This window comes from Xyrauchen texanus, chromosome 36 (assembly GCF_025860055.1).
Source record: "Xyrauchen texanus isolate HMW12.3.18 chromosome 36, RBS_HiC_50CHRs, whole genome shotgun sequence".
Lineage (NCBI taxonomy): Eukaryota > Metazoa > Chordata > Actinopteri > Cypriniformes > Catostomidae > Xyrauchen > Xyrauchen texanus.
Window position 1 is genome coordinate 19757020 of NC_068311.1, and position 237198 is coordinate 19994217.

The 237198-nt window shown below is 39.5% G+C and overlaps 8 protein-coding genes across 18 annotated transcripts; 6 read left to right on the plus strand and 2 right to left on the minus strand.

Annotated features, from left to right (window-relative positions):
- Positions 1 to 14618: 14618 nt before the first annotated feature.
- Positions 14619 to 20849, minus strand: LOC127629992 (upstream stimulatory factor 1-like). Of its 5 annotated transcripts, none has more exons than XM_052107354.1 (11): positions 20787 to 20849; positions 20286 to 20353; positions 18898 to 18947; positions 18665 to 18810; positions 18350 to 18463; positions 18086 to 18236; positions 17898 to 17952; positions 17518 to 17576; positions 17323 to 17417; positions 17105 to 17233; positions 14619 to 15110 (listed from the first exon to the last, which is right to left on the minus strand). In XM_052107354.1, the coding sequence occupies exons 2-11, from the start codon at positions 20291 to 20293 to the stop codon at positions 15021 to 15023; spliced, it is 897 nt and encodes a 298-aa protein (XP_051963314.1). In that variant the 5' UTR covers positions 20294 to 20353; positions 20787 to 20849; the 3' UTR covers positions 14619 to 15020. The 5 variants fall into 5 exon arrangements, with proteins under 5 accessions (XP_051963314.1, XP_051963312.1, XP_051963315.1 ...); XM_052107352.1 differs by lacking the exon at positions 20787 to 20849 and adding an exon at positions 20479 to 20751 and having other exon boundaries at positions 17865 to 17952; XM_052107355.1 differs by having other exon boundaries at positions 14620 to 15110; positions 18695 to 18810.
- Positions 20850 to 25957: 5108 nt separating this feature from the next.
- Positions 25958 to 53599, plus strand: LOC127629570 (alpha-2-macroglobulin-like). The gene is made up of 34 exons (XM_052106670.1): positions 25958 to 26043; positions 26319 to 26499; positions 26583 to 26739; positions 35573 to 35625; positions 35750 to 35770; positions 35930 to 36095; positions 36182 to 36266; positions 36486 to 36600; positions 36707 to 36821; positions 37087 to 37196; positions 37295 to 37465; positions 37555 to 37788; positions 37910 to 38122; positions 38225 to 38374; positions 39885 to 40010; positions 41855 to 41948; positions 42273 to 42411; positions 42670 to 42895; positions 42972 to 43098; positions 43199 to 43320; positions 43415 to 43466; positions 43594 to 43677; positions 43801 to 43977; positions 44123 to 44190; positions 44352 to 44516; positions 44790 to 44864; positions 44946 to 45108; positions 45751 to 45944; positions 46079 to 46291; positions 46566 to 46687; positions 51742 to 51823; positions 51952 to 52038; positions 52131 to 52236; positions 53370 to 53599. Exons 1-34 carry the CDS (start codon positions 25961 to 25963, stop codon positions 53408 to 53410), a joined length of 4317 nt encoding a protein of 1438 aa, XP_051962630.1. The 5' UTR covers positions 25958 to 25960; the 3' UTR covers positions 53411 to 53599.
- Positions 53600 to 58149: 4550 nt separating this feature from the next.
- LOC127629569 (uncharacterized) lies at positions 58150 to 62207 on the plus strand. The gene is made up of 2 exons (XM_052106669.1): positions 58150 to 60122; positions 61158 to 62207. Exons 1-2 carry the CDS (start codon positions 59621 to 59623, stop codon positions 61289 to 61291), a joined length of 636 nt encoding a protein of 211 aa, XP_051962629.1. The 5' UTR covers positions 58150 to 59620; the 3' UTR covers positions 61292 to 62207.
- Positions 62208 to 62796: 589 nt separating this feature from the next.
- LOC127629568 (alpha-2-macroglobulin-like) lies at positions 62797 to 80978 on the plus strand. Its single transcript, XM_052106668.1, has 34 exons — positions 62797 to 62928; positions 63182 to 63362; positions 63483 to 63639; positions 65659 to 65711; positions 66009 to 66029; positions 66195 to 66360; positions 66468 to 66552; positions 66650 to 66764; positions 66872 to 66992; positions 67236 to 67345; positions 67429 to 67599; positions 67691 to 67924; positions 68042 to 68254; positions 68442 to 68591; positions 69092 to 69217; positions 69382 to 69475; positions 69862 to 69994; positions 71279 to 71504; positions 71581 to 71707; positions 71807 to 71928; positions 72023 to 72074; positions 72203 to 72286; positions 72410 to 72586; positions 72732 to 72807; positions 72970 to 73126; positions 73495 to 73569; positions 73641 to 73803; positions 73949 to 74142; positions 74277 to 74489; positions 74764 to 74885; positions 75128 to 75209; positions 75391 to 75477; positions 75571 to 75676; positions 80873 to 80978. Exons 1-34 carry the CDS (start codon positions 62843 to 62845, stop codon positions 80932 to 80934), a joined length of 4341 nt encoding a protein of 1446 aa, XP_051962628.1. The 5' UTR covers positions 62797 to 62842; the 3' UTR covers positions 80935 to 80978.
- A 6937-nt stretch (positions 80979 to 87915) lies between these two features.
- On the plus strand, positions 87916 to 102660 carry LOC127629565 (tubulin-specific chaperone cofactor E-like protein). The gene is made up of 8 exons (XM_052106662.1): positions 87916 to 88062; positions 92382 to 92553; positions 92689 to 92828; positions 96766 to 96947; positions 97433 to 97689; positions 98204 to 98330; positions 98431 to 98547; positions 100206 to 102660. The coding sequence occupies exons 1-8, from the start codon at positions 88045 to 88047 to the stop codon at positions 100546 to 100548; spliced, it is 1356 nt and encodes a 451-aa protein (XP_051962622.1). The 5' UTR covers positions 87916 to 88044; the 3' UTR covers positions 100549 to 102660.
- A 2817-nt stretch (positions 102661 to 105477) lies between these two features.
- Positions 105478 to 145888, plus strand: usp2a (ubiquitin specific peptidase 2a). 5 transcript variants are annotated; one of them, XM_052106657.1, is made up of 14 exons: positions 105478 to 105675; positions 108384 to 108473; positions 120490 to 121204; positions 130348 to 130398; positions 135051 to 135174; positions 135296 to 135407; positions 135588 to 135698; positions 135863 to 135927; positions 136022 to 136125; positions 136231 to 136311; positions 136419 to 136497; positions 137729 to 137836; positions 137946 to 138066; positions 144721 to 145885. In XM_052106657.1, the coding sequence occupies exons 3-14, from the start codon at positions 120536 to 120538 to the stop codon at positions 144794 to 144796; spliced, it is 1701 nt and encodes a 566-aa protein (XP_051962617.1). In that variant the 5' UTR covers positions 105478 to 105675; positions 108384 to 108473; positions 120490 to 120535; the 3' UTR covers positions 144797 to 145885. The 5 variants fall into 5 exon arrangements, with proteins under 5 accessions (XP_051962617.1, XP_051962619.1, XP_051962616.1 ...); XM_052106659.1 differs by lacking the exon at positions 105478 to 105675 and adding an exon at positions 107744 to 107830 and having other exon boundaries at positions 136234 to 136311; positions 144721 to 145886; XM_052106656.1 differs by lacking the exon at positions 105478 to 105675 and adding an exon at positions 107744 to 107830.
- A 5792-nt stretch (positions 145889 to 151680) lies between these two features.
- ulk2 (unc-51 like autophagy activating kinase 2) lies at positions 151681 to 197081 on the minus strand. 3 transcript variants are annotated; one of them, XM_052106654.1, is made up of 27 exons: positions 195854 to 197081; positions 189938 to 190030; positions 189748 to 189789; positions 176827 to 176859; positions 174351 to 174387; positions 172539 to 172712; positions 170854 to 170927; positions 170662 to 170763; positions 170262 to 170320; positions 169198 to 169280; positions 169041 to 169091; positions 168862 to 168950; positions 168520 to 168691; positions 166849 to 166909; positions 162342 to 162491; positions 161108 to 161253; positions 160938 to 161021; positions 158691 to 158953; positions 158394 to 158590; positions 158097 to 158206; positions 157705 to 157839; positions 156803 to 157011; positions 155643 to 155821; positions 155418 to 155536; positions 154147 to 154304; positions 153910 to 154045; positions 151681 to 153826 (listed from the first exon to the last, which is right to left on the minus strand). In XM_052106654.1, exons 1-27 carry the CDS (start codon positions 195941 to 195943, stop codon positions 153762 to 153764), a joined length of 3111 nt encoding a protein of 1036 aa, XP_051962614.1. In that variant the 5' UTR covers positions 195944 to 197081; the 3' UTR covers positions 151681 to 153761. The 3 variants fall into 3 exon arrangements, with proteins under 3 accessions (XP_051962614.1, XP_051962613.1, XP_051962615.1); XM_052106653.1 differs by having other exon boundaries at positions 156803 to 157014; XM_052106655.1 differs by lacking the exon at positions 157705 to 157839 and having other exon boundaries at positions 156803 to 157014.
- Positions 197082 to 202561: 5480 nt separating this feature from the next.
- aldh3a2a (aldehyde dehydrogenase 3 family, member A2a) lies at positions 202562 to 213002 on the plus strand. Its single transcript, XM_052107385.1, has 11 exons — positions 202562 to 202744; positions 203675 to 203874; positions 203960 to 204191; positions 204304 to 204386; positions 204498 to 204706; positions 205707 to 205824; positions 205923 to 206064; positions 206159 to 206325; positions 206434 to 206533; positions 206621 to 206859; positions 212561 to 213002. The coding sequence occupies exons 2-11, from the start codon at positions 203713 to 203715 to the stop codon at positions 212588 to 212590; spliced, it is 1482 nt and encodes a 493-aa protein (XP_051963345.1). The 5' UTR covers positions 202562 to 202744; positions 203675 to 203712; the 3' UTR covers positions 212591 to 213002.
- Positions 213003 to 237198: the final 24196 nt, after the last annotated feature.

A 237198-nucleotide genomic window follows, 5' to 3' on the forward strand; every position in this document is an offset into this window, starting at 1 on the left:
TCTAGTGGCCCCCTATTGGCCCACAAGGAGTTGGTTCATGGATCTCACGCTCCTCGCGACAGCCCCTCCCTGGCAAATTACCCTGAGGAAGGACTTTCTTTCTCAGGGTCAGGGCACCCTCTGGCATCTGCGCCTAGACCTCTGGAACCTCCACATCTGGCCCCTGGACAGGATGCAGAAGATCTAAGTGGCCTACCACCTGCTGTCATAGACACAATCAACCAAGCCAGAGCTCCCTCTACCAGGCAACTTTATGCCCTGAAGTGGCGCTTGTTCATGAATTGGTGTTCTTTCCGATCTGAAGACACACAGAGATGTGCAGTCGGGTCAGTGCTCTCATTTCTGCAGGAGAGGTTAGAGGGGAGGCTGTCCCCCTCCACCTTGAAGGTTTATGTAGCCACCATATCGGCTCACTGCGACGCAGTGGACGGTAAGTCCCTAGGGAAGCATGATCTGATTATCAGGTTACTTAGAGTCGCCCGGAGGCTGAACCCTCCCAGGCCATGCCTGTTCCCCTCATGAGATCTCTCCTTGGTCCTTTCAGGCCTTCTGAAACCCCCCTTCGAGCTGCTAGAATCAGTCGAGCTCAAAGCCCTCTCCTAGAAGATGGCCATCCTGATTACGCTCACTTCCATCAAGAGGGTTGGGGACCTGCAAGTGTTCTCTGTCAGCGACACTTGTCTTGAGTTCGGTCCGGCAGACACCCATGTCATCCCAAGACCGCGACCGGGCTACGAGCCCAAGGTTTCTACCACTCCCTTCAGGGATCAGGTAGTGAACCTGCAAACACTGCCTCGGGAGGAGGCAGACCCAGCCTTTTTGTTGCTCTGTCCGGTGCATGCTTTGCATTCCTATGTGGACCGCACGCAGAGCTTTAGGTGTTCTGAGCAGCTCTTTGTCTGATTTGGTGGACAAAGGGAACACTGGGTCCCACTGGGTCGTTGACGCCATCACTTTGGCCTATCACACCCAGGCCGTGCCTGCCCCCTTGCGGGTTCGAGCACATTCGACGAGAAGTGTGGCATCCTCATGGGTACTGGCCAACAGCACCTCCCTAGCAGACATTTGCAGAGCAGCGGGCTGGGCAACAGCCAATACCTTTACAAGATTTTACAATATCAGGGTTGAGTCGGTCTCGTCCCGTGTTCTCTCAGGTCCGAGCATGTAGAACACAGGCATGCGAAACGTCTGACCGGGTGTTCCGCTTGCACATGGCGCCTTTCCCCTCCACTGATGTGAACATGTGCTCTCTTTTTCGCTCAGGAGAGTCCACTAAACTCGTGCTCCCTAGATGTTCTTCCTCCCTAGCCTTCTGGTCCATGAATTTAGTGGAGGAATTCCCCGACCAGACCCACTACGGGTACTAAAATTACTCTGTACTGGAATAGTTGCTCCACAGGATGGGCCTTTGTGGATTAATCCCCCTGTGTGTATTTTACGAGGTACGGTCCCCGTACTGATGGACCTGAATCTCCCTTGGGCAGTCCCCGCTGCCCCCCGGTCTCTGTGTTGTAGCAACTCCTCCCTCGCAGCAGGTAGGATAATTTCCACATGTGGCCTGAAAACCCATGTGAAGTATTTCGCCACACTTTACCTCCTCCACTCTGGGCAGGTGGTGGTCTCCCCCTGAAAGAATAGGAGTTGGAAAAGAATGCCTTCCCCGATGCATGTGATAGCGTTAAAATGGCCCCAGCTGCATAGAGAGAGAAAAGGCGCGGCTGGTCCGGCGTGCTCCCATGCTTGGCACGTGGCTTTGTCCCTTCCCTCCAGGATGCAGGGAACCTGAAAAGTTTATGATGATTTTTATGGGGCATTGGGGAAGAGTATGTGCAGTTTGACGCAGCCTATTGCTTTGGCACGCAACTGCCTGCCCGCACCTGCGTCAGGTACAGCTGTACACTGTTCAGCGCATGGCGTGATTGAATAGGGACCCTAGTGTCGCTTGATTCGATGCAACGTTTAGTGAGCAACTGATGGGGAACATCTAGGTTACAATTGTAACCTCCGTTCCCTGATGGAGGGAACGAGACATCGTGTCCCCTCGGCCACGATGCTGAACCGAGCCACTGTAACGGCCGAACCTTATTCTCGGCTCCTCAGTGCAAAACCTGAATGAACAGATGCACGATTCCCTCCTTTTATACCCGTTTGTCCAGGGGAGCGACAGGCAAATTCTGTCTGCAAAATTCTCATTGGCCTTTTCTCAAGTTCAGAGGTAACCGAGGCCTTCAAGAAAGTCACCTAGTGTCGCTTCATTCGACATGACGTCTCGTTCCCTAAAATATATTTTTTTATATTTTACCATAAATTACATATATTGTCTTAATATATTATAATTTTTACCATATATGTAAAGCTAACCAGCCATTAACCATTTTTTACATTATATTACCATTGAAATTACAGATTTTTTTTACAGAGCAGCAATAAAACTAACAATTGTGTAATAAGCAGCTCTACAAAATAACATAAGCACACATTCATTAGTGTTAATAAGTACTTACATATGGAATTACAACGTTATATGAACACTATGACCTGAATTATTTATTTGCTTCATCACATATTGACAAAATAAATGAGAAAATTAAAAACATATTGATAAATTGGGAGATGAACATAGTGTGTTATAAATTAACTGTCAATTTGTAAGGACAATTGCAATTTGGTGGTGTTGATTATAATACTTTTATTTAATAAGAAAAACACCTACAATTGAATATAGAAATTATGTCTACTAGAACAAACACGTTTGCCTCCAAATTTTGCTAATAATACAGGATGGGTATGAAAGACTTCCATTAGAAAAGTCAATTGTTTCTCATTTTTATTTGAAACCATAGACTGTAAAAAAAGATGGACGACGCCCCAGGGCGAGGCTAGCCCCTTTTTAGGGGTGCTTCAGAACCCCTAAAAAGGAGCTCAGCACCCCTAAAACTTGGAGTAAGAAATGTTGTTATTCTAAAATTTCTGTTCGTCTTTGACAAGGTTAAATAATGTCCAAAACATACTCCGTAGTTTGTGGTTTAAAATGTATGTGTTAAGGATGAAAATGAAAACATCCCCGCTTAGCAAATGGTGTCATCCTCTTCTCTTCTTCTACTTCTCCTCTGTACCTGCACGGCTCAGCACGACCGTCATCCAGCGCGAAACACACGCAGAGGGAGAACCCGTTATGTAGTGTTGTGAATCAACTAAGTTGCTCCAAACCTGTGTCTCACACTTCTTTCCTTTTACATAGAGTTGATCCGATTCCGAAACCATATCGGTGAGTACTGGAGTCAGTATCCTGAATCACCATGGTACACCTATAATAAGTGTTTATTTTCTGACTATTTTAGTCCAGCGGGTCGCCGCCGCTGTGGAGTAGCACAGGACCTGGGTGACTCGTCCATAGTCAAAAACGGAGAGAAGCAGCGCCGGTTACAATGTTCTTCCGCAAGACGCGTGCAGTTCTGTTTATTAACTGCTAGAGCGTGAAACAAAAACAGCAGTGCGACAAATAAACTGCGTACCTGTGTAGTGCGTACGTGTGTCTCAGTTTATCGTTAATTTGATACTCATTTTAACAACCGGGAGTCATGTAAACATGACATCACGTGCGTCTTTTCTGGTCAGTCGTCATGGAAACATGAAGCCCTGGCGTTTGGACCAGAGTAAAACAAACATATCACTGTATACCACCAGTATGTGTGAAAACACTCACTGTGGGTTTTTAAATGAATTGTTATTCATTCCTAGATTTATATCTGTTATTTTTCAGTTGTGGCTGACTATCAAACTAGACAATAAAAGAAAGTTTAATGTTTTTCTTTTGCTGTATTTATTCATTCCTCACACACAGAGGATTTAACCTGAACCAGGCTTAACTCCTGAACTCCTAGCATTACTCTCTCTCTCTCTCTCTCTCTCTCTCTCTCTCTCTCTCTCTCTCTCTCTGTATGCGTGCGTGCGTGCGTGCGTGTGTGTGTGTGGCCTGCCAGTGAGCAATGGACATAGGACAGTTCTTTAAAAGAAAAAAGACAGATTCAGGTGAGAGACTAGGGACAGTCCATAATGACCTCTGTCTTGTTTTTTGTTTTTTTTGTTCTTCTGAAAAGTGTTACGCTAAAGTAACAGATAATGCAAACCAGCTATCTGTTGTTGTATCAAATTACTCATCTAGACAATCCCCTGCTTTTATTTATTTCAAACCCACAATGGAGAATACAGCTTCTCTTGTGAAAGGAATTTGTGATTTAAAAAAGTTTCTAAGCCCAATAATAATAATAATAAAGACATTTAAAATGGCACGCCTCTGTGTGCCTTTTGATCATATCCTTAGAATCTGTAAATGGTCTCCATAACATTTTTGTGACATGACAAACTGACCTCAATTCTCCTGCCTACAATATACAGTATTTGTGTATGATTATCAGTGCCAAGGGAAAAAGAGGGAGATGGAGAAGGAGAAAGGGAAAGGGAGAGCATGCAGGAAGAACCAGGTGAGGAAACAACAACAATAAATTGACATATAGTGAATAGTGGCACGCAAAACAGTAACTACTCATACTCCTATACTAACTTATTGGCATTAAGTAGCCTATTACATTTACTTTTTGTAACATTATTTTACACCAAATTTTTTCATAATAAAGGAGGAGGAAAACAACAGGGAGAGTCCATAAGGGATGAGAGGGAATTGACTAGTGAAAGAAATGAAGAGACAGAGGGAGTGCAACATAGAGACCACCAAGCCAAAGCAGCAGAGACAGAAGAGAGTTGTTCAGACTTAGGGGATAAGGACACTGGTCCTAAACAGTTAAAGCTGTCTCAATACCCTCATACTCAGTTTGGCACACAAAAAAGAGCCTTTCAAGAACCATTTTTTGTAAATAGTTTACAGAAGATGAATTACATTTTGTTGTCCAAGTACCTGTTACTTTGTTCAGTGACAATAAAGTTGAATCTAATCTAACCAATCTGATGACTGTTGATACAAAAGGAGGCACATGGAGTTAACGGTCAGGAAAACCAGCTGAGTGAAGAAGGTTTTGTGTTTGTTACAGGGGGCTGTCTGTGTGAACTCTCACAATTAAGCTGGTGCTCTGAAAAGGTCTAAAAAAAAAAAAGAAGAAAAAAATCTGGATTTTGGAGTTAGTTGAACCAATGTTAAAATGATAAATTTATTTTTCAATAGACATATTTTTTGTTTTTGTGTGAAAAGAGGGTGGGTGGCTCATTGGGTGCTCAGCACCCCTAAAGCTCTGACCCTAGAATCGCCCCTTGACGACGCCCCTTTGCTCTTTTCCATTGGTGAGAACTGAAGCCGCCAGTGTCCCGATATGGCGCTGACATCTTGGGACTTGAGTCTGCGCAGTTGCAATTTCGGGACCAGACCTGCGCAGTAGTGAGCAGGAAGTAAAACCGCGAAATCAAGGCCCCGCCCTCACTCTCACTGAATGAATCGCAAGCACATGCCCCTGCACTTTTGACGGTGTGAAATAATGTGATTAATATGATTAATTATAGAAATTTTGATATTAAATTTAAAGCTCCAATCTCCTCAGTCCTCCGAAGATCCCGAAAAAAAGTCAGTTGGTGCTTCAGTGACTACTTCGCTCACAGCAGTTAATCATGATGTCACAGCACAGTTTTTATAGCATCAAATAACTAACTAAAAACAAACTTATTTTGAAAACAAACACTTGAAATTACATCAACGTGATAGAAACTACAGTAAATGACAGAAACTATCTTTGGAAAAAAGATATGTGAAGTGTAATTTAATTGTAGTTGGTCTCATGTCCGTTGAATAACATGGGGAGGCGGGGTTTATGACCTATCACCGGGGGGGGGGGGCGATCGAGACGTTTTGGCTTCACTTTTGAGGGCTTGTGCGGCACACTTGTTTGAAACATACAACAATTGGCGCCCCTCCCACTTACATCTACCTAAACTGACCTGTGCTGTGACTGTGAAATGAGTCTGAAATAGGACAACAAAGGACAATAATGACACATTCATTTAAAAATAAGCCAAAAAATGAATAAATCTGTCCCTCTTTCAGAGCCATCTCAGCTTCTTAACAAATCAAGAAACCACTTGTTTGTTCACTTGCACTGAAGGATCAAGGTAAGACAAAGTACACACCCATCTCCACCTAGTGGAAGAATGAGCACAACATGACATTTTTACATATGCGAAAAGAAAAAAGACTGTTGTTAAAAGACTGTTGCAGAATTCAGTAGTTACTTGTTAATTTCATAATACTATTGCTAAAACATTTTTAGTTTTAAGTTGAATTGAGTCTATTGCATAGATAACAACTTTCTTTTGGATTTACAGTAAATAAACATTTTAAACTAGTAAAACCATTCAGGTCTTAGCCGAAATAGACATTTTGAATTGGAAAATCTGGATTTTAGGAAAGCCCTGACATTTCCAACTTAATCATTATAGGGCTTAACGATGAGGAATTTGTTCTGTTGACCAGATCCAAAAATGTAGGTTCCAGTGAGGCACTTACAATGGAAGTGAATGGAGGCCAATTTTTTTACTTTAAAAAATTAACTTTTTCAATAGTATAAACACAAGACGTAAATTTTATGTGTGTAAACATGATTTTAGAGTGATAAAATCGCATACAAACCTTTTCTGTGTAAAGCTATAGCCAATTTTACAATTCGTTACCATGACGATGTAATGTCAACAAAACATAAAACGAATGTAAAAATTACAATTTAAACAACTTTACAGCTCAAATAATACTCAGATTTTAACAGAAGAATGAATGCAAGTGCTTTTATAAAATTATTCCGTTTAAACCCTCCAAAAATTGGCTCCATTCACTTTTATTGTCCCCGCTTACTTCCATTGTAATTGCCTTACTGTGACCTTGATTTTTGCTTTTTTTAAGAGGAGGAGGAACGAGTCGAAACTAATTTTTGAGATAATCAACATTATGCCACAAATACTGTCAATATAGCTTAACTTGTATTGAACCCGGAACATTACTTTAAGTAAACAATTTATTTCAAAATAAAAAAGGGGTTATGTTTTGAGGTGAATGAAGAACATACATTGTCAGTGATGTTGTAAAACTTAATCAGGCAATTCAAACACAATTGCATTTCACATAAAAAACATGATTGGCGTGGCGCCCCGGCCTGAATCTGATGGGTGATCACGGCCGGCAGTGAATCAGCTGATTAGCGGGAGAGTGAGATAAAGGGGAACCGGAGGCGCCAGTTCGGGAGAGAGATGCACGCGGCAATGCTGCATGTTTGTTTTATGTTGAGTTTTATCATTAAACCATACATTTACTGTTCCGCTGGTTCCCGCCTCCTCCTTGCCCACTTTTAGCTGTTACAATACCCTTCCTTGTGACTGACCATTCAGAGTATAAGGTAGAAGGACCTTAATAAAACCAGTAAGATGAGTGAATAACTATGCTTATCTCATGTCCTTGACAACTGAACTCAATCTTTTCTTATTTACCAGTCTGGCTTTCCATGAGCGTGACCTCAGCTCAGAAGTTGGTGATGGTCATAGCAATGGTTGTCCCATTGAAACAATCAGAGAGGCAACAAAATGTGTAGTGATGATAAAAAGCTATTTTTTGTGTGTGAAAAGGAGATATTTATTTAATATGTGGATAGCTAACATGTTCTGCCTTTACCTACCTATACAGTACCTCCAACCATCCATTTGTTCACTTCTTTGGGTTTGCCATAAGTTCTGCTCGTCTCAGCAATCTCAGGACGGCCCTTAGATGTTGCATGTGCCGCTAACAATCATTGCAGTAAATGATGATGTCATCTAGATAGGAAGCGGTGCACGCATGTGTGGTCCGAGGATTCTGTCCATGAGCCACAGAAATGTAGCCGGGGCCCCGGACAAACCGGGGTGTGGAGAAAGACATTCTTTCAATGGACATTGGTGTTAAAGAGATTTGCCAATGTCCCTTCGTTAAGTCCAGTGTTGAGTAAAATCGAGCTGTGCCCAACCGATCTACCAAATCATCAATATGAGGCACTTGGTATGCGTAAAATGTAGACACTGCATTGACTTTTCTATAATCCACCCAGAACCGTACTGTCCCGTCGCTCTTAAGGAGTAGAACCACCTGGCTGGACCAATCTCTGTGGTATTCTTCTATTACTCCCATTTCGAGCATTGCATCTAATTCTTCCCAAACCACTTTTTTCTTGTGCTCGGGAAGTCAGTAGTGACGACTGCATATATGCGACTGGAATAACATTTCACGACGGCTCTTCGGTACTAAAAACTGGGTTGTATCTCCCTCTGTCTGAGCGCCCTGCATCACTCGATACAACCACTCTTTTATAATAGCAAAATACAGATATGAAAATGCAATGTTTGGTTGGAGCTTTTGAACTTTCAATTGGGTCTCGTCTCTCAAATGCTCCAGAGGAAATCCTCCAAGGATGGGAGGGGCCAAAGCCTCCCCTCCCTTATGCCATCCTGACATGGAGCTGACATAGACTGCCCTGGCACTGCCTCCCCCACCATGGCATCACACATCTAATAATATTCTTGCAGGACCCTTAAATTCTGTCCAATTAGTTCCCAAATTTAGTGGATGGGTGAGATGGGAACTAACCACAGCCTCAACTCTATACATTTGCCCTCGAAATTTAATGATGAGTGGCACTACACGATAATTGTGAATATCACCATGCACACACCTCACCTTCACACTTTTGCTTGTGCCTTGTCTTGAAGCAAATATTGGTGTTTAGTGGTCTGATTGCAGCCAGTATCCACTTGATGTGTAGACTTGATGTGTATTTCCCTTAACACTCACCGGTATTCTGTACACTCCTACTTGATCGAGGGCAGCCTGTGGAGTGTCGGGGACTCAGACAAATGTTCCCAGCTCACTCACAGAACATTGGTCCTGGAAATACCCAGGTTCCCCGTAACTCCAGCAAGCCGGCCCAGACATTACGTCTGCACCTGCAACAACGGGTTCAACCACCGGAGGGGAAAGAGTAAAGAGAAATAGAGGGCACCAGTGGCTGTAAAAATCCCCACAAACAGAGAGCCAGCTTCGGAAGGACATTCCTGCATTTCCGGGGAATAGGGGTAGTATAGAGAAAAGGGGCAGAGGGATAGGGCAGAGTGTGGGAGAGCTCTTCTGCCCTCTGGTACGCCAACATATAGTCCTCAGCTAGTTGGACGTCCTCCTCCAGCAACGGCGGGCAATGGCACTGGACCCACTCCGCCATTCCTTTCGGCAGACGACAGATGCTGCTCCAGTGCTCCAGGGGCTGTGACCGACGTAGTCCCAAGACTTAAGTCTCGGACAGATGTTGTTCCACGAGTTGAGCTTCCCTGGATAAATTGGAAGGAGTCTGGCTGCCCACTGGCCACTTCCAGATCTCGGTAGTTCTCTCAAACAAGTCCAGGATTGCCTCCGGATCATGGTGGCTGCTGTGTAAGCTTTGGATCGCCTGCCGGTCCTCTGCTTGAGCCAGGAGAACCTACTGTTTTATAATAATAGATTGTATATATTTTCTGTATAACCAAGTTACGTTACAGTTATAGTTACAGTTTAGTTACTGTGCTGTCAAGATCAAGTTAGCTAAAATTACACAGATAAATTCTTATGGCACTATATTTCACGTGCTTTGCAGTTATGTAAGCTTACCTGTCCAATAAGAAGAATGCCAATTCAGGGTCAAAACCGAAGGAAGGTCCCTCCAGGAATCAAATGCCCTGCCGATGTTCACTCTAGTTTTCACTCGACCACGATCACGTTAGCCAGATGGGATTCAGTAGATAACGTTTTTTTTTTTTTTGGCTTACTCAGAGTTTGTGTTGTGCTGGGAGCCGGATGTTTGCTGGATTCCATCTCTAAGATAACGTTACCTAGTGTTGCAGTTGGTTGTCGCTGTTGAATTGTGGAAAAGAAGCTATTACTGTCTGAGGCAAGGCTCTCAGAAGTGTGCATAGACGTCACATCCTTCGGATTTTCCCGGAAAAAGCCATCCGCTTCCTTTGCATGAAAATCAGTCTACAGGCTTTAATAGGCAATCTAGGGAGTCTGGGAAGGGCTCATTTTTGAAGTTGCATTACAAGCCGTTCACACATTGGCAGAACATTTTTTTATATTACATGAACATTTTTACATATTGCACCTTTAATGTACTGAAATGAAACAAAAAATTATCGAAATGTATATGCTTGAACCATTGAGTGATAAAAGAACTGAAGATAACGTGTTTAGGATGAATACTCGAGGGGGAGACAGGAGCGGTGACAGTAAGAGTGTATTCTATGAATGTCCTGCATGTGTGCTGTGTGTGTATACATCACCATTTAATGTGAAGCCGCATCTCCAGCATCACAGTTTTTAAATAATTAAATGAGTTAGCGCCATGCTATCTTTCTGACCTTTTGCATTTACACAAGCTGCTTACATCTCTTAGGTCATCTGATCAGAGTTTTTTTACTGTCCCTAGGTCCAGACACAAACTAATGGGAGACCACGAGTTGGCAATAGTGGCCCTGAAGCTGTGGAACTGTTTACCCAAACAACATTGTTTTCATTTAAATCTCAGTTAAAAAGTCATCTTATCACCCAGGCTTGTGTGGTCGCATTTGTCAGCCGCATTTGTCATCGTGGCTGTCTCGTTTCATTTTTTTGGGGGGGGGTGTAAGCAAAAAAGGTTAACAATTATATAACTGTAAGTATGAAATATGAAAGGAGACAGCCTCAATGACTTATGTGGCCGTCAAACGTGACCTCAGGAGGACGCATCCTTCCAAACCAGACACAGTCACAGTGCAGTTGCAGTGGGCCTGCGTCAAACGCATTCAGATTCGTTCATGGTAAGAAAAGAACTAAAACTCTTATATTAAGATTTCCTTAGTAAAACTTGCTATTAGAAGTTTTGTTAATAGGTTTTAAGCAAAAACTCTTAGCAGCTCTTTGGAGAACTCCTAGTGGCAAGATACAAATTTTTGTGAATATGGGCCTTGGTAATTGCATTCATTGTGTTCGTTTAATTTAGAGGACTGTCTGCTTTATTAGGGCCCAAGCCTTGAAAACGCGAAGGCCCTATTGTTTTCGTTAGAATATAATTTTTCTTACGACTATTCGGGCACTTTTGGGGCTCTTAACGTGCTCTAAAACTCTTGAAACTTTGCACAAGGGTCAGAACCCGCGGCCATTAGGGCCGGGCTGAAGCTGGTACCGGGGCGTGGCAGGGGGGCTTGACGGCGCCCCCTGGAAAGGGGTCCGAAAACTTGGTCCATAAATCAAACACGCTTGCATGTAATAATATGAAACTTGGTACACATATAGATCTCATCGTTTCATATATCCTTCATACTTTTACTTTTTACCCCAGCCCAACAGCAAATCGTCTATTTAGGGTTGATTGGAAAACGCATGCAATGGAATTTGAAATACTCCTCCTATTCCACCAATCGCCACGAAACTCGGTCAGCATGAAGTCAAGACATTGAGGATGAAAAATTGCCGGCGGATTTTTGATCTCTCGAACGGTTTGGCCGTGGCGAGGAAACGAAATGATGGCGCGAAAAGAGAAACAGGAAGTGTGTTATAACTTCTGCATACATTAATTAATCTCAATGAAACTTCAGCAGTGTTTGCTGTAACAGGCCGATCGCATGGATGTGACTATTGTGAGTCAAAGTTATAGCGCCACCAACTGGCAGAAGGAAGTGTGTCACTTTCAAAATGCTTTGAAATCACCCTCTTATTTTTACCCGATTTACTTAAAACTTTTGGTGTGTAATGTAAACGCACGGCAGATGTAGACATGTGAAAGGATTATTGATATCTTGGATACTGTTGCCGCGGCAATGCTTCAAACTCGAATATTAGTTTTTGATGCTTTTGAGACTCTTAGCATTCTTGAAATTGCATGAAACTCGACAGACTCATCACATTTATTAGCCAGTAGACATGTGCAAAGTTTCAGAAACGGGCGTGGTGCAGGGGCTCAGTAGCGCCACCTTTTGACAAAAGTGAGGGGGTTGGTTTTACACTTTGACCCACAGTCACAAAACTCAGTAATTATATTGTTCTCATCGAGCCGGACAACTTTCTAATTTACAGTCATTAGCTCAGACCAACAAGAAGTCAGATATTTTGGTTTGAATGTGGATGTTTTGGAGAATTTTCTCTGCCTCTCCCACTGACCCTATGTCTCTCTCTGTGTCTGGGGGGAGGGGGATGATTTGGCTGTTGAGTGAGAATGCTTTTATTTTTGTTTTTCAAGGTTTTGGGGCCTTTAACGTGCTCGAAAACTCTTGAAACTTTGCACACGGGTCGGAACCCGCGGCCATCAGGGCCGGGCCGAAGATGGTACCCGGGCGTGGCAGGGGGGCTCGACAGCGCCCCCTGGAATGGGATTCGAACACTTGTCCATATATCAAACATGCTTGCATGTAATAATATGAAACTCGGTACACTTGTAGATCTCGTCGGGCCGAACAACTTTCCTGCTCTAAGTTTTACGCCAGCCCAACAGGAAGTCGGCTATTATGGGTTGTTTGGAAACACATGCTCTGGAATTATACATATTCCTCCTAGAGAATGAATCCAATCGCCACCAAACTCGTTCGGCATGAAGTCAAGACATTGCGGATGCTACATTCCGGACGGATTATTGATATCTCGAACGGTTTGGCCGTGGCGAGGAAATTGATTTAGGACTAAAAAAGGACACATAAAGTGTGTTATAACTTAGTTAGTTCTATCTACAGTTACAAAACTCGGCGTGTATATTGTTCTCGTCGAGCCGAACAACTTTCTAATTTACAGTCATTAGCTCCGACCAACAGAAAGTCAGATATTGTGGTTTGAATGTGGATTTCTTGGAATTTTTCTCTCTCTGACAGACAGAGTGCCCCCTCCCGTTCTGTGTTTTTTTCTCTCTGTCTCTCTCTGACAGACATAGTGGCCCTGCCATTCTGTCTGTGTGTGTGTGTGTGGGGGGGGGAGGGAAGGGGGAGGGAATTTCTCTGTTGGAACTTTGAAGCTCCAAATCGCCCTGAACATAGACATCCCAAGTCATTGAAAAGTACAAATGGTATTATTTAAAGTTTTTTTTATTTCTCTCTTACGTAGTAAAATGCCACGTTTTTGAATGGCATGTAAAATGTAAAAATAATCACTCAATCTCCATTTTTTTTCTCTGATCTGTTGCTATTTTAATGATTTAAAAATCAAAGCACTGACCATTTAAAGTGTGAGTTTGTACATTTTGAAATAGTTATAAACAGTCACAGCAATGCAGTGTTATTATGCGCCTAGATAGTCTTTCAAATAAAATGAGTTTACCCCAAAAAGATATTTCTCGCATCATTTACTCACCCTCAGGCACGTGCACACATAGACATCAAAGGGGGCTTGAGCACCTGCCCTTTTTCTTCCTCGAGAGAAAGTGCCCTTTTTTCTGGGGTGTTTTTTATTTATTTTTATAAATAAATTAATATATATATTCCTGTTTGTGCACAGCTTCCCTGTCAAACAAATATATTTATTAAATAAAAAATCAAAACATCAGGTCGGTAGATGAGATTTTGTCGATGCCCGCCCTCCCTCCCTCCCTCCGCATCGTGTACAGTGCCTCGACTATACAGCTAATTAGCAAATATAGTTAACTTGTGTCTTGCTAACATTCATGACTCATGAGCTACTAGCTAATGTAATAGGTTAGCTAAAGTCTAGCTAAGGCAATATATCATGGCCATACAGGCCAATATATATATATATACTGTACTTATTGGAGACATTACAGGTGAATACAGTCAAATTTGTGTGATGTACTTAACATAATGATAAATAATCTTAAGATATTATATCGTATGCTATGTATTGTGAATACACCCATGTTAAACATAAAAATGTACTTCCATTGCATATCATAGGAACACATAAGCGTAAATTATAATTACATTGATAAACCTGTACAAAGACCTCCAGATAAATACTGGCCTTCTGGATTAACACATTTAAGTGCTGCAAAAGATATTGACCTATGACATCCTATGACATAAAAAATTATTCTTCATTTGAATTATCTCGTAGATGTGACTATTGTGGTTCACGGTCATAGGCCCTGTCCCAAATGGCACACTTCATATGAATTTTCAGTCTTGTGTACTTATTTCATGTGTCCATTAACTCCATGAGACCGTAGGGTGTCTCATTTTTCATTTTAGGTATCGGAAGGGTGCTCACGCATACTTTGTGGTTGATATGTGCCCTCCATGCGCACTTTTGCAGAGATGCGAGCTGATGCGAGCTCTACAGCACATATCTTCTCGACAGTCAAAGCGAGGTTACGTTATTGCCCATCGTGCACAGCAACCCTAAAGGCACAGGGGGTGGCGGTGCCACCGGCTTGGGCCCGCCATCGCTGCTCGCAGCTATATTTTTAATTGATTTGTTTGATTTACATTTTTTATTATTTTGAATAAATGTATTAATACATTTAAGCCACAGACACATTGTCTTCATGGACACTATATTCCTTTTTTAAAGATATATTTTTTTGTCTGGTGATAATTCCTAGCACACTAAAAATATCTCTAATATTGCTGTAACTGGTGGCTTGTAAAGAGCTATCAAAAATGTGTTTTGACAGGCGCAAATGTGTCAGATTTTTTTATTTAACTGAAAATGTATTTAAATTTAAAGGCTGCCAACGTTACAACCAAGATTAGAATTAACATGAATTACTTCCAAAAAGATTAGAAGTTAAAGTACAAAATTAACAGATTCATTCACGCTCTTTGGGTACATAAAAACAAATACTAAGTTACATTAAAGTTTTGAAAAAATAAGAAAGAAAAATGATATATGTACAAGATCCTGGTGGAGAATCATCACCATATTTTGTTGGATACACAGTCCTTAATTATGCATTGTTTAAGTTCATTTCAATGGCTTATAAAAACAACTGCAGAAAATGTAAATCCAACAGTCTGCTTATATTCTAAATTTGGTTTTGTAGCACCAACATCATTAGAATTCTTCACTGGGAATCGGCACTTCCTGCTGCAACTATGCCATGCTGCCGTAGCTGGTTCCGCAAAACCTGATTTTTTGATTTCCAATCTTCCACCTTTAAAAAATAACATGAAAAAAAAAACTATGAATAAACATTTAAAAAAATATTCTCATATATGTACCAGTGCTGTCAGTCAATTCAAATTAACCGTGATTAATCGCATAATTTTTAATAGTTAATCGGGATTAATCACAGATTTTAAAAAGGGATGAAATTTTACACATTTCCTGTCAAAATGCACTTATTTCCTTCTTAGAAAAGAAAACATAAGAAAACAATATATAACAATGTAACTTTATTAACATTTCCCAAACAAAGTTTTCAACAGTATAAAGATAGAAATGCACTAAAATAGCACCAATTCAAGTATGACTAAACGTCTAAGAGGGAGGTTGTGTAATTGATAGAACTTTGCAACCATAGGTTGAGTATTCCTTACAATGCGCATTACATCACTGAAACTCACATCCTCCACAGACGATGGCTATCCACTTTGCCCCAGTAACTGTGAAGCTGCATTCACGATTCATGTCAGGGCGTCAACGCCAGTGTTAAATACCGCTTTGAACTCCACATGACAGGGCTCCAGACTGTGACAAAATGGTTGCAAATGCGACCAAAAATTATTGATTGCGATTATAATTTAAAATCTAGCGACAGTTGGGTTGTGTGTGTTCATATGCAGTTTCATCAGATATCTTGAGAGTTATTAAATGCATATTTAGAGTGCGCACCAGTGTGTCTTGTGCCACTTTTCAACCATTATGTTTTGATGAGCTCATTCACTGCACCGTACGCAACAACAAGCCCAGTGCAAGAGAGTTGTGAACAAATTATTCTTTTGAACCGGGTCTTTTTCATAAATCACCTGAAAATAAATGACGGTTTGAACTCAGGATCTCAGGTTAGCAGTTTGAATTAACTTTCTCAGCGAATCAGCCATCAGTGTGTTCAAAACTGGGAGCGCAGACATTTCAAATTTGGAATCCCATGTGTATTTCAGGCTTCTTTATAATTAAAAGTCCTGTATTGTGTACCAATTTATTTCTTCAGGTAATTATTGATATGGATTGGAGAAGCACAATATATGCATCTGGTATTTTATTCAATTTGGAGTCTTGTAGTCTCTGTGTCTGGGCCATCCAGTAACAGTAAAGAAAAACAAAGGCAATATTTTAAAACAATTTAAATTATAAATATATAGAGTATATATAAAATCAAGCTTTTGACACTTGAGGGACTTTAATTGACATTAATTGATGCTCAAGAAGACAACACACTACTATATGCTTATTATACTTTCTGATAAGCGGAACTCAATAAAAAAATATTTTATCTCTTATATTTATATACATTATGAAAGGGGTATGAACATTTATGAGACAAAAGGGGAATTCAAACTGATCTTCTCAACAATATATACTGTTTATTAAACCTTCTATTAATGGGTTATCAGCTGTCTTCGGATTACTCTCTTGTTCCTCAACAGCAATCTGAATCAAACAAATCTGTGATTTGGTGACTAAAAACAGCCATTTGGCTACTTAATGTTTCAGTTTAGGAGACAATGGCTCCTAAGTAATTTTTTTAGTCTGGAGCCCTGCATAAAAAGCATGGCAAACAATGTCTCATTCTGCATTTTTGTGATAGTTAAGACTTGACGTGTTTCTGTGGCGACTAAATTACGCCTTACAGAGGCTGCAAAGTACCCATCTGGTCTTGTTTTGTACAAACAAACAGCATTAAGAGGTTCTTTCACCATCATTTCATCACTGACACTGCTCTTGTGTATGTGTGTCAGTGTAATGACTCTGGGCTGACATAGCAAAGGTTCCGCCCTTTTCCAAGCAGTGTGCTGGTTTATGCCTCAGTAATGGTAAATGTGTTAATCGCAATTAAGGAAAATTAAGACGTTAAATTTTTCAATTATTCATTTGCGTTAAAGCGTTAAATTTGACAGCTCTAATTTGTACACATGAGAGAAAAAGACAGATCTAGATATATGGAAATTAATTTTAGCTTCTGTCTTAAATCTATATATAATATACCTCTTGCCGTAACAGCTGGTTATCCATCTTTAATCTCTCAAGGTTGTTCAGATCATCTCCTAACTGGCTGTTACTTTGTCGCAGCTCCTGAATGTAATCGCAGGCTTTTGAAAGGATCCCACCCTTACTCTGTAGCACATACAACACCAAAAATCATTCACACTCAAATGCTTCCAGCTGCAAATGGACAGTTATACATTTAAAAAACCAACACGTACCTGTCCCGTTTTAGTGGAATCAATGGTGCAGTCTGGAATTGTTTTTGAAAGCTGAACAATCCAGTTGTTAATTTTGTCTCTGCGTCTTCGTTCAACTATAAGGTGTGGAAATAATCACTTTCTCATAACTTACACAACTAATTAATTGTATGTAATTATTAATTACCTCACAATGTATCAGTATGAAATTCCTACCCTCATTGTGCTGAGCTCGTCTTTTCTCATCTCTTGAAGTTCTTGGACCATCTGTTTTACTGCAAAAATGTGCAATTATGTTTTAACAACTATTTTTATCCCTTGCAATCATAAAACAATGTGTAAATTAATTTGTTCAATCAACAGCTAACTTGAATGCATTATATTTTTATGAATAAAATAGTTGCATAGCATACTTGTGCTGAAACTGAATGCTATTTAGTGTCAACTAAGAACTAGTTAAAAATAAATAAAATGCAAATAAACTACGTAAAATAGAAAAAAAATAGAAAAAAAAATTATTAAATGATTGAGTGCTTTTGAGAGGCTGGAAAAGGCAACATTACACATTGTAAGGTTGTGTGCGAGGTGCAATAGACCTCTGGTTGGCTCCAGTAAGAACTTCCTGTGGGGACATCATAACATACAACTGACCTAAAGTAGGAGCCAGAAAAACAAATCAATATTTCAAAATGCCTGTTTCATTCATCACCACTTCATCAGAGTTTCACATAATAACAACTGAAAGCAAGACATCATTCATGCCAAGGAAGGTTTGATGATATACCTGCAGGAGCACTCTGACTAAGCAGAGTATCCGAGGCCTGAACACCAGTCACCATAGTGCTTGTTGTGACATCTGACATAGTAGCAGGGTAATAAGTGTAATGGGTTTCTGTGCCATCTCCTTCTAAGCCCTCTGAATGAGAGAACAGAGTCTGAAAAGCAGTACACAACAGAACCTTTAAAAATACAACAACAGTGAAATTTGTAGGAAACAAATGCATTTGTGTTAATCTAGGTCAGGGCAAATACTAAGTGAGGTTTCCACCTGTGTAACAGGTTGTGTTGCAGCAGGAAATCCAGTCACTACACTAATAGCTGTTGCACCATCCGTTTGAGCTTCCAGCTGTCCATCTGCAACCTGGATTACTCGATATGTGACCTTCAGAACATAAATGAGGATGAATAACAATATGCAATATAATCTTCATTCAAATTGCTATCTAAAGTGAAAATAGAGATCACTGTCTTTTTTAATAAGAAAGAACACTCTACAGGGGCTTCAAATGAGGTGGGATCATGGATGGGCTACTAAAATCTCAGTTTAAGTATCTTAATCTACCCCTTCCTCCCTCTCTTCTACCTGCCCTGTGGGAGGGTACAGCTCTCCTACCTGCCCCCCAGCTCCCTCTGTCTTGAAGAAGTATTTAATCGGCTGCTCTGATGAGAATGTAGAGGCAGACTGAATAGTTGTGATTGCCGATTGATCCTCCGCAGTGGCAACTGACCCTGAGAAAAATAGACATAAATTCTCAGAATTAAAAAATTAAGTAATCAAAACTCTGACATTACTGTATCATGTTAATCTGATAATACCTTCTTCAATGACTGAAGCATTGAAATCAGGTTCAGAACTTTTCCGTTGCCTGAAATCACAACAGTACATATAAGTACAAAATGTGCAAATTAAGAAAAGTTTGTAAGTGGATAGTTGACATGAAATACTTTCGGAAAGATGAGATGTCAAGCAGTGTGACATGATGGTTCATATCATATTTGATACATGATTGTCTACAGGCTATATACATCAACATAATCAACTCTTTGCTGAAAAACTTGCTGTTTGCAATATACTGTACTAGATGTCTACTGCCTCCTGGTGGAAGTTCCCATGCTCTTCTTGAAGTAGAAGATCTTGTAATATAACTTCCAAAATGGCCCCCTTCGTATTGCAACACACATCTTTTAGCTGTGAAATCTTTGCTGATTTGGATAAAGTAAAAATAACAATATGTTTTGTATTGTTACTGATATTTTAAAACGAGAACAAGCTGAATTGAAGTAACCTGTAAAAATGTAAACATTACTTTGTAGAAAAATCATATCGAAGACAGGCTTTTGAGGTATATCCCCCAATTAACATTACATTCCTTCATGCCCACAACACATGAAAAAAACAGAGCTTTGAAAATACTGACATATAATTTGTATTAAATGTATTTAAAGTGTGAACTGATATGCATAGGTATTTGTATATATGCTGCCAGCTCAGTCATTAAATAGATCTCAATATTTTACATTACATGCTATTTTTGTGTTTGTAAATGTCATACATTCCTATAGACCAAGGAGAGGAAGGTGTCATGGCCAAACTCTTAAAGGTGCATTCAGTAAGTTTTTGTCCATGTCATCTTGGACTTAGGGGCATGGATGCTACATCATTTAAATGCAGAAAATTAGTATTCACAGTAAGCCTTGAATGATTTAATTCATGAGTAAAAGTGTCCAATAACAGGGCAGTTACTGAGATTAAGTGAGTAGTATTCAGCTGTACATGTACTCATAACATGGCCGCCCCCATGATGGGACCCTCTCCATGTAGAATAAAATAGCTTTTATAAGGTAACTGGTATGACTAGAGACTTCATTTAAATGGAGTCATCATGATTATATACATTTGTTTCAAAATTTCTATTACTTTCTTTAGGAGTAAGCCCTTTTCAAATGAAGAAAGAATTACTGAGTGCACCAGCTACAGCACATATAATACACAATTTTGATTACACATCCACATAAATTTTAACACTACAATCATCAACAATTTAAAATTAACTTGAAAGCCAAAAAATACCAATCGTGAAAATACTTGACATGTTATGCATCAACTTCAAGTGCAGTTAAAACACATACATTATAAATTGTAATGTATAGTGTGATTATTCAGATACTATATGATCAGTTGCAGGAATAGGTTTTCTACCAACCCTTTCATGTCCACAGTGAATGTGTAACAGGCAAAATCCTCACTCCCTGTTGCTGGATTAAACCTTCCCTGGATCAAATAGAAGGAACAAAACGAAAATATGAACGCTAGGACCAAAAACAAAAAAAAAATGCCAATCCAAAATATTCATATTTATCAAGGAGTAATAATTCACTGTTATTAACAGAACTGACCTACATGAGTCAATCATTAAGTTAATACTCTGGTTGTATGCATTGCATTGTACATATTTATAAATTATAAAAAGAGGCAATCAGACAACTATAAGCTGCATATACACGGATTATTTGTCAATTTAATGGAGAATATATTTTACCCAATCATTGGGATAGCTAGCTAGCTAGTCGTGCTATCTGGCAATCATAGATAAACTAACTAGGCACATTTGAACTAAACCACCCACGCGGTCTGCATCTACCTATATTCATAAAATTAGCTCCAAAAGAATCAAAAGAAACACGAGATGGCATTCATGTATCACCGTTTACTGTTCGTGGGTCGTCTTGTTTACAACAGGAGGAAACCCGGTGCCAGAGTTGTGCGCATGCGCCCAGAATCAACCGGGTTACATGACATTATTGTTGAACTGATTGTAGACCATAGAAATAAAGCGAACAACTATCATATTACCTTACTCCCTATTTTTAATTTTGTATTTCAAATAAGTGAAAGAAGTGTACTTTAAAGTACTACACACTATGTATCCCTGTAATGCAGCTTTATCTAAATATATGGGCAATGATAACAAATGTATGTTTTGTGGCGTAAATAAGGATGACTTAGTTCATATATTTTATAACTGTGATGTGTCCTCAAAATGTTGGTTCAACTTTAGCACCTACTTATTTGCTCCATGGAAAGTAAACTGCAATTTATTACTCAAGGGTTTCATATACTGTATATGCACCTATACAAATAAGAAAAAGATGATGGAGTATGTGGTAAACTTTTATATTCTGCATGGTAAATTTTACACAAACACACACACACACACACACACACACACACACACACACACACACACACACACACACACACACACACACACATTGGTGTAGCTATCATTATGAGAACTCTCCATAAACATAATGATTTTTATACTGTACAAACTATAGATTATATCCCCTAATCCAACCCCAAAACCTAACCCTAACATTTTCCAAAAAACATAATTTTGTATGTTTTTTAAGTGATTTGAATTATGTGGACACAATAAATGTCCTCATAAACCACATTTATAGCATAATACCCTTGTAATTACCAGTTTGTGACCTAAAAAAAGACCTAATAAACAACCTACCTTTTTACAGTACAATATTGTACAAATGCTACAGAAATAAAATGTTAATTAATAAATGAATATTAACTGTAACATAAACAGTACATTTTATATATATATATTTTAAAAGACAATACAGTAGGTTGTAGGTTCGTGATAGGTTCTCCCGATGGACATTCCGCCCCTGATCAGCCCAAAAGTGCGTTGGCCCACCGGGAAAATGCCTGGTATGCCAGATTACCAGTCCAGCTCTGAGGATAAGTCATAATTTAGTTAAGTTTTTGGTGACCCTAAAGTGACCTGAGGTAAGAGAAGGGGCCGATGTGAGTGAGATTTGCATTTTATGGTCCTTAATCAGTAGGGTGTGTTGTCTCAGGTGGAGATGCTCTTCTAAGTGACAGTTTTTATGACGTTTTGGGTGTAGACCCTATGGGCTGCCATTCAAATTCAAATATAAATGGTTCAAATTCAGTTTCTGGTGGCACATATTTCAGCCCATACTTCAGCCTTAAAGGAATATTCTGGGTTCAGTACAAGTTAGGCTCATCCAACAGGATTTATGGCATAATACTGACAAAAAAAAAAAAATAATAATTTTGACTTGCCTGACCTTTTCTTAAAGATTTAAAAAATCTGGGTTACAGTAAGGTACTTACAATGGAAGTCAATGGGGCCAAACCGTATTCAAAAGTATAGCCACAATATGTAAACAATATGTGTGTTAACAACATTTTAGTGTGATAAAGTCGCTTACTAATCTTTTCTGTGTAAAGTTATAGCTAATTTTATAACTTTGTTACCATGATGATGTAATGTCAACAAAACCTAAAATGACTGTAAAAATGTAAAACTTAAATAAATAAAAAGCTTCATATTTCTGCCTTTAACCCTCCAAATTCACTTCCATTATCACTGTAATCAACAAAATTTTTAACCTTGAGGGATGAGGTATACCAATGACTATTAAAAGCGATGAAAACAAGTTATGGTAAACTCATTGTGTTTTTCTTATTGTTTGAAGTAGTAGCTTACATGATTTGGCAACATTTCAGCCAAAATCAGACAAAATGTTTTAATTTGAGACAAATATGGCATTTTAATACTTTCTAATAGCTGTAAGTAGACACTATGGCCATTAAATGTCCTGGTCATATTTAACCCAAAATCAATAAAACATTTTTTTTATTATTTCCATATTAAAGTTTTGGTGTTGGTAAGATGCTGTTGTACAATTATTTAAAAAAAAAATTAACAAAATGAAAGGCATTACCTGGGGAGTACTTTTATGATGTATAAATCCTTTTCAATTTAAATAATATGTAATTTTTCATGTTGTGGTAATGATCATTTTGGGGTAAATTGTGTATAAATGTCATGAAAATAATGTCACAAATGTAAAATATTTTATTGCCCTAAAATAGGCTTTATTCTCTAAATGCTAAATATAATTTCTTATTTGTTTCTTTTGATTTTGAAGTAAAATAGGACCAGGACATTTTCTTCACTGATTTTGTGAGAATCACCGACTCACACTTTGGTATATTAGGTACAAACCTGACAACAGCAAAAAATTCACCCTCAGGGTAACTGATGAAATTGCATTCTGTTCATTGAGCTGAATTCCTCCAGACAATCCATTCACCTCTTGTGCAAGCTGTATTACAGTATTACAGCCGCATTACAACAGTTTCTCCCCCTCGTGCACCGGTGGAGTACAGAGAACACCCCTGGGCGCATTAGCAGCAAAAAGAGTATATTCTTCCTAATAAAAGAGTATATTTCCTACTTAAAGAGTGGCACTGACTGTACACAGAATATACACGTCTGTGTGTATTTCCTGGTTGCTGTCCTTACCTCTCCGCTTCCGACGGCCACGATCGCTGTCTCGCGCACCTGGGCGCTGCCAACGCGAAGACAGCGTTCGTGGACGGGTCATTTCCTCACTGCGAGAACAGGACAATGGCAACGTCACAATCGTGGCTTTCCTTCCTCAGAGGGAAAGCCACCCCAGCAGCTGCCAGCGCCGGTCCTTCTACCTACGGGTTTGAGGCCGCATTGGTTAGCACTGGGGACGATTTGGGGACTCCAATGGGAGCCGCTTCGCGAAGACAGCGACACTGCCGACAGAACTCTGTAAGACCATGTGATGTATTTCCACACAACCCCTCCCCATTGGGCAGGGTGTGGTCTCCGCATTGTCTTCCCCTTGGGAAGATACACCTCCCTGACCTGGACACTTTTTTTGAGGGGAGAAAAAAGAGAAGTGGCCACGGCTGGGGCAGCCAGCCACCACTTTTTGGGCAGTCGTCTTGTCCCCGAGGTACAAGGGACCGTACGACGCTCGTAGGAGCATTGTGGGAGGTTACATGATGGCCAGGTGCGCTGGCTGCGAGGCGTTCAGTGGTTTTCCCACCTCGCACCACCAGTCCATGTAACACAGTTTAGCTAGTTGTGGCGTTTTGTATAGGAACCCCTAGTGTCACTACATCGGCACAGCTTCGAGTGAGTGACAGATAGGGAATGTCCTGGTTATTTTCATAACCTCCGTTCTCTGATGGAGGGAACGACATGTGTCCCTCTTGCCACAACACTGAACTACCCGCTGAAATGGCCAGGACCCTGTTGGCTCCTCAGCACAAAACCTGAATGAGTGGTTCAGCTCCTTTTATACTAGTATGTCTGGGGAGTGGCATGCAAATTCCGCTCGCCAATTCTCATTGGCCTTTTCTCAAATATCAGAGGTGTTTGGGGCTCACAAGGCGACCCCTAGTGTCACTACATCGACACAACGTCTCGTTCCCTCCATCAGGGAATGGAGGTTACAAAAGTAACCGGGATGTTCATGAGCCAACCAATCACAGATTGCTTATGCCAGGAATGTTCAAGAATATTTCGAGTTTTACAGCACTTCTTTTTTTTGTCTCTTGTCCAGTCCCATTGCATGTGAATCACGAACAAAATTGTTTTAATTAAAACTGTTTCATTAATTAATCTGTCTGGACAAAAGCAACTAAAAAAACAGGGAAAGCATCAGAGACTCAAGGTGATTTGAAATCAATGTATTTTTTATTGGTAAAATAGGTGTCAAACATCCAAATAAGGATCAGATGATCAATCCAAAATGGTAAATAAATACAAAACAAACTGAATTTCACAGTTGAAATAGACAGAGCGAGGTTCAAGATAAAACCAATATTGGAATGACAGAAAGTACACTGCAAGACCTTGCAATAAGTTAAATCATTGTGGAGGTCAGACTAGTTTTCAGGGAGATACGGTAGCTCTGTATGTAGTGACGTAACAAAAAGTGCTATACTAATTAGATTTTTCAACATTATTTCTCTTTTCAATATCAATACACCATAATACAGACTAGATTAGTTATGTGTCTTTTAATTGCACAACTAATGTTACATTACAAATTTTGAGGTGGACTTTTAGGAGTCATGTTCAGTGGTATTGCATGGGACAAAGAGGTTTACAAATACAAACACCAGCTTACAGTAACTCTCCCACTCAGTTTAAGGGGGTGAATGTGCTTGATGACATTAATTATCAGTAGTAGTAGTATTTGTTTAAAGGGGGTTAAAGGTTAGTGTTCCTTTTCTATGTAGATGGGGATTAGGAGTTTGTTTAGGAGCACTTTAGCATTTTATTTGTATTTTAAGATCTCAGTTGAGTCCTTGCTTTTGCATGTGCCTACTGATATGAATTGATTTTTGAAATCAACATCAAGACTTTAATTTAAAATCGATATGAATGTATAAAGAAAACGTATACTTAAATTACATTTATTTCTATACCATAAGTCCCCGTTTCTTTCAAGATTTTTCCATTTTTATTCACCGTCTCATCTGCACTAGTAATTTTAAATGTTCTGTGGGTCATCTTAATATTTAAAATAATTTTTCAAAGTACATGAGGTTATGAAAGCTGCATACATAACTATAATAGTTAATAATAATTAGCAAAATGTTGCTTGAAAATAGTTTTATTATAGTATAGCATGTTACACCACTGGAAATGTAAATTTAACCCAAAATGTAATGTCAACTACCCTTAGACCTTTCATAATGCAAACATACATGTTACAGTAACCTTTTAATTGTTCAATTCTGCATGCTGTGGTTAGGAACCTTAATAAAAACATCCACTTGTTTTTCACACACAGAAATAACGAAATTATACATGTTTTCGGTCAAACTAACAGATTTCTTTATGGTATTGGTGCAAGTTTTAAACAGTTTTGCTTGTATGTTGATGAATCATTAATCAGAAGATCAATACAACTGATTTGAAGGACCTCCTTTGCTTAAGAGTCCCTTTAAAACAGAGGGTCCAAATTCATTGCATCTTCTGGATGATTGGTGATCATCATGGCTCTTAATGATAATTGTATTTGGAAAGGTATACTTGTAGTCTTCTTCCTCATCTCCGTCAAAGGACAAAAGTCAGGCCCGTAAGTAATTTTGAATGGTTTGTACTGAAGAACACATTTATTATCTGTTGTGCATGTTTTTAAAAATAAGTATTTTTTGTCACTATTTTCCAGTGGTTATGAAATATATATATATATATATATATATATATATATATATATATATATATATATATATATATATTGCATAAAATTAATGTTTTTTACTCTTTCATTTTATCTAACCAATAATCAGAATCAGAACAAATAACCTATACTGTAAAACTGTATAATACTGTATTATTTACTCTACACAGCTATTTCATGGTGACATTTCCTGCAGTGATCCAGTCAGGATCTGAAGCTAAACTGTGTGCAAGTCTTCTTAAGCCTAATGAGAGTCTTGTAATGAACATTTATCTGGTGAAAGGCAACCAGAGCACATTACTGTTTAAGGAGAAAACTAATGAAGAGTTTCACCGCTGTTTTAACTTTCAGGTCTGGCACAAAACGAATGTAATCAGTCATGTTTATTTCAATATGCCATTTTGTTGTCAATACAGAATATTATTTCTCATCAGGCTCCTCTGACAGAAACAGATTCCGTGCAGAAAATGAAGGTAGAAATTCAGGGGGAGTCTTTTGAGATGATTGAAGAACGAAAAGTCATGTTTAGATATTACCATCCTTTGACCTTTATCCAGACTGATAAACCCATCTATACACCAGGACAAACAGGTGAGGTTTGAATGTTTAAAGGCCAAACTTCAGCAAATAATGTTTGTGTCATTGACTTAGCAGCTAAATGGGTGCTTGTATTGAGAGAGCAGTGAAGTGATGGGTCATGGTTAAACCTGCATTTTGCCTTTTGTAGGGGGTCTAGTGAACATGGTGTTCTAAAATGTTTATTTAATTTCTTATTTTTTGTTTTGCCAATTGCTAAATGTTTAATGAAATTTACATTTACATTTATTCATTTGGCAGATGCTTTTATCCAAAGCGACTTACAAAAGAGGAAAACATAAGCGAATCATCTTAAGGAGACATTTGTACGAAAAGTGCAATACTGATGAGAATGATAATGATCTTCTACCTATTTAGGCTGTCTCTAACTGTTTAGGCCATGAAACATCTTTTTGCACAGTACTATATATATATATATATATATATATATATATATATATATATATATATATGTTTAAAATGATGTACACTCATACTAGTCATTTTAGTCTAGTGAAAAAAGTGCAATATTAAACATGGTGCTGGGCACACATTTATGAGCACTGCTATGTTCAGTTCATATGACCAGTCAAATATTACTCACATTATCTTCATAATCCTCTTTAAATGGATGTTTTTTTTTTATAACCATTTATTCAAGATCTGTAACTTTATTCATATTACTGTCGTTTTATAAAAGCTATATGTTTTTCAGCTTTATGTCACTCTTTTAATCGTGTCGCTAGCCTTGAATGGACTTATGGCTCAATTTTACTAGTTTGAACTTAAGCTTCCTGCGTTCAGAATCCGTATATGCCTTTTGCATTAATGGGTCAATTTTGACCCATTTATTATCTGTTGTGCATGTTTTTAAAAATAAATCTTTTTTGTCACTATTTTCCAGTAGTTATGAAATACATACACTCACCTAAAGGATTATTAGGAACACCATACTAATACTGTGTTTGACCCCCTTTCGCCTTCAGAACTACCTTAATTCCACGTGGCATTGATTCAACAAAGTGCTGAAAGCATTCTTTAGAAATGTTGGCCCATATTGATAGGATAGCATCATGCAGTTGATGGAGATTTGTGGGATGCACATCCAGGGCACGAAGCTCCCGTTCCACCACATCCCAAAGATGCTCTATTGGGTTGAGATCTGGTGACTGGGGGGGGCATTTTAGTACAGTGAACTCATTGTCATGTTCAAGAAACCAATTTGAAATGATTCGAGCTCAGGTAGGCCGTGGCATTTAAACGATGCCCAATTGGCACTAAGGGGCCTAAAGTGTGCCAAGAAAACATCCCCCACACCATTACACCACCACTACCAGCCTGCACAGTGGTAACAAGGCATGATGGATCCATGTTCTCATTCTGTTTACGCCAAATTCTGACTCTACCATCTGAATGTCTCAACAGAAATCGAGACTCATCAGACCAGGCAACATTTTTCCAGTCTTCAGCTGTCCAATTTTGGTGAGCTCTTGCAAATTGTAGCCTCTTTTTCCTATTTGTAGTGGAGATGTGTGGTACCCGGTGGGGTCTTCTGCTGTTGTAGCCCATCCGCCTCAAGGTTGTGCATGTTGTGGCTTCACAAATGCTTTGCTGCATACCTCGGTTGTAACGAGTGGTTATTTCAGGCAAAGTTGCTCTTCTATCAGCTTGAATCAGTCGGCCCATTCTCCTCTGACTTCTAGCATCAAGGCATTTTCGCCCACAGGACTGCCGCATACTGGATGTTTTTCCCTTTTCACACCATTCTTTGTAAACCCTAGAAATGGTTGTGCGTGAAAACCCCAGTAACTGAGCAGATTGTGAAATACTCAGACCGGCCCGTCTGGCACCAACAACCATGCCACACTCAAAATTGCTTAAATCACCTTTCTTTCCCATTCTGACATTCAGTTTGGAGTTCAGGAGATTGTCTTGACCAGGACCACACCCCTAAATGCATTGAAGCAACTGCCATGTGATTGGTTGATTAGATAATTGCATTAATGAGAAATTGAACAGGTGTTCCTAATAATCCTTTAGGGGTGTGTGTGTGTGTGTGTGTGTGTGTGTGTGTGTGTGTGTGTGTGTGTGTGTATATATATATTAGCATAAAATTAATGTTTTTTTACTCTAATTTTATCTAACCAATAATCAGAATCAGAATAAATAACCTATTCTCTAAAACTGTATAATACTGTATTATTTACTCTACACAGCTATTTCATGCATTTCCTGCAGTGATCCAGTCAGGAACTGAAGCTAAACTGTGCAAGTCTTCTTAAGCCTAAGGAGAGTCTTGTAAAGAACATTTATCTGGTGAAAGGCAACCAGAGCACATTACGGTGGAATTCTTGCTTATAAATCATTCATAACGTCTAGGTTATGTATGTAACCTCCATTCCCTGATAGAGGGAACGAGACGTTGTGTCAGAGAAGCGACACTAGGGGTCTCTTGAGCGCCGATATTCACCTCTGAACTATGAAAAAAGGCCAATGAGAGTTGGCAACCAGTATTTGCATGTCCCGCCCCCGGACAAACGGGTATTTAAGTGGCGCAAATACGGGAGTTCATTCAGGATTTTTCTGAGGAGCCGGAAATGGTCCGGCCACAACAGTGGCTCGGCTCAGCGACGTGGCAGGGGAGACACAACATCTCGTTCCCTCCATCAGGGAACGGAGGTTACATACGTAACCTAGACGTTCCCCTTCTGTCGCTCTCTCCACGTTGTGTTAGAGAAGCGACACTAGGGGTCCACTTAAAAAGTGCCATGCGCTGAGCCGTGTACGTGAACTGCTGATACAGGAGCGAGCAGGTATTCTTACGTGCAGAACGACCAACTGTATCAGGCTGCACGTACCCTTCCCCAATGCCCCATTGAAGCCATCAGACTCCTTATCGTTACCCTGGAGGGGGGAACAAGGTGCTGGCCGCCAACATGGGAACAGGCCAGCCTGGCTGGGCCTCTTTTCTCTCTGTTTCTCGCATAGAGCAACTACGGCCGGGGCCCTTACACGCATTGAGGGAAGGGGGTCTTAGCCCTCATTCAGGGCGGAGAAGACCCTGCGGAGGCCACACCTACCTGGGAGGGGAGGCACATTTTAGTGGCAAATACATCAGCTGGCCTAACTTGGGACCTATTTGGAAACGTTGGTGCGGTGGTAGATCCAGCCTCGTAGAGTGGGGAAGCATGCAGCTGTGACTGCCTAAGGGAGAAACGGGGGTCCACTCGTGAGGGGACAGTACCGTGGCATTACACACAGGGGGAGTCCGAACAGGAGGCCTTACCTGTGGAGCACCTATACCAGTACAGGGTAGCTTGCGGGACCCGCAGTTCACTACCTGATCCCTGAAGGGTGTTGGTAGGAACCTTGGGCACATAGTCCGGTCGCAGTCTTAGGATCACATAAGTGCCAGACCGAACTCCAGGCAAGTGTCGCTAACAGAGAACGCTTGCAGGTCCCCGACCCTCTGATGGAGGCGAGCACAATCAGCAGGGCGGTCTTGAGAGAGAGAGAGCCCTGAGTCCAGCTGAATCTAGCGGCTCGAAGGGGGGTCTCTGGAGGCCCGTGAGGACGACCGAGAGATCCCAGGAGGGGAACAGGTTAGGCCGGGAGGGAGCCTCCAGGCACCTTTTAGGAACCTGACAATTAAGTCGTGCTTACCAAGAGACTTGCCGTCTACCGTGTCGTGGTGAGCCGCGATGGCGGCGACATACACCTTGAGGGTGGAGGGGGACAGCCTCCTCTCCTGTAGAAACACAAGCACTGACCTAACCGCGCACTTCTGTGGGTCTTCGACTCAGGAAGAACACCAGTCTGCGAACAGACGCCACTTTAGGGGGTAAAAGTGCCTGGTCAAAGGGGCTCTGGCTTGGTTGATAGTATCTATGACGGCCGGTGGTAGGCTGGCTAGATCTTCCGCGTCCCATCCAGGGGCCAGACGTGGAGGGTCCAGAGGTCTGGGTGCGGGTGCCAGAGCGTGCCCCGTCCCTGAGAAAGAAGATCCTTCCTCAGGGGAATTCGCCAGGGAGGGGCTGTCGTGAGGAGCGTGAGATCCGAGAGCCAAGTCCGGGTGGGCCAGTAGGGGGCCACCAGAGTGACTTGCTCCACGTCCTCCCTAACCTTGCATAGCACCTGTGCAAGAAGGCTCACTGGGGAAAAGCGTACTTGCGCAGCCCCGTGGGCCAGCTGTGCGCCAGAGCATCTGCCCCGAGGGGAGTCTCTCTCAGGGCATACCAGAGCGGTTAGTGGAAGGTTTCCTGGGAGGCAAACAGTTCTACCTGGGCCTTGCCGAACCTGACCCAAATCAGCTGAACCGACTGGGGGTGGAGCCTCCACTCTCTGCCGGGAAAGCTCTGCCTTGACATCGCATCCGCTACTGCATTGAGGTTGCCGGGGATGTGAGTGGCGCGCAGTGACTTAAGTCGCTGCTGGCTCCGAAGGTGGAGATGACGGGCGAGCTGTGACATGTGGAGGGAGCGTACTCCGCCTTGGCGGTTTATGTAGGCTACCACCGTGGTGCTGTCTGTCCTGACTAGGACGTGCTTGCCCCGAATTAACGGGAGAAACCTCTTTAGGGCAAGAAAAACAGCCAGCAGCTCGTCGAGGTAATTGAGTATGCGTATGCCGGCTCCTCGGAGCGGGGCAAGAGCTGCCTCTGCCACTTCCGTGAAGATGCGAGGGGACAGAGACAGGTCGAAGGGGAGGACTTTGTACTGATACGCCTGGCGGTCGAACACGAACCGCAGGAAGGGTCGATGTCGAGGGCGAATCGAGACGTGGAAGTACGCGTCCTTCAGGTCTACCGCTGTGAACCAATCTAGATGTCGGTTGCCAGATAGAATTTGTTTCTGGGTGAACATTTTGAACGGGAGTTTGGACAAGGTCCGATTAAAAACTCGCAGGTCCAAGATCGGTCGTAAGCCGCCGCCTTTCGTGGGTACAACAAAGTAAGGGCTGTAGACACCCTTCTTCGTTACGGTTGGAGGGACAGGCTCTATCGCGTCCTTGGTTAAAAGAGAGGCGATTTCTTTGCGCAGGGACTGGGCATGTTTGTCATGCACTGTGGAAAAATGAACGCCCACGAAGGGGGGCGGAGGCCTGGCAAACTGATTTGCGTAACAGAGTCGAATGGTCCGGTGCAGCCTAGCGTGATGGGCTGGGCAGTGAAAGCCATGCCTCTAAGCTCCGTGCTAGGGGCACCGAGGGGACGAGTATTTTGGACGTACCCGGCGGGGCTTCGCAGCAGTGCGGAACAGGACGGAACTGGGAGACGGGGGCGTTTGAGAAAGCGTGCTTTGTCTGCCTCCTGTACTGCCTGTCCATCGTTGCGTTTCTGGACCACGGAGTGGCCATCGCCTGCTTGAGTGCAGTTCCTGCAGCACATCAAGAACAGGACTACCCAAGTGCAGATTTTAGAGTGCCCTGGCCTGGTGGACTTGCAGGATGGGGCCATGGCATGCAGGGGGGAGCGGTCTGGGACCGTTCTACCAACGAGGGTAGCGAGAGCGGAGGAGCGAGGAAGCTGGGCTATATATGTGTATAAAAGTAGCTGGCATGCAACCACTCATTCAGATTTTTTCTTCGGAGCTGAGCGGTTGTGTTTCAGTGAGCTGAATCCTCCGCCAATCCATTCACCTCTACAAAAGCTGCTGGATTTATGGAGCATTATTGCGGCTTCTTCCCCTCTTGCACCGGCTGAGTGCATTGAACTCACCTGGGCACTTCAGCAGTATAAAAGTGTATATTCTTCCTCTAAAAGAATATATTTCCTTTCTAAAGCTGCCTCACATGCTGGGTGCCGCCCACGGGTCATTTTCTCATTGCAAGAGCCTGATTATGGCAACGATGCGGTCGCGGCTTTTCCCGAAAAGCCACCCCAGCGGCTCCCCTCCACGGCCCTTCTACCTATGGGTCTGAGGTCGCGTCGGTTAGCACTGGGAGCGATTTGGGGATTTCAATGGGAGCCATTCCATTGGGAAACCCCCCATAGACCTCCCAATCCCCAGCATCAATCCCATCTCAGGGTGAGTTCACGATCTCACTTGCAGCCCGTGAAGCAGATGAGCTTTCGATTACAGCATTGGAGAGCGGGCTGGTTCAGTCTGATGCCATGCGCAGCTGACGGCTATGCTTGCTCGGGCAGCTGCGGGCATCAGGCTGGATTAGATGGTGGGGCTGCCAGGGGGTACTCGCCGATTCTCCAGGTAGATAAGGCAGTTGCAGTGCACCTGTGCCTGTAGAGCATCGCCACCTGGCAGAACCTTACGAGACTCCCATCCAATGCCTGTAGGTTTACATGGCGACTGCCACTGGACAGCCACCTCCGCACTGCACGCCTCGGCTCTCCTCCAAGTGCACTGAGGTGCTTAGAGAACTGCACAAGGGTAGTTCTGACCCGAGATCGATGCAGGAGCTGGTCTTGGTGGACGATCTCGCCCTCCGGGCAGGTATGTCCACCCTGGTGGTCCAGGAGTGTGCAAGGACCTTCTTTCTCAGGGACAAGGCACCATCTGGCACCCACGACCAGACCTCTGGAATCTCCGCATCTGGCCCTTGTAACATATGCTGCCATCCAGCACCGTCCTTTCCAGGGGCATCCTTGTATTTTCCAGCAGGACAAATTCAAACCACATACTGCCTGGATTTTAAGTGAATGACTGTGGAAGCAGAGAGTGTGGGTGCAAGACTGGCCTGCCTGCAGTCCTGACCTGTCTACAGCTGAGAAAGCGTGGCACATTATGAAGCGCATTAGATGGCAATGAATACCTCGTACAATTGTGCAGCTAAAGATCTACATAATGGATGAATGGGGGAAAATTCCACTTTCTAAACTTAACAAACTTGTTTCTTCAGTGCCCAAATGCTTAAGTATTATTAGAAAAAATGGTAATGTTTCACAGTGGTAAACATTCGACTGTCCCAACTTTTTTGGAGCGTGTTGCAATGATCTGATTTGAAATTATTATAAATTAAAAAATAATAATAATGAAATTCACAAGGTAAAACATCATATAATGTTTAGTTGTAGAGCTTTCAATATAGCAAAGGGTGAATATAATTTACAAATCACACATTTTTGTTTTTATTATCATCTTTCATAGGGTCCCAACTTTTTTGGAATAAAGGTTGTAATTGGGTGAGATTAAACCTAAATAACACAAATTGTACTGGGGACTTAAATGACACCATGTTGTAGGAACAGAACACAGACCATCTCCCAGGATGATCTTGGTTTGATTAGTTTTAAAGGAGTCTGAGATTGTTTGGAGTGTTTACATATGGGTCAAAAATCCTGCGACGCGCACTCAGAACCCTAAAACAAGCCAAGTATGAAAATGCCCTAAAACTGATTTAAGTCAACTTAACTCCACTGGGGTGATCTGAACCTGGCCCTTAAAAATGTAGTAAATGTATTAATAAGCTATAAAACATTCATTCAAAGAACTGCGAGAAAGCTGTGAAATGGTAGAACAGTCCAAAATGTTATTTATAAGTACACTCATACTCATAATTACCCCCGCCTGCCCCACACACACACACACACACACACACACAAACATACATAAATACATACTGTTCATACATATATAATTTACTGTATATACAATTTGTAAATTTTACATTTGTAAATGAATGAAAGGTTAGTTATTGATGATACAACCTGTTGGGGAGAAAATGTGCAAATTGTAACTGTTGAACTGTGATTTAAAGAGCCGGGGAAATTTTTCCCAGTGAGATCAACAGAGGTACTTGATCGTTAAGACCATTCAGGGGTTTAAATCCTTCTAGCTATTTTCAACAGACAAAACTTTAAACTATAACTCCGCCCCCCCATCAACAACATTTGTCTCACCAACCCCCAAACATCAGTTGGTTGATTTCTCCACCCAGTCCAGCCCTGACCAACACTGGTCCCTACCACTTAAGCCCATCCCTACACCTACCCTTAAACATAAGGATAAATTCAGTCAAAATTTGGCACGACACTGATTACATTCACACATAGTTTGGTTCTTAATGAGACAATTATTAACAATCACATTTGCATACTGTAACCGAACAGACACACTGGGTTGCTGATTTTAGCTGGTCACCCAGCCTAGTCAGGCTGGTCAGATGGCTTGTTTAAGAGGAGGTTTAAACACATTTTAGCTGGTCAGGCTAGAAGAACTGCTTGCCTCTCAGCTAAACAATCTGAGCACCAGCTTAGCCAGCCTGATCAGCTAAAAAAAAGTGTTCAGAACCCCACTAAAACCAGCCTGAATGGCTTTGACCAGGCTGGGCGACCAGCTAGGACCAGACAACCAGCTTAGTTCAGCAACAGAGCAGCAAAATTTGTATTATTATTATTGTTATTATAAATGTTTTCATATTGGAAATTTATTTGGCTGCTAAATATATTTATGCCAAAAAATAAATAAAAAAATTCCCATTGGCCAATTGGCTGTGGTCAATTTTTTACCCTTATCACAGCTGATGTCATGTGCTCCGGTCAAAAATATATTAACAAACAAAAACATGATGCTAAAGTAGTATGATGCAAACAGTTCAATGGGTCTACAGACCTGTAAATAGAAGAAAGGAGCTTTAAGGGATAAGTTGAAATGTAGATAAGAATAAGTGTCTGTTGTTGGACAATTGCCAACAGCTTTTAAAACACAAGAATAGCCGCCTAGTGTCCATTTGCCAGCAGTACTCTCATATTAAAAAATATATGAATGGAAGAAATAAATGAGTATACAGAATATCTTTATATGAAATCAAATGATAGTGCTTTAGCAATCAGCCTTTTTACATTGAAACGAAAAGTTCATAAGTCTGTTAATACAAAGTTCTGTCTTCACAGTGAATTTCAGAGTTGTTACCATGGACACCAACTTTGTTCCTCTCAATCAACAGGTCTGACAGTCCTCTTGAATTTTAATAAAATTTGAATACATACAATTTTTGTGCAATAGTTTTTATGAATTATCATTTTAATATTACAAATTGCTCAATTGCTATTTGTTGCTTCATTTTACAGTATAGTACAGTGGTGCTTGAGGTAAGATCACAAAACCTTCTGTGCACAACTTTCAAATTGTAACATTTTTGAATGTCTGAAATATTATAATTTTTGCTACTCAGTAAGTACAGATTCTTTCAAGAAGACTTCTGGTGTATGTAGCTGACAATGTCTGCATGGTGTCTTCTTTTTAAATAGGACAGTCAACATAACAGGATTGGTCAATGGACAAATATTTCTTCAACAAGGTGGATATTACAGCGTTCTTATGAACTAAATCCAGAGGCCCGTCAAGGCATTTACAGCCTGAAGGCTTCTATTGGTGAAAGGATGATCACACATACTTTTGAAGTCAAAAAGTATGGTAAGTCTGAACAACAAACAAAATGCAAATTTCATGAATATCTTTCATCATTTGACTATAAATAATTGCTGCCCACTGACTTCTAGTTTTGCCTAAGTTTGATGTCACTGTAAAAAGTCCAAGTAAAGTGAGTTTTGCTGATGAGGAACTGACAATTGAGGTTTGCGGAAAGTAAGTGATTTATTTTATTTTCTGAATTTAGAAAGCCATAATATGGAAAAAGAAGACAATGTTTTCTTTCATTCATAGCACAAATGGATACTTTGATTTTATTGCTTTCTTTTTCTTAATTGTAATCCTGGAGTCATTTACATTGCCCTCTATCTTTATAGATTAGTTGCTTAACTCAAACCTGGACTGTAGATCAATTGGTTGTACCTTTTTTCACAGATACACTTATGGTCAGTCCGTACCAGGTAAATCATGGGTGAAAGTGTGCCGTGATGGTTATCATCACTCTCCTGCCCAATACAACATTCCGCTGTGTTTGAATGAAACCACTGAGGTTTGTGTGTTGTAATGTAGTACAAGCAATGGTGTTACAATTTTCCTCCATTTATCCAAATAATTCTCTATTTAATTAATGGTTTGTACTCAATTATTGCCATTAGATGACTGGCTGTGCCACCCACACCTTCAATGCATTGGTCTTTTTTAACTCTACATTAAACGATCATCTGGAAAATGTTCTAAAAGTTGAGGTGAAAGTAACAGAAGAAGGAACAGGTGAACTGTTATTGAGCACATTTTAGCAGAATGCATAAAAATTAAAAACAGAGCAACATTTTTGTGTTTTCTTAAAATATCTTAAACAGTGGGTTTAAAATGTAATTTAAAAATCAATAAAAAAAATTATGTTGCCCACATTTCATGATTGATTTTGTTTATATTGTTTTATTTTTATTATTTATTTCTATATCCATTTATTTTTATTTTCTTATTAAATATTTTAACAAGGGACATGAGGTAACCATACTGTCTTATTTCACAGATATCACCATGACAAAACCAGAAACTATTCAAATCACTTATGAAATTGGCAAAGTCACATTGACCGACTTACCCAAAACATTTGAACATGGGTCAGTTATAGAAGGAAAGGTAAGTCAAAAATCAGTATCTCAGTTCAACACCATGACAATGTACAGAGTTATTCATTGTTCCTCTTTTTTTCTTATTTTTTTTTTTTTTTTCAACAGATCAAACTTACAAATTTCAAAGGAGCACCAATTAATGACAGAGCAGTATATCTTTTGGAGGGTGAAAATTGGTCCTCCAATCTGCTCCAAAATCTTACTACGGACATTAATGGACTGGCCAGTTTTTCACTTAACACATCTAGTCTTCATAACAATGATATTAATCTGATGGTATGATGGTGTTCACTCAATGTTCTTTGATGGCATGTTTTAAAATCTTCATAAAGCATGAAGCTAACTTGTTATTCATTGTTATCCAGGCAAGTATGTATCCAGACTTTCATTATCGGCGCTCCAGAAAGCCTTACTTCTCTACGGATAAAAAAACGGTTCGGCTTTTCCAGCCTGCAACTCCATATACCCGAAGATTAAGTGAACTGACTATAGAAAAAATTGAGCAACCTTTAAAATGTGATGCGGAGGTTCCAGTGACCATTAAGTATTATTTTGTTGGAGAGACTGTTGATGATTTTAATACTGATATTGTCTACATGGTGAGTACACACACTTGTTCATTAGCTATGTATTTGCAGTATTACATTAGTAGTACTGTATATGGCTTCCTTTTGGTTTATTTAAAACTAAGACTTGTTAGCAATGTGTTGTCTTTCTTAGGTCTTGTCCAAAGGAGTGATAATTCATCATGGATATGAGAAGGTTGAAGTGAAGTCTTCAAATGGAATATCAAGTGGCTCGGTGACATTCAGACTGTCTGTTGATTATGATCTAGCTCCAGTAGTGCAGATTCTGGCATACTGCGTTCTGCCCAGTGAGAATGTAATTGCTGGTAGCACAAATTTTGACATTGAAAAGTGTTTCCGAAACAAGGTAGGTATAAAAATCACATTTGGATCTTTTGTGGTTATCTTATTTGAAACAATTTTGAGGGCATTTCATAAAAGTGAAACATCCGACTTCTTGTTGTTCCAGGTGTCCCTGCAGTTTTCTCCAGCTAAAGCAGTTCCAGGTGAAGAAAACTCTCTGCTGCTCTCAGCTGACCCTGGTTCACTGTGTGGCCTCAGTGCTATAGATCAGAGTGTACTGATCCTGGAGTCAGGAAAACGGCTGAACACAGAAAAGGTGAAGATGATTTAAAGTCAGTGTGGTACATTAATCTTGTGAGAAAAGATTGTTACCTTTGATATTTCTAAGTTACGTCATTGTTGAAGTTGACCTGATGATTCTGGCTTAACATTAACTAACTTCTCTCAAAATTATCATGAAAGCTTATGTTGGATAATACATGTTAAAATCACAATATAACAAAACGTTTGTTCCTGGTAGTAAGTGTTATTTCCTAATTGCTTATGCCTCAAAAGTTTAGAAAATGTCTATTCCCCACAAAATTAGCTTTTGTCACCAGAACAGTGATATTTAGAAATGTACCTATTTCCAATGACAAAACGGCTGAATTTGTCTTTTCATTCACATAGTCAGAAAAAACAACATATGAATCCAAATTAACATGTATTTATACTAAAGTAATACAAAAATGACTACAATAGATTTAGAAGTGAGTAGTTTTTTGAGATTTACAATTCTACTGTAAATCAATTTCATGAATCAGCCCCCAAATGCTGTCTCCCATCATATTCTCATTATACTGTCCTTGGTAGCGGCATTCAAAGTCCAGTATATCCTGGTGGATGTTCTCCTTGAATTGATCAAGATGAGCATCAAGGATATGGACTCTGAGGTACATCCTACAGCCCATTGTGCTGTAGTTCTTCACCAGATTCTCAACCAGCTCCACATAGTTTTCAGCCTTGTGATTGCCCAGAAAGTCCCGAACCACTGTGACATAGCTGTTCCAAGCTTCGTTCTCCTTACTAGTGAGCTTCTTGGGGAATTCATTGCACTCCAGGATCTTCTTTATCTTTGGTGCGACAAAGATACAGGCTTTGACCTTTGCCTCAGACTGCTTAGGTAAGAAGTCTAGAAGGTACTTGAATGTTGCTCACTCCTTATCTAGAGCTCTGACAAATTGTTACATCAGGCCCAATTTGATGTGCAGTAGTGGCATCAGCACCTTTCGGGGGTCCAACAGTGGCTCCCACTTGTCGTTGTACCTCCCCACAAAGAACTCGGTTCGCTGTGGCCAGTCCTGCCCGTGGTAGTGCGCCTTGGTGTCCCTGCTGTCCGAAAGGCAAAGGTAGCAGGGGAAATTGGTAAAACTGCCATGGAGACCCATCAGGAGTGCTACCATTTTGAAGGCTCCTATGTCCTCCCAGCCGTTCTCATAATACTTTCAAGGCATCAAGCAAGGTCTTGATATGTATCCACTTAGGCAGCTGGAACTAAACTAATGTGGTGGGCTTAAGGCCCCTGTATTTATACTAATATTTATATTACTGGAAAGTTCTAGAAAATTTTAGAAGTTACTCCAAGTTTACTCAGCAGTGAATCTATCTGGAATTTTCTTGAAAAAAGGGAAATTTAAAAATATCACTGTCCTGGTTACAAAAGCAAAGTTTGTGGGGAATAATAGCAATAACTTTTGAGGCTTTAACAATTAGGAAATAACACACTACCCAGGAACAAAAAAAAAATGTGTTACAAGATGTAATATGTGATCATGGTCCCATCACAGATCTTCAGAATGCTTCCAGTGCAATCAGTATCAGATTATCCTCATGGTGTTGAAGATGAGCAGCAGTGTTTGCATGTTAGACCCCGTCGAGCTGTGCCAACAGACCACGCCTATGAAACCTTAAAGGTAACAAGTGGCTCATATTAGTGACAGTGAAGATAATGGTTATATAAAAGCGTAAATGTTGTCTAAAATTTTTTGATTATTATATTTATATATTTTTTTACATTTTGTTATATTGCAGACTTATGCTAAAATGCTATATTGTTTTTCTTGATTGATTTTACACATTTCTCAAACTCTGGTTACTGCTCTATATACAATTATCACAGCCATTTGAACACTTTGTAATTGTCCTAAACAGTCTTTCTGGAAACACTATACACACAATTTTTCTGTTCCAAAATACATGCTTTCAAAACATTAAACATATTAAAGTCATACTCTCAAACGCAAATCTCAGGTTGTCAAATCCCTTAATATTAATAGTGGCTGTGTTAGTAATGCACACAGCAAAGAAAAGATCAAGACGAAAAGAGGTGCAAACTGAGAAGAGGTAGGAAGAGGAAGAGGAATTCTGAGGAAGTAGTGATGAGAAAAGGGGAACGTTTTCTCAACTCTTTTAGGGGTGAGCATAGACAGATTTGAGGAAAGACCAAATGGAGATGGTGTAATGATGTTGAGCAGACAGAAAGAGGACAGCAGGATGGAAGAGTAAATAAGACACAAAAGAGGCTCAATGATCTAAAGTCCATCTCTAATTGATCATGTTATGAATCGTGGTCTCTCTAAGACACAGGTCTTCAGCCTAATGTTAGCAGATCAAAAGTGACTTCAATCTCAACTACGGAGTGGTGGTGGTCTAGTGGTCTATGCACATAACTGGAAATCTGGTAATCAGAAGGACACTGGTTCAATCCCCACAGCCACCACCATTGTGTCCTTGAGCAAGGCACTTAACTCCAGGTTGCTCCAGGGGGATTGTTCCTGTAATAAGGGCTCTGTAAGTCGCTTTGGATAAAAGCGTCTGCCAAATGCATAAATGGTCTGCATGCCAATCACACAATATTTGTGTGTATATAGCTGAAAATGTTATCTATAGTCCTATATCTATAGTTTTGACGTTCGCATTTAGTTTTAATGAATGCATTATCAGGAAAGAATATGTTGCTTTGTTATGCAGTGAAATTGAATTCTTCTGCAAATTTGAGTATCTGTTTCGTCGACTATGTGAACTGTTTTGAGAACATTGATTATAGTTTGGAGAAGTGCATAAAATCGATTGAAAATCTGTAAATAATAATTTTTTTCACATCAATCTACACTCCATATGTTACAAAATGAAGGCAGCGAAGGCAGCGAAGGCAGACGGGGAGAGCGGATCCAAATGCAGGCTTACTTTATTGATAAGAAAAACAAACACAAAGCAAAAAACCCTCAATAGGGAAACAAATCTAAAACTAGAAAAGCACGGGCAGGGGAAACACACCAGGCTAACAACATTTCAAAGATTGACAAAGACAGAACAAAGAACCAGGGTATAAATACACAAGGACAGGATGATTACAAATGATAAACAGGTGTGAACAATGACACAAAATGGCAGTGATGACGGCAGGTGGATTGTGGGAAATGTAGTTCTAAACAATAGACTGGTGAGACACAGAACACAGGGCAGACAACAGGGGAACGTGACACCATACCCCATAATGACAAAGCAAAAAACTGATTTTTGAACTTTACAAATGTATTAAAAAGTTAAAAGTGAAAGTTCTAAAAAAATGTTTTTGCTTTGTCATTATGGGGTATGGAGTGTAGATTGATGTGGATTTTAACCCTTTTAAAAAACATTTTTGCACAAGGCTGCAACATAAAAATAAAAAATGACAAAAGAAAGGGGTCTGAATACTTTCTGAATGCACTGTATATTGCCATTACATTTAGTTTGGTTTATCATTGCTGTTTGACAGAAAGTAGGATTGAAGATGGCAACAAATTTGGCTGTGCGAGAACCTCAGTGTCTGACATACAGGGGCTTGACTTATCACAGATACAACAATATAGGTACAAATTATATTATATTATTACTCAATTTGCTGTTTTGTTATGTAGTTTTTATGTTGTTTGTTTGTTTAATTTCTACAAATGAAATAACTTTTATTTTTGGATACAGTAAAAGTGTTAATATTCAAACAATCAAAAGTTTGACTGATAAAAATGTAATTTACTGTAATAATAAGTTAGTGCCAAAGATGGTAATATCAAAGAGCTTAAGTTATTATTCTTAGTATTTTGTTTTTATCATTTTTCTTGGGCCTTTTAGACACAAGTGTATGATTCTATGATAATCTTTTTCACTTACAAACCATCTATTCTTCTTCTTCTTAGTAATGTATCGTCATCATCATCATCCGGTAATGTCTGTACTAGCAGGAAGCGGATTTAGAATGAATGAAAGAGAAAATCCTTTAGTGACAGTTCGGACAATCTTTCCAGAAACGTGGATCTGGCAACTTTCTGAAGTAGGGTAAGTGAAGCAGCCTCAGTCCTGTCAGCTTAACCAATACTTTGGATATCATATTAGAACACATCTTTCATTTATAATTTCCATCATGCTAAGTATCGATATGATAATGAAACTGCAGAGGACTGAAAATACCTTGTTTCCTTTTCAGATTCCTTTTCCTAATTCAGTGTTTTATTATCCCTGCTATTATATATGCTGGATGTTATAATTGATAATAGGACAAAGTCATAATAAAATTTTGTTGTCATTCCACCACAGGGACTCTGGCTCGACACAGGTTCCTGTCAAGGTTCCTGACACCATCACCACTTGGGAGACGGAGGCCTTTTGTCTGTCCTCCAAAGGTCTGGGTCTGGCTCCTCCTGCTCAGCTGACAGTTTTCCAGCCCTTCTTCCTGGAGCTCTCTCTGCCTTACTCCATCATCCGTGGGGAGATCTTTGAGCTAAAGGCCACTGTCTTCAACTATCTGTCCAAGTGTATCATGGTGAGATTTCCAAAACAGTCTTATAAAATGTCTAACATATCAAATATGAAACGAATCATCTGTCTTTCCATGACAGGTTAAAGTAACTCCAGCTCCTTCTTCAGACTACACTCTCAAAGCCTCCTCTGATGATCACTATTCATCCTGTTTATGTGCTAATGAAAGAAAAACCTTTAAATGGATTCTCACTCCTTCTTCTCTGGGTGGGTAATGTCTCGTTTCTGTACTCTAAAAAAAAGCCCATGTCGCAGTTACTGTAAGATCTCTACATATGTTGATACATATGCTTGACTTGTATTGTAGGAGTCTTGAATATTACGGTCAGTGCAGAGGCAGAGCAGTCACAGACTATGTGTGACAATGAGATTGTGAGCGTTCCGGAGAGAGGACGCATTGACATAGTTACACGAAGTCTGCTTGTACAGGCCAGTGCACTTCAACAGCCACTGGATATAATTTACTTCCTATTCTAAGATTTATTTTAGTATGTAATGATGGTGTTTCTCTTTCATAATTTAGGCTGAAGGAACTGAAAAGACAGAGACCCACAGCTGGTTACTGTGTCCAAAGGGTTTGTTTGGTTACATGTATTTAATATATTCCTCATTCTGGGATTTGCACAGGCAGTTTTTAAAAAGAACGAGTGTCATAGGTGCACTGTGTTGATCAATTATTTGTTTTATCTCTCTGGTTGATAGACAACAGTCTCTCAGAGGAGGTGAGTCTAACTCTTCCCAAAGATGTAATAGAGGGATCAGTCAGATCATCTGTTTCTGTTCTTGGTAAGATTTGGAATGTGCAAGAAGAAATGCAGAATTCATTTGGTGTCACTTAAACTTGGATTTCTGAAATGTAGCAAGTTCACTTCCAGACACAAAGTATATGGTTTGACATTCCACTTGTAGGAGACATATTGGGCCGTGCACTGCAGAACCTTCACGGATTATTAAGGATGCCATATGGCTGCGGAGAGCAGAACATTGCTGTTCTTTCTCCCAATATTTACATTCTACAGTACCTGCAGAACACTGAGCAGCTGACATCAGCCATCCGAGAGAGAGCCACCGGCTTCCTTAAGAGTGGTAAAAAACTTAAATGATGTTCTGTACTTAAAGACAACCTCTAAAAATCATACTGTTTGATCCTACTTTATTCGGTTTTGAATGTCCATCTGGGAATGATGGTCTTATCAAACAAATAAGTGCTAATTAATATCAAACTAAACAGGATACCAGCGACAACTGAACTACAAACATTACAATGGTGCATACAGCACATTCGGCCATGGTGAGGGAATACATGGTAAATATATACTTTTCACTCTCAGTTTTGACTTAGATCAGAATTTATAACAAGGTAATTTAGAAAAATAATCCAAGGTGGATGGTGCAAAGAATTGGATTCAAGAGAAGTGGTTTGTGAAATTAATTGACATTTTCTGGATCAAAACTTTCACACCACCAGGTTGACTGCCTTTGTCCTGAGGTCTTTTGGCAAAGCACAGAAATACATATTTATTGATCCACGTAATATTCAGAGTGCAAAGGAATGGTTAATAAGAAGGCAGAGTCAAGATGGCTGTTTTATGCAACAAGGAAGACTGTTCAACAACAGAATGAAGGTTGGCCCACAAGTATTCTGCAACAGCATTCACAAAGTTTGCTAATTAAATGTTTTGACTAATTTTGACTTTCATCTACCAGTATGAATGTAGTACTTTCAGCTCAGTTTGGAACATTTAACCATTACTTATACACAATTCTACAGGTTCTTTCAGGGCCTCATTTTACACAGTGACAAAAAGTCTGAGATTACCTCTCTATCTACTGTAACACAAAATATTTTGTTGATAAATTGAGTATTTTACTTTATGTTCCTTTCTCGTGCATTACAGGGTGGAGTAAATGATAATGTGACCATGACCGCCTACATTACTGCATCATTGCTTGAACTGGAAACTCCAGTAACAGTAAGTTTATTCACAGGGAAGGATCGCAAAATAAAACATTACCTTTACATAAAACTAACATTCCAAATGATTTTGTTGCAGGATCCTGTAGTCTCCAAAGGTTTGTCATGTTTGAGGTCCATCATTGGGAATCTCAAAAACACTTACACCACTGCTCTGCTTGCCTACACTTTCAGTCTGGCTGGAGAGACGGACACTCGACAGACACTTTTAAAAGAGCTGGACAGTGTTGCCATTTCAGATGGTAAGGAAAATGTTAGTGTTGTTTCCAGAACAATTTTATAGATATACACTCACTTAACACGTTTTTAGGAACACCCGCACACCTATATATTTATGTGATTATCTATTCAGCCAATCGTGTGGCAGCAGAGCAATGCATACGTTCAAGCAGATGCAGGTCAGGAGCTTCAGTTAATGTTCACAACAACTATCAAAATGGGGAATAAAATGTGATCTCCGTGATTTCGACCGTGGCATGATTGTTGGTGCCAGATGTGCTGGTTGAAGTATTTCTGAGTGGTGCCAAAAACAAAAAACATCCAGTGAGCAGCAGTTCTGTGTACAGAAATGCCTTGTTGATTAGAGGTCAGCTGAGAATGGCCAGACTGGGTTGAACTGACAGAAAGGCTACTATAACACTCTGTACAATTGTAGTGAGCAGAATAGCATCTCAGAATCCACAACACTTCAAACTTTGATGTGCTACAACAGCAGAAGTTCAAGTCGGGCACTTTATTATGACCATAGTGTTCCTAATAAAGTGCTCATTGAGTGTATCTTTCTATATTATAGACCACATTAGTGATTTTTTTATTTTTTTATCTTTTGGATAATTCTTACAGTTGTTTCTTTCTCATGTACCATTTATCCATGTGTACTAAAGGAGGTCATCTTCACTGGTCTCAGGATGCATCTAAGGATGCGTCTGATTCTCTGGCTGTGGAAATCAGCTCATATGTGCTGCTAGCTGTTCTCACTGCAGAGTCGGTCACTACAGCTGATCTGGGTTATGCAAACAGGATTGTCAGCTGGCTTGTGAAGCAGCAGAATGCCTATGGAGGATTCTCCTCCACCCAGGTTACTCAAAACTACTTTAATTTAACATAATATTGCTTAATGTGCTGGTGAGAATGGGTCAAACTAACATTAGTGAACATGACTGTTTATTTATCCACTTTCATGTTGTAATGATGATGCTGTGATATTATTAGGACACAGTTGTGGCTCTTCAGGCTCTGTCTTTGTACGCCTCTAAAGTCTTCAGCTCAGATGGCTCCAGCACAGTTACTGTACTTTCAGCAGGAGACAATCACCACTTTGATGTGAATCAGGACAACAAGTTACTGTACCAGGAGAGGCCACTGCACAACGTTCCAGGCAAATACAGTATTGAAGTGAAGGGCTCCACCTGTGTATCTGTGCAGGTCTGTATGTCTAGATTCTTTCTACCACATATGTTTTTCCTGATATAATCATGTCTTTTTGTTTGTTGGGAAAACACTTAGGAATTCCAAAAAGTAGACTATGTGGCCATTAAATTCATTCAAGATAAAATTTGATTGTGTCACTTTTATAATTAAGCATCAGTTCTACTTAGCACTGTAGACACTTGGCATTTTGTTGCGCATGGTACACCTGCTATGGGATGGTTTGTGAATTTTTCTCTTTTTGTGTTGTCTGTTTATTCCACTCTCACAGATGGCTCTGTTCTACAACATTCCCACTCCTGGCGAGAATAAAACATTGAGTATTGAAGCTACGACTGAGGGAGATTGTGAACAATCATCTAGCCAAAATTTTATGTTGAAATTCACTGTCAAGTATGAACAGATTTGAATTGATGACAAAATAATTTTCTTCCAATTATGGCTTAATATTGACCTACAAATACCTTTTTGTAGTTAACTTAACATCATTCAGACAAATTATAATATAAACTAATATGACACTTTGTGTCGAAGAAGCGACACTAGGGGTCTCTCTTGAGCGCCGAATATGCCTCTGATCTATGAAAAAAGGCCAATGAGAAGTAGGCAGACAGTATTTGCATACCCTGCCCCCGGACATACGGGTATAAAAGTGGGGAAATACGTCGAGTTCTTTCAGAAATTTTCTTCGGAGCCGATGGTCGTGCATGCAGTCAGCTGCGAGTCACACACCTGTTCCTGTTCAACTGACGCTGCTGTTGGAACTACTGCGCAATCAGTGGCTTTTCTCCTTCTCTGCACGGCTTCAATAGCGCAAAACATTTTTTTTTTTTTTAAAGAGTTTATTTAAAAGAGTGATTTTCTCTGTAAAAGAGTATTTTCCTCTAAAAGAGCTTTACACAGTGGCATTGAATGTCCTTTTCAGGACACGTCTTTTTAAAGATCCCTTTCCGCCCCTGTGCAGTTCCTGGATGCGGTTGTTGACAACGTTGCGGTCGCGGCTCGCTTTCAACAGAAAGCATGCCACTCCAGCCACCCCCCGCATTGCTCCTCCTTCCCAAGGGATTGAGGACGATGCGGCTGGCGATGGTGGAGATCTGGGGATGGCAGCACGTTGACTCCCATCCGTGCTCGAGGCAACAGCGGTTTCGCCTCACAGCCAGCCTACCTATCCTCTGGAGCTTGCTGGTGGAGGTGGATGAGCTCGCTGCTGCATCGGAGAGTGCGGCATCTGACGCGGATGACTCCCCTGGGCTGCCGCCTTCGGGCCAGCACGCTCAGGCTGAGGCTGATGCGCAGATGTCCGGTATGCTTGCCCGGGCCGCCACCTTCAGGCCAGCACGCCGAGGCTGACGCGCAGATGTCCGGTATGCTTGCCCGGGCCGCATACCGGACATCTGCGCATCAGCGAGCCCACGGTACACGGCGATTCCCCAGGTGGGCAGGGCTGTTGTGTGCCACCTGTGCCCCGAGAACCCTACCTCCTGGCGGGGTCGCCCTGTGCTCCCCTCCAAGCCTTGCAGGACAATGTCTTCACTGACTGCCAAAGCCTACAGCTCCACCTGACATGCCGCTTCCGCCCTGCATGCCATGGCCCTCCTGCAAGTCCACCAGGCCAAGGCACTTAAAGATCTGCATGGAGGTAGCCCTGATGCTGCAGGAACTGCGCTCAGCAACCGACCTCGCACTTAGAGCCACGAAGGTCACAGCGCAGTCACTCGGGCAGACGATGGCCACACTCGTGGTCCAGGAACATCATCTGTGGCTGAACTTGGTCGAGATGCGTGAGTCCGACAAAGTGCGCTTCCTCAACGCCCTTGTCTCCCAGTTCGGCCTCTTTGGTGACACCGTCAAGGACTTTTCCCAACAGTTCTCCTCGGTGAAGGGCCGGGAGGAGAATCATTTGCTGAATTTATTTCATTCAACAAATTCCCTAGACGGGGCTGCAGTACCCACATTCTCAGTAAAATAGCTATTTCCTTTGTCTCTGGGTCACTTGGCCGTTCTCACGGCACTCTGCCGCCACACCACAACAGTCCCGGCATGCTGAATGCGGACCCTCCGCCCTCAGCCCCATGACTGTTCCCCGGTTCTAACGAGTCCAGAGGATGCCTCTACCGGACCTCCTCCTCAGTCACTAACCCGCCCCTGCCAGGAGTGCGGCGCAAGGTAAGTGCCTTGAGTCCTTTCTCAGCAACAGAGCCTCGGGACGCGTCCTCGCCTCCCGACGCAGTACTACCTGCTCCGCTGCGGCATCTAGATTGGTTCGCAGCGGTAGACCTGAAAGACGCGTACTTCCACGTCTCAATTCTGACTCGACACCGACCCATCCTATGGTTCGGGTTCGATGGCCAGGCATATCAGTACAAAGTCCTCCCCTTCGGCATGTCTCTGTCCCCTCGCATCTTCACGAAAGTCGCAGAGGCAGCCCTTGCCCAGCTCCGAGAAGCCGGCATCCGCATACTCAATTACCTCGACGACTGGCTCATTCTGGCCCACTCTCGAGAGTTATTATGCGCTCACAGAGACTAGGTGCTCGGGCACCTCAGCCGTTTGGGGCTTCAGGTCAACTGGGAAAAGAGCAAGCTCGCCCCGGTTCAGAGCATGTCTTTTCTCGGCATGGAGTTGGACTTAGTCTGAATGTCAGCACGACTCACCAATGTGCAGTCGGTGCTGGAATGCCTCGCCACCTTCAGGCCGGGCACAGCGGTCCCTTTAAAAATTTTCCAGAGGCTGCTGGGTTATATGGCATCCTCCGTGGCGGTCAGGCCGCTGGGGTTGATGCATATGAGACCGCTTCAGCACTGGCTTCAGACTCGTGTTCCAAGACGAGCATGGTGCCGCGGTATGCGCCGTGTGATGGTCACCCCTGCCTGCCACCAAACATTCAAACCCTGGACAGACCTCTGCTTTCTGCGGGCAGTAGTACCCTTGCAGCAGGTGTCCCGATGTGTTCCAGTCACGACCGACGCCTCCAGATTGGATTGGGGCGCTGAGTGCAATGGGCATGCAGCCTCGGGCCGTTGAAAACTCAAGTCGCTGCGCACCACTCACATCCCCGGCAACCTCAATGTGGTAGCGGATGCACTGTCACGACAACGCTTGCCCGGTGGAGAGTGGAGGCTTCACCCCCAGTAGGTCCAGCTGATTTGGGAACGATTCAGCAAGGTCCAGGTAGACCTGTTTGCCTCCCAAGAGACCTCCCACTGCCCGCTCTGGTATGCCCAAACAGAGGCTCCCCTCTGGTGCTGTGCAAGGTCAGGGAGGACGAGGATCAAGTCACCCTAGTGGCTCCCTACTGGCCCACCCGGGCCTGGTTCTCAGACCTCGTTCTCCTCACGACAGCCCCTCCATGGCGAATTCCCCGGAGGAAAGACCTTCTTTCTCAGGGACGGGGCACGCACTGGCATCCACACCCAGACCTCTGGAACCTCCACGTCTGGCCCCTGGACGGGACGCGGAAGATCTAGCTGGTATACCACCTACAATCGTAGACACGATCAACCAAGCCTGAGCCCCCTCTACAAGTCAACTTTACTTCCTGAAGTGATGCTTGTTCACGAATTGGTGCTCTTCCCGGGCTGAAGACTCACAGAGTTAGGTCAGTGCTCTTATTCCTGCACGAGAGGCTGGAGGGGAGGCTGTCCCTGTCCACCTTGAAGGTGTATGTTGCTGCTATCATGGCCCACCATGACGCAGTAGACGGCAAGTCTTTGGGTAAGCACGACTTAATCATCAGCTGAGGTTAAATCCTTCCCGGCCAAGCCTGTTCTCCTCCTGGGATCTCTCACTGGTCCTCTTGGGCCTTCAGAGACTCCCCTTCAAGCCGCTAGAATCAGTTGGACTCGGGGCCCTCTCTCTAAAGACTGCCCTGCTGATCACGCTCGCCTCCATCAAGGGGGTCGGGACCTGCAAGCGTTCTCTGTCAGCGACACTTGCCTGGAGTTCGGTCCGGCAGACACTCATGTGATCCTAAGACCGCGACCGAGCTACATGCCCAAGGTTCCTACCACGCCCTTCAGTGACCAGGTAGTGAACCTGCAAGCGCTGCCCTGGGAGGAGGCAGACCCAGCCCCTTCGTTGCTGTGTCCGGTACATGCTTTGCGTACTTACTTGGATAGCACGCAGAGCTTTAGACGTTCTGAGCAGCACTTTGTCTGCTTTGGTGGACAGCGGAAAGGGAACGCTGTCTCCAAACAGAGGCATTCCCACTGGGTAGTGGACGCCATTTCATTGGCCTATCACACCCAGGCCATGCCCCCCCCCTTGCGGGTCCGAGCACACTCAACAATGAGTGTTGCATCCTCATGGGCACTGGCCAGACGCACCTCACTGGCAGACATATGCAGAGCAGCGGATTGGGCAACACCTAATACCTTTGCAAGGTTTTACAATTTCAGGGTTGAGTCAGTATCGTCCTGTGTTTGCTCAGGTCCGAGCCGGTAGAACTCGGTACACACTGACGGACTGACCGGGTGGATCGCTTGCACCTAGCGCCCTTTCCCTCGGCCGAGGTAAAACTGTGCGCTTTCTCTCCCAGGTGATCCTGTTCATTCAGATCCCTGGATGACTCCTCCCTAGCCCTGTGGGTCCGCAATTCAGTGGAGGAATTCACCGACCCAATCCACTGCAAGAACTCAAATCTACCCTGTACTGGAATAGGTGCTCCACAGGACAGGACTCTTGCGTGGACTCCTCCTGTCTGTATTTTCCACGGTACGGTCCCCTTGCGAGTGGAACCGCGTCTCCCTTAGGCAGTTGCAGCTGCCCTCCGGTCGCCGTGTTGTAGCAACTCCCCCCTCCTTGAGGCTGGATCTACCACCGCGCCATTTTCCCACATGCGACTTGAGTGGCCCATGTGATGTATTTCGCCACTTTTACCTCCCCCTTCCTGGGCAGGTGTGGTCTCCGCAGGGTCTTTTCCCCCTGAAAAAATAGGAAACTGGGTAGGACCCCCTTCCCACGATGCGTGTGAGGGCCTCAGCTGTTTTGGCTCTATGCGAGAAACATAGAGAGAAAAGAGACCATTTCCGGCTCCTCAGAAAAATCCTGAATGAACTTGACATATTTCCATATTTATGCCATATTTTGACATATTTATACCCGTATGTTCGGGGGCGGGGTATGCAAATACTGTCTGCTTCTCATTGGCCTTTTTTCATAGATCAGAGGCATATTCGGCGCTCAAGAGAGACCCCTAGTGTCGCTTCTTCGACACAACGTCTCATTCCCTCCATCAGGGAAAGGAGGTTACATACGTAACCTTGACGTTACACCTACAGTAAATCAACTAAATTAACCACAAGATAACACTTGGATGATGAAACACATTATATAAACTTTGCTTCTGCTATGTACATTATACTTAAACTTTTTTTCTCCACTTATTTGTTTTTTTGTTTTTGTTATATTTAAGAAACCAACTCTTTCATCTTGATCTTTTACAGATATGATGGTTCACTGGCAAAAACTAACATGGTCATTGTGGACATTAAACTGTTATCTGGATTCACAGCAGATACATCTTTGGTGCGTATGCGCTGTGAAAAAACTTTATTTACAATAGTAAAGAAACTTTTTTTCATATCATTTCTGTCTTTGTAATATCATAAGAGACGTCTTAACAAAGCAAAAAACCAAACACATTTTCCCCACAGCTTGGAAATCCTCCTACAGGTATATTTGTACCACTTGTGGAGCGAGTTGATACTAAAGATGATCATGTCATTGTGTATTTGAAGGAGGTGAGAGAACTGCACATTCATATGATGAGCATGTAAATCATTTTGGTAGATTCATAAGATTTCATCCAAAATGTCCGTTTATCTTCCTGCAGCTCGAAAAATATATTCCAATGAACTACCAGATACAATTGAAACAGGTTGTTCCAGTGCAGAATCTCAAGCCAGCTGTAATCAAAGTCTATGATTACTACCAAACAAGTAAGATTTAATATCCACATTTTATATAAAGTTTGCCATGTTTTATGAGGATCATTTCAAGCTGAAATTTGCTCTTCAAGAAACTTCTCATAAAAAAATATTCCAGTATTACCTGCAGTGAAGAAAACATTTGCATGTGTGAAGTTCATTTTAAATATTGTCATTATTGAAAAATGCAATTCAAATCTACTTGTCTGTGATTTAGCTCTTTTAAATGTTACACAACTCATGAGTATGATGGATGATGATGATCAAAACAATAATGTGCTGTTGAACTGTGAAAAAAAGACATGATGTCTGTCTGCTGTTTTGCACTCCTTTTCGTGTCACTAGAGCATAGCAGTTGCCTGTTTTCTTGTGTTAAAAAACATTAGATGTTTAAGATGTTTCTTGTAAAAAAAAAAGTGAGTTATGTGCTGATTATGCAAATTTAGGGTCAGATTTTCTTGTTAGAGGAATATTCTGAGTTCAATACAGGTTATGCTCAATTGACAGTATTTTTCACATAATGTTGAGTACCACAAAAAATTATTTAGACATGTTCACCTTTTTCTTAATAAAATAAAAAATAAAAATCTGGGTTCCAGTGAGACACTTACACTGGAAGTCAAAGGGGCCAATCCGTACACGTTAAAATACCCACTTTCAAAAACCACAATATGTAAACAGAATGCATGTTAACATGATTTTAGTGTGATAAAATTGCTTACTAACCTTTTCTGTGTAAAGTTAAAGCCAATTTTACAACATCATTGCCATAACTATGTAACTATGTAAACCGTAAATTCCAAAAATGACCATAACAACGACAATTTAAACAACTTTAATGCTCAAATAATAAACCAGTTTTAACAGACATCAATGTAAGTGCTTTTATAAAATTATTAGCTTCACATTTCTGCCTTCATACCCTCCAGAAATTGGCCCCATTCACTTCCATTTTAAGTGCCTGGATTTTTGCTTCTTTTTTAAGAAAAGGACGGATGTGTAAAATTATTTTTGTGTTAATCAGCATTATGTCATAATGCCACGCTGTGGATTGAACCCAGGATATTCCTTTAAACAAGGCTTTACTATACAACAAACAACTGTATCAAATACCATTAAACACAAACATTTTCCTTTTTCTTCAGGTGATCAGTCAGAGATCGAGTACTCCATCCACTGTAAATGACATGTCATGCTTCCGTTCTGCAGCTTTATAGTACACCTTGAATAAAGATGTTTGAGCACTCAAATGTTTCATTTTATATTGTTTGTTCTTTATCGTGTGCAAAACTTCATTACTTCATGAAACACACTTTTAAAATGTTCTTTTTTGGACTTCTTTGTCTTGCACAACCCATAAGACAAAGTTGAATAAACTTTGATAACTCACTGAATAAATGTTTAGCAATGTCTCAATCTATTTTAAGGAATAGTTCACCAAAAGTGACAATTCTGTCATAATTTACTCACCCTCACCCCTAATTTGTCAATCAATAAATGTAATGAAAATAATTAATTTAATATTTTGTTGTGGAGTGGAGAAGGGTTGATTAGGGGCTGGGTGTGCGGGATCACGACCTGGCCACGCCCTCCTCCCTGCCACAGTTGTATTATTGTAAAATATGGACCATGATAACCAGACAAACTATAACTTTGTTGATGTGGACTCTTGGTTGATAATCATACAGGCTAGAGGAGCTAGTTCACCTCAAAGTCTGTCCCATGGCATGGTTTGCAGTTAATATGTTTTCTGCAGAAACAATAATTTCATCAGAATACACCTTGGCTTACATTTTGAATGGCTGTGAATGGAGAAATAATGTTTTAGATTTGTTATATAAAAAGAGGGGCTAACTGGACCATGCTCACCAGACCAAATTTAAAAAATGGTGTCCTGTGGTGTGGGTAGAAAAAACAAATAAAAAAGGAGTAAAAGAGATTATCAACTCTCATCTCTGCACCTATCTCACATTTAATAAATGTCTTGCCTTTGCCACTGTGCCACTTAAAACTGCTGCAATTGAAAAAAAAAAAAAAACTTAGATCCAGCCGATTCTCTCAAACTATCTCTAACCTACCTTTCATTTCTAAACTCCTGGTAAGAGTTGTTGCCTCCCAGTTACAATCTTTCCTCACTCATAATAATCACTTTGATCTATTTCAATCTGGCTTTTGCTCAAATCATAGTACTGAAACTGCCCTCATTAATGACCTAATGTGAAGCATCCTTGAGCTCTGGAAAGGCACTATACAAATTAAACATATTAATATTATTATTATCATAAAGGCACAAACAAAATTAGGTGGTTGCTCAGAAGTCATTAGGAGTGTCAAAGAATTTTCAAATATAAAAACTAAAACATTCCAAATGTATATCTCAATATGATGGCGAAAAATGAAGAATAAAAATGTAGCTTCTCACATGTAACTTTATGTTTGGTAAATATACATTTTATATATATCAAATTGATGTAGTTCAGCAGTATCTTAATAGTGAGATATGTGAAATGACAAGAGATTACATTGCAACAAAGTAACAATTGTCCAAAATTACAATAATGAACACGTCTTGAATGCATTGAATGGTGAAAACAACATTTACGGGGGAAGAAATCTCATCAATTTACAGTAATTCGGCCAAATTGAGTGGGTGTAGGTGGTTCTTGACCTTTCATTGCAGTGGTATTGTGTGCTTACACATGATAGAGAGGTCAGTAGCCTTAAGTTTATTTCTGTGTAAATGAGCATAGTTGCCTTTCTGTCGCTCTCTCCATGTTGTGTCAGAGAAGCGACACTAGGGGTCTCTCTTGAGCGCCGATATCCACCTCTGATCTATGAAAAATTGCCAATGAGAGTTGGCAGCCGGTATTTGCATGTCCCGCCCCGGACATACAGGTATTTAAGCGGCGCAAATACGGGAGTTCATTCAGAAAATTTCTTCGGAGCCGATGGTCGTGTCTGCAGTTGCTGCATACTACACACCGAGTTCCTGACATTCCTCTGCTGCATGCTGTTGGATTCTACGGTGCACAACAGCGGCTTTCTCCTGTTTGCACGGCTGTGCATTCCTGCCCCTGGGTGCATCGACAGTGCAGATTAAAAAAGCTCTCACAAGTTTTTTTCACAAAAGAGTGATTTTTATTAAAAGAGTAAATTTCACTAAAAGAGCAAAACACAGCGGCGTTGAAGGTCCTTTTAAGGACGAGTCTTTATAAAGATGCCTTTCCGCCCCTGTGTTGTTCCTGGTGCGGTAGAGTGCTCTCCGCTTCAGACGGCCACAGGCGTTGTCTCGTGTGTGTGGGTAGCGATCACACCGAGGCTGCATTTGTGGATGGTTCATGTTCTCACTGCGAGAACATGACCATGACAACTTTGCTGTCGTGGCTTGCTTACAACCGTAAGCAAGCCACTCCAGCCGTCCCCCGCATCGCTCCTTCTTCCCCGGCCGACAAGTTTTCAATCGGACCCTGTCCAAACTCCCGTTCAAAATGCTCACCCAGAAACAAATTCTATCTGGCATCCAGCATCTAGATTGGTTCGCAGCGGTAGACCTGAAGGACGCGTACTTTCACGTCTCGATTCGCCCTCGACACGACCCTTCCTACGGTTCGCGTTCGACGGCCAGGCGTATCAGTACAAAGTCCTCCCCTTCGGCCTGTCTCTGACCCGAGACGAGCATGGCGCCGCGGCACGCACAGTGTGAAAGTTACCGCCGCCTGCCGCCTGCCGCCAAACCCTCAAACCCTGGACAGACCTCTGCTTTCTACGGGCAGGGGTACCCTTGCAGCAGGTGTCCCGACGCGTTCTGGTCACAACCGACGCCTCCAAATTGGGTTGGGGCGCCGTGTGCAACGGGCACGCAGCTGCAGGCCGTTGGAACCGGGCCCCGCTGCGTTGGCACATCAACTGCCTAGAGCTGCTGGCTGTTTTCTTTGCCCTGAGGACGTTTCTCCCGTTAATTCGAGACAAACACGTCCTAGTCAGGACAGACAGCACCACAGTGGTAGCCTACATAAATCGCCAAGGCGAGTACGCGCCCTCCACATGTCACAGCTCGCCTGTCGGCTCCTCCTTTGGAGTCAGCAGCAGTCACTGCGCGCCACTCACATCCCCGGCAACCTCAATGTGATAGCGGACGCGCTGTCAAGACAAAGCTTGCCCAGCGGAGAGTGGAGGCTCCACCCCCAGTCGGTCCAGCTGATCTGGGACCGGTTTGGCAAGGCCCAGGTAGACCTGTTTGCCTCCCAAGAAACCTCCCACTGCCCGCTCTGGTATGCCCGGACAGAGGCTCCCCTCGGGGCAGACGCATTGGCACACAGCTGGCCCGCGGGGCTGTGCAAGTACGCATTTCCCCCAGTGAGCCTTCTTGCACAGGTGCTATGAAAGGTCGGGGAGGACGAGGAGCAAGTCATTCTGGTGGCCCCCTACTGGCCCACCCGGACTTGGTTCTCGGACCTCACGCTCCTCGCGACAGCCCCTCCCTGGCGAATTCCCCTGAGGCAGGACCTTCTTTCTCAGGGACGGGGCACGCTCTGGCACCCGCACCCAGACCTCTGGAACCTCCATGTCTGGCCCCTGGACGGGATGCGGAAGATCTAGCCGGCCTACCACCGACCGTCATAGATACTATCAACCAAGCCAGAGCCCCCTCGACCAGGCATCTTTACGCCCTAAAGTGGCGTCTGTTCGCGAACTGGTGTTCTTCCCGGGCTGAAGAACTTAGCCAGACATCTGCAGAGCAGAAGGGTGGGCAACACCTAACACTTTCTCTAGGTTTTACAACCTCCGTGTTGAGTCAGTATCGTTCCGTGTTTTCTCAGGTCCGAGCGCGTAGAACTCGGTAACACGCTGACGTTCTGACCGGGTGAATCGCTTGCGCCTAGCGCCCTTTCCCTCAGCCGAGGTAAAATAGTGCGCCTCCGTTCCCAGGAGACCCCATCTTCGGGTCGCTGGTTGACTCCTCCCTAGCCCTGTTGGGTCCGCAGTTCAGCAGAGGAACTCGCCGACCCAAGCCACTACGGGTCCCCGAAGGCTACCCTGTACTGGAATAGGTGCTCCACAGGTAAGGCCTCCTGCTTGGACTCCCCCTGTGTGTAATTCCATGGTACTGTCCCCTTACGAGCGGACCCCCGTGTCTCCCTTAGGCAGTTACAGCTGCCTCGATCGCCGTGCTGTATGCTTCCCACCTCTATGAGGCTGGATCTACCACCGCACCGACTTTTCCACATGGGTCCTAACAGGCCATGTGATGCATTTGCCACTCTTTGCCTCCCCTGCCGGGTAGGTGTGGCCTCCGCAGGGTCTTCTCCCCCTGAAAGAACGGCTAAGACCCCCTTCCTTCAATGCGTGTAAGGGCCCCTGCCGTAGTTACTCTATGCGAGAAACATAGAGAGAAAAGAGGCCCAGCCAGGCTGGCCCATTCCCAAGTTGGCGACCATCACCTTGGTCCCCCTTTCAGGGAAACAAAAAGGATTCCGATGGCTTGAATGGGGCATTGGGGAAGGGTACGTGCAGCCTGATACAGTTGGACGTCCTGCACGTAAGAATACCTGCTCGCTCCTGTATCAGCAGTTCACGTACACGGCTCAGCGCATGGCACTTTTATAAGTGGACCCCTAGTGTCGCTTCTCTGACACAACGTGGAGAGAGCGACAGAAGGGGAACGTCTAGGTTACGTATGTAACCTCCGTTCCACGATGGAGGGAATGAGACGTTGTGTCTTCCCCGCCACATCCCTGAGCCGAGCCACTGTTGTGGCCGGACCATTTCCGGCTCCTCAGAAAATCCTGAATGAACTCCCGTATTTGCGCCGCTTAAATACCCGTATGTCCGGGGGCGGGACATGCAAATACCGGCTGCCAACTCTCATTGGCCTTTTTTCATAGATCAGAGGTGGATATCGGCGCTCAAGAGAGACCCCTAGTGTCGCTTCTCTGACACAACGTCTCGTTCCCTCCATCGGGGAACGGAGGTTACATACGTAACCTAGACGTTTGTTTGTACATATTAGTATTCCCTTTAAAGATATTCTTTTTTTTTACCATATGAATTCCTCTTGATAAAAGGAGTCAACACAGAAGAACTATTTTGACGGTGAAGAAGGTCTATTTCCAACATGTCTTTAAAAAAAGTTTGGTCACTAAGAGTAGACTTACATTCAAACATATACAGCTCAAATAATAAAAAATAACAATTGAAGAACTAGTTGATGCCAAATTATACTGGTTGCATCTATCTCCATCTTGGGCTTGATCCTTGGGTTAAAATTACATTGTATATAAGACATTGTATAAATCATAAAATAATTCCATGAACAAATGTTCAAATTGTACAGTCAGTTTCACCTCCCAGGATTAAAAAGATGTCACAAATTACGATCAGAACAGAGAACATTTTATATTGTGGAATGAATGGTAAAGAAAAGACAAGTGTGAACAATGAAGGGCAAGTAACTTCATGGTTACTTTTGTAACCTGCGTTCCCTGATGGAGGGAACGCGACGTTGTGTTGAATGTAGTGACACAACGTCTCGTTCCCTGATGGAGGGAACGAGATGTTGTGTCGAATGTAGTGACACAAGGGGTCTTTCTTGAGAGCCTTGTGTACCTCTGAACATGAGAAAAGGCCAATGAGAAATTGGCAGACAGAATTTTCATGTCCTGCCCCCAGACATACGGTTATTAAGGAAAGCAGACGTGCGTCTGTCAGTCAGATTCCGCTTCTGTCACTCACTCAACGTTGTGTCGAATGAAGTGACACAAGGCATCTTCCTTGGGAGCCTCGTGTACTTCTGAACTTGAGAAAAGGCCAATGTGAAATTGTCAGGCAGAATTTGCATGTCCCGCCCCTGGACATACGGTTATAAAGGGAAGCGGACGTGCGTCTATCAGCCCAGCTGGCGATGAAGGCGATTTGGGGATGACGACGGGCTCGGTTTCGCCAGGTAAATCCCCTCGAACCACCCTCCCCCTGGCATGCCCGCTTGCTTCTGTCCGAGCTCGGGATGAGTGCGGCTCGCCTCGCGGTCAGCTGGCATTCTCCCTTGAGCCCCCGGAATTGGATGACGACATCGCCGCTGCATCAGGGAGCGTCACAGTGGCATCTGATGCCGATGACTCATCTGGGCTGCCACCTTCGGGTTTGCTCTGAGACTGACGCACGGATGTCCGCTATAATTTCCCAAGCCACTGAGAGTGCGAGGCTAGAGTGGAAATTTCCAGCCCCCCCTCACGGCTACTCTATCTGTTCCTCGGGTCAGGGTGCCACTCATAGCCACGACAGTTCTGAAGCTACACAATCCGTAAGTGCTAAGATACTGGTTATAAAATTAAAGCATGGGTTATAATTAGAGTTTATCATTCATTCCTGTTTTACAGTGCATTTGAGAGTTGTCACCATGGATAAAAATCTTTTTAGTCTTCTGGCCTCATTTGACTTGGAAAGACTACACACCACAGCAACTCACAGGTCGGGCAACCAGCTGGACCTCATTTTTACACGTAACTGTACCACCTCTAATATTCTTGTTACACCTTTACATGTTTCTGATCACTACTTTGTTCAATTCAACATGATTCTCCCATCCATTGTAAAACCGACCCCACCTTTGGTTTCCTTTCGCCGTAACCTCCGTTCCCTCTCACCCTCTCGCCTTTCCACTGATGTCTCTTCCTCTCTTCCCACAATAAATGTATTTTCCATGCTTGATGTGAACACTGCCACAGACACACTTAGCTCTACTTTAACAACCTGTCTAGACAACATCTGTCCTCTCTCCTCTAGACCAGCACGGACTACACCACCCAGCCCCTGGCTGTCTGACGTCCTTCGTGAACATCGGACTGATCTCAGGGCAGCTGAGAGGAGATGGCGGAAATCTAAAGATCCAGCTGATCTAGGTAAATATCAGCTTCTGCTCGCAACTTTTTCAAATAACGTTAAAACTGCAAAAACTTCATATTACCAGACCAAGATCAACAGCACCACAGACACTCGTAGCTTGTTTAGAACATTTAACACACTTCTCTGCCCTCCCCTCCACCACCTGACACATCACTGATAGCAGATATATTCGCCACATTTTTTACTGATAAGGTTACAGCCATCAGCAATACATTCACAGCACCACACCCTGTCAAACACCTGGCTCCTGTATGCAACCCTTCTTTCCCTATGTTCTCTCCTTTAACTGACACTGAGGTCTCTAAACTCCTCCTCTCCAACCACACCACAACCTGTTCCCTTGACCCCATTCCATCACACCTTCTCCAGGCCATCTCTCCGTCCATCCTACCGGCACTTACACACATAATTAACACATCCCTTCTTGCAGGCACTTTTCCCACTACATTTAAGCAGGCTCGAGTAACCCCACTGCTGAAAAAACCTGCACTTAACCCCACACAGATAGAACACTACAGACCAGTCTCTCTCATCCCATTCATGGCAAAAACACTTGAAAGGGCAGTTTTCAATCAGATCTCAGCCTATCTCTCACAGAACAAGCTGCTGGATGACAATCAGTCGGGCTTCAAAAGTGGACACTCCACTGAGACTGCCCTGCTGTCTGTCATCGAAGTCGCTGAGACAGGCGAGAGCTGAATCGAGATCATCCGTTCTGATTTTGCTGGACCTTTCTGCTGCCTTTGACACAGTCAACCATCAGATCCTACTCTCCACCCTCTCTAAACTGGGTATCACCGAACTGTGCTTGACTGGTTCAACTCTTATCTCTCAGAAAGGTCCTTTGAGGTAGCATGGAGAGGGGAAGTATCCAAGCCACACCAGTTACTTACTGGGGTACCTCAGGGATCAGTGCTTGGGCAACTTCTCTTCTCCATATACACAACATCACTGGGACCCATCATCCAGTCACATGGTTTCTCTTACCACTGCTACGCTTGATGACACGCTAACTATACTTGTCTTTCCAGCCCAACGACACCACAGTGACCGTTCGAATCGCTGCCTGTCTGGCAGACATCTCGGCCTGGATGAAGGAACACCACCTTCAACTCAACCCTGCCAAGACCGAACTCCTTGTCTTTCCAGCCAACCCGGCTGTTGAACACAACATCACTGTGCAGCTGGGTCCAACTACAGTTTCGCCTTCCAAAACGGTCAGAAATCTAGGGGTAACCATTGATGATGAGCTAAATTTCACAGACCACATTTCAAAAACTGCAAGATCTTGTAGATTTACACTCTACAATATCAGGAAGATAAGACCCTTCCTCTCTGTACATGCCACACAACTGTTCGTTCAGTCCCTTGTCATAACTAGACTGGACTACTGTAACGCTCTCATTGCAGGCCTTCCTGCATGTGCTATTAGACCTCTCCAAATGATCCAGAATGCAGCAGCACGTCTGGTCTTTAATGAACCTAAGAGAGCACATGTTACACCACTCTTTGTCTCTCTCCACTGGCTGCCGGTTCATGCCCGTTTTAAATTCAAGGCCCTGATGCTGGCATATAAAACAGTCACTGGGTCTGCTCCAGCATACCTTAAAACATTTATGCAGAGCTACGTTCCCACCAGAAGCCTCGCGGTCGGCTAAGGAACGTCGCCTTGTCGTACCAAAACAAAGAGGCACCAAAACACTTTCCCAGACTTTCAGTTTCATCATACCACGGTGGTGGAATGACCTTCCCAACTCAATCCGGGAAGCTAACTCACTCTCTATCTTCAAAAAACGGCTAAAAACACATCTTTTCCAAAAGCACTTAACCGGTCAATAAAAAAAAAAAAAAATAAAAAATAAAAAATATATATATATATATATTTACATTTCTTGTTGCACTTAAATCTGTTTTGTATACTATTATGATGATAGTGAAACTTTGTAATATGGCACTTTTTTTGTACCACTGTCTCCCTAAGATGATTCGCTGATGTTCTTCCTCTTTTGTAAGTCGCTTTGGATAAAAGCGTCTGCCAAATGAATAAATGTAAATGTAAATGTAAAAATGTTGTGCCACTTCATGAGCAGGTCAGTTGTGTTTTCTTTTTAACATGTAAAACATACATATTATGTGCAAAACATTTTAGACGCTTGTAAAAAAATTTGCATAGTGAGGATGTCTTCGAATATAATGCCATAAATTGTTTTCATTTATCAATTAACATCATACAGTAGTTTCCAGTAAACATAAAAAAGCTAAATATATGTTTGGTGTGACCACCTTTGCCTTCAAAACTGCACCAATTCTCCTAGTCCTAGGTACACCGGGACACAATTTTTCTTGGTTATTGGCAGATAATGCAAACATGTTGTTGTTGTACTGTGAATGGTGTAGGAAGGAAACTTATTCACTCTTTTTGTTAAAAGAAAAAAGCTAATTATTATTATAATTTGTATTATTGTTTTATTTAGTTAAATAATGTCATTTATTTGACAACGTAATATTTAGAATTTTTGGTTAAACGAATAAAGTAATGTTTAGCTGTTTGGGCATTAACAGTGCAAGTTTGCAAAATGAACTACCTGCATAGTTGAATCATTAATCAGAAGATCAATACAAATGTTTTTGAAGGACCTCCTTTAGCATGAGAGTTCATTTTAAAGAGACCAGATTGAAAAGTCCATATTCATTGTCTGGATGATTCGTCATCATCATGGCTCTTAATTTTAGTTCTTTTCGGAAAGGGCTCCTTCTAGTCTCTTTCCTCCTCATCTCTGTTAAAGGACAAACGTCAGGCCCGTAAGTAATTCTCAGTGGTTTCTACTAAGGAACATGATTGATCACCTTAGTAGTATCTGTTTTAATTCCAAAGTTATTCTTGTCAGTCACTCTTTTACAGTACACAAGAAAAATAAATATGTGAGACAATCTAAATTAACTGATGGTTTGCACTGAAATACATTTCAGCATTTCTTGTAAATTGTCAAAATTGTTTTGTCTACCTAACTCTATCTGGGAAATTATAGAGTACTGTATTATTTACTCTACACAGCTATTTCATGGTGACATTTGCTGCAGTGATCCAGTCAGGATCTGATGCTAAACTGTGTGCAAGTCTTCTTAAGCCTAATGAGAGTCTTGTAATGAACATTTATCTGGTGAAAGGCAACCAGAGCACATTACTGTTACAGGAGAAAACTAATGAAGAGTTTCACCGCTGTTTTAACTTTCAGGTCTGGCATAATATCATTAACTAACATGTTAATCTTTATAATTGAAAAGGCATTTTATCATCATAATGCTATTTAAATTTTGTAATTGGAGGTTGTGAACAGAATATTATTTCTCACCAGGCTCCACTGACAGAAACAGATTCCGTGCAGAAAATGAAGGTAGAAATTCAGGGGGAGTCTTTTGAGATGATTGAAGAACGAAAAGTCATGTTTAGACATTACCATCCTTTGACCTTTATCCAGACTGATAAACCCATCTATACACCAGGACAAACAGGTGAGGTTTGAATGTTTTAGAGGTTAAAAGTTCAGTAAATAATTTCAGTCAATGAGTAAAGGGACTATTGTTGACTTAATAGTCCTGCCCACTCTGAACTTTCATTGGTCCAAAATTCAGCTCCTCATGTCTGTGCGGTAGACATCAAGATTGGCTGTAATTGTGCCATGTTACAGCAGGCTTTGCATACAGCATGGATATAAGCTTTCTGCACAAGCTCCTTAATTATACTGTACTGTATATTGCACTCACTGCCATCAACTATATGTGGAATAGTGAATGATTGAACGAGTGAGAGATTGCAGACACATCTAAAAAAATAGCTTGTTGCTGGAATCTGGTATTGCATTCTGTATGGTTAGAACACGGAGTCACACAACATATAGTAGAATTAGCTGATGCAGAACATGCTTCAACACAACAGAACAACTATTGCAAAAACCTGTAAGTATAGGATAGAAGTGTGGGGGCAGGAATGGATAAGAGATTGTATAGGAAAACAAGATAAGTATGCATGTACGTTGGGCAATAGACCTTATTCACTTTAGCGCCATCTTTGATTTTTGATGGGAATAAAAGCATGGCTGTGAGGGGTAGATTTACCATCTCTTCAATGACATTCACTGTATAAAGCTCCAAAATCACATACATTTTCAACAACTCTTCATGTCTGGAGTTTTATTTTGTCTAGAAATTTCTTGGAAAGTTTTCAATGTTCTGTCAATCAAAAAAAAACTATCAAAAAACACTTCAAACAACTGTACAAACCATTGAAGGGAATGCATACATCTATCCCTCACAGCTTGTTGTCATTCCTATTAAAAATCAAAATATGTAACCAGGACGCACACACATAAGATGAGACAGTCACAAACTGCTTTTATTGTAAACAATAAAAGCAGGCAAAAGTACAAACGGGCAAATCCAGTGAAGAGTTGTCGAGGGAAGCGTAGGGTCAAAAGCCGGGGAATCAAAGAGAGTAAAGGGGGCAAATCCGGGAGAGTAGTCGAGGGGAGCGAGGGTCAAAGCCGGAGTAAACAGGATGTATACAAGAAGGGACTAGAGGGAGCAAAAGACAGGGGAACAAGAGGAATAGGGGGGCTGGCAAGCTAAGAGGGAATCTAAAAGGAGTCAAAACTAGGCGAGACTAGCGAGGGGCAAAACACGGGAATCTAAATACAATAACCAACCCCCAACAAACGAAAGGATAGTGAGTTATATAGGGGCGAGTGCAGGTGTGAACAATGACAGGTGATGAGACGAGTGCAGGTGAAACTAATGTGTGGAGATAGGAAGCGCGTGAGTGCAAGTGGTCATAATGTTCAGGCTGATTGAGGCGAGTGCGCCAGAGGGAGGAGATAGTTTACGTGTAAGAGAGCTAGGGGAAGCATAGTGGGCATGAGGGCTCGAGCGAGCAATGCGAGCGTCAGAACTCGAAGGGGGCGGAACGAGTGAGTAAGCACGAGGGAGTGCGCGTGTGTGAGAAGGGAGATAGTGTGCGTGTGTGAGGAAGCTCGAAGGGGCGGAGCGAGGGAGCGCGGTTCGTGACAAAATAAATACATAAATAAGAAAACAGTGCTTCTGTGAAGAAGGTCTCTTTCCAAGATCTCTGAAAATAAGTTTAGTCACTAAGAGTAGACTCACATTCAATTATATACAGCTCAAATAATTAAAAAAAAACAATTGAAGAACAAAGTGATGCCACATTAGACTGGTTGCATCTATCTCAATATTGGGCTTGATCCTTGGGTTAAAATTACATTGTATATAAGACATTGTATAAATCATAAAATAATTCCATGAACAAATGTTCAAATTGTACAGTCAGTTTCACCTCCCAGGATTAAAAAGATAAGTAACAAGTAACGTATACAGTATTTGTAACTGAGAAGGGCCAGAATTACATGTTGCGTATTTTGTAATTATTCTGCGGCTACACAATCCATAAGAGCTAAAATACTGTTTATAAAATTAAAGTGTGGTTATAATTAGAGTTTATCACTCATTCCTGTTTTACAGTGCATTTCAGAGTTGTCACCATGGATACAAATTTTGTACCACTTGATCAGCAGGTCAGTTGTGTTGTCTTTTTAACATTTAAAATATATGTAATATGTGCAAAAGATTTTATACATTCTTGCATAGTGAGGATGTCTTAAAAAATAATGCCATAAATAGTTTTAATTTATCAATTAACATCATACAGTAGTTTCCAGTAAACATAAAAAAGCTAAATCTGTTTGGTGTGACCACCTTTGCCTTCAAAACGGCACCAATTCTCCTAGTCCTAGGTACACCGGGACACAATTTTTCTTGGTTATTGGCAGATAATGCAAACATGTTTAATCACTATTTTCTTTCATTTACAGTACAGTACAGTGGTGCTTGAGGTGAGAATGCAAAACCTCCATCTGTAAGGTCATTCAAGCACAAATTTGAAGCCATATTAACACTTTGAATGTATATTAAAATAGGTATTTTTTGTACTTGGATTACTTTAATAATTGTCAATGTTTATGTAGCTGACCGTGTCTGGCTTCTTTGGTATTAAATAGGACAGTCAACATAACAGGATTGGTCAATGGACAAATATTTCCTCAACAAGGTGGATATTGGAGCGTTCTTATGAATTAAACCCAGAAGCCCGTCAAGGCATTTACAGTCTGAAGGCTTTTATTGGTATAAGAGTTATCACACAAAATTTTAAAGTGGAAAAGTATGGTAAGTAACAACAACAAACAAATTTACAGTGTTCGCATTGGACAAATTTCATGAATAGTCTTCGTAAATTGAGTGTCATTAACTAATTGCTGCCCTCTGACTCCAAGTTTTGCCTAAGTTTGATATTACAATATCAACACCAAAGACAGTGAGTGTTGCTGATGAGGAAATGAGCATTGAAGTTTGTGGAAAGTGAGTGGTGTCTTTTATTTCCAGCATTAAGTGATCCATAAGAGAAATAAAAAGAAGTGTTTTCTTTAATCCTTCAGTTGCTTGTACCTTTTCACAGATACACATACGGTCAGCCTTTACCTGGTAAATCATGGATGAATGTGTGTCGCAATCCTTTATCTTACCATTCTGGCCATCACATCATTCCACTGTGTTTCAATGAAACCTTTGAGGTTTGTGTGCTAATGAAGTACAAGGAATGGCATGTGAAATGTATTTCCTCCATATAGCTAATTAAATCACTCTTTAACTATTGTTTGTGTTCATCCATTATCATTAGATGAAAGAGACAGGCTGTGCATCTCACACCTTCAATGTATCTGCCTTTTTTAACTCTACATTAAATGATCGACTGCACAATTTTCTACAAGTGGAAGTGAAAGTTACAGAAGAAGGAACAGGTAAGCTATCATTGGACACATAACAGGACATTTCTTCAATTAGAGGCCCTTTTGAAAAGTTGAAATCTTGAAACTTAAAAATGTGTTTCATCTGCAATATTTAAAATAATTTCTGATATGTAATGGACTAAAGATCAACCTTCGAGTGGATTTTATGGTGTAAATGTTTGATATTCTGTGTCATATCTTTTTAAATAAAAGAATGTTACACACACAAAAACAACATCTATTTGTATTTTCCAGAGACCACCATGACACAATCTGAAATTGTTTCTCTCACTTATAAAACTGGCAAAGTCATATTTACTGACCTACCCAAAACATTTGTACATGGATCAGTAATTGAAGGAAAAGTAAGTCTAAATTCAATTAACCTCAAATTAACAATATTAATACATACACAGTTATTCATTCCTTCTATATATTTTTTCATTAGGTCAAACTTACAAATTTCAAAGGAAAACCAATTCATAACAAAGCAGTATATGTTCTTGAGGCTAGAAGTTGGCCCTCAAACATTCTGCTAAATCTTACTACAGATAACAACGGACTGGCCAACTTTTCGCTTAATACATCTAGTCTTCATAACAATGATATTAATCTGATGGTATGATAATCATTGTTCAACTATTTTTTATTTATGTTCTTTTGAAGTCTTCATTTTGCATGAAATTCATTTCTAATTCATTGTTATCTAGGCAAGTGTATATCCAGTGACTCGTTATCCTGCCTACAACATGCCTTACTTCTCTACTAATCGAAAAACAGTTCAGGTTTTCCGGCCTGCCACACCACATACACCAACATTAAGTGAATTGACTATAAAGAATCTTAATCAACTATTAAAATGTGATGCTGAATTTCCAGTGACTATTAAGTATTATTTTGTTGGAGAGACTGTTGATGACTTCAACACTGACATTGTCTACATGGTGAGTAAAAACATTGATTATGTTCATTACCATAGTGAGGTCTTTCTCTGTGATTTCTTAAACTGTATTCATTTGTTGCATCTGTCAGTTTGTTAGCAGTGTTTCATCTGTCTTTAGGTCTTGTCCAGAGGCACGATAGTTCATCATGGATATGAGAAGGTCAAAGTGAAGGCTTCTAATGGAATATCACGTGGCTCAGTGACATTCAGACTGTCTGTTGATGGTCATCTGACTCCAGTAGTGCAGATTGTGGCATACTGCGTTCTTCCCAGTGAGAGTGTTGTTGCTGAGAGTATACATTTCAACATTGAACAATGTTTTCAAAACAAGGTAGGAAAAAAATCAGAATTGGAATGTACTGCTGAACAAAAATGTTTTTGTTTCAAACTCTTTTTGGAACAGTATGTCTTTAGACGTTCCCGTCGCTATTCTTGCTGCTTTGAATGTATTCAGTTTTCAATATAAAAAATAAAATGGCACATCATACAATGTGAGTGTGACCATACCGCTGTTCCAGGTGTCCCTGCAGTTTTCTCCAGCTAAAGCAGTTCCAGGTGAAGACAACTCTCTGCAGCTCTCAGCTGACCCTGGTTCACTGTGTGGCCTCAGTGCTATAGATCAGAGTGTACTGATCCTGGAGTCAGGAAAACGGCTGAACACAGAAAAGGTGGAGCTATGTTCCAGTATTGATTTGCCTCTCTGGAAAATCCATCTTAAGCAGGTAGCTGTGTTTTGGAACATGGTAGCTGGTCCAAGCTGGTCATGAGCAGCCATGATGTTACAACAATCAGCTTGACTACCATGTCTACCTAAGCTTAAGCTTGTTGCTGGTCCAAGATGGTTTACTGCTTTGGCCAGCGAATTACCAACCTGAATAAACTAATGTCCAGCTTAGACCAGGCTAGAAACCACCTACCATGTTTCGAAACACATCTACAGTACTGTACCAGCTAAAGATAGATTTAAAAAAAAAAATACTAGTGAGAACATACAATTTCTCAGCAAAGATTTCTGTGATCTATCATTGTTTAAGGCAACATGATGATTTTGGTCTTTCTCAACGTAATTTAAAGAAGGTGTTATTTTGAAAGATTACCAGACATGAAGTATTCTTTGTTGAAATGTTAGAAATCAGACTGATAATGTGTGATCGTGGTCCCATCACAGATCTTCAGAATGCTTCCAGTGCAATCAGTATCAGATTATCCTTATGGTGTTGAAGATGAGCAGCAGTGTTTGCATGTTAGAGCCCGTCGAGCTGTGCCAACAGACCACGCCTATGAAACCTTAAAGGTAACAAGCGGCTCATTTGATTGACGATTAATATGATCAGCTGTCGTACTTAATATTCAATAATCATTCACATAAATTAATACCTCAAATTAAATTGTTTATATGTACCCTGGTCATTATTCTAACATAATTCACAAGACTTGCATTTGACCTGGTTGTGACAGAAAGTAGGATTGAAGATGGCAACAAATTTGGCTGTGCGAGAACCTCAGTGTCTGACATACAGGGGCTTGACTTATCACAGATACAACGATATAGGTACATCTGTTATCATTGTAAATACTTTATGTACCTGAGAACTTTTAAATTTTAATTTATAGAAATTATTAATATTTTTATCATGAGGACTGTCTGTATTTCTTGTGATCTATTAAGTAGATCTATTTAAAATAAGTTGAATATGGAAAATAGATATAAAATAAAAGTAACATTTAATTGATAGCAAAATTGGCTAATATTTGAGAATGGATGTCAGTGGATTAGCATTTATTTCTATAATTTACTACTTAATTCAACATTTTGTCAAATGATTTGAAAAGTAAGGGTACAAATTAAAGCATGGGTATTAATTAGCTCTAGATATTAATGGGTATTAATTGCTACATGGAGTACTACAAATATTGCAGCATCTGTACTTTTTTCAGTGATGTATGATTATCTTTCCAATGTGGTTGGATCGGATGACAGTGGACAATTAGATGGAGGTGGTTCGTTATTTGATGTAACAGTTCGGACCATCTTTCCAGAAACATGGATTTGGCAACTTGCTGAAGTTGGGTTAGTTAAGCAGCTTTACAATGTAAATTACAGTGCATCCAGAAAGTATTCACAGTGCTTCACTTTTTCCACATTTTGTTATGTTACAGCCTTATTCCAAAATGGATTCAATTTATTATTTTCCTCACAATTCTACAAAGAATACCCAATAATGACAACATGAAAGAAGTTTGTTTGAAATGTTTGCAAATAGTTTTTAGATTTGTTTCTAGGGCTGGGTAGCTCAGCAAGCAAAGATGCAGACTACCACCCCTGAAGTCGCAAGTTCGAATCCAGGGTGTGCTGAGTGACTCCAGCCAGGCTTCCTAACCAACCAAGTGGCCCTGTTGCTAGGGTGGATCCAGTCACATGAATTAATTTCCTCATGGTGGCCATATGGTGGTTCTCGCTTTCAGTGGGGTGTGTGGTGAGATGTGCATGGATGCCGTGGTAATTAGAGGATTGACAGAGCTTTGGAAAATTGTCATGCAAAATTGGGGAGAAAAGGGGATTAAAAAAAGATATGTTTCTAGATTCAGCTCTGAGGAGTGGTGGTGGCATGGTAGCAAGGTACTTAACTCCAGGTTGCTCTGGGGGCATTGTCCCTGTAATGGGTGCACTGTAAGTCACTTTGGATAAAAGCGTCAGCAAAATGCATAAATGTAAATGTAAATGTAAATGTAAGCTCTAGATTTCCTTTACAGTACTTTCTAAATTTGGTTCTTGATTAGTTCTAAAGTAGTTTATATTTTTTTTCTAGATTCAGATCTAGATTTGATCTACAATTCTTTCTAAATTTGGTTCTATATTTGTACTAGAGTAGTTTCTAAATTTCTAGATTTGATCTACAGTACTTTATAAATGTAGTTCTAGATTTGTTTCTAAATGTGGTTTTAGATTGTGGCTGTATATTCTATATTCAATTCTAGAGTAGGTTCTAGTTTCTAAAATCACTTCTAGATGGGATTCTCGAAAATGTTCCAGTTGTGGATCTAGACTTGTTTGAGAGTAGTTTTAGATTTGTTCTAGAGAAGTTTATAGATGTTGTTATAGAATCTGCTCTTGATTTGTTTCAGAGTACATTCTAGATTCAGTTCTAGATAAGGTTTTAGATTCTAGGATTGGTTCTAGAGGAGATACTGGCATTATTTTAGCTAATGTTGAATACCTTTAATGTTTTATAGGATAGCCAAATGTAAAATGTACGTAATTCAAATATAATTCAATTATGAAATATCCTTGCCAGAATCTCTAATTTGCCTTTTTTAGCCAATAAAAACATAATAATTGGATTTTTCTTTACAGGGACTCTGGATCGACACAGGTTCCTGTCAAGGTTCCTGACACCATCACCACTTGGGAGACGGAGGCCTTTTGTCTGTCCTCCAAAGGTCTGGGTCTGGCTCCTCCTGCTCAGCTGACAGTTTTCCAGCCCTTCTTCCTGGAGCTCTCTCTGCCTTACTCCATCATCCGTGGGGAGATCTTTGAGCTGAAGGCCACTGTCTTCAACTATCTGTCCAAGTGTATCATGGTGAGATTTCCAAAACAGTCTTATAAAATGTCTAACATATCAAATATGAAACGAATCATCTGTCTTTCCATGACAGGTTAAAGTAACTCCAGCTCCTTCTTCAGACTACACTCTCAAAGCCTCCTCTGATGATCACTATTCATCCTGTTTATGTGCTAATGAAAGAAAAACCTTGAAATGGATTCTCACTCCTTCTTCTCTGGGTGGGTAATGTCTCGTTCCTGTACTCTAAAAAAAGCCCATGTCGCAGTTACTGTACGATCTCTACATATGTTGATACATATGCTTGACTTGTATTGTAGGAGTCTTGAATATTACGGTCAGTGCAGAGGCAGAGCAGTCACAGACTATGTGTGACAATGAGATTGTGAGCTGCTCGGAGAGAGGACGCATTGACATAGTTACACGAAGTCTGCTTGTACAGGCCAGTGCACTTCAACAGCCACTGGATATAATTTACTTCCTATTCTAAGATTTATTTTAGTATGTAATGATGGTGTTTCTCTTTCATAATTTAGGCTGAAGGAACTGAAAAGACAGAGACCCACAGCTGGTTACTGTGTCCAAAGGGTTTGTTTGGTTACATGTATTTAATATATTCCTCATTCTGGGATTTGCACAGGCAGTTTTTAAAAAAGAACGAGTGTCATAGGTGCACTGTGTTGATCAATTATTTGTTTTATCTCTCTGGTTGATAGACAACAGTCTCTCAGAGGAGGTGAGTCTAACTCTTCCCAAAGATGTAATAGAGGGATCAGTCAGATCATCTGTTTCTGTTCTTGGTAAGATTTGGAATGTGCAAGAAGAAATGCAGAATTCATTTGGTGTCACTTAAACTTTGATTTCTGAAATGTAGCAAGTTCACTTCCAGACACAGAGTATATGGTTTGACATTCCTCTTGTAGGAGACATATTGGGCCGTGCACTGCAGAACCTTCACGGATTATTAAGGATGCCATATGGCTGCGGAGAGCAGAACATTGCTGTTCTTTCTCCCAATATTTACATTCTACAGTACCTGCAGAACACTGAGCAGCTGACATCAGCCATCCGAGAGAGAGCCACCGGCTTCCTTAAGAGTGGTAAAAAACTTAAATGATGTTCTGTACTTAAAGACAACCTCTAAAAATCATACTGTTTGATCCTACTTTATTCGGTTTTGAATGTCCATCAGGGAATGATGGTCTTATCAAACAAATAAGTGCTAATTAATATCAAACTAAACAGGATACCAGCGACAACTGAACTACAAACATTACAATGGTGCATACAGCACATTCGGCCATGGTGAGGGGAATACATGGTAAATATATACTTTGCACTCTCAGTTTTGACTTAGATCAGAATTTATAACAAGGTAATTTAGAAAAATAATCCAAGGTGGATGGTGCAAAGAATTGGATTCAAGAGAAGTGGTTTGTGAAATTAATTGACATTTTCTGGATCAAAACTTTCACACCAACAGGTTGACTGCCTTTGTCCTGAGGTCTTTTGGCAAAGCACAGAAATACATATTTATTGATCCACATAATATTCAGAGTGCAAAGGAATGGTTAATAAGAAGGCAGGGTCAAGATGGCTGTTTTATGCAACAAGGAAGACTGTTCAACAACAGAATGAAGGTAGGTAATTGGTAATGTGAGCCCACAAGAAATCTGCACCCACAGAAATTGTCACAGATTTCTGCAGAATTAAAACACACAGCATTCAGAAAGTTTGTGTATTACATATTCTGAGTAATTTAACTGTTAAATGTTTTCAGCTCCCAGTAATTATGAAGTAGTTTCAGATCAGTTTCTCACATTTTATCAAGTTTCAATCTATTCTGCAAACTTCTGCAGATTTTCCAGAAAACACAAAACAATTCTGCAGGTTCTATCGAGGCTTCATTATCTCTAAACATTAAAAGTCTGAGATTACCTCTTTATCTAAGTCACATTATTTGTGCAAAGTAGTTGCTTTATTTGCCTTTTCTTCTCTTCCTTTACAGGGTGGAGTAAATGATAATGTGACCATGACCACCTACATTACAGCATCATTGCTTGAACTGGAAACTCCAGTAACAGTAAGTTCACCTACAACTAATTTTGTATCAGCTATTGGATACAAATGGTGTTTATTCTGTTTTTGTTGCAGGATCCTGTAGTCTCCAAAGGTTTGTCATGTTTGAGGTCCATCATTGGGAATCTCAAAAACACTTACACCACTGCTCTGCTTGCCTACACTTTCAGTCTGGCTGGAGAGACGGACACTCGACAGACACTTTTAAAAGAGCTGGACAATGTTGCTATTTCAGATGGTAAGCAAAACGATGTGGTCATCACAGGTGTCAGATATAACCTTGGGGTGTTACTAACATGGCTATACTAGTGATTTTGCATCTGTTAAGTATTATTGTATGTATGTCAGTTTACTTACGTCTCTTTTGTCCATGTGTACTAAAGGAGGTCATCTTCACTGGTCTCAGGTTGTATCTGATGATGCGTCTGATTCTCTGGCTGTGGAAATCAGCTCATATGTGCTGCTAGCTGTTCTCACTGCAGAGTCGGTCACTACAGCTGATCTGGGTTATGCAAACAGGATTGTCAGCTGGCTTGTGAAGCAGCAGAATGCCTATGGAGGATTCTCCTCCACCCAGGTTACTCAAAACTACTTTAATTTAACATAATATTGCTTAATGTGCTGGTGAGAATGGGTCAAACTAACATTAGTGAACATAACTGTTTATTTATCCACTTTCATGTTGTAATGATGATGCTGTGATGTTATTAGGACACAGTTGTGGCTCTTCAGGCTCTGTCTTTGTTCGCCACTAAAGTCTTCAGCTCAGATGGCTCCAGCACAGTTACTGTACTTTCAGCAGGAGACAATCACCACTTTGATGTGAATCAGGACAACAAGTTACTGTACCAGGAGAGGACACTGCAGAACGTTCCAGGCAAATACAGTATTGAAGTGAAGGGCTCCACCTGTGTGTCTGTGCAGGTCTGTATGTCTAGATTCTTCCTACCACATATGTTTTTCCTGATATAATCATGTCTTATTGTTTGTTGGGAAAACACTTAGGAATTCCAAAAAGTAGTCTATGTGGGCATTAAATTCATTCAAGATAAAATTTGATCTTGTCACTTTTATAGTTAAGCATCAGTTCTACTTAGCACTGTAGACACTTGGCATTTTGTTGCGCATGGTACACCTGCTATGGGATGGTTTGTGAATTTTTCTCTTTTTGTGTTGACTGTTTATTCCACTCTCACAGATGGCTCTGTTCTACAACATTCCCACTCCTGGCGAGAATAAAACATTGAGTATTGAAGCTACGACTGAGGGAGATTGTGAACAATCATCTAGCCAAAATTTCATGTTGAAATTCACTGTCAAGTATGAACAGATTTGAATTTATGACAAAGTACTTTTCTTCCAATTATGGCTTAATATTGACCTACAAATACCTTTTTGTAGGTAACTTGACATCATTAAGACAAATTAAAATATAAACTTATATGACATGTTAGTGGTTACACCTACAGTAAATGAACAAAATAACTGTAAATTAAATTAAATTGTATTTTTGGTTTTTGATATATCTAAGATACCAACTCTTTCATCTTGATCTTTTACAGATATGATGGTTCACTGGCAAAAACTAACATGGTCATTGTGGACATTAAACTGTTATCTGGATTCACGGCAGATACATCTTTGGTGTGTATGCGCTGTGAAAAAACTTTTGAAATTTCTTGTGGTTTGATGTCTCTAGACACAGTATCTACATTATTTATAATATTAAAGAAACTTTTTATCATATCTTTTCTGTCTTTGTAATATCGTAAGAGACGTAACAAAGGCATAACAAAGCAAAAAACCAAATGCTTTTTCCCCACAGCTTGGAAGTCCTCCTATAGGTATATTTGTACCACTTGTGGAGCGAGTTGATACTAAAGATGATCATGTCATTGTGTATTTGAAGGAGGTGAGAGAACTGCACATTCATATGATGAGCATGTAAATCATTTTGGTAGATTCGTAAAGATTTCATCCACAATGTCCGTTTATCTTCCTGCAGCTCGAAAAAAATATTCCAATGAACTACCAGATACAATTGAAACAGGTTGTTCCAGTGCAGAATCTCAAGCCAGCTGTAATCAAAGTCTATGATTACTACCAAACAAGTAAGATTTAATATCCACATTTTATCGTCATGGTTACTGTCATAACCTCCATTCCCTTATGTAGTGACACTAAGGGTCGCTCTTGAGAGCCACCAACACCTCCCACTCTTTGAGAAAAGGATATGAGAATTCATCTCCCCCAGGACATACGGGTATAAAAGGAGTTGGAATGCCACTCCGTTTAGGTTTTGTGCTGAGGAGCTGAGACAACGTCCGGCCATTTCAGAGGCTACTACAGTGTTGTGGCAAGAGGGACACAATGTCTCGTTCCCTCCATCAGGGAACAGAGGTTGCGACAGTAACCATGACATTCCCTTTCTGTCACTCACTCAATGTTGTGTCGATGTAGTGATACTGGGGGAGCCCTACAGATAAACGCCACAACAGCTGAACCGTGTTAAGTGAACAGCTGATGCAGCTGCAAGCAAGCTGCTGCATGCATAATAACAGGAGCATCAGTCTGCAAGTAGCCTCCCCCAATGCCTCAAAAGATGTAATGTAGTTCGCCACACCCCTGAGGGGGGAAAGCAACGTAACTAGCATGGGAGCAGGCCACGCCAGCCGCAGACTTTTCTCTCTATGTTTTCTCTACACAGAGTATTAGATTTGGCTGGGACCATCTAACGCTATCATAATCATCAGGGAAGGCGTTCTTCTCCTTTCCTATTCTTTCAGGGGGAAAAGTCCCCACAGAGACCACATCCTGCCCAAAAGGGGAGGTCAACGTGTGGCAATATCACACATGGGCTCAGCAGCCGCACATGGAAGAGGCGCGGGGGTAGCTCCCGGCACAAAAATGTGGGGAACTCTACGCACACATCGACCGGGGGCAGAGAGAGCTCTGCCCAAGTGAGATGCTGGTCCGCCAGCAGGGAGACTGTACCGCAGAATATACATCACAGGGGTTACCGGAGTAATCGGCACCTGTGGAGCACCTATCCCAGTACAGGGCATATTAGACCCCGTAGTGGGGCTGGCTGCGATCTCCTCTGCCGAGTTCGCAAACCATAGGGCTAGGGAGGAAGAACATCCAGGGTCCACAACTTTGTGAACTCGACTGGGGGTAAAAGTGCACATTTTCACCTCAGGGGAGGGGAAAAGGCACTTTACGCAAGTGATAAACCCAGCCAGCTGTTCCGTGTTACCAAACTCTACCTGTTCGTACCTGAAAGAACACCGGATGAAACCGGGTCAACCAAGAGATTTTAAAATCTCGTGAAGGTATTGGGTGTTGCCCACTGCACTGCAGATGTCTGCTAGAGAGGTGTCATTGGCCAGTGCCCACGAGGACGCCACTCAGTGTGCTCGAACCCGCCTGGTAGGCCAATGCAATGGCATCCACGATCCAGTGGGCATGTCTCTGTTTAGAGACAGCATTCCCTTTCCGCTGTCCACCAAAGCAGTTAAAGAGCTGCTCAGAGCGTCTAAAGCTCAGCGTGGTAAAGGGAGCTCTGGCTTGAGTGATCATGTATATGACTGCTGGTGGTAGGCCACTTAGATCTTCCAAGTCCCGTCCAAGGGCCAGACATGGAGGTTCCAGATGTCTGGGCGTGGGTGCCAGATTGTGCCCCATCCCTGAGAAAGAAGGTCCTTCCTCAGAGGAATCTGTCGTGAGGAGAGTGAGGTCAAGTCTGGGAGGGCCAGTATGGGGCCACAAGTGTGACTTGTTCCTCATCCTCCCTGACTTTGCTCAGGGTCTGTGCAAAAAGGCTCACTGGGGGGAATGCGTATTTGCGCAGCCCCCGAAGCCAGCTGTGTGCCAGTGCATCTGTCCCGAGGGGGGCTCCAGTCAGGGAATAACAGAGCGGGCAGTGGGAGGATTCCCGGGAAGGTCTACCTGAGCTTTGCCGAATCGACTCCAAATCAGCTGGACATGCTTGCCCTGGATCAATGGCAATAACCTCCGCAGGGCGAGCAGTACAGCCACCAACTCTAGGCAATTGATGTGCCAACCCAGTCGCGGTCCTGACCAGGAGGCGGCTGCATGCCAATTGCCCACGGCACCCCAGCCCAGTTTGGAGGCATCTGTGGTGACCACAACAAGGTCTGGACACTTGCTGTAGGGGAACTCCTGCCCGTAGAAATGCAATAGCTATGCAGTGTGTGCCACATGCCATGCCCATCTCAGGACTCGAAACCAGTGCTGATGCAGTCTCATGTGCATCAAACCTAGTGCTGTGACTGCCGCTGAGGAAGCCACATGCCCCGGGAGCCTCTGAAAGTGTTTCAGTGGAACCTCTGTCCTCTGCCTGAATGACTTCAGGCAGCTCATCACCGACTGCGCATTCTCGCTTGTGAGATACGCTATCATTGAGACCGAGTCTAACTCCATACCGAGAAAAGAGATGCTCTAAACTGGGGAGAGCTTGCGCTTTTCCCAGTTGATCTGAAGCCCTAGACGGCTGAGGTGCCTGAGCACCAAATCCCTGTGTGCTCACCACAACTCTCAAGAGTGTGCTATAGTCAGCCAGTCATCGAGGTAGTTGAGGATGCCCATTTCCCTTAACGGGGCAAGAGCTGCCTCTGTGACTTTCGTGGAGATGCGAGGAGACTGGGACAGGCCGAAGGGGAGGAAATTGTACTGATATTCCTAGCCATCTAAAGCAAACCTTAGGAAGGGTCTGAGTCGAGGTAGAACTGAGACGTGAAAGTACGCGTCCTTCTGGTCTACCGTCGCAAACCAATCTTGATGCTGGACGCAAAATGTTTTTCTGAATCAGCATCTTGAAAGGGAGTCTGTGTAATGCCCCATTCAGAACTCACAGGTCCAAGATTGGCCGCAACCCAGCGCCTTTCGTTGGTACAATGAAGTAAGGGCTGTAGAACCCTTTCCCCATCTCGGCTGGAGGGACAGGCTCTATCGCTCTATCTAAAACATGGATAAATAAACAAATTTATAAATGGACAAATAAATAGATGCATTTAAATGTGTTTATTTAATTCACCTTTTAAAATGTAATTATATTTAACAGTTAAAATTGTGCATTAATAAATCGTGTATTTAATTAATGTTTGAAATGCAATTAAATGTAACAATAAAATGGCACATTAATATGTCATTTTTAAATGCACCTTTAATTTGCATTTTAAAAAAGAATTTGTCAATTGATTAATTGATAATGGCTTTTCTTTTTTGTTTTAAATTGTCTGTTCTTTTTCCATCTGACAATCGATTTTAACATGTCATTGTACGGCAACCAATGAACTTTCGACTCAGTTTTAAGACACACCCCATCTCCCACGTCCTACTTGGAGATGTAAGACAGTCTGTCATTTGGTATTGATAGAGGTTTACGTGCACTATGAAGTCAGCGCAAAAGAATTGGATGGAAGGCCTATCAGAAGTTAATGATCACTTGTCGCTTCTGCAGTTACTGTAAATGCAGAGCTCAGCCCTCCCTGAACATACACAGTGGAGGAAGGGAGCCTGTAACAGCAATGCCGTCAACATAACCGGTCCGGGTAACTGACTGAAAGCACACGCCGCCATGCTCACGCTCCACTAGCATGAGGTACCCAGCAGCTGGAGAAATATGCCGGACCTCTGGGCTGCAGAGTCCACTAGATCCTACCTGAAAAAAATGCTTCTCTGTGCTGCCTGACTTTCCAGTTCCCCTTCTGTCACTCACTCGACATTGTGTCGATTACCTCTGAACTTGAGGAAAGGCCAATGTGAAATTGGCAGGCAGAATTTGATTGTCCCGCCCGGACATATGGGTATAAAAGAAGCGGATGTGTGTCTGTTAGTCAGATTTTTTCTTTGGAGCCGACCGGTTGTGCGATCAGCGAGCTGTGTTCACGACTGCTTCACCCACCTCTGCAAGACAGCTTCTGTTGGATCTGACGGCGCATTCCAGCAGCTTTCTCCACTCTGCATGCTGTGTAGCCTCTGCCCCTGGGCCCTTCGACAGCACATCTCTCAGAAAAGAGAGTGATTTCTCTGAAAGATTATATTTTCTTTAAAAGAGTTTATTCTGATAAAAGAGCAAAATACACAAGCGAGCGTTGAACATCCTTTTCAGGACGCGTCTTTTTAAAGGTGCCCTACCGCTGCTGTGTATTTCCTGGATCTGGTAGATATCTCTCCAGATCCGATAGTCACAGATGCTGCCTTGTGTGTCTGGGTCAAGATCAAACTGAGGCGGTGTTTGTGGATGGTTCATGCTCTTATTGCGAGAACATGACCATGACAACATTGTGGTCGCGGCTTTAGTTCTTAAAGACGAACGCCACTCCAGCCGCCCCCCGCGTCGCTCCTTCTTCCCACGGGATTGAGGACGATCCGGCTGGCGATGGAGGCGATTTGGGGATGGCAGCAAGCTCGGTTTCGCCGGGCACAGCCCCACGAACCACCCGCCCTGTCTGAGCCTGACGCGCAGGTGACCGACATGCTTTCCCGGACCGCTGTGAGCGTTGGGCTGGACTGGAACCTTCCATCTTCCCCCCAATCCTCGCGGCTTGACGATTGGTACGGCAAGTCCCTTGGTAAGCATGACCTGATTATCAGGTTCCTTAGAGGCCCCGGAGATTGAACCCTTCACGGCCAAGCCTGTTCCCCTCCTGGGATCTCTCAGTGGTCCTCTCAGGCCTTTAGAGACCCCCCTTCGAGCCGCTTGATTCGGTCGAGCTCAAAGTCCTCTCCTGGAAGACGGCCCTCCTGAGCGCGCTCGCTTCCTTCAAGAGGTTTGGGGACCTGCAAGCGTTCTCTGCCAGTGACACTTGTCTGGACTTCAGTCAGGCAGATGCTCACGTCATCTTAAGACCATGACCGGGCTACGTGCCCAAGATTCCTATGACCCATGGGAGCATGGGAGCATAAAAATATTTATTAAAAAAAAAGCTATCCATGTCTTTGTGGAAAACTTTTTAATTAGCAAAAAATACTTGTTACAAAAATCATGAGTTTGATGGATGATGATCAAACCTATAACACGATGTTCCTACTGAAATGCAAAAAAAAGCTGTCTGCTGTCTTGCATACATTTTCATGTCACTGGAGCATAGCACTTTTTTGTTGCGTTGTGTTAAAACATCAACAGTTTTATTAAGAGGTTTATTGTAAAAAGAAAAGTGAGTTTTATGATGATTATGCAAATTTAAGTTACACATCAGATTTTCTTATTAAACAAGGCTTTCCTATACAGCAAACAACTGTATCAAATGCCATTAAACTCAAACATTTTCCTTTTTCTTCAGGTGATCAGTCAGAGATCGAGTACTCCATCCACATGTCATGCTTCCATTCTGCAGCTTTATAGTACACCTTGAATAAAGATGTTTGAGCACTCAAATGTTTCATTTTATATTGTTTGTTCTTTATCCTGTGCAAAACTTAATTACTTCACGAAACACACTTTTAAAATGTTCTATGTCTTACACAACACATAAGCCTTTGTAAATTTAAACACATAAGTAAAACACATAACTCACAAAATTTTATTAACTCACTGACATTTTTTTTAAGGAATAGTTCACCAAAAGTTACATAATTTACTCACCCTCGCCCCTAGAGGGTCAATCAATGAATGTAATGAAAATAATAAATTTGATATGGTGTATTATTGTAAAATATGGACCATGCCAACCAGACAAACTATTACTTTGTTGATGTGGACTCTTGGTTGATAATCATACAGGCTAGAGGAGCTAATTCACCTCTAAATGTCTGTTCCATGGCATGGTTTGCAGTTAATATGTTTTCTGCAGAAACATCTACACTGTAAATCTCAACTCATCCATGACACACAATTTTAGTGTAGAATGTTATGTTCACTTGACACAAAAACACATATCATGTTAGTTTGAAATATTTTTTTAATGTTAAGTCCACAAGTTTTCATTTTTGAGTTAAGATTTATAAAGCACATATAGCCTAATGTGCTCAAGTTAAATTAACAACAAATACATTGTGCACTTAGCATATAATTTAACAGTCTTTTGAACACAAAAAAATTATTGTTTTTATCTAGTAATTTTGTAACTCAATAAAATATTGTTATATTGTGGTGTTATGCAAGTTTTATATGCAAGCCGTTTCCACCAAAAATGTAAGTAGAGTGAGCAAGTTGGGATTTACAGTGTGTTTCATTCTGGCTTTTGCTCATATGTACTGAACCTGCCCTCATTAATGACCTAATGACCTATTGTGAAGCATCCTTGAGCTCTGGAAAGGCACTATACAAATGAAACATATTATTATTATTATTATCAGGCACAAAACATTTTTTAAAGTGGTCACTCCGAAGTCATTAGGAGTGTCAAAGAATTTTCAAATTTAAAAAACAAAACATTCTAGTTTTTTTAGAGATATGTATATCTCAATATGATGGCTAAAAATTAAGAATATAAATGTAGCTTCTCACATGTAACTTTATGTTTGGTAAATATAAATTTGATTTATATCAATTTGATGTAGTTCAGCAGTATCTTAATTGTGAGATATGTGAAATGACAAGAGATTACATTGCAACAAAGTAACAATTGTCCTGAATGTCTTGAACACTTTGACAACATTTACGGGGGAAGAAAATCTCATCAATTTACAGTAATTCGCCCAAATTGAGTGGGTGTAGGTGGTTCTTGACCTTTCATTGCAGTGGTATTGTTTGTTTACACATGATAGAGAGGTCAGTAGCCTTAAGTTTATTTCTGTGTAAATGAGCATAGTTTGTACAGATGAGATGATCTGAACATTTTAGTATGTCCTTTAAAGATCTTCTTTTTATTGACCATGTGAATGCCTCTTGATAACTGGAGTCAACACAGAAGACCTATTTTGACAGCAAAATTGCTTATTTGCAATTTGGGTGGGGGGGGGGGGGGTGTAAATGTCATATATTTTAAGTAATATTTAAGTTACATTAAGTAATATTTAGAATTTTTGTTTAAATGGACAGAAAGTTTTTTTGCAGTTTGGGCTACTAAATGATGTGTACAATTATATTGAAGGACATTAGCATGAGATTCCATTGTGCCACATCACACCGCATTCAGCGGTTTCTGAAATCATCCGCTATCCACTATATAGTGCACTATTTCAGGTGCCGGCTATTTTTTAGTGGTATCCGAATTCTGAGTGAACTTGTGTTGTCTTAAGTTTGATTTTGGGGCAATTTTATCAAATTGTTTTAAATAATTTTTTAATATGTTGCAAATTTATGTAGCTAATGAAAATCCCTGAAATTAACATTTATTTTGAGACCAAATACTTATTTAACATTTTCAATTTTGTTTAAGGTGATCTGATCAAATGTTTTTCAAAAACTGTCGTGAAAGGATAGTATTTTGTGTCCCTGTTGCAGGGGATAAAGTCCCCTATAAACACATAGCGGGGGGAATGAGTTTTTTCTGAAAATTTTTCAAAATGGGCTCAAATTGACTGGTCAAATCACAATGGAGATTGATTAATAATAGAATATTTGAGATATTATAAAATGCCAAATGTTTTTGAAATTAACAGGATTACTGTATCAACACTAATGACAGTGAGTGTGGATGATGAGGAAATGACAACTGAGGTTTGTGGAAAGTGAGTAGTGCATTTTATTTCCAGCTTTAAAGTATTAGTTCACCCAGAAATTATAATGCTCTCATGATTTACTCACTTTTAAGCCAAGATTTTTATAAGCACATTTCAGCTCTGTTTATCCATACAATGAAAGCAAATGGGTGCTGTGACACTGCTGGGTGATATCTTTGTATGCAACAGAGGAACGAACGTCACAAGAGAGGCCAGTTCAAACATCAATACAGTGTTGGACGGAAGCAAAGATTTAAAGTTAAAAACGTTTTAATTATTGAATTGTTTCTTTCACAAAACTAGCGGTTTGCTTCAGAAGACATTCATTGACCACTGGAGTCATGTGGATTACTTTTATGCTGCCTAAACATGCTTTTTGTACCGTCAAATAGCCAGCAGCCTCACAGCACCCATTTGCTTTCATTGTATGGAAAAACAGGGCTGAAATGTTTAAATCACAATAATATTATTAATAATTAATAATTAATAATAATTCCTTACATTTATATAGTGCTTTTCTTGGCACACAAAGCACTTTACATAATATAGGAGGAATCTCCTCAACCCCCACCAGTGTGCAGCATCCACCTGGATGATGAGAGAATGATCCTTTTTTTGGGTGAACATCCTTAAAGTGATCCACAAAAGAAATAAAAAAGAAGTGTTCCCTTTCTGTCACTCACTCAACGTTGTGTCGATGTAGTGACATTAGTGGTGACTCTTGAGAGTCCCGAAACACCTCAATCTTTGAGAAAAGGCTAATGAGAATTGGCGAGTGGAATTTGCTTGCCACTCCCTGGACATATAGGTATAAAAGATTCAAGTGTGTAGTCCATCAATAGACCAAGGTGATGCAGGGAGAGATCAGTGAGGTGCATCGCAGTTCAACCTGGCCGGTAATTTTGGTGAGGTTCGGTGTGGTCCATCTTAAGTCCAAGGTTCAGACAATGGCATAAGAATTATCCCATGTCTTATGATTGGAGTTGGCATCAGTTCATCCTCTGAAGTCCATCATAATAAACGGAAGTGATGTTTGGATGGCACCAGCTGCATTTAGTCATCATCATACAGCAACATGTAGCAGTGGAGTACAACATGAAGCAGGAATGGTGCTGGATCCAGCCGGTTCTGGTGACCTCAGGATAGGAGTCCTGAGGTTGAGACAGGATACAAATAGAATAATAATAGCATAGATGCCATTCAATTTATTGCAGAGTTATAGACCATGATCAATCATGATCAGTGTTTCTGGTTTCTGGTTCCGGCAGACCTAACTAAAGCAGCCTAATTGTGGGTTGAAAGATACATTAGGTGTATGTCTGGCTAAATAGATGAGTCTTTAGTCTAGACTTAAACTGAGGGAGTGTGTCTGCATCTCAAACAGTGTTAGGGAGACTTTTCCATAGTTTAGAAGCCAAATATGAAAAGGATCTACCTCCTTTTGTGGATTTTGATATTCTAGGACCAATTGCGATCGCAATGAACGTGATGGAATATAGCGTGGTAGAAGGTCACTTAAGTACTGCAGATTCCATTCAAAGCTTTGTATGTAGTTAACAGAATTTAAAAATGAATATGAAATTTAACAGGTAGCCAATGTAACGATGATAAAAAGGGCACCATTTGCTGCCCGAAACTGACATCCAGGTTCATCCGCTCTCACTACTCTTGACGGCGGGGTGGCCCACGGGTATGCAAAGGTCCCTCCGGTGGATGAGGCGGGCACGTTGCACCTATGCCCGCAAAACTCTGCCACCTGGCGGGATCGTACGGCACTCAGCTCCAGACCACGTAGGACTAAGTTGTCTCTGGCGACCAAAGCCTACAGTGCTGCTGGACAGGCTGCCTTCGCCCTGCATGCCATGGCCCTCCTGCAAGTACACTAGACCAAGGCACTGAAAGAGCTACACGTGGGTAGTCCTGATCCCGATGTGCTGCAGGAGCTGCGCTCGGCGACCAACCTCACCCTCCAGGCGACAAAGGTCACGGCGTGAGCACTAGGGCAGGAGAGGTCCACCTTGGTGGTCCAGGAGCGCCACCTGTGGCTGAATCTGTTCGAGATGAGGGACGCTGACAAAGTTCTCTTTCTCAATGCGGCCATCTCCCAGATTGGCCTATTCGGCGACACCATTCAGGACTTTGCCCAGCAGTTCTCGGTGGTGAAGAAGCAGACAGTCTATACAGCACATCTTGACCAGGTGCGGCTCAAGATCCTGTTACCTGTCTGCTCGTCGAGGGTGTCTCAGATTGCGGTACCCATATTGTCAGAAAAAGAGTGGTTTCCTCACTCCTTGGGTCACATAATATGTGGTCACGGGTGCCGTTGTCACAGCTTCCAGACACGAGAACTCGCAGCCAGGGCCCCGCGTATGCTGAAAGAGAGAGACTGTTCCTGCATCTGTTACAGTTACGACTTGTTTGTGTGTTTACGTGGCCACTAAGAGCCCTTTTGTTTACGTTTTTGTGAGTGATGCTGAAGAGTAATAAAATACTCTTGTTGACAGTTCACTGCCTCCTGACTCCTCCATTGCTCAGTTTACGAACTTGTTACACAGTGAAATTATTCTCACAGACAAATGAGACTGAATGAGAATGAATGAAAATGTTTTGATAAATCTTATTTGTTAAAGGAATAGTTCAACCTTCTGTTGAACAAAAATGAAGATTTTTAGAAAAATATATAAACTCTGTAGGTCCATACAATGCAATTGATTGGTGATCACTTTATCTGCTTTGTGGAGCTTTAAAGGCCTGATCACCATTCATGTAAGAAACTTACAGAGCTAAAATATTCTTCTAAAAATCTTCATTTTTGTTCTGCTGAAGAAAGAAAGTCATGCACATCAGGGATGGCATGAGTGTGAATAAATGATCAGAGAGTTTTAATTTTTGGGTGAACTATTTATTTTATTACAAATATTGTTCCAGGTTCAAAACAACATGACTGTCAACTACACACTATGTATTTAACAGATCCTTTCAATTAAGAATCTCAAGCCAGCTGTAATAAAAGTATATGACTACTACCAGACCAGTAAGTCTAAAGCCATTTACTGCCTAATTGCCTTGTCATTAACATTTAGGGGGCAGTGGTGGCTCAGCGGTTGAGGCTTGAGGTTGGGGGTTCAAGCCCCAGCACCAACAAGATGCCACTTTTGGGCCCTTGAGCAAAGCCCTTAACCCTATCTGCTCCAGGGGTGCTGTATCATGGCTGACCCTGCACTCTGACCCCAGCTTAGCTGGGATATGTGAATAATATATGCAAAAAAACTGTTTGTATAATGTGTGACCAAAATAAAGGATTGTATTCTATTTATACCCTTTTAAAAAGTCTTGGCACATATTCAGCATTTTTAAAAATCTTGTTTCCAGATGATTGGTCTGAAACAGAATACTTAAATCACTGTGCCTGTGGAGTGGCACTGCTTATGTTCATCACACAAGCTCAACAGGGCCTATAACTGTGCTCTGTTATATTGGATTAGAATGTAGCTGTAAACTTTCATTTGTAATATTACAATGGTCTTATTGGTCTATATTTTGCCACTTATTTTTACAAGGCCTATTACTCAAATAGGGATATACTTTAGAAACATTTGCTAAATGTGACAATGTTCCTAATAATGTAAAGTATTAATATACTGCAAAAAGGAAAAGTGTGTTTTTGTATCTCTTCTTGCCCATTTTTATCAGGTTAAGTTCTACATCTTGCTCTCAATCTCAATTTTATCAATGAAAGGAATCAATACAACATACAAATCATGGTGTGTGTGTGTGTGTGTGTGTGTGTGTGTGTGTGTGTGTGTGTGTGTGTGTGTGTGTGTGTGTGTGTGTGTGTGTTTGTGTGTGTGTGTGTGTGTGTGTGTGTGTGTGTGTGTGTGTGTGTGTGTGTGTGTGTGTGTGTGTCAATGCTGGACTTCACATGAATGATGTACACTGAAAAGTTGCTAGAGGGCAGCATTGAACAGCCTGATGTAAACGACCTCTGAATAACCTCCGTATGAGACGCATTTTTCTTACAATATTGCCAAAACAGGCCAGTAATGCACACAACAAAAGCAGTGACAAGATAATAATAATAATAATAATAATAATAATAATAATAATAATAATAATAATAATAATAATAATAATAATAATAATGTGCCAGTAATTACCAATGATAATTATTAGAACGAAAGTTGTAATGTGTTATATGTTGTTTAAACTACTTTAAATTATCTGTTAATATGTTCTATTAAAAAAAATTATAATAATCATTCTCAGCTTTGGCAATAAATAAATAAATAATAATAATAACAATTTGTTTGCCTAATTTTAATATTTACGCATTTCAATTGAATAACAATTTCATCAGATACATTTAGTTTTAACAAAAAATTAAAAGAATAAAAACTTTTATTTTGTTAAAGATTACTGGAATTTTTTTATGAAATTGAAATGCATACATATTATTGAGAGTATAGTCATGCCAATATCAGATCACACATCAGATCACATAGTGACCTCAGCACAAAGCCACCTCATTTGACCAACTCTACATATGTTCATATATTTTAACACTAACAAATCTGTAAATTAACATATATGTTTAAAAATGTGAAAAGAAGTTTGTGTGCAGTCAACGTGCAATTCTTTTCATTGCATGTTGTTCTCCACACCGCCAGCGAGGGCGCTCAGGAGACGTAAAACGGTACGTGACGTCACTTCCCTGATCTTTATCAACAATAACAAGAGCGACGCAACACTGCCCGACTATCAAAGTGCGCAACGCAGTGTGAAATGACGTGGATTAACTGATCATCAAGAGGGTTCCGTGAATTAATGCGTCTTCTCTCGAGTCTGATTGATGATCTGCTCATTCAATGTAAGATACTTTGTGCTGAGGGATGTTTTCGGCTCAAGCTAGCTAAGTATTAGCTGAAGTATTTTAATGCCCTGGTATATTGATCGATCACAGGTGTTGACATGCAAAAGTTACATTCTCATTCTGATACTGGATCATGTAACTGCTCCTGTCAGTGTCAGATGTGCGTGCTTTTGCAGTAATCTCAAGGACGTTTTTTCTTGAGATTACTGCATGCATAAAACGTTGATTTAGCGACCGTATTGCAAATGACCTGCGACCTCTTTATGTGATTTTTATAGTAGTACCGCACCTTTTTAGTGACGTTATTGTCTTGTGATGGTTTGTTAATGAACTACTTGCAGATTTTTATTCCTACACAAATTTTCATTAATTTAATTTCATCTGGGCATCATGTTAGGCATTTCCTAGTCTGCTTCAAAATCATTACCGATGGAATCAATTACATATGATGGTGGAGTGGTGGTGTAGTGGTCTAAAGCACATAACTGGTAATCAGAAGGTCGCTGGTTCGATCCCACAGCCACCACCATTGTGTCCTTGAGCAAGGCACTTAACTCCAGGTTGCTCCGGGGGGATTGTCCCTGTAATAAGGGCTCTGTAAGTTGCTGTGGATAGAAGCGTCTGCCAAATGCATAAATATCAAATATATATAAATGAAGGGGCTACCAAATACAATTGCTGAAAACACACACGAATTTAGCGTATGAATGGGAAGGCTTAGTTACAATCTGTATAATTTAAGAAAGTTTGATGATGACACTCAAAACACATAGATTTTATAAAACCTGCTTCTGGATGTTAATTATTTTGGTGTTTTTGGTTTAACAAGTCAGTTAGTACTTAGTACTTTTACATGCACAGCTGCCTAAATTAAAGTATGTGCATACATACATACATACATATATATATATATATATACTGGCAGCCAAAAGTTTGGAATAATGTACAGATTTTGCTCTTTCGGAAGGAAATTGGTACTTTAATTCACCAAAGTGGCATTCAACTGATCACAAAGTATAGTCCGGACATTACTGATGTAAAAAACAGCACCATCACTATTTGGAAAAAGTAATTTCTGATCAAATCTATCCATTTCCAGCATTTGGTACAAGAACATTACTTGTCATTATAGCAAACACAGTTAAAAGCTTTTTGGTTTGTTAAATTAAGCTTAACATTGTTTTTGTGTTTGTTTTTTATTTGCCACAGTATGCAATAGACTGGCATGTATAAAGGTCAATATTAGGTCAAAAATGGCAAACAGCTTTCTCTAGAAACTTGTCAGTCAGTCATTCTTTTGAGGAATGAAGGCTATTCCTAATGCTTGACATTGTAAATTTCAATTACCTGTAAAGGTAAATTAGCTGATTTCCTTCTTGCTGACCTTGTGTTTCCTTCCAGCAACTGTGCACGGAGTTGAACACCTTCTTCTTTTGAGGCTAAATTACAGCCACTGCTTTTACCATTCTAATCCTGAAGCACAATCATCAAAGAATTTGTGTAGTCAAAACACACCTTGTTTTACTACACAGCTATTGCATTTAGTATCAATAATACTTATACAATCTAACTTTAAATTGAATCAACATTCAGATTTAAGTCTATGATTTCAGCAACACGCAACAACTGGAGAAGTTCAGATGGTATAGCATCAAAGACAATTGCATATTCCTTGGCAGATTCTGGAAGTTTACATTTATCTAAAAATTCTGCGTAATATAACAATTATAGAGGAATAATTGCCACCAATAAAATATTGTTGTTAAACCAATATTCAAAGTGTTTTATTCTTATACTTAATATCGTTATTATTACAGATCAAACATCTATGGGGAGAAAAATTATGTTTATACATCATCAACCAGGATAATAGTGCTTGTCTATGGAAGTTGGATAACTTAATGGGGATTTTCTTGAGAGTTTGAATTGCTGGTCACGTGCATGGCAATAACGCACTCTGTAAAAGGCCATGCTTTCTCATTAATAATATCGAACCTGTGAAATTCAATGGAAATCTAAACACTGTACGTCACTTCTTGTGACGTTGATTCGATGTTAATTTCAAACCCAGTAGATGAAAATAGCCTTAAATTAACCATTTTCCTCATAAAATTAAAAATAACAAATGTTGACATTCCCCTGTGTGCAAGACATACAACTTAGCCAAATACATTTAGACTCAGTTTTTCACAATTGCTGACATTTAATCGTAGAAAACTTTCCCTGTCTTAGGTCACTTTGGATCACTTCTTTATTTTAAGAATGTGAATTGTCAGAATAATAGCAGAGACAATGATTTATTTCAGCTTTTATCTCTTTCATCACATTCCCAGTGGGTCAGAAGTTTACAAACACTTTGTTAGTATTTGGTAGCATTGCCTTTAAATTGTTTAACTTGGGTCAAACATTTTGGGTAGACTTTTACAAGTGTCTCACAATAACTTGCTGGAATTTTGGCCCATTCCTCCAGACAGAACTGGTGTAACTGTGTCAGGTTTGTAGGCCTCCTTGCTTGCACACTTTTTCAGTTCTCAGATTGAGAAATCAGATTGAGGTCAGTGCTTTGTGATGGCCACTCCAGTACCTTGACTTTGTTGTTCTGAAGCCATTTTGCCACAAATTTGGAGGTATGCTTGGGGTCACTGTCCATTTGGCAGACCCATTTGTGACCGAGCTTTAACTTCCTGGCTGATGTCTTGAGATGTTGTTTAAATATATCCATATAATTTTCCTTCCTCATGATGCCATCTCTTTTGTGAAGTGCAGCAGTCCCTCCTGCAGCAAAGCACCCCCACAACATGGTGCTGCCACCCCCATGCTTCACGGTTGGGATGGTGTTCTTCAGCTTGCAAGCCTCACCCTTTGTCTTCCAAACATGGCGATCGCCATTATAGCCAAACAGTTGCATTTTCATTTCATCAGACCAGAGGACATTTCTCCAAAAAGTAAGATCTTTGTCCCCATGTGCACTTTCAAACTGTACTCTGGCTTTGTATGGTGGTTTTGGAGCAGTGGCTTCTTCCTTGATGAGCAGCCTTTCAGGTTATGTCGATATAGGACTTGTTTTACTGTGGATATATATACTTGTCTACCTGTTTCCACCAGCATCGTTATAAGGTCCTTTGCTGTTGTTCTGGGATTTATTTGCACTTTTCGACCAAACTACATGAATCGCTATGAGACAGAATGCATCACCTTCCTGAGTGGTATGATGGCTGTGTGGTCCCATGGTGTTTATACTTGCATACCATTGTTTACAGATTAACATGGTACCTTCAGGTATTTGGAAATTGCTGTCAAGGATGAACCAGAGTTGTGGAGGTCCACAATTGTTTTTCTGAGGTCTTGACTGATTTCTTTAGGTTTTCCCATGATGTCAAGCAAAGAGGCACAGAGTTTGAAGGTAGGTCTTAAAATACATCCCCAGGTACATCTCCAATTCAGTGCACCTCCTATCAGAAGCTAGCTGCTTAATTGTGTAAAGGCTTGACATCATTTTCTGGAATTTTCCAAGCTGCTTAAAGGCACAGTTAACTTGGTGTACGTAAACTTCTGACCCAATAGAATTGTGATATAGTCAATTAAAAGTGAATCAATCTGTCTGCAAACAACTGTTGGAAAAATAACTTTTAAATAAATAATGTCCTAAATGACTTGCCAAAACTATAGTTTGCTAATATGAAATTTGTGGAGTGGTTAAAAAAATAGTTTTAATGACTTCAACTTAAGTGTATGTAAATGTCTGACTTCAAATGTATATACCTGTTAACATCTCACGTAATGTGTTTTAGTGTTTCTTGACATTTTAAGCAACACAGTAACCATCACTGCTTCATATATTTACAGAGCGAGACATAAAGCTCTACCAGAGTAGACCGATTTCCAGTCAAATTACTCTTAAGAGCTGGTTATTTTGAATTCTTTTTATTGAATAAACAACTATAGCACTACCAGTGTTGTCCAATTTCCAAATGAACGACTCTAAGTTGGATATTTTTAGTGAATCAAAGAATCAGTTGGAGCTGACTGAATTAAATAACTCCAAATAAACCAAGATATGGTTATGTGTACTTAAGGCTCAGGAGACTCATGAGAGTTACTAGCTGGTTGTTCATATGACCGCATGTAGTTTAAAATACAAATTTAGTTTTGTTGTAATAAGGAAATAAAAACATTGTCCGGTAAGTAATCTCACTGGCTTGTAATTTGTTTTATCTTCCAGCCACCTTGGCTGGTGGGCTGAAAAGAACACTTTTGTGTACCCTGTGTGCTGTCACTCCACAAATTTTTGTTATTTGATAACTGTGTATCCACAGCTGTATAGGTGTGTGGCGTGGGACAGTGCAATGGAATCCTCTGAGACAGAAGGCCGGACCTTTATTCAGGCAATTAGTGAAAAGTATAGCCCAGAGAACTTTCCTTGTCGTCGAGGACCAGGCTTGGGGATCGTGATTGTGCCAACTGGACCACAGGGGTCACCTATGAAAGGTAAGGCAAGGATTCAGAGACTTAGGCTAATTAAATCCTATTATGTAAGATAGGATATTTCAATATTTACTTTGGCAATTGTATCCTGTTACAGTGTTTCAAAGTTCTATGGTTGTGTGGTTATTCTCTCTTTAGACCGTCTGAACTTGCCTAGTATGCTTGTCTTAAATGGTTGTGGAATCAGTCATGCAGGAGATGAGGGAGAAATCGCTGCCTTCTGTGCCCATGTAGTTGAACTTGATCTGTCCCACAATAAGCTCCAAGACTGGCATGAGGTGAGTTAGTTCATTTGAGAACCTCACTAGGGCTTTTTGCAGTCAAGTCAAGCATTTCACAATACACATTGTTTCAAAGCAGCTTTACAGAAAATCATACTGTAGTACTCCCCATTGAGCAGTTTTATTGAATACTTCATTAAAAATTATGGCTTAATGTTTTTGTTTTTGTGCCCCTAGTGAGCAAGACAAAGGCGACTGAGGCAAGGAATGAAAAATCCATAAGATGTTAGTTAGTAGAGAGAAGAAAAAAAACATTGTGAGAAACCAGGCTTAGCTGGGCAGCCAGGTCCCCCCTGGCTATACAGCATGTATATAATGCCAGTATTAGTTAGATATGTGCAATACAAGTCATCTGTTAATGGAGTAAACAAACTGTCAATTTTTTTGGTAGGCAATGTTTAAAACTAAATTATATTGATTGAACTGTAAGGATAATGATTGAGCGTCTTTGAAGTCCATCCAGAATTGACTGCTGAGGTGCAGGTAGATGATGTGTCCTTTGCTGTTTGGCTGGAAAAGGCTTAAGTTGGCAGTAATATATGGTCTATGAATTCCATTTTAAGAGAATGAAGTGATGCAAGTAGTGGTCAAATTATGTGTTACTCTCTGTTCAGACTGGCAAATGTGTTTTGTTAGCACTTCTATGTCCACCGAGATGATGCAGGCAACTGTAAGTGAGGTGTGCCTTGCAGCTGGTAGTTAGCAGCGGTTCTTTCAAAGTGGCCAATGAAGTATCCCTTGCTGTCCGGCTGGAAGTCGGCAGCAGTTAATCCACTGTGAAGTCCATCGTAGTAGACTGAAGTAATGCAGACCATAATCCTCACTGTCTAGTTGGCACAGGCTGCAGGTAGGATGTCATCAATCAGCAACACACAGCAGTAGAGTGGAACATCCGGCTAGACCGTAGCTGGATCTGACAGGCTCTGGTAACCTCTGGATATGAATCCTGAGGTTGAGACAAGGAAACAAATAGTGTAATATTAGCATAGATGCTGTTCACTTAATTTTAAAACAGGGTTATAGAATATTAGAAGTGTTTTGGTTTCTGGAAGACCGGACTAATGCATTATGGATTAATGGATTCATTAAGTGTACACGTGGCTAAAGAGATGAGTATTTGGTCTAGACTTAAACTAAGAGAGTGTGTCTGAATGCTGAAGATTTCTTGAAAGACAATTTCAGAGTTTAGGAGCCAGATAGGAAAAGGATATATCTCTTTTTGTGGATTTTGATATTTTATGTACTATCAAAAACATACTATCAATATTTTTTTTTCCTTAAGTGAGAGCAATATTTTACTGACTTAATAAAATGACTCTGTCATACTTTTATGTCAAATTCTTCAATTGAATCAATTGATTTTGTCTGAATAATGAGTTATTGTAGGCTGTTATCAATCAAATTAAATCAGCATCAACTAATATTTTTGAGGCTGGGTACTGGCACTGATTTCCCAATTTAATTTGATTGCAGTTTCGATTCAATTCGATATTGATTAATTTGGGAATATTTAAATGACAATGTCAACAGGTATTTTCTTTATTTAAATTAATTTCATAATTGCCTGATCTCTACACAGCATAACATGAATTGTGACAAGCACATTCTGGGTTCACCTTTTTCCTTGTTCAAGTATTTTCTACATGAGATGTAGAAGAATTCTGTTATCAAATCCATGCCAACTAGATAGAAAAAGGCAAAAATTAACATTTCACACAGTTTAGTCAGAGAATTGATTTACACACTAGAAGTGGTTAATTTTCTGTATAAGTATTATTGTATTATTAAAACAATAATGTAAGTATTCTTTTACATTAACATTATTTAACATATATACACATTTTTCTGTCAATTTCTGTGGCACTTTTGCACCGAGCCCCAGTTAATTTCTGACCCTGGACCGTAGTTAACTTGATGGATTATAGCATAGTAAAATGTTGCTTAATTACTTAAGAGCTAGACCATTCAAAGCTTTGTAATTAATTAGCAGAATTTTTAAATTGATACAAACCTAACAGCCAGTGTAGTGACAATAAAATTGTGCAGCTATGATGATATTTCTTGATTCTAGTAAGCACTCTAGCTGCTGCATTTGGAATCAACTGAAGCTTATTTATTGACCCTGCAAGACATTCAACTAGTATTGCATTACAACAATCTACTGGTAGTCTTGAGGTCATGAATGCATGATTTAGCATTCTGGCACCAGAAATAGAGAGCATGTGTCTTATCTTGGCTATATTTCTAAGGTGGAAGAATTTTGTTCTGCAAACATTAGAAATGTGATTTACAAAGGACAGATTGCTATCAAATATAACACGCATGTTCATAGCTGTACAAGGCCACATAACAGTACATCCATCAAGAAACAGATTATATTGTAATGTCTTATTTGTAGAGGATATGGTCCAATAATTAATACTATTTTTTTGTCAGAATTGATTAGAAGGGAATTTATAACCACCCAGTATTTTAATATCATTAATACAATCTCCTAACTTGAAAAATTAGGATGTTTTGTCAGGTCTTGAGGAAAGATAAAGAGGAGTATCACCTGCATAACAATGAAAACTAATTCCATGGTTTTCTGATAATGTCTCCTAAGAGAAGCATATTCAAGGAAAAAAGCAGAAGACCTAAAACTGAGCCCTGTGGCTCTCCATAAGTACAGTAACTTGTGTTTGATTTGACGTTTCTTCGTTTACATAAAAAAGTGGTTGCAGTCAGATAATTAGGACTATACCATGCTAATGCCTGTCCACAAATGCTAACATAATTCTCAAGCCTGTCTAAGAGAATGTCATGGTCTATGGCAGGGCTAATCAACTTCATCAACAAAATTAAGTTGACCAAATGGAAAAGTTCTTGAGGGCATGCGGGCTGAGCCAAAATTATTTTGTCATCAAATATAGTCTATATACAGATGTAGTCCTACGATGTAGTATAATATTTTTTTCACTCAATAAATAAAGATTCTGAGTTAGCTTTCATCTTATTTAGTTATGAGATACATTTACACCTAACAGGAAATTCTGAAAGTTTACAGTTATCTTGAGACAAAAACATAAAAAATGTACGGAAATGTGCTCCATAACAGAGAGTAAATAAGACTGATGACATGTAGACACAAGAGCATTGCATCGATATGTAGTGACTCTTCACATAATTCTTTTACTATGTTAACAATGTTACTGAAAAAAAAAACACACACACACACATTGTCAAACTTTACAATAAGGTTGTATTTGTTAACATTAGTAAATGCGATTAACATTAGATGTTTCATCAATATTATGTAGTGAGTGGTAAATGATCACACTCCTGTCGCTGCCATCTCACGTCACACCGAAAAGGCATTTGATATGGTAGGATGGGATTATCTTTTTAAGATTATGCAAATGTACAGACAGGTCCAGATATTTAACATTCTAGATATCTCGCTGACATCGGCACTTCTCTCAAATCGCGTCTTTGATAATTCATACATTGCGTTCCTCGTTCACGGGAGCGAGCTCTGAATTGCTTACGATTTCGGGCTTTTGTCAGCGATCTCCACAAAACTGTCGGCGAGCGAAAATTGGGCTTAAAATCGTGTAGTGTAAATTGCATAGGCCGATTGACAAAGGTGGGCCAGGCCTACCCAAGATTTTGTTTTATTATTTTGCATTCGGTCTCAGACATTGGTCTCTTCCACCTGAGAGAGCCCGCCCTGGTTTTGTATTGAACAGGAAGTTCTTGCATCTATTTCGCTTCAGTTAAGTTACACCCCGTTGTCTCGCATTTGCACACGGTATGGACAAAAGTGCCCAGTAGGGCTGAAACGTTTAGTGGAAATGACCCAGGAAATGACCCTGGGTTAACAATTTCATGTGTCAAAAGCCCAACTGTCTCTTGGTCAGTTTCAAATGGCATACTCTGATCTAATCTATTCTAGATCAGCAAGATTGTTTTCAACATCCCAAACCTGAAGTTCTTGAACCTCAGCTCTAATCAACTGAGTGATGCAGTCTTGGATCCAGACTGTGCTAAGACCTTCTCCAGCATCCGCCGTCTTGTTCTTAATAATACTCAAGTGTCCTGGGACACAGTGCACACTTTTACACGAGAGATGCCTGAGTAAGTTACAATTTTAACTCCTGACATTTCTGTCCTTTTGGAATATGGAATGATATTATGTATTAATATGCCCAATTGAATTAGTTTATCTATATTTTCTGTATTTTGTATTTCACTGCTTTAAGCTGTAAACATGGCTTCCATTAAATATTCCTACTACTGGACAGATGTCACTGAAATAGGTGTCCTGAGAAATCATATTGTCTCTGTGACCGCCCTGTAAATAAATGTTTTGCCTGGTGGAATTTGGGAATATGTCTGAAAATGTTTACATTCTTGATGTCTCTGCACTTGAGGTTCTTCATGTTCTTAAACCAATTTGGTATAAGCAATTCTGTGCTTCATAGTTTTCACACCTGACCTAATGTAATGTCATTACTCTGTCATCCTTTAACATATAAATAGTGCTTTAGAAAAGAAAGTCTTCTTATCCCAAATCTCATAGGAGCAGAAGGACCTCAGTAACATGTATCTGTTTTGTCCAGATTAGAGGAGCTGTTCCTGTGCCTTAATAAGTACACCACTGTGACACTTTCGTCCATGCCCTGCTCCACACTGCGTCTGCTCCACATCACAGACAACAGTCTACATGAGTGGAACGAGGTGCGAAAATTCGGCTCCATGTTCCCTACGCTGGACACTCTGATCATGGCCAACAACAACCTGAGCTCCATTCGGGACTCAGGAGAAATCCTTCGCCGGCTGTTCCCTAATCTACGAAGCATCAATCTGCACAACTCAGGTATCACTGTGATTGTGTTGAGAAATATTTGAGATTTACGTGCGAAAGCAGCGCATATTTATTTAGGTGCAGGATTCACACTGCCTTCGCAATCAGCGCATTGCTACAAAGAAGCAGTGTAGCTGCAAATAGAGTTTTCGGTACTGAGTCTATTTGTGCTGCGCACAGTGTGCTGTACTCAGCAGAAAATACAGAGAAAAGGCCTTGTAATCTATGATCTACAATTTAAAAAACCTTTTAAACATTTCAAAATTTTTGCTGTTAATTAAAGGAAGTAGTCAATGTAGTAAATCTGTATAAATCACATCATTTTCTGTAAAGAGCCGCAGTTCTAGTTTATAGTCCGTGTGAAAGCACAACGCGAGCCTGCTGTTGGAGTTACACTGCTGCTTTGCTTACACTTTGCTTATGCATCATTTAGCCTCTTTTGCATCACCATCAGTACTATTTTTGTTCAGTAGTTACATAAAACCCATGAAACCTGTTTAGCTGATGATTTTGGATGTTAAATCAGGACTTAATCGATGGGAGGACATTGAGAAGCTAAACTGTCTGCCCAAGCTAGAAGAGGTGAGATTGCAAGGTATTCCTCTGCTGCAGTCCTACACAAGCACAGAGCGCCGCAGTCTGATGATAGCCCAGTAAGTGCAAAAGAGATGACTCTCACCTTAACCTAATCAGAAACTGAATGTAATGATGTAAAAATGTTGAAGAGCTGATCATCCAGTCCACCACCCGCAGGCTGCCCTATGTAACCTGCCTAAATGGGAGTGTTGTGACTGACTTAGAGAGAGAGGATGCAGAGAGGTTCTTCATCCGTTATCACTTAGACCATTCTGAGGAAGAGCTGCCTCACAGGTACGGCACCATCCAGACATGAACACTGTAGTGTAGACTTGCATTAGGAGATGGTCTTTAATTACGACTTAATCCCTTTTTTTTGTTGTAGGTTGTCTTAACTGCACATACATTTGATCACTAATAATCACTAATAATATAGATCACTATAGATTAGGGCTGTCAACACGTACAATTATTTTATTAAATTAATTACATTATGTGCCGATTAATCACAATGAATTTCATACCAATATTTACAGTGGAAGGCCCCCAAATAAAGGTCATTTAGAATATAATAATTAAAATACTTATAAATGTAATATATAATATTATAATTCAGATCATTCAAATACATTACATTAATTGTGGCAACAGACAAGTGAAGGATTTAGACACTAAAATATGGCTATATTTCCATATCATTGAACAATAAAATTTTTCCCTCTGTTGTATTTTTAATTGTTGGTCTATGTACTCGTATGTATGACGGATGCTTTTGGATCGCCTCATTTTGGTTGCATCATCGCATTTCACTAGTATTCAGCACCTCTAGTGAAGAGCGCTCTGTTTTTAGAACGATATGTCAAGTTAAACGCAGTTTGAAACTTTGAAAAATGTGTCTCGAGATCCCTTTATTTTGTTGCACTTGGTCCAGCTGTCTTTGAGTGCAAATTAAGTCTTTGGAAGGCTGTGCTGCCTACTCGTTGGTTTGACTAGGCGTGTTGACCTGTACAGCTGGAGCTGACTGCCCCCTTCTGCATCAAGGTGGTACATCAAGCTTTAATTGCTGCAATGGTAGGAACATTCCTTATTACAAAATGTACGTTTAGATCGGGGGCGTGATTGATTGCGTGAATTTTTTTTTTACACGTTATTACATGTAAAATCAACAGCCCAATTACAGATATGAGGACTTTGTAGGAAGTTTTTTATGCCAGAAACATTTGATACAAATGGGCAAACATGAATGCTTAGCTAACGTACAATGCATTCCTCTGTGACGATAACAAACCTCAGCACTTGCCCCGATAAGTTAGCTTAAAATGTCTGTGTTAATAAACCGAATACATTAGTATTCTTGAAGTTGCTATATACATGTCGACAGTTTAACTAACTTTAAAGCTGAAGTGTGTTATTTCTGCACATAAACGTTGTTTTCTAAAAGCTTTCTGAATTCACCCCCATCTGCTTCTGATCGAACAAACAGATAGTCCTTCCCCAACTCACGCCATTGGTGAAGTCAATGTTGTTTTCAGCTGGACGGGCCTTGCAAACAAAAAATGTTTATAATGCCACAGAGCCACAGCATTTACCATTTTTCAAATCAACCCACAATTGGAGAACATAAAATTGTCTCTGGATATTAAGCTAGGATGGGAAAAAGTATTTTAGCAGTGAAAAAGTTACACACTTCAGCAAGATTCTCTTTAAATATATGCTCTGGCATGACAGTAGTTGACCTATAAAAGAGACAACTGACCATATAGAAGAAGACTGTTTATGCTAATGGCAACTAATGCAAAGCTATGAATTGTGACACATTTCAGAACATAACATGTATATCAAGCTTGTGTAGCTAGAAGTGTTCTCATACTTGTATATTTTAGCCCCACCTTGTAGACTTGTTCTGTAGAAAAGTGAATGTAGATGTTTAAATCTTTGCATTTGTTTTGGAGATATCACTGTTTGGTGACCAAGTATGGGAAGCTGGCTCCTCTGGCTGAGATCGACCTACGGCCACGCTACCACGTCAAGGTGGAGGTGCGCTATGAAGACAAAGTGGAGCAGGTGAGCATCCGGCTGGACCAGACCGTTGCAGAGCTGAAAAAGCAGCTGAAGACAGTAGTACAGCTACCCACCAACAACATGCGTCTTTACTACATTGACAAGGGTATCGCCTTCGGGCCTGATGAGCTGAAATACAGCACACGGGCTTTGCACTCATACAGAATTCAAGATGGGGATGAGATCCTAGTGGTTCCCAAAAAAAAAATAACTGGCATGCCTAAGGGTCACTGAAATATATATATTTAATTAACCAAACCCACTTTGAATTAGAACTATCAGAGTGAATGGGACTTATTTTCAGGGAAAATAAAAACCGCCTAGGCTCATCAGACTTGCAGGGGCTTCAAAGATGTTTTAATTGTTCTCAAGCAGCACTTCGTGTGTAACATCACTACACAGTCACCAGTAACCCCACTTTTGTGCACCTTTGGTTTTGTTGCTGTTTGTTAATAGTTTCCCTTTTAACTTAAGACTTTAAAAGCAAACCCACATTTTCAAAGGCCCATTTCTTCAAGAATATAGCACAGAGGAGGGTTCTGGCACCCCAGAATGTGCATTTTACAGATCTTAAGACAATCACAGCTCAAATACTGACTGAGAACATGTTGCATTGCACTGATGTCTTAAAGGAGAAATCATGGACATGTTCATTGCCTGGCAAACCCCATTTCTGTGATTTAATCTGTGTGAGCCATTAACTACAAACAAAAGACTCTCAGCCCTTATATATCTTATATATGGGCAATGCTATCTTCACATGAGTAAATATTTGGAAATAATTTAATTCACTTCTATCTTTCCTTTTTCATGTGTAGTTTATTTGATTCTTTTTTAATGTTGTGATTGATGTCAGAAAACTTGCAGAACCGCATGCAGGTACTGTTTAAATGTATCCATTAGGAATTTCCCTATTGAATGTAGTGCTATGGATGGCTCAACTCCACCAAAAACAAGGCATACATTGTGGGAAATTTTCATTCTAATTTCAAATTGGTTCATATTAAGGGTTGTGTTGGTTTCTACTTTTTATCCTCACCATAATAAGCCCCGTTGAGTGACAAAAAGACAACACCGTCCACCAAAGATTGTTTTATTATGATGTGTAGTATTTAATGTATAATTATTCATCAACTGATTGGTGTCAATTGTTTTATTAAATGACAATACATAAATTAGTTGCACATCAATCATGGTCCATTACTTGATCCAGCCAGTATACAATAAGAAAGGGGTTTAAAACCTTAGATTTATTTAAAAACTTATTTTCTCAATGATTTTGGGCTGTTAGTTCACATGTCTGACGTGTGTTGAAATGTGCAATGCCAGGCTGTTTCTTTAAGATGTAGAATATGCCAGTGTCAGGGACAGAAAGTAATGTTTATTTTTTATGTTTTTGTTTTTTTCCCCATCAGATTATTTCATAATTTGCTTACCATGCCTGGTTCTACAAAATCACCTAGGTTAACTAAAATGTTCATTGGTTTTAATCACTCTTAAGTGTTGCTAGTAATTAAAGGAAAAGTTCACCCCAAAATTAAAATGTTCTCATTATTTACTCTCCCTCATACCATCCCAGATGTGCATGACTTTCTTTCTTCAGCAGAACACAGAGTTTTGAAGAATATCTCAGCTCTCTAGGTCCTTACAATGCAAGTGAATGGTTACCAAAATTTGGAATCTCCTAAAAGCACACGAAGGCAGCATAAAAGACTGCTATTGCAGTCTCTAGGCCCGATCATGATTTCAAGCTTGATTACACTTCCTAGTGCTTTACGCATGCTCAGAGCGCTACATGGCGCTATGTAGTGTAAACAAGTTTTAAATCATGATCACCAAAGAGACTGCTGATATCAAGATTAATTGTGAAAATGGAAAAAGGTTATTTTTTGGTCTCTTCTCAGCCATAACCGATTGGATCACTTCCTTTGTGCTTTTTGGAGCTTCATAATTTTGGTCACCATTTGAATTGTATGGTCCTACAGAGTTGAGATGATCTTCTAAAAATCTTTGTTTGTATTCTGATGAAGATAGAAAGTCATAAACGTGAGATGGCATGAATAAATAGTGAGATTCTTTAACTGGAATATCAACATGATTTCTTGACTTATAACATGGTAACATGATTTGAAGGATGTATTGATTGGAAAAAAACACTTTTTGTAATTGTCAATGTATTTGCATTATTATGTTTTGCTGACACACTTCGCAAATGTTTGGGTTAACAAGAGATTAGATTTTCTACAATGTACTGATATATAATAGTTATTGAAGAGAAGAATTTTAGCGTGTTTTAAGTGATAAATATATATATATATATATATATATATATATATATATATATATGCTAATAGTATATATTATATGAATGTGTATTATACTATCCTCTTTGCCTTTAACATTCCTTATGCTGTTACCTGCTACCCCTAGGCAAACTTTAAAGCATTATGAAGCACTGTTTTTTCTTCTGGAGAATTTCCTTTTAAAGTATCAATATTTTATGTTTAGTGCCCACACAGGACATGCTACTGATATTAATGTTTCTCTTTTGCATAATTATTTTATGATTTTTGTGAAATATATGCATTATTAATGTTCCATATGAATTGTACCATCTTAAAGGAAATGTCACTAACTGTGACTGATGTGTACGAAGTGTGAAGACAGAAACTGTAAGATATACACTGAAGATGTTTAGTTTGAACTGAAATTGATTGCCATTTACAAGGCACATTTTGACTTGTGTGATTCAAGAGTAAACTACTTTTCATCTTACCTAGAAATACTTGTGAGTTGACATTGTCACACCATTAACATATTGCCGTTTTAAAATCAGATTTGACACTTTTTTTTGCCATTGATTTGCCAGCATATATGCACACCATTGTATACAATATAAGAGTTAAATTAGTTCCTGAAAATCTAAGTGAAAATAAACTTTGACTGACTGTTGTAGCTATTGTTCTTTTCTTTTATCCTGTTATATTTTCACTCTAGGTTTAGACATTATCTTTAGCTTTTTCTTATTTAGGATAGGTCAGTGATCTACATCAGTGCATTAAGCCATCTGTGTAAATGGTCTGGGATTGGTTTAAAGGAATAGTTCTCCCAAAAATGAACATTTTCTCATCATTAATCACCCTCATGCTAACCCAGATGTGTATGACTTTCTTCTGCTGAACACAAACGAAGATTTTTAGAAGTATATCTCAGCTCTGTATGTCCATACAAAGCAAGTGAATGCTGATCAGGCCTTTGAAGCTCCAAAAAGGAGATAAAGTCAGCATAAACATAATCCATTAGACCCCAGTGGTTTAATCAATGACCTCTGAAGCGATCCATTTGGTTTTGGGTGAGAAAAGACCAAAATTTAACCAATTTTTATTACTGGACATCTTGCCATTGCAGTTTGTAGGCACGATCATGATTTCAAGCTCAATTACTCTTCCTTGTGTTTGATGCATGCACAGTGCTATTGAAAGTATAATCAAGCTTGAAATCATGATTGCTAAGGAGATTGTTGTCAAGATGTCCAGTGAAATGGGATTTACATTTTGGCTTGTTTTCACCCAAAACAAACTGGATCGCTTTAGAAGACATGGATTAAACCATTGGAGTCGTATGGACAGGATTTGGAGGGTTACTTTTGAAATGTATTTCTCTACAGATTACAGAATAAATGCTGTAAAATGTAATTTGTAATGTATTCCGTTAGATTACTTAAGGTCAGTAATGTATTCCAAATACTTTGGATTACTTCTTCAGCACTGGTATATATATTTTTTCACTTGTTTTGACTATAAAAAGTCTGTCAGTACAGTAAGACACAATACACATGTTAAAAATACATTCTCTAAAAAAACAAAATATCTTATGCAGAGTTGTTTCTAAATCAAGATTAATCTAACTGATCTTTTTTTTTTTTATAAGGATTTTTAGATATTTTTACAGTAAACCAATACAAAAATTATTATCAAAATTACAATTGTTGCCCTAATATCTAAGATCTTACTAGAAAAAAATAATTATTATCCAACATGAATTTTCTTGTTAAAAAAATATGATCGTGTCTGGTAACGTGGATGTTAAATGGCTAGAAATAGTATTTTGGCTTAGTGTAAAGCTGACAGTTTACACAAGGTTTATTTCTATTTCTTCTGCTCCAAACTTACTTCAAACTTCTCTGTCTGCTCGTATGAATGTAACACATCATAAGAAAGTGTTTCACAGCTGCTCAAATGCACCTTGCATCACATCATTTATATGTATAAATGTTTTCCATCTGAATGGAATAAATATTAAAATTAAAGAAATGACGATAAAATGCAAAGTAATCTCTTCAGTAATCAAAATAATTTTTGAATGTAACATTGTTCTAATTACAATTATTTAAATTGTAACTGTAGTGGAATACAGTTACTCATATTTTGTATTTTAAATACGTAATCCCGTTACATGTATTCTGTTACTCCCCAAACCTGTGTATGGATTACTTTTATGCTGACTTTATCTGCTTTTTGGATCTTGAAAATTCGTGTCACCATTCACGTGCATTGTAAGGACCTACAACGCTGTGATATTCTTCTAAAAATCTCTTGTGTTCAGCAGAAGAAATAAAGTCATACACATCTGGGATGGCATGAGGGTGAGTGAATGATGAGAGATTTTTCATTTTTTGGGGTGAACTTTCCCATTAACCCTCAGAAACCCAAGCACTGACACTGATTATGTATTTTCATTTTGTGTTTTTAAGACGTTTCTAATGATTTTTAAGCACATTTTGATTTTAGGGTTCATTTTGTGTGACTTTAGCAAGCTGTGGCATTCAGTATGCAGTTTTTGCTCCACCAAAACATAAAAATCGGTATTTTTTAATTGATTTAAACAAACGTTCGATTCTGCTATGTTTTGGTATCTGGGGGTTAACAAATTAATTATGCAAAATTGTCAGCAACAAAAAAATTATTTTAAGTGCACGCTTTGCAGAGTTAATAAAATAAACCTTTACAATAAATCAAGCGTTTCTAGTTATCCTAAAAGGAGTGTTTATTTCCGTCACCAAGGTGACATTGTGGGCGTTAGCATTGCTGTGACGCGCGAGAGCAGGAACAACCAATCAACGGAGAGAAGAGATAGCAGACGTCACAGTTAAAGTGAGCGGCCGTTCATTGAGGTGAAGTCCAGCTTATAATATGTAAAGGGCCAAACTGTTCCGGCCGTTATTTGTACCGTCTTGAAGAGCACCGGTGAACTACCGTGTATCGGCTACAAGAGTTTAAAGTGGCTTGCGTTGAGGGTTCCATTACGGTAGGCTCTTTGAAGGAGCAGGCAGGGGAGAGGAGGATGGTCTCGTTCACTGTGGTGAGTAACGCTATGCATGATCTGCACATTCATGCCTTGCTGTTCCCACCAATTTACTCACCCGAATACTGGCTCCTAGAAGCTTCTAGACATTTCACTAATTACATAACATCGGCCCGTGAGTATTCTTGTTCACAAATGTATAGAATCACATAGTTCTGTAGTGATAGGTTGCGTGTCTTAATATATATATATATATATAATATATACAACAAGGTATTTTTTATGTTAATTCATTGTTAATCAAAGAGTTGTGAAAACCAGGTACATTTAGTCTTTTCTTTCCTGAGCAAATATGAATATACAATTACATTTCATCTAAAGTGCCCATTAAGGCTCGTTCTTGCTGAAGTTTGGACATGTTGAATCACGTGACACGCACAGCTCTACTGCAAGTGCTAAACTGTCAAATCTGTCAAAACCACAATCTCGAGACTAAACTGTACAATGTGAATGATAATCCCTTTATTTCACGTAAACTATCACACCCCAAGTGAGTTTTCTTAATAGTATTACATAAATTTAGGCGTGGGTGGTTACTGTTACTATCTTCCATAATAACTGAATTATTAAACTCTCCCATCACTGTTACCATCCCATCTTTATGCTGACTGTATTTTCTTGCCAGAATAGTAATTTGAATACATATCGTTTCCTCTGTTATTGGGGTAGTAGACTCAGCTAAACAAGCCAGACATCCCAGGTTGAAACAGTTAATTTGTATTCTTATTTGCACTAGGCAACTTGTTTCCCAGAGCTGCTCCTAACCGAAGGCTCTCAGACCATGATTACAGCTTACCAGATGTAGCTTTTTGATTAACTAAATATGAATGTACGAGACAATGAAGTGATGGTCAAAAATACATTTAAAATGCAAATCACATGATGCCTATTCTATGTTGAACGTGTTTTGAATTTCTGATTTAAAAGTTATTTTGATATTTTTACTGAGGCTTAAAGTAAAAAATGTCCTGTGTTGTAACAGAGAGAGAGAGTAAAACGAATCAGTCTTGTTCAAAGCTGCAATTTAAAAAAAAGAAATGTTGGTTTGAGTAGTGCAGAATAATATATATTGTTATTTCTTTAAAAAAAAAAAAAAGCAATGAAAAAATTTTGTCTTAAAATATAAATATTTGAAAAAACTTTTGTCAACCAAATCAAAGTCATGTGGTGTAACCAACATGTAGGTTGCCATTTAAAAAAATTATACAAATAAAATTACACAATATAAAATAAAATAAAAAAAAATAAAAAAACAGAGAGGACCCATTTAGACCATCAAGACTGTGTTCGAAGATTATATCAGATATTTTGACATTTTTATGAAAAGGTACATTTTGTTCAGGTCAAATGGTGTAACCCTGAAAAAACTTCTTGACATTTTATCTATTTTTTTACCTTGAAAAATATGTTTAAATACTTTTCTGAAAGTAATGATTAAGTTGTATACATTCTCCTGTATTCAAGGTGCAAGACATTATTTTAATATCTTATACTTTATGGTTACACCACATGACATTTATAAAGTCATTAACCCTTATATTGTGTTTCTGGCCAAAACTGACTGAAAACTCACGTTTATTTCATCAAGTTAAGAGATATGAGAGATTTATTAAGATTCTAAGTGGGCCAGTCATTTTTGACCAGTAACACAAAAGGTGTTAGCACAAACAAACACAACATAAGGGTTAAATAAATTAGTTTTAAAAAAAAAAAGTGTAAAAAGGTTTTTTTTTTTTTTTGTTTTGTTTTAAAATTCTCAAACTAACATGGACACAAAGATTTTGACACAAGTTTCAAACTAGATTTAAAAAAAATATATAATTTGTATCACCTCAGACAAACTTATTTGTCAATAACCGATACATAAATATTTATGTAAATATTTGTGATATGAAAAGTTTATTATAACTATATAATTATATATTTTATAAGCAGTTTTATACATAAAAATTATTAATGCTATTACTTTGAGAACAGTCTAGAAGTGTTGAAGTGTTGAATGGCCCATGGAGGTCATAGGCAACTGCTATATTTACCAGCTCAGTAATATGATCTCTGGCATTCCGGATCACTGTGCTCATACTATCCCTGGTCCTCTCACTCTGGAGCTAAAGCCTCCAAAGCAACACGCTGTCCACGGAAAATGTTACTGGTGAGCCTCCTCTCCAATTTACTCACTTTTTTCTCTAACTTTTAGCTGTTTTGACTGGTATCCAGTGTTTTGAGGTCTGTGGGGGAGAGGGCATGACGTTCTCAAGTCATCAGTTGTGCAATGTAACCAGGATATGGAATGTAATGGAAGCTTGGCATTTTAACTGGTGCCTTGGAATGCAGAATATTAGTATGGAAGATGAGTTTTAAAAAATGCTCTCATATATATATTTTTTGCTTCAGGATTGAGCTGTAAAAAATATGGTATTATTTTCCATGTTTCTCATCAGCTTTATATATTTCTGTTTGAATAATTATTGTTAATTTTCAGTGGGCTCCTTATGGTGTGTATTCTGTTCAGGGTCATCGTTAAGTTTTTTTTTTATTATTATTATTTGCCAAGGTCAAACATAAACATATTTTTAATAAAGATACTGTTTACTAATTGCTTTTTTGCCAGCTGTTCTTGCTAAATGACTCTTCTTCAGCCAAAAATAAAAAACATTCCTAACATTCTAACCCTTTCTGTGTGTTTTCTTTATTCTTTCTTCTAGGTTTGAGCAGTGAATGGTGGATGCTAGGTATAATGAACTGCCACCTCAGTTTTTCCGTCCGCTTGAACTGACAGAACGGCTTTACTTACAGTAGGTACCCCAGAACCTAACACCCACCTGTTAGCAGAGAGCACTTTGCACACATGATACTGAGAGAGCTTGTTGCACTTACAAAAAAACATACAGGGTTGCAATTTGTCTCTAGAGATTTTTAGGGTATGTTTCTCTTCACTAATTCAGATTATTGGTTTCATATATTGAAAACATGGGAGGCAAACAGTTTTGTGTGTTTCTGTATATACAGTACATGATTTGCATTATAGTTTTTCATAGTAACAATCTGTTACAAACCTGCATTCTACATTCTTTAGGTTTAGGTTGTCTGCATTCACTTTAAATGATTTAAAGACCTACAAGACCTACTTCTAGATGACCAAGTATGTCTAAAAGTTTGGTTCCACATTGTAGCTTAATTTGAAACATGTCTTTGCTAACAAATAGGCTTTGTAATGGATTGCCAATGACTTACAACTTGCCGTTCATCTTAAAGTTCCTGTTACAAGATTGAGTAGCTGCAGATATAAAAGGTAGATTTTGAGTTTGGTTTGGCACACTAAGTTTTGTTTAAGAGGCAAGCATTGCCAGATTGCCTTTGATCAGAAGGGTGGGCTGAGGCATCACATTGGCCACTGAGCTCTTATCTGCTCACATTTCAGGATAAATATAGCTGTATCCAAGACTTAGCCTCAAGTCTTCAGCATGAAGATTGCAAATATTATTTGTGCTATGGATAAAAAAAAAAAAAAAGTTTTAACAAGTATTTACACTTTTATATTTATTACTGTCCATATGAAATACTCAACACAAGGTGTTGCCCATTGACCAGTTCCAGGTCTTATATCTCATGTTAAGCTATGCATATTACAACATGATTTTTATTCACATTTTAATGTTGTCTTTGCCATTTATTTGCAAGTGTAGTCTGGTTTCCAAACAATCGAGAGATAAGAGAATGTAATATTAGATACAGAGTTAAAGAAATGTCTGTGAATGTTAAAGGCAGCAGTGATGTGCACATAATGACAGCGTGTCTTTCAGTGTGGGTGAAAGCCTGTCTGACTTTCAGATAACACAGGCATCTACGTCTGCTATGACATGTCCCCACCTGTTATGTGCTCACAATCAGAGACACTCCCCCAGCATAGACATAGATAACAGAAAAAATCCTTCAAATGGAAAAATATTCAAACTGGGCTTGCCTTCCTTAATGCTGAATTACCAGTCTGTTTGAAATGTAATGTAATACAGAAAACAATATACACCCAGTCCTCTGACAAACCTCAGTTGTAGTCTGTATTTAATTTTCTGATTCAAAATTGAGTTTCTTCATTAGTAAATTTTTTTTTTATTTCTTAGCAATTTCTTCTTGAAGATGAAACCTAAGAGTGTCTGCTTCTTTAAATTAATTTGAGCTTATCTGAGCAAATATGTTTTCTTGAGTCACATATAATAATTAAAAGGGTATTCAACTTTTATTTTTATCTTAATAAAATCTTGATTGTTGTTGAACAAAATACCATGGATATTCTGGATTTGATCAATTACCAAAAATGTATGATACCTGGTTTTAACCATCAATTTTATAAAAAACATTTGGAGATCGGCTGAGGGAGACAGGCCCCGATCAATTCTGGCCAAATTTCTGAAAACATCCGATAAAGATCTTGTGTTATGCGAGGCAAGGAGTAAAAGAAAGCTTCCTTGAAAGACCCACAGCATTCTTGTTCCCAGATTTTGCGAGTTCGACAAGAGAGAAAAGTGATTGATTCAGGGAATGCAAGAGTCTCTCACATCAACGGAAGATCGTGTTTGCTCTGATGTTTCTGGCCAAACTGAGAATAGATGCTAAGGATGGCTGTAAAAAATTGACATGCCCACAGCAAGCAATGTCTTTCATAAAAACATTGGACCGAGTAAGCCATTTGATGTTTTTCATGTTGCTGTTTAGTGGGCTCATTGAACATACACTCAACTGCCTGAGGAAACTGGGCACCTTCTTTGTTTCTTTTTGTGCTGGTTCTGCCTAGTGGCTGGAGTTTGTTTTGTGTAAGGTAATTTCTTCGGGACAGCTTGTGGAGAAATCTGCACGTTTTTGGTGCTTATGCCTCCTGTGGCATGGATCTCTTGCAGGACATTGGAGTGACTGGGTCTTTTGTTGCACTCATTTATCGGCCAAATAGCCGGCATACTGAACATTCCTTTGACTGCCCGAAGAACTGAACTTTTGTATTTTATATATATATATATCATTTTCTTTTTTTTTTTTTTGTAGGAGCCATTTATTATAATTTTTTGTATTGACTTGGATTTCCTTAGTTGTGTGCCCTCTGCAGGTGAGGTGATGCCTTAAAAGCCCAGGTGTTGCTTGTTGAGAGGTGGCCTGCTGGGAGTACACGGTTTTTAGACCTTCACCTTTGTTTGTGTGCTGGATGTTTGTTTAATTTGTTGTTTGGCAAATATTGCATTTTTCTTTCAATTAAATTTGTTGCTTCAAGAAATAAATAAACAGCATGGAATTCAACATAAACCTTGTGGACAATTGATTATAAACAAAGGAAGAGTCTAAATCACTCAGCAGACCCAAGGAGTGACCAAATGGACAATTTGTTTAAGGATCGTCACTACAATATATATATATATTTTATAAAAAATTAAATTCTGCCGGTTCCGGCTGGAGCTTGTTCTGTGGAGGAGCACACCTTCGGGACAGTTATGTGGATGAATGTACATGTTTTTTAAGTTTATTCCGCTTATTGGCTGGAGTTTGTTTTATAAACCATTTTTGGCTGTGTAATTCTGTTTTACAAAATCTGTATAGAAACACCGGATTTGAGCAATCTGATTGTAAAGTTGTCACGGGGCCTCTTGTAGGCATACATGGACTGTTGTACATGGACACCAGTTGGCGCTGTCGTGTGCGAGGTTAATGCGGACATTTTTCTTTTTTCTGTATTTTTGGTTTGGGGGTGTTGTTTGGGGTTTGATTGTTACACTAATGTTGGAATGTGGTCTTTATAATTTTGTTTTTGACACACATCTATTTTTTTCTAATATGTCAATGCTAATATGAGTGGATTATTTCTCTCCATGTGGAATGTGAAAGGTTTGGGGCACCCCATAAAATGAAGGAAGGTTATTTATTTTTTTAAACATAAGAAATATGATATAGTGTTTCTTCATGAAACACATCTTTCCCCACAGGCAGCTGGAAAATTTGGGAAGATATGGGGTGGACATGTTTTCTTTAGTACTGGCTCAAGTAAGAACAGGGGAGTCATTACATTGTTAAGTAAACATCTTCAATTCAAATGTCTCAAACAGAAGAAAGATAAATTAGGAAGAGTCTTTATTGTTTCAACAGAAATTCAGGGGAAAAGGATAATTTTGGCTGATATTTGCACACCTAACACTGATGACCAGAGCTGTTTTAAAGATCTTGAAGGGATGTTGCAAGCTGCTGGCACCCCTCATGATATAATATTGGGAGGAGACTTTAATCTTTTCATGGATTCAGTCCTTGATAGTGATGCACCGATCCGATACCTGGATCGGTATCAGCTCTGATACTGAAGCTATTAGACGGATCGGGTATCGTTCCGACGAGTCAGATCCAAATCCGATACTGTGTGTTAGTCATGTTCGTTACTGTCAAGTAGGGTTGGGCGATGTCCCCTAAATTGGCAGTTGACGATGTTGACAGTAAAACATCGCGATGCATGATGATATCGTCGGTGGGGCGGGCGGGGATTATATAATTTCATATAATTTTCCAAAATTATATGAAAAATTATAATTTTGTTATTTTACTAACCCAACTAATGACTCGTCGGCGCTTTATCAGTAGGTTGCACGACACGTGAAGCATTTATTTTTTTAGCTTTCACTTAAGAAGAGTTGTGCACTTTTTATTTTAATATATCTCTTTACATAAATACTATTTTCCACTTAAAAACTATAATTTCGTTGTTTTACTCACTGATGAGCAAAAGGTCGAGGCAGAAATGACCATTGATGGGGAAGAGGACCCGCTGACTTGGTGGAAAACGAACGACAAAAGGTTTCCGTTCATGGCAAGATTAGCACGGAAATATCTGTGCATATGTGCTACCAGTACTCCATCAGAGCGGGTCTTCAGCACAGCGGGTAGTGTAGTTACTCCAATCCGCAGCTTATTAAAACCAGATAAATTGAATATGTTGGTATTTCTGGCCAGAAACATCGAAATTTAAACATGGTCTATGGTGAAAGATATTAGACATCTTTACGCATTTTTCGCCATCCGTTGCGGAGCTATTCGATTTTGCATATTATTTTTTAAACGTTCATTTGTGTAGTTCATATGACCACTTTACAATATTTCAATAACATAATTTATTTTGTAGCCTGTGCTGAAGTTAATTATGCTGCTAATTATAAGTGAAATGTTAATGCCGAGTTTCGGTCTGATGTTGTTCCCGTTTTCTTGTTTTATTTGTTGTTCTTCTATGTTTTAATAAATGTGTGTTATTCATATTCACCTTGTTTCTTTCATTTGATTTGACATTATGGATTTATGGCCAAGGAAATTTTTCTTTAAAAGTATTAACCAGATAAAAGTTATTTGACGTTCGCTGGTCTGGGTTTATCTTAAACTGCCGCTTCAGTGTATACAAGAGCTATGTGACAATGAGCAAGATTTTCTGAGACACTACAACTACTAATAATTAATTAATAAAGGCTATTTTCTTGTAGCCTAGAACATAAAATATTTTAATCTAAATGTACAGTGTAAGACATGTAAAAAAAATACAAGAAGCTAACAATGTCAAGATCAATATTTGTGTAGCCTGCCTGACACGGTATTTTCACAGACTAACACGTCACGTCTCTGGCATATACTACAGTATTTAAAATAGCATATATGCATTAGTTATATTCTCAATTTAATTTACAGAGCAATCCCTGCAAAGTTTTTAGGTTAACTATAGAAGAGACTAGGATTAGTGAGTCACACTAGCAAGACTCGCAAAAGGGGGCGTGGCATCACGATGGTGGCTCTACATCGTGATGTTGGTCAGCCATCACGATGGACGATGATATCGTCCATCGGCACAACCCTACTGTCAAGCTTCAAAAATGACATAAAAGAACCATAAAAACACTATTATAGCAGTTCAGATGACTCGTGCATTTTATTCAAAGCTCTTGAAGACGTGCAATAGCTCTGTGAATCACAAAAGGCTGTGTTTAATAAGTAAATATATAGTATGCGCAGCACCAGCGTGTTAGTGAATGGTGCTGCTCTGTTGACGCAAACTCACGCACAGGCTGGTGATGAACTCGTGGCTATTTTTAGCCTTCACATAGGTGTGCAATATTTGAGCACTACCAAGAACAGCATCTCAGATGTAGATGCTCAATCGTTCAATTCACTTATAATATGCATTTAGAATGGCACCGAAGGTGCATTTTACAAGAATTTGAATAAGAAGTGAATTAAATGTCTGTGAACTTGCCTACAAACAGACACATACAGGACTTCCTGGAGAGGTTAGAATGTCAAAATAAAAGCATGAGGGTTTTAAAAGTGCATGATTTAAATATATTACTGTTGTATTTAATAGTCAATAATAATATTATTAATAACAATTTATTATTATTATTTTCATCATTAGTAATTGTTTACAATTTATAACGTCTCGGGTTACATGTGTAACCCTTGTTCCCTGAAAAAAGCGGAACGAGATGCTGTGCTTTGCTAAGTGCTTTTGGGAACAATCCTGCATTGTGACCAGCTGTGAATATGTGTGTAACACGTCAATGAACATTGACCGGAATTTATAGACTCGGCTGGTGAGATCATTAGATGCACCTGTGGCCAGGCTAGAAATAGAGGCGTCACCAGCGTGTCGTCAGATATCTTTTTCTGAAGAGCAGTCCTGGGACTTCCCAGTTTGCTTTTTTCAGGGAACAAGGGTTACACATGTAACCCGAGACATTCCCTTTACAAAAAGCTTCACTATGATGCTGCGCTTTGCTAAGCGCTTTTGGGAATGCAATAGCCACGCTGCCGCACTGGGGCTATCCGGACCCATACGGTTGTGAAGTGTGCTCACAAGAATGCGAGAGGTCTCAGACATGAGCTTGAGATGTCGACTCAAGGACGTAAGAGCCCGGAGTAGCATAAACATCTAACCCATAAAATTTGACGAATGTGTGCGGAGAGGACCAGCCTGCCGCATCACAAACTTGTTCAGACGTGAGCTTGAGATGTCGACTCAAGGACGTAAGAGTCCGGAGTAGCAAAAACATCTAACCCATAAAGTTCGATGAACGTGTGCGGTGAGGACCAGCCTGCCGCATCACGAACTTGTTAAGGCATGAGCCTGCCATAAAAACTGATGAATGTGCACGGAGAGGACCACCTTGCCACGTCACAAACTTGTTCAGGCATGAGCTTGAGATGTCGACTCAAAGACGTAAGAGCCCGGAGTAGCATGAACATCCAAACTATAAAATCTGATGAATGTGTGGAGAGGACCAGCCTGCCGCATCACAAACCTGCTGCAGATGGACCCCTCTAGCCAAGGCTTTAGAGGAGGCGACCCCTCTGGTGGAGTGTGCCCTGACACCTACTGGCGAAGCTTGACCGCACGCCTCATAGGCCAGGGCAATAGCATCCCTCACCCAATGTGACATAATCTGCATGGTAGCGGCCGCCCCCCTGTTGCAGCCCCCATAGCAGACAAATAATTGCTCTGACTTACGCCACTGGCTAATGCGGTGGACATAAGTCTGAAGGGCACGGACTTGGCAGAGTCCGTGAAGTCTTTCCTGCTCCGTGTTAAAAACGGCGGGGAGCAGAAGGCTTCCAGAATGACAAGACGTAGTGTCGAAAAAGGCACGTTAGGAAGGTAGTCAGGATGAGGATGCAGAATAGCTTTGGCCATACCTGGGGCAAATTCTAAACAGGCCGGCAAAACAGACAGAGCCTGTAGATCCCCAATCCTCTTAAGAGAGGTAATCGCCATAAGAAAGACCATCTTGAGAGTCAGAAGTCTGTCAGACGCTGACTCTAGTGGTTCAAAAGGGGGTCTCAACCAGACACTCCAGGACTATTGCTAAGTCCCATGAAGGAGATTGGGTCCTAACAGGAGGCCTCAGTCGCATGGCTCCATGAATGAAGCGAGCGAGTAGAGAATCCCCGTCCATCGAGGCGTGGCAAGCCGAAATGGCGGCCACTGCCCTGAGAGTAGCGGGACATATGCCTGCTGACAGTTTTTCCTGCACCCCATTTATTGGTGTAGATTCTTCTGGTAGAGGGAGCCCTAGCACTAAGAATGGTCTCGATAACCTCAGGTGACAGCCCTGTGTCCCTCAGTTGGTACCCTTCAGGGGCCAAACATGAAGTTTCCACAATTCGGGCTGGGGATGAAATATCGTCCCCTCCACCTGAGACAGAAGGTCCGCCCTGTCCGGAATCGCCCAAGATGTGCCGTCGAGGAGAAAATACTAAGCACGAGAACTCGTGGAGTTGGAAGGGAATATTAAAAGTGCCAAGGAAGAGCTGAAGCGACAAATGTCATCTGATGGCCTCAGAGAATTGACCCGATTGAAATACAGATATAATACTATTTTGTCGCGGAACGTGGACTTTTGGCTATTCAGGGCAAGATAGTCATATTTTCAGTCTGGGGACAAAGCAGGGAAGCTTTTGGCTAGATACATAAAGCAGAGAGAGTCTTTTTCTACCATTCCCTCAGTGAAATCTGCTGGTGGGGAAATATTTACCTCGACCATTGATAATAATAATGCTTTTAAACCAGGTCTTCGTATACTGATGAAGATATTAGAAACTTTGTTGAACCATTAGATCTCCCTAAACTAACAACTGAGCAAAAACATTCTCTTGATTCTGAGATAACCTTGGAAGAGCTTGACGAGGTAATTAAGGCTTTGCCTGCAGGTAAGGCTCCAGGGCCAGATGGTTTTCCACTGAATTATTTAGATATTATGCTAAAGAATTGGCTCCACTTTTGAAGTTTATACGGAATCATTAAAGATCGGAAAGATTCCGCCAACCATAACACAAGCCCGGATCAGTCTGATTCTTACAAAGGACAAAGATCCAAGCAAGTCCAATTTCCCTATTTCCCTGATCCAGCTAGATGTAAAAATATAGTAAAAAATTCAGGCTAACCGATTAATTAAAGTTATGACATCCCTTATACATGGTTGCGGCCATCTCACTTGACGCCGAAAAGGCGTTAGATATGGTAGAATGGGATCCTCTTTTTAAGATTTTGCAAATATACAGGATCGGGAATAATTTTATTCAATGGATTACGTTACTTTATAGACACCTGGTAGTGGCGGTACAAACAAATGGATTAATTTCAGAATATTTTACTCTGGATAGGGGCACCCTTTCCCCATTATTGTTCTCTCTTGCCCTTTAACCATTAGCAGCTGCAATAAGAAGGGAAGATGATTTTCCAGGGGTGGCGGGAGGTATGGCGCATAGCTTTTACTTTACACAGATGATATTTTATTATTCATCTCTGACCCATTAGATCTATGCCTTGCCTCCATAGAATTATTAATTCCTTCTCTAACTCCTCGGGATACAGAGTCAATTGGCCTAAATCTGAAGCTTTGGCTCTGACAGCATACTGCCCAGTAACGGATTTCCAAACGGGTGCCTTCCAGTGGCCCAAACAGGGCATTAAGTATTTGGGCATTTTATTCCCAGCAAATCTGAGAGAGTTAATTCTGAATACGTTTTTCGAGTGATATGGGCAGGTAGGATTCATAACATTTATATATGATTGGGAAGGTTAATGATATTAAAATGAATTGTGTTCCAAAAATCAACTACCTGCGACAATCTCTCCCTGTAGATGTCCTTCTCTCTTATTTCAAGCAATTTGATAGCATAGCAGAAGTCCTTCATTTGGAATGATGAGCATCCCAGATTATATTAAAATAAATTACATAGGCCAATTGACAAAGGTGGGCTAGGCCTACCCAATATTTTGTTTTATTATTATGCATTTGGTCTCAGACATTTGGCCCATTGGCCGCTTCCACCTGAAAGAGTCACTCCCTGGTTTTATTTTGAACTGGAAGTTCTTGCCCCTATTTTGCCATTGCAAAGCCTTTCTATCAAATTAATAGGAGAAGTTACACCCCGTTATCTCGCATTTTCACTCGGTATGGACAAAAGTGTCCAGAGTGTTTAATTCGGACCTTTATTTAAATGTTGCCTCAAGCATATGGCAGAACCCTAAATTATGTATTAATAAGTCCCCTTTCTGCTGGTCAGATTAAATTGTGAGGGGGGTTACTACACTCGGTGACCTGTATGAGAGTGGAGTGTTGAGATCTTTTGAGAATTTGGTTCAACAATTTGGGATTCTCAGATCTCAGTTTTATAGGTATAGCTGTGTCACCTGCTCTGTATTGTTTTGGGGAGTAGCACACACCCCCCTAAAGCGGCAAATACTCTGGGAGAGGTGTATTACTCCCTGCTAATTCAGAGTCTGAAGGAACGGAGCTTCGACATCTCTCAAGAGATTATGGTAGAAAGATTTAAACTTGGTATTGGAGGAGGGAGTGCAGACTACAATTCTAAAAAATGTCAAGTCTGCATCTAGAGATGCAAGGGTTCCCCTTATGCAATTCAAGATTTGACGTAGATTTTATTGGACCTCCTCTAGATTGTATAGGCTTGGATCAGAAGTTGGAGACACAACCCTTGTCTTTTTGGGGTGTGTTAAGATCCAAGAATCCAAGAAAAGTTTCAGAGTTGTTTGTGTGACATTTAGGGCTCTCAAATTTTACTTTGCCCCAGACTTTGTATTTTGGGCGATGGTCATAAATTTGGGGGACAAAAATTGGGTTTCAAGCTTTAAGGGAGGTGGCAAGTAGAAGGCTGGGTTTTGGAGGCTTGTTTTTCAGAAAATTGAGTAATTATTTAGCAGTTTTGGAGGACTCTCAGGAAAGGGATGGGGAGAGAGAGAGGTCTAGTTTAATTATGCATGTTTATTATACATTTACATTTTATACATTTTTATACCACAGCGGTGTTCTATGTGGTTGGGTGGGGTTGGTGATTGGGGAGAGATATTAGTGGGGGTTAAATGTTAAATGTTGATTCGGTTTGTATGTTTTGTGTTTTTTTTTTTTTTTATCAATAAAAAATGTTAGTTACAAAAAAAATTATTCTTCTTTAAGATGACACCTAATTATTCTATAAAATAAATGGAGCTTATCTGAGTGAATCTGCTTTCTTGAATCGTGTATAAAAAGTAAAAAAGGTAGTTGACATTAAAATTCAAGCAGTTGCAACAATGTCCTGCAGTGTGAGATGTTATGCTTCATCTATACATATTTTAAACAGCATTTTCTAATTCTTGTATGAATGTTATAAACAAAGTTTTATTCGTTTTATTTAATTGAGAGACTACATGAAAAAATATTGTCAGCACAGGACTATATAAGTGAACTGCAAAAAAAGTTAAAATGCGATTATGAATGGTGGACAAAAATACAGTTACGGCCTAAAATATAACTTTCATTATACATTTATATAAACATTTAATAAATAATTAAACAATTATATTAATTGGAAATTTAGATCACAATCAGTGTTACCTGGTTTAGACCATCAGTAAAAAAAAATTAAAATAAAAAAAAAACATATATTGTAGCACAAATTTGTTGGGGTAAAGTTGTCAAGTTTATGAAAAGGTTGCCTTGGTCAAAGTTACCAAGTTTGTATTTCTTTGATTGTAAATTGGTTTCCAACTTATCTATTAATTAAATGCAACATGAACGGCTACAGGTTATCTCCTCCCTCTTTAGGTTAGTTTTTGTTATTACAGCAATTTGAGTATTTAGGAGCTTGCTCAATACTGTGCGGCAGGTTTTTTAGTCGTTGTTTTTGTCGGCAAAGAGAGGGAACACAATGTAAAACTGGTGAACAACTTTCTTAAGAGTTCTAGTTTAGTGAAAGCATGTTACAAACCTTGGTCTGCCATGTGCTTTGGACTGCCTCCAGCTTGCTTTACCCCAGATCTATGTGTTGAATTATTGATACATCTGTGAATGCAGCACTGGGAGAGGGAGAGAGAGAGAGTGCAGAGAAAGAGTCAGATTAAAGAAATAGGAGCCTCCTCAATGAACACAACACGTATCAACAACACTATATACTTTTATTTATTCAGATGCTGCAGTGCCTTTTGAACAAGAACCTGTCTTTCCACAAGAACAGACTGTGCCACTTTAACACATGGCCCAGCTCTGGGGGCTCTCTCTTATTTCACATAAACAGCAGGGTTCTCAGTGCTTTGCTTGGGCTATAGTGATAAACCAGGCCTCTCTGAAAACAATAGCAGTAATTTTGTTACGCAGCTTTATTCAGAGTCCCATTCTAGTAGCGAAACCCCTGCAAGTTGCGTAATACGCACCCCTGTATAATGTGTGCTGTGTTTTGGAGAAGTCACATGCTACTACACATTGAATATGTTTTCAGGATCAAGCACATAGCAAAATGCAAGAGACCTCAGGGCATGACACAGTCATCTAAAATTCATAACAGGTAGTGTTTATATGCTACAATTTTGACTGAAACTGCTTGACAGCCCCAAGGGCTGAAATACACTCACAATAAAACTTGTTACCTTAAAAGAAATATTGCGAGGAATTTTGGATCTAAGAGATTGTTGATATGAACTAAAATATGAATATGACATTGTTCACTTGGTGCAGTGTTTTCTGCACTTTGCCGCTACTGAATCTTGCCAAGGGAAGAGAAGTTATATTTTGCGAGTTATTAGGTTTTAGTGAATTGATTGTGATGAGATAAAAGAGTGTGTACCACAAAGTAATGTCAAAACAACACATCTTTCTGTTGTGTTCACTGACTGGACTACAAAACAAAGCATGACCAACTTAGTCCGACTGACGAACAAATGACTCTTACTGAGGCGGTTCCTTTAATGAATCGCTCAAATCGACTCACTGTAATCTTTTTTTCACATTTCTCTTATCCATTTATCCCCAGAGTCCATGCAGCCTGAAATTTTCTCACCTCCGGCTGAGCTTCCAGCATGTCTCGTGTCTCCTCCACGGCTAAGCGCTATACTGGCTCCTCTTATACCAGTCACTACACCTCATATGGCTCCTCCCTGACCCCATCTCTGAGCTCCTACGAGCGGGATAAGCTGCCCTACAAGAGTTCCTCTTCCGGCTTCTCCTCCTCCAGCTACTTGAGCTCCAGCGCCAGCCGAACCCGCAACTACAGCTCATCTTTCGAGCCGGACCGGGGTCGGCCCATCCCTCGCACTGACTTGCTTGCCAGCCGGCGCAGTGAGAGCTTGAGCCGCACACCAGTGAAGAGCTATGGCTCGGGCCTCAATGGAGGCTCAGGATATAGCAGCTACAGCTACTCTACAGCCCCCACCAGCTACCTCTCCTCCTCAACTGTGTCCTCCAACATCTCTCTCAGTCGGCGGAAATCAGTGAGTCAAAGCGACCTGACGCATGACTTGTCAGCTTTGGGCCTGAGCGAGACCTCCAGCAGCAGCAGCCTGAAGCAGTCATACCGGAGCAGAGTCAGTGACGCATCTGAGTCCTACAGCAGCACACGCTTCAGCAATGGCCTCTCAAGGAGCTCCATGCAGGAAGGTGTCGGGAGCAGCAGCAGTGGCCTGAAGAGCAGCAGCAGCAGCCGGTTCTCCAACAGTTTTCGCTCCACATCCCCAGTCAGAGAGTCTTTGGTAAGGGCATTCAATGCATTCATATTCTCATGGGCCTGCAGTTACGCATGTCATTCTAGCTAGTTGAACAGTTCTATCTATAGAACCTCATTAAAATGTTAAGTACATAGTCTTGTAAAGTACCTTCATCTTTTTCTTTGATTTTCAATACTTATTTGCTTCAGTGCTGGTTGGTTTGGTTCATGGCTTAGAACCATTTAATGAAGGCTTTTTTGAAATTCTTATGGAAAAAAGTAATGGGAAAAAACTTCCAGAACCTAGAAGATAGCTAAGAATAAACAGTAGGCTGGCTCTTTTTTCCTATCACACCCTTGCTAGGTTTATTTCAAGTCTAAGTTATTTTCTTTTCCCAATCCTCATGTTTGCATTACTCTTCTTTCTTAATTCAAGTATTTCACGAGAGCCCTTCAGCTTAGAGAGGTGGTGCTGAGTAGATTCAAATTGAAGTGTTACCTTCAAAAGTCTCTAGTAATACAAATGAGCACATCTTAGAAAGATTAAATGAACTTAGTCATCTATAGCTATGTTCGGAATAGCATACTACCATACTATTCTTACTCTTTACTATTCTTACTATTTCTGCAGTATGTATACTAATATTAATATAATACTTAATATTATACTATTAATATTATATAATATAATATAATATAATATATTATATAATATAATAATATTATACTTAATATTTCTGCAGTATGGCATGTATACTATGCGTAGTATGCAAAATTCTGTGTGTAAAATATAACCGGATGACCTACTACATTTGCTAAAAGGGGCAACTTACAACAGAGCACACGGCACAGAATACTGTATCCTCTACAATTTTTAAATGTCTTGATGTCATTAACCTCTTCATTATTTGACTATACTGCCAAGAGATATGACCTTTTAACACAAAATTGGTTTAGAAATGCCAATTTCCTAGATAATAACTGAACACACTATTTGCCAAATTAAACAATGTTGAGGTCATGTGACAACATTGTAGTACTGTTTGAAATGTTTATAGCTTCATACTACCAGTGTGTTTTGTATGGTATGTTGGCAGTGAAAAATGTTTGTTTGCTTACTGGACCCATAGAGTTTCTAAGGCTGAATTCAAATGTCTGTTTACATTATGCCATGCAACAAAAAGCCCTGTGGAATACAGTCCATGGCTAATAATTTGAAATTAATTGTCATTTATGTAATTAATTAAGCAACTTCTCTAAGCAACCCAGTCTAAATGAGGAGCAGTGAGCAGTTAGGTCTGTCTGACTTTTAAATGATTAGTCTAGACTGGATAAGTTTACAAAAAAATATAATCAGCTCAGCGAGATCAAGTCTGAGTGCTTTTGTCAACTCAAATTAATTATTCCACTAATGCTCCATATATCCAGGCCTTTTATGCTATTTAACCAATCTATTGCGGAGGAATAAACGTATTAGAGGATCTGTTCTGTGATTTTCTTTTTTCAGTTTTAACCTGATGAGTTCAAGGCAGCCAAACAATTGCCAAGCAGACCTTAGTTTACTACTACTGTAATTAAGGAGGATATTAGGTTATTACTCTTGTAAATTAGAAAATGGGAGAGCTTTTTATCAAACGTTTCTTAGTTCTTAGGGGAGTGGTGGTGGAGTGGTCTAAGCACATAACTGGTAATCTGGTAATCAGAAAGACACTGGTTCGAGCCCCACAGCCACCACCATTGTGTCCTTGAGCAAGGCACTTAACTCCAGGTTGCTCCAGGGGGATTGTCCCTGTAATAAGGGCTCTGTAAGTCGCTTTGGATAAAAGCGTCTGCCAAATGCATAAATGTAAATGTAGTTCTTCGTTGTTACTAAGTGTTAGCTCAGAATACACTGTTTCTGTAAAAAAAAAAAACACACTACATGCAATGTAATATCCTTTCACAGAAAATTAGTCACTAAAGCATGAAGAATTCAGAGTACAGTAGGCTAACATCTAAAAATTTGCTAATACTTCACTCTATTCATTGTTATTTTAGGAGCTCAGTTTTTTCTGAGTAGACAGTAGCAATGTATAGTTATAGCCAAAACATTATGACCACCTGCCTAATATGCTGTTGGCTGTTGGAGTCATGGAATCTACAAGAACCCTGAAGGTGTCCTGTGGTATCTGCCACCAAGACATTAGCAGTAGATCCTTCAAGTCCTGTAAGTTGCAAGGTGGAGCCACCGTGGATTGTATTTGTTGGTCCAGCGCATCCCACAGATGCTTAAGCGGATTGAGATCTGGGGAATTTGGTGGCCAGGGCAACACCTTGAACTCTTCATCATGCTCCTCAAACCATTCCCGAACAATGTGTGCAGTGTGGCAGAGCGCATTTTCCAGCAGAATATAGGCCACTAAAAAGGAGTTTACTTGCTCTGACCCGGTTTTCTGGCCATAACAATTTGGCCCTTGTCAAAGTCACTCAGGCCCCCTTTTGGCTCTTGGTTATTGGCAACAAGCAGTGTACCTCAGAGGCTACTAACAGTTCAGAACTTTGTATTCTCTTCACATGAGGTCCTTAAGAGGAAACAGAGTGACAAATTAATTCTCCTTCTGAGTACAAAGTGTCCCTACCGTATTTTCCTGTGTTTTAAGATTTGTGTGGATTAGGTTGCCAACTGAGATTTGAGGTTTACTCACCACAGCATTGAATTTCACTCTAATCATTACATTTCCTACTTACTATGAAGCAACACGGATATGGTGGGCTGTTTTCACAGCATTATAACAGGACACCTGTACTGTTTTTAAAGGATCCCCATGGAGGTTGCATTATGTCAGCACTGCTAGTTTCCCAGTATAAAACGCAACTATATCCTGGTGCCCTGATGCAGATTGTCATTTGGCTAAAAGCCAAGATTATCCAGTGGATTTCTGGATATTGTTCAAGGTGTCTAATTATGCATTTCAGGAAACAAATGTATTTATAAAATAAATTAAAACATTTTATTGTGTTCTGTTGGTACTCCAAATATCACACATACAGTACAGTACAGTAGGGTGTTGAGGGAAAGTTTTCTTCTGCTGTTTGTTGTGTACATAGACATAGTCATGAGACTGCAAGGTTCAGAGTGATCCTTTTCCCTCATTGAACTGCCACTTCAATAACAGGACGCCTACACCACCAACTTCCTGTTGCTACACAAACACAGATTACCATTCTCTGAGTTCTGTGGTTTTATTTACAGTTTAATCCACTTCAGCGAAATGTGGAATAATAAAAAAAAAAAGCCATAATAAAAGATTTTAAATTTCATAAAAAATGTAATTCACGAAACGAAATTAAACAAAGTAGAAAATTAAGATTTACGGTTGACCATACAATACTTTGTGACATGCAGCTGCAATAAGAAGACAATAATGATTTATCCTGACTGTGGGACAAATGTACCGTGTAGCCCTCAAAAATGACTTTGTTCCCATTTTGGCAAGTTCCATGCTGAATTATGTCGGCTTTTAATATTTTTAGTCTGTCTAGAACTGGTTTGTGGCTGATGACATTAAACCCACTGCCAGCTTACCTTCTAGTATTTCATAAGTGCATAATGACCACATTCTGGTGTTTTCTTATGTGGCGGGTTAGTGTGCTCTAATTTTTCTCCCACTTTTAAAGGGAAAGTTTAATGCTTCTCTCTCTAATACTTTAGCTGGGGTGAAAGCTGAGCTGAGTATGTTGGCCGCCCCAAAGACCAGAGGTATTGTCCCAATTTTTGTTGCTCTAACCTTTGTTGGCAGTTGTTCTATTCTTAATCTGATTATATGCTTTCATATATTTAGAATAGAGCAAAAAAAAAAAAAATGTGCTCATTTTTTTCCACTCAAAGAACTTTAAGCAATCATTTAAAGTTATATTCACAGCCATTTGTCTTTTCTTTGTTTTTGTGGTAAGTGTTAAGAGCGACTTATCAGTGACTGATAAGTGGACCAGTTCACAAACCCCTTTACCTGGTGTTTCATACCAACCTGAGGCGTATCTTCGACGTATGGAGTAATGAAATCAAGATTGGCACGTTTTAACACTGTGAAGGCACTGCTCTTTTAAAATTAGTAATAATACCTGCAGAGCCACATCATTATTGAATATGTTTGACCCACTGCCCTCAGTGACGTCGAGCGCGCGCAGCAGTGTTCGCGCTTTGAGCTCATGTGGGCGGGACTCGCAGTAGTGAAAAGGCATGAACCCGATCATTAGACATCAGTTCGTGTGTCATTTCTTTTAGCACTAATCTGCATTGATATGTGAAGGAACTGCTTTTGTACTTGGGTTTTTTATGAACACTTTTTTGTTTATGAGAATAAGTATTTTATAGGTGCGTCGTCATATTAGAAATGTTTTATTCGTTCTCGGTTCTGCCTTCCACCGCTGTAGAGGTCGTTTCCTGATCAAGTTGCCTACCTAAAGGACCATTAACGATTGGAATAGGACTTTGGAATATTTGATGCGAGAACATCCATAGTTCTCGTTTTGACAGCACAGTAGGATTCATTCACTGATAATGCCTAGCATGCGACAGTCATACACAGTTACAATTCCAGAGGAGCCACCAGCGACTGCGTTTCCTCTTCTAAAACAAGATATGCGGAGGAAAAACTCGATGTCCAGCCCTATGCTGGTCTCTACATTCGTTGGGCTTTTGATTAATCATGCCAAGGTACGAACACACGCTTAATTAATCTGAAGAGAACCATATAGTTCATGCTGTGGTGTCATTCATTTTGTACTCACCCAACATCAGCAAGCCCGTTCTAAAAGGCTTTGTAAAGGATCAGTATTCCGACATATTCACTGGTTATATAATGCTAAATGTATATCTATTGTACTGGCGTTTGGTGTCACAATTTCATTTGCTTATTTGGCTGCTTAATTATGTTTATGCTGTCATTTATGCAATGTTTTGGCTAAATCGATAAATCACTCTTTTTGAGCCTTAAATCTGTAAAAAGTGTCTTTGTGATGCACACCATCACCTTATTTCATTTAAATTAAGCCACAGATTCAGCATGCGCAACGCAGCGTATATGAAGCTGAATTATGACGCAGGAGGCAGTTTAGAATGGTCGTGCATTGTTACGTAATAAGCAGAAATCCCATTTAGAACTCGCTCTGTAAATACCTGCATCCGGCATTGCTTTCATGTTGCCGAGGTCAGAACAGTAAGATTTGCTGTTTAGCCACCGTTATCTCCTCTGTGATTAGTTCAGCGTCACGGAATGTGCTTTTGCAGTGATCTCGTGCATTCATTGGAACGCTTATACTGAGTGGCTCGTATATCTAGTAGCACCCATCATGCTAGATACTAGTAGGGTAGTAGACTGTTTCAGATGAACGTATAGTTGTTACCTGCGTATTTTATACTATATTATATAATAATAATATTATTATAATAATTATAATATTATTTGTATTAACACCTTTTCAAATCTGTCTTAATGTCTCTTTCCTCTTCAGTCTCATTCTATTTTAATAATTGCCAAAAGTAGAGTTACATACAACTTTGTACCGGACTAACAATTTATTTAGTCCAATAATGTGTCTTAACAAAGAGGCGTAAAATAATAACAAAGGCACAAGGACATTGAGCATTGTTGAGAGTTCACAGGATTAGCTCTGTGAGCTGATTTTGGATCTTCTCTGCCTGCACCTTTTGTGATTCACTTCCCCTGGTCACCCCTCTGTGAGTTGGCAATGTGACAAGTATTATGTGACTGTGAAGGAATTGGAGTACCAACAGTACCTTTATAATGGTGTGCTGAGATAGGAAGGTCTATATGGAGTGTTTTGTACAAAGTCAAAGCATTGACATGACATCAGACAAAGGACAGAAAAATAAAAATAACATCTGCTCAATTCCATATTAAACACACTTGTTGAATTCATACACCGATTTTGTACTCAGGTTTTCCTAGGAAATACAGGTATCAAAACTAGGGATTACACAGTATACCACATTAGGGCCATATTAGTATTGGCCGATAAATGTGAATTGTTGGTTATCGGTCCGATAAGAAAATTAAGCCGATATATTAAAGCCGATATATTATGGGTTTTTCAGGTGTACACTACTCACCTTGAGGGATTTGATAGGTGTTGTCTGCATGACGTGACATGTCAGCACACAGCAATCAGAAGATTTACAGAAGATCATCTTGGATCTGAGTAAACACTCCATTTTACTTATTCATGCATTTTGTTTCTTTATTAATTTTGTATCTCAAAGCATATTGCCATGTTTATAGTGAGTTTGAGACTTGTTTGCATTCCTTATTATGGTTTATTGACAGGTGTGCAATTCACTGTATTTATAAAAGTAGCTCACTCATCAAATTAATTATAAATTGTTGAGTCAGTAGACTTTTTTTTAAATAAAAGAAAGTTGGCCAAAGAAATGTTAAATTCAACTGGATTCATGTAGGCTACATTTTATAAATGATTAAGGGAAAATAAAGATTTCGATGTTTCCTTGTTTTCTGCATTTTAAGTGGTTTTAAATCAAAACAAGTTAAATGCTCAGGATGTGGCTTTATAAGCTGAGCCTTTTGTTTTTGTAATCAGGCATACAGTATGTTGATTTATATCCAGATTTAGATTTATCGGCACATTATCGACTATCAGCCTCCAAATATAATTAATTATTTGTCATCGGTATTGGCAAAAATGTCCATATTGATGCATCCCTATTTAAAACTCTATTGGAGATTGAAACTTAATCCTAAACAGAAACAAAAATAGAAAAAAGGTTTTCAAGAAAGACCTCTCTCATCTAACATATAGCTGGAAGATTTGTGGAATTGTTAAGCTGGAAGTGCCTTAGTTAGAAAGGAAACAATGTTTACAAAACACTGACAGTTTCAATGCTAAAAAGTACCTGACAGGTTTGTCTTGGAATTTAAACCAGCTATCAGCACTTCAACAAGATCTTAATGTAGGTCAAAGTGTGCTGGGAAATATGAACGCTGTCAGTCTGGACACTTTTAATCTGGGGTTTTGCTCCACATTTTACTCTCAAATGAAGTTGTTAGAAAAGCAGGATTAGTCTTCTCTCACCTCCGTAATAGGGAGTACACTGAACAGTACACCATGACCCACATCTGCATTCTCCACATGATGCATTAAATATATAATACACAGTATATTATGTATTATAAATGTATATTTAATAGAAGTATCTTCACTTATGAAGCTGACTTGTTTAGAAATGGAAATACCAAAACAATATTGCTGATGTCTACGTTTGGGTCCAGTCCTGTATTCGTAAGTAATTTTGCCCAGAGGTTGCAGCTTTGCTGTGCTGGATGTGATTTCCGTAGGAATTTTCTTCTGTCTTTTGACAGATGTACATTTTTAACCATTCTAAACCTTAAAGAGGTTTCTCTAGGTGCTTTACCTAAAATTAATGTGACCTGATGTATTATGGCCTTTCACTGTGAGACCAAGTGATGCAAGTGTTGAAAACTAATAATTATCTTTTAACTGCAGGGTACACGTACCACTATATTTATTTATTTTATTTGGGGGAGGGACTTATACTCCTACAGCCGCCATTTTTTGCATGATGAATTCTTCCCTTCATATTTATACGAGTGATCTGTCTCATCCTATAATGTTTCTTTATTATATGCAGATGTTTGGGTGGTCAAAGTTAAGCCTCTTAAGGTGATGTTTTCATATGATCCCTTGATTTAGTGGCTATATAAATAGTGTTGCCTGTAAGAATATGTGGATGTCAGAGATGGCTTCCTCCGACCACTGCTCAGGGATCAGTGTTGCTGTGACGATGACAAATCAGCCAATGAGCAGACGTCCCATGTGAAAGGAAGCTATTTTTGGCAGCGCTGATATTACTCAGCAGAGTAGGACAAACTGGGCTGGCGAGCCTGTTCACTTAAAATGGGTATTCAACAAGCAGGTATCAATAGCAACCTACCCAAATTTTAGTAGACTGTATCAGCATGCTCCAAGACAGCGGTAAGTGTGGAATTTTAAACACTGACGTGTGTGCTCCTTACTGTGCTAAGGGAATGTACATTTTCCATGGAAGCATGGATTTAGATAATACCCAGTTAATGAATCTGTTCCCTTTTTCAGTGTCTATAAACTGCTTGTTCCCCGTATACTGATTGTTAAGTCCATAGCTAAAAAAATGAACACTCAAGCCTGCAGCACCAGGCAAGTTTTTTTAGGTTCATAGTGGTTAGACTATGTTCCAGCATGGGGCAGATCACATTTCCCCTCACGTTCTTTAGCATGATAAAAAACAACATAGTGTCAGATTTCTGCCTGGTCTTCTCCTGCACTCCGTAGGCATCATTTACGGGTGGGACATGTCCCTACCACTTTTGCCTTTGCCAGTTTTGTCCCCACCACTTTTTTTAAATAGCTTTCTGTAAGTGTCTAATGCAGAAGAACATCTCCAGTTCTTGAGCATAAGTTTCCATTTTGTTTGTGTGTGTTATAATAAGTTGCATTTCTGCGCTGAAATTAAACTTTTAATGTTATAATGAGTGTTTGTTGCGGCAGTTATCAATGGTGTTGAGTGACAGTTGACAGTGATGTTCTGTCATTTATCCAGAAGCACGCCCTACTCGCTCTGCTGTGACGCAGCTCACGATCTTTTCCAGTTAAATTGCTAATTAAAATGCAAACAGAACAGATGTGTCCCTGCTGATGATGTACTGTACATCCACTGAAGTACAGATGCAATCTTTGTTTATTAAATTAAATAGTTATATTAGGGTGGATTAGAACTTCTTGTACTAGAGGCAGAAACTTGGCCATGAGACCAATCAATCATCCTAGCTATAAATTTAGTGATCATGGATCAGTCTTGTCTTGGATCAGTGGATATTTATCCACATTTATCCTTGAATTAGGTTGTATTAATTCAAGGTTGTTGAACACACACACATACACATACACTCTACCATTATAAAACGCACCCATGCTGCACTCTACAGCCTCTACCAAAACACAGATTAAAGTTTTGGAAACATAGTCAATGTCTTTTCATTTCCTGGAACATTTGAGGATCTTGAGATGTTAGAGAACACATTTCCAGCTTTCTTAAAATGTGTGACTTATTTTTCTGCTGCTGTTGACATCTAGCCTGTGACCTAAGCTAATTATTTTCTCTTGTCTATTTTTCAGAACTCAAAGAGTGTCCAGGGCTTGGTGGGGCTTCGTAATCTGGGAAATACAGTAAGTGTTTTGATGGGTTCTACAAGTTCCTCTTAAAGGTGATGCTTGCAATTTTTAGATATCAAATTCTCTTGTTCCAGTTTAATGTGCAGAGACAACGTAGGTTGACCTTACCAAACAATGGAACACAGTGGGGCTTTCAAAACATTTCTCTGTTTGTTTAAGTGGTCTGATATGTCAATCTTCTCAACAAATTGAAATTAGGTCAGAGCTATTTATCAGTTGACTGAACATAGAACGCAACAGTGCCCACCTACTTTTTCAGCTGTCTTGGTTCCGGAATAATTTTTCCTATTCATTTTTTCCATAGAGATTTCTTAAAATTCTTCATTATAATTTGAAGCCATGAAGCAAATCAAGCACCTCTGAGATGAACATTATAAACATTACATTCCAAACTTTTATTTAAATAAAAAAAAAATTACGTCATACAAAATTAATACAAATAGGCAAAGGTACAAAACTCTGTACTTAACCATCACATAAAGCATTGCAAATTATGTAATCGAATGAAAAATTATGGAATTATATAAAACTATTGATTTAGTTGTTGATTATATTTATATAAACAATATATTAAAATTGTATTGCTAAATTTTCTGATTTATGCAAATTTATAAGTAGTTTGATGGTGTAGGGAGACTGAATGGATTGCGTCACTCACAGTGCGTCATGAAGTGGGCGGTCTCTGCAGAGCTTGTTTGGCATGCTTTGTTTATCGCGATTCTCTGATTGGTTGATTGCTATTAAACACTATTTTTTAATAAGATGCAGACTGATAGCTGCAACAAAACCATATACCATCGATTTACATCCTTGTAACTCATGGTAGGTCTATCTTTAAAGATTTGTATGTTTTTGTACAACATCTATTCCCCGATAGAAAAAAATTAAGGGATTTATTATTCCAGAACCAGAATGTTACACTCTATAGAGCGCAACATTCTGGTTCTAGAAGTAAAAATCCCATTCATTTCTTTTATAGACTGATTGATTTTCAACGTGAACTTATTAACCTTTAAAAAGAGACCTATTAGGAGCTACAAGGTTGTTTATCACTGGTATATGTTTCCGTTGAACCCATCTGTCTGTGATATTTCATCTTCATTGTTTAAAATTTTTTCTTTAATAGCAGAATTCCTGTTGAACAACTACATTACCCATTAGCCATCAGAGAACGCTTCACTAATCAACCGACTGGAAGCATCCGCCCACTCCCATGACCCTTACTGAATGACACAAACATGTCGATCACCCTGCACCCTCAAATTACTAATATATTTGTGTTTATCTGAATGTTTTGCAATAAGCGTAAACTTTATTGTTTTTTACTTATCAACAACCTAAAATTTATACTTATTGATTTTATATTCGATTACGTCATTCGCAATGCTTCATGGGATTGTAGTTCATGCCCTCATGAATGTCTGTTTGTCAAATAATTGTTTTACTTTAAAACAAAGTCTAATGTTGAGATTCACCTCATATCTGGTTGGTTTGGTTCATGATTTACAACTCTTTAATGGGGGATTTATTTTTTTTAGACTATGGAAGAAATGAATGCGAAAAATACTTCGGAACCCAGACGGCTGAAAAAGTCGGTGGGCACTGTTGCTCTCTATTGTCAGACAGGGGGCGGAGCCACTATTCAAGCAAAACTTTCACACTTCACCTTTCAAACTTGAGGGAAGCAGTTGCTCCCTTCTTCGTAAAGAAAGCATGAGTTGTATAAAAAAGGCCTATTGAAGCACCTAAGCTCCTCTGAGGTGACTGTTCAACATACATAGTCATTTTTGCCATGAATTTACAGGCCACGCTTTCAGCATGTTAGATATAAAACTGAACTGTCAAATCTCATGATATCTGGTTCAGACATCTAAGCTGCATGTCACAGAAATGTTTTCATATCACTTTCACATGCCTCAATCTATATCTATTTACCGAGATTATTTTCTCATGATGTCTCTTCACTCTCGCACTCACTTAACTTGATTTGCCAAGCAACAGTATGTGTACAGTCCAAATATAAATAATTACTCATTGCAGTCAAGTCTGCGGCTGCTATGAAACACTAAACTAATGTAATGCCCTTGTGTTTTTCTGCATTCAGACTTACGTTTTTGTAATTAAAGCTGATGTTTTAATTATTTTCTGTAGTAAAATGTTTATATTCCAGCTTGATATGCAGTCAACTATAAGTAGAGGTCGACCCATAGTGGATTTTACTGATACCGATATCGAAGTTGGTCAGTACCTGCCGATAACCGATTAATCACCTGATATTTTTTCAAATTGATACTGAATGAAAAAATTGTAAAATAGTGCTGAAGTTTATTACAAATATAAACAGTACTGACTGAACCTTGAAAATGTATTGTACTTTTTTTAAGTGAAATAAATATTTAAATATTAATATATATTTACTAATATTCTAATTTTAAAGTCTGATTTTTAAATTGATGTTGTAACTTTAGACTTAAGTCCAAAATAAATACAAAAACCATTCAGCACCATTAAAGTTTTACATTGAACATTCCTATCCTGGCTGTTAAAAAAGAGCATTTCATTTTCAACTAATGTGCATAAAATAAATAAATAAAAAGTTTTAGTCAGTCTATATTCTCAAATGTTTAGTAAAAAGTAAAATGGGGGGAAACGCTTCAATAGACAGTTCACATGGAGTTACACTTGCACTTCTCCTTCCTTCTACTCCAGACTCAAGCTTCATAATAATAGTGAAATACCATATTGTTTTTAATTCATTAGAGTGTATGTAGAGTAGCAATATTCACAGATAGCATTGGTATCCGGCTGAACTCAGCGGTGAAGCGGCTCAGACTATGAGCCTAGGCTAGGGGCTGTTCAAAAGATATTTCCAAAGCATTTAAATAACTCATTGCTTAATCTAAGAATCACTTATAAGAGAGCAAGCGAAATGGCTAAAAACCTCCACAAATTGTAAGGGGCTGTTCACACCAGACACTTTTGCAACCATCCATTTGGTTTTCTATGTAAGCCCGCTCTTGACAAACATCTTTGTTTCCCTTTCTTTTGTTTATTCAGCATCTCGTACACGAGCACACATTTTTTAGATGGTGTATCTAATTAAAAAGAACTTTCAAAGCATTTTGAGACACCTGCTTTCGGTTAAACTGTATTTGTTGTGCTGTGTCTTGCCTTTTTTAGTGCAAGAATCTGAAGTCATCGTATTACAGTGAGAATAAAATAATTGAATTGAAATCAGATGCGTTTCTGATTTGTTTATATGTTTCTCTCAGCTGCATGAAGATATTAATTTGCTTTCTCACATCAATAGCTTTAAATATGCAATTTAGCTGGATAATGAATGCATAAACATGACCAGCTGGATATAATCTAATGCAAATAGATGGTAATAGATGCTAACAATCGTGACATTTAAACATTTGGGTAGGACTTGCATGTATTTTTGTCACATTGTTGTAATCGCTTGAGGATAGTGTTAATGTTAGCATCCTCTCAGCCTTGTTGGTAAACATACTGCTATTCTCTACTAATGCAGCATCTAGTCAAAAAATGAATTATATTATAATGATATGACAACGTGTACTGTATACATACCTTTTTGTTGTTTATGTTTTAAATCCGCATCTTAAGTGCTCCGCTCCATGCAGAGTGTAGTCTTGCATATCAAAACAAACACCACAAGGCATCAGTGAAGTGATAGTTTTTATTTTGCCTCTAGAGGTCGCTCTATGACTGTATAACGACAGCGGACCCTTCCAAGCTGCTCCAGCACCAGACGCAACGGGAAAAACTATTTGTGTATATTATTTCCGATAACCGATACTTCCAGAAATGTGATATTGGTGCCAATTAATCGGCAAAACTGATATATCGGTCGACCTCTAACTATAAGGAAGCTAATTTAGGTTGAGTTCACATAAAAGTGTAACACTGTGGATTTGTAGTGTTAATGAAACTAGATATGGGTATAATTTTAAAATAACAAGTATTACACGTATGTGAAATTTATATTTTGTTTTATTCATAAATGTTACCAAGAACGGATTCAAAATAAGGTTACTCCATCACACTATGCTTTTCTTTTGGGGAACAAATTAAATGAACAACATGCATTAATAAAAAAATTAAGAAAAAAAAGTTTTAAAAGTTAAAATAAAATTGCATTCACCTGGAGATTAGAAACATAGAAACCAATGCTGACGGCATTAGGGTAATGCACATACATAACCTTAGAGTGCATAAAGGCCATCACATTTTTATAATTTCACATGTTATTATAGAAAAACAAGTGGTAAACATTGTTCAGAGATTTTATGCACACATATTCTGGTCTGAGTTTTTCGTACCATTTCTCAGTTTCTTTCCAACATGAAAGCAGATTCTCGTCCGTTGGTTTGAATGACTCCAACAAGAACCGAATATAAATAGAGTAGAATTGAAAAAGAATCAAAATATTACAAGTATTGCTAGTGCTACACTTGGCTTTGCTTTCAAAAGCATGGACATCATCATACCTTCTCTCCTCAAACACCTCTATGACACAGATCCACAGTGCCCACATTTTTGCAATTCCGTTTGGTGATTCTAGTCGTGGAGTAATTACGCACTTCAGATTTAAATATAAATATTTCTTTCTCTTTTGCCAGTGTTTTATGAACTCCATCCTCCAGTGTCTTAGCAACACACAAAGCCTGCGAGACTATTGTCTTCACAACTCCCACCGCCGAGACCTCAATAACAACAGCCGTACAAGCACTGCTCTCATGGAGGGTACGTTTGCTTGGCACAATATGGTTCCTGACAGTTTCATAGTGGTCAGGGCTTTTTCTTTGGTAAACTGCAAGCCTTCAATCATGAACTTACTGAAAGCCCCTCTTTGTCATGATTTCAGAATTTGCCAAGCTTATCCAGAATATGTGGACTTCTTCAAGCAGTGAAGCAGTCAGTCCCTCTGAGTTCAAAACACAGATTCAAAGATTTGCCCCCAGATTTGTGGGTTACAAGTAAGTGTTATCCAGTACTATATTTACAATATTGCTTAATTTTACATCGGCAGCAAAATCATCATGATTTTATTGTGAATATATATCGCCCAGCCCTATACATAAGTACAGTGTATTTCTCTTTATCAGTAGCTTGCTTTGGTTAAGTTATGTATTAAGATGTTTATGTTCACTCTCCAGTCAACAAGATGCTCAGGAGTTTCTACGTTTCCTACTAGATGGCCTACACAATGAAGTGAACAGGGTCACAGTACGGCCACGGGGAAATATGGAGGACTTTGACCACTTGCGGTAAGTTTGTGCCTTGTCTGTTGTTGTTTTACTTAGTGCAGGCGAGACACTTTTGCTTTGTAGTCTTGTATTAGAAGATTTAACTTTTTTAGATGACCTTGAATGGCATGTTTTGGGGACGATATTGGGATATAGCAAACCTTTTCATTTGTTCTTTTCTTTAGTGATGAGGAGAAAGGGAAAAAGATGTGGGCTAAGTACTTAGAGAGAGAAGACAGCAAAATTGTTGGTAAGTGCACACTTAATGTGCATACCAAATTGCTTTTGGGTTATCATTGGGTTCTAGTAGTAAGCATAATTCTTGTGTTTTTGTCTGTTTATAGACTTGTTTGTAGGCCAACTGAAGAGCTCTTTGACTTGTAGTGAATGTGGCTATTGTTCCACTGTGTTCGATCCCTTCTGGGATCTTTCCTTACCTATCACCAAGGTCAGTTAATTGACTGGCATGTGCACACACATTCAGGCACTTTGTAATGCATTTCTTTGGACATTTGAAGAAAAGAGTGTGTTTTAATAGTGTTCCTCTGATTAGAAGGGCTATGGAGAGGTGAGCCTAATGGACTGCATGCGGCTCTTTACTAAAGAAGACGTGCTGGATGGAGACGAGAAGCCGGTAATTCATTGGACTCAATTGACAAAATTAATTCCAAGCATTATAATGTGGGAATGCATTTGTATTAACATATTTAATTCATGTCCTCTCCTCATCTTTTTTTCCAGACATGTTACAGGTGCAAAGCCAGAAGGCGGTGTATGAAGAAATTTACAGTTCAGAAGTTCCCTAAAATATTAGTTCTTCGTATCCTTTTCTAATGGTGTCTGATCTCATTGCAATGTCACACTGGGAGCATCAATGCATTTGTCGACAGTAAGCACAGGTAAGGGCTGGGTTTCCCGAAGCACTAAGTAGGACGTTAGTAGCAATTAAGTAGTGCTTAATCTCTAAGGCGTGTTTCCCAAAAGTATCATTATCTAAGTAGTCCGTAAAAACTTTCATAATTTATAGGGATCTGTGAACCATTGGAAAGCCATTGTAAACTATTTCAGAGGATTAAAAAAAAAAGAGTTGAAAAAAATCGCTATGATATCAATAGGCAGTCTCTGCAGTCTGTGCATGTGACGTGATCTAAATTACAAGACACATAATACAGTATAACATTATATTAGCCTTCTTTGATAAGTATAATTGTAATGGCAATAGAAAAACGGTATGTTCTTATTAAACAGATTATTGAAGAAGACATACGTGAGAAATGTGATCATGCAGTTTAAAACTTAATAAAATGCCTAATAAATTATTACTATTTGGTTAAAAAAGGAGATTAGAGTGAGAGTGTGCAATGAGAGATTTCCTCTCTCTGCCTCCTTCCTCCAATGGATGTTTCAAATCGGCTTGACTGTAGTCGTTTTACAAGGCAGTAACAAATTGCATGATGCATAATGGCAGTAAGACTACAAGTAGCCTACACAGCGCCTCGTATTCTAACCAGATGTTTTATTAATATTTAGACAGATCTATGAATAGTTCGTACATTCACATTACATGCATTTATTGCATCACTTACATTGATCTCTCTGATTGCGCATCAGTACATCTGAAACTCCATCTTACTAAATCCATCATTATTTATTTAATTCAATTCTGTAATATTTAATACATTTCGGCACCTCGACAATGTTACAAACAACTTCTATGTTTGTTAGTATTTCCAACTTTTGGCCATTCTGGCCAAAGTGATCAGCACCAATTTGGACAGAACAGCTCCCGTAATGAAGCACTTAAGTTCAACTTTATAATGAGCAATCTACATGCTGGTTTGGGAAACTTAAAATAAAGTTTAGGTTTGTTAAGATGATCGTAAAAGTTGCAGTGTTATCGGGAAACCCAGCCAAGATCAGTACACTGTGTGTGCAATAATGTGCTGGTGGCTTACGTTTTAGGCATGCAGACACTAGTGTCTTTGAGGACAGTAGTGGGTGTGTGTGGAGTCTTTTCTCCTGGAGTCTCCTTAACTGCTTCACTTTTTCAGATCTGAAACGCTTCTCAGAAGCTCGCGTAATAACCAGCAAGCTGTCTACTTTTGTCAACTTTCCCATGAAAGACCTGGATCTCAGGGAGTTTGCCTCTGACAAAAGCAGTGAGTAAAAAATGCAAAAAAAAGAAGCATGGAACGAACAATCACTGTTTGTTTCCATTTTGCTATAGGTATTTATGCTGCAATCTCTGTATCTTCATCCTGTTTCCAGGAAGTGCAGTCTATAACTTGTATGCAGTGTCCAATCACTCAGGCACTACGATGGGAGGCCACTACACAGCATACTGTTGCAATCCTGAAAACGGAGAATGGTACACATATAACGACTCAAGGTACTTGCTCTAATTTCACCTCCTGCTTTTTGTCCTTTGGTTACTACACAGTCTTGCATTACTCTGTAGAGTGGCAGGTATATTTCCTATAGGTACAGCATACATCTGTTTTAAGGGAAAGACTTTCTTACAAGATTTTCTTGGTAAGCATGTCAGCAGCATAGAGTTCCATTCCACCTTCCAGCTATTATTTTCCTGTATCCCATTCTCCTCCACCTCTTCCCTCACTACTGCTCTTTCACCTCCTCCCACTCACTCTTCCTTGAAAAATGCTACCTATCTCACATTTAAATGCTGCCATTCGAATAGGCATGTTTTTTTGTAAAAGAGTGATATTTCAGCCAGGCAAATTAATTGGCCAACAACTAACCATTTTGAGATTTTCTGTATTGTTTGGTCGGTTAACAAGCAGTATGTTTACATGCACTTAAAAGGTTAAATCTTTAGGCATATTAAAACGCTTCTTGTAAATGTTAGTTCAACTAAAATTGTAACAGCAAATTTTTACATCATATTAACAGACCTAGATATTGCGATTGTAGCTTGGCTTCATCCAGTATGTATTCATGTTAAAGGAATATTCTGGGTTGAATACTAGTTGGCATAATGTTGATTACCACATAAAAACTATTTTGACTTGTCCATCCTTTTCTTTAAAAAAAGCAAATATCGAGGTTACAGTGAGGTACTTACAATGGAAATGAATGGGGCCAATTTTTTTAGTGTTTAAAGTCAGTAATGTGAAGTTTATAATTTCATAAAAGCACTTGGATTAATTATTCTGTTGAAACTATTATTTTAAGTTGTTAAAATCAGCATTATATGGTTATTTTAGATTTTAGGGTGTTGCGTCGTGATGACAATGAAGTTGTAAAAAAAAACAACAGAAAAGGTTAGCAAGTGATTTTTATCACACTTAAATCATGTTAACACACAGATTGTTCATGTCTTGTTGCTATAATTTTGGAACAGTGAGTATTATTAACATTTACGGATTGGCCCTATTCACTTCCATTGTAAGTGCCTCACTATAATCTTGATTTTTGCTTTTTTTAAAGGTAAAGAGGGGCAAATCAAAATACATTTTAGTGGTAATCAACATTATGCTACTTAATGCTGTTGACTGAGCTTAACTTGTATTGAACCTGGAATATTCCTTTAATTGGACCACAACTGGCAGAGACAAAGGTCGCTCTCGCTCGGGAGTGACGTCACTTTGTTTACATTTAATATATAATTTACGGTCTATAAATGTAATTAATGTTAACAAATTGAACATCTTTTCAAAGGTCTAAGGGTTCAACATTGATATCCGATCTCTGTTTCACGATAGCAATGCTCCAGAAACAGCAATTTAGTTATTTGTGCCAGTAGTACAAATGAAAACATGCAATATCAAAACGGGACTTCATACCTTTGATATGAAAACGCGATCGCCAGATGAATCCAGTTCACCACACTTGGGTCAATTGTCCATGACAAGCTTTCCTTGAAAAACACAGCATTTTTGTCCATAAAATGGATACATTTGAGAAATATTGATATATTCTCAATTGTTTACATTTGGGCAAATTAGCTTCAGAATTTGTGACTTTAGCTGAAAGGTGAGTAGTTTGCATCCCTGATTTATACTTGGACAGACAGATGAATACTGCAGCTTGACTACGCAAAAACCCACTGTAGCTCGATTATAACTGTGCATGTAAATGTGCTGTTTGTTAGTTCCAATGTTAGACCCTTCTGTCAGAACCAAAATCTATACTTCCCTGCTCTCGAGTATTCGTCATTGCCAAGATTGATTAACCACTATTTTCTTCCATGACCGCACTTGATTTGTTTGACAGTTCTGACATTCTGATTACCTTCTTTGGTTGCTTGTATGAGTAAGCTCTTTCCATTTTCCCTGACCCCAAGTTTCTGGACCCAGGGTTCGTACGGGTGCTTGAAATCCTTGAAAATGCTTGAATTTTGATGTTGTGTTTTCAAGGTTTGAAAAGTGCTTAAATTTTGGATAAAATGCTTGAAAATGCTTGAAATTGTATTTTTTACCCACAACAAATACCTGTGTGACTGAATAGTCTGTTTATTAAATGGAGAAATAAAATGTTAGAGAGCCTAAAATGAAAACTGCGGTGCGCGCGTGCATGTGTGACTGGCACTGCGATCTGCCGCACGTGTGACTCCGCCGTCCGCCCCCATGATGAAACCACTACTGCAACATGCCGGGAGGTTGTCGTTTCAATGAACGTTGGCTGGAAGATGCGAAATTCAAATCATGGATTAAACTGGGACAAACCCCACGAGTTGCCTCGTGTAAAGTCTGCAAAAAAGACGTGCAGCTTTTCACAATGGGCGAGTCTGCTCTCTCGAGTCACATGAAAGGTAAGTCATAAACTTTTCAATTAAGTCAACTGAAGTAGCCTACTGTACACATTAGCGCCTATTTGTTTACGCTAGTAACTGCTAACTTAGCTAGGAATTCGCATTTTGTGACAGAGTACTTGGTGTGATGATGTAATGTTAGTATTGCATGTCCGTTACACGTTCATTTGTGAACATAGCCAAAGTTATAGCACAGTAAATGTAACGTTAACTACCCGCAAATTAAAACCTGCAAACGTTAGTCCAGTGCATAACAACAATCGTTGATTGCTGAACAGAAATCGTGTCAGATGGAGTGTCATACATGCAATAATTACACTGCTCTATTCCAGTAGATAAATGTATATGTTTTGGCAATGAAATAATTTTTTATAATAATTAATTCATATAGGCTATTTATCAGGCAGGTGCACTGTCAGAGTCTTCTGGGTTAAAATGGAATTACAGGTTGTTGTTGCACTGTCTCAGATTTTGTTAAAACCTTGTCTATATCAAGAATGTGTGCCAAAACCAAGGCCTGTAAAAAAAATTCTTAATTTTTTCAAATCCTGTCTTCATATTTTCAGCCCTTGAAATTACTTCTGTTTTACAGCCTGGAAATCACATTATCTGGGAAGCAATATTTGTACATTAAATTAATATAATGAAAAGTATTATTCACAGGCAGCCCACATTTTGTAGGGTGGAAGACAAACATGTAAATGTGACTGAACCATTACAAATTTGTACGGCATGCCCTGGATTTGGAAAAAAGTGTGAAAAGACTGACATTCAGGGTAGCATAAACTTTGAGCAAAATCTAAGAGAGTGCAGCAACTGTTTTCCTGGATTCTGTCTGATTTGACACAGAATGACTCAGCTGCATGTCATTTGGCTCAAATCCTCCCATTCAGTGCTACTCTCCATAGCTGTCTTACTGTATGTTATATTATGAACCATGAAGAGATTAAACATTTTAAAGGTGATAATTCAGCATTTATACAGCTGACAACTATAATTTTCAGCATCTTACTGATAATTGTATTGAGAATAAACATAATTAATAAAAAAAATAACATTTCCCTCCTATTTTTGTTGTTACATAGGAAAAAAGCACCAAGACCTGATGCGAAGTCATCTGAATACAGGTCCAGTAGTAAGTGATTTTTTTGGGCAGAAAAGCACAGCTACATCCATCAATAAAACCTGCAGGGACAGTGCAGTGGAAGCAGCCGGTGGAGTAGCCCCTCTACCATCCACATCCACTCCTCCAGTCCAGTCTTCTAATCCACATCAGGCAACCAGCAAGACCACAAGCACCATAAAATCATTTGTCAGCTCTAATCCAACACTTCAAGCAGAAATATGCTGGGCAACAAAAGTTGTAACCAGCCACTATTCCTACAAATCATGTGAGAATGCAGCAGACATGTTCAGAACCATGTTTCCTGACAGTGACATTGCAAAGCAGTTTACTTGTGGGGAGAGAAAAGCAGCATACCTCACCACATTTGGGATTGCTCCTCATTTCTCTTCACTAATGAAGGCCAAAGCCAAGAAAGAGTCTGAATATGTTCTTCTGTTTGATGAAAGTCTAAATAGGGAAATTAAGAAAAGCCAGCTTGACATGCACATACGATTTTGGGATGGTAACCAAGTAAACTCAAGGTACCTAACATCATTTTTCATGGGTCATCACACTGCAGAACAAATGCATGAGAAGGCTGAAAAAAGTGTGTTCGGATATAGGCTTCCAGAACCTGATTCAGCTGTCGATGGATGGCCCAAATGTGAATTTGAAGCTTTTCTCACTGGCCCAGCAGAACATTGACAAACAAACAGGCAAGAAAATGTTAAATGTTGGAACTTGTGGATTGCATATACTACACAACTCCTTCAGAGCAGGGTGTGCATCCACAGACTGGGAGCTGGGAAATGCTCTGTCAGGCCTTAAATGGCTATTCAAGGATGTTCCAGCTCGCAGGGAGGACTACACAGAAGTCACTGGTTGCACATCCTTCCCTCTTGACTTCTGTAGTCATCGGTGGCTGGAAAATGTGGAGGTGGCTGAGCGTGCCCTTCAGATTTGGCCCTCTCTGAAAATGTACATCAGTGCTGCTAAAATGAAAACTGTAACAGAACCACTTACAAAGTCTTTCAAGACGGCTGAGATGATTGTGCAAGATGCCCTCTTCCCAGCAAAGCTGAACTTCTTTCTAATGGTAGCTAGGGAAATCACACCATTTTTGAAGTTATACCAGACGGACAAACCCATGCTGCCGTTTATGTGCGGTGATCTCACAAATATGCTGAGGAGTCTAATGGAGAAGTTTGTCAAGCCCAGTGTCATGAAGGATGCAACTACCCCTGTAAAGCTTCTTCAAGTTGACTACGCTAACTCAGTCAACCACATAGATGTCACCAAACTGAGAATCGGATTTGTCACAGAGCGAGCCCTAGAGCACATGAAACAAAACTCCTCTGAGAAGCTGAGCCTGGAGTTCAGACAGAACTGCTAGCTGTTTTTACTGAAGATGGTGTCCAAACTGTTTGAAAAGGCACCACTTAAATATCCGCTTGTTAGAGGCCTGTCTGTCCTTGATCCAAGGGTGCTCCTCAAAAGCAAAGAGACAAGTGTCCGAAAACTGTTCACTGTTTTACGACTCCTCATGGAATCTGGCCGCATTGAAGAACAAAGCTGTGATGACATTCTGAGGGAGTTTGGCCACTTTTATGACCACAATCTGATGTGTGCATCAGATTCCTTCAGGAATTTCAACCCACAGATGGGAAGGTTGGATGAATTCTACCATGAACATCAAACAAGGCAGAGTTTCGCCATCTCTGGGGGGTAGTAAAACTCGTCCTGGTCCTCTCACATGTTCAAGCCTCTGTTGAGAGAGGGTTTTCAGTTAACAAAGAGGTGATGGTGGAGAACCTGAAAGAGCATTCTCTGATTGCTCAGCGGATCGTTCATGACCATGTGAACCATATTGGAGGGCTGCTCAACATAGTCTACACGAAAGAGCTACTCCTCTCTGCAGCTGCTGCCAGACAGAAATATCACAATTATCTGGATGATCAAAAACGTTGAAAACAAGATTAGCAGACTGCTCAGAAGAGGAAGGGAGTAATAGAGGAGATAGGTGAGATCAAGGCCAAAAAGAAGAGGGTGGAGGAGGACATCAGGGTCCTCCTGAAATCTGCAGATAGTAATGCAGATAAAGCTGAATCGGTTGGAAAACTCAGCTTCATCTCGAAATCAAATTGTCTTCGCAGAGCTGCAAAAGAAAAACAAAAAAGTCTGGAGGCTGTAGAAAAACAGCTAAACGACAAGCTGATGGAGCTCAAAGACACTCCTTCATAGGTCCTTAATGTACCATATGGCCTTAACATACAATGTTCTGTTTAGTGCAGTTTTTTTTTTTTTTATTCAACAGAGGGCGTAATTTTGGTGTATGTTTTGTTGTTGTTTTATTGTTGTTTTTTTTTTCAACAGGAGTGGATAAAGTCCACTGAAGTCAACTTTAAGTTGACTTGTTTACTTGAGTTGATTGTTAAATTAAGTTAAATATGCACTTTGAGGTTATAGACCATATACATAAAATGTAACCTTTGGCCTAATCTTTATAATGCACATGTAGCACTTTTGGCCGCATATACTTTTGCACTATTTTGTGTTGTTAATTCTGTGTTTGACAACTCAAGTTGTTTTGATTTGCACAATATTGTTAAAAAAGGTCAATGAGCTGAATCTGATTGACTGTCTACCTCAAAGACAAATGTTTGCATTTTTTATATTTTCAATAAATTAATTGAAAGTGAAGTGAACTTGTTGAGTGATTTTTGTTTGGGGTAATTGTTTTTACATTGATTCAGGCAGGTTAGATAGTAAGCAAAGTCTACTTAGACACCGATACATTTTGAAAAATAAAACTTGTGATTTGCTTAAATATCTGATACTTCTGCTGCTATTACAAAACACAATTTTGGCTGTTTATAGCATTTAATGCGATAAAAACACTAAATATTAATTTTGACTATGTATTGGTATGTAATTAACGGTGGTGTAAGGTGCTGTAAAAAGCTGTAAAATGGAACTTGAAAGTGCTTGAATTTGATCTTGGAAAAGGTGTACGAACCCTGTGGACCTACATTTACCAAAGAAATGTATTAATTTAATCACAATATGAGGAAAAACTTTAAAAAAATTAATGTTGTCTTGCATCATGTGTAATTATTCCAAAATAAGTCAGTCATAATCCAATGATGTGCCTCAATTTGTTCCTACAGAGTCACGCCAATGTCTGCCAGCCAAGTCCGCAGTAGCGACGCCTACGTGTTGTTCTACGAGCGAGCTGGACTATGAGGACGAACTGAGGAAAGAGATAAAGTGCAGGATATGAGCCCCTTGGGCTAAAGACACATTATTAACAAAAGCTGCTTCCCCTAGCCCATAGAGCAATGCAGAATGAGACAAAGAATATTGCTCTCTGCTGGACACCAAGGAGAAGTGCACACTTTGCCCTGTCACACTCCACCACTGTGTTAAAGTGAGGTGAAGGATGTCTGCAATAACCTCATGCCTCTGTGTGTGTGTGTGAGTGAGTGTGTTTATGGGCAGCTCATGTGCAGTCGTCATCATCAGGCAATAACCCCAAGTGGCTCCAACTCAGAAGTCTCTATGCACTGCAACAGAACTCTCATCCTAACTGCGCCTTCCTCTTGTTTATGAACGTCTCAATATTAAAACCTTGTTTCACTTAATTTTTGTTTGGGATTTTCTTCATAATTTTTTAAGTATTTGATCTCCCTGATATCCTGGGAGATATACTGGTTTGAGGGGCTCCCTATCGGGTTGCTGAAGAATTACAGAAGTGCACTGTTCAATCTGAATAACACGGACCTGTTTGTGCTCTTTTGTCACACCTTGTTTTTTTTGTCACACTTTCTTCTTTGGTTCCATTCACTCCCCAGCCCCACCAGTCAACGTTTCTGTTTATGCTTGGTTCTCATCTCGGCTCTCTTATTCTTCTCAACCTCCTGAGGGCAGTCGAAGTCTGCGGTGTTGAGAGAACAGTGTGTGGCTGTGGCATTACTATTATTCAGTGTGGCTGCTACTGACCTTGAAATGCTGTGAACGGAAAAGAATGGAGAAGAAATAATCTTGACAGTATGGATTGGTTTAGCCTTGATTTCATGCCATTGAACAACATGGAAAGAATGTTTTGAAAAAGAAAATCTGTATATTTTTATATATGTTGCAATATAGAGAATGTATTATATACAGTCGTGCTGAAAATGACTCGTTACTGTTTTCAGTTAATTTAACAAAGGTAAGAGAATGGCATCTATTTATGCTTACAGGTCATGAGACATTGTGATTTGAGTCAAAGTATATATATATATATATATATATATATGAAATATATATGTATGTATGAATAAATACATTTTAGAAGAATGAACTGTTACAATGGTCCTCTCGTGATTCATGTTTTTTTTTTTCTGTGGTGTTCTTCTGAATCAAATCTTGTGGCTGGACAAGTGAATGTTACATGGCACTTTCCATAAAAAAGGGTAAGAAATGATTCCTTTTTTGTCTTTCACGAGTTCACTGGTTCAAATACAGAAGCCCATTTTGTCCATGGTTTATCTTTTTTTTTTCTTGTTTTCTCGTGGTTCTGATCTCAACATAATAACATAACATAAAAGTAGTTTTTTTTTCTTGATCTAGCCTTAATTTTATTGAGATCTCGACATATCAAAAGTTGTTTTCTCGTGATCACAACTTGAATTTCTCCTTTGTTCTCGTGAAAATACCATTTGGCGCATGGAGCAGCTCATAACGTCACAGGCAAAGCATTTTAATCTTCAGTTTATTGGAAATGGGCTTCTCTCTGGGTCAAAAAGATGAATTTATCTAGTGACTTGCGAGTCTGCTGACCTTTCAGTCATAATCCAGTATCCATGGAGTAATGAGAGAAAAAGGAAGCTTTTTGAAGCAATGGGGCTGTCATTACAAACGTATTGAAAATTTGGTTAGTTACTCAAAGCTTCTGTACACGGTTCAATTTACTACCATCTGGAGGTCAAAAAGCACAACTAGTAATCCTCTGTGGCTGACAACCTTTTGAAGCAGTTACATTTATTAAAAACATTGTCGCTTCTGTCTTTTTTATAGTTTTTATAAATATATATGTAATAACCAACTGAAGGCTAAAAGGTTTCATAAATGAGTTTCCAAGTTACTGTGTTAAAAATAATTCTGTTAAAAAATAAAAACAATGTCTGAGAGTAAATTATTAACTGATTATTAATGTGTAGATTGGAAAATAAATTCAGTGCATTCAGAAAGTATTCAGACCACTTTATAATTTTTTTCACAATTTTTGTTGCAGCCTTATGCTAAAATGCTTTAAATAAAAATAAAATTCCACATCAATCTACACTATAATGACAAAGCAAAACTCAGATTTTTGATGACTTTGCAAGGATTTTCTGCTATTCTTCTCTGCAGATCCTCTCAAGCTCTGTCAGGTTGGATGGGGACTGTCGGTGGACAGCCATTTTAAGGTCTCTCCAGAGATGTTCGATTGGATTCAAGTCCAGGCTCTGGCTGGGCCACTCGGAAGACATTCTCAGAGTTGTACCTAAGCCACTCTTGCGTTGTCCTGGCTATGTGCTAAGGGTTACTGTCCTTTGGCCCAGTGTGAGGTCCTGAGCACTCTGGACCAAGTTTTCATTAAGGATAGCTCTGTACTTTGCTGTGTTCAGCTTTTCTTCAAACTTGACCAGTCCCCTAGCCCCTTTCGCTGAAAAACACCCCCACAGCTTGATGCTACAACCACCATACTTCACCGTTGGGATGGTATTACACAGATTTCATGTGTGAGCCAGTGAGGAGAGGTTTCTGTCTGGCCATAAAGCCCAGATCGGTGGAGTGTTGCAGTGATGGTTGTCCTTCTGCAAATTTCTCCCATTTCCACATGTGATCTCTGGAGCTCAACCAGAGTGACCATCAGGTTCTTGGTCACCTCTCTTACCCAGGCCCTTCTCCCCCGATTACTCAGTTTGGCTGGGTGGCCAGAAGAGTCCTGGTTGTTCCAAACTTCTTCTTATGGAGATCCTGTCTCTGGGATCTGCAGGTAGTTCCTTTGACCTCACTGCTTGGTTTTTGCTCTGATATACATTTTCAGCTGTGAGATCTTATATAGACAGGTGTGTGTGCTTTTTCAAATCATGTCCAATAAATTACATTTGCCACAGGTGGACCAATCAAAGAAACATCTCAAAGATGATCCAGAGAAATGGGATGCACCTGAACTAAATTTGAAGTGTCATAGCAAAGGCTCTGAATAATTATGTCAATGTGATATTTCAGTTTTTTCTTTTTAATACATTTGCAAAGTTATCAAAAATCTGTTTTTTGCTTTGTCATTATGGGGTATGGAGTGTAGATTGATGTGATTTTTTTTAAAAGCATTTTAGCAAAAAGCTGAAATCTTCATTTGACTGACCCTCCCATGTCAAGGCATGTGAGTCACAAACTATATTACTTCCACAGAACTTGGAGGTGAACTTTGAAACTTGGAAAACAGAGTTCCTTGTGTGAAAACAGAGTTACTTAAATGGAATTAAGTTCTTTAAGCAAACGGTTAAGCGGATATATACAAAGATAAAGTAAGGCTCTCTCATTGGATTGGACAAATCAATAATGTCAGCATACGGTAAGATGGTGGACAGTCCATACAATTTGCATGTGGTGTGACCAAAGGGAAAGATTTTTATGGAAGCTTTAATATACTAACTGCAGCTGTTTCTAATTCAACAATATTTAACACATTTTGCCTGCAATGTTTCTGTTATGAGTATTTCAATTTGCCCAGTAGTGTTTTTGATTTTACCTCATTGTCCCTTGGTTAGTTCATCCAGAGTGTAGTTCAGTAATGGGGCTTGTTCTACTTGGTCGAAGACTGGCTGGCAAAAGTTCAGTGGGAAATCTCATCCTCGGGCGCAGTGAGTTTGAGCATGGAGAGAAGACATCTCGGTGTGTGAGGAGATACGGCTGGGTGGACGGAGTAAGGCTGGCTATAGTGGACACCCCTGGCTGGAGTCTCTTTGGTTTGGCTAATGCCAAACAGGTCAAACAAGAGATCCTGCGCAGTGTTTTGTTGTCCCCTCCTGGATGTCAGATGTTTCTCCTCGTCATCCCAGTGGACTCTTTCAGCAAGAGGGACGGACGTACTATGGAGAAATATCTAAGTGTCCTCGGGGATGAAGTCTGGTCACAAACTTTGGTTCTTTTTACATGGGGAGATGAGTTACGAGGCAGGAGTATTGAAAAGCATATTGAAAAGAAGGGTGAACCTTTGCAGAGGATTCTGAGACAGTGTGGCTATAGGTACCATGTTGTAAACAATAAATGTCCAGAGGACGACACCCAAGTCATTGAGTTGCTTAACATTTTGAAGAAAATGTGTGCTAGCACTGGTTGAACCAGATGAAACTATGTGTGTATATAATATATATATATGTATTATTATCCCAGTGATAATAATTATTGGGCTGTTTATTCTTTTAGCTTTCCTTTACATACAAATGATACACTGCCCTGAAGAATCTAATTTATACATACAAAGCATGTCTGATGTGATCAACTAGACTGCCTTCACACAGTCAGAGTTTGGGACTAATATTATCACGATATTTGCAAATTCAATTATAAAAAAAAACATACTTGTATATATATATATATATATATATATATATATATATATATATATATATATATATATATACATTAAAAATGTCTGAATTTTACGAAGTATTTAATTGAATGATATGTTTTAGATATTTTATACCTTTGTTTTGCTTATATGTTGACCTTCCCCTGCACTTTTTTATTGATTTATTTTTCCCTTTTATTTATGTGTTTTACATATATGTTCTGTTATATTACGCATTTCCTGCTATGCAATGTTTTCATATTTTTTTGCACAAAAAATTATAATGTTGACGTTTATTTAATAATAATAATAATAGTAATAAAACCACCTGTAACCACAGTGACGGATACTGTTAATAAATGTAAAACGTTTAAAATAGTTTTTCTTTTTAATCGGTGTTCCATATTTAGTTATTTAATTTGTATTGTACTCACTGTGTTGAGCATTTCGGGCAACTCCAATGAATTTTGATTAACTATTTCCTCTCAGAATTGTCGAAAACTCACAGGGGCCATTTATATATATATATATATATATATATATATATATATATATATATATATATATATATATATATATATATATATTAGTTTTAAATTTCTGTCTCACTCTACGAGCACATAATTCCCATTCTGGTCATTTCAATCTGATAGTAGTTGACAGTATAATGATTGACAGCAAAGGAAAGCCTGCGATGCGCGCTTGTTTTCAGACGTTCTTTGAGAGGTGACTTCTTTTTCACATTGGTCCTGTCCCAAATGGCGCACTTCATGCGGACTTTCGGTCTCGTGGACTTAAATTGCGCGTGCTCGCTGAGTCTACGAGTCCGTAGGCCGTCCCATTTAGCATTTTAACGCTCTGAAGTGTGCTCAGCAGCGCCCCCTTTGTACCCTTGAAGCGGTCTTCCGCGAAGCCCGCATAGATCCAGGCTTCACGCACTTCAAGTACCCAGGAGTCCTTGCGAAAGGCCAATAAGACAACTGGTGTGAAGAGCGCTTTCGCTCACGGACACAGACAATTGATAACATGGCTGAGAAGAAAATATTTAAGTGTGTGTATCATTATGGTTTTTATGACTGTGTACATTTACCAGTTGTTACCTACAGTTTATACAAACATTATGGTCATCGACCAGTGGTTGATGTCTCAAACATAGTAATAGCGCGCTGAATAATAGGCTGATCGCATAACGATTCATTATATAGAACCGAATGGCAGAGCTTTACTGAGTCATATGTAAGTGAAGTATGGATATTTAAACCTGTAAATTAAAAACGACATAAAAAAACAAGGTACACATAAAAATATAAAATACATATATATATATATATATATATATATATATATATATATATATATATATGTATATAAAGAAAAAGAAAATTAAACAGTAAATCAAATAATAATGACTTAATGCATTAACGACTTTTGACAAGTTATATGTTTATCTACAAAGTCAATAACATTTACTTGCTTACCCTTTCCTCCGTGCATAACATCAGCATTTGTATGCATGAAAAATAATCTTGTCTTCTACGACGTCAGAGCGTATAAATGTGATTTCTCTGCATGGCAAGCCATCTCGCAAACACAATAGTAAAAACAACAACAATAGGCAGCATATTTCCTCGAACCGAACCTGCAGCTCCTGTCCAACAATAACCACGCTTCACGATCGAGTCTGTCCCAAAAATACTTCTCAATGCGCCCTTGTGGACTTGCGCGAGGGGCCCTATAAGTCTGCACTACATGACGTCACCGAAGTGTGGACTCTGAGGAAGTCCACAAGTCCGGAGTGTGCCATTTGGGACAGGGCCATACTCGGTTTTGAACGCGGAAGTAAATGACTGCAGGGTAAAATTCGACAGAGGTGAATGGGAGTGAATTTGCTCCAAGAGCAAAAAAAAAAAAAAAAACCACTATTACGTTTGAATTGCGTTCCATAAAATGAAAAAACAGAGAGTGCTGGATTAAGACAGTAAAGTGGGAGAAGATGCCATATTTCCTGTCGCTCTCTCAGCAACTGTAATCGAAACCCCCTCACAGCTGTGGCAATTCATTTTTAAAAACAATTACTTGGCAATATAACACAAATTATATATTTTTAATTAACACTCAATATTTAAAAAAAAAAAAGATATATTATATCAGTAATTATATTATAATATAAAAAATTGCGAGATTTGCGCTTCTAAATAAGGCGGAAACGGGTCATTGCAGTCTGTGAAAAAGGCCCGACACCGCTGATTTCGAACAGTAGGCGGGGATGTTGTTTTATCATGATATGCGATTTAGGTTCAAGCTAAACGGCCTCAAAGGCTCTGAATATGCACGGAAAAAGCTTATGTCTGTGTAATTTAACAAGATTGCAGTTGACAAGATTAAACGAACCCATCAAATTATGCACGCCTGGAACTCAATTTATTTGAATGTGCAACACCATAGTTATTCTTAATTTTCACTTGTCTTTCAGCTTCTATATGTTTTGTTATGAGTATAATGTGTGTACATGTCTGACAAAAAATACGTTATATATGACACTTGGACAACAGGTTAAAATGCATTTGTTTAATAAACAAACGCTGCATTTCTACAGTTTCAGACAGAACACGAGTGTCCTTGGTAACACATACATATTTAAACATCAAAGTTTTGTCTCTGAAAATCAAGGGAGCATGGAAATTTAGGCTGCATTGGCTGTGGTCATGTTGTGTCAGGCTGTGATAGGCTGGTTCTAAGCATTTATTTGGAAAAGGAAAGGTGCTAATAAAGGGTAAATACATTCTACAGTTCCACAGGTACATGTGCTCAATACTAGTCTTTTCTAATGGAACATTGTCTGTACAGTTTCTCTTCAGACCTGGATAAGGAAGTCCTACAACTACAGAACATGGATTTGGAAGAATATTACAAAGTGGGAGAAGGAACTTCTGTCTTCTCTTTCTATACAGTGAAGGCTTTGTAAAGGGCTATAATAAAAATAAACCCACATAAACTTCTATCAAAGAACAGTATACTGGAAACAATTTCATGGCAGAGTGCAGGAGAGATGCAGCAGGGTGATACAGGTGAAAGTAAACTACCCAAATTCATCCTTTCAGTACTTCAGTATACTGAAACTGGCCTTTTATGCACTTGGGAAGTGCAGTTACACATGAGTGGGTAAAAGCAGGGCTGGCAAGGGGACGCTTAGCATTGACCAGTCCCTCCTGTCCCTCCAGCAACATCCACATCCTGCACAGTCAAAAAGATTTATTTACACAAGATATTCATGGGTGTACGTTTGGAGCTGCCATGCAATGTGAGGTCTCCAGCTTTCTGTGAGGCCTCAATCTGAGTCAAAAACCCATGGAAGCTGTCTGCATCTTTGACATCTTCAAAAAAAAATAATAACCCTTAAAAAGAGAAAATGTTGTGCTCTTCCTTTGAGAGGCAAGGATGGTGGCAGCATCCACCTTCTGCAATCTCACGCTATGCTCTCTCACTTGTATCATGCATAATGTACAAGTATTTACAGATTGAAAACATCGGTTAAAAAAGCTACAGTATTAATATGAACATAAAACGTTTCAGTACGGCTGAATCAAACAAAAGGTAAGTAACTACTCAAGTATTTTGATCGTAATTGAAGATTCACCTTGAGGCTGTTGTGTGAGCTCAGAAGAACTTGGACAGCCGACTTTTACTCGCTCTTACTGTACTCATCAGATGCCTCTGTCCACCCTGACACTCACAAGCCTTTCAACCACTCTTATCATTTTCAGAGGATTTCAGATGTGGAAAAAATGGAGCACTGATGGAGAGATTAGGGAAGTGTGCCGGTTGTCTTCCCATGACCTCCACCGTCACAGCCCTCTTCCTTCCCAGACCTTCCAGGACCAGTTCCTTCCACATCTTCCTTAATAAAGTGCATTTGCTTCAAAGCTGAACTTTGTAAATATTACAGATTTCTCCTTATTTCAGCATTATGTTAACCTGTAAGAGGAACCGTGACTGTGTTTGTGTGCAAGTGCGAGTAAGTGTCTGGTACCACTTGGATTGACGATTATTATAGTCAGACAGGGGTCTTCCCATCCACCCCATGTTATCTTCAACACTATTATCAACAACACTAGCATACCCTAAAACCAATAAATAATCAAAACAACATAACAGAGTGCAGTATAAAATAATAAGTTGTAATATGAACTGATTTGCATTCATGTCCATTCCGCAATCCTTTCCATTGGTGTAAAAAAAGGAAAAGATAGACACACTTTGATCTGATGTGCCGCCCCTGTTGTCAAGTTGGAAGAAAAAATGACGGCTTCTGATTTAAGAACTGCAAGTCCGACCACTTTTTCATACAACAAAATGTCAGGGGTATTTTTGTTTTCATCTTTGGTAGTAAACTTGTGCACATCCTACTCAAATATTATCTGCAAAAAAAATAATACTTGGTCTGTTGCTTCTTGTGATTGAAAGGAATATAAGGGAACTGAAAGTGCTTTGATGGCTACAAAACAAAAATATGGGACAAAGGGTTCTCTTTGTCTTCTCTGTGGTTGGAGAAGATGATGGTCTCTGGAGTGAGAGCATCTGCCAGGTTTTTACAGGTGAAGCTCTTTATTCATACAGGGTAACAGTGCAGTAACACAGAGCAGAGATCCTCCGATCCACACTTGCCTTGTCTGTACAACGAAAACACAGAGGCATCACATAAACAGGAGAGAAGGCAGCAGTGAGTATAAACATATTAAACAGAATCACTCACATTTGATGACGTTCTCTATGTCAGCTGGGTCCTGGAGGATCTTGGACAGGCCTTCCAACAGCATGGATGCTTTGTTGTAGCGATAGGCAATGTCCTCTGTCTGCTGGAACATCTCATCTAGTGCTGCTGATTGCACCTGTTACACACACAGGATACATTACTATAGCTCACCATCAGTCACTCATAAAGATGTCCAGCAAAGATCATTAAAAGATGACCTGATATATCCCCACTCACCATCTCTACAGCGTGGTTATAGATGAGCTTCTCAGCTGTTACACTGTTGATCTCGTCCAAAAATTGCTGCTTGTCAGAGAAGAAGTGGTTCAGTTTGTCAGTGAGACGGCGGCACAGAGAAATGCAGCTCTTGTAGCGCTCATTCAGACTCTTCACCACTGATGTCCAGAGAGAAGAAGAGATATACAGCTTTTAATGCCAGATCAAACTCTGATTGCGTTTCATAGACCGCTGTTCCATTTACAGCAGGTCTGTTGTGATATCATTATTATCAACTTCATGTTCTTCCTGCAACTCCACTTAAAGGAATGTTCTCGGGGTCTCATTTATAAAGACAAAATTCGTAGATCGAACTTAAATGTAAACGTACAACAATTGCCCATATGTACCTACAAGTGATTTGTACACTTTGCATAGAGAACGCCCACAAATATCCTATTATAGTGAGACAGAATATAATTATAGTGTATGCGCATGTTATTCATCCATTTATTCATGAAGAATATTCTTGTGCGGTTAGGCACATTTTTTTTTTTTTTAAAGTGCATGCATCAATGATAAATCCATTAATTGACCATGTTTCCTGTTAAACCACACCATTCTTCAACCAATGTCCATATTCTTGCTAAACCTTAATTGTAAAAAGAGGTTTACGTGCTCTTTTACATAATGAAATATGCATAGTCTACATGACAGTGTGTTCTGTATAAACTATAAGCGCATTCAAATTCTTTCTAAATTCTTCCCTGCTCGCTCTTGCCATTGATTATGGTGCATTTAAGTCAGATCATTAGTTTTTATTTATGTCCTCAACAACAGCAGAAAAAAGTCTAAAAGTCCATTTTATTTATGATCAAATCTGATAGCACCTATGTTTTATAAGAGGCCCCAGGTTCAATATAAGTTAAGCTCAATACACAACATATGTTGCATAATATTCATTACTACAGAAAATCATACTGATTTATACCTTCTTTATTCAACCAGAGTTTAAGTCATCATGACAACAAAGTTGTAAAATGTAACTTTACACAAATAAGGTTTCCAAGCGATTTTACTGTTGCCATGATTTGTGCTTTTTTTTTAAACTATGGAGATGAAATAATTTGTGGTTATCAACATTATGCCACAAATACTGTTGACTGGCTAAAACAGTAAGGGCCACTCCCCTGACACTTTTGTTGCTCTCAGAACTTGATTAAATTAGGGGAACTGGTTGGCTCTGTAAAAAAAATCACCACATAAGTAAAGCTGTCAGATTGTTTTTTCACCTTGTTTAACAGCCATGGATGGATTGAGCTTGGCAGACTTGATCTGAGCCTTTGCCAGGTGCAGCGAAGAGGCCAGCAGCTGTGTGGCTTTCATGTACAACACTAGTTGCTCCACCTTCCTGTAGGAAATGATGATGAAAATGATTACGCATGCTTTAAAGTCTCAAACTGTTGAAGATTCCTTGAGAGCATCAATCCATTTGAGTGTGTCTGGGCTTCTCTTACCCCCACTCCTTGCTGAGTTGACTGATCTGGTCCACTACCACACTGTCCTGAGGGGGATAAAGCGAGGCAGCGGATGCACCTAGATCTGGTCCTCCGGCCTGAAGTGAAGCAATCTCCAGTACACAGTCCGTAAAGGACAGCATCATCCGCAAGTGCATCAGAGTGTCTGTGTGCTCACGCTACCAAGAACACACACAAGGAGCTTTACTATCATCGTATACCGATTATTCTCTTTGAATAATTGGATGTATTGATCATGTGGATTAGCTGGAATCCTGAGCTATCCAACCAGTCATTAAAAGGTAAGCTCTGGCATGGTCATCTAGATTGATGTATAGGGTAGTCATGATGCAGAAAGACTAAATATATATATATTTTTAAATAATCTGTCAACTGATTAAAATGTTTAATCTAATTCATTACATGAATTGAATTAATCGCAATTAATCGAATATATCAATATTTGCTGATAAAGACAAAAACAATAATTCAATATATAATTATTACAGAACTATAAATAGTTAGATTTAAATAATTACAAATAAAATATACTGTATATATAATGAAAACAATAATAATTTAGATAATTAAAATGCATTATGAGTAAAGTGGCATTAGAAACCAATAAATTGTTTATTACCATATTATTGAACACGAGCCTTTCATTGGCATACAGTCCACAGAAATCCATTTTGCAACTGAATTCGTCAATCTATCTGAGATAGATTTACTATAAGGGCTTGTCTACAGATGCTTCAATGTACACCTGCATCAGACACTGTTTTTAGATCACTAGTCAAGTTAAACGTAGTTTGAAAACATGTCTTGAGATCTCTGCATTCAGAATTGAGCTCCGTCCAGCTGTGTTTAAATGCGCCCTCATCTTGTGCTATTGCTAGTTTATAGCAAGCATAGGTGTGATTTGTTGTTTTCTGTACAGCTGTGCATTGCCTATACAGCTGGAATTTCGCTTACTGCCCCCTGCTGAAAGCAGGTTGTACTTCAAGCTTAAATTGTTCCGATGGTTATAATATTCCTTATTACGGTACGATGACATAAATGAATTGTGTAAATTATTTATATAATTTTTATAATCAACTTTTCACTGAAGTAATGGTACTTTTCACATTCATACTCATGTCTAATCTGCCCTCTCTCACCTCCATCAGTGTCTCCTCTGGCAGTTCCGGTGCTTCAAAAGTGATGAATCCATCCAAGCTTGGTGGGGAGGTGCCGTAAGGGACGTAGCGAAGACTGCTGGGACCCCCCTCTGCTCCTGGTGGGGAGCTGCCGATGGTCATGCCTGGGGGAGAGCCCATATACACCTTACCGCTGGTGGAGCATAGCGAGCCTGCTGAACTGTTGGAGCCTACTGCAGACACATTGAGACATACAAGTCAGCCATACAGCCTTGCTTACAGTGTTAGGACTCTATTAGCTTGAGGTTGATCATCACTTTCATGCATCAGATGGTGTAAAAATGTCTTCAAGGACAACGTAAAAAAAAGTGGCAGGAACAAACATATGCAAAGTCAATAAAGGTGCTGTAAGCGATTTCAGCTGCCGCTGAATTAGCCATGCCCCCTCTTTCCAAAACCCTGCACTCCAAAAACACGTGCTCACACACTGACACACTTGAAAGCATTGTGTTGGAGCAGATGGAGGGCGATGGGTCCCCCTGAGCATTTCACCGTTCAACCCTGAGTGTTTGGCGAGAGCAGGACACTGTACTGTCACTTATACAAATAAATATGGGCTGTCTTGTGAACGTGCACAATGATTGACAGGCAGGAAACTCTTCTAATTGGCTAAACAAAGGATCTGGCTCAAGGACATCTTTTACCCCCTGTATACCAAGCCAATGGCTGTTACACAGCCAGGTGTGAAGTTTTATGGCACCTTTTTTAGTGATACCTGACAGGTAATAAGGACATTTTCTGCATGTCATTTCATAACAAAATCACTTACGGCACCTTTACACAAAAACAGTTCCTATAATCTGTGTAGTGCAGCAGTTGAAGCAGCAGTGTTTGGGGCGGGTTTATGAGGAAAAGCCCCTCACCTGAGGTGGTGCGTGGGCGGAAGGTGAGATGGCTACAGGTGGGAGGGGTACTGCTGTTGGGGGGCGAGCCCACCGTGAATACAACTGTGCGCGTACTTGCCCCACTGGCTGGCAAACCGTAAGTCCCTGCCGGGGCTGGTGAAGGGATGCACACACTGGGGTAACTCACATAGTCAGCCAATAAAACACACATACAAACACTGGCAGCCAATCAAAGCACGTTACGCAGGCCACAAGCAGTTCAAAATTTTAGCAAAGATTTAGCAAAAAAACTATAACAAAATCAGTTTTAGACATTTTATGTTTTTTTTCGTGCACTGCATTATAAGTCATAAGACATAACTGAAATATTATAGTGGAATAGTGCAGCTACAAAGAGTAAATGTGGTTACCTGTGTCCATGGGTCTTTCTGTGTTAAGGCTGTCTGTGCTGCCCTGATATGGATGTCCGCCCAACGTGATTCTAACTGGGTGCTCTGACAGTCGTCCAGCACTTACAGACCTGAGGAAAATAACCAGATTTAGCTTGTTACTAAATGCAATTAGAATTCAGTACAAATTAATTTCACCTAATGCAAGAAGCAGGGACAAATTATATTACCTGGTGAGAAAACACTGTGGGTATGTATTAGCATATCAAATGCATTAGGAGAGTCAAAACTTGGTACTTTAAACAAACTTCTGCTTACCTGCCAAAGGAAGTCTTGCTGGCCTCTGGCACAGACTGGCGGCTGCTGGGATAGGCCGAGCAATGATGTGCAGAGAGGTCTCGACCGTCCATCAATGTCTTGATTGTGGTAGGGTTGTCAGCTATACCCTGCTGAGAAGCCAGAGCCATGAGGTTGCAGGAGGCCTGAGTTTTAGGGATTTTGAAGGGTGCATTTGCCTATCCAAAATAAGATTATTCTGTGTCAAGGGTTCTCTTCATTTAGCTTTTGCATACACATGAAATGTACTTTGTATTTTCAGCATTTTCTTTAGCTTACCTTAGTGGGAGAGCCAATGATGGTGGGCAGGGGTGACTTTGTTAGCCAGTCAGAGGTGCGTGGGGAGGAGCCAAAATGCTTGGTTGGGGAGGTTCCTAGGTTGCCAGGGCGACTGAGCTGTGGGGATTGGCTGGTGGGGTAGGCTGAAGAGGTGGGGTGCACTGGGTCAGATAGCTGCTTGTGTAGCTTCTGTTTGTTCTGGTAGAAGTCAGTTAGTGTGGGAAGACGAGCGCCCAGTAATTGAGAGGAGGGCACAGGGGAACCTATAACATAAAATTGTCCATCTTATTATGAAAACCGTCTTATTATGAAAAACTATCTTGACTGATTGCACCACATATCTATTAACCCTTTAAGCTTGGCCAATGAGAAAAACATGTGTCAATATTAATAGCTTCAGTCTTGACCAACACAAAAGAGGCATCGTTTGAAAACGTAGCTGTACTTTCCAATGCATGAAGGCATTATGACCAAAACTGAAAAAGTGTTTGAAATTTGCAGACAAATCAGAAGTGTTCTGTTTTGATAATGTATTAATAATTTTGTACTGTACATATTATTATAATAAGTAAAAACATTAAACTGATCAAATAGCCATGTGTCATATGTTGTTGGAAAGTGCTTAAAAAAGTAGAATACAGAATTGTTTTACTTACAGACACAAATATAGCAAATAATAGCTACATACATTCATGTGAAAAAATAAGTAACCCCATGGAAATTGTATTTATTTTACATATTCAGATAAGCAAACATTGTATCCTCTTTGAAACATTGCCTATTAATGAAGATGATATACTTGAAGAAAGCCACAATGAAAATTAGCTTTTTCAATCATTTATTCAAAGTAGATGTAATAATCTTCTGTGGAAAAAGTACACCCTTGGCCTTAGACAACACCCTAGACAACTCTGCCCTTTAGCAGAAATAAAGGCATTTTTCGTAGTTGTCTACAAGTCTCTGACATCGGTTTGCTGTCTAGACTAGTTTCCCACTGATGCTAAGCAGGGTTGAGCCTGATCAGTACCTGGATGGGAGACCTTGTGGAGAAAACTAAGGTAGCTGCTGGAAGAGGTGTTAGGGAGGCCAGCAAGGTGTGCTTGCCCTGTGGTCTGTGTGGGTCCTAACACCAGAGTATAGTGACAGTGACACTGTCACATACTCTGTGAAACTGTAACACTTGTGTTCTGGCCAAATTAGCCCTTACCAGTCATGGCCTCATAATAATCCCCATCCCTAGAATTGTCTATATAACTGTACTCTGTGTGGTGAGTGTGCACTATGGCTGCTGTTGAATCATCCAGGTGGATGCTGCACACTGGTGGTGGGTGAGTAGAGTCCCCTGTTCTGTATGTAAAGCACTTTGAGTGTAGTCAGAAAAGCACTGTAGAAAAATAACATACATTCACAATCTTTGTTTTTGTAGAGTTATAGGCCTTTAATTTTGGGGATGCCACTGAAACAGGAAATTTTTAAAAACACCTTTAGAGCTTAAAAGGTTAAAGGGATAGTTCACCCAAAAAAATAAAAAAAAAAATCCAGTCATCATTTACTCACCCTTTCCAAAGTTGTTCCAAACCCTTTCTTCTGGGGAACACAAAAGGAGGTGTTAGGCAAACTGACAGCCTCAGTCACCATTCACTTTCATTGTATGAAAAAAAATGCAATGAAAGTGAATTTGTATTGTTCCACATATGGGTTTGGAATGATATGAGGTTGATTTAATGTGCATTTTTCTTATGGGGTTAACCTTCCCTTTAACATTTAACACATGGTTATTACTAACCAACTTATTTTTGCCATTACACACCAGATGCTTTATGACTCAACCACTAGATGTCACTACAGTACATGAACATGTACAGTAAGACTTCCATGAACTTCAGTGAGCTGAAAGTAAACTACAGCGGGTCATCAGGTTTGTATCTCTTGTTTTGACATGATCATTGAGTTCACAATATAACAGTGACACACTTGTGCAAAACCACGTGCTTCAGAGAACTGGAGGTAAGGTTTGAAGACGCTTTTCACATTGTTTGTTGTTTAAACCAAATGCATTGCTCCAGACCAGTTGTCTAGCCATGAGCACAGTCTCCATGTAGACCAGAATAACATAGACACACTGAGACACACTGAGACCCACTGGGAGAAAACAACTGTGGCAATCACTTGTGAGTGGACACAGAAGCGCTTTAGGGTTACATGTCAATCTCTCAAACAAACAGACACATTCACACATCAACTCACTGCCTGAGGAGCTGCGACTGCGTTGTTCGTGGTTTTGGGGATGTCCGCAGCAGCAGTGGCCAAGCTGTTCAGGAATAGTGCCCACTGGAGAACATGTAAGAACACGTCAGTCTTTAAAAATACAGTTTCCCGACTAACCCCGTACAGAGGCATTAAAAAAGGAATCTTACCTAGTGGAGAGGGGGAGTAAGGCCGGGAACTGCCTGTGGAGAGACGCCGTCCCACTGTTTGGACTGTGTCTGCCGAACTAGGAGACCCAGAAACCATTTTAGGGAAGCCCATGGGGCTTGTGTTGGAGCGTCGCACTGTGCCTGACCTGTAGCAATTAAGAACTTCCAATATTATGATAAAAGATAACAAATATCACCTACTATCATACTACAGTGGCCCCCAAAAAAGCTGTTTTAAACCACTTTTAACCAATTGGTCCCAAGGTGATTTTTTTGTGAATGTATGAAGTTAATTCTCCTCAAGTTCACACAGGTGTCCTTGCAGAATAACCACAGGTGTATTTCATTACAGTAACTGTGGACATTTTCCACTAGTCTAAAAAACAGATTGTGCCCAAACACTCTATTGCTTTATATATCATTTAAAACCTAACCTGATATTTTATCAAATGCAATTACATTTTGGGGGGCAATAAACTTGAAACACACAGTTTTCAGGATGTCCTCTTTAAACTGATTTCTTAGTGGAAGAGTTCCTGGCATAAAGAAAATCTATACTTATTTGGATTAATGTGAGGTCCTAAATATTCCTGCTTTCCCAGACAGCCCATGCCCAAGTTTAATGGCAAAAACTTGCTCCTGTCAAAGCTTCTTGGAAATGTTTTAATAGTTCGATGGTGCACCGCTTGTGCTGGAAGACAAACATGACTCATTTAACAAAGTAGCTAGCACTGGTCTGAAGCTATGCCTCTTCACCACAGGGTGAGATAATCTGAACTGGCCTGGCCCTGGGCAGCAGGCACAGCAAGACAAGCTTAAGCCCATTTTGAGAAACTGGGCAAGTCTGAGTGAAGTCGGCCAAGCAGCTGCTGATGGTTGGCCTGACTAATAGGGGAAAGTGCAGCAGTCATAATCTCCAGACCCTCTGCCAGCCACCTGCCTGAAAACCCCAAACACAACCCCCACACTAAAACAATGTCCCTTATAATGCAGCACCATCAGGCTGTCAGCTTCAATCAGAAATCAGTTAGCAAAATCTCATCATGCTAAAATGTTTCACGAAGAATATGCTGGTAATACGGTTCAGGAAATGATATAAACTTAAATGTGGAAAGCAGCGGAGTAGGGAAAATACTTTAAGAAATTACTCACAGATATTGCTATTATATAATAAATGCATGCTGCTAAAAGTAATTAGTGTTGCTCGGTTATATGCAGATGTCGGATATCTTACCTGGGAGAACCATAGAGGGTGGTGGTCGGACTGCTGGAGAGGTTCTGTTTGATGCGCTGATAGTTTCGGACCTGTGTGGGTACAGGTATCGGTGTGGTCTCGCTTCGTGGTGACAACATCGGGGCCTGTCCGGTGGATAGCTGTGGCTGCCTGGGAAACCCAGAAAATAAGTTTGTTATCCAATCGTAATGCTTTTCCAAAACCATCTTTGTGACAAAACCTTGACGAAATCCTCAACATTAGTTCATTTTGTTACAAAACTAAAACAAAATTTAAAGTGCGAGAAATACAGGCAAAAAGCTCTATGTTTCAAAGTTTGTCAACTGTAACAGTATGCAGAAGCAGTTTCTGCTCAAAGGGCCTGCCCACAGGAGGCGGAGTCACTGTGTAAACACAAAACCCTCGCCAGTCAGCAAGAAGGAGGGAGGAGAAATGGGCCGGGTCATTGAGAATGTGGGTTGCGCTTTCAGGCGATGGCACGTGCTGGATCCACAAAGAAAAAAACATATTGTTCTCATTCTACCAGGAACTAAATGGGTTTTATTTTCCACATGACTGGGTCATGCATGGGAGGGGTGCATAAACAAAGCTCAGATAAGGGGGGAAGGTGGGCTAAAAATAAAAAAAGAAGCTGCAAGTTACGATTTGATGTCAAGACTACTAAATTGTGTAATGCTGTGAAGTGGGGGAGGGCCTCAAACTGAATGGTGTAGTTAGGCTACACGTGAGCTGTTAACTAGGCAGCACGGCAACAGCACACAAAGAGAGTTTCTTTGTTGCACCCAGAGTCAGTTCACCATGGCACAACACCACAATATCACATATCTGATGAGGCAAAACAACACTGTACAACTCGAGAAGCATAAGTGCCAAAGTACTGAAAAGAAAAGAACAAAATCTAAAAATATTTTACTTATTGCTGCTTGCTAAGCAAGCACCACTATTACTATTGTTTATACTTAGGTTTAGGGATTTGAACTAACCACAACTATTGCATGTAACTTATCCAGCACCATTTGTGCGATTAACAAGAATAATAACTAAAATTGTGGAGAGATTTTTATGCTACTTAGCATGCGATTTTTTCCAGACAGAGGATGAAATGGACCAAAACAAATCTTATAAACTTACATAAACTAAGTGGAGTCATATCTAGGGACCAGAATATCTCATAGAGACTGGTTTCTTGTTATGCCCTTGGTATAATTATTAATCAAAAGCAGAAAGTGTGTCATAAGCAAGTGTTTCTCTGTGAGAAGTCATATTTAAATGCTTAAGGGTGCAAGCCTGATTATAATAATTTTATTTGACTAACTTTACATGTCAGCTAACAAATGTGTTACAATGACATTACAAGAAAGTTGACAGTAGGATGAGTGGTGTAATAATGACAACAGAATGTGCTTGTGTGCTTTTCTACACTATTCCGACCAAACACGTTCTTTCGCTAAAAAAGCTAGATGCAGTGCAACAAATATAGCAAAACCTCTTTTTTTCAAGGTCTTTATTACTTGAAATGATGTTGGAAAAACATGGTGCTCCTCCGCGAGATGCTGAAAATACAGCGAGATGCGGCACAATGGTCAAAGATGTTCGTCTAAAGCATATTTCCATGGAAAAGCAAGACAGATGCAAAAACACGTTCAGTGTGAATTGTGTGCGTAAAAAAGAAAGAGACAGACAGGAGAAGGTGGAGTACATCTTTACAGTCATGCTTATTTAAGAGGAGAAACAAAAACCCACAAAGGAAAAGGAAGTGGCTCAGAGAACATGCAATGACTATTTTGACAGTTGTTATTTCACACAGACAGTCAAACTACGGTTCCAGATCATAATATGCGCACCACACATTTTTAACCATCTGAAACTCTGTCAGCTCTGGCAAAAATCATATGTCAAATTAACTGCATAATTCCACCATTACAAACTGTTTAGTCAGCTTGATGTTACATTACCTCAGGATGAATATAGGGTGCGGATCACAAGTATAAGGTGTGGAAACAGTTTTAGATCATATATGCAGATGGGAATGATAGCAGGGCGTCTATCCTTAGGGCTGAAGCACAAACACACAAAGGTGCTCACACTTCCACTGGAGACTCATTCACCGGTCATGTGATTCAGTCCCACACCAGCATCATACTGCACAAACAGCAGCCACCCAAAGTCACAACCTTGCACTGGCATTCATGGTTAAATAGTTTGGGAGAGGACAGCACCAAAAATATCTCCCATGACATCGACAAAGCAAATGGATCAGTGTGCTAATCCACAATATAATATTTCCATGATGCAAACAAAAAGGATAAAAATGATTTACAAGGAGTTCATATTCCTCTCTGTGTCTTTGGCCTACTACCCTGCTCAGATCAGCATGAATGTCCATGCTCATCCAGGCTGGATTACGCTGGAAGTTGGTTTGGTGCTGGTCTTGCTGGTGGACCAGCAAAGCCATGCATTTTACCAACTAGTCATCCAACATGGTATTTGTTAGAAGATGGTTAACCTCCTGAGACCCGAGTGTGAGTGTGACTGCTGTGTGCATTTTCCATTTCCCTTTTTGATTTGTAACAAGTAGCACATAATAAACATACAAAAATAAATAAATAAATATATAATAATTCTAGCGCAATATTTTTCCAAAATGTGATGTCCACATATGTGGATAGCGCGACTACGTTGTGAAATTTTAAATAAAACCAAGCAACGGAAAGTCCGATTTTTCTTTATTTTTATCAAATTGTTTATGATGTTTTCAGGAGTGTTTATTATTCATGTTTTTGAGATGTTACAGATACAGTATTAGCTTAAATATTTTAGATTCAAAGTAATGGCCAGCGTCATCCAATCACTGACAACCATGTAAAAATATAATTATAAATTCTGAATCTATGTATTGATTATCATTGTCCCATATCTGCCAAACATGTTTAGTGGTCCAAACATCATCTGCAGCCTGGGGCCGTATGCGTAAAGCTGCTTAGAGTAAAATTTTGGTCTCAAGTGTGACAAAATTCTAAGAATGATGTAATTTTACTCTTATTCCTAGACTTAAGAATACGTGTGATTCATAAAGGTTCACAAGTGTTAAGACTTGGTCTCAGCTCCTAAATTATTTAAGAGTGCTGGAGAGGTATACTAACCTAGTTAGGAGTGTTCGGTGGAGAAGAAAGAATGTTTTGAAAGAATGACTTATGATAGTGGAATTTGAGAAATTGTGTTTTGTAGTTGAGTGAAATAAAATCCATCAATATAATTTTTTAATAGCAGCATTTTTTTAGTTTATTTATTTTTGAATGAATACATTGAAACTAATTGTTGTGAATTACGCATGTGAAAACTTTGATGTGCTACATGTCTAAACTTTCAGAGGGCTGCAACAACTAATTCATGAATCTAAATATCCCTTAAATTATAAAAATCAATGATGAAAATGTCACAACACTTACATTGTTTAGTCAGAAGTTTACAAACACCTTATCCAAATATGTTTAAACTCCAGTTTTTATAATTCCTGACATTTAATCGTAGAAAACTCTCCCTGTCTTGGGTCAGTTAGGATCACTACTTTATTTTAAGAATGTGAATTGTCAGAATAATAGTAGAGAGTATTATTTATTTCAGCTCTTATTTCTTTTATCACATTCCCAGTGGGTCACAAGCTTCTCACAATAAGTTGCTGGAATTTTGGTCCATTCCTCCAGACAGGACTGGTGTAACTCATGTCAGGTTTGTAGGCCTCCTGGCTCACACATACTTTTTCAGTTCTGCCCACACATTTTCTATCAGATATTCTATCAGGGTTTTGTGATGGCCACTCCAATACCTTGACTTTGTTGTTCTGAAGCCATTTTGCCACAACTTTGGAGGTATGCTTGGGGTCACTGTCCATTTGGAAGAACCATTTGTGACCAAGCTTTAACTTCCTGGCTGATGTCTTGAGATGATGTTTCAATATATCCACATAATTTTTCTTCCTCAAGATGCCATCTCTTTTGTGGAGTGCACCAGTCCCTCCTGCAGCAAAGCACCCCCACAACATGATGCTGCCACCCACATGCTTCACAGTTGGCATGATGTTCTTCGGCTTGCAAGCCTCACCCTTTTTCCTCCAAACAATAACGATGGTCATTATGGCCAAAAAGTGAATATTTTGTTTCATTTGACCAGAGGACATTTCTCCAAAAAGTTAGATCTCTGTCCCCATGTGCACTTGCACTTCATGTCGGTTTTGGAGCAGTCTTCTGAAATTTAAACTGAGATCAGTCAGTTTAAATTCATTTAAATTGTGTGTTGCATTTAGTGAAGCCAAAATACAACGTCCACGGATGTGTACACGGGGTTGCACTATGTTAAGCTAGTTAAGAAGCCTGGTGGGTCTTTACCAGCACACAAGCATCCAAAACACAGCCAGCTATGCTGGTCTTTTCAACAGGTTAAACCTAAAGGTCAACCTATTCAAATATAGCATGTTTTTGGTGAACCATGTAAGTGATGTTATACCCACCCTCCACACAAGAGGAACTCACTGGACGGCCTGTGGCCCACTGCCCCCATCGGAAGGTCATCTAAGGAGAACAGAAAGAAAGGAGCAGTAAGCACTACACAAATACAAACACACAGGCACACATACACCAACAAATCACAGCACGTGAGATCACAATCAGAACAGGAAGACTTTCTTAGTGCTGACTAAGCTGATGCCTCTCGATAGGCTAAAACACACAAAAAAAAACAGCTTGAGACGCTGCTTACATGCAGCGGTTTGTTTGTGTGAGTAAGTGCAAAAAAAATATTTTCTTAATCACAATTTTTGTCTTGTTTTCCCAGTAAAAATAACTATAAATAAATTAACTATAGGAGCTAAATTAATAATAGATAGTGGACTTATTTGCAGAGAACAATTGTTGAATTATATTTCTAATCTCATTGGCAATCGTTTTAATGCATAAACCTGAGGTTCAAGATATAGTCTTTGAAAACAAGTTTTAATATCATGTGCAATTTTGCGTTTCAAGTAATTGTTTGAATTTCGTTTAATAGCATAATTTTTCATAGTAATTCAGATTATGAAAGTGCTGAAATTTGACTCATAAACACTTATATTCCTGTCAAAATGCATTTATTTCCTTCATAGGAAAGAAACAATAAAACATTATGTGTACATTATAATGCTTTATTAACATTTTCAAAACCAAAGTCCCAAAGTCTAACTGGCAGTTTGACTAATTGAAAGAACTAGTCCCCGCACAGGTTTCATATTCATTGCAATGGGGATTAAATCTCTTAAACTCTCATCCTCCACAATACTAATCTTCCGTTAGACTGTGGCTATCTGCTTTTTTACAGCAAACGTGAAGCCGTGTTCATGATTCGCGTCTGAGCACCAGCATCAAGTCCCACTTTGAACTCCACATGAAAAGCGCTTGCAGACAAAAACGTCCCATTCTGCGTTTTGGTGATGGTTCTGTCATAATTAAAATGGACTTTACATAGGCTGAAAATTACTTCTGTCACAATATCTATCTAGGCTGGTTTTGCACAAAAAATTGCATTAAGAGCTCCTTTCCCCATCACTTTATCACTAACACTGAATCACTGCCATGTGTGTTTGTAGTGTGTACATCAGTGTAATGACTCCAGGCGGACAAATTGCAAAGGTTAAAATAGTTATTATAATGTACTATTTTAATTAATTGCATGCGTTAACATATTAATTTTGACAGCTCTAGTAAATGTATCTTTTAAGATAAGAGATAGTTCCCAATAAAATAAACATTCTGTTATCATTTACATGTTTTTCCAAACCCATCTGTCTTTTTTCTTCCGTGGAGCAAAAAAGGAGATATTAAGCAGAATGTTAAGGAATGACAGCTCAAAGTCACCATTTCTACAATGAAAGTGAAGTGACTGAGGTTAACATACTGCCTTACATGTCCTTTTGTGATCCACAGAAGAAAAAACTCAAGTGCATTTTGAACAACATGATGGTGAGTCAGTAATGACAAATTTGACCTTTTTGAGTGATCTATTCCTATAAGAATGTCTAGATATAGTTACTGGAAAACAACACTGAAAAATACTGATTACAAATTTTTTTTTTGCAGTGTAGAATTCAGATGAGACCCGTCTAGGCGCACGTTTAACAGCGTGTGCTCAGTGACATTATGTGACTCACAGGATTGCTCCCCGGAGAGATGCGGCACCAGCACAAAGTCATCCGCATCACTGGAGGAGTTCTTGCTGCTGGTGCTGCCACCCGACTCTTTGGAAATCTGCAGATAATTGGGAGGGCCAAGAGGTGGAGAAGAAAGCACATCCTCGGGGAGAGTCTGCATGTCTGGCAGTGACTGAACACAAAGGTGGGGTTGAACCTGATTACCTGGAGCTGAGTCAGTGATATTTAAACTCCTAAATACTGTAATCAAACTGTGATCTCATACAACGCCTTAGTTTTGCAGATTCTCACACCTGTGCTGGTGTGATGGTGGATTCAAGTATGAGAATGAGATAGACGTACCGGAGGAGACACGTAACGACAAGAAGGAGAACTGCCACACGTGCTGTCTGTGACCAAACCAGGGCACTTGGGCACTGGAACAGGGCATGCTGGATAAAGAAAGACAGCATTTAATAAAAGTGTCCAGTCAGATCTTATCCATTAAAGCAACTCTTTTGCTATCAAAACTTCTTGCTTACATTTTTTGATAGTTGATATCGGTTCCAAGAAAGGATGACTGAAGAAAGTGTCTGCAGAAAGCAAAGTATAAAATGAGAAAAGGGAACAAAACTGGTGCTTCAAAATGGCCAGTAACCCTAAAATCACAATGCACTAAAATAACAAAAATGCACTGACCGAAATCCATACGGTCCTTCTGGTTCCTCTGGAGCATCCCCAGCAGCAGGTCTTCCAGCTGAGGAGATGTCTCTCTCGGAATGCTGTGAACAGGAAGCTTACTTTAGATATACAGGACTAGTGATGGGCCGATATATTGGCCAGGCTGATTAATTGACAGCTTTCCAAAATCTACTGACATCCTCGTCAAAGAATAATAAACACTTTCAGTTAATTTTTTTTTTCATTTACTTAAATTGAAATTCATTTAATAAGTTTTCATTTCAGAGATTATGTGTACATCACATTTTCTCTTAATAAATTATAATATATACTATAACGTTGCAGGAGAAAGTAAAGTAAAACAATTTTACAGCAAAAAATTAGCTTTTCAAAAATGCTCTCCCAAGTGGGTAAATTTGAAAAAGCCGTCTTTGCGTTGTAGAATGAACAAGGAAAATGGAGATATGTGAAAACGATGATATATTTGTTGTCATGTGACACAGTCATGTCAAGTCGTTGTTGTGGCTTATATTCACTTTGATAATGTTGTTTATGATAAATGTTACTTTATACAACCTTTACATTGCATTTCTTTAAAGGTGACGGGATGTTTATTTGCAGTCCGGCGACAGAACATGAGGACAAGTGCATTTCAGACCATACATGGAGTGGGGATTTTTCGCATGCACAGTAAGTGTTTTCAAACATTTCAGTGGGGATTAGCAACTTTTGGAAAAAGCTTGAAAATGCCAGTATGGACTGAGAGCATTTCGAAAATGATTTTGATTTGGACGTAGCCTTAGTTAAAGATCAGATCAAATTGTAGAATCAATGTATTATGCATAAATTCTGATAAATCCAAAGGGTTCATACACTTTGTCCTACAACTGTATACAGTATATCTGTATTTTTACTGGCCATTGGCCATTGGCCATAGTGCGCTTTAGATATCGATGTTGGTCACTGAATTCCCCAATAGGTCAACCACTATATGGGACAGAGGTGGTATTATAATTCAACCCCACAATCAGCATTATTATTCATGTCTAAAGAAACAACAGTTAAACAAAAAGCGTTCTTACTTTGGCACCAGAGTCTTGTTCTTCTCATAGAACATCCTTAAGTCCTGGGGGCTATTAGCCTGGTGTTAAAACAACAGACTTGTTAAAGGGATAGTTCACCCAAAAATAAACATTCTAAATCCTTTACTCATGTTGTTTTAAACCCGTATGACTTTCTTTCTTCTGTTGTTGAGGCTAACACTCTGCCTTACATCTTCTTTTGTGTTCCACATAAGAAATCATAAAGTCATATGGGTTTGGAATAACATGAGGCTGAGTAAATTATGACAGAATACATTTTTTGTATAAACTTTCCCTTAAAGTAATCAGAACAGCAGCTAATCTATCACTTTAGTTAGTGTCACAGCCAACACTATATAAGAAACTGTGCATGCTGTGAAAAACCTTAACTGAGCCTCACCTGGAAAGGTGGCTTTCCCACGAGGCACTGGTAAATGACAGTTCCAATGCTCCACAGGTCAGCTTTGGCATCATAGTTTTGGGACATGATCACCTCTGGGGCCTAAGGGGGCAAGATTGAGAGATTAGGATGCTCGCTCGTCTCTGCAGTATTTCACAAATCTGAGAGGTTATTCAGTATGTGGCTACTGACCATGTACATTGGGGATCCACACAATGTGGCAGCCATCATGTTGCTCTGAAGATATCTTGCAAAACCAAAGTCAGCTGTTCAACACAGAGAACACCAGTATTATTAATAGCAGCATATTGTTGTCTGTGAGTCACGACTTATGTCTTCTGCACATGCAGAGACAATGGAAACAAAGGACTGACTGTATAAGTGATCAGAGGATGGAAACTGTAAGGTGGTATTGAATAGACTGTTAATTATGGAACATAATGAGACATGTATGAGGTTCAAAAGTCTGAGCACACTGCATTTAATATAATTGTATTATCAGCATATCAATTATTTGAGTGAAAAGATAAATAGATTTTTTTAGAATTGTTTAATTTTCTAAAGACTTGCTGTCTTTAGAATACTAAGAAATTCTACAATTGTTTATTCAACTTTTGACTTGTGGAGTCCATGCCAAACTTGGAGCTAGCATGAAATAGTGCAAACTCTTTAATATTTCTTATTCATTTTACATCATAACGTTTAAAGTGATAAATTTTTTTAAGTGTAAAAACTTTGGTTATTTCTAGGGATGCACTGATATGAAAATGTTTGGCTGCTAAAGCTATTATACAAAAAACTATTGTCCGATACTGATATTTTTCCACTTACCTTATTTTATCATCAAATCACTGTTTTGCTCAGGAATTAAGTTTTAAAAATGTACGTCTTTGTTCTAACAATAAACAATTTCCATAGAACATGGATTGGATCTGTTGAACACATGACACATCAAAAGCTTATAGAGAGTCACAATTAAAGATACATTCAGTAAAAGATCAAAAGAAAAAATAACTAAATATTATAACATGATTTTTTGGTAGTTCTAAAAGAGTTTTGCACTTCTATTTTTGAAGTTCAAAAGAACAGAACTCACAGTTTGATCTGTATATAACAGAACATCACAAATTAATTTTATGCATATTTTGGGCAATTCCATGAAAATGTCAAACACATCATGGAAAAATAAAAAGCTACAAAAGGAACAAAACACCCTTTGAAGTTCTATCCTGGTGTAATGGATAATGGAAAATGCCATCCAGACCGTTAGAGGGTGCCGTTGGCTTACACAATGCTGAATAAAGCATTGACTGAAGCGCTGATTGCAGTATATTTTTAACGCAGACTTTCAAGGTTTTGTAGTTGCAAAAAGACAATATTGCGATTTAAATCTTAACTCTATCAGTCGTGCAGCCTTAATGCATGCCATACCAATGTCTCAGAAGTCAATGTTTGCTGGTTTCAAAGCATTCTGAAAGTCTGTAACAAATTATTTTCCTCAAAGTGGGAACAGGAAAGTATAAAAACTAAATATTACATGTTCTTAGGAGTGCCAACCCTCCTACATTCTGTGGCTATCATCATTTCTGGATTGTGCATTTGAATACACAGAGATTTTTTTATTCTAAATGAACCATAGTTTTTTCATATAGCCATTTTCATACTTACAACCGATTTGCCAATGGTTTTAATTTGGTCAAAAATTTCTTGATAAATATCGGCAGCCGATACATTGGTGCATCCCTAGTGTAATTTAGAATTTTAATCCCAGATCTTCAACAAAGACTAGAACTTTTGAGCCCCACTGTATGTAATGTAACTGTATAACACATAATGTTACACCTATATGTTGAGGAGACTGTTGTGTCAATAGTTACCAATCTTGATCCGTATGCCGTTGATGCTGGACTTTTTGCGGCCTGTGTAGGACAGCAGTATGTTCTGTGGTTTGAGGTCTCTGTGAATGATCCCCTTGCTGTTGAGGATGCGCATGGCTGCTGCAATCTGCTGCAGAAAGACCCTTAATGTTTCCTCTCGTAGAGTGCCCTTTACTGGAAGTAAAGCAACATGGTACTGCTGAGCATCACACCTATAAAACCCTCATTTACACCTTTAGCGTACACATCCAAAAACAAGCTAACAATCACACATTGTTTCTAAATGGGGTATTCCCTGACAATTTCTCAAGCCCATTCAAATTGGCTCAAAAAAGTCTGAAAAATGTCTGGTCACCACCTACTTTCATTTTGTAGAAAAGAGCAGCATGAAAATTCTTCAAAATATATTATTTTGTGTTCCAAATAACAAAACGGTCATACAGGTTTAGAATGACATGAGTAAATGGTGGCAGTAGTTTCATTTTTTACATGTAAATAGCTACACTGCACTGGGCTCAGCACTGACCATCAAAGTCATCTTCAACTTCTCGTAGCCCAGATTGGTGTGAATGTCAAAATCAGCATCTGCTCAGGGTGATTACATGGAGTGATGTCGCTACAGGTCCCCCATTAGAACAAAATTGGTTTAATCCACTGAGCTGTTAAGAGGATTCCCTTCACTGAAATTGTTTTGTACACAAAGCAATTATGATCACAATGAATACCGCAGGAATCCTATAATACTTTATAATACAAGTGTTTAGAGTAGTTTTGAGGTTGCATAACTAAGGAACTGCAACTGCACTATATCACTGGCGGGAGGGGGGTATAGTACATGTTGTACTATAACGCGGGATTGTTCACCTGCACAGAACTGTTACACAAAGATAACGCTGTCAGCCAGAACATAACAGGGGGTAACAGTCCAGCTTACTCACTGTTTTCTATCAAACACACACACCAAGTCATATCTATTAGACCCTCTGAGTCACACACACACAATGGGAACATATTTTATAGACCAATCACATTCTCTCACCGGGCAGATTATGATAGTGTTCCTACAACACATCTGTTAATAAACACTAAATGAAGGTTCTTATATTTCACTGTTTATACACTATGGCTATGGGGGAAATCTGCACTGAGTTGTAAATATGAAAGATAATACAGGTAATAATACTTACAGATTGAGCCCAAGGGACAAACAATTCAGTCTCTATCTTGCACCCATCTGTGCTGTTTTTCAATTGCTTTTCCATGTAAAAATGCACTAGATGGAAATCTTTGACCATTGTGCCGAGTCTTGTTGTTTTTTCAAAATCTCACACAGGAGTGCTGCATTTTTAGGTACAAGTCAAGTCAAAAATAACTCAAGAGACACCTACACTTTGTTATATTCATTGCGCTGCTTATAGTTTTTTTTTTTTTTTTTGCACATTTTCATTAGTGCTGCCAATCTATATAAAATTGTAATCAAATTAATAACATGACAAACTGATTAATCAAATTAATTGCAATTAATCATATTGATCAATATTAGCTGAGAAAAGACCCCAAATGAAAACAAAATTCAAGACATAATGGCAGACGGGAGTATTGAATAGACATTGCAAAAAAGTGGCCTTAGAACTTCAAATTGTTTTTTTGTTTTTTTTTATATTATTGGCAATAAGCCTATCACTGGCCTACAGCACATAGAGTAGACTCAGAGGTCGCATATATGCATTTTTGTAATCCATGCACAAAGCAACGACACGCATCACCTTTAAATAATGAGGTGTTTATAGCACAATAAGTTAAGCTACTAACCTTGCAAATAGTCTGCCAGATCTCCTCCATTGCAGTACTTGAATAGGAAACAGAAAAAGAGAGAAAAAAGGTCTACTTTAAAATTACATATAAAAGCCATGTAGAGACTCAACGGTTCGATATTTCATGAACTGGAGAATGAGAAAGGGTGTATATCACTGAAGTAAAGCAACACACTCATTAATCTAATAGAAGTAGTATTATGGGAAGTGAGAGCATCTATTTGTGCACATCATTGATGGAGAGAAAGAAAAAGCCCTAAGCACACAAGTTAATGCAGTTAACATGACATAACATCTAGGATCAGAACTGTTCATTAATGGCTTTTTAGATTAAAAGCAAATGTTGATACACCCTTTTGTTAGTCTAGGTGTGAAATTCTATTGCATTCTTTAAACTTTTAGAACAATTAATCACACATGATATATCTAGCATTATTGTTATACTGCAGCCATGTAAGAAATTAGGGTGAACTTCCTCTATTTGTTAACCAATCAAATCTGCCCAGTTCATCAGCTGAAAAATATTATAAGATCATTCTTCAGGGTTCCCTTACCTTTTGACAAATTAATTTCCATGACATTTCCATTACCTTTTCAGTCATTTGTAAGTACATAAGGATCTTCAAAATCATTTTACTTTCCACAGACAAATCAGATTATGTTATCTTATGTATCTCTTTAATAGTGCTTTCAGTTGATTAACATTTTTAATTGTGATTAATAAAAATTTGTTTGTAGTTAAATCGCAATTTATCACAGATTTTGAAAGTGCTGAAATTTGACACTATATATACTTCTTTTCCTGTCAAAATGCATTTATTTCCATCTAAGGAAAGAAAACAAATCTATATGTAACAACATAATGCTTTATTAACATTTTCCAAACAAATGCTTCCACAGTGTAAAGAAATAAATTCACTAAAATAGCACAATTCAAGCAATATAAAAGTTTCAAAGTTACTGGGAGTTTGACTAATTGAAAGAACTAGTTCCCACATTGGTTTAATTTTTATTGCAATGGGCATTAAATAACAAACACATTAATTTAGGCAAACTGATGATCTCACGCTGGCTTTTTTCCTCTACAGAGGCCATCACAAGAAGTAATCAAACCAATATGAATTTAGAAGAGTGCTTAACTAGAAAAATAAAATTTTACTATAGTCATTTCCATGAATATTAAGATTTTATTAATTTCCAAGACTTTTGCTGGCCTGAAAATCACAATTTTAAAATTCTGTGATATTTACAAGTTTTCCATGGCCGGGGGAACCCTGATTCTTGGATAACACAAGGGAAATCAATCCATTTACTGGCAATCTTAATTTACCCAAACTTCAAAATTTCCAAGAACTTGGGTACTTGCATGAAACTTGCAAAAACCAAAATGCATCATGAAAATATACACACTGTGTCTAGTTTTGACTAATTTGACTATTTAATTCTTGAGTGTTTCAGAGGCACACCTGTTTGAGCTAAACTCTATAGAGTGCAACAGTCTGGTTATGGAAGTAAAATCCCATAAATTATTTTCAATGATAACTTCAGCAAGCTGAAATACTACCAAAACCATTCACCTCTTCAGTGGGTACGGTTCCTATACGTTTCTATACTTATAATCAACAACCGAAAATTTATAGTTTTATATATTTCCATAATTATTTCTTTAATTTGGCCTACATCATTCACAATGCTTCATAGAATTGTAGATTGTGCCCTTGTGAAAGACGGTAAGTACACAGTACCTTTGTCTTTTTGTCCGATTTTCAAATGATTTTTTGCTTCAAAACAAAGTCTGTAATGTTGTAATTCACATCAGAGCTGGTTGGTTTGGCTCATGGCTTACAACTCTTTTATGAAGGATTTCATGAAAAGCCTATGCAAAAAATGTATGGGATAAATACTTCTGGAACTCATACTGCTGAAAAAGTGGTCAGGCACTGTTGCGCTCTATTGCAGCAAAACACCCTCTCAGGTTGCACAGAGAGGTCCCAATAAACAATACTCAGAAAGCCTGCAGGTTATTTTATCAGAGGATACATGTGAAGTGTTGCACTGATATTTCACGCTTAAGATAACTGTTATTGAGAGCAGCTTTCCCTGAATGGATAATTTTAGTTTGACCGCTTGAAGGTTTCAGATTGCAGTGTTGAGCAATACTAGAAATCAAAGCCATTAAACACTAGGCACGCTGTAGTCTCATGACTATTCTAGAAAACCAAAACATGTGAAGAAAGTGAGAAGCAAGAGAATGTGAAAGCAAGAGGATAAGGACTCTTGCACATTACTGAAAACTCTGACACAGCGTTTGATGGATTGGAATGCGTTAGAGGAATGGTAACATATAGAAAATCCAATTCGCAAAAGTTTTTCTGACGCACTATCCCCATTGAAATCAAAGGATTTGCAGCATTCTCTGACATTGCGTAGGTGCTTTAAAACTCAAAAAGAGATTGAAATTGCTGTCTGCTTACCTCCATAACCAGGAACACAGAACTTGGTGTTTCCTGAAAGAAAGAAAAAAATAAGACATTTTGATCACATAATTTCTATTTGAAACAGCATTTGACCCCAAACATTCAATAAAATAACTGATATTGTTGCATGCAGGAATATATTATACACAAACCAGTTTGATGTAAGCGTATGTGTTACTCGCATTTCAAATAATATCATTTAACCTTCATGTTGTTTACAGTTTTGACACATTAGGTCCTGTAACAGTTTTAAGGGCTGCCGAGTCAATACCGAGGGAATTAGATGCTGGATGCTAGCCAATTACAAAACCCAAGAACCTTGTTTGAGTTATTGCTTGTATGGTTACAGTAAACAAGAAACCAATATGCAGCATAGATCTTAGCTCCTCCATCTGTTTTAAAAGTTTTATGATTCATTGCATGCCAAGGGGAATTAATATTGGCAGACCATTAATGGATTTGTGATGGACTTGTCCATTAGCAAGGGAAGTGCATTTATTTTACACACTGGACATAAGTGTTTGCTTTTGTTGAGACTGTGTGGGAAGGGAAGGGTTTGTCATAGTGGTCAACACTCCAGCACTCATCAATCTCATTATTAATTAAAGAGGATATTCAAATGTAACTTCCACCGTCATCCTAAGACTACACATTTTGACTTTTTAAAAATGGTAGGTTGACTTTTAAGGCTGGCACGTAATTTCAATGACATATTACTCTCTCCGCTAAGGCTAACGACTTAGTAGACCCACATTAGCGAAACTATTATGGAATAATTCAACCAAAAATTAAAACGCTGTCATTACTTTCTCACCCTAATGTCACTCTAAACCTGTATAACTTCAAACCTCATTGGTTCTTATTGCATCTCGTGATCATGCGTCAAATCGCTCATTTGGTCATGAGACGCATTGAGAACCAATAAGGTTTGAAGTTATCAATGTAAGCCTAATGAGCCTACTCTATACCATTTCCTCATTCTCCTCAATCTAAACACAGCTAATCCCACCGCCCTAATTTTGCTGTAGACCTGTTTATGGGATCTGCGATCAATCGGTCACCTTGGGGCAACAAGTGGCACCACCACTCGTTGTTCACTGTGCTGTCAGTATGATTACATAATGGGCTGATTTATGCTGGCTGTTGTGGGGGATGGGAGGGAGAAGGGAAATGGAGCAGCTTGGGCCAGGGGAAGGGGAGGAGGGGGGAGTGTGAGGGTCGATAATCACAAGGACAATTTCAGTTTATTTTCAATTACACATCAGCCTCACATTTTATCAGTCATTTCTTGAACTTGACCCCCTGTTTCTCTGTTTACGCCAACTGGCCTAACTGACTGTGTTATGCACAAACCAAAAGCCATTTATTGAGAGAGGATGTGTTGACCAAGTGTGGGCTGAAAAGGCACAACAAACAGCTATAGGTCCAGAACCACATGCTGTCCAAACACAACAAGTGCTGCCCTGATCTTCTCCTGCCAGTTTTTTTTACTTAGGTCTTGGCAGGAGATTCCATTTGGAACATGTTTCATCACTTAAGAGCAGTAGTGATGATATCTTTCATATTTGTTATGTAATCAATTAAACAAACTGAATAAAATTATGAAAAAAGGACAACAAATTTTGAAGGAAATAGTCAATTACCAAACAATGAACTTTGGACACACATATTGACAGCCCAAGGATACGCTCAACAAAGTAGGGTTGTGCCGTGTAAAAAAGTCCACATGGTATAATATCATCATTTTGCTCATCTGATAACAATGTGCAGCTGTCCTAAACAAGCGGTTCAGGCAGTGTGCCATGAAGCATAAAAGCAAAGGTAATGTTAGTTAATGTGTGTTTAGAGCTAGCTAGCATACTTGGCCACAGAGTGGAGTATGGAGGACAACAAGAAAGATTTAGTTTGTTTAACCCCCATAATTGGTCTTAACTAATACTAAACAAAACAATACTATGTTTTGTAAATATATATATATATATATATATATATATATATATATATATATATATATATATATACATAAAATACCATTTATTACAACAAACTCTTTTGTGAATTTGTATCTGTAACTACACATCATGGGCAGCGCTAGTGTTCGCTACTGGGGCTATGTTAAAAGTACCAGTGTTTCTGTATCAAGTTAATACAAATAAAGTTATACATATATATAAATTAATGATACCACAGTCTTTTTAAAGTATCGATTATTATAAATACTGATACAATTCAATACCCACGCGCCGTCTTTTTGGCGGCTGCTTTCAAGCACTCACGTATATGTGCACGCATGCAAGAAGAGCAATTGCGACTCACGACTGGGGCTGTGTGTAAACGGTCAAAATGCCTGTCTTGGTGAGATATTGGAAACTGTGTTGAGTTGGACCATCCAGAAGCAGAAAGTGTGCTTACTTGAGAAATTTTAAGTAACAAGCGAGGACTAGGGATGGGCATTATCTGACATTACCAAGTATGCTATTTTTTAGTCGAGTACTGTAATCCCCCAAACAAAAAACAAATGTAATAGATTACACAATTAAAATGTACGTAAAAAATATCAGGTAAGACACGTACTTAAAATATATGTATATTTTTTTGTCCACAAATTTTACTAAGAGCAGTTTAAAAATTTGTTAACTTCGACAAATTTAGCGTTTTGTTTTTTGGAAAAAATGTAAATGAACAATATGCATTAAATTAGTTCTCATTACATTTTATTACAATTCTCATTGCATTAAGGAAACAATTGTAACTATGAGATTTGTTGAGACATTCAAAGGGAAAGTACAGTATAATTCAGCATTGCCTATGGCAGGCAATTGCACAAAGGAAAATCAATTCACAATATTCGAGTAGTACTTTTAATAGTCGATGAGTAGGATGCTTGTGTTTACAAAGATAAGTGTTTACAACTCTTTTACAAAGATATAATGCCATTAACCTTGCAAACTTTTGCAAATATTGCACCATATTTTTCTCATATGCACCTATTTTAGGTATCTACAGCCTGCTATCTTCAAAACAACCTCAAAAACACTATTGAAGAATCAATAATAGGCTATAAAACTGTCATTTGTACACAATGTGCATTGGACTATTGAAAGCCGAAAGATTTTATTGTGCCTTTATTGTGTTTGTTTATCCTAGACAGTGTCTTAAATTGTAAGGATGGTGTTTATATTATTATCATTCTTTTACATTTTGTAAAGCTTGTCAAATAAATCAAATATAAAAAAATTATCTAAACGTACATAGTGTTAAAAGCATGCAACTTCTGACATCTGAGCCTATCTGAGGCTGAGACAAAAGTTAGTGGGACCTTGATTAAAGCAGCAAAATACAACTACAAACTGCGGATTGAGGACAATTTTACGAACAATGACCCCCGACATATGTGGACAGGCATCCATGACCTCACAAACTACAAACCAGCGAACAGCACCCCCCCCAACCAGTAATGCCACCCTCCCAGACAAACTGAACACCTTTTATGCTCGCTTTGACAGTGGAAACACAGAACAACCCATAAAAGCTGAGCTCCCACCTGATGATCTGCCACTCACATTTTCCTCCAGTGACGTGTGCTCCACCCTGAACAGAGTGAAGGCACATAAAGCTGCTGGCCCTGATGGCATCCTGGGCCGAGTGCTCAGGGCCTGTGCAGAACAGCTGGCTGATGTCTTCACCAACATTTTCAACCTCTCCTTGGCCCAGGCCATTGTCCCCACCTGCTTCAAAACAGCCACCATTGTACCAGTACCAAAGCATGCTGCTGCAGTGGCCCTCTACGACTTCCGCCCCGTTGCTCTTACTCCCATCATAGCAAAGTGTTTTGAGAGGCTGGTCCTCTCCCACCTCAAAACTTCCCCCAACACTGCAGTCATATCAGTTCGCCTAGAAACCCAACAGGTCAACTGAGGATGCTATCGCCTCAGCTCTTCACCCCCCTCTGACTCACTTGGACAAAAATAACACGTATGTCAGGATGCTATTCATTGATTCCAGTTCTGCCTTCAATACTGTGATCCCATCCAAGCTGATCTCCAAGCTAACTGATCTTGGAATTAGCCCCTTCCTCTGCAACTGGACCCTGGACTTCCTCACTAACAGACCACAGTCTGTTAGGATAAGCAACCACAAATCCTCCATCCTCACTTTGAACACTGGTGCACCACAGGGCTGTGTGCTGAGTCCAATCCTCTACTCCCTCTTCACCCTCGACTGCATACCTGAGTATGGCTCCAACTCCATAATCAAGTTTGCAGATGACACCACGGTGGTAGGTCTGATCAGCGGCGATGATGGGATGACCTACAGGGAAGAAGTACAGCACCTGGTAGTGTGGAGTACCAACAACAATCTCACACTCAACACCCAGAAGACCAAGGAACTGATTGTGGACTACCGGCGGACTAGGAAAGGACACACACACACTCCCATCTACATTGATGGGGACGAAGTGGAGCAAGTGACAAGTTTCAAGTTCCTAGGTGTCTATATCTCTGAGGATCTTTCCTGGACCTACAACACCTCCACTCTGATTAAAAAGGCGCAACAGCACCTTTACTTCCTTAGGAAGCTAAGGAAAGCTCACCTGTCCCCCTATATTCTGCTGAATTTTTACCACTGCACTATTGAAAGTATCCTAACAAACTGCATCACAGTGTGGTATGGCAACTGCACTGTCTCAGATCAGAAGGCACTCCAGCGGGTGGTGAAAACTGCCCAATACATCACTGGTGTCCAGCTACCCTCCATCAATGACATTCACAATAAACGCTGCCTATGGAGGGTGAGAAGCATTATCACTGTTTACTCCTCTCCCATCTGGGAGACGCTAGGAGTCTTCGCTGTAGCACCAGTAGACTCAGGATCGGTTTCTTTCACTCAGCTGTCAGCCTACTGAACTCTAAACTCAGGCGCTGAACAGTACATCCCACCCGAACTTCATATTTGTATTTTTCTTTTATTAATTTATATATATTTGTTCGTTTTTTTTTTATTTTTCGCACATTCCCTTGCACATTTCTTGCACATAACGTCTACCTCCTGATGCTGCTCGCACTGTTATGGCCACCGGCCATATACATATATTTACACATTTACATACATATACCTCATTCTGTACAATGCACCTTCAGTTTATGCTTCTTCATTTGCACCTTGTAATGTATTATAGACATTTGCATTGAGCTGGTCTCTGCTTCTCTACATCATAACTTTGCACTCAAAAAACCCATATTGTATATACTTACATATTTCTATATATATATATATACATGCTATATATACATATTGCTAATTGCACTTCTGGTTAGATGCTAACTGCATTTCATTGGCTCTGTACTTGTATTTTGCACAATGACAATAAAGTTGAATCTAATCTAAAAAAAAACATATTAACAAAAATAACGTCATTCATTTGTGAATTGGAAAACTGGAAAACACTGGTCGTGTTGTAGGTTTGTTTTTTGCGTGCAGACATAATAGAAAGAGATTCTTGGTCTATCCATTCATATTTTATATATTATTATATTTTGCAGTACCCAGTCTCTTTTTCACCTAATCACATTCAATTCAGACTGCAATTCATACACCTCAATTAAAATGTAATTAATTTTGCAGGGATGCTGTAAATTACACAGAGCTCTACAGTAAATATGGATTTATGGTTATCAGATTACAAGCTTTTAACTAGTCAAGCCTTTTAACGTTCAAGTTCATTAGACAAATAAACAATTGGTGAAGAGTATTGTCTTATTGGCACAAAATATTGAAAGTTAAACAGTTTTAATTAAGTATTGATACAACTTTAATATAAAAACAAATGTACAAGAACTGGTATTGTACCAAGATGTTCATATTAAGCCAACCTATAACAAAGCTCCATTAAACAATAAAACATAAACAGCATAAAAACTTGAATGGTGAAATTCCAGAACTGCATTCAAAATCGTACCGAGCAAACAAATAACTCAAAAACATAGAAAAATACAAAAGCATTAGTCAAAAATCAGCACGTTCTAGCCAAGCAGTCAAACTATTGCATCATTACAGCACAAGTGTTGGGTTACGTGAGGAAGAATTCAGCCAAAGGAGGGTTTTAAATTCTAGGAATTTTTGAGAAACTGCACACATGTGAGCAATTGAGAGGGATTTATGCATTTTTCTTAGAAATCCAAATGACTTCTAGCAATGTGCATAATGAGAGAACACAACTTCCTAAGGCTGAAACGAAAAAGCTATGTTGTTTCACAAGAGTGTTATTGACTCCGTGGACACAGATTGTCCTACAGATGAAGATGTTTTCAGATAATTTCAAAACCCATGTCCTTGGAGTTCAAACTGTGAGTATGGCACAAATGAGCCATGGCCGTGAACTTTATAGATGTAAGATACAGAAAGAGATAAGACGCATATGAGCATGGAAATAGCTGGAAAATAAACAGACAAGTCTACATTTTATGCAATTTAGGTGGTTTCAAAGAAAGAAATTAATGATAAATAAATGTGGGCTTCTGATTGCTCCCTTAATCTGGGAATTGGACATTTAGAGAGCACAACCTTTGATCACAGAGCTATCTCCCAGCTTTCTCAGAAAACTGAAGACAACAAGTCAATCCATCCTCCACTGGGACACTGTGTTCTATAACAGGAAGTTCAAGTTTTGTTTGGTACGGTGAGAGAGGGCTTCAACAAATGATTGCTGCATGCAAATGTGGCTCATAAACAAACCCAACTCCTATCCTGCCTCAAAACCCCACCCCCTTCTGAATCTCTTCCCATTTTACATTTCAATGCCAGAATCCCTCCTGTCCTTATCTTTTCCTACAAATTTCCCTGTTACAAATGTACCTCTAAAGCCCTCACATTTGCATGCCTTTCGCACATTTTGTTGCTGCATAAAAACAACAGAACAGCACTTTCCCATTTCTTAAAGGGATAGTTCAACCAGAAATTCTGTCATTCTGCATTTACTAATGTTAATGAATAGAAATGTATTGTACAGTGATAACAAAATAAAATATAACAAAACTAATATTAAAATGAAGCAAAATTAAAAAGATGTGTTAATGTTGAAAGTTATTCTTTTTTATGGATTTTAATCATATATATATCCACGTGGATATCGTGTTTTTCTGCATGCTGACACGCAAAAAATGAATTATTATTTTAAACGGCATATCAAATGAAACTAGTGGCGCTACTTCTTACATCCAAACAGGTTTCAATTAAAAAACTTAGAGGTTTCTTACCAGAGGCACTTTTTTGGCTCTGCACCCATAGAAGTGCTTCAAATCAACATCATGTTTGTTGTCACGTGACTCGGTGCACCAGAAGTTTAACCTTTAAATACAGTCTTGAGTCTTGTAAATTCATTTAAATTATGCGTTGCCTATAGCGAGGCCAAAATACAACATCCACGTGGAGTCACACAAGGTTAAAGAGTATGCAAGACTTGTGAACTCTATTCCAAGTCTTTTGAAGTCACAAATTAGACTGATCTAGCACTCAAGTTCAAGTCACTGGCTCAATTATCTGGTTCAAATTTTCAGTGAATAACAAGACTTGGAATACATCCTACAAATCGTACTGAATGCAGTGCAACACTTTCAGAAGCCTGAAAGCTCCAGTCCCCATTTTTGCAATTGCATGGAAAAGAGCATACAGTAAATTCTTAAAAATGTCTCCTTTTTGTGAAGACAGAAAGTAATATTGGGTTAGAATATCACAAGTGTAAGTAAATGATGACAGAATTTACATTTTACCTTCACTATCCCTTTAAAGAATGAACACTACAAGACCAGCAGTGCAGAAGAAAGAATAAAAACCCTGTTATTACAGCAGGTCTCCAACCTCCCTCTGCCTGCACAGGAACACCACTGAAAAGTTTTTGACTGGAGCTGCACAGCATTCACTGCAAGCCTGTTATTAAAACGGCTGTGGAGGTACCTCCAGCTCCATCAGCACAGACCTCCATTCAGAAAAACTCTAACATTCCAACATCTCTATCTGTATGTGTCTATGTGTGCACACATGTGTGAACTCACACTGACATTGGCATTACTCACAACCAGCTTCCATTCACACTTCCTCATTATGTGGGATGAGATTATTATTTGAGCTACAGGCCTGGCCCACAACGGTACCATACTGCATATGCTTGGTGTGGCTTAGTGGGATCTGAGGGCTGTCTCTCACAGTGGCGCTGAAATGTGAAAGGGCAAGAGCTCCCTGTTGCTCTGCTTTAACTAGACACCTCTGGCAGGGTACAAAAAAGTAAATCCTCCAAACATCTTTAATGACAGTGGATTGTAAACAGTCCACGGTGGCATAATTGGGCTTAGAAGGGAGCGCAATCAATATTCACCAGGGCTCCGAGCTGCCATTAAGAGAAATAAGCTAGATAAAGGTCAGGTTCTTCTGTAGTACTGAATACAACGCTCTTTTTGCAATACAAGCAAGTTCAAAATGGCTGTTGGTTTAATTTGAAAAGCAATCAAATATGAATCCACTTGCTTTATATTTATAGTGTCCTAAGTTGAAACAAAAAGGGAAAGGATCCTAAGAGACACCCTAACAAATTTGGCAAGCACTCAACAAGACAAACACAAAAAACATGACTGCAGATGATTTCAGTATAATTTCTGAAGTACATTAATATAATTAGAAAAGTAATTATTTAATATATTTGCAGCTGTACCATTGGTTTTAACAGACAGAAAAAAGTTGGAAAGCACAGACTATTGTTTTTGGTCAACAAAACAGACAAAATATCCAATTATGAAAGCCGAAATAAAAGTGTTATGTTAGATTGCAAATAACTGCGCGTGTATCTCTGAGCTGCCAGATATTATGTGCTCAACAGAGATGCTTTTAAATTTCATTTGTCAATCACGTATATCACTGTTTAAATTATTCTGATTGTTGTCAAGTCCCACGCAATTGAGAGCTCGACCAATCATCATATAGAGTTGCCAAAGACTCCCACTGAAGCACATTGTTTATATTTGTACAAATAGTTGTTTATTTATTCGACTATTTGTACAACTCGTCATTGCTGCATTAAAAAATTCTCGCCAATTTGGACTTCCCAATGCGCTCTAAGTTCTCGCGGTGGCATAGTGACTCGCCTTAATCCGGTTGGCAGCAGACGAATCTCAGTTGCCTCAGCGTCAATCCATACATCTTATCACGTGGCTTGTTGAGAGTGTCACCGCGGAGACATAGCACGTGTGGAGGCTTCACGCTATTCTCTGCGGCATCCATGCACAACTCATCACATGCACCACCAAGAGTGAACCACATTATAGCAACCACTGCATTTCTTGTGAAATTTTAATACAGTAGCCTTGCAAAATATGCCTGAGTGGTCGACTAATTGACTAGTCGATTATTGGGGTCGACTATTAAAATTTTTAGTGGTGGTTTTAATGGGAGGCACATGTCTAAAAATTCATTAAGCGATGCAACTTCTTTTTGTTTTTTGTGTGATTATATCTTGCTGTGCTTAACAGTGAATAACAGTCAGATGGTAAAACCCTCTGCAAGAAGCTTTGTCTCTTTAATGCTTTAAGTTTAGTCTTTTTATATGCTGCTGTTACAGCAATCAAATGCCGAATCAACAATACATTTCAAGACGAACGTCCGCTTTGTATAGAAGCCTTTCTTATTTCTTACTTTTAATTCGTTGATAGTTTTGTGCAATATGATGCTATAGTGAATTTGTCTATTTATTTGTTGAATACCCCATTAGTCACCACGTTGAAGTGCTGCACTTAGCCTCCATATATCACTCTGAAATGCGCCTGATTGGAGTTATGTGAGCATAACGGAGCCTAATTATAATTTGTCATCGTTAACATAGACTCGTCGACTAGTCATTCAAACAACTGACCGATTAGTCGACATGTTGAACATCCCTACATCCCGCGTGGTCTTAAATCAATCGCCACTGCCAGAAATATAATCTACGCAAGCGCCAATGACTAACCCCAACTAACTTGCACAGAAAATATTCTCAACAAACTGTTACAGCCATGAACATAGTGAGAAAACTGATTGTTGAAGAAGGTCATTAATGGAGCACCACTTGCAGCAAATCTAACAATGCAACAACGTGAGAAATCAAGCTTGCGTAGCTAGTATGTTTCGGGTGTAAGTCATGAGGAGACATACTATACCACATAACATTAGTAATCTAAATACCATTCACATGTGCTTCCTGCACCAGCCCTGGATGTTCAACATGATACCGATATCTGTGGGACAGAAGAACAGCTGAAACACGTAGTGGTGGGATGACTCGAATCTTCCAGGGTAAAATAAACTCAGTCAGATGGGCCGCATGATTTTAAAAGCAGTTAGCATGTAACAGATCTCAGCATCACACAAACAAAGATATTAATGGTAGTCTGACTAACCGAATGATGCAGAATGTGAGTTCACCCAAACAGCCGTCGAACAACTACGTCACCACTGACACCTACTTCTCCATTTCAGCACAGATAGGAAAAACACTCCTTAGGCCAAGTGGGATGGATCATTGTGTTTGGAACTAACAGTCAGAGCCAAGACAAAACTCTTAATTCTTGCAACAACGCAAACTAAAACACATTGCTTTACACTTTCCAGCTTTACACTGGACATAAACAATGTAACTTTAAGAATGATCTGCCTCAGTACCAGATCAGTGAGATGAATTGTTAATGCCCACAGCTTGTAGTGTGCCAAGACCTCTCTGCCCTTGGAGCGGAGATAAGATTACATAAGAATAACTACATTAAATCAATCTTCCTCTCAAGTATCTTCTTAGGCCAGAAATATAATCTACACACTCTACACAAGTATATTTACATGGACGTGAACGCTTAGCCAACACATCGCAAGCCCTATTTGACTTCTTTAATGTGCATTCTTGCATAACAAACCTTCATAATCAAGGGGGCCATAGAGTTGCCATTTAAATGTCTGAGGATTTGTTATTATTAAGGTAGCTAGCTATAATCATGTTGACTTTAAAGCTGATGTGTGTAATTCTTTCAATGTTAAAATTATTTAGTGTCACAGTTTAATTTGCAGAACTATATGCCATATGTAGGTTGATTTCATTTCTATTTATAGGGATCCTGTTTAAATAGTAGTCACTATTTCGTATATATCCTAACATAAACATAATATTACAACTTACATCTCCACAGACAATGAAGCATATGAGTAATGTACTTCAGTACATTCATTATATGCTATGGGGGGGTTCTCCTCTTTTTCTCCCAATTTGGAATGCCCAATTCCTAATGTGCTCTAAGTCCTCGTGGTGGAGAAGTGACTCACCTCAATCCGGGTGGTGGAGGACGAATCCCAGTTGCCTCTGCGTCTGAGACTGTCAGTCCGCGCATTTTATCAAATTGCTAGTTGAGCGTGTTACAGTGGAGACATAGCGGTAGGCTTCACGCCATCCACCGCAGCATCTACACACGCACCCCACCGAGAGCGAACGAGGAGGTTACACCATGTGACTCTACCCTCCCTAGAATTATTATAAAAATATATCTTCCAGATGTAAACACACATATCAAAAAGACATCTGGGTGATGAACGTTGAAATTGTATGCCAATTTAGTCAGAGTGAAACTGACTTGAATGAATATGACCTGACGAAATATTGAGAAAATTTAAAGGACATTTTCGTCAAACAACTAAAACTATAACTAAAACAAAGAACTGTGAAAATTAACACTGGTACAACCAATAGAAGACAGCTGAGTTTTCTGAACTTGACCTGAACTAGACTTGACTTGAAAGAGCTCATGCCCACCATGCCCCTTGAGGCAACACTGATAAAGCAACAGCTACCTGGTTGGTGTCTGACACATTTCGGAACGCAACAACACATGATACGAAGCAAGAAGTGTGTAGCTAGATGTGTATGCATTCATGCACTTGGCTATGTTGCAATACAGAGGCGCAAAGACGATGCTTAACTGAAGGATGTGGGGGCTATTGCACATTTTAAGGGCCCCCTTCAGCACTTCAGGTCTGGTTCAGGTGGGATTGTTATATAATAACAGGAAGTAGCATGCAGCGTGGGAAGAGCATGATAATTCAATGACGTTCCTCGCTCTAGGTATTTTCTGCTCAGAGTATCTGAAAGGTTTATAGGTGGCTGAATCATAACAGCCACAATTAAACCCACAGCACAGAATGTAAAAGACTACATGGGATTCAGGACTTTCTTCTGCTTTAGACGTCAATGCAAGCTTAAAGTAGCCCTTTCAAAACACTGCCTGCACTGTCAGCTGAGCCTTAGAAGCAATGAAGCGGCACTCATGCAGCCCACACCATTCCAGAGGAGGCAACCCCTCTCTCTATAGGAGACTGTTGGTGGGAGTATTGATGAATGAAATAGCTCACTAATAAAATTGGCTGACTTATGACATTTTCAGCATAGCATGCAGCATTCAGGTCCAAGAATTCTGAGAAATAATCTTATGTCCTCTTGGGCAGTAACATCAGTCTCCAATTTGGCTTTTTGTGTTCTGCCCTACAAGAGTGATGCATGTGGTCAATCCATACAATAGACATATGGGTTGATAATTTTGAATTTTGGTATAATTCTATATTTAATTAATGTTTTTCAACTGCTCTAATGACGTCAACACAATTGCATGGGCGAGTGAAGACTAATGTGAGTTCTATTCTGAAAAAGTTATCATGCAATGAAGAGTAAGGCTTAGTCTTGGATAGATCATGTGACTTGTCATGTAAGTGGTGGTCTTATATAAGAACTGGGCCAGTCTAATTGGTCCTCCCAGCTCCATAAAAAAGGCTCTAAGCATCTGAGGGTACTGTAGAGTATTCATGGCTTCAGCCACTCAAGAGTGGATCATAATAATAAATCAGTAAATGTAGCATTACCTGGACATCATAGAGTGCCACGATGTTCTCATGTTGGAGTTCCTATAAATAAAAATAAATAAACACTGTCTATTAATATCTTGCCATTATAAAAGAGTACACATTTTTAAATTCAATGTAGTGCCAAGCTGTACATTACTAAAATGCATGTATATTGCATTGATAGAAAAGACCATATGAAACAACTCACCTTCAAAATTTTAATTTCTTTACCAAGGAGAATCTGAGATTTGGAGAGATTTTTCTTGTTAATACTCTTGATGGCAACTTCCCAATCGCTTTTCTGCAAATATAAGACAGGGAGTGTAGATATCAAATATCAATTTTCTGAAGTATCGCAATCTTCATTTGAACTATTTCAATATCGATTCTTAAATCCCAAGATCGATCTTTTACTCTATGTGGCAACCCTCTATAATGCAAATGAATCACTCGCATGTGCAAGAAAATCTCACGCTATGCGACTAAAAATGTCTATGATTAGCCACTGGCTAGTAAATGTTCAGATTTCACTCACCAGTGATTGAGTAGTACAGTGGAGAAGTTATTAGCACAGAAGTCCTTTCACTGCATGTTAAGAGTAAATGTTTGGTTTAACTCGTTCTGGGTTTTTTTCGAAAGACGTTATCCACGGACCATGTCATTGAATAATGTCACTTTTAAAACCCTTTCTGTTTTTCTACAGTCAGTTGTTGATTAAAATCATCACCAAAAATGAAACATTTAATTCTAATCACACATGGATGCACTAAAGAAAACATTCACATCCTCTTTTGTTATATTCACTCACTGGCGGATGCCACCAGTCTTAAAAAAACAGTTCAGAGTTAGCATGTGTTCCACATATCATGTACATCAACAATATATACTGTATGCAATTTCAAGACATTAATTGATTGAGTAGACTGAATTTGAAAATTTTTCAAGACCTAAAATGTGACCAATTTGATGAAAACCTAATGATAATATATATATAAATATATATTAATTACTATTATTTTCGAATTGTACTTAGAAGGTTAAGAGCGTTAGCTGATAGAGAATTTCTTTCATATGTCAGCAAAATGGACATTGTAACAGAAAGGTAGCCATATACCAATCAGCCACAACATTAAAACCACCTGCCTAATTTTGTGTTGGTTCCCCTTCGAGCCTCCAAACAGTGCCAACCCTCATCTTAGAATAGCATTCTGAGATACTGTTCTTCTCACCACAATTGTACTGTGCAGTTATCTGAGTTCCTGTAGACTTTGTTAATTCGAACCAGTCTGGCCATTCTCTGTTGACCTCTCTCATCAACAATGCATTTCCATCCCCAGAACTGCCGCTCATTGGATGTTTTTGTTTTTGGCACCATTCAGAGTAAATTCTAGAGACTGTTGTGCGTGAAATTCCCAGGAGATAATTCGTTACAGAAATACACAAACCAGCCCGTCTGGCACCAACAATCATGTCATGGTTCAAATCACTGAGATACCATTTTTTTACCCATTCTGATGGTTGATGTGAACATTAACTGAAACTCCTGACCTGTATCTGTATGATTTTATGCACTGCATTGTTGGATCCCGATTGGCTGATTAGATAATGGCATGGATGATTGTTTGTTCCAGACAGGCTGGTTTGAGTATTTCAGTAACTGCTGATCTCCTGGGATTTTCACGCACAACAGTTTCTAGAATTTACTCAGAATGGTGTCAAAAACTAAATATTACCTACACAATATTAGGCAGGTGGTTTTAATATTGTGGCTGATCGGTGTATGAATTGATATCAAATCGAATCAAGATCAGAATCGAAATCGTATTGAGAGCTTGTGAATTGGAATCAAACAAAATCTGGAAATCTGTATCAATACGCGGCCCTAATCAAAAAAGCTTAAGTTGCAAGAGGGATTCATGTGCCAAACTAGATTCACTGACTGCATATGAATCCCACAAATCATTTACTTTCCTAAAATGTAATTGTGTTTTTCAAACATCTCATTTTGTTTAACCCTGTGAGTGGGAGAGTTGGGATGAGTACACTAACATCTGCTTCCAAAAAGCTTTTTCTACCTCTCCACTGTTCAAATCATCCTGCATCTATTCTCAACTCATCAGCTGGTACGGTACCACATAAAGCTAAGAGTAAATGGGATTGTTGCCTCCGGGAGAGCCACTTGCATAAGGTGGGATTCCATTGGGCACTGTGCTGTGGCCAAGTGCTGGCAGCATGAGAGAACAGCACTGAAAACCGCCTCTCTGAAAACCAGCTCAGTCAAGCATAATTAAAGGAAAACAGAGAAATGCTGACCCCTTTAAGAATGGGATGTCTCTTTTTTATATCACATCTAATCAAGGAAGGAGAGGCTGAATTGCACTCACTCCGCTTAAAGGGACAGTTGGTCCAAAAAGGATTTTTTTTCACCATTTACAGTAATCAACCTAATGTCATTTAAAAACATTTTCTTTCTTCTGTGGAACACAAACTGAGAAAGTCAGCGACTGATAGCATAAGTCACATTCACTTTCACTGTATGAAAAAAAATACAATGAATGTGAATGGGTATTGAAGCTGTAAGTCCTGAACATTTTTCCTAATCTTTCCTTTTGTTTTCAACAGAAGAAAGCCATTTGGTTTTGGAACAACATGAGGGTGAGTAGATTATGACAGAAATGTCATTTTTGGGTAAACTATCCCTTTAAGCTGTACCTTTAAAAAGCAACTGAAAAGTCCTAATGTGCAGCTAATTCATGGCCCATGTGAGTCTGCATGCTTGACATTTATAAACTGACAAGAATCACAGATGCTCAATGTGATGCTGAACCATGGAATATGTTTAAAGGATGAAAATAACAACTATCTCACTGGTAGTATTGAGTCAACTGCTTTGGATCTGGCAGATGATTATAAATATGTATCAGATTACCCCTGCTATAAATAGTCACAGGATGATGATTACTGTGCATACACATGAGCATTCCACACACACAAACATGTATTTATCATGGATAAAATACAGAGATAGCGATATAACTATATATCTAGTTATATCAATGACCATATCGGAAAATATTAGCAGTTTTTAATTGATCACCATTGGTCAACTGGCAGATAGTGGATGCAGATATTATCAGGGTGTATTTTTTTCCATTTACAAAAGGATATATCATTTTTTATGCCAGGTTTCCAAAGTATTAAACTGTTTTCCATTTTTTTCTATTTTATAATACTATTTTGATGCCTGCTTTCACTTGTAAACATATACAATTCTACACTTTAGATAGCGTGAATAATTTTACGAAGTTAATAAATAAATAAAATGTAATATCATATTGCTAAGAGCTATGAAAAAATTACTGTAAAAAGTTAAATATAAATATTGTCAGCCAAATATTGTTTTTCTGTGCATACCTATAAATAAATATTACAACTTGGCTGCTCTATAAATGGCTTTGGCATTGTTAGATACACATTTTAGTCACTGCTAATAAGCAGACATTCTGTGCTGATTATCTGTGTCTAATATTTCTGATGCTTGATTGGTTGTGGTAGAGTGAAAATGTGCCCTGCCACTGTAAGGATCCGCCCATAAGCCATAATGAATGTGAGTGAGAGTATAAAATGGCCGCCTGTTAAAGTGTGCCAGGTGTTACATGTGATGTAAAAACAGAGTGGTGCCGAGACGATCGAGGAGAAAGTTGCCAACGTGTACTAGGAGTACTAGGGGGACTCCATCAGAGGAGAGAGAACAAAAAAAATAAGGGACTTATAATCAGCACTTCCCTCTTCAAAGTGTAGCCAGGATTACGGACGGAGCTACTACACAGACAACTCGAGTTTTAATGTGGAAGGGGCATGAGTACCGAGCCTGCCGAACCACTGAAATGCTCTACAACTGTGTTTGTTTAAATGGAGTCAGGAGTCAGTGATAAATGATCTTCTGACCTGGGAATTCTGATGGGATTCCCTCATCTTTGAATTCTGACTTTTAACTGAAAGTGGTTGAGAATATTGTTGAACTCTTGAACTTTAAACCTTTGAAATTGTAATTTTTCTGGGAGTCATTGTAACCTAAACATTTGAATCTGAAATCTTTATGATTTGAGTTAAAAACAAACTTTATTTGGACAGAGATCTCAAGACTACATGCAGCTATACACTTCAATATCCCCATCACCAGGAAATTCTGCAGCCAAGGTTACTTCCTCTTCCATTCCCCACTATGACCTCAGTGGAATACTTACAGTCATTGAACTAAAGATGAATCAATTCATGACCAAAGTAAAACTGATGATTGTGGAGGATCTGAAAAAGTGAAGGCTATTTGTTGTCGGAGGGGTGCTTTATGATGACCCAGCTTGAGTTGGAGGATCAGCGGGACAGCAAAGAAACCCTGTTGGAGCCATGAAAAGCTGCCAGTACAGAGCTGGATGTGTAACAAACACCCACCTAGCAACTTTCCTTGCTTCAATGATGCTTTTCCTCCTCTGCAGACATCAGCTTAACATCCCTTTTTTACAGAAGAGGTGGCACTCAACAATCTGGGGATTCCAAAGCATTGCTTTTTACTGTCAAGTTCTATTCCTCCTAAACCTGAATTGAAATCTGACAGGAAAGCTTACTTATCTTCTAACACCCAACTGCTACATAAAATGCATGGGACTACTGTTTAGACACATGTCCTCCAACCAGGCCAAACAAAGGTTCACAATTTGATCCACATCCCCAGCCACCTAATTCCCAGAGTCCTCTAACACGATCATGCCATCCCAATGATTAGACATGTAGGAGTGTACAAGACCTACAACAAACTCAAGGAGGTAGCATCCTGGACCGATGTGAGGAACTTTGTGAAGAGGTGTGTGAAGTGTCAAGTGGACAAAACGCAACCAATAATGGTCACCTGTTCTCAAGAACATAACACTTCAAGGATGAAATCTAAAAGGAGGAAAAGGAAAGGTAGGAACTCCAGGGAGGATGCCCAAACACCTGAGGTGAGACCCCTTCAGGATTCATTGCCAACCAAAGGTTGTCTTCTCGAGGGGGCCCACAAGCCATAATGAGTGTGAGTGAGAGTATAAAATGGCTGCACATTAAAGTGTGCCAGGTCTTACACGTGTGAAGTAAAAACAGAATGGTGCAAAGATGGTCGAGGAGAAAGTTTGTCAATGTGTACTGTGAGTACTAGGGATGCCATCGGAGGAGAGAGAGCAAATAAAGAAGGGACTTATAATCAGCACTTCCCTCTTCAAAGTGTAGCCATGATTATGGACAGAGCTACTATACAGACAACTCAAGCTTTAATGTTGAAGGGTGTGAGTAAAGGGCCTGCCGACCTGCACTACAACTGAGTTTAAATGGAGCCAAGAGTCAGTGATCATTGATAATCTGACATGCCCGGATCCCCTCATCTTTAACTCTCCCTTTGTGCCCCTGAAGCTACTGCCTGCATTCTTGAGGATTGGAATCGAACTACGGCAGTGGATGATGATGTAGAACGAGTCGATGAGAATGTAAGAACACAAAAGAATGCACATTGAGAAACAGCCATGGTCATGAATACAGTCTGCTATGACATCATCTCCATATCATTAATGTGTTTTTATAGTGAAGCCGTTTCTGTTGAACCTTTTATGACTCAAATCAATTTATTATTCTGTGTATATAGGCAATGTAAATTAAACTAATTTAACGCAAAAAATAATAAAGTGTGCACTATCCCTCCACCCCAAACATTAGAAGTAGATCGGTCAGTCCCATGACGTCAGACGGCTAATTCACAGAGGCTGTTTTATGAATGAATGACTCCAGCAACCAGGTGTCCTATTCTAGCAGAGGTTACATAAAAACAGAAGATGATGTTTTTTTGTTGTTTTTTTTACATTTTTATCAGAATAGCTAACGAGTTTGGACATGAAATGAAATGAGACTGATTAAATATATTATATTTCTGTGTTTTCTCAGATCTATCACATTCCATATTTTTGTTAATTAAATAGCCTCGTTTTAGACTGGGATATCAACATAAAAAATTAGCATGTCTCAGATTTAGCGGCTCGCATGAGTGAATGATGCTCTGGTGCTCTCGAGCCAATCATGCGCGACCCACTTGTGTTTGTACCTTTTTGTGTTTTCCCTTGAAGACGACCGCAAAGGCTCCGTGCCCTACGAGGTCTTTTCGGCTGTATTCAAAGTCTCCCACCGTCTCCATTTTTTTAGACAGGTGTCCAGGGATATTCAACTGCTTGTGTGATGAAGAGGTTGTTAGGGACAAGTTCCTCAAAGTCTAGTTAATCCAGGCGACAGTCTGTTCAAGATCCCTGTCATCCCCAGTCCATCAGAACGAAATAATTCCAAGGATGAAATAGTAAAATAATAATAATGATCTCGGGTACTTCTGCGGAATTGCCTTATAACTATCTGGATTAAACCTTCACACAAACATCTCCCTGCAACGTTATAAGAACGTTAGGAGTTCGTTTGCCAAAAATAAATAAACAAATGGTAACCATACACTAACGTTAGAGGGACGTTCTGTGTTTTCTGGGTCAAGATCTGTCATGAAAGCCGGATTTAAGATTATATCTAAACATGAAAACAATTTAAAAATGAAAACAACCAAGTTTCTTAGCTATATTATTTATCAATTCTGCAAAGCACAAAGGGCAGAATGCACCAAACTAGTTGCCTGTCACTCTCTGACCCAGTTAACAAGCCTTTTCGTAAATATCTGCTTTTATATTAGCTGGAGAACTTTGACGCAACCAAACGAGGAACTATACAGCTCACAAGCTACATGATGTCAGTTCAGTTGAAGAGGAGAGGAAGAGGTTGCAAACGCCCGCTAGCGCTCACTGTAGTAGTACCTTGTAAACTCAATAACAGCGCGTTGGGTCATTGAGTTGCCCATCGCAAACTGGCCAAAATTGACAGCCAGCAAAAAAACAAAAAAAATGTCGCAGGTTAATCACAATAAATAATGCACTGCTCTAGAAGTGTTACTGCATGAATATTCAATCTAATTTACATATAAAGTAGTTTCGCTTGAATGATGGCAGGTCAGTTATGATGTCATAATCAGCCCATATAACGCGATCCGAATGCATAAGTCATCTGTTCCTCTGGAATGATATTGTACTGTATTCTCCTTTAAATCCATAAGACCGTTTCTTCTATTCGCCCATCTGTCCTGCTTGCGATCTCGCAGGAATGCAGGAAAACGCCTGTGCTCACTTATAATTAACGTGTCCTTAAACGTGAAAAGGCATTATTTGAAAGCAAGATCTGTTGTGTTCAATTTGTTCAACGTTTATCTTCAGTTCATTCGGAGAACTTCCCGTGATCAGAGCTTGCTGCATTACAATGACAGGGCTTCTACATGGCCACACCATCATAATGTGTACGTCCGCGAAAAACGAGTGCGGCGTTTCCCTCCGCCGCAAAAAATAATCCCTCTACGTTGTATACCAACGCCAGAGCTCTGCAAGGAACCTTGTTCATTAAAAATGAAAATAGTTGATTTTCCGAAAAAGAGAGAAGGATAGAATAGAGAGAGAGAGAGAGAGAGAGAGAGAGAGAGAGAGAGAGAGAGAGAGAATATTATATAATATATTGTTGAAATATGGCTAAAATTTGAAAATGAAAATGCAGATTTGAAAAAACTGATTGTTTACTTATAATTAATAAGTAACACACTTTGTAAAAACTCTAAATTACAATGCACAATACATAAATAATAAAAGCCACGATATATAGAACTAAGAACATGTAATATTCCGTTTCTATTCTTTCTCATTCTTATGTTAATCAAGAAAAAACACCATAAATGGTCATGACAGTTGCGAAAGCAACACTTACCTATAGGCTACATGATGAGGAAAACCATTTAAAACACTTTAAAACTGCCAACTTTGAATTCTGAGACATATGACATCCATTAATGCTGCATGATTGATTGAATAGAGCTGTTCAGGTTGTACTCCAAAAACACAGAAGAGAATTTGTCATGGTTTCCTTCAAATTATGGGTTTATAAAATAAAGTCTGTGGTAAACATTACTTGATGATACATGGGCATTTTGTTTTACAACATAGATTACACACAGTCATACCTCAAATGTGAATTTTGAATTCGTATTGAATTGCATTCTTTAAAAAAAAAACAACAACAACATATGGCGGCTTCAAAATTAACTTTTGAGGTATGACTGTGTGTAATATATGTTGTAGAAAAATATGTCCACATAGCGTCAAGTAATGTGTAGGCTACCACAAAGCTTATTTTACCCCCTTTTTTTCTCCCCTTTTCTCCCCAATATGGCATACCCAATTCCCACTGCTTACTAGGTCCTCATGGTGGCACGGTTACTCACCTCAATCCAGGTAGCAGTGGACAAGTCTCAGTTGCCTCTGCTTCTGAGACAGTCAGTCCACATCTGATCATGTGGCTTGTTGTGCATGACTGTGCCAACACTACATATTATAAAATCTAAGTTAAGAATACATCTTTTCTTTCTATCCTACAACTTGTGATGTTCTCTGTTGTTTGTTACTTTTTATGTCTTGTTGGGTATATATGATTTTGTTTTATTGTGGGTTTTATTATATTTAAAACGTTCTTGCAATCACATTGTACAGCACATTGGTCAACTGTTGTTGTTGTTGTTTTTAAATTGTGCTATATAAATAAAATTGAATTTAATTGAATAACACTGTGGAGACTCACAGCATGTTGAGGCTTGGGCTACCCTCTGCGACCCACGCACAACTTACCACATGCCCCATTGAGAGCGAGAACCACTAATCACAACCACAAGGAGGTTACCCCATGTGACTCTACACAATCCACTAGCATCTGGGCCAATTTGGTTGCTTAGGAGACCTGGCAGGAGACTCAGCACACCTTGGATTGAAACTCACAACTCCAGGGGTGGTAGTCAGCGTCAATACTCGCTGAGCTACCAGGCGCCACGAAAAACCCCATTATTAATAACAATAGGAAAATCCAGAGGGAACCCATGACGAATTAGTCTTCCTGGTTCGCTTACAAATTGAGTTCATGGCGGAACAGCTGTTTTAAGATTGAAATTGCAATATGGCCTTGCGAGGTTACTAAACATTTTAAAGGCTGTATTTAATATATAGTCTGCATTCAGTGCTCCAGTCAGCACTGTGTGAACAAGCAGCACCCTCTACAGTCTGGACAGCATTATCCATTACTATATACAGAATTTAAAAGGGGGTTTTGTTCCTTTGGTTAATTTTTTTTATTTTCCATGATATTGTTGACGTTTCGGTGGACTTGCCCAACATATGCATTGGTATGAGTTTGTAATTTTCTATTATATACAGTTCAAACATGTTCAATGTGAGTTCTGTTGTTTTGAAGGACAAAAGCGGAAGTGCAAAAATGTTTTAGAAGCAAAATCATATTAATAATCATGTTATCATATTTAGTTGTCTGGGTGACAAACGTGTGCTATCAGGGTCTTTTATGATCCAATAACAAAAATGACATTCCTAAGCGCTCCCCCTGGCGGAAGCTGCCTTTATGAACACGTAACTGCAACTACAGTAAAACTGATGGTGTCGTCTTCACCAGAGCATGTGTGGAGCTCGCTGGTGTCCTGTGGTGGTTTAAAAAAAGGCATGGACTGATGTATTGATTTAAGATGGTACATAGGAAAGAATGCTTTAATCTTGTTTTTATGTACATGATCGCTATATGATGACAATAAGTCAGACGCACACTCAGCGACATACCTCCATGTCCACGTGAGGTATCAAACTTAAAGATTCATGGAGTGAGTCCTCAGACAGGAGCGGGTCCTGCAGTATCACTTCATATGGCACGATCGTCGTTATCAGTTTACGTAGACTGTCACGGACAAGAATGCTTTTTATGCGATTTAATGGGAATAGTAAACCTACCTCTAAGAACAGCACTGTTTTAGGTGACTCCTGTTAAAGGTTCAAGAAGACGATGTATAAAAGCTATGCAGTTATAGTCGCATGATCTAGGGAACATACGCTGGTGGCTGTTGTAATATTCACTTACATGTTATCCAGAAACACCTCTATTGATCTAGACGCTAGTCTATGACGCCATCAAGCGATACCTATGAGCTAGAGCAGTCAACCTCACTACACCTATCCACTGAAGTTTTCATTAAAATGGTGGCTTTTGGTTTAAAAAAATAAGTAGGCTTACACTATGAGTTTGTATTTTAACATTAGTAAATGCATTTAGTATAATAACAAAGAATAAACAATATATATACTTTACAACATTATTCATCTTAAAGTTGCACTTAGTAATTTTTTTAATATGTCATCTTGGATTTACACTGACACCTAGCGGCTTGGATGCAGTATTATTCAAACACAATAGTTCCCCTTCTGTCAGTCACTCGACGTTGTGTTGATGTAGTGACACTAGGGGTCGATCTTGAGAGCCCCAGAGACCTTCAGATCTTTGAGAAAAGGCCAAAGAGAATTGGTGAGTAGAATTAGCATGCCACTCCCCTGACATATGGGTATAAAAGGGAGCTGGAATGCGGATTCATTCAGATATATTCTTCAGAGACGAGCGGTTGTATATCAGCAAGCTGAGTACTAATACTGTTCCATTCACCTCTTCAGAAGCGTGTGCTGTTGGATAAACGGCGCATTCTAGCAGCTTTCTCTCCACTCTGCACTCCACTGCAGACTACACCCCAGAGTGCTTCGATAGCGCTTTAAAAGAGTATATTTCCTCTTGACGTTGAACGTCTTTTTAAAGATGCCCTTCCGTCTCTGTGCAGTTTCTGGATGCGGAGACGCAGATAAGGCACGGTTCCTTAACACGGCCATCTCCAAAGTCGGCCTTTTCGGCGACACCATCGAGGACTTCGCCCAGCAGTTCTTGGCAGTCACCGGCCGGTCGGTGGTGACGAGTCTCGAGGACACGAGAGGTCCTCCTCCTCAGTCGCTGGCTCGCCTTATGCCGGGCACGCTGAGCAAGGTAAGTGCTTTGAGGGCTCTCTTAACGCGGTCGCCTCGGGTCGCAGAGCCGCTCGTGACACTCTCTGATACCCACTGCGAGGGTTGGATGTAATCCTTCTGTTGGTGCCCCTTGCCCGGAGTTCGGACACGTGGCTATCACTTTCTAACCCGTCGTGCTGGTTGGCCAGAACCATTCGACTCGGCTATGCGATTCAATTCGCCAGGCGCCCGCACCGGTTACACGCCGTTCACTTCACATTAGTGAAGGACGAGAGCGCCGCCGTCCTGCGGGCGAAGAAGGGTGTGATAGAGCCTGTCCCTCCTGACAGGGACCCCTGCACAATAATGTGTTCCCCCCAGTGAGCCTACTTGCACAGGTTTCACCTAGTTTCTAGCAGTTATTTCATATTGTATCTCACGTGGACCTGTTTTACTCATTTATTTTTATTTTGATCAACTCATTACTGTGTGCATTACTATGGTGCTCCTTTTCAGTTACTTGTTTACCAGCAAGTTCACTGCACATAGATTGTTTTTGGGACCGCCACGTTAAACTAATCTATGCTAACCTTGTAGGCTCACCCTTCAGATGGGCTCAGGCAAAACTTGAACATGCAGTCAAAAATGGGACATTTTCGGGGACAGCTCCAGTAGGGGATAGACAACCAAAAACCGGGACTGTCCCCGGTAAATGGGGACATCGGGTCACCCATATGTAGAAATTAACATTCATACATGGTATTCCAAGATACTCCAAAGAATACCATAGTACCACATGTTCAAAAAAACATGGTATTACCATGGAACATGAACGAAAGAACTTGACAACAACATGGTAGAAGAAGAAAGCCATTATCATCACACATTTTACATTTTCATATATACAGTGACATTTCTGTTTTCACATATCCCAGCTAAACTAGGATTAGAGTGCAGGATCAGCCATGATACAGTGCCCCTGAAGCAGATAGGGTCAAGGGCCTTGTTTAAGGGCCCAACAATGGCATCTTGACAGTGTCAGGGCTTGAACCCCAGATCTTCTGGCCAGTAACCCAGAACCTTAATGGCCACACCACCACCACCACTGCCACCATTTCAAGTAATTTTCACAGCATACTAGTGCAATTTTGTTGCATATGAAATCAGCAATTATCTAATTCAGTGTCTTCCATAGCTAATTAATTGCATACCCTTACACAGTATAAGTACGACTATAATTATATTAGAATCAATAGCTCACTCATGAGGTCAATTATAAACCGCAGAGCAGGCTTCACTAAAGAATCCAAACATGTAAACATTGATCCCATGATCCCATGCATATGTGAACAAGACGTGTGCCCTTTAGTACATATTGTTTACAGTGAATTGCGCTGTGATTGCGCCCAGCGTCTGAAATGGTAAGTGAAGGAATAACGACCATAAGAATAATAAACAGGTAGAATGGCAGTTAGCGTGTAAACAAATGAGGTAAAAATGGGCGGGGTCTAGTGACCCGGGCGTTGTAGCAAATAGATCAGGAACTATTTGTTTAAATTACAATTGTCCTAATTTCACTATTCACTGCGTATTTTCAAATTAACTGCAAAAAAAGCTTCTCAGAGTTATTATTTAGGGATAAATTGTTGTCCAGGCCGCGACCGCTGCAGTAGTAGCATAGACGTTGGTGTTGTCACGTGGCACGTGTAACTTTTATCATCGATGGAACATAGGATGAGAGGATGGATTTCAGGATGGTCGTTTGAAACAACTGCTTAAGGCAATTTATTACATTATTTCGAATAGACTGCAGTGGAGGATTTACATTTATGTCTGGTACCAATAATTGGGATTACTGGAATTACAAAGTAATACTATTCAGCGTATAAATGTCTGCAGTGAGACAAAAAACGCGACTCGGGGTTCGGCTTTTTGGGCCATCATGCGCCCCCTGGAGCAATATAGATTTATGTTCCATAACCACAGTAGCATTTACATCCCAATATGAAATAGATTTATAATACGAACTTGGTGTGGATTCGCGTTGAAAGGTAAAATACTGTCTGTTTTAAAGATTTGAAATGGCTGTGAAGATGTAATGAATAGTATTGAATATACTCAATCTTGCTAAATATAACCAAAGTGGTTTGAAGATTTTCACAAGTAAACTATCAAAAGTAAAGAAATATGAATCCCTTAAGCTACATTTCATAGCGAGATATAAGGTAAAAATGGTCACAGACATGTTGTGGCAAGGTTTCAAAAGGTGTTGGTCATTGCGAAAAATACACGCTCGTGCTGCACAGAATTGTTAAAACTTTGCATCTAATTTTACCCCATTATTATACTGTTATTTACGCATTTAACATGTAGTAGTGGAGTCGTTTGAGAATGCTTTAAAGGAATATTCCGTGTTAAATTCAAATTAAGCTTAATCAACAGCATTTGTTGCATAATGTTGATGACTACAAAAATTATTTTCGACTTTTCTATAAAAAAAGCAAAAATCAGGGTTCACAGTGATACACAGTGAACATCCAATGGAAGTCAATGGGGTCAATCCATACACATTACTCACTGTTTCAAAAGTATAGCCACAACATGTAAACAATTATGTGTGTTAACATAACTTTAGTGTGATAAAATCACTTACTAACCTTTTCTGTGTAAATTTATAGCCAATTTTACAACTTCGTTGTCATGAAGATTTAATGTAAGTGCTTATATATATATATATATATATATATATATATATATATATATATATATATATATATATATATATATATATATATATTTTTTTAAATACAATTTAAAAGCTTCACATTTCTGCATTTAAACCCTCCAAAAAATGGGCCCCATTCACTTCCAGTAAACAAGTCAAAATATTTTTTTGTGGCAATCAGTGTTATGCCACAAATGCTGATGATTAAACCTGGAATATTCCTTTAAAGATAGAATTTGCTTTTGCTTTGTTATAGGAATCTTTCTCTCAGTTTAGACTCTCAGACTTGTTAAAATGTCTCGGGAGCAGCTGGCTGTCCAGCAGGCTAGAGGGGTTTTCCTGACTGGAAGATCTAAACCCCTGGAATACAGATTTAAACAGCTAAAAAACCTAAAACGATTCATTACAGAGAGACAGAAGGAAATTGTGGATGCGCTTAGAAAAGATCTCTACAAGGTGAATCAACAACAAATAAGTCTTAAGTTTTATCTGGATGTCCATTTGTATTGAACATAATTGTCACAATGGTTGTTTTTGACAGAGTGAAAATGCAACACATCTATATGAGATCGTAGGCTTGGAGGGTGAAATCAATCTGGCTATCAGCAAACTGGCTGAGTGGGCAGCCCCTCGTCCTGTGGCCAAAAACCTTCTTACCATCTTCGATGAGGTGTACATACAGCCAGAACCCCTTGGTGTTGTGCTTATCATTGGTGCTTGGAACTATCCAATAGCAGTTACACTACAACCCCTTGTTGGTGCAATTGCTGCTGGTAAAGCATGAATCCATCTTTTGACGATGTCATCTTCAGTTGGTCAGGTTATATGCTTAACAGCAGACCTTATTCTGTTCAGTACTTTATGCTGATTTCTTTTATTCGGTAGGTAATGCTGCAGTAGTGAAACCATCAGAAGTTTGCTCTCACACAGCCAAAGTGATGGAGCTCCTGCCTCTTTACTTGGACCCTGTAATACTTAATTCAATGACACCATTATTATTGTCATCTTACTTGCTTGACCTGGCTAACCACTCACTATCTATGTACCGGCTATATATTAATGTATATTAATGTTTTCAGGAAATGTATCCTGTGGTGACAGGAGGCGTTCCAGAGACTCAGGAACTGCTGAAGCAGCGTTTCGACCACATCTTTTATACTGGAAACAGCACAGTGGGGAAACTAGTTATGGAAGCAGCTGCTCGTCATCTCACTCCAGTGACTTTAGAATTGGGAGGAAAGAGCCCCTGTTATATTGATAAGAACTGTGACATTAGAATTGCATGCCGGTGAGTTTCCATGCGCAGAAATAGACAGATAATCTGTTTGACAGATATTTTTAAGGCAGATTGGAATTGCACTCTGGTGCAAAAAAGGTAGATGCTTTTTACACCCCGGTGCAAATGGTGGCATATATTGTTTTCATCCCAACACTGGTACAAATAAGTAAGGGATAATCCACAGATAGGTGTGAATTAATCGATTTTAATGCACAACGGAAACAATTTAAAATGCTCTAGAACCTGCAGATTTTGACCTCGAAGACTTCGGTATGGTATACATTAAGGTTGCACGATTGATTGATTTAAGAATGAAAGCGTGATATGGCCTTGCGCTATTAAAACGCAAAAGGTTTTATAAAACATTATGCCTTCAGTGCTTCAGTCTGCGATGCATGATCAGGCGGCGCCCTCTAGGGTGTGTGTGCTTAGAAGCGCAGCAATTTGATAGGTCCCAGTTTCCTTCTCTCCCCCTCTTGCAAATCATAGCTGAATTTCAGACCATACATCCATTACAAGCCTTATGGGTGTGCATTCCTAATTATCTCCAGGTCAGATGTAGTAATACGAGGCTGATGAACACAGTGACTCTTAGTTGTTTTTTTTAACTAAAACTAGTCATTAATTCCTTGTACACTGTGCACAATATTAGTTTTATAAATTAGTTCACCAGAGGTTAGTGATTATTATGTTGTTAATGTGCATAAAAGCAAAAATTAAACAAGAATTAAAAATTGGTTATGGATATTGGTTATCGAACACTTTAACACAAAAATAATCAGTAATCATGTTGTTAAAAACAATATAAGCCAATCTCTATCCATATGCCCAGCTGGGGATGTGACTGATGGGTAAGGATCAAGTTTCCTTTGTTTGCGCATGTGATACTTTAATTAGTCAATTTAAATTATTTTGTAAGTACTAGTGGTAAGCATACTGAAAATAATTGGACTACATTCATCCAGTTTTTTGACTGTAATGCTGCTTTCTAATGTTCTTAAATCATCAGCCGCATCACTTGGGGAAAGTATGTAAACTGTGGTCAAACCTGCATTGCACCTGATTACATTCTCTGTGAACCCAGCATCCAAGACACCGTGATTGATGAGATCCAGAAATGCATCAAGGTCTGTTTGTATTTGGATATTATTGCTCTGTTTTGACACTATGTAATTTCCCCCCAGAATTGCACCATTAATATACAGTATACGTTTATACGTTATAGGAGTTTTATACGGATGACCCCAAGAGTTTTGCAGATTATGGGCGCATTGTAAATCAGCGCCATTTCAAGAGGCTAATGGCTCTTATTGAGGATAGCACAGTGGCTGTAGGAGGAGAGAATGATGAATCAGAGTGTTATATTGGTATGTTCGAGTTTAGCAAATGTTACTATTTTATATGCAACATATATTATTCTCTCATGATTTTGGATTTGTTATTTTTTTCTATTTGCATCAGCTCCCACTGTTTTAAGGGATGTGCCATTGGAATCCAAAGTGATGCAGGAAGAGATCTTTGGGCCAATTCTTCCTATTTTAACTGTAAATGGTTTAAAAGAAGCCATTCAGTTGATCAATGAACGAGAAAAGCCACTAGCACTCTATGTTTTCTCTTCCAGTAACAAGGTAATAATGGTGGATTATTTGGATCACCTCCAGTAAAAAGGTTATAAAATCAGTTCTCTGTGATTCCATGAGCCCTTAGGATACAAATAGATTTGTATTCTCTAACAGGTCATCAAACAGATGATATCGGAGACATCTAGTGGAGCGCTCTTAGCCAATGACTGTCTGGTGCATTTCACCATAAGTGATTTGCCTTTTGGTGGTGTTGGTGAGTGACCTAGTCTTTATGCTACTGAATTAAGATGTTTTGATAATTAACAGTTACAAATAATGGATTTATTTAAAATTCTGTCAGGCAATAGTGGAACTGGTTGCTACCATGGCAAATACAGTTTCGATCAACTGAGTCACCTTCGCAGCTGTCTCATTAAGAAGCTGAACATGGAGTTGGTGAATCAGATGCGTTACCCTCCCCACACATCAGAGAAGTTACGTTGGGCTCGTATTTTTCTCTTGAAGCAAGTAAATCTGGCTAGGTGGCGTCGAATTGCACAGGTTGCTATGCTTGCTACGCTTGCAACTTTTGTGGTGCAGGTGAGATGTTTCATCCATTGAATGGCTTCGCAAAATGATCATATTATTATGGTAAAAGGTATATAATAAAGTATTATATTATGTATGTATTACAATACAAAATGATAATGTTTCCAATAAAATTTTAGTAAGGTTATATTCGTTAACATTATTTAATGCTTTAGGTATGATATACTAACACTCAACAATATATTTTTACAGGATTTATTCATCTTGGTTAATGTTGACAAAAATTGAATTATTCATTGTTAGTTTAAATTGCATTAATGTTAACGTATACAACTTTTAAAGGGGTTAGGGGTTTCCTTGATATTTTAACATATGCTGCCTGGCCTAAAAATAAAGTTGCCATTTGGATTTAAATAAGCAGATACTTAAGATCCTATGATTGGATCATTATTGCAGTGATTAATATGTTTCAGCTGGCCACAATTCTTTTAACCCTAACTGATGCCTTGTGTAGATTCTCATTTCTTAAACAACCATGTCAGAAGATGTATTCTCTGTTTGTTGAAAAGATGTTCCAGTGTTTCAAATAGGGCAAATTATTGGCCTTGAGATCGCTGAAATCACTGGAATTGGGTTAAGAACTGTCCAACGCATTGTTAAAACCTGAAAGGATAGTGGTGAATTTTCAGCTTCATGGAAGAAATGTGGTCAGAAAAAAATTTAAGTTCAGAGATCACCAAAACTTGAAGTCACATTGTAAAAAATCGACAGTAGCATTCTCGACTATACTTAATGGAAATGTAGCATTTCCACATGCTCACTTAACGGGATTGGGACTAAACAGCTGTGTGGCAATAAGAAAGCCACTTGTTAGTGAGGCTAATCAGAAAAACGACTTCAGTTTGCTAGGGAGTATAAAGATTGATCTGCGGAGCAATGGAAAAAGATCATGTGGTCTGATGAGTCCAGTTTCAGCCCATTTCAAAGCAATGGACCCGTCAGGGTAAAAAGAGAATCGATGCACCCGTCATGTATAGTGTCTATTGTACAAGCCTCTGGAGGCAATGTTATGATCTGGAGTTGCTTTAATTTGTCAGGTCTAGGCTCAGCTACATTATTTGCCAATAAAATGAAGTTAGATGACTACCTGAATGTACTGAATGACCAGGTTATCCCATCAATGGATTTTTTATTCCCTGTTGGCACTGGCATATTCCAGGATGACGATGCCATGTCATCAGGCTCAAATTTTGAAAGAGTGGTTCAGGGAGCATTAGGAATCATTTTCACACATGAATTGGCCACCACAGGGTCCTGACCTTAACCCCATTGAAAGTCTTTGGGATGTGCTGGAAAATACTTTATGGAGATGTTCGACTCTCCCGACGCAAATACAAGATCTCGGCCAAAAATTTATGCAACTCTGGATGGAAATAAATGTTGTGACATTGCGTAAGGTTGTCAAAATCATGCCACCGTGAATGCATGCTGTAATCTAAGGTAAAGACGGTCCAATGAAATATTAGCATATGCAGCAATTTGTTTTTGGCCAGGCAGTGTAAGAGGCCATTCGTTGTACTATTAAAACAAACTGTAAATTTCAGAGCTCAAAACTTCACTCGACACTGCAAAAAGTAATTTGTTGAAACCAATCTGGCAAGATGACTCGTTCTCTACTTCCTCTACCATGTGACATGGCATCTGACTGCCTCCACAACAACACATAATCACTTACTTTACCTTTAATCACTTCCGTTGCCCGCCCAGTGGCGGTGAGCAGTGAAATGACAAGTAGAGAGAGCAGGTCAGTCAACAGCAGAGAGCCAATTATAACCGTGTGAGCAAAACCAAGCATTGGTAAATTATCATGTTTTCATGTAAATATATGGCTTTTTATATATGAATATACACTCACTTAAAGGATTATTAGGAACACCTGTTCAATTTCTCATTAATGCAATTATCTAATCAACCAATCACATGGCAGTTGCTTTAATGCATTTAGGGGTGTGGTCCTGGTCAAGACAATCTCCTGAACTCCAAACTGAATGTCAGAATGGGAAAGAAAGGTGATTTAAGCAATTTTGAGCGTGGCATGGTTGTTGGTGCCAGACGGGCCGGTCTGAGTATTTCACAATCTGCTCAGTTACTGGGATTTTCACGCACAACCATTTCTAGGGTTTACAAATAATGGTGTGAAAAGGGAAAAACATCCAGTATGCGGCAGTCCTGTGGGCTGAAAATGCCTTGTTGATGCTAGAGGTCAGAGGAGAATGGGCCGACTGATTCAAGCTGATAGAAGAGCAACTTTGCCTGAAATAACCACTCGTTACAACCGAGGTATGCAGCAAAGCATTTGTGAAGCCACAACACGCACAACCTTGAGGCGGATGGGCTACAACAGCAGAAGACCCCACCGGGTACCACTCATCTCCACTACAAATAGGAAAAAGAGGCTACAATTTGCAAGAGCTCACCAAAATTGGACAGTTGAAGACTGGAAAAATGTTGCCTGGTCTGATGAGTCTCGATTTCTGTTGAGACATTCAAATGGTAGAGTAATAATTTTGTTTAAACAGAATGAGAACATGGATCCATCATGCCTTGTTACCACTGTGCAGGCTGGTGGTGGTGGTGTAATGGTGTGGGGGATGTTTTCTTGGCACACTTTAGGCCCCTTAGTGCCAATTGGGCATCGTTTAAATGCCACGGCCTACCTGAGCATTGTTTCTGACCATGTCCATCCCTTTATGGCCACCATGTACCCATCCTCTGATGGCTAATTCCAGCAGGATAATGCACCATGTCACAAATCTCGAATAATTTCAAATTGGTTTCTTGAACATGACAATGAGTTCACTGTACTAAAATGGCCCCCACAGTCACCAGATCTCAACCCAATAGAGCATCTTTGAGATGTGGTGGAATGGGAGCTTCGTACCCTGGGTGTGCATCCCACAAATCTCCATCAACTGCAAGATGCTATCCTATCAATATGGGCCAACATTTCTAAAGAATGCTTTCAGTACCTTGTTGAGTCAATGCCACGTAGAATTAAGGCAGTTCTGAAGGCGAAAGGGGGTCAAACACAGTATTAGTATGGTGTTCCTAATAATCCTTTAGGTGAGTGTATGTTTTTTTATAATTAACAAATAGAATAATTTAACCTCAAGGAACATATATATATATATATATATATATATATATATATAAAACTGGCAGCCAAAAGTTTGGAATAATGTACAGATTTTGCCGTTTTGGAAGGAAATTGGTACTTTAATTCACCAAAGCGACATTCAACTAAGTTTAGTCAGGACATTACTGATGTAAAAATCAGTACCATCACTAATTTTTGATCAGATCTAGACAAGCCCCATTTACAGCAGTCATCACTTCAACACCTTATCCTTGAGAAATCATGCTAAATTGGTACTAGAAAATCACTTGCCATTATATCGAACATAAAAAAATCCTCATCGTGCAGCAATGACAGCTTTGCAGATCCTTAGCATTCTAGCTGTCAGTTTTTCCAGATACTCAGGTGACATATCACCTAGGGCTGCACAATTAATCAAAAAAACGAATCACAATTACAGCTGCCACGATTAAATAGAAACTGATGATTACAGCGTTCAATTTAAGTCTGCTCCTGTTGCGTCAATGGTTTCTATTTACAATGTGTTTTTGCAGCGGTTGAGTGTTCTTACCAATCACTAACATGTCCGTTGAGCAATGAAATGGCAATGGCAATCAGAGCTGCTTAAGTTAGTCCTTCGTCCTATCTGTAATGACAACTGATCCTAATGTGCACGTTTTAAACTGTCTGAATGCCCAAATGCTTGCTTTATGTTCTTGCTCTGTTCGCACAGCACATGAAAATTAATACAGAAGAAACATCACCTGACACTTTAAAAGAAGCTGTAGAATAAGAGCGAAAAACACTTTGTAATTATTTTGGATTCATTGCATATTGCACTGCTCGCTTTCAACAAAGATGTTAAATACACTGCAAATTAGTTAAATAATTGAGTTGTTATGCTGATTAGACAGCATTTGTTTTTAATGAGAGCATTCGTGAGAGTGCATAACTTTGTGCAGAGCGTCATTGAGCTTGCGTCGAAATGCAGATCTCACAGTGAGTGACAGCAGTCATTGTAATAGAGTTTGTCGCGTTGCTCGATTTCTGTGTACAATTTATTAAAAATGTAATAACAGTTTTGTTTTGTCATGTTAATAATTAGACCAATGTGAATTTGATTTGTACAAAATAGCAATAAAGTAATTCAGCTTAACTGTTCTAAATGTGTTTTGGAGGTGTAGCCAACATGAAGAATATGGCATGATTCATATTTCAGGAACATTGTTATCGCATCTGCTCTAATAAGACCCATTTACCACGCAGCTGGTATTGGTAGATTTAACATTTTTACGAATCGCACAAACTCCGATCGCAAATTACAGTTTTTAATTTCCAAAGTGCCACCACTGAGGCCAAAAATTATCCAACGGTCCTCTTACATGAACAAGATCACCATAAGTTAATATGTTTGAATATGCCATATTATTTACGGTACGTGAACTAATAATTTAAGCAGTAATTCAATTTATTCTATTCCATAGATATCAATTTACAATAATTTGTATTTGCCTTACCTTAACAAACATTATTACAATATAAAATACAATACAATATGATCTAATTCTTAAAAGAAACAGGAGCGCAGTTGAATCACACAATTGCTTACTTTGTGATGTCATGGTAATTAAAATTTTTAATCGACATTAATAATCACAATTACAATATCAAGGGCAATAATCGACAATTATGATTTTTGCTATAATCGTGCTGCCCTAATTTCACCCCACGCTTCCTATAGCACTTGCCATAGATGTGTCTGTCTTGTCGGGCACCTCTCACACATCTTACAGTCTTGCTGATCCCACAAAAGCTCAATGGGGTTAAGTTCCAGGGTACATCTGGCCTTCCACATCTCTTTCTGTCCTTGTTAGAGCCAGTTGTCCTTTGTCTTGAAAGACTGTAGTGCACACCTTTGAATTAAGTCTTCAGTTGTTTTGGCAATTTCAAGCATTGTATAGCCTTCATTCCTCAAAACAATGATTGACTGACAAGTTTCTAGAGAAAGTTGTTTCTTTTTTGCCATTTTTGACCTAATATTGACCTTAAGACATGCCAGTCTATTGCATACTGTGGCAACTCAAAAACAAACACAAAAACAATGTTAAGATTAATTTAACGAACCAAATAGCTTTCAACTGTGTTTGATATAATGGCAAGTGATTAGTGATAATAATAGATTGTTTGTGTGTGACATCTGCTACTTTAAATATCAGCAACTTAATTGGTACTGTAATAAACCTTGAACATTTGTGACTGAGAGATGTAGATCTCCACAAAGAGTCATTGTCCTTGTTATAGTCACCAGATGTAAAACTTTTGTAATAGCAAACTACGCCAAGTAGCAAGAGTGTATGGTTTAGTAGTTTTCGCCATTTTGGCTGGTAGATATGATACTGTTGACATGAAATACTATAGATCAAATGGAAAAATATCTGTTCTTTGTTCCTGTTCCTTAGAATTTAATGAATTGTTTCTAGTTAACTTGGCCCTTAGTTGATGATTGTTATTGTTGTAAAATACAGTATTATCATAAGCCACCTTCTGTTTGTGTCATAAATAACACTTTCCTGTACTGTCTTCCTATTGCAAAGCATTTGTTGCAAATGACTTCAGTTTTGTGTTTTGCAGAGGTTTTTGCGATGACTCGCAAGAGGAGGATTACTAACTAAGATTGTCCTTCTGGACCGACAGCACATCATCATCTTGGTGTAATATGATTGCTGTTCTGTAGGTTTTACTCTGCATATTAATAAAACAATGTTACAAACATCCAACTAATGAATGGTATATATTTATACATTGATGTATCGAAATTCACATGGCTGAATCAGTTGATATTCTTTAGACTGACTTGTTTATATCACCTTTTGTTGTCAAATGGTATGTAAACGGATTACATTAGTGTAATGGGGGCAATATTAGGCTAACTATCATTTAGCAATAATTAAAGTAGACAATATAGCCAAATCTAATGATCCTTGTGCATTCAAATGTGTTGATACATAAATCAGAGTAAATAAACAAGTCATATATCAAATTAAAGCTCTCTTCTCAGAAATGTGATTGTGCAGTTTTATTTTGTTTATTTTTTCTGCTATTACCACAGTTTCAAAGATATTCAAAAGAATCACAAAGTGAAATATGATATCTGTAAGACATCAAATACAAACATCTCTTTAAGCTTTCTAATGACTCCTAGATTAAGCTTCTAGTCCACTCAGAGGCCGAGATATTTGATTAAATAATGGGGGTGGTGTGTGAACTGAAAATTAGACTGAATGTCTATGGACGAGCACATCTGCGAGAGCTAAAATGCGTTAGAGAGCCACCTACATTTTAAATCGGCATTTTGTGATGGATGATGATGGAGGGAAAAAAATAAAAGAAGACTTTTTTGGGGGGGGAACTGGAGTGAAGAGAACCATAATCACATGCTTGTAAATTTATGACCAAAAAAATATTATACTAGACACATTTTTGGCAATTAGTCCACATTATGTGTAAATGGTGAGCTTTTAAATTGAGAGTGAAAAATTGCAGCCGCAACCCAAAAATGACCCAGAGTTGAAGCGGTTAAGATTACATTGGAATAATTGAGTAATTATATATGATAATTTAATTGATAAATGTTCTTTCTTTTACAGCTAGTCCAGAAATGGCATTTGATTGACCTTTTTGTCAATGTTTGTAGACTTGATTAATACGTATTTCCCAACAGAATGCCTTTTGGATCAAGCTTTGCTTAATTACTGAAGATTTTCCATTGCACTAACAATGCATGATTGTTCTTAACCAATGTTCACCACCACTTCCACAGGGGACTCCAATTTAAAGAAACAGATCACCCTGTGTCAAAAGCAGCTGTTCTTCTAGTTGGTTATTCTATTGTATTTGACTGTTCTGATTAAGTAAAAATTCTTTTTAACTTAAAAACTAATTAAAAATATACAATGTACTTTTTAATATGTTCTGATTTTCTAAACTGAGTTATGGCTTGTTTAAAAAGTCTTTTCAACCATGTAAAGTATTTCAACAGTTAAATTGCTGAATGCTGCACATTTGGCTCTTAGTTTATACAAGTTTGCTTTATTTCTGTTCTTCAGCTTACCTTCTTATGTGCGGTTGACTTCAGAGAGCATTGGCAACGTGGATTTTTATCCTCACTTGTGTTGACCAACTTTTATTTTTTAATGACGTCTAACAAAGACAATACTATGTGTATTTGCACCTAAGCATAGATCAAATTTATGATCAAAAGATTCTGTGTTAACATTTTGGAACTAATTTAATAGGCTAACAAAGCTTACGTGTAACAAAGCAGCTTTTTTTTTTTAGATTCCTTTGTCGTTTCTTTAAAGTGCATTTTTTTATTATTTGGGTGAATCGCAAAAATAGAAAACTGAGCTCTTGTTAACAACACTTTCCTATAATGTCACTTCATTAACAGCTTTCCTTAATCTTTTGATGATTCTTCATTTCATGTCAATAGTATCCAGCTGCAGCTGCCTGCAATATTCAGCAGATGGCAGTCTCTTTTAGTTTAACATGTCTTATAAAACCTGGAGAGTACAGTAGGCACTTTTCACATTACCAGGATGTCAGGTTTATTCTAAAAAGTTATCCCTTCACAAAACAAACTACTTACTTTAGCCTTAAAGTTTTGGTAACACAATCAATGTTGTGTACTCTGTGTTCTGCAGTCTGATTATTATGCCCACTCCTTTACTGTAGTCATTATGAGCCTATTAACTATGGCAAGATGCCATACATTTCTCAGCAGATTTAGAATCACGGTTCTTGAAAATAGTTTAATATATTTCTCAGAACTAACAATCCTAAATTTGTCTTTACTTATTACCAGTTTCATTTAATTTTAACTCTGTAATGTAAAATAAGCTACAAGACACATTACTTAATGTGTGCATTTTATAACCAACAGACATTTTCAGTATTCTGATTTACATGTACTTTTCAAAAATCGACTGACATCCAGCTAGTAAATATTTTACATGCATACCTAACATAAAGTAAACATGCACAGTATCTGCTATAGCTATGCAGTTGTCAAGTTACATTGGTTAGACTGGCCACATACTGAGGTAATGACAGATAGCAGTAATGCCTACTGTAAACGTGGCGTCTGAATGCCTCTTTGTTACACGAAACACCTCAAATTGCCAACTCTTATTAAAAATGAATTACATTTTTGTCAGTTTGAATGCCCCTTCAAATAGTGCATAATTTCATTAAAAGCTTAAAGTTTAGTTGCATAGGGTTCATGCAATGGCTTACTGTAACTAGACCAGTACACTGTTAAAATAAAAATTATGTCTTTATTTATTCACCTTCATGTTGTTCCAAACCTGTATGACTTTTTCCCTCTTCTGTGAAACCCAAAAGGAGATGTTGTGCAAAATGTCATACTCAGCCACCATTCACTTTCATTGCAAGGAAAAAAATATTCAATTAAAGTGAATGGTGACTAACATACTCTGATTATCTCTTTTTGCGTTCCATGGAAGATAGAATGTAATATGGGTTTGGGAAGATATGAGGGGGAGTAAATGATGACAGATTTAAATTTATATTAACTATCCCTTTATTTTGGCCTGTTTCATTTTCTTATGACACAAGCTACCTCTGTTTTTCACTGCAAAACATTAAAATAACATTAGAGATTATGTCTAATTGGTTCTGAAGCCTTACAATAGGCAAAAGCAAAATCCAAAATGTATGTTTAATCAAGAAATCAAAGACAAATCTCATCTCTGTCTCACGGCTCCAGTGTGTCAGTTTCCATAGAAACACATTAACCCCTAACCTTGGCATGTAATGTGGTTATGAATGTGTGTGCTAAGTGACTGCTCCTCCCACGCCATTCCCGCTCTTTTCAATTCACAATGCCACTCAAAACACTCACTTTTACCCTCTGTGTTTGCTTTCTCATCTCTGCAAACAGATTGTTGAAAGCCAAATGACTAATCGACCAACCTTGAATTCAAAATCTTGTATATAGCATTTTTATGATGTACTGTAACTATAACAGCTGACCGTTGACATGGTTTTATTTAAATAAACACAATGTCTGTCAGACTGCAGGATTTCTGTTGTTCATTTTGTCTTTGATCATCATTATAAGGGATCACATAGCGATGTGGCTTAGAGATGAGCTCAGACATCTGTGAAGGCCCAGCTGCTCCAGGTTACTTCATTATGTCTCCTTCATGCTGTGAGCTGCTTTCTCATACAATTGGGAGACATAAATAGAATCAGTCAAACTAATGATGTCTACTTCTTGATGTCCCTTTTCAGCACTATCAGGATAAAGGTAATCTACAGTTCCAAAAGAAGCATTTTCCAGTACTGGGTAGTATCTGATGACATGTAATCTGGATTATATAATCAGATTATGAAAATTAAGTACTTGTAGTTGGATTAAATTACATTTTAAAACACTACAGTTACTTTTTATGGATTACATGTTAATTAGGTAATGGCAATAAATTGTTCATAATTTATCGATCACTGTAATTTTTACAATTTACACTCAATCAATTGCATGTTTTCTTAACGTTTTTATTGATTCATACATTAAACAAATAAAAGGAAAACATATACACAAAGAATCACCATTTAACCCCCACTATTAGCCTTCCCCTTCCCAATACCCAACCCCACCCTGACCCTCATGAGTATATATACACACACAAAAAAACAATAATAATAATAACACACATTAATAACGTCTAGGTTACGTATGTAACCTCCGTTCCCTGATGGAGGGAACGAGACGTTGTGTCAGAGAAGCGACACTAGGGGTCTCTCTTGAGCGCCGATATACACACCTGATCTATGAAAAAAGGCCAATGAGAAGTTGGCAGCCGGTATTTGCATATCCCGTCCCTGGACATATGGGTATTTAAGCAGGGGAAATACGGGAGTTCATACAGGATTTTTCTGAGGAGCCGGAAATGGTCCGGCCACAACAGTGGCTCGGCTCAGCGACGTGGCGGGGAAGACACAACGTCTCGTTCCCTCCATCGGGGAATGGAGGTTACATACGTAACCTAGACGTTCCCCTTCTGTCGCTCTCTCCACGTTGTGTCAGAGAAGCGACACTAGGGGCCCACTTTTAAACGTGCCATGCGCTGAGCCGTGTACGTGAACTGCTGATACAGGAGCGGGCAGGTATTCTTACGTGCAAAGGCGACCAGCTGTATCAGACTGCACGTACCCTTCCCCAATGCCCCATTCAAGCCATCAGAGTCCTTCTGGTTACCCTGGAGGGGGGAACAAGGTGATGGCCGCCAACCTGGGAACAGGCCAGCCTGGCTGGGCCTCTTTTCTCTCTATGTTTCTCGCATAGAGCAACTACGGCCGGGGCCCTTACATGCATTAAGGGAAGGGGGTCTTAGCCCTTCTTTCAGGGGGAGAAGACCCTGCGGAGGCCACACCTACCCTGCAGGGGAGGCAAAGAGTGGCAAATACATCACATGGCCTGTTTAGGACCTATGTGGGAAAGTTGGTGCGGTAGTAGATCCAGCCTCGTAGAGGGGGGAAGCATACAGCACGGCGACCGAGGCAGCTGTAACTGCCTAAGGGAGACACGGGGGCCTGCTCGTGAGGGGACAGTACCGCTGAATTACACACAGGGGGAGTCCGAACAGGAGGCCTTACCTGTGGAGCACCTATTCCAGTACAGGGTAGATTGGGTACCCGTAGTGGCTTGGGTCGGCGAGTTCCTCTGCTGAACTGCGGACCCAAAAAGGGCTAGGGAGGAGTTAACCAGGGACCCGAAGATGGGATCTCCTGGGAACGGAGGTGCACTATTTTACCTCGGCTGAGGGAAAGGGCGCCAGGCGCAAGCGATTCAACCGGCCAGATCGTCAGCGTGTTACCGAGTTCTACGGGCTCGGACCTGAGAAAAAACGGGACGATACTGACTCAACTCGGAGATTGTAAAATCTCAAAAAAGTGTTAGGTGTTGCCCACCCTGCTGCTCTGCAGATGTCTGCTAGGGAGGTGCCCCTGGCCAAAGAAGGTCCTTCCTCAGGGGAATTCGCCAGGGAGGGGCTGTCGTGAGGAGCGTGAGGTCCGAGAACCAAGTCCGGGTGGGCCAGTAGGGGATCACCAGAATGACTTGCTCTTCGTCCTCCCTGACCTTGCATAGCACCTGTGCAAGAAGGCTCACTGGGGGAAATGCGTACTTGCGCAGCCCCGCGGGCCAGCTGTGTGCCAAAGCATCTGTCCAGGCATACCAGAGCAGGCAGTGGGAGGTTTCTTGGGAGGCAAACAGGTCTACCTGGGCCTTGCCGAACCGGTCCCAGATCAGCTGGACCGACTGGGGGTGGAGCTTCCACTCTCCGCCGGGCAAGCTTTGTCTTGACAGCGCGTCCGCTATCACATTGAGGTTGCCGGGGATGTGAGTGGCGCGCAGTGACTTGAGTCACTGCTGACTCCAAAGGAGGAGATGACGGGCGAGCTGTGACATGTGGTGGGAGCGTACTCCACCTTGGCGATTTATGTAGGCTACCACTGTGGTGCTGTCTGTCCTGACTAGGACATGTTTGTCTCGAATTAATGGGAGAAACTTCCTCAGGGCAAAGAAAACAGCCAGCAGCTCTAGGCAGTTGATGTGCCAACGCAGCGGGGCCCGGTTCCAACGGCCCCAACCCAATTTGGAGGCATCGGTTGTAACCAGAACGCGTCGGGACACTTGCTGCAAGGGTACCCCTGCCCGTAAAAAGCAGAGGTCTGTCCAGGGTTTGAAGGTTTGGCGGCAGGCGGTGGTAACGTTCACATTGTGCGTGCCGCGGCGCCATGCTCGTCTCGGGACTCGAGTCTGGAGCTAGTGCTGAAGTGGTATCATATGCATCAACCCCAGCGGCGCGGCCGCTGCGGAGGATGCCATATGCCCCAGGAGCTGTTGGAATCGTTTTAGAGGGACCACGGTACCTGGCTTGAAGGAAGCAAGGCATTTCAGCACTGACTGAGCATGCTCGTTGGAGAGACGTGCTGTCATTGAGACTGAGTCTAAATCCAAACCGAGAAAAGAGATGCTCTGAACCGGGGTGAGCTTGCTCTTTTCCCAGGTGACCTGAAGCCCCAAACGGCTGAGGTGCCTGAGCACCTGGTCTCTGTGCGCGCATAGTAACTCTCGCAAGGGGGCCAGGATGAGCCAGTCGTCGAGGTGATTGAGTATGCGTATTCTCGGAGCGGGGCATGAGCTGCCTCTGCGACTTTCGTGAAGACGCGAGGAGACAGATACAGGCTGAAGGGGAGGACTTTGTACTGATACGCCTGGCCGTCGAACACGAACCGTAGAAAGGGTCGATGTCGAGGGCGATTCGAGATGTGGAAGTATGCGTCCTTCAGGTTTACCGCTGCGAACCAATCTAGATGCCGGACGCCAGATAGAATTTGTTTCTGGGTGAGCATTTTGAACGGGAGTGTGACGAGCGGAGAGGGGTGCTCTCCATGAAGACGTCAGCTCATCATGCACAGGAAGGGGACTGGGGTGGGGCGAGGCTGTGAGCGGTGCCCAGACCCCAGGAACCAGTCGTCCAGCCGTGATGGCTGTGGGGAGGATGGAGGGTTCCAATCCAAGCCCATGTCAGTGGCTGCCCGGAAAGCATGTCAGTCATCTGCGCTTCGGCCTCAGCCTGGACATCGCGTCAGACACCGTGCCCTCCGATGCAGCGGCAAGCTCATCAGCTTCTGTCTCTCGAGGATAGTAAGGCGAGTCGCTGTTGCCTCGAGCACGGACGGGAGTCAACGAGTGTGTCGGGGCGTGGGTGGTCCGAGGGGGTGTACCCGGCGGAGCTGCACCCGCTGCCATCCCCAAATCGCCTCCATCGACAACCACATCGTCCTCAATCCCGTGGGAAGAAGGAGCAACGCGGGAGGTGGCTGGAGTGGCTTGCTTACGGTTGTAAGCGACCGCAACATTGTCATGGTCATGTTCTCGCAGTGAGAACATGAACCATCCACAAACGCAGCCTCGGTGTGATCACTACCCAGACACATGAGACAACGCCTGTGGCCGTCTGAAGCGGAGAGCACTCTACAGCATCCAGGAACAACACGGGGGCAGAAAGGGATCTTTATAAAGACGCGTCCTTAAAAGGACGTTCAACGCCGCTGTGTTTTGCTCTTTTAGAGGAAATTACTCTTTTAAATAAAATCACTCTTTTAGGAAAAAAACTCGTGAGAGTTCTTTATTCTGCGCTGTCGAAGCGCCCAGGGGCAGGAATGCACAGCCGTGCAAACAGGAGAAAGCCGCTGTTATGCGCCGTAAGATCCAACAGCATGCAGCAGAGGAATACAGGAACTGGTGTGTAACTCACAGCAATTGCAGACACGACCATCGGCTCCGAAGAAATTTTCTGAATGAACTCCCGTATTTGCCCCGCTTAAATACCGGTATGTCCGGGGGCGGGATATGCAAATCTACTATGCCAACTTCTCATTGGCCTTTTTTCATAGATCAGAGGTGTATATTGGCGCTCAAGAGAGACCCCTAGTGCCGCTTCTCTGACACAATGTGGCGAGAGCGACAGAAGGGGAACTACACCTCTCTCTCCACTGCCCCTCCCCTAGAGCCCTCCAAGAATGGTAAATATTTGCCCCATTTCCCAACAAATTAATCCAAATTCCCCAGTCTTCTAGATGACCTTTCTTTGAAAGCCACCACCCTCCCCATTTCTGAGCACCAATCTGCCGCTCAAGCCGACTTCCATCTCCTTAAAACAATTTGTCTGGTGATCATAACACTGGTTAGAATTTTTTATGTGTTTATTCCCTATATTGATGACTGCCCCATCACCTAAAATACAGAGTCTGGGGTAAAATGAAATTTTAGTGCCCAATATGTCACACATAAAACTCTGAACCTTCAACTAAAAAACTTGGATCTTAACACACCACCAAAAAAACATGGGTTGTGTCTCCATCTTCTGATTGGTATTGCCAGCAGGTGGGTGTGCCTTTAAGGCCAAGCCTTTATAATCTAGAGGGGGTCCAATAATATCGATGTAAAATCTTGAATTGCATAAGGTGCACCCTTGCATCTCTAGATGTATACTTGATGTTTTTTAGAATCCTAGTCTACACTCCTTCCTCCAATACAGAGTTTAAATCTTTCTCCCATAATCTCTTGATAGAAGTTAAAGCTCCATCCCCCAGACACTGAACTAGCAGCGAGTAATACACTGATGCATCATGACCTTTCCCAAAAGCAGTAATCACCACTCCCAGAGTATCTGCCACTTTAGTGGGGTGTATGCTACTCCCAAAAATAGTACAGAGCATGTGGCGCAGCTGTAAAACCCCAAAGAACTGAGATCTGGAAATCCCAAAATGTTGAACCAAATTTTCAAAGGATCTCAACACTCCATTCCCATATAGGTCACAGAGTGTATTAACCTCCCCCACAATTCACTCTGACAAGCAGAAAGGGACTTATTAATACATAATTTTGGGTTCAGCTACATGCTTGAGGCAACATTAAATAAATGTCCAATTAAACACTCTGGACACTCCATACTGAGTGCACATTCGAGATAATGGGGTGTAACTTAACTTTCTGTTCAATACAAAACCAGGGAGGGTTATCTCAGCTGGAAGTGACCAATGAGTCAAATGTCTGAGACCGAATGCATAATAATAAAACAAAATCTTGGGAAGGCTTAGCCCACCTTTGTCAAATGATCTACATTATTAGCTAAAATAACACTTTGCCCCTGAAATTCTGCTAACATGTATCTTTAATCTGTTTGAGACATTTTAATTGAAGATGTTAACTTATCAGTGTAATGACTCCCCTGCTCTTACTTGAGCAAGCACTAAAGAAAACATGTCCACCCATATATTCCCAAAATGTTCAGCTTCCTGTGGGGAAAGATGCAGTTCTTGAAGGAATTAACCTACCTTCTTTTTATGGGGCATCCCAACCCATTCACATTCCACATAGACAATCCACCCATATCAACATTTGAGATTTCGACTTATTAGAAAAAATAGATGTGTCAAAAAGTAAATTATAAAGACTACGCTCCAACATTAGTGCAACAATCAAACCCCAAACCCCCCGAACCAAACAAACAGAAAAAAGAAAAACTAGCATTAACTGACACATTAATGGCACGACAGCGCCAACTGGCGTCCATCCCTCACTCCATCACTCAAACAGTCCATGTACGCCTGCGAGAGCCCCTGCCTGCGAGTTTGCCATCGGATATCTTAAGTCAGAACAGAATTGCACAACAAAAGTTAATCTATAAAACAAACTCCAGCCAATAGGCAGAATAAATGTAAAGGGTTAAAGAAAAATGCTTTTACAGTTAGGCAGTAAGAGATGTTAAAAAGTCATTGAAATAGTATAGTTCATTAGGTTATTGCTAAAATAAACAATGTGTTTTAAAATAGACACCCATATAATTTTTTTTGGTAATATTGCGTCTTAAATTATTACTAAAATGCCAATTTCATTATAGTGTACTTGTTACTGTGGTGGGGTGATACTTAAAGAGGTCATTAGGTGGCACATAGCGCTTGGGAGGAACTTAAAACCCTTTAGGAGGCAAACGCTGCAGAATAAATACTGCAGTCGAGCTGAACACAAACTAAAGTTTCTGCCTCATTGTTTCTGCATATAGGTGGGTTAATATTCCTCAAAATTGCATGCATGTACGCCAGTATAAGGGATAAGAGTGTTGTGAATCCTTGGTGATGACGTGTAATGTTTAGAATTTAGTAGTTTTGCCGTAATGTGTTGAAATAGTGATGTTTAACTATCTACTGCCATGCTAGGCTAGCGCACCTGTTGCTAATGAGTAACCCACAGTACAATAGAAATGCTAATGGTCTCGTTTTGTGTTAACTGATCTGAAAATGCTTTCTGTGCTAATGTGTGTATAACACATTATGTTAAACGGTTTTCCTGTGCAAGTAAGTACTGTAGTTGACTTTAAAATTGCTGGAAGTACAATAATTATATAATTACACAATAATTTGTGAGTGTGTTACAAGATTAGTGGTGATATGAGTGGCAAATTCACTAGTTACTCATTGTTAGATTGTATATTGGTGTTTGATGTGCAATGTGATATAACTGTCGAACTTTGTAAAATGTTAGTTACAATAACCAAATGAGAACAAGTTAGATTTTTATTGTTCTACTGGTCAATATGTAATTCATGTAAACTGAAGCACAATGAAAATTATTGACATTTATATTGTTTAAGTTGCTGTGCTTTTGTTTTAATGTATTTACATATGTTATTATTACTTTAGTATTTTCTGAAGATATGGTGATATCTTACATACTTGAAAGTACGGTGAAATACCTGATGCTACAACAAGCACTTTGATTTATTACCTCAAAGAGTCAAATGTTAATTTCTATGTTGAAGCAGAATAAATACTGCAGTTGAGCTGAACACAAACTAAAGTTTCTGCCTCATTGTTTCTGCATATAGGATTTAAGAACACACACACCCCCTTGACACCCACCAGGTCAGGGGGGCAACATAAACACAAAGAATGTGTAGATTCATCCACATAACTGTCCTGAAGGTGTGTTCCTCCACAAAACAAACTCCATCCGCTAGACGGAACGAGCACAAAAAAAAAGGTACTCCCTTTCCTCGGACAGTCAAACGAATGTTAAGTGAGCCGGCCTTTTCAGCTGCTACATAAATGCAACAAATGACCTTATCACTCCAATGACTTGCAAGAAATACTCCACAAAACAAACTCCAGCCAATAGGAGGCATAAGCACAAAGAAAGTGCAGATCATCCACAAAACCGTCCCGAAGGAGTGTTACTCCACAAAGCAAACTCCAACCGCTAAGCGGAACCAGCACAAAAAGAAACAAAATAGGTGCTCAGATTTCTCAGACAGTCAAGTAGATGTTCAGTGAGTTGGTCCACTCGGCTACAACATGAGTACCACAAAATAACTTTTTTACGGCATCTATTCTCATTTTGGCTGGAAAATCAGTGTAAAAGCAACCTTCCGTTGATATAAGAGTTTCTTGCATTCCTTGAATCGATCATGTTTCTCTCTTGTTGAATTCCCTATGTCTGGGAACAAGAAAATGCTGTGGTTCTTCCAATAAAGCCTTCCTTTACTCCTAGCCTTGTGTAATACGAGATCTTTATCGGATGATCTCAGAAATGTTGCCAGGATTGATGGGGGCCTGTCTCCCTCTGGTACAAGATTATCGTACTCAAATACAAGTGATTTCAAATAAAAGAGTTGGCTTAGAAGTAATCGGATTAGATTACCCCAAAAATGTAATTTGCAAGATTATGTTACTGATTACAATTTTGGGCATGTAATTTGTAATCAGTACCTGAATACAATTCAGAAGTAATCAAAATGATCTTATCCTTAAATGAGTTTTCAGAAATAGTTCCTGTAGTTGAGCTTGTTGAACATGGCACTAACAATGTTGAGGTCATGGATTTAATTCACAGAAAACTGAACACACAAACTGATAAAATTGATTTAAAAAAAGATTAAATGTACAAAATAAATAGTTTTCACATAATTTAAAATATGTACTTAATGTGGTAACATCTACATTAACTGGTTTTATTCAATTCAGAATTATTCTTTAATATGACTGAATCAACCTGACTACATTAGGTTACACCAACATTACCCATATTAAAAGGAATTCTTCACCCCAAATGTCCTAGTAATTCCTATTCAAAAACTTAAAATTTGGCCAGTTTCTTTCCAAAAACTTATGTCTTCAGAAGACTTGGAATATGACACACAAGCCACATGGAAATCTATCAACTGCAATTGTAATGAAATCAATGAACAGAACATCCTTTTAAATTACTCCTCCTGTAATACACAGAAAAATGTATAATTTGTGTTTGAAACAACACAAGGGTGAGTAAATGATGACAGAATTTTCAATGTTGAGTAGACTATTCCTTTAAGGTTCAGGGAAGGTAGAAATAGCGCCTCAAGATAACAACTACACATTATCACTTTTTACAGTGTAGCATATGTAGTATTATACATGCAGAACAATTGAAACGACATGATTTGAATCTAGGATTTACCCTTTTAATCCTGGAATTCCTAGGCATAATAAAGTAACGGACCAAGCCTCAACTTCCTACTGAAGGCCTGTCTTTGGACAATAAAATGGTCAAGACACTCTAAACAACCTAATTTAAAGCAAAAGGGTTATGGATCAGAAAGGCCCCTCTGCATGACCTTTTGAACTTCCACACAGAGTTAAAAGAGACTTTTCCTTGAAAGGAAAAAAGACCATCAGATTTGCACGACTCGAATACTAAGACATTTCATCTTAATCCAGGAACATTTTACACAAAGTCATAGTACTTTACTGATCTAGCCTTCTAAAATGTACAGAATGCATTTAAATCCACGATTTATACAAGACCTAGTCTTGCTAGGTAATTCTGACAATTGTTTTGAACTGTGGGAACTTGTATAACTGACAAATTAATGATTATAGCCTGATGTACCTCTTTAAAATGTGTGTAATGTTTTATCCATGTGGTATAACCAAGGAATTAACCAGTATGATTTGTAACCAGGGATTTTCATGTTTTGTTAACTACACATATAATATCCATGAAACAAATGTCATGTTTAGTATGTAAGCGTTTGCTGGCATATGCAGAGAAAGCTGATGACAACGAATATCATGTCTCTTGTACCATTCTCAAGATATAAAAGTTCATGATTAAATATGCACTATTTTTGAGCGGGAGATTTGTTAGAATTTGAAACAAAGGACTATAAATCAACTGTCGGAAAAGACAGCCCAGTTGACCATGTGACTCTGAAAAGTCACTTGTGATTGGCGCAGGACGCCTTTGAGGATGCGGCCAATTTCAGTTCAAATATTTCCAAACAGGAAGAACACTCTCTCTCTTCCCTCTTCCTCTCTTCTCTTCGCTGTTCTGGGCGCTCCGCTGACTGCCAGGTCCATGCCATGTGAGGCCCAAGGTAGCTCGGGACTCGATGTCCCGAAAAAACTCGTCACTCTCTACGGTTCACACACCCATGAGAAGGCCTCGCTTCAAAGCCAACCTCATCATTCATACAGACAATAACTTTTTTTACCAAATTTTACAGAGGTCCAAAACATCGACGGAACGAACTTTCGACCAAGCAGCAAGAACCAAGCAACACAAAGAACGCAAGGAAACACCACAAAGACATGCAAGTACATCTCCAATATTGTGCTCAAAGTGCTGGTGTATTAATTAATTAAGTAAATAATTTGGGTAATCTGATAGCAAATCGATGTAGACTCAAAGAAGGATAAATGGTTCTTAAGGCATTGTCAACAGACTCCATAAAGTTCATTTTCACTGTACTGATAATTTATTTCACATTCTGTCACACTTCACACCAACTGTCTCATGTATATATGTGTTAGATTAGATATATGTTTAGAATAGTAATAAAGTTTGTCTGTATTCAAAGATGATTTGACTGTGGTATATTTTGATAAATAATTTCATCCCTGTTTCTGAAAGATTTTGCTTCAAAGCTGTACCTAAATACATGTGGTGATATTTTCAATAAGCCATAAGAATTATATTACTCCAATAAGTGAATTAATCATAATTCCCTTATTAAATCTAATTCCTTACAGTATAAATTTTGAGCGGATATTATCAAGTCAAGTCAAGTGGTTTTTATTGTCGTTTCAACCATATACAGTTAGTACAGTACACAGCAAAACGAGACAACGTTCCTCCAGGACCATGGTGCTACATAAAAACAACAAAGGACCAACACAGGACCACATGAGACAACACAACGAAATAAAATACCTATATAAAATACCTATATAAAGTGCACGTGCAAACATGTGCAAAGTACGGGACAGTACAACAAATTACTGACAATGAACAGGACAATAGACAGTGCAGCGCCGACCAGTCCTCAGTAGTGCAAAAAGATGACAGTTTCTAAAAATGTAAACATAACATACTATGAGATAGTGTTCTATGCACATAGCAGTTATTGAGGTAGCAGACAGTTATAAAGTGACAGTAATTAAAGTGCAACTCAGGACACGTGTGTGTCAAACCAGTCTCTGAGTATTGAGGAGTCTGATGGCTTGGGGGAAGAAGCTGTTACACAGTCTGGCCGTGAGGGCCCGAATGCTTCAGTACCTCTTGCCAGATGGCAGGAGGGTAAAGAGTTTGTGTGAGGGGTGTGTGGGGTCGTCCATAATGCTGGTTGCTTTGCGGATACAGTGTTTTTTGTAAATGTCTTTGATGGAGGGAAGAGAGACCCCAATGATTTTCTCAGCTGTCCTCACTATCCTCTGCAGGGCTTTGCGGTCCGAAACGGTGCAAGTCTCAAACCAGTCAGTGATGCAGCTGCTCAGGATGCTCTCAATAGTCCCTCTATAGAATGTAATGAGGATGGGGGGTGGGAGATGTGCTTTCCTCAGCCTTCGAAGAAAGTAGAGATTATGATTTTAATGGTGGAGAATAATCTAGTTATTTGTAATTTATCTAATTAATAATGGTTGTCGAACATCATTATACATTTCATTACCTAATGATGTACAATAAGGGCAGTTTAATTTAGTTCATAGCTCACATATTTCAAGACCCTAAATTCCCTTCTAAATGTTGCATACCAAATACCTTATATATTAATTTGCAAAGCTGTTTGTTGTTTCTTACAAGGAAGTGTTAACAATGGAGTTTTGTTCACATTGTGGCTAAGCAGAGCTTTATTCAAAAGAATCAAGGATTGTGTTCACTGTATACAAGCTTAATGTATTTGAGGAGTTGTGTGCAGAGGCATTTCCCCAGCCCACGAAATAACTTTCATGCTGGAATTAGTGAAAAATTCCAAATTTTCTTTTGACCTACAATCTCTCTTTCTCAGTCACTCACACACATCCACTCTCTCTCCCCAACCCACAACTTCTTCAGCTGACTGACCTTGCAGAACTCTTAGGAGGCTCTATGTTCAGTTAACCTCCTCTTTACAGAAGCCATCAGCTGAATCCATCTCTGAAGGCTTGCACTGCAGTCATTGTTCCAACTCAGCTGCAAGGTCAAAAAGTGGGCAAGTCTCATTTCAGCATTTCAGCCCTCACTCTACAGCTCAATGAAACAGACCCTCAACTTCATGATGCAGAGATTGAAGTGTCCTATGGCAAGAGGTTGCATGGCCACAAACAAAGGATATGAAGCCTGTGAGAGAGCCCCTTGTTCCTCACCTCAGTGAATTGTAAGGATTTCAGTCTAATCAAATTGTTGAGAACTTTGTTGTGGCCAGTGTAGGAGCAGTTTTCCCGCAATGTCCCATTGTCGGAGGGGGTCTAAATCCAGCCAGCTCTCTAGGGGAGTGATTTGCTTCAGATAAAAAATAAAAGAGTAAAGCTGAGTGGGTGCTCAGCAGGGGGCTTTTATCATGAGCCGTGTGAGGCTTAAGACATGAACTGAGCTTTTATGTAAGATTCAAGATTGATCATTTGTGTTTTATACACAAATTCCTTCACTACAGAGTTGAGCATCAAATGACCTTATCACTCCAATGACTTGCAAGAAATACATGGCTGAATTTGCATAGTGATTCTACATTGTTATTCATCAAGATTTACCTTGCATTATTGGTTCAAGAATATTTTAAAGAATGTACATATTCAAATGTAGTGAATTTTATAGAACTATATGGGATGGTTAGATTTTTTAGCATATTGATAAAGAGCCATTTGTTTTTGAGTGTGGCTACATTTAAATCCAGTTAAATCAATTGACAATGTAACTACCATTAATGTGTGCTGTATTAACGCGCAGGCCTGTGGCTGCAGGAGGGCCCCGAACTCCCTGGAGGGGGGCCCGGTCACAGCAACTGCCATGGTATTCTCCCCTGTCGACGTTCGAGGGAGGACGTGTATGTAAATGCATTCAGCGAGAGACACTGATGTAAACGCAGAGAGGGTGCGCAATGGCTAAACCTTTTCATGTAGTGTATGGACATATATTATTGACAGTTATTAGATAGGTTGTCAATGTTCTGCCTCCACTTCCCACCTTACAATGACTGGCAGTGCCCAGCAAAACTGTACACTCCAGGGCCCTGGAGTACATTAATTTGGCCCTGGCTACACACTATCACCAGCATCACAGAAAAATTAATTGATGCAAAAACTAGAGTGGTGGTGGTGGTGTAGTGGGCTAAAGCACAAAACTGTTAAGCAGAAGGTTGTCGGTTCGATCCCCACAGCCACCACAGTTGTGTCCTTGAGCAAGGCACTTAACTCCAGGTTGCTCTGGGGGGATTGTCCCTGTAATAATGGCACTGTAAGTCGCTTTGGATAAAAGAGTCTGCCAAATGCATAAATGTAAATGCAAAAATGTCGCATAGGCGACGAAAGGGGTGGGTTACTAGGGGTTATGTCCTGAATATTTTCAGTAAATCACAATTTATTTTATCTTGTAGTGATATTCGTTTCAAAATGATACTAAATATGAATATATATTAATGTTAGTAATGTACATTAATGATAACTTTCATTCTACAGTATCGATAATAGCAAATACAGACAATTCAATACCCACATGCTGTCTTTTTTGCAGCTGCTTTCAAGTACTCATGTGTACACTGACTGAGCACTTTATTATGTACGCCTGTACACCTACTTATTCATGTAATTATCTAATCAGCCAATCATGTGGCAGCTGTGCAAAGCCAAAAGTCATGGAGATATGGGTCATGAGCTTCAGTTAATGTTCACATCAACCATCAGAATGGGAAAGAATTTGATCTCAGCGATTTCGACTGTGGCATAATTGTTGGTGCCAGACAGGGTTGTTGAGTATTAATGCAACAGCTGATCTACTTGGATTTTCAAGCACAACAGTCTTTAGAATTTACACAGAATGGTGCTAAAAACAACCAGAGAGGGGCAGTTCTGTGCACAGAAATGCCTTGTTGATGAGAGAGGTCACAGAAAGGCTATGGTAACTCAGATAACCACTCTGTACAAAGACCACATCGGGCACTTTATTAGGACCATAGTGTTCCTAATGAAGTGTTCAGTGAGTGTATGTGTGCACATGCAAGAACAGCGCTCTTGACACACAGCTATGCCTGTGTGTGAATGGTCAACATGGTAAGTATTGAGTAAATCTCAAATGTGTTGAGATTTAGATGCATGAAGTACTATTCGAAATATTCAAATAAATGAAAACAAATAGCCTAATATATACAGATGAGCCTTGTGTCATTTGCAAACTTTCAGCCACAAGCCAGGATATTTGCAAAATTCTTGATGCCATGAACTTCCCAAAATTTTCCAACAACTCTAGCAACTTTCTTTTCTCATAATGTCCTGTTTTAGCCAATTTACATCCTGTTGTCTTCTAAACTTGAAACACCAGACAAATCAATAACAAGCTATGAAATAGTCAATTGTACACAATGTACGTCAAACTACAGAAATGGACGACAATAGTGGGGTGTTTTTTTAAATCACGTTTTAAATACTTTAAGAACATGGTGTTAAAAGCACGCAGCATCTGATCTGTGTATCTGAGGACAAAGTTAGTGGGACATTTTAATTCCATTAAAATTGAAAGGTTTACTATATAATTCATACCCCACATTTAAACTTGCAAACTTTTATTATTACAACAACAACTTACATTTTATATAGCACTTTTCTCAAACTCAAAGCACTTTACATAGTATAGGGGGAATCTCCTCAACCACCACCAGTGTGCAGCATCCACCTGGATGATGCAACAGCAGCCATAGTGCACCAGAACGCACACCACACACCACACACCAGCTATTGGTGGAGGAGATGGTAGAGTGATGTAGCCAATTCAGGGATGGAGATTATTAGGAGGCCATGATAGATAGGGGCCAATGGGGGGAATTTGGTAAGGACACCAGGGTTAAACCCCTACTCTTTACGAGAAAGTGCCCTAAGGATTTTTAATGACCCCAGAGAGTCAGGGCCTCAGTTTAACGTCCCATCCGAAAGACAGTGTTTTCTTTTTTTTTTTTTTTTTTTTTACAGTATAGTGTGCCCGTCACTATACTGGGGCATTAGGACCCACACAGACCGTAGGCCTCCCTAATACCTCTTCCAGCAGCAACCTTGGTTTTCCCCAGGAGGTCTCCCATCCAGGTACTGGCCAGGCTCAACCCTGCTTAGCTTTAGTGGGCAACCAGGCAATAGCTGCAGGGTGATATGGCAGCAGCAACTAAAGTTATTAAAGTTTATTGCATTCCTATATTTCATCAAAGGATGGCCCCATCCATACCCACAGGGGTCTGAGCTAAGCCCCGAATATCACCATAGAATAGCCCCTGATGGGGGATGCCGCTTGCAAGAAATTCGACAGAATTAGGTCAATTTCAGGGTATATGAACATCCGGAACCAGCATGACGATATCCTATTTGATCATGTTGTGTATAGTAAGTATGGATAATGTACAGTAAGCCAATCATTATTATGTGAGACAAAAGAGACTGTGAAATGATGCAAAACACATAGAAAGACAAGAAACTATATAGTGACAATGACATAGGGACGATAATAAATAGTTTAGCCATCATTATATTTAAATATTTAACTGCAGAATACCACAATTGACCAATCAGAATCAAGTATTCCAAAGAGCTGTGTAAGAAATATTGTTAAATCTTTGATAATTCCCATGCTCCTGCTAACATATTCTATTCTATTTATGAAATGTACTGCTCTCAATGTACCTCATATATGACATCATCTCTCAGAAAGACTTTCAATTAAATAGCAGTGGTTTGGTGCGTAAGTATTTCCAGATAATGTTTTTTTGCTAGAGCCAGCACAGTGTGTGTAACTGAGAGAATGACATGTCACCTTCCTCTTCCCAATGGGTCTGTTGTTCTCCCTGTCTTCCCAATGGGTCTGTTGTTCTCCCTGTCTGGCATCTTTTAGAATTGTTCTGAAGCTTTCAGATAGCAGCGGTATTCTGCTGCTTTGACAGTAATGTTTTAGTGTGTGTACATTCTAATTTTTGTCCCACAGAGTAAAATTCTCTCTCCTCTCTGCATTGTATATATATATAAATCTTCACAGATCCTCACATCTACATGTAGGGTCAACTGCTTATCAGTCAGATGTACTACACAAATAGTAGCTGTAGTGCAGGTGTTTTCATCGTCTTTTTAATGTTCTGTTTAAGGCGAAAACGTTTTTGCTAGGGTCAAATTGACCTGATACAGAAGCAATGTTACTATAATGGATAACAGTACCATTTCTAAAATTGTATGCCTGTGATATAACAGAGGGTTTAAACTTCAATAATATCGGCATACTAGATTGTGATTAGGTCAGAGAAACATATTAAAATAAGAGGTTCATTTTGAGGTCCAAAACTGCTGCTTTAAATTAGAACCAGATATTTTTATCTCAGAAATTAATGGATCTTTGGTCATTTCCGGCTGACATATGGCTTTAGTTTGATCTGGCACAGAATCCAAGATAAAATATTTAGATTGACTGCTTTAACTTCAGACTTTCCACATTTGCTTTCTGTTGTCATTTGTTTCCAATGACCATTTCCTTTTTTATGGTGCCATCTCAGGATTAACGTCAATGTTGAGAGAGAAATATGGATTTCAGCACTAAACACCTTTCGGCACAGCAATTATGGCCAAGCCCATATGTTGATATTTCCAGACAGTATTGATCTATAGTTTCCAACTGGCGGTTCCATTTACATAATATTATCTATATGAAAGGGTGCCATTTGTGCATCTGTTTGTTTAAGAGATTAATTACTTTTCTATAGGCTGTAAACAGGGCCTTCCCCTCCTACTGGCAAAACAGGCAAAGAAAATAAACAAGACATTATGGTTGAGAAACTTTTTATTTTGAAATTCTCCAGTGTTTAATGGTTTCTGTTGTATATAGTTAAGATAGAGTGCAACATGTGTGCACTTAATCATTTAACATACAATTCACAATGACGGTGAAAACTTAAAACAATGTATTAAGTATAAAATGAGCTCTGAATAATCACAAAAAACAAATAACTGAAAGTTACAGCAAATAAAATAACAGTAGTATATCTAAAATTTTCAAGAAGTAAAGCTAAGCAGTACACACTAATCTGCATAATTTATTCATATGCTGAATAATGCGCAGACCGGACAGAAACACAGAAAAAATATTGCGTTGTGGCTATTTGAATCTTTAAGGCTTATTTTGTGTAAAGGATAGCAGAAACAGCGCTTGACAAATCATTATTGCTTTTCTCGTTTTCTCAAGAATAATCTGCTGGGGAAGGAATTCATACACTGCCGATTGTCTAGGTTACTATTGTGATACAGGGAACGAGATGCTGATGGAGGGAACGAGACATTGTGTCGAATGAAGCGACACTAGGGGACTTTCTTGAAGGCCTCGGTTACCTCTGAACAATGAGAATTTGGCTGACAGAATTTGCATGTCCCTCCCCCGGACATACGGGTAAGGGAGGGAATCTTGCATCTGTTCAAGTAACCTGAACTATACTGTATACTGCTTCTTTTTTTTTTTTTTTTTGTGCTTTCTATTTAAAAAAAATCTGCTCTTTATGTTTTCAGTGGTTCTATTGATGTTTTAAAGTTATGACAATTTTCACACAGGGGGGCCCATTTTCATTATTTCACCTAGGGCCCCACAAACCCACAAGCCGGCCCTGGCTGTAAACAATGGAAGCGCAGCGTAGTTCTAGCGGGAAGACTAGCAGCTGTACATCATCACATCATTAGCTGGGTAACTCCTAGCCAATCGCATGTAAGCCATTGCTTTATAAGTTTGCTCACAATCTATCACATTGTTGTTTCAGTGTGCTAAACGGCAACCTCCACCACCTCACCACCACCAGTTGAGCCCCGTCCCGCATGGGGGTAGGCTCCTCGCACCAGCCTCCTATCTCCGGTGGGATATGATGGTTCTGAGTACAACTCCCTCGGAACTGCCAAACGGGGCCTACGCCAAAGAGAGACATTACTTTTCTGTTTTACATTCATCAAATAAATGGCATCTTAAACCTCACTCAAGCCTGCGTGTCTTCCCGATAGACATGCCGTTTCCATTACATCTACATTTAAGTGATTTCTACCACTGTTTAAACCGCCTCATCACATAATTTTCCATTTCAGTGTGATATTAATAATTTCTGATAAAATGCCTGAAGAGGGGATTTTACTGGGTAAAACGTGAGCTTCTCATAATGTAATAAAATTATTCAATCAAAGCAGCTGTACAAATATGCAGTAGTCTCACCAAACTAACAATAAGAAAATTTGCCTGCTATTACCCTCTTTTTTTGGGATGATAATCTGAAATATACAAAAAAGAACATATTATAAAATATATATAAGTGAATATTTTGGGACCAGAATTTTTGTATTTTGGCTTGACTCACTTGCTGTCTCAGTTCATGAAAAAGAAAAATTTATTTAAGCAATATCACATGAGCAAGAGTGCGATATGGCCAAACATCAGCGCTGCTGTGATTCAGCAGCAGGCACGAGGGCCGTACTGTCATAAAAACATATTTGTGAACGGAACTACTATCTTATGTGACGGATCAGAATCTACCGTTGCTGGTTCAAAACGAATTATTCGTCCTAGCCTTCATTAGTAATTCAAAAATGTCACTTCAGAAACAGTATCATGGCTTGTGCTGTTTCTAACAAGTTATTGGATAAACAAGGATGGATGTGTGTGTGTGTGTGTGTGTGTGTGTGTGTGTGTGTGTGTGTGTGTGTGTGTGTGTGTGTGTGAGAGAGAGAGAGTGTGCGTGTGCGATCAACTGTTGCCACACCCAAGCAGAGATGCTGTCAGCTTTCTGAAGATCGGCTTTCTCAGTGGAAAAATAGCATCCAAGCAGGGGTATTTCTCCCTATTTCACGGTAGCTAGTGTGCAAGAGTCGATCACTATAGAAACCGCAATGTCCTCCGCCATTTTAAACAGCACCCATTGTGTAATTAATCAGTTATTTGTGTCTGTTGTGTCTCTCAGCTGTGATGAGCCGTAATGCTGAAGTTGTTCATTTAAAGCAGTTTAAAGCTATGTCCTAGCTTTAGTAGTGTAGTAGTAATACAAGTAATCACAAAGAGCTGTTGTGTGTAAACACTGGCTGACGCGTATTGACTTCGCATCACCTAACTGGCTCACATTACATACAAAAATGATCTTTTTCCACCACCTGCTGGCTAACATATGTAACGTCAAAACAAAAAGACAAACGATAGATCTTAACACATCTGCACTGCTCTTACACTTAATTTAGAACGGCAAGAACAAAAGTGATAAACACACAGTGAAATGTCAAAGTGCTGATGGTGTCAGACCATCAGTGCTCATGGAATGTCTCTCGTCCAATCAGATTCGAGAACCAGAACTAACTGTTCTGTATATATATATATATATATATATATATATATATATATATATATATATATATATATATATATATATATACATATTTGTATGATGGTCATACAGTTTTAAACTGACAAATTCTACAGTAACTCAGATAACCACTCTGTACAATTGTGGTGAGAAGAATAGCATCTCAGAATGCTATTCTAAGACGTGGGTTGGTGCTGTTTTGGCAGAACGAGGGGTTCTGCGCAATATATATGTTGTACATTTAGTAGGGAAATAAATTTACAGCACAAATTGGTTACTCCAGGAATGCTTGTGCATCAGCATTGGACACTGGAAATGTCCCACCCCTTACTAAAATGGAAAATATGATTGGTTATCAATTATCAAAGCGCATCTGAAATGAAAGTTCTGATTGGTGGATCAACTTAGTCGGACTGTCTGTCTTGCCTGTGCCACTTTGTGCTCCTGCTGCTCTGTGCGTGTCTAAAGTTTAAAAGACTACTCGTTGTTTTGGTGGCTAAAAGTATCATCATTCTTTTCAGGTGGACACAAAGATAGGTGGGCAGACGGCGTATGCCTGCATATGCCCTAGACTACACTACTGCCTAGAAGCATGCTAAATGTCAGAAAACCCTCTTTTTGGGACATCCAGGAACATCCTCAATTGGAAAAAAGATTCATACAGTACATACATTTTTTAATGGAAAAACAAGCTAAATGTTTAGGTTTAGATTAATGGTTTGAGTTAGAGCGAGGCCACATCCAAACTAATACGTTTTCAGTTAAAAACACATTAACTTTACAGCTCTCATCGTTACTTGAATGCGTTTTCCTCAACTGAAAAATGTCTAGGTTATTATTGTAACCTCCGTTCCCTGATGGAAGGAACGAGACGTTGTGTCGAAGAAGCAACACTAGGGGTCTCTCTTGACAGCCTCGCACATCTCTGAACTTGAGAAAAGCCAATGAGAAATTGGCAGACTGAATTTGCATGTCCCGCCCCAGACATACAGGTATAAAGGGAGGGAAATGAGTCTGTCCATTCGAGTTTTTTCCCTGAGGAGCCGAGAATGAGAACGTGGACGGGAGGACACTCTCCTGGGATATGAGCACACGTCAACTCCTCAGTGGAGGGGAAAGGCACTAGATGCAAGCAGTACACCCGGTCAGTTGTTTCCGTGTTACCGAGTTCTACCGGCTCAGACCTGGGAGGAGACTGACTCAGCACTGAGATTGTAATATCTCTTAACTCTTTCCCCACCAGCGTTTTTAAAAAAAAGTTGCCAGCCACCGCCAGGGTTTTTGACGATTTTCGCTAAACTTTAATGGCCCGCAGAATATTTTCTTCCATGAATATATGAAGATGCTATATATCACAATAAAGATCTGAGCCTCTGCTTTTAGGCAAAAAAAATTATTTTATTTTATCTTCATTTGTTCTTTTTTTATTGGCACTTGAACAGAGGTAGGTTTTGTCAAAAACAACATTTCGGACAAAAAGCTGAGAAAAAGGCATTTTTATTAAACAAGTGCTTTAGTATTAGTATGGTGTTCCACTTCACGTTTGAGACGATCGCAGTCTGTTTCTTTGATCAAAGAGTTGCGTACTCTTTCAAAACATGCGCGCGGGTCTTCCTTACCGTATAACACCTAAAACACGTAAACCCGGAAAATTCCGTGTTTGGCGGGGAAAGAGTTAAAGGTATTGGGTGTTGAATTTGCGACCAGACCCACTACGAGCTTCAAGTGCTCTGTACTGGGGTAGGGCTCCACAGGCCTAATTCCCTTTTCAGGCAACTCCCTGTGATGTATTTTCCACTGTACGGACCC

What these genes read in the sequence shown, in the direction of transcription:
- LOC127629992 (XM_052107352.1), bottom strand. An exon ending in TGTACCCTCCCACAGGGCAG is followed by an intron (nt 18,464 to 18,664) that starts GTAGAAGAGAGG and finishes TATGTTCTGAAG; the next exon opens with GTCACATATCGAGTAATCCA. An exon ending in ACCAGCTGTTACGGCAAGAG is followed by an intron (nt 15,111 to 17,104) that starts GTATATTATATA and finishes TATTTTTTAAAG; the next exon opens with GTGGAAGATTGGAAATCAAA.
- LOC127629570 (XM_052106670.1), top strand. Translation starts at nt 25,961, where the DNA reads ATGGCTCTTAATGATAATTGTATTTGGAAAGGTATACTTGTAGTCTTC. An exon ending in ATCATCTGTTTCTGTTCTTG is followed by an intron (nt 43,678 to 43,800) that starts GTAAGATTTGGA and finishes TTCCACTTGTAG; the next exon opens with GAGACATATTGGGCCGTGCA. An exon ending in AACTGGAAACTCCAGTAACA is followed by an intron (nt 44,865 to 44,945) that starts GTAAGTTTATTC and finishes ATTTTGTTGCAG; the next exon opens with GATCCTGTAGTCTCCAAAGG.
- LOC127629569 (XM_052106669.1), top strand. Translation starts at nt 59,621, where the DNA reads ATGGATAAAAATCTTTTTAGTCTTCTGGCCTCATTTGACTTGGAAAGA. An exon ending in TAAAGATCCAGCTGATCTAG is followed by an intron (nt 60,123 to 61,157) that starts GTAAATATCAGC and finishes TTGTCTTTCCAG; the next exon opens with CCCAACGACACCACAGTGAC.
- LOC127629568 (XM_052106668.1), top strand. Translation starts at nt 62,843, where the DNA reads ATGGCTCTTAATTTTAGTTCTTTTCGGAAAGGGCTCCTTCTAGTCTCT. An exon ending in TTTTAAAGTGGAAAAGTATG is followed by an intron (nt 66,361 to 66,467) that starts GTAAGTAACAAC and finishes TCTGACTCCAAG; the next exon opens with TTTTGCCTAAGTTTGATATT. An exon ending in GATCAGTAATTGAAGGAAAA is followed by an intron (nt 67,346 to 67,428) that starts GTAAGTCTAAAT and finishes TTTTTTCATTAG; the next exon opens with GTCAAACTTACAAATTTCAA.
- LOC127629565 (XM_052106662.1), top strand. An exon ending in CATCAATCTGCACAACTCAG is followed by an intron (nt 97,690 to 98,203) that starts GTATCACTGTGA and finishes ATGTTAAATCAG; the next exon opens with GACTTAATCGATGGGAGGAC. An exon ending in GAGGAAGAGCTGCCTCACAG is followed by an intron (nt 98,548 to 100,205) that starts GTACGGCACCAT and finishes TTTGTTTTGGAG; the next exon opens with ATATCACTGTTTGGTGACCA.
- usp2a (XM_052106657.1), top strand. Translation starts at nt 120,536, where the DNA reads ATGTCTCGTGTCTCCTCCACGGCTAAGCGCTATACTGGCTCCTCTTAT. An exon ending in AAGCACTGCTCTCATGGAGG is followed by an intron (nt 135,175 to 135,295) that starts GTACGTTTGCTT and finishes TCATGATTTCAG; the next exon opens with AATTTGCCAAGCTTATCCAG. An exon ending in CCCTAAAATATTAGTTCTTC is followed by an intron (nt 136,498 to 137,728) that starts GTATCCTTTTCT and finishes TCACTTTTTCAG; the next exon opens with ATCTGAAACGCTTCTCAGAA.
- ulk2 (XM_052106653.1), bottom strand. Translation starts at nt 195,943, where the DNA reads ATGGAGACGGTGGGAGACTTTGAATACAGCCGAAAAGACCTCGTAGGG. An exon ending in TGGGAAAGCCACCTTTCCAG is followed by an intron (nt 170,321 to 170,661) that starts GTGAGGCTCAGT and finishes TTTTAACACCAG; the next exon opens with GCTAATAGCCCCCAGGACTT. An exon ending in TCATTGGCTCTCCCACTAAG is followed by an intron (nt 158,591 to 158,690) that starts GTAAGCTAAAGA and finishes TATTTTGGATAG; the next exon opens with GCAAATGCACCCTTCAAAAT.
- aldh3a2a (XM_052107385.1), top strand. Translation starts at nt 203,713, where the DNA reads ATGTCTCGGGAGCAGCTGGCTGTCCAGCAGGCTAGAGGGGTTTTCCTG. An exon ending in TTTTCTCTTCCAGTAACAAG is followed by an intron (nt 206,326 to 206,433) that starts GTAATAATGGTG and finishes ATTCTCTAACAG; the next exon opens with GTCATCAAACAGATGATATC. An exon ending in TTTGCCTTTTGGTGGTGTTG is followed by an intron (nt 206,534 to 206,620) that starts GTGAGTGACCTA and finishes AAATTCTGTCAG; the next exon opens with GCAATAGTGGAACTGGTTGC.